Consider the following 288358-nt stretch of genomic DNA (forward strand, 5'->3'; position numbering starts at 1 on the left):
TTTGTGCTGGACACTGTCCAAGGGCCTAAATGGACAAAGGGTTGGGCTTCATGAGTTTACTGAATAGTCCATGTGGCCTTTTGTGCCTGTTGGCTGACGTGAGTTCTTATGTGCGGCAGAATTTGCACTGAGATACATTATTTACTGTAACAAGGCATGTGCTGTAAGGTGTGGAGGTGAGACCTACAGCCTTCACCTACCTCTAACGTTAGGAGGCCACTGATATCCGCAAAAAGTAACCTACTGTGGGCAGCCCAACTGTGTTAGGGCAGTTTGTGCTCTTTTTATCCAGAGTCCTGGGCAGAAGGACTTTAGTCTTGACTTTGCCTTTCCAGAGGAGATGAAGGCAGGTGCCACAATCCTGTTGAAAATGTCTCCAGTACTTTTCTGCTTTTCAAATACAGGTTATTCCATTCCAACATTGAACCTTATTTGCTTCACTTTTGTGACCTTCCTTTGGCATTTTCAAACATGTAACTGAGCCATGGCTTGCCGGTCAGGCTAAGTCAGCCACTTCTCTGGGCCAAGGAAGGTGAGTAACAGCTGGGTCTGGGAAGGCTATTAAAAGGGATGGCAAAATGAGCAATTGTAAGTACAACAGTAGAACAAGGAGGTTTCCAAGTCAGAATCTGGCTACAGCCCTTGGAGCACTTCCTTTTAGTATCAAGGTGGGTGTTCTAAGGACAAGGAGTGTTAATAACAATACAGTTTTATGTGCTATAAAATGCCTTTTTAAAAAATGAAAATGCCGATTATAAAAAACAGCCCACATGTCCACAAATAAGAAAGTGGTTAAATAAGAAATGGTACGTCCATACATGGAAATTCATGCAGTTGTTTAAAATAGCAAAGATAGATTTGTTTGTGCTGATACGAGACAATCTCCAAGACACGGTTACTGGGTGAAAAAGAATCAAGTATCAAATCAACAGTGAGATCTCAACTAAGTAACATTCTCTGTGCTATTTTTAACAATAATGTGTCTATTATATAGTTAAAATATAAGAATGAAAAGTTGGAGTAGAAGTAGAATGTCTTGAACTTCATATTTTATACAGAAAGATAAAACTGCCCTTGGACTTGGAGCTGAGCTATGGCACATGGATCTGGGTGGGATCGAAGCACCTCTTTTAATCCCTAGGTGACAGCAGTAAGCACTTTAGGTGCTACTGCTCTGCTTCTCACTTTCTCCAACTATAACCATGGTCATAGTCTAGTCACATGTCATGTCACCCACGTGATCCCGAGGGGAGTGGGAGAAGGCTCATGGGGTGACACTGGAGAAGCTCAGGGAAGCTTTCTTTCCTCTTTCTGGTTGGAGATGGGTGATGCCAAGTTGCTTCATGATTGTAGAACTGACTAGGACCTTTATTGTTTTAATTCATCTGAGTAAGGATAGATGATGTCCGGATCGAGGCTATGATAAAGCCAAATACACAAATGTCAGAATTTACACCACTGGGTGAACTTTTATGGGAAGGATACTCCTAAAAAACAAATGACAGAAAACTCTCCGGCAGGGGAATTTTGTTCTCAACTTTGATAGATAAGAATGATTTGAAAATACAATGGTTGTTGTTTTTGTTTTGTTAGAGAGCTAAAGGTGCCCAGAATCTCTTTTCAAAAAGCAGATTCTCTCATGTTTTTTTCTTTATTTGTTGTCATATTCTTTTTACATCTTCTGACCACTTATCCTCAAGCTGTACCTCTCATGTTTTATGACAAACTGAATCAACATGGGAAAAGGTTGAACTGGCAGTGATTTCACCAGCCCTGACATCCTTGCATCCACCAGCGTGCTCCTTTAAGTTCAGCTCATTCCGTCAAGTCATCTTCAAGTGTCATCCTGTGCGAAGTTTTCTTCAAGACTTCCTGGAGCCTCTCTCTAGAATCAGCTAGGTTTCAAGGGACAATTAAATGACTGGAGAAAGAAAAGGGCTTGGTAAGCCTCCCTGCCCACTTTCACTTGCATTCTTTGAGGTGATTGAAACAGTAAAGAGCCTTTTAATCAGTTCTGGTTGCATCCTGAGTGGGTCTAAGTGAGACTTGCCCTTGGAAATCTGTTGGGCTCAATGATTGTGTGCTTCGTTCCATGGAATAAAAACTCTTCAACCTAGCATTCACCAACTAGCTATGCATCTGCAGCAAGTTACTTAACGTTTCTGTGCCTCAGCATCCTTTCTGTAAAATGAGAGCATTAGTCTTGCTCCAACTTTGAGGGCACGGACAGCTCTAGGATTTCATATCCAAGACCCTTAAACATCCCACAGTCCTTCCCCTAAAGACTTCTCCTCCTAATACTTCCCCCAGTCTGGGTCAGGCCTGGAACAAAAAGGCATAAGAAATGGTAGAAAAAGTGTCCATGACTACTTCTGACTTAGATGAAGAGACCAATGAAAATAGTAATGACTCTGCTTGCTTCAGCAGGGCATATACTAAAATAATAGCTATACAAAGATTAGCATGGCCCCTGTGCAAGAATGACACACAAATTTGTGAAACATTCCATATATTAAAAATAAATAAATAATAAAGAAAAAAGGAAAAAAAATTAAAAAGAAAATAGTGATAGCTGTGTCCATCTCAAAGAAAAGCCCAGGAGATTTCCTTTAATTAACCCCCTTTTAAGATAGAACATTAGGAGATCAGAACATATGATGCAGGAGGTACTGGGGGGGGTGGGTCCCTCTTTGTCAGTGTTTTGTCTTGGGGTGGGGAGTCGATGTCTTCTGAAAGTTCCAGAAACACCATCAACTGGCTGAGCATTCAAGGGGGAAGAGGAGAATGGCAGCCACATTTGTTGATTGGATAAGTCTGGGGAGAAATAGACACACAAAGATCAAACATAACTTCCTAATTAACCCTCCTCTCCATTCACAATTCCCTTCTCCCATTCTTCTTTCTTTTACTGAAAAAAAAAAAAGGTAAGATTTTAAACAACTTAAGGATAGTAAACCCAGTTTTTCCTGAAACTATAAAAAGACCCCAGTATTTTTACATAATTTATACCTCAAAGATTAGAAACCAGAAAGAGAGATCTTTTTCAACCCTTCCTGAAGCAAAGTGCATCATCCCTCTGGCCACATGTCTCAAATCTTGATGCATCAGAATCATCTGGGTGCTTTGGAATTCAAGATGATTCCTGCAAGTTACCATAAGTACCATAAATCGACTCAGAATTCCCTGGAGTGGGGCCCAGGGATCTGTATTTCTGACAAGCTCCCACAGGTGATTCTTTTCCCCATAGCATTTGAGAACTTCAGCCCAATGACCTAATCAGAGTCCTGCCATTGCTAATAAATGGTCCCATTTTTTTTCACATATGTGTGTGTGTGCGTGTGTGTGTATGTGTGTATGTGTGTGCATATATATATATGTAGTATTTTTAGTAGAGATGGAATTTTGCCATGTTGCCCAGGCTAGTACTGAACTCCTAAGCTCAAGCGATCTGCCTGTCTCTGCCTCCCAAAGTGTTGGGATAACAGGTGTGAGCCACTGTGCCTGGCCAATCGCTGGTTTCATATACTCTATTTCTTGACCTCTCTGATCCATTTTGAAGAAAAAATGCTGCAATTATTATGCTGTTTAAGAACACGGTAAGCATGTCATGTGCTAATTATGGCCAGTGACATCATAAAAGACAAGTGCATTACTGAATGCTTTCAATTTCTTATAATGATGGTAAGGTGGCATGTCATGGGGCCTATTTAGCCCCAGACATCACTCCAAAGAATTCCAAACAGATATAGACAAGTGCCCTTAGGGCCCAGATCCCTTCCCCTTAGGCTGTTTACCCAGGGAATAGGATGTCCTGAGGCAAGTTTCCCCTAAGTGAAGTGTTGATAAGTCTGCTTATCAGAAAGATATTACTGGGGTGTGATATGTAGGGCATCTACATTTTCTTGATAGGTAGTCATATGAAAGCTGACAAAGAAAAAAAAGGGCAGTGATGTGGTGCAATGTCAACAGACAGCTGTCCCCTGCCTCTTGACAAATAGGATGACTTGCATTGCTGAGCGGTGTGATCACCACCAAAGGAATGGCCCTCTCACATTTCTTCCTGATTCACATATTCAGCGGGGTTAGCTTGTCCTCCCCTCCCTCTTCAGCTTCCCAGACACTGAGTCTGGAATGAAAATTCACCTGCCTCTGAGTTGGCTCCTAGTAGGGGCGGGGGTGTTACTAGGGTTCCCAGGTTGGAAGATTATCTCACCCGGCCCCAGCTATATAAGCTGACCGGTGTGGAGGGGCCCAGCAGGGCCAACTCCAGGGATTCCTTCCACGACAGAAAAACATACAAGACTCCTTCAGCCAACATGATGGTACTGAAAGTAGAGGAACTGGTATGTAAGATACATTAATTTAATAAATTGACAACTGGTTCATCTTGGTTTTTGTTTGAAAATGGAAATGCCCTTTGCTTTCAGGCATAATGCAAGGGAACTCTGAAAATGTCATATGTGGAAAAAGGTTGATGTGATGAAACAAGTAAAATTGGGAAAAAAAAATGGAGCTACCAGCAATGAATTCTCTGCATATTTCCTATTTAATATCTTCTCCTTTGGTTTTATTACTACGGTGTGGAATCACATGTAGTTACCAAAATGTCTTAGGCAAGAAGTTTTCTTGCAAGAATGTAAGTCTGGAAACTTTACAACAAGGTGAAGCGTCAACAAAAGTACTTAAAGTTGAGTTTTAATTAAGTAGAGAAGGTTTGTGACTTTCCTAAAAGAAATGTGATTAAGCAGATTAAAAGTAGATTTAAATATGTCAACCTAACCCAAGCTTCGATTTAACCAAGAGAGTAGGACAAGCACCTGAAGCTAATTCTGAGACATTTGTAGCAGCGTGCATGTGTCGCAGCTTGAGATCTGAGAGTGCACTGCTCAAAGGTGGCTGTTCCCAGGAAAGAAGGACCCAGAGCCTCCTGCAGCATTGTCTGTGAAGAAGGACCCAGGACAAGGCTGCTGCTTCTGACGCTGCCATCTTCTTCCCTCATAGGTCACTGGGAAGAAGAATGGCAACGGGGAGGCAGGGGAATTCCTTCCTGAGGATTTTAGAGATGGAGAGTATGAGGCTGCTGTTACTTTAGAGAAGCAGGAGGATCTGAAGACACTTCCAGCCCACCCTGTGACCCTGGGGGAGCAACAGTGGAAAAGCGAGAAACAACGAGAGGCAGAGGTGAGAGCTATCTGTGGAATCCACTAGTAGGATGTTGGGGCTGGAGCAGGGATTGGAAATGCCAGGGAAGGAGAAGAGAGAAGCAAACCCAATCATTAAGATGTTTCTTTACCAGATTCTAACCCATAAAGAGGCAACTTGTATGGAACAGGTTTTGGGAATAATTCTTTGACAAGACTATGACCTCTGAATTCTGAATCAATGAATAAATGTGCTGTGACCATGTTTTGATTGAAAGATACACATGTCCAGTGAATTCCTGATGTTACACACCATGTAGTTAATCCCAAGCAAGGGAGATCTCTTTTTCTCAATAACATGGTCTGTGGTCCTTGGATCATTGTTTAACTGTCTGCTGTCTGTGTTGACACAATCTGTGTTTCTGGGTGAATTTTCCTTAATTACTAACACAGATAAAAGTTGCTTTAGTTAGCTGTGGTACCTGGACAGTCTGTTTTAGAAGGCTCTGCCTAGTGAAAGAGAATGACATTGATATTTCAGAGCTTAACATTTATTGTTAGATTCTTTTTTATCATGCTCAAAAATTAAACCAAGTTTTGAGCATAATTTTAAAAATCCTTAAAAAATCTAGAGCTTGTTTACAGCATTAATTACAAAGTCATCACTTAGAGACCAGATTGTGTCCTCAGTTAGGCAAGGGCTGATTCTACAAGCAACGAAGTAAAGATGATGGCAATTAGCTGAAAATTAGACTCCCAGATAAATATCTGAATAAGAAATCCCTAAAATGAAGTCAAAGATTTATATAATTTTTAAAAAATGTTTTTGCTCAAACTGTTCACATGTTTATCTCAGACCTTGCAGATTTAGTTTAGACACAACCAGAATGCTTGTCAGTAGAACTCACCATATTTTTGAAATACGAATTTCTTTTTTAGCTCAAAAAGAAAAAACTAGAACAAAGATCAAAGCTTGAAAATTTAGAAGACCTTGAAATAATCATTCAACTGAAGAAAAGGAAAAAATACAGGAAAACTAAAGTTCCCATTGTAAAGGAACCAGAACCTGAAATCATTGTAAGGACTTTTTTTGGTTTCCAGTAATACATGTCCAGTATTGTGCTACAGGGGAGCAAATATCTGTAGAGGGTTTGATTGAATGTTGGCAAGCTCACGGTAACTCTCATGCTATGTATATATATCTATATTTTTTGGCTTTAGACGGAACCTGTGGATGTGCCTACGTTTCTGAAGGCTGCTCTGGAGAATAAACTGCCAGTAGTAGAAAAATTCTTGTTAGACAAGAACAACCCAGATGTTTGTGATGAGGTAAGACTCATGCAAAGCACTGCAAAATCCAGCTCATTAATTTTATGTTTCTTATGCTTTACTGCAGTCTTGCTAATATAATGCCAAAGTCCTTCCACCTGAAACAGTTTCCCCAGCTGTTGCTGTGTGTGCCAGGAGCCTAATAGGAGAGTTCAGTGGTCCAAAAAATAAATAGATATTGGATCAGTGCTACGGATTGTATTGTCTTTTGCACTCATATACATCTGGCTGATTTTTCAGTTTTTCTTTAACTTCTTAGATCCTTGTGATAAGATTTTAATGTGGGCCAAAGAGTCACCTTTAGAGATAGATAATTAGCATCATCTTGGATTAAAACCAAACATGTCAACACTAGATAGGAAATCTGGAGACTGGAGTTCAGGGGCCAGTTGTACCACTACTTGGCTATTTGGTTTTGAGCAGCTAATTTGCATCCTCTGGGCTGTGGTTTCCTTATCTGTAAACATGGGGCATTGGAGTGAAATAATGCCTAAAGTTGTTCCAGCTCTAATAGTCCATTCGCCCATTCAGATAAAGCCAATTTATCAGAAATCACTAATCCTTTTGTATTCTTTCCCCCATGAAATGAAATTGGGGATCGCTTCTGAAGTTGAACTAAAAACGTGTCTCCCATTCTCCTAAAAATGAATGGAAACTTTTTGATAGTCAGTCTAGCAACAGTCCCAGATACAAGAAAACTGTCTGATCTGCATGGTAATGTTACATGAACAAGGAAGGTGCAAGATACAAGAAAGGGAGACGTCAGCATTTAGATAGTTTTGAGCCTTTAAGTTCACATTCCTCAACGTAGGCCTTTGAGCCCTTAGAAATGTATGTTGAAGGAAGCTCAAATATTAGTTGCAGGATAATTGTTCTGATTCTGCAACTTTAGTTAACTTTGACATTTCTATTCATAAAGAAGCACTTGAGTTTCTATCAGTTAGGTCATCAGAATCTCCAGCTTCATAGCTCTTAAAAGGGTTTATGCACATTTTTATATTTATTGCTATCTCTTTTTAAAATCTCTGTTCTGACAGTATAAACGGACAGCTCTTCATAGAGCATGCTTGGAAGGACATTTGGCAATTGTGGAGAAGTTAATGGAAGCTGGAGCCCAGATCGAATTCCGTGATATGGTAAATATATTTCTTTGCTTGGGAATGAGCCAAAAGAAGTAGACTATATGAAGCTCCGGAAAACCTCCAATGCAAAACCGGACTGATTGGACTGAAAATTGATCTGAGAGAACTAGGCAAAAGCTCATTTCTCCAAATAAAGAAAAGTTGGGAGATGAGAGTAGGTCATGTGAAAATATTTTCCATACATACTGAAAATAGAGGAATATTTTAGGGAAAAGAAGGAAGTGAAAGCTGTTCAACTGAATTCAATATCCTCATCAGTGAGTTAGTCATTCATTTTCGACACTTGCCTTTCAACAGCCTTGTCCCTCCATTGTTCACAGGACAGCCTGCTCATGGTCCCTTGGCTGCCAGCAACATATATGAATTCTCTAGCTGTACACTTTATATTATAGATGCCAATTGTTACCAATGAGATTTAGGGCTAGACTGAATATGAAATGAATTGCATCTATGGAAAGTAGCTGCTATTCAGACCTCAATAATTCAATCACTGTGATTTCTACAAAGACCAGTATGCAGCATAATTTATGAACTGCAGATTGAGCTGGGAAAATTCTTTATGTATTTAAATGCAGCTCATTTTGACTTTATAGCAAAGCAGAAACGGGATATCAAAGAAATCCAAAGGACTTGGCCAAAATTGAATCCAAAACATAAACACTTTGAAAAAAAAATAAAGAAACAAAATATGAAGTTTGCATGGAAACTAAAAATCTTGAGTGTGGGATTAAGGCCAGGGGCATATCAACCACATAGATCAGTGAGGAGAGGGTCTCCCAGGTGTAACTATACACGTTACAACTGTAGACACAAGTGACTATAGTTGAGGTACAGAGGCTGTGCTAGCAAAAATGAGAGCAGAAAACCCACAGAGATAGAGAAAGAGCGACAGGGACCCTAGATGAGGTGACAGATTCAGATTAAAATATTTTGGAAGGGACAACTTTTATTCTGCTAGAATTTTTAAATACACGTGTTTAGAACTTTTGAGTACATTTGACAAAAGTAGTTAGAAGTTCCAGGCAGATGGGGGTTGGACTATGTATTCTGCCTCTTATTAATTGTGTTTCCTTGGGCTAGAAACTTGAACTTTTTGGAACCTGGTTTTTCTTATCTGCAAAATGTGCATAGTAACATCTACCTCAAAATGTTGCTGGAAGAATCAAGGTGTCTAGAGTGTAGCACCATGTTGGCATGAGAACTGTCTCAATAAATGGTCGCTCTTATTCTTTTAAAACATTATTAGATTTATTAAGAGCCTCCTAATAAGACACACATATGCGCACACACACACACACACACGTAATTTAGCTAACACGTTTGGTAAGAACCTTTGACTCCAGTTAGAATTGGCGATCTAGATGGGGACAACTCAGTATTATCACGGATGCCCTAGCAACCAGATTCTAATTCCCCAGACCACATTCTCCTTCACATTGTTGGGTCTTTTTCCGTCCCGGTGTAGCTTGAATCCACAGCCATCCACTGGGCAAGCCGTGGAGGAAACCTGGATGTTTTAAAATTGTTACTGAATAAAGGAGCAAAAATTAGCGCCCGAGATAAGGTATTTCTTCTTCTTCTCCCTTCATTCACCCCTTCCCCCTCCCTGCCCCCCCTTCTCCACTTCTCACATTCTTCCCCCCGCCTCCCTCTCCCCTACTCGCCCGTCCTCCTCCCCTACTCCTTCATCTCCTAACCTTGCCTCTCCATTAAAGTCATCTGGAGGCCCATGCTGTGCGCAGGCACCCTAGTGACCACTTCTCCACCTCGCACATGTCTTGGGGTCTGGGACAGCCTCTGTCCTCATTCCTAGCGAATCAGCAGCGTTTTCCAATTTTCCAGTTGCTCAGCACAGCGCTGCATGTGGCGGTGAGGACTGGCCACTATGAGTGCGCGGAGCATCTTATCGCCTGTGAGGCAGACCTCAACGCCAAAGACAGAGTGAGTAGCTGGACACGCTCGGGTTTCCCAAAGCTTCACTGCTTTTGTATTTGGAATCACTCTCCCAAGCCTGGGTGCCCTTGCGGGACCCACTTCCTGGCCTCAGACCCAGCCTGAACCTGTTGACTCTGCTTCTCTAGGAAGGAGATACCCCGTTGCATGATGCGGTGAGACTGAACCGCTATAAGATGATCAGACTCCTGATTATGTATGGCGCGGATCTCAACATCAAGAACTGTGTAAGTACTGGAAACAAGAAACACCGCTTGCAAGCTTTCCAATTTCCAGGAGCATTTCTTAAATAGGTGAAACGACTCCCACAGTGGCAGCATTTGAGGGGTCTTCGATGGTCTAAATGCCCCTGCCCATTTCCCCAAGAACAGTGTTTATCTTGGTTAGGACTCAGGTCACAAGTCCAGAGATGGGGGAAGCCATAGATACTTCTATGACCTCAGTGCCTGATACAGTGCATAATAATTCTTTTACAATTTGGTCTTGGAAATGAAAGATAGTCAAAATTTGCTCATCCCCACAAACACCTAGAAGTCCAATCTGCCTTGGCCATTTCTGTCTGTGCAAGGGCTGAGGAAGTTAGAAATAAAGGCATCCACCATTTCCAAAATGTCCTAAAATTCCACAAGGGTCAGTGCAGGCAGTGAACTAAGGTTAATCAATATCCAATCTGAGTAATTCAGAAAGTCCCTTTCCTCCTTACAGCAATGTGAAATGTCACCATTTTCTTCCAGGAGTAGCTGTGCTTTTGCCTGTATTTTTTTCAGATAATTTCTATCCATTCTCCACTTGGATTTGTCTTCACATCTCTCAAAATAATTTCCTATATTTAGGCCCTGAAAATTCTTGTATAAGTACATATTAATTTAACTTCATCTGTAAGCAGGGAACATAACCAACTTTTCCTCATGGTCTCAATTTCCAGACAAACACCATCTAATATAAGCTTAAAAAATATTGCCCAGAGGAACAGGTATAAATTTCTGAAGAAATAAATTTAAAGAAGCTTTTGAAGAATCACTTTACAAAAAAGGGGGGGGGGGAGGGAAACTCAGTCATCATATAAATGCAAATAATTTTCTCCCCTTATTTGTGTTGCAAAGACTGAGAAGAATATTTTACCGTTTAAAAAAAAATCTGGCTTGGTGACAGACACAAAGAATGGTGATAAATGAAGATCACTTGGAGTGGGAAAGTGTTAACAGTAGGGCTCCCTCAGTCTAGATATTGGAATTGATCTTATCTAGTAATTTTTTTAAACTATCAGAAAAAGAGCAGGTTCAATGAAATCTTGAAAGCTGCAGAAAATGTGAAGAGTTTTTTTCAGGCAGTCAGACACTACCAGCAGAGACAAATGGCAGCATACAGCTTTAGGGAGACTGTGTAAGTAGCCAGAAAAATCACGATATAAATTTCAATGGAGAGAAGTGCAAGGAATTTTTGGAAGAGTAGCCCAGAATATACAAATAGGGCTCTGAATTATCAGTTAGATCTTAGCATCAGGTTTATGGAACTATTAATGTCATTGACCCAATGGATTGATGTTTTCCCCAAAGATCAATAACCTATTGATACCATGTAAAGGAGATCGGGAGCAGCATACAATATTTTCTCATTATCCAAAACTCTATATTCATGTCTACTGATGACTGTTCCTAGAGAAAGACACTACAAAGGTGGGGAAGTTCCAAAATGAAAGTTATAGGGCCCCTAATTTAAATACCTACAGATTGCGTAATCTGACTGCAGGCTGACCTCACTGTGCCAGGCAAATGGCATAAGTGACTTCAATGTGTGGTTGTCAGGGTCTGTGCACATAACTCTTTTAAAGGTGGCCCTTCCCCAACCCAGTCTATGTTGCTCTGTAGAACCATGGGTACCATGTTGTTAACTCTTCTAATTTTTTCATAGAAGTCACAAATCCAGTTGGGAAATCTCTTGGTTTCCAATTGTTGCCAATTCATACTAATCTTAACAAAAATCTAAGTTCTGTTTGGGTCAAAACAAAACAGGTCTCTATTCTGGTTTGCATCTCAAAGCTGCCAATTTGTAGTCACTGGGTTAAAAAGAAACTTCTCAATGAATAGAGATGGAAAAAATTAGGACTTCTCAGATCTATAGATAAGAATTGAGAGATGATATGGTTTTAATATTTTTAAATCTTGAGACATGTGCACAAGGGAAATCAAAATTTCGTCTCAAAAATGATTTGTTCACACATGTCATTGCCATCAACTCCAAGAAAAACAAATTTCCTGGGAGAGTTCATTGAAAATTCTGACAAGTTCTGAAAAATCTGCTCCCAGGAACAGTAATAGTACCCAAGCAGTACCTGAGTACTTAAGCCAAGTTATTGATGCAGCTCATTTACCACCATTTCTTATCAATCAAAGAACTATCATTCAAATGGATAGGCATTGATTCTTGGTCCAAGAGGGATGCTGCCACCTCCGGGAACCCATTCCACAGGATACTGGAAGATATATGGAGGCATTTTATAAATTTCAAAATGACTTGAGGTGCTCTTGACACTTAGTATCTAGGGACAATGGATTTTACCAATACCTGGAATGGTCCCACGTGAAAAAGATTTCTACTCTAAAATGGCAAAAGCATCCCTCTGAGAAACAGTGAAGGGCTGGTTTGAGTACAAACTGCAGATCACTAGTGGAAACTGTAAAACACTGTTATATACCTAATCCTTACCTCATGAAACACACACAGAGAATGTGAATTTACAGATGTCACCCACCTGAAAGTCAAGTTTCCTTGTCTCATTTGATTAGGCTGGGAAGACGCCGATGGATCTGGTGCTACACTGGCAGAATGGAACCAAAGCAATATTCGATAGCCTCAAAGAGAACTCCTACAAGACCTCTCGCATAGCTACATTCTGAGGGAAACGACAGACTCTTTGATCAGTAAACGTTCACTGGTATTTTGAAGGCATGGCCCAAGAGAAGAGACACTAGCCATAAAATCTAGTTTCTATTTATCAACGTGTTGTGAAGATGTACCTAATGAAGTTTTGAGAAAGCACAGGGTTATATGTGTTTAAATTTCCTTTAGTGAAACTCTGTTTATTTTTATGTATTTCTGTTTATTTATTTACTACCACGCTACTGATATTCAGACCTTCATGATAATCCATTTGGTGACCAGAGCTTCATTTGTATATAACACTTTCAGAGCCCTCCCATAGGTAGTTCTTAAACCAGGTGAAAGAGCAAAGTTCAAGTGCCTACTTACGTGTCATTCGCTTATGTAAGAGTTTCTAAGAGAGGGCTGATTATTGCAGCCCTCTTTTCTCCTGAATTTTTAATGCAGAAGTTTGAATGAAGCAAGGGAAGGCATGTAGGGACAGGAAAGGAAACAATGGAAGGAAAGTGATTCTGTGAAAAGGACAGTGAAGCCAGCTATTTTACCCCCAGGCAGGATTTTTTTTTTTTTTAACCAAGTACACAGAGTACCCAGGTGAAGAGAACGTCATGAGTGTAAGTGCAAGGCAGTGGAAGGAGCGGCAAACTGGGACATGCAAAATTGAATTTGCTCAAAAAAGATGAAAGGAAATGCAAACTGTAAATGTGTAAATGTATATTGTATTGTATGTACATTTTATATTCATAATAAAAGCAAGCAAACTCTAAACCTCTAAATCCTTCTATAAGTGTGGTGGAAATGTCCTATGTGAAAAAAAGCTCTATAGGAGGGGTTTTCTCCCATTGTTTTCCAAGTTTTGCGGATTAGAAATGTCCCATACAACAGCACTCCCAGTATTTAATATGTATACAGATCACCTGGGGATCTGGTTAAAATGCAGATTTCTGATTCAGCTGGTCTCAGGTGGGGCCTGAGATTCTGCTTTTCTGATAAGCTCCCAGGTGACAGGCCACGAAATGCCACCACCACACTCAGCAACTAGGCTGAGAGCCGTAAAGACACAAAGGAATTCTAGCGAGCCTTCAGTCCCAGTGATGTGTAGAAAGAGACCCCTGGTGGTCAGAATGATTTCTGCATGGTAAACCCGCATTCCTTAAGAAGTTCCCATCAGGGCTTAACGAGTGATTTTTTTTTTTTAATTTAAATTTTAAGGTCTGGGGTACATGTGCAGTATGTGCAGGGGTGTTACACAGGTAAATGTGTGCCAAGGTGGTTTGCTGCAGCTACCAACCCGTCACTTAGGTATTAAGCCCAGCATGCATTAGCTATTTTCCCTAATGCTCTCCCTCCTCCCACCCCACCCTTCTACAGGTCCCAGTGTGTTTTGTTCCCCTCCCTGTGTCCATGTGTTCTCATTGTTCAGCTCCCACTTATAAGTGAGAACATGTGGTGTTTGGTTTTCTGCTCCTGTGTTAATTTGCTAAGAATAATGGCCTCTAGCTCCATCCATGTCCCTGCAAAGGACATGATCTCATTCTTTTTATGGCTGCATGGTATTCCATGGTGTATATCTACCACATTTTCTTCATGCAGTCTATTATTGATGGGCATTTGGGTTGGTTCCATGTCTTTGCAATTGTGAATAGTGCTGCAATAAACATATGCATGCATGTATCTTTGTAATAGAATTATTCATATTCCTTTGGTTATATACCCAATAATGGGATTGCTAGGTCAAATGGTATTTCTGGTTCTAGATCTTTGAGGAATCACCACACCATTTTCCACAATGGATGAACTAATTTACATTCCCATCAACAGTATAAAAGTGTTCCTATTTTTCTGTAATCTTGCCAGCATCTGTTATTTCTTGACTTTTTAATAATTGCCATTCAGACTCTATCCATCTGACGAAGCTTTAATATCCAGAATCTACAAGGAACTTAAATTTACAAGAAAAAACAACCCCATCAAAAAAGCGGGCAAAGGACATGAACAGACACTTCTCAAAAGAAGACATTCATGCGGCCAACAAACATCTGGAGAAGAAAGCTCAAGATCACTGATCATTAGAAAAATGCAAATTAACTAGAGATTTAACAATTCTTGTGGACAGGGGCTGGCAGTGTCAAAGACCTCCCAGGAGAGAACACACAGGTCCATGATTTTTGACCTCCAGACCACCACAATAAAACTAATATCACAATAAAGTGAGTCACAATTTTTCTGGTTTTCTAGTGCATACAAAAGTCATGTTTACTTTATTCTGTGATTTAATAATTGTGCTATAGCACGATATCTAAAAAACATTGCACATACCTTAACTTAAAAATACTTTATTGCTTAAAAAAAATGCTAACGATCATCCGAGCCTTCAGTGAGTCATAATCTTTTTACTGGTGGAGGGTCTTCCCTCCATGTAGATGGCTGCTGACTGATGAGGGTGGTAGTTGATGAAGATTCGGGTGGCTGCGTCAATTTATTAAAAGAAGACAACAATGAGCTTACCACATCAATTAACTCTTTCATAAAAGATTTATCTGTAGCATCTGATGCTATTTGATAGCATGTTACTATCAATAGAACATCTTTCAAAATTGAGTACATCCTCTCAAACCCTGTTACTGCTTTATCAACTAAGTTGATGTAATATTCAAAATCCTTTTTTTTTTTTTTTTTGTCATTTCAACAATGTTGACAGCATCTTCACTAGGAGTAGATTCTATCTCAAGAAACCACTTTCTTTGCTCTTCCATAGGAAGCAACTCCTCAGCTGTTCAAGTTTTATCACAAGATTGCAACAATTCAGTCACATGTTCAGGCTCCATTTCTAGTTTTCTTGCTATTTCCACCACATCAACAGTTACTTACTCCACTGAAGTCTTGAACCCCTCCAAGTCATCCACACAGTGTGGAATTAACTTCTTCCAAATTCCGGTTAATGATATTTTTACTTCCTCCAATGACCCACGAATGTTCTTAGTGGCATCTAGCATGGTGAATCCTTTCCAGAAGGTTTTGAATTTACTTTGACCAGATCCATCAAAGGAATCGTTATCTATGGCATACAGCCTTATGAAATGTGTTTCTTAATAAGACTTGATTCAAAATGACTCCTTGATCCATGGGCTACAGAATGGATGTTGTGTAAGCAGGTATGAGAATAACATTCATCTCCTTGTACATCCTCATCAGATGCACATCTCCATCAGAAATCGTGGGTGACCAGGTGCATTTTCAATGAGCAGTAATGTTGTGAAAGCAATATTTTTTTTTTTTTTCCTGAACAGTAGGTTTCAATGATGGGCTTAAAATACTCAATAAATCATGATGTAAAAAGATGTGCTATCACCAAGGCTTTGTGGTCCAATTTATAGAGTACAGGCAAAGTAGATTTAGCATAATTCTTAACAATCCTAGGATTTTCAGAATGGTCAATAAGCATTGGTTTCAACTTAAAATCACCCACTAACAAGGGAGTCAAAGCTCTGAAGCTTTGAAGCCAGGCACTGACTTCTCCTCTGTAGCTATCAAAGTCCTATAGGGCGTCTTCCAATAGAAGGCTGTTTCATCTACATTGAAAATCTGTTGCTTAGTGTAGCCATGTTAATCAGTTATTTTAGCTAGATCTTCTGGATAATTTGCTGTAGCTTCTCTATCACCACTTGTGCTTCACCTTGCACTTTTATGTTACAGAAATGACTTCTTTCCTCAAATCTCATGAACCAACTTCCACTGCAGTTCTCCAACTGTTTTTCAGCAGCTTCCTCACTTCTCAGCGTTCATAGCATTGAAGAGTTAGGGCCTTGCTCTGGATTAGGCTTTGGATTAAGGCATTATTATAACTGGTTTGGTGTTCTATCCAGACCACAAAAACTTTCTCCATTCAGCAATAGGGCTGTTTTGCTTTGTTATCATTTGTGTGTTCACTGGAGTAGCAGCTTTAATTTCCTTCAAGAACTTTTCCTTTGCACTCACAACTTGAGAGACATAGTTTTCAGCCTATTTTGGCTTTCTACATGCTTTTCTCAATAAGGTTAATCATTTCTAGTTTTTGATTGAGAGTGAGAGATGTGTGGCTCTTCCTTTCACTTGAACACTTAGAGGCCATTGTAGGGTTATTAATTGGCCTAATTTCAATATTGTCTTGTTTCAAGGAATGGGGAGGCCTGGAGAGAGGGAGGGAAATGGGCAAAGCTGGTCGGTGGAGGAGTCAGAACACGCACAACATTCATGGATTAAGTTCACTGTCCGATATGAGTGCAATTTGTGGCTACCTAAAAGTTATAATAGTAAAATCAAAGAACACTAACCAACAAAACACATATAATAATAATGAAAAAGTTTTTAATATTGTGAAAATTACCAAAATGCAACATGAGAGAGACAGAAAACAGGCACATGACTGAAAAAATGGCACCAATAGACTTGCTGTTTACAGAGGTGGCACAAACCTTCAATTTGTAAAAAATTCGATATTTGCAAAGCACAATAAATTGAAGCACAATAAAAGAAAGTATGCTAGTAGTTCTTGGCCAGGTGCTAGGCCAGGCCCTAAGACCTGTGGTGAGAAAAAGAGATTGTCCCTGACATGCCCTCCTGGAAGAGCTGAATATTAAAGGAATAATAAGGAATAAATATATAGTCATGTGACACAGAATGATGTTTCGTCAACAATGGACCACATATACAAGGGTGGTCCCATAAAATTAAAATGAAGCTGAAAAATTTCTATTGATAGCGACATCCTAGCTGCTGTAACATCATAGTACAGTGCATTACCTTTTCTGTTTGTTTAGAGACACAAAACACTTGCCATTGTGTTATAGTTGCCTACAGTATTCAGTACAGTGACGTGTTGTACAAGTTTGTAGCCTAGGGGCAATAGGCTGTATTGCTCATATAGCCTAGGTGTGTAGTAGGCCGTATCATTTAGACTTCTGTAAGTAACACTCTGTGATGTTCACACAACAAAATCATCTAATAATGCACCGTTCAGAATGTATCCCTGTTGTTAAGTGAGGCATAAGTGCATAGTATCCATCTGTAGTAAATGCAATGAAGGAAACAATACAGAGTGCTGTGAGTGTCTAAGATGATGAGGCTTCCATAAAGACTTCTTTGAGGTGGTAACCTTTAGGGTTTGTCTGAAAGATAAACAGAAGTTATTCAAGCAACAAGTGTTCCAGGTAGCAGGAACACTGCTTTCTGGAATACAGCAAATATATGAGAAATGTTTGGCCCTTGTGGAAATACATGAAAGCCAATGAAGTCTGATGTGAAACACTAGAACCAAGAGACCCATTTTGGACAAGATCATATATGTTAACCTCTTAGATATGCCTCTAACCATCTGGAAGAGTGTATATGCATAGTCCGTAACCAGAAGGTCTTTCAGGTGTCTGGTCATAGACACATATAGAGTTGTGAGAATGGTTTGAAATATTTTTGTGACTTTTCTATCTAGTGTTTTACCAATCCAGGGAGTCCACCTCCCGCAGGCAGTGGGGATTTCATTGTTATCTCTTTGACTCCCAATCCTGTTTGTCCACCCATCTACCTTCCCCACAGGGGTCCTGGCTTAAGTTTGTCAGACTTTTAAGGCTCAAGGTCCTCCAATTTCTTCCAAGTGAAGCACCTACAATACAGACATTTCTCCTGCTAGTGCTGATGTGGCATAACTTCAATGTGTTACCACCATGTGACCAACTTTTCTTTATGGTATCTGCCTCAAATCCACTCTGCTAAAGAGTACCTCATGGAAGGTACATGAGAGAAGAGAATAAAGAGTTATTTTTTTGTGTTGCCACATATAACTATTTGCACTAATAACTAGTTAGAGGGCATGAGGGACAATACAGAATAAATCCCATTAGAGTAAGACCAACTCTTAGTTATCTCTGCTAATGGAAAAGATAAAGACGTTGGGGGAAATATTCACGTTTTTAATCACAGTCGTTTTTTCTTTTTAAATTAAGGTTCTCTCCTTGCCTTCCCACTGACTCAACTCTTTCTTTGTCCACAATCTTTCATTTTGTGTTTGCTCTCCAGTGAAGGGCACATCACACTGGCCAATGGAGAGTCCTAGTTGTTTTTGACCTTCTTTCCCTCACCATTCTCTTTCAATCAACCACCAGGTCTTACCAAGTATACTACGTAAGTAGTGCTGTGATCTGTCTGTGTCTTCCAATCCTAGGTGCCTCTGCCTTAGTTCAGGTCACCATTACTTCTCATCTGGATCACTCAAACAGTCCTCCCAAGCTCCTGGCCTCCAGGCTTGCTTACCTCCAGAACGTTTTTCAAGTTGCAGCCAGAGTGATTTTTCTAAAATGCAATGCTGATCAACTCACTCTCCTCTTTCAACCCTTCGATGGCTTCACATTTCCCTCAGGATTAAATAAAAACTCCTAAAAATGTCTTATAAAATCCTTAAAATCTGGCTGCTGTTAACTCTTTATTCTTATCTCTCATTACTTTCCTAGCCAAACTCTAAATTTCAACTCAACTAAATTTTCAGTTCCTTAAAAAATCCAGGCACTTGCTTTACTGTTTTCACATACTGTGCCAGCTCCCTGGAAGTCTCTTCTTCCCACTACAGCCCACTCCGCCCCATCGCATCACTTCTCCTCATTCCTCCCCTTTGGTCTAGCTGTATTTCCTCCAGGAAGCCATCCTTGAGTCCTTAGATTCTATTAGTTTCCCCTAGGTGTCTTCTTGTTGTACCTTGCTTTTTCCCCATGTCATAACATCTGTCATACTACCTTCCCTCTACTTTTGAACACCCAATACTGATTATGCCAATACAGAAATGAACAACAAAGGAAGCAACACATCACCAATAATCCTGGTTTCATGACATTCTGATTATTTCTGTGCACATTATGGGTATTGTGTATTTAGCTTTACATCTTTTTCAACCGAACAACTTATTCTAGACGTCTTTATAGACAGTATTCTTTTGTTTTAATGTACAATGGATTATTTAATCCTGTTATTATTGGGTATTTAGGTTGTTTCCATTTTCACATTATTTTAGACATTGTTGCAGTGAATATCCTTATCCATCCACCCTTTATAATTAACCATTTATTTCTGAAGAATAAATTGACATAAAAAGTATAAGACTTGCATCAAATTATATCTCCCTCCACAATGTTATTGCCTTTCCCCTCAACCTTGAAAATACCCACTTTATAAATCTTCTTTTCTTTTAACTTTCAACCTGATCAGCCAGATATATTTGTGGTGATTTATAAATCTTCCTTTCTTTTAACTTTCAACCGGATCAGCCAGATATATTTGTGGTGATTTTCCCTTAAATGACTAGGAAAGTTCAGCATCGTCATGTTACTGGACATTTAAAAAAAATCAACTTTATTTGTCCAATTTTCTAAGTCAAGTCTCCCGGAAGCAGTGTTTCAAATTAGGATTCTTGTGCAAGTGACTTACTGAGAGTCCTCTGCAAGGGAATGAGAAAAAACAGAACAGGGCAGAAGAGGCAAATATGTGGTTTCAGGAGAAATCTACACTCAGCGTAATCCCATGGGGTGCTCAGGAGCATAAATTGTACCACCACCGAGGCCAGTGGGCTGGGCTGTAATGCCCTGCATCAGTCACTGGCCATGGGCCAACCTCAGAGGAGACAAAACTTCCCAGGTATCTCCAGGTAAAGTGACTCTCATCAGCCCAGGACAATCCTCTGGAAAAGGGTGAAGAGAAGTCATTAGTATCCAACATCTGAAGCACCAGCAAAATAGATACACCACCCTGGGAATGGGGATCTGTGTGGATGCTAACAGCATGTCATGCCGGGTATTTAAAAAAAAAAAAGAAAAGAAAAAATTCTTAAAAGCTAAGCATATTAAACATTCCTGGAATATGCATTGTAAATGTACTTTCCCAGTTGTTGTTATGTAGAGACAAATCAATCAAACTTTGTTTTCTGGCTTTGATGACCATGCTTAGCAGGTCTATTCCAACCCAAGATTATCAAATTTTTAATTAACTTATATTTTCCTGTAGTATTTTACAAGTTTTTTAAAGAATTTAAAACTTTAATCTACCTGGATTCACTATGGGTATGTATTGGGTGTGAGATAGAGATTTGACTTAGTTTTTTCCTAAATAATAGCTGACACTTCAATATTTAAATTAATATAACCAAGTAATAAATAATAAAATAGTTGGTACTTTCTCTTTTTTAGACAGTCTCACTCTGTTGCCCAGGCTGGAGTGCGGTGGCGCGATCTAGGCTCACTGCAACCTCCACTTCCCCGGCTCAAGCAATTTTCCTGCCTCAGCCTCCCGAGTACCAGGAATTACAGGTGTGTGCCACCACACCTGGCTAATTTTATATTTTTAGTAGAGACGAGGTTTTGTCATGTTGGCCAGGCTGGTTTTGAACTCTTGACCTCAAGTGATCTGCCCTCTTTGGCCTCCCGAAGGGCTGGGATTACAAGGGTAAGCCATGGCACCTGGCCGTAGTTGGTACATTTTATATGATAGGCCCTGTCCAAAGTAAGCCTTCTACAAATATTAACCTATTTAACCTTTGCAATAATGTCACAGGTAGGGAGAACAGATGAAGTGAGGCACAGAGAGGTTACATAATTTGCCCAAGGTCATAGCTAATGAGTACTAGCAAGTTGGGTTTTTAATGCATTTAGTTTTTCTTTCCCCTATGCACTTAACTGGTATGCTGTACTGCCTCTCCCAAATAGATAACCAATCATTTCAGTATCACTTACTGAACAATCAATCCATCATTTCTTCTTATATCTTAAGTGTGATCTTGGACTTCCTGCTCTTTTCACTGTTCTGAATTTCTGCACCAATTAGTTCTAATTACAGTACTAGTTTTGTTATACTCTGTAATATTCAGCATTGTAAGTCCCTCCCATTAGATTTTTCTCTGAAATTTCCAGTTCTCATATTTACTCTTTCAGAATACCAAGTCCAAAGACCAAATACATAAACAAGAAAACAAAAAATACTTATAGGCATTTTGATTTTAAATTTTGTTAAATGCATAATTTGGGAGAGAATTTGATTTGCAATTTGTCTCATTCAAGAAAACAGAATGTCTCTTTCCATGTATTCTTTATTTTCCCTTTATTATTACTTTCATTAAGTTTTCTTTATAGAGGCCCTACACATTTCTTGGTAATTTACATCTTTGTGAATAGTGTCATCTTTTAAAATTATATAACAGGTTACTAATCAAAACTGTTTTTTGCGTGTTTATACATAATTGGCCACTCTGCCAAACTTCATCTTGGTTTGGCAGAGGTATTGTCATCTTGCAGCATTAAATCAGTGGTTCATTTTAACAAAAGTAAATACGAGAAGGAAACCTGCCTCTGCTATTCACTGGTGATCAGCCATCATGCCCTACTATTGTGAACAATGGCATAAACGTGTATGAATAGAAAGCAGGCACAACTGCAAACACATACTACACAAATGTGTAGTACATGGACATAAGCGGAAAGGCACCTTATTTCTATTTTTTTCCCATTTACTTCACGAGTTTTCCAAGACAGTCATATCTGCAAATAATTTTACCTCCTTTCTGTAACATGAAAATCTTACTGTATCTGGTAACTGTAGCTGGTATGTCACTAATTCATAAATTAAGGTGGGACATCGCAAAAAATTGAACATACATCCTGGTAAGCATTTTGAGTTTAAAATAGATAAATGTATACTTGGGTACCAATTTTAAAGAAGGGTCAAAGCCTGTTCTTGGGAGTATGGATACATTGACGAGAGATCCAAAGTTATCTTTTTTGAATTCTAGTCCCTTTAAAGCAGAAAACGAACTTGACATTAGCGAAGCAATCCAATGTTTTTACTGATCACCCCCAAATTTGTTATCTTTCTCACACCTAATTTGACAGCAGTTCTTTGTAATGACTCTTTTCCAAACCTTTCCAAAGTGTTGACTTAGTTTTCCTGGGAATTCTTCATTTGCCCCCAATAGTTCATCAATTTTCATATTTAAAAAATTAATTTACATAAAATGCTAAATACAGCTGGCATAAACAGATTTGTGAATAAACACAGCTGACTAAACTTAAGTGGGGTGAAGACAAAAGCAAACTGCACACAAGGAAGTGGCAGACTTTTGGTGTGTGGGCTCAGCAGCACTGGCCTCAGTTTTACAGAAGGAATGGGTAGGTTAATCCATCAAATTGGCCAAGTGGTAGTCAAAAATGCTTTTGGAGCCATCATGTTTAATATACACAAAAAATAGACACATACGAACATATATATGTACGCATAAAATATTTGTCTACTTTAATTTTGCCATGGGTTTTTACTGTTGTCATTTTAAAAATCAGGAGATTTTAAACTTTATTAAATGTCTTTTTGGCATCTATTAAAAATATTCTGATTTTTCTCTTTGACCTATGAATATGATAAAGGATACTGCATTAAAAAGAACTGGAAGGCCGGGTATGGTGGCTCATGCCTGTGCCGGTAATCCCAGCACTTTGGGAGGCTGAGGCGAACAGACTGCTTGAATCCAGGAGTTTGAGACCAGCCTGGACATGGTGAAACACCATCTCTACAAAAAAAATACAAAAATTAGCCGGGATGTGGTGGTGCAGGCTTGTGGTCCCACTTACTCGGGAGGCTGAGGTGGAAGGATGGCTTGAGCCCAAGAGGCAAAGGCTGCAGTGAGCTGAGATTGTGCCACTGCAATCCAGCTTGGGCGACAGAATGAGACCCTGTCCCCCCCCCCAAAAAAAAAAAAAAAGAATAAATTTCACCTGGTCATGATGTACTTTGTTTTAATGGTTTTTTTAAATCAATATTTTACTTAAATATTTACATTCATTGGTGAGGTTATAAAGCTTTCTCTTTTTAAAATTGTATTTTATCCAACCCATAGAACAGTTTTCTCTTTTTTTAAAAAAAAAATTCTTATTTAGTTATACCTCTGGCTCCACTCCATCGTGTTTTAGAGCCCTTACATTAATATTGCATAAATGTACATATTTGCGTAAAAAGCTACTTCTACTTAATATGATCCCATTATAAAAATAAATTATTTCCAAAATTGGCTGAGTCCGATGCTTTGCTATTTTTAATACAGCTATTAGGAAAATCAATATTAGGTTTTTAGGGGTTTCTAACTAAAAGTAAGGAATCCTATTTCAAAGACCTCCCATAGGTATGAAGCAGTGAAGGAAGAGGCCAGGTGTAATTTCACATGTGTATCCTCTCTCGTTCCACAAATTCTATAGCAATTCTTTTAGAAAAAAATGCTGATTTGATGAATACATGGAAGAAGCTTAAAACAAGATCAACTAAGTCACTTCTTCAATGTAAGCTTGAATATCTTCAAAATAACTACTATTTGAGTATGAACAAGAAACTTTCGAAAGAAGCTCTTAAAATATTCAAACATCTGGCTGCATGTGGTGGCTCACGTAATCCCAGCACTTGAGGAGGCCAAAGCAGGAGAATGGCTTCATCCTGGAAGTTTGAGACCAGCCTCGGCAACATAGTGAGACTATGTCTCTACAAGGGAAAAAAAAAAAAACAAAAATAGCCAGGCCTGGTAGTGCACACCTGTAGTTCCAGCTGCTTCAGAGGCTGAAGTGGGAGGATCGCTTGAGCCCAGGATTGAGGTTGCAGTGAGCTGTGATTATGCCACTGTACTCCAGCCTGAGCAACAAAGCAAGACCCTATCTCAAAAACAAAACAAAACAAAAATACCTGAAACGTCCTATTCAAGTATATCTGCTGTTATTTATCACTTACACAAAGGAGAAATAAATAGTCTTTCTCTCTTAAAGTACATCTAAATTCATTAAGCTGGCAGCCTATTAAAAAAATGCTTCACTAGGTTTCATTTGTTGTTTTAATGGATTGGAAGTAAAACTGTTTTTATAGGCTATTGATTTCTAGCTCCAAATGAAAACAGTAAATCACACAAAGGTTTTATTTCTGTTGTGGCTGATGAACTATAAAAGGGAAGGAGGGAGTGCTGACAGAGACTGGGGCATTCTTTTCAGCTCTCACACTTGGCTTTCTTAGAAGCTGGAAGACAATCTTCATCCCCTTCTGATGGGCGAGGTTTCTTCACTGTAGAAATAATTCCAAAAGCAGTCTTTCTAGTTTCTATAAAACAAACAGGGAAACCATTGTGCTTGAAGTTAAGACATAATTTAAAATGAGGTGGTTTAACATATTACCTTGGCTTACAGCACTAGTAAATGATAAGCCACAATGAACTGCTATGGGTGCTAGTGCCATTTACTGTCATTATCTTTTTTCCCAACATACACAAATATCAGTATATTATTAACATCTAATTCATTCCTGAAGATTACCTCATGGGTAAAACTGCAGGACAGTGTTATCTCCAGTGGTCTGTCCATGGCATCTTATGTAGCCAGAACCCCGTCATAGACGTTGGTGTAGCAGACACTTTATATATGATAGACAGACAAATCAAGAGAGCAAACACAGCAATCGAGTGTTCAGCTCCCAAGTGGAGCACATGCTTGCCTCATTTTACAGCCTCATTGTACCCTATCTCTCTCATTAGAACATCAAGGTACCTCTGAAGAATCAATTGTATTATATTGCCAACACTCAACAATGGCTTGGTTATGCAAAATGTGTTCAATAAATACTAGTTGAGTTAATGAATAAAATCAAACTCATAAATTTATTGATCTCTTTAACTGGTGACAATGAACATGGAATTAATAGAAATTATTAAATGCTTAGATTAGGTTGGCAGCAGAGTTCAACTTAAATTTAACCAATTTCTCCTAGAAACCTACTAATAGGCTAGGCACTGTGTCCATATACAAAGGGTATTAAGATGCCTAACAGTCGGTGCTTTTCCCCATAATACATGCATGTGAGAAGCACAATAAGAGCAAATATAATAGGAGTGGAGGCATCCATAAGAATTAACTGCTGGATAAAGCAATGAGGTATTATATAAAGGTGACACTACTCTGAATAGGGTAAATGGAATAAGAAAAAGAGAAGTATTCCTTTACAAAGCCATGGAGAGAAAGGTAAGAAGAACCTAGGTAAGACAGTTTAGAGGACAATATATGGCTGATGGGAAGGAGGAATATGAAAAAATTAGGAGAAAACGAGGCCAGAAGGGTAGCTTATGACAGGCCATAGTGTCATGAAAATAGACTCCAACTCTGTTCTTAGAAAGGGAAAGGGATTATGGAGAAGGAGAGAGATACCCATTAGCTACAAAGGTGGCAGAATCGAAACAACTTGACCAGAAATTTAGTTATGAATTATTTCTTATTTCAAGTAATAAAAATAAAGTCAACTATAAAGTGCTAAGCATTATTTTCCCATTTATCAAGATTAACTCAGTAAATCTGCTTTGCCAATTATTTTAAAACACTTTTATTTATAAAAGGGATAAAACTGCTCTCAAGGTCATTAAAATGTCAATATAATGAGAACCTCAAAATAAAAACTGTCAATTATTTCCATTTCACCAAATGAAAAACGTCACACTTAATAGCTATTAATTTATATCACTGATTCTCTACCCATATAGTCTAGTCTAAAAATCACCTGAAATAAAACATTGTGAAAATCAGCACTTTTAAACAAAATGCATTAATTTCTTTAGTGTCTTTTAAAAATAAATGCATTTCTGTAACAGCGAGAAGTTACATTTGGGTATGCTTTAGTTTACAAAATGTTTTCACATATAGTATTTCCTTTAATCATCTTGCCAAGGAAAATCTAAAGGATTATTTACAAGTGAATAATTTTGTTCACAAGGGGCTAAGGCAGGTGTCCCCAACAGGTTCATTTTGGTCCAGGGGCTGACTGACAGCATGAACTTTGTCAATCACAGGCCAAAGACTCTGACCTTGGGCCTCTTTCCTCTATCCTTTCCATACAACCTCCTCAGAATTGCTATTCATTAGTTTCTGGATTTCTGGACCCCCAAGGAACCTAATTCTGATTTCCTGTGGCAAGCCTTCCAAGTTGAAAGCCAACTACTATGTGTCCAAAGTCTTCTGCTTGCCAGGTATCCATGCCTGCACCACTGTCATGATTCCTCTCATCATGAGGTTTCCAGACCCTTTAAGGACCGAGTAGACATTTTCCAATAGTGTTTCAGTGCACTGCTGTTCTTCTTAAATGTGGCACTCAGAATGACACAGATGCTGGCTGAGATTTCATAAGTAAGAGTATAATAATGAGGCTTTGCATTTCCTTGCCTCAGAATCCTTTATTTCTAATATTACCTAAGCTGAATTAGCAATCTTAAGAACACATCACACTACCGTCTCATACTGATCCCAATGGCAATGAAAACCAGGGTAACCATATTTTATCATCTATTTAGGACACTCTTCAGGGAATAGAAGTGCTAATAAGGTCACAGAAACAGCAGGCATAAACTAGAACTGTCCTGGGTACACTGGGGTGAATGGTAATGCCACCTGAAGTTCACAAGTCTTCTTTAAGTTTAGCTCCTATAAAAGCCTGATTTTAGACACAGAAAGACAAACATCACATGTTCTCACTCATTCGTGGGATCTAAAAAACAAAGCAACGGAACTCCTGGAGACAGAAAGTAGAAGGATGGTTGCCAGAGGCTGAGAAGGGTAGTGGGGGGCTGAGGGGGGGGTGAAGATGGTTAATGTGTACAAAAAAAATAGAATGAACAAGACCTAGTATATGACAGCACAATAGGGTGACCATTGTCAATGTAACTTAATTGTGTATTTAAAAATAACTCAAAAAGCATAATTGGATTGTTTATAACACAAGACAAATGTTTGAGGGGATGGACACCCCATTTTCCATGATGTGATTATTATGCATTGCATGCCTATATCAAAATATCTCAGTATCCCATAAATATATACACATACTGTGTACCCACAAAAAGAAATTCTAAAAAAAAAATACATTACATATTATATATTGTATGCTGAACAGTTGAGTTCTTAAAGTCAAATGCAGGACTTCCTATTTTCCTATATATAAAATTATATATGTATTTGTATTTTAGTTACTGTTTCTTGTTTAGTCCATTTTGGAACCCTAACTGTTACTCAAAATCTTGATGATTGTTTATTTAAAATAGATCAAAATAATCACAGAACTACGAAAGTGTGAACCAACTGTTCCCTAATTTCAAGAAAATCATCATAAAAAATCTCAATTAATTTGATCACTCCTAAAGCTTATGTGATGAGTTTTAGGCTACACAACACAAAAATCTCAAACTAAAAATGTTGAAACTAAAAGCAAAAATCATCTAATTTATGGCAAGCCAATACAGTAAGCAGTTCTCTCAAGTGGAAATCAGATCAATAAAGCCCAACACACAAGCCCTCAATAACCTAGCTATTCATATGACAAATAACTTAGTCTATATGTAGCGATCTACTTTGAAGTTTAAAATTCATTTGGGTGATATCAATGAAATTGCTTCTTAACCACTACAACTAGTCCTAAGGATTATAAAGATAATGAAGACAAAACAGTGATCAAAAGCTTAAGTTGTTTTAATAAAATTTCATTTTCATTTTCCAAAGTTTTAGCATACTTTCAATTTTTAACATCTGATGAATAGGAAATTCAGTCAGTGAAAAGGTACGTATACAAAACGTAAGTAAAAAATTACAGTCTGGCCAGGCATGGTAGCTCATATCTGTAATCCTACACTTTGGGAGGCTGAGGCAGGAGGATTGCTTGAGCCCAGGAGTTCAAGATCAGCCTGGCTAACATAGTGAGACCCTGTCTCTATTTAAAAACAGAAAACAACAACAACAACAACAACAAAAACAGTACAGTCTGGACACAACTTGACCATGGTTAGAAAACATGGGAAAAGAAACATTCTGAGTTATAATAAATGTAAAAGTTACAGTCTATGTTTTGTTAGTTGGATTTTTAAAATGTATTTGCTGTTTTTGTTTTCCTAATAAATAGTTTAATGTATATTTTAAATATATCAGTTCTCTAAAACAGATTTTCAACAGGGAAAGTATGGCCCTCTGGTGAGGGAGAAGAAGGGAGATTAGAAGTCTACCAAAATGTGGGCAGGAGCACACATGTATAGCTGGAGGAATTATTCAATACTCTTTCTGTAATGAAAACTATACTCATTCTACAAACTTTAGAAAGTAAAGCCTGAAGTGAGGGTGAGAAAACACTGATGGCTATGGTTAGAACAGGTTGAGAAAAGATGACCCCAAAGGAACTCAGGAGGATAGGGCAATAAAAATAGGTATGGCTGTAAAAATGACTTGCTTCTAATATGACCATTCAGTTTGTACTAGAAGAACTTGCTTACCTCCGTGGAGAAGTGCTGCTCGGCAGTTGGTGGATACCGCAGCCTTGGCATCACTTTCAGAGAGCCCAAACAGCAAGCCTCTTGGGGGAGCATTAAAGATTTCAACCCGGAGTCAGCCAAGGACACGAGACTAACACAAACATAACAGAAAGTGCCAGCTAACCTGGTCGTGTTGAGAGGTTAATTAATTCAACAGCAGTTCTTAGTCCAACTGGAACATGCATCTGAGAAAAGACTCATTTAACTCTAAGCTTTTATCATATGAAGTCCCCCGTTTCCTCTTTTCTATCTCAGGATTAATTAAAAAACAGAAACATAAAGATCTCTATAAGGTTATACGATTTATTTTTGAAGTTATTAATTGGTAAACTTACAGTAAAAGGTTGAGAAAAATACCACATTCAACTATAATACAGCTTTGAATTCAAAATTTCCTGAAGACAATGTCAACAACTTTTACTCAGAAAAGGATACAGGTTTGCCACGTCATATGGCCCTCTTATTTCTAAAGGCTGAAATAAAATGAACAAAGAGTAGATATGAGAAAATTATTTATAACATTTCAATAACTTATAGCAAATTAATAGAATATTTAAGTGTCCAAAAATAAAAAATTACATAAATTTAAGTCCTTATAATTTTGATGCGTTTTATAGTTTTTGAAAATATAAGAGAAGCTTGAAAAGCATTCTGTAAAAGTATAAAAGAAAAACTAATTATATAAACAAAAGTTGAAGCCTAAAGAAAATGGGGATAAATTTTACTGTTTAGCAATTACAATGAGCAAATGCAGTTAAAATAGAAAAAAATGCAACAAATATTCATTTACTATTTTAATTTATCTCCTAGAAACTGCAAAGTTTTATAACCTGAAAGATGAAAATAAAGTACTTCATGCTAGACTTACCCTTTCTGCAGCACTAGATATAATTACATTCTACAAAATAGAAAGTGATTAATATTAATCTTAGATAAATGCAAAAAAAAAAAGGAGAGTTTCATAATATAAATAGCCAGTAATCACATTTTAACATTTAAGGCTCAAATACCATCTTCTTTTAAAGATAAGGTAAATGATTAAGGTGAAAAAAATGAAAGATTTCATTTCAAGCTAAAGGCAATCTGTAATAAAAAGCAAAATATGTTTTCCTAACAGATCTTAGTACAGACGAATTAAGTTTAAAAAACAAGATGAAAAGGTCACATAATCTTAATTCAACTCAGTGAGGACAATTGTTATTCTAGACTTTTCTTTCACAGTATGTAAACTGCAAATTTTTATCAAAAGATATGGCTTCCAACACATCTTTTTCTCCCTTATATTATTCTTCCCTTGGTATTTTTCTTTCCTTTAAAACTAGCAGAGCTCACTGAAATGGGAGAATTTGTTCCTATGCTTTGAGAACATTCTGCATTAAGGAAAAGGAGTCAGTTTGACAATTCCAGTGTACCACTAATAATAAACTGCCAGATGCGAAAAACATCCTAAAATTATAGAACCATACCTTTCCTTTGCAGATCTGCATCAAATTGAGGGCATTGGAAATTGTATACCTTCTCATTGTGGAGTCTTTGATAGCAGGGCTATAGACAAGTTCAAAAGCCAGGCCTCGGTCAATTGCCTTCACAGGAAATAAAGAAAACTGTCAGAGATAAACATGCACTGGCCTACTTCATTTTCACAGATTCTCTCTTCACCTCCTTCCTCACTCCCTACCACTCACCCCTTACATGTCAAGGTACAGCTTTATGAAAGACAGATTAACACTCAAATGGCACCACCCACAAGGAGAAGAAAATAAATCTGTGGCTCTACTTGATCAAAAGAGTTTATCTTGTCTGTGGGGAAGCTGACTTTACATAAACAGGAATTATGAAGAGGCTAAGAAGAACAAAGTCCCAATGGGGTGAGAGAGGGGCTATTACTCTATGCACTATCAAAAGGAAAACAGAAATGTACTCCCTACATTTAGAGTAAACTGTATGCAAACATAGTAAACCAAGTAATCTGACCTACGAATGCACAAAGAGACAAAGAAATGAAGAGCTGAAAAAAGCCCAAAGAACCAAGGGTGGGTAGGTCTTTCAGGTAAGTAATTTATTACCTATATGTTGAAGAGAGAATAACAGCCATAGTTAATTGAATGCTGACTATATGCTAAGAGAGTCTTATATGTAACATTTAATCCTTACTATAATATCTTTATAAAGCATTACTGCAAAGACTGCTAATTGCCCGGATATCTGTCCTCTCCTTTTTCTTTAGTAATAAAGGCTCTGGTTTTTCACTGGGCTTATAGCTGCACAACAAAAAAGATGGAAGTGCCCGTGAACATTTTGCCCAGCTCACCATACAAGCCTGGCTTTTTTCATGAGAAAAAGAAACTTCTTTATTTAATGTACTCTTACTACACAGGGATCCACAGGTAAGTAGATGAGTGGAAATGAGATTGAAATTAACCACCATACTATTCAGCTTTCCTAATGAGCACCTAAATGTCTTCATCCATTCACAGAAGATATGTTTTAAGCCAACTACGTGCAAAAGCTGAGATGGTTCCTCCCTTCTAAAAGTTCACATTTTAGTGGGGGAGACAGACGATCAATAACCACACAAAAATATAAAACTTCAACCGTGTTAAGTGCTATCAAGGAGAAGATTGGATGGGGGTAAGGAAGAAATTAAGTAGTTAAATAGCAGAGGAAGGTGCATTTTCATAGGGAGGTCAGACTTTTGCATTGGCAAAGTCTCCAAGGTTGCAGCATGGCAGTACGTAGGGAAGGTCAAATGCTGGAGAAAAATAATGAGGAAGACAGGCTAAAGAGGATGGGAAGGGCCAACTGTGCAGGCCTTTAGAGCCGATGACGAGGATTATCCCTAATGAAGAAAACATCTGAAGGATTTTCAGCATAGAGAAGATAATCAGATTCTCACCCTTTCAGTGTTTAAGATAGGTAATTTGTCCACATGACTCACAAAGCAACATAAGAAAACTAAAAAGTACTGTTTGCATCTCTGATCCTATCTGCCCTATCCCCTCCTCCAACAATCACTTTTATTAATTTCTTGTGTCTTCTTCCAGAGTTTCTTCATACAACTATAAGCAAATATGAATAGATACTATTTTTCTTTCTTATTCAATTGCAAAAGTCACTTGGGTGGCAGTACTCTTTCGAATGAATAAAGAATGGTAGGCATGTTCTAGGCAGTATGATCCAAGCCTCTGCTTGGCAAATGAGTTTCGATTGCCCAGAGTATGAGTTGAGAATGGCCCAGCTGTGACTCCTAGGGTTTATTCCTGAGCATTTACAGGGAATGGAGAAACTTGCCTTTTTCTAGAACTGGCAGTCTCTCTTGATTTAATTCACTTGCACTTCAAGGCCCCTTCTACTTTTCCTTCCTGAACACAGATTTCCTTAATTCTTCCTCTGGCTTCAAGGCTCCCAGATTTTATTTTAGATTTTCCTGTCTGTCTGATTCTAGTTTGGTTAGAATTTAAATGCTATTTTCCACACTGCAACCTTCCCCTCTCTCATTTTTTGACTTTTCCCCATCTCTAATTCTTTACCTGTGTTGATTATTTCTAGGAATGACATTTGTTAAGATAATATTTCTGTCATAGTTGAACGTGTATGTCATTCTCCCTGCCAAGCTTGTACACTTCTTGAGAGCTAGACTGCCTTTTACATAAAAAGTGTGTATTTATATTTTGAGTGAATAAATAGTAGCTTATGGAGAAGATGTCCTGTGATAACGTTGTTCATTACAGACGATCCATCATCAAAGGAACCTCGATGCACCTGGCTAACCAAAAGCCACAGATAAACAGAAACATCCCTTTTAGCCATATTATCAGCCATCTCCTTGGCTATATATTTTACCAAAACTATTAATTAGCTGAAGAGGCTGACCTGTATTTCTTTTCCTTATCCTTCTAGTTGTGGAACTATAATACAAGGCAATAGGATGATGAAGAGGGGAAACAAATGAAAGAGATGAATGATACATAGAGTTGGATGGCTAGATCTCAAAATATTCCTAATTGACTGAATCTAAATTTCTAGACCCTTGTGGGGACCAAATCAAAATAAAAACAACTTTTGTAGGGGGAAGGGGAGAAAAAAAGGATATTATCAGCATAATTATTTTTTAAGAAAAAAGTTCTGATTTTCATCTTGGTACATGAATCAAGTTTACTTTAAAACTGCTATAGGAATTCTTGAAAAAGAAAAATTAAAAATAATGCGCTATTGAAGGTTGTGAATATTTCTTTCACAATATCTCATTTTAAATTTTTAGATGGATAAAATACAGACTCATTACCTGGGATCTTGCTGTAAGACCATTTTAATGCAAATTGACTAAAGCTCATCAAATGATTGTTCATAACAGCCTCTTCTTAACAGTGCCTGCCTGATTAGCTTTTGTTCTCATGTCTGACCAAAGGTTCTGGCATGGGTGGGTGATCAGATTTTTTTACTAATGAGAAATAATGGTTATAAAGATGCTACTAAGGACAGGTGTGTGACAGTTGAATCAAGACACACTGGCACTAAAATTCCAAGTATTAAGCAAAGCCTTAGAGAAAGACAGAAGAAAATAAGGAGCTGATTACTGGGACAATATACTGATTCCCTGTTAATGTCATAAAAATTAGTTCTTTATTCATTCAAATGAATGACACCCTTTCAGTGTTTAAGATAGGTAATCTGTCCACATGACTCACAAAGCAACATAAGAAAACAATAAAAAGTACTACTTGCATCTCCGATCCTATCTGCCCTATCCCTTCCTCCAATAATCACTTTTATTAATTTCTTGTGTCTTCTTCCAGAGTTTCTTCATACAACTATAAGCAAATATGGATACTATTTTTCTTTCTTATACAAAAGGTAGTCTGCTACATTCTTGTCCTGACATGAAAGCTTTTCCAAGTCAGCTCATAACTTTCTCTGTTTTACAGTTGCACAGTATTATATTGTAGAGGTATATCATGTATTTAACCAAATCTCTACTGATAGCCTGTGGGTGGTTTCAGTGTATCTGTAGAATAACACTAAAGTGGGATTGCTAGTCATAATGGGTTGAATCATGTCCTCATCCACAAAAGATATGTTGAAGCCCTAAACCTCAGTACCTCAGAATGTAATCTTATATTTGGAAATAGGGTCACTGTAGATGTAATGAGTTAAGATGAAGTCAGAATGGAATAGGGTAGGCCCCTAACCCAATATGACTGGTGTTCTTGTAAGATGATGGCCATGTGAAGACACAGAGACAAACAGGGAGAACACACTGAAGACAAAGGCAGAGATTGGAGTTATGTAGCTGCAAGCCCAGGATTACCAAAGATTGCCAGAAAATCACCAAAAGCTAAAAAGAGGCAAAGAAGGCGGTCCTACAGATTTCAGAGGGAACAAGTCCATGCTGACACCTTGATTTCAGACTTCCAGGCTTCAGAACTGTGAGATCATACAGTTTAAAACTGTTGTTTAAATCAGTAAATGTATTTGTAATTTGAAGAGCTGTTGCCAAATTACACACCCTCCACGTAGGGATTGTTCCAATTTACACTGTTACAAGCAAAGTATGAGAATGACTGCTTTCCTGCAGCCTTACAACAGAGTGTATCTCTAATCACACAGGTGATTTTAATGTGAAATCTTTTACTATGATAAATTTAATCATCTTTTCATATGTCTAAGGCCTGTTTGCATTTCCTTTACTGTGAAATGCCTTTTTCATATTCTTAATCCATTTTTTTGTATTGTTCATCTTTTTTTTTTAACTTATTAATTTCTTTTTTTTTTTTTTGAGACGGAGTCTTGCTCTGTCGCCCGCGCTGGAGTGCAGTGGCCGCATCTCAGCTCACTGCAAGCTCCGCCTCCCGAGTTTACGCCATTCTCCTGCCTCAGCCTCCCGAGTAGCTGGGACTACAGGTGCCTGCCACCTCGCCCAGCTAGTTTGTTGTATTTTTTAGTAGAGACGGGGTTTCACCGTGTCAGCCAGGATGGTCTCGATCTCCTGACCTCGTGATCCGCCCGTCTCGGCCTCCCAAAGTGCTGGGATTACAGGCTTGAGCCACCGCGCCCGGCCCAGAAATTTTTAATACTGGCACTGAATGGACACAGTACTTAATACATTAGATTCATGTGTGATAAAACAAAGTTTACAGAACACTCACATCCAAATGAAGTATTTATAGCACGATTCATGGAACTACCTCACTGCTTTAGATATTACTTACTAAACATCTCTCAGTGGGGAGTAATTGGACCACAAAGACAGAAATGGATTAGGGTTAAAGGAAGGGCTGAAGGGAAAACATCAGAGTGTAAAACATATAAGATCCCTTAAAATAACTCAATAAGCTTGAAGTCACTGTTAAATGACAATAACATTGAAATGGAAATAACATTGTAAAAAAATCAAAGGCAAAGTAAAGAGATACGTGCGGCTTTAAGAACATCCTTCTTCTCACAACCTGAATTCATAAAGCTCATGTTTTAAAATATGAAATTACTCTGCTTAACAAAGAGTACTGCTGTAAAGTAACTTTAAATAGCATTTCCCAGTAGGAAATGACAGATTTGGAATCAAAGCTTGAGTACAAATCCCTAGTCAACCCCTTGAGAGAGTCATTTAACTGTGTGAACCATGAACTACCTGAGAAAGACTGTATTACCTGCATATGGAGATAATTAGTATCTACCCCATCCCAAAGCTGCTGGGCCACAGCAGGTATCAAACTGCTCGTCATAAAATGCTAAATAATCTGAAGTCATGTGATTATCCAAGAAGAGGAGTGGAATCCAATTTTTTAGAAACACATCTATCACATGATAGAGTTGCAATGACAAGTTATTTAGACTCCAGAAGAGGTTTGTGGGAGATTTTAGAGGAAATTGCATAATTGAAATCATGGTGCCCTAAGCATGCAGTGAAGATGACAAAAGGGAGAAGAGCTGCAAAGTACACAAATGGAGTGTCTGGTATGCTCTAGAGCTCCTGGGCCCTCCTTCACAATCCCAACCTTCCAAGCTGAAGATCCTCACATGGCGTCTGGCCTATTGGTAAAATATGAACGACTTACCTTTCTTAATACTGCTTTTCACCACAACCAAAGAAAAGGGCCCAAATCGTAACAAAATTAAGATCTGTGCTTAATTTAAAGTAACCCTGGCCGAGGCAGGTGGATCACTTGAGGTCAGAAGTTCAGAACCAGCCTGGCCAATATGATGAAACCCCATCTTTACTAAAAATACAAAAAAATTAGCCAGGTATGGTGGCAGACGTCTGTAATCCCAGATACTTTGGAGGCTGAGACAGAAGAATCGCTTGAACTGAGGAGGCGGAGGCTGTAGTGAGCCGAGATCATACTACTGCACTCCATCCTGGGTGACAGAGCAAGACTCCGTCTCCAAAAAAAAAAAAAAAAAAAAAAAAAAGTAATCCTTATAAAGTGATCCTTTTAAAGCCAATCTATGAACTTCTCAAGGCCAAAAACAGGTTTATCCTCAAAGCCAAGGGAACATGCAAGGACCAAGACTGAAGACTGAACTATTATCCACACCTACTTACTACATGTTCTGTGCTCTCACAATGTATACATTTCCACCCTTTGTGTAGACAAACAGCTCCACAGCCAGACTAGATATTATGTTATAAATAATACACACATACCTATACCACAACTATTATCCAACAAGCTGGACCCTGTATGTTTTCAACTTTCTCTCTTTAATAAAAAATAGGTGAATAAATTAACAGGGACGCTTCTGCTTCTTGACCAATTCACAGTGCAGCCTACTCCTCTACTAGATGAAGACTAAAAATAATCTTATGCAGCCTTTCTTTCCACTCCATCATCTAGTTTTTATTAAACAACATATGTAAAATGTTCACACCAGATTTTTTTTAAAGCAGACACTGTGTTAAACTGTGTATCCCTCTAACTTGACAAAATTTTTTACTTTTCAGAATTCTTAAATTGAAAAATGTAGGAATTAAGCCAAAAATGCCCATCAAACAAAAGTAGCTTTCCTGAACTTCCCAATGGAATCGGGGGTGGGGTGTCCTGGTGTCACTGTCTTGAATGCCACTGTCCTCCTCATGTTGCCCCGCTGCCCCATTTCCCTCACTGCATATACTTCCTGATGAATGCGGACATCCAGCTAGCGACCAACAACGAGAATTTGGCCACATCCCCTATGCTGTACCCTGAGATGCTAAGCTCAACATGTACTTATTCACTCAACAAACTGTAAGGAGGACTCATTATAGGCAAGACAGTGGAGTACTTAAAAAAGGACCATGACACAGCTAGTGCTCTCTAGAAGCTCACACTCTGGTTTAAACAATAATACAAGTTCCTAAGAACCCCAATTAAAAGCTCTCACCGAAGTAGCCACTGGGAATCTTACCATTGTCGTGAGACATGAGGAATTATGTGCTGTGCACTGCTGTCCAATCCATGGACTTGGCTTAGCATCACATGCTAGCTCCTCCCAACCAAGGTCACAGTATCGTATGTGGGCTTATTCAGGCAAAGCCGTCTAGAAAATGACCTTCCTAGTTCATTAAGGTGAAGACAAAGGTGAAAAAGTTGTAAGTTCACTAGCAATTTGCTGAGTGGCTATATTGCCCAACTCTGGGGGTGCTACTTCCATAGAAACTGTATTGGCAGTTTGAGGCTGGTAAAAAGGTTAGGCAAACTTCTAAAGACAGAGATTGCTACCTCTGGAGAGAAACAATATGTGAGGCCAACAAGATTTTCATAACCTTGAGTACTGTATTAATTTGTGGTTTTTATCATAGGTACCTGGGGCACATCAGAGATCTTGACAACCAATCACAACTTTCCTAATCCTGTGTGACTAAAGAGCTGAATGACTTCTTGCAGTTTTTCATTTCCCCACATTTGACAAACGAGCTGCTGCACAACATAGATTTCCAAGTCGAAAATGTGGTGATTCAGGGGTTTTTCACTGTTTACTTATTTATAAGTACAGGCAACACCACAAGGAACCAATGATTTGAGCTTAGCCTATATTGTTATGTTCACTAGTACTGTCAATATTCACCCTAGGCCAGGCATGGTGGCTCATGCCTGTAATACCAGCATTTGGGGAGGCTGAGGAGGGCAGATCACAAGGTTAGGAATTTGAGACCAGCCTGGCCAACATGGTGAAACCCCATCTCTACTAAAAAAAAAACAAAAAACAAAAATTAGCCGGACATGGTGGCATGCACCTGTAATCCCAGCTACTTGGGAGGCTGGGGCAGGAGAATTGCTTGAACCCGGGAGGCAGAGGTTGCAGTGAGCCAAGATCGTGTCACTGTACTCTAGCCCGGGTGACAGAGCAAGACTCTGTATCAAAAAAAAATTTACCCAACAAGAGCTTTCATGTTTGTCCCTTGAAATATATGATTACATATTTTTAGTTTGAGTAGCATATTTTTAGGGGTAGAACATAAGCTAACTTAAATTTTTCCACATCGGGTGGGTAAGGCGTGGTGGCTCACACCTGTAAGCTCAGCACTTTGGGAGGCTGAGGTGGGAGGATCGCTTGAGCCCAGGAGTTCAAGACCAGCCTGGGAAACACGGTGAGACCCCAACTTTACAAAACATAAAAAAGTTAGCCAGGTGTGGTGGCATGTACCTGTAGTCCCAATTACTCAGGAGACTGAGGTAGGAGGATCACTTGACCCCAGGAGGTTGAGGCTGCAGTGAGCTATGATCATGCCACTGCACTCTAGCCTGGGCAACAGAGTAAGACCCTGTCTCTAATAACGATAATAATAATTTATTATTATTTATATATATAATTTATATATATAAATTTTATATATAATTTATTATAATAAATTATTATTTTTGCCACATTGAATTTTCCCATACCAATTTTCCATTTTCTCCTCCTATTGTCTCCCCCAATTCTCAAGCCAATGCCTTAGCACCAAAGAGAATTAAAATTGAGAAAGTTACAATTCTACAGAGGCAAAAGAGCAGGGGAATTATCCTGCTTTGAAAAACTTCTTACAAAAATTAATCTTCTGACTCTGATAGGATTGGATACGTAATTTGGACTGTATTTGCTAAACTCTTTTTTTCTCCCTGGATACCAGTTTTTGAGAACAGGAGACTAAGGAGGGTTTTGGAAGCCACTATTCTAAAATAGCATCTCAACTCTTCCTAGGATCTGATTGGCAAAGCAAATAGTTAACAGCTGTGCTGACCTTATGCTACTAAAATAGTTACTGGTGTGAAATAATAGTACCTTATGATGGAAACGGGAGGAAATTAAGACTTAGAAGAAGGCATGGCAGATGGAAGATGAAGGGTATGGGAAAACAAGAGAAAACTATGTAGAAGGGGAATGAGAAAAATTCTATAGCAGAGGGAGAAACAAAAAAGTTCTCTGAACACATGGCCATCCTATTAGGTTAATATAACTCTAGGCTCTTTGTGAATAAGCATGCTTCAACACACATTTTAATTTTGCATAGACCACGTCTATGTGATGCCATGCTCTGTTCCCTCTTCACTCTCTTTAGCTTGCTGGTGCCTCAAGGATCCTCTGCTTTTTACTTTTTCCCTTCCCCTTCTTTTTTGACTGCTCTGTTCCCTTAATAATCAATGTTCAAGTTATAAGTACCCATGATTATTAGCTATCCTCTCAAGAAATATCCTTCATAAATTTTGGGTTCTACAGCTTTTAAAAACATCTTAATAATTAACTGGATATTTTTAATTTTAAACTAACTTTCTCCCTTTGTTCAGCTTTCAAAACTAAAATTCTCTTTTCTAAAACTGCCTCCTATTCCCTAGCTTTTGTTTTTCCTTCTAAGAACACTGGTTTCTTCTGCTTCTTTTCCAATTTGCTAATGTAAGTTTCTAAGATTCAAATACAGAATGGAAAGTATAACACTTACCACATTAATAGGAGGTCTTTTGAAGTAAAATGGTAGTTTCTCTGTTACAGTTATGCAGACTAAATCCACATCTAAATGTGTACAAGCAATCTGTAAAGAAGAAAAAAATAGGTAAGGCCAAAAGGAAAATTGGCACAAGTGAGAACGGGAGATAGGGTCAAACCCGATATAATGAAATATAAGTATGGTTCACTCCATAGGTGTTTTGATGGTTCTGTGTTGAAATACATCTGACCTTTTACAAAGTCAACTGTTTTGCTACTCTTTTAGGTTGGGTTTAAATGGTTTAACTGTAATCCAGCAAAAGCGGATTATGTCCATAGACTTTCTCAAAAGATGGAGCCTAGAGACTCTCTAACTCATATGGTCTGCTACGTAAGGATGGTTTGTGGAGTGAGGCTCAGTTTCTGGAAGATTACTTCAGACTGTTCCAGAAAGAAGAAACTGAGTATTCTAAATCCAAGGAAAAAATAAGCCAAATGGAATGTATGCATGGTCCATTTATCCCACAAACTATTTATTGAACAACTCTGTGCCAAGAATTGTCCCAGAGCTGTGGCTCCTATCAAGTCTAATGGGCAGCTAAAGAAGTATGAACACAGCACCTCATGACATTTGTTCAAAAACTAATAGAAGGAATCTACATAAATAGTTAAAGCAGAGCTATTACAAATCAAATGATAATGAATGCATTTTCTCAACTTTTAATTTCCCTTTCCGTTGTTTTAATTTTTGCTATGACTTGTTGAGTAATACTCTGCATTTTCTTCTCAAAGAGATTGGAAACTGCTTATAAAAACCACATACAAGATAAAATAAACAGATAAGAAAATCAGGATAAATGGAAAATCAGGGAAGAAAAATAAAGCTGGGAAAAGATTACTAGCGTAGAGGGCAAGCCAGAAGACATTGCTGGAAGAAATATACCTGGCTCTGATTCTGCCATTATTTGATTTATAGTGATAAAATATTTGGCTGTTATACATTACATTAAAAATAAAGCTTACTGACAATGCTAGTGTGTACAGGCTTGACAGGCAAATTCAAACTTCCAGGATGGCTATGCTGACAAAACAACATCAGTGGCACATACCAGGGGAAAGGGCAGAGTAAGGAAGAGCAGAGAAGAGGGAGCAATAATGACCTGTAGGATTGGTGTCAACCTTCAGCAATGACAGGAATACCGTATCTTGCCCTTTTTCTTCAGAATCCCCACTTCAGTCACTCCTACTCCAACCCCAGGGCTTTAGGAAGCAAGTAGAGATCAGAGGCTGGCTAGCTTTAAAACAGTCATAGTAACTTAGTAAGCCTGGGAAGCAATATTGTTTTGGTAGAAATAATTGGCTCATAAAGAATCTGCCCCATCCCAACTGACACAGCTGTCCAACTCATAAAAGTCATTGAAAATTTAATAAGAGTGGATGAAGGAAAGCTCTGAATGATAGCTGAAACAAATTCAGCTCTGTTCACCATTTTTTAATCTATCATACTGGCAAAGATAAAAAAGTTTAGTACTACCTTGCTGACATGAGAATGAATAAACAGGCACTCACAAGGTCTTTAAATCAGTATAAGGTCTTGAAAAACATTTTAGCAATGGCTACCAAAATTTTAAACGCGCACACCAGCAATTCTACTTATAGGTATGTAGTAGGTATAAGTGAAGTCTCCTATAGAGAAGTCTCTATAAGTGTAGAGACTCTAGAAATATATTATGTAGCTATATACCCTACAAAGGCTCAGGAGACATTAGTACAATGACAGTCATTGCAATACCAATCATGAAAGACTAGACACAATTAAATATCCCTCAATTTTACTTAAATAAATTATGATCCCTTTATATGACAGAATATGTCAACTCGTTAAAGGGAATGACGTACATCTCTAATGGATATTATGGAACAACCTCTAAGAAACTGTAAGGTAAAAGAAGCATGGTATTAGCCAGGAAGGAAAGAGGAAAGGAGAAAGGGGGAGAACAAAGGAAAAAAAGATGAGGTAAATAATATTTCTAAAAAGATACACAAAAACTATTACGAGTGGTTGCTTCTGGAAAAAATGGGGAGGGAGTTTTAGGTGGAAGTAAGGCATACTTTTCAGTACCTTTGTAATGTTTAAATTAGTCATCATGAATATAAATTATTTCTTCAGTTTAAAAAGCTGATTAATTATTTAAAAGCCTGTTAAACATTCTCCCCAGAATGAAGCTAAATTAGGTTACTTTTTTCATACATATTGTTCCTTTCTTCCCTTCTCCTATATAAGAGTGGCCAATTAAACAATGGCTCTATGTTGGTTTAAGTATGTGCAAATACATGAACTAACATAAACTTTTAGTTACAAGGGACAGCTCCACATGGCTCCCTCTGACACTTCAACCTTAGAATGCCCCAAACTGAATTATTCTGTTATTTAGTTTTCTATTAACCAAAATGTCTAATTGATACTTTTAGATAACCACAAAATAAGAGTTAATGTTCACACTACAATGAAATGCTTTCTATATCATTTTAAAAGATTACATTATGCCCAATAGAGCCTTGGGGTTAAGAATCTTATCATGGTTTTCTCTGAAAACTGGTAGGTTACATATGAATTTACATCAGTTGTCCAAACCATTTTTTTTTCGGCCAGCGACTCCATGACAATTTAAAGAAAACGTATTCCCATAAACATGCACACGTATATACACATCTTTGCCTCTATGGCACAAAAGGAATAGGACTGCAGGGGTTCATATTCCTCCCTGAATCCCTTTCAAAGATACCAGGTTGATAAATTGTGAAGAGACAATCAGGCTTACCAAGGAAAAAGAGAGATGCCCATTAACAGTGGCGCTCAACTTTAGTGTGTATAAAACTCCCCTAAAGAATGTATCAAAAATGGAGACAATCAGGCCCTACCTCCATTGATTCATTAAGTATGGCCTAATGATCTGCATTTTAATACATATCCCAGGTAATTCTAAAGCCAGTGGAGCCAGACCATACTCCAAGAAACACCAGGACACTCCCTTCCTCAAGATACTCTACAACAGTGCTCTGCAAAGGAAAGGCATGAATTTCAGGAGCAGGAAGAAAATAAAACTTTTATTTCCATTTACTTTTATTTTTTAAAAATAGAGACAGGGTCTCACTATGTTGCCCAGGCTGGCCTCGAACTCCTGGTCTAAGTGGTCATCTTGCCTCAGCCTCCCAAAGTGCTGGGATTACAGGCAGAAGGCACTGGATCCAGCCTCCATTTACTTTTTATTTTTTGAGACAGTCTCGCTCTGTCGCCCAGGTTGGAGTGCAGTGGCGCGGTCTCGGCTCACTGCAAGCTTCGCCTCCTGGGTTCACATCATTCTCCTGTCTCAGCCTCCTGAGTAGCTGGGACTACAGGCGCCCGCCACCATGCCTGGCTAATTTTTTGTATTTTTAGTGGAGACGGGGTTTCACCATGTTAGCCAGGATGGCCTCGATCTCCCGACCTGATGATCTGCCTGCCTCGGCCTCCCAAAGTGGTGGGATTACAGGCGCGAGCCACCACGCCTGGCCCATTTACTAAATTTTTAATTCACTATCTTAAGATTTGTTTTGTGTGTACGTAGTTTTTGTAAGGCACACCAGTACAATGAGAGATGCAAATAATTTATAAAAAACATATATATATTTGGAAGCAGGCTCAAAAAATTTTTAAACTGATAGGGTGCACAATCAAAGCAGGTTAGAGACCACTGGACTAAATAACCTGAATTCTCCTCAACCTGCTCAGCTGCTTTAAATCCTAAATGGGAATAATTGGTCCAGATGCTCCTGAAGCTTCTATGCAACTCTCTCTCTGTGTCATATTCCACAACTGCCCCACATTCCAAGGAGCCCTAACCAATGGACACCCTCAAAATCTTTAACCTCTGCCTTATCTCCTTAAGTAGTTATGGGGAGGGAGTTTCTGTGAGAAATCTTCCAGATACTCTGAGTAGAAAATATAATGCTATGTTATGTCCTATGGAAATGATGCTATTTAATGTGGTTAGATTTTATACTATTGACATAAACGTGTGTCTGTGTGTGTGTGTGTATGCTTGATGACTCATCTTGGAGACCTAACTTAGTTTTAGAATACCATACCTATAGAGATAGATAGCTGTTAGAATTCTAGATAATCAACTTACAAACAAAACAAATAAAATGACTTATAAAATGTAACTTAAGAAACAAACTGCTGGCATTTGACCTGATTCCAAACCACAATATACTTATAAAAGCTTTAAAAGAGATGTCTGTTAAAATTGATTTCCTATAGAAAACAGGGAGAACTCTAATTTCAATTTAATCTTAAGGAATGGGTAATATTTGGATAGAGAAGAGGAAGATTTTTAAAACTGCATTTTCATATAACTTTTTGAGTATATGTGTAAAGTCAATACTTTGTGCTTTCTTCCATCTTCCAAAGTATTTTTGACAGGCCCATCTACTATCATCAAGCATGTGTTCAGCAAATTCAAACTTTAAGTCTGAGAAAAACAGTAAGATAAACAAATAAAACTATTATATGAAATTACAATATGGTCTAAAACCCAAAGTCCTATCTTTAGAACATACTTGCTGGGAGATTTAGAGCAAATCACTCAGCCTGAGTCTCAGTTTTCTCCTCTATAAAATGGGGATAGTAATAAATATCTGTCCCAATTATCCTACAGGACTGTTGTAAAAGTTAAAGGAAATAAATATGTAAAAGCTTTTGAAAGGTTTTACAAATGTACACCTTCTTTTGTTTCTCTAATCATCAGTAAAGGGATATGGAAATGTAAGTTGCACGATCTTCAAAATTAATCCAGAAATCAAATGGACAACAAAATGCTTGGTACATCAGCAACTTTTATTCCAAATCACAACTGAGTTGCCATTATTTAATAACAAAACTAAGTTGCTGCTGGTTGTTTAACAAATTTGGAAATGACCATGGTCTGCCTTATATTAAACACTAGTGGTTTCAGCACTGAATTATACTTTCTTACAGAACATGAAAAAACAAATACCCAGAATCAACCCCAAATCTATTGGACCAGAGTCTCCAGTGGTGAAGACTAATGTGCCTGATTTTAAAAAGTTCTACAGGTGTATTTTATGACTAAAAACCACTTGCTTCTACTTACCCCTTTAACTAAAACAAAATTCTTGAGAATATCTATAATTGCATTAAAAAAATTTTTTTTGAGACAGAGTCTTACTCTGTTGCCCAGGCTGGAGTGCAGCGGCACAGTCTCAGCTCAGTGCAACCTCTGCCTCCTGGGTTCAAGCAATTCTTGTTCTTCAGTCTCCCAAGTAACTGGGATTACAGGCGCATGCCACCATGCCTGGATAATTTTTGTATTTTTAGTAGAGACGGGGTTTCACCATATTGGCCAGGCTGGTCTTGAACTCCTGACCTCAAGTGATCCACCCACCTTGGCCTCCTAAAGTGCTAGGATCACAGGCATGAGCCACTGTGCCCGGGCTACAGTTGCATTTTTTAAAGGAAGTAACAACAACAACAAAAAGAGTAGGCACTCATAAATAATTTGTGCTGTTTCCCTCTGTTAATATAAATAATTAAGAATTGATAGTATGTCTTGAAAACTATTAATGTTTACCACACACATTAGCATCCTTAGCTAATAGCTCCATCTACTGGATACATCTAGCAAAAACATCTTCCTGCAATTTTAGAACGAATTTTGCTTAAAAAAAAAAACCTGAAGTAACATTAAAATCTCAAAGACTAGGCTGGTCTGCAGGTAGTCAGTTATCTTAATTGACTGTTCACAGTCAGTTATCTTGACTATTCACAAATTGAATTCCTTGTTCTACTCTTTCCCCTCTTCTTAATAGGGCACTTGATTAGTCTTTTAAAAAAAAATTCAAAGAGTAGTACCGTTTCTTCTCCGAGAGAACACCAAATGGCGGATGACGCCGGTGCAGCGGTGGGGGGCCCTGGGATGGGGAACCGCGGTGGCTTCCACGGAGGTTTTGGCAGTAGCATCCGGGGCCGGGGTCGCGGCCGTGGACGGGGCCAGGGCCCGGGCCGAGGCCGCGGAGCTCCCGGAGGCAAGGCCGAGGATAAGACGTGGATGCCCGTCACCAAGCTGGGCTGCTTGGTCAAGGACATGAAGATCAAGTCCCTGGAGATCTACCTCTTTTCTTTGCCCATTAAGGAATCTGAGATCACTGACTTTTTCTTGGGGGCCTCTCTCAAAGACGAGGTTTTGAAGATTATGCCCGTGCAGAAGAAGACCCGTGCTGGCCAGCGCACCAGGTTCAAGCCATTTGTTGCTATCGGAGACTACAATGGCCACGTCGGACTGGGTGTTAAGTGTTCCAAGGAGGTGGCCACTGCCATCCGTGGGGCCATCATCCTGGCCAAACTCTCCATTGTCCCGGTGCGCAGAGGCTACTGGGGGAACAAGATCGGCAAGCCCCACACCGTCCCTTGCAAGGTGACAGGCCGCTGAGGCTCTGTGCTGGTGCGCCTCATCCCTGCACCCAGGGGCACTGGCATCATCTCAGCGCCTGTGCCCAAGAAGCTGCTCATGATGGCTGGTATTGATGACTGCTACACCTCAGCCCGGGGCTGCACTGCCACCCTGGGCAACTTCGCCAAGGCCACCTTTGATGCCATCTCTAAGACCTACAGCTACCTGACCCCTGACCTCTGGAAGGAGACTGTATTTACCAAGTCTCCCTATCAGGAATTCACTGACCACCTTGTCAAGACCCACACCAGAGTCTCTGTGCAGCGGACCCAGGCTCCAGTTGTGGCTACAACATAGGGTTTTTATACAAGAAAAATAAAGTGAATTAAGCCTGCTACTAAAAAAAAAAAAAAAAAAGGAGTAGTACCTTTGGTGGTTATATTTTTGGCAATGGACACTTTAGTGAACCTAGAAAAAGGCAACTTTCAGAAGTTTCTAAAAGTAGCTATACCTCATTTTATACTTTTGGCAGATGGACACTTTTGTGAACCCAGATAAAGGCAACTTTCGAACTTTCTAAAAGTAGCTATACCTCATTTTACACAGTAAAATGCATTACAGTCGATGTTTCTCCCTACTGTAATCATTTAAAATGCCCAGGGTGTTCCGTCTCAAGGTGACAGACAAGCATACATGGTAAGCTCCTTTCCCTTCTACAAAGGCAATGAAATGGCAATTTTAAAAGTACAAAAGAAATTCAATTCATAAAGGCTCTCAAGATGAGAAGAGGGATTATACTAGCAAATGGCTGATTTTGAAGAATTTCTGAAAGACTAAAAGCTGAGACAATCATGCCGGCATATGGGCTATACCTCAGAGCATGCAAAGGAGGAATCTGAAACAGAGGTGGAAACTTTTATGCTACATAATAGAACCTTGCTCCTTTCCCTCCCAAGGAGCAGCAAATGGTAAGAAGGGCAGAAACAAGTGATTTCAGAAACACTTACCTAAGAGAAGTTTTGAATGAATGAAGCAGATAAAGAAACAGAAGAAAACGGCTCCTCCAAACTGAGCCCATCAAATGATAGCAGGATGAATAAAACAAAACAAAACAAAAAACACAAATGCCAGTTATATATACCCTTATGGGGTTCTAGAAACTCCAAGTATAAATAACAAATCCTAAAAGTTTCCAGATGAGTCAAAACAGGTCATCTACAAAATCAGAACATCAGACTTCTTACATAACACATAAATACTACTTTCTTTTACTTATCTGTTACTCACATGAAAAAGCTTTTCTGTCTTTGGAAAAACTGCAACAACATCATAGAGCCGGGCCCTTGAAGAAGTTGCTCTCTAGGAATACAAAAAGAATGTTATCATACAATAACAAAATCTGTACACATGAAATTCTGTCTAGTGACTGACTCACACTTATATTTCAATCATGGAACACTTCTAATATACTACTGACATTTCTGCTTTGCTGTGTATGTTGGCAGAAAAGACCTAAACACATGAGAATTTAGATACATACATCCATCTCACTAATCATTCTCCTCCTTCCTTCCTACATTGGTTATACTTTAACCACGTACCAAACATTATGTTTGAGATGTAAAAATCAAATTAGGCTAGGCATGATGGCTTATGCCTGTAAACCCAGCACTTTGGGAGGCCGACGTGGGAGGACTGCTTCAGCCCAGGAGTTTGAGACTAGGCTGGGAAACATTGTGAGAACCCATCACTACAAAAAAATTACAAAATTAGCTGGGTGTGGTGGTAGGCACTTATGTCCTAGATACTTGGGGGGCTGAGGCAGAAGGGTCACTTGAGTCCCATAGGTTAAGGCTGCAGTGAGCCACATTCATGCCACTCTGCACTCAAGCCTGGACAACAAAGTGAGACCCCGTCTCAAAAAAAAAAAAAAAAAAAAAGAAAGAGAAGAAAGAAAATCTCATTTCAAACCTAAATTGTGTGAGTCTGTATATGAAAAGACTAGAAAAAAAATATATTTCTACACAAACATATAATCTCTGAATTATGGAATAAAGTGTCATATTTCTTCTCTGCTTGTTGGCATCTTCTAAAATTTTACAATCTCTTATTTTGTAAAAAGTATAATAAAAGTTAGGAGGGTATAAGAGAAGCAGCAGGTGCTGTGCTTGAGCAGGTAAGAGGGCCTGCTAGGCAGACCTGTGCTGAGATAGGGCAGGGTCCAGGTCTCAGAAATAGCCAGGATCTGGGATTTGCTCTCCTTCACCTGCCCACTCCCACTTGTGAAGGATACAAAAAGGAACATGGACCAAGATGTTCATGGTAACAAGAGTAAATGAAAGTCTTTACATCTATCAAAAGTCAGCTCCATTTATGTCTACCTGGGCCTAAGGAACCAGAATGCTGCCTTGCAGGTGTATAAGACACCAAAAGTTGGTTTTTCACAATTTCTTTAGCAACAGTAACTATTATAAAGGGGGTCTTTCCTTAATTACTTCTATTCTATGATGGAGATGTCTATCCCAGCTAAAGATAAAACAGTTCACCTTCTCAGGAAATCTCACTTTCTCTCTCCCCTGATAGCAGGCATACCCAAACCTCTCTCATTTAAGAAACAAAATCTCTTTATGTAGCAGATTCTTATCCACCAACCACCCTATGCCTCCCATTCTCCTATGGAGTCAGATTTCTTAAGCAAAGTCAGCAGCAGAGTCTGCATTTTCTCACATCTCTATCATATCCATTGAAATGGTTTTTGCTAGGCCGGGCGCGGTGGCTCAAGCCTGTAATCCCAGCACTTTGGGAGGCCGAGACGGGCGGATCACGAGGTCAGGAGATCGAGACCATCCTGGCTAACACGGTGAAACCCCGTCTCTACTAAAAAATACAAAAAACTAGCCGGGCGAGGCGGCGGGCGCCTGTAGTCCCAGCTACTCGGGAGGCTGAGGCAGGAGAATGGCGTGAACCCGGGAGGCGGAGCTTGCAGTGAGCTGAGATCTGGCCACTGCACTCCAGCCTGGGCGACACAGCCAGACTCCGTCTCAAACCGGGAAAAAAAAAAAAAAAAAAAAAAGGTTTTTTGCTAAGAAACCAAAGGCTGTCATATCAATAAATCTGACAGACTTTTTTTTTTGCCTTTCTGCTTGAATACACAGGTATACTGACCCTGCTGACCTTTCATTCCTCCTTTTCTGTTTTCCCTTTGCTTGTTGTCTTTCTACTTCTAGGGCAGTCCCGTCTCAGTCTCCAATTCTAGCTCATCCTCTTTTATACCATTAAATAGTGAAGTTCCTTAGGATTCTGTACTAAACTTCTTCCCACAATGCACGTTGGCCAGGAAGTCTCATCCATTCTCATGATTTCAATTACTCACTGCAGGTGAACACTTCCAAAGCACCATCTTTAATTGGGATCACTCTTCTGAAGGCCACATCTTTTTTTTTGAAATGAAGTCTGGCTCTGTTGCCCAGGTTAGAGTGCACTGGTGTGATCTCACTGCAACCTCTGCCTCTCTGGCTCAAGCGATTCTCCTGCCTCAGACTCTGGAGTAGCTGGGATTATAGGTGCCCACCACCACGCCCTGCTAATTTTTGGATTTTTAGTAGAGATGGGGTTTCACCACGTTCGCCAGGCTGGTCTTTAACTCCTGACCTCAAGTGATCTGCCCACCTAGGCCTCCCAAAATGTTGGGATTATGGGCGTGAGCCACCGTGCACATCTTTTTTGACACACTCTTTTGAAACTCTCACAGTAACTCATCAGGATGCCCCCAAACCTGCTTGTTTATATGGTCCATCTCAGGAAATGGTACCATTACCTACCTGGCTGCTCAGGCCACTCCCTCAGGCCTAGGGAGTAATCATCCTACATCCAATTAACCAACAAATCCTTTCAATTCTCCCTCCTGGATGCCTCTTAAGTCCCCTCCTTAACTCCCTCTAATCCATTATCTGTAATTCAAACCTCATAATTTCACTCCCTTAGTTAAAACCTTCAAGGGCTTCCAACTGCTCTTGGAATCCTGACCCAAGTTTATATCTCTAACCTCATCCCATGTAACTGGCTCACTAGGCTTAGCCCTGTTGTTTGGTTTCACTTCCCAGAAAATACCATATTTTCCTTAGCTTCAGGACCTATGCATAATCCATCCTATCTGGGAACACCAGCTCCCTGCTTGTCACCTATATAACATTTACTGACTCTTCCGTCTCCCAGCTTGAATATCAACCTACTCAGGTTACATACTCTCGGAGCATCCTTTATTTACCACTTCCTTACCTTGGAACATTCCTTACATTTGTAATTATTATTTGTTCAGTGCTTGTCTTGCCAAGTAAACTCTAAGCTTTATAAGTTCAAGGATTGTGCTCATATTATTCATGGCAATACCCCCCAGCACCCACCTCAAGTCTGGTGCACATGAGTTCAGAATAACAGTTGCCAAGGGATTCTTTAATTGTGGTATCACTACATATGTGCCATGAGTAAATAGAACAGACATATTACACTGTGTGAATTCTGAGGACAAGGAGAGCAGGCAGGTGTCATGGTTTAGGGGGCGCGAGGGAAAATGTAAAAGGGGGAAGACAAAGTGCAACATTGTTCAACATTAATCAATACAACTTACAAGGCCAAAAGGAGAGAAGAAAATTAATTAACTTACCAAAACATTGCAGTGAGATGGATCCGAGACAATAATTGTCAATCTAGTTAAAATTTTAATTGGTCTTGATTTTCCCTATTTAAAAAAAAACATGATGTCAAAAAGCACAAAAGACAACGATTGATTTTCTTGTTTACCAGTGGAAAGTACTCATTAAAAGGTACTGGCTATAAGGGATAGTGAAGATCAGTAAAACCCAGTCCTTATTCTCTATGAATTTATAATACAGACACAGAAAGGGAAGCATGTATCTTAAACTACATAATGAGATAATTTTAAAGTTGTAGGACTTCAGGAAAGAAGATCATCAAAGCAGTATTGAACTGATAGTAAAAGAATGTTTCCTGAAGAGCTGAGCCTTGAGGAAAATGTAAGACCGGTACTCAGAATAAGGTGCAGTTCGCTGGAGAATACGCACATAACAGGCACTTTAATCGAATAAATAGATACTATGTTTCTTTTGATACTTCGTCGCCTGCGGTTGGCGGTGGTCGATCTCACCACGGCAGTTCCCGCCCGGTTTACGCTTATTCTCTTCCTGCCCCAGCTCCAGGCTGGACGCCCGCCACTCCACCTGCTGTTTTTTGTTTTTAGTGAGACAGGGTTTCACTATGTTGTTGCTGTGATGGTCTGATCCTGACTCGGTGATCCCGCCTGCCTCATTCCCAGTGCTGATTACAGGTTTGAGCCACCGCACCGCCGACATTATGTTTTAAGCAATGCTCACTTACTTGCATCAAGCAGAGCCTGAAAATAGTTATATTATTTCATAAATAAATATACCAGATTAAATACATTTCACAGTACGCATGGTATTTTATATGGGTTCTCAGAAAAAAAATACGCATTTATTTTAAAACATTGCTGCGATTTTATATTCAAAAAATATCGCATTATTTTAAAGAAAGCAATATAGCAATTAAAATATTTCAGTAATAGGTGAAGGTAATTACTTTTTAGACTGTATTACTCTATAGATAAGAGCTGTTGCCTGAAAAGTATATAAGATATACATACTTACTAGTAATGTTTAAGAGAGAAATTAGTTAATAAGTCCACGACAATAAAATAAAAAGGACTAAATATTTTGAGTACAGTCCAGCCAATAACAATGCACTTTTTGAACAGTGAAAGTAACTTAATTTCAAATCAACTTTAGGAATCCTGAATACTATATCATAGTATCTCACACAAATCTTCATTGTTTATATAAATATGCATCAGTTCAACTGTTAACATATAAAAATAGAAAAGGAATAGTGCACAAAGGAGTGCATTTAAGAAATATTCTAATCTGTAACTTCCAAATTACCAATATAAACAGAATTAAAAATACTTATTTATGAACTTACTAACTTCAGAAACATTACTTTACCTGTTTCTTTTCCTTAAAGTCAACGATATGATTGATAGCAACAACTGAATAGCCAACTGAAAAAGAAAAATTGAACACTTTTATTAAATATAACAACCTCTCCTTCCTGTAACACAGGTCCATCCTGAGTCTAGATGTCAAGAGTAGGAGGCCATTTAAGGAGTGGTTATGAATGTGAACTCTAGTGTCAGTCTGCCTGATTTAAAGTCTAGGCACTACCACTTACAAGTTACTTAATGTGAAGTTTCAGGTTCTTCATATGTCAAATAGTGAAAATAACAACACTTACTCCATACACCTCTCATGAAATTTAAACGAAATAATACACACGAGGTGTTTGAGAACAGTGCCTGGCACATAGGTCTTTGTTTAACTATTATGAATTATTATTAAAATGATACTAAAGACTCTTAACTTTGTGCTTCTCCTTTTCAACTGTCATTCTCTTTCACGTCCCTGTATTCATTTTCATCCCAGCAAGTTCCTACTTTATCACTGTCACTTTTATTCTCATTCTTTTGCTTTTTGTCCTTTTACTTCCTTCAGAGACTCCTTTCCTAGAGAGAAATGAAGTGATAACTCCCTCACACCACTGCCGCCCACTTCCCGTTTGAAGCTGCACACCATCGACAGACTGGGAGCTCCTTGAGGTCAAGGGCTTGCTTTATTACCCTCATCAGTTAGCACTGTTCTGGACCTTTGGGCTACCAAAAAAAAATCTAAAAATCATGATTCTCTTCTTTAATTTTTAAAAATACCAATGGGGATGAAAGGATATTAATATTTTTTTTTTTTTTTTTTTCTTGAGACAGAGTCTCGCTCTGTCGCCCAGGCTGGAGTGCAGTGGCCGGATCTCAGCTCACTGCAAGCTCCACCTCCCGGGTTCACGCCATTCTCCTGCCTCAGCCTCCCGAGTAGCTGGGACTACAGGCGCCCGCCACCTCACCCGGCTAGTTTTTTGTATTTTTTAGTAGAGACGGGGTTTCACCGGGTTAGCCAGGATGGTCTCGATCTCCTGACCTCGTGATCCGCCCGTCTCAGCCTCCCAAAGTGCTGGGATTACAGGCTTGAGCCACCGCGCCCGGCCAGGATATTAATATTAAAATACATATCAATGCCAAACTCTCAACAGTTTGTCCAACTTCCTTCTTCCCTTCCTCCCTCAAGTATTTACTGAGCATCCATTACTTGACAAGCCCTAAACTGGTGTTGAGCATACAGGATAAATAATACAATCCTTCTCCACAAGAAATTCACAGCCCAGTCTGTTGGAGAACTAAGGCAAATAAGGCAATCGAGCAAGTCATTGTATATAAATACATTTTTTTATAAGTAAGTTTTCTATGGAAGTATATAGCACAATGAAACCTGGTGTAGGGGTCACAAAAGCCTCCCTGGAGAAAGTCACCCTTAAAAACAAAAAAATCACATGTATGCCTGTACCTTGGGCTTCACCTTGCACCCAGTTAGTCAAATCAACCAGTCACACCTTCTCCCTATTCTTCTTTACCACACTCCCAAATCTGCTCTAAACTTCCTTGTTATACCCATTTGGGATATCCTTTTGGCTACTAAACAATGTCCCTACCATTCTACAGAAATGTCAACTAGGATCTGTTTCTCCACAAAACTTTTTCCTAGACTACTCCTCATCTGGCAGCTTAGGAGTACTTACTTCCCTAATCAGGCTTTAAGGTATTTTAATTTACGCAGTGTATTTCTGAAGCTTATTATTGGTTTCTTATATCACATCAGAAACTAAGAACCAGGGCTCTGTCTTCCCTATTCTTTGAAAATGTCCACTATTTATTTCCAGACTCATCAAATAGCAGTCCTTTGTCTGACTTGTAAGTTGAGGCAACTTTGTCATATGCCATGAATTCCATTTAATTTATAAAAAAATAACCACTAACAATGTACATAATTACCACATCTCTTTCAAGTGTATTTTAAACTGGGGGAAATTCTCTAAAGAAATCATTATAACTTTTCTTTTTTATATATTTTTTAATGTGTTCAGTTTATTCCACAAGCATTAACTGAGTAACTGCCATGCACTAGTGCTTGCAAAGTGAATATGTTAAGCACAGTAAATAAAAGGATAAGACATGGCAATTCTCTTAAGAAGCTCATGATTTATTTAAAAATGGGATGGCATCAGGAAAAGCCTATTGAGGAGGTAATAATTGCGACGAGCTACACCCAGGAAAATTTATTTTACAGGATCAAAGAACATTAGCGCTAAATGGCCCAGATCATCTTGTCTACTTTCCTCTTCGTGCTGATGAGCAAAGTACCACAGAGATAACATTCATTTAGTGGCAGCAGTGGAAAGGCAAAGTCATTTCGCCAAGGATACTTCATAAAGAGGACAATTTAAAAAATGGTGTGATTCATTTTGTCAAGAAGTGGTTGTCATTTCTAGCATCACCTCTGAACAGTATCAGTAATCAGAACTCACAATGAGCTGAAAACTGTCTCTGAGGAGCAGATGTTACTGCACGAACCTCTTGATTCTTTTTAATATCTCTATCCCCACACTTTACAGTCTAAGGAATACAGAACCCATGACTAACTCCAATAGTTAAAACAGGTTCTAGTCTCTCAAGGCTTTCGCTTCCCTTCGATTCGGGCCATGCTGTCCTCCTCCTCCACCTCCACTCCGCCGTGTATGTCCTCTACCCCCACCTACCCTCTCTCTGTCTGGATAATATTGTTCCAACACTCCCGCATCCTCCTCCTTCTCTGAGCCTCCACGGCGCTTCCTGTCCGTGCCCCAAATTCCAGCATTTGTTTAGACACTGTCGTGAGAGTTAGGAAGGGCTGATAGTAACTTAGAAGCTTAGAAGATTGTACACTTGGAGTCCAGCTCCGGTTTCTGTCATCTATCAGCTGTAGGCCCCTACGCGAATCCCTCGCCCTCGTTGGGCCTCCGTTCCCTCATTGCAGGAAAGGAGCTGAACAAGGTAACAACCTTGTTCAGTTTTCCGCGCCAGGAATCAGACCAACACCTCGGCGGGCATCAGCCTCCAGGGACATTCCAGGGACATCCCAGAGACTCTGGAAGACCTGACAGAGACCCATCAGTAAACAGTTCCTCCCAAGAGGGTCCCGATGGTCAGGGTGGCATGAGGTTGGGCAGGCGCTGCAGCCCGCGAAGCCGGGGCAACTCACGGTGAGCCGCTGTCTCCACAAGTCCGCGCAGAGCCTTCAGGTCAGAACCCGCTCGCACGTCCAAGTCTGCAAACACCGCCATGCTGAAGTCCCATGACCACCCGCGCGCGCCAGTCTGCGCAGCCGCTGAGCCCGCCCCTCAGGCATGCTGGGAGCTGTAGTTAACCTGCGCAGTCCGTCTCTACCTCCAGTTGACTAGGGATTCGGAGAAACTTACTTTGCCTTCAACTACCGCCAGAATTTGTGTGTTGAAATCAACAGCTTCATTTCAGTCCCTTTTTGTCTTCTTCTGAATGACAATGTTTGGTTCCCCCTGGAGGGGTTCCAATTCCCCACTATTCAGTACTCCTATAAAATAGTGTAGAAATGAATTCGTTCAACATTCACGCCCACGGTATCTATTTAGCGCTGCTCATGAATCAGAGAATTCTGCTAATAGGTGAATGCTATTTAAAGAGTCCTAAAGAACACGTTTTCCTTTCCTTTCCCTAAAGTCCATTCCGTTGTTTACAATGGACTTTCCGGGAAGAAGGCATTTGTGTATGACTGACTCTAGGACATCAAAAGAGAACTACCCCAAGACGAGGGTACTTTTACCCAATCAGAACTGTTGATGTCAAAGACCGCTAATCTCTGTTGCAGTCAACACCTTCAACCACAAGATGGCAGGGCTCGCTCGAGGACGAGCGGTTACAGCCAACATTGATTTAGCCAAAGACACGTTTGAAAAGGGAGGTGCAAAATTGAGATGTTTTACACTTTTCCAGCTGAGAAATGTACAAGGTGACGCATATCCCACATATCTGATGTTTCCACTTTTTTCCGACTTAGTGTAAATGATCTATTGAGGATTAATAGCAAATTATACTACAAAAGTGTGACGATAGTTTACATCAGTGCTCTCAAACCACCTGTGATAAAGGACCAGTTTCTCCCTCCTTCTCCCCTACCTCCAAATTCTTCACGAACCAGGATGTGGTCCTTTATGCATCACCGGTAAGCAGCCTGGCCTCATGGGAATCACAAATTTGACAGCACTCGAACTGCCCTATACCTGGCTGAATAGAGTCTGCTGATCAGGAGCTCGGATATCAGGACAATGCCAAAGTACTGTAAACGTTCTAAACATCTTCACTTTTAGTTTGTTTGTTTTAATAACGTGAGCACAGCAACAACAATCACAGAATTAGAGGCTCGGTCATTTGACCTGGGGAGTGTCCCGGTTGGTGGCCTGCTGAGTTTTCGTTTCGTTGTTTTGTTTCGTTTTTAGAGAGAGCACCTCGTTATTGACCAGGATGGACTCTAACGCAAGCAGTCCTCTCTCCTAGCTGTGATTCACACGCGCCCACTCCCGTGCCCCACCCATCAATTTCTCTATTTATTGATCACAGACAGTTCACAGTCTCTCGTCTATGGACCACACCTTAACTAGTACTCCTTTATGCGATTTTCTTGTCGTTCTCAGAAGGCAGGAGGGATCTGCTCCATGCAGTAGCATGCAATTCTCTTCTTGGTTAACTTTTGTAAAGAAAAGATATTTTGCCTTTTCCAGTACTTGATATTTCCTAAGTAGGAGTAGAAGAGAGTATTACTTCTGCAAATAGAATAAGGTCATATGAAACAAACCCTTTGTTTTTCATGAGAATGTCGAATGTTAATTTTGCAGGGTCACACAGGCATCTTCACCTATGACCATAACAATCTAGATTGGTCAGAAATATGACCAATGTGTGGTGAAGGTGAATAAGGTGATAGTTCAATTATTTTTTCATTTTTAGTTGACACATTGTAATTATATGTATTTATAGGGTACAATTTCATGTTCTGATATATGTATATGTTGTATAATGAACAAATCAAGGTAATTAGCATAGTCATCACCTCATGTATTTTTGGTGATAACATTAAAAAAACTCTCTTCTAGCTGTTTTGTGATATATAAACAATACCTTATTGTTAACCATTGTCACCTTCTGTGCAATACAACATCAGAACTTATTCGTCCTATCTACCTTTGTACCTGTTGAGCAACCTCTCCCCATCCTCCCTCCCCCAATCCCTCCCTAGTCTGTTAACCATTGTTCTACTATTTACTTTCTAGACTTCTATCAAATTAATTTTTTTTTCAGATTTCACATACGAGTGGGATTACACAGTATTTGTCCTTCTGTGTCTAGCTTATTTCACTGAAGATAGTGTCATCCATGTTATCCCAAATGACAGGATTTCATACTTTTAAAATGGCTTAATAGTATGTCATTATGTGTATACTACATTTTCTTTATCCATTCATTCGTTGTCAGACATGGAGGTTGATTCCAAATATTGGCTATTGTGAATAGCGTTGCAGTAAACATGGAGTGCAGATATCTCTTTGACATACTGATTTCACTCTCTTTGGATTATACACCCAGTAGTGCAACTTTCAGGTTATATGAGAGTTCTATTTTTAATTTTTTTAGGAACATCTACTGTTTTTCATAATGGCTATACTAGTTTACATTTCCACCAACAGTAAGTGTTCCTTTTTCTCTACATCCTCACCAACACGTATTTTCATTTATTGTTTTGATAATAGTCATTGTAACTGGAGTGAGGTGGTATCTCGTTGTGGTTTTGATTTGCATTTCCTTTATGATTAATGAGGCTGATGATTTTTTGATTTTTTCATATACCTGTTGGCCATTTGTATGACTTCTTTTGAGAAATGCCTATTAAAGTCTTATCAACCCATCACTTAGGTATTAAGCCCAGCATGCATTAGCTATTTATCCTGATGCTCTTCCTCCCCCTGCAACCCCAACAGGTCCCAGTGTGTGTTGTTTCCCTCCCTGGTCCATGTGTTCTCATTGCTTAGCTCCCACTTATAAGTGAGAACACACAGTACTTAGTTTTCTGTTCCTGTGTTAGTTTGCTGAGGATAATGGCTTGCAGCTCCATCCATGTCCCTGCAAAGAACATGATCTCATTACATTTTATGGCTGCATAGTATCCTGTGGTGTATATGTACCACATTTTATTTATCCAGTTTATCATTGATGGGCATTTGGGTTGATTTCAGGCTTTGCTATTGTGAAGAGTGCTGCAATGAACATATGTGTGCATGTATCTTTATAATAGAATGATTTATATTCCTTTGGGTTTATATCCAGTAATGGGATTGCTGGGTCAAATGGTATTTCTGCTTCTAGGTCTTTGAGGAATCACCACATTGTCTTCCACAATGGTTGAACTAATTTACACTCCACCAACAGTGTAAAAGCCTTCCTATTTCTCCTCAGCCTCACCAGCCTCTGTTGTTTCCTGACTTTTTAGTAATTACCATTCTGACTGTCATGAGATGGTATCTCACTGTGGTTTTGATTTGCATTTCTCTAATGATCCATGATGTTGAACTTTTTTTCATACATTTGTTGGCTGCATGAATGTCTTCTATTGAGAAGTGTCTGTTCATGTCCTTTGCTCACTTTTTAATGGGGTTTTTTCTTATAAATTTGTTTAAGTTCCTTGTGGATTCTGGGTATCAGACCTTTGTCAGATGAATAGACTGCAAAAATTTTCTCCCATTCTGTAGGTTGCCTGTTCACTCTGATAATAGTTTCTTTTGCTGTGCATAAACTCTTTAGTTTAATTAGATCCCATTTGTCAATGTTTGCTTTTGTTGCAATTGCTTTTGACGTTTTCATCATGAAATCTTTGCCTGTGTCTATGTCCTGAATGGTATTGCCTAGATTTTCTTCTAGGGTTTTTATAGTTTTGCTTTTTACATTTAAGTCTTTAATCCAAATGAGTTAATTTTAATAAACAAACAAACAAACAAGCAAGTTAATTTTTGTGTGAGGTGTAAGGAAGGGATCCAGTTTCAATTTTCTGCATATGGCTAGCCAGTTTTCCCAGCACTATTCATTAAATAGGGAATCCTTTCCCTATTGCTTGCTTTTGTTAGGTTTCTCGAAGATCAGATGGTTGTAGATGTGCAGTCTTATTTCTGAGATCTCTATTCTGTTCTATTGGTCTGCATGTCTGTTTTTGTACCAATACCATGCTGTTTTGGTTACTGTAGCCTTGTAGTATAGTTTGAGTTTGGGTAGAGTGATGTCTCTAGCTTTGCTTTTTTCGCTTAGGATTGTCTTGGCTATATGCATGCCCAGATAGTTTTTAAAACTTCCTTTTATAGCAATAGTCTTGCTATGTAGATGAGACAGGTCTTAAACTCCTGGCCTCAAGTAATCCTCCCACCTCAGCCTCCTGAAGTGCTGATATTACAGGTGTGAGCCATCGTGCCTGGCCAAGTTGCCCATTTTTAATGGGTTATTTATTTTAGCTTTTTTGTTGTTATTATTTCAGTTCCTTATATATTCTGGATATTAAGCCCTTGTAAGATGCATAGTTTCCAAATATCTTCATGTCCGTTCACACTTTTAAAGTTTTTCCTTTGTTGTGCAGAGACTTTTTAGTTTGATTTAATCCCATTTGTCTATTTTTGCTTTTGCTGACTGTGCTTTTGAAGTGTTATTTAAAAAATATTTGCCCAGCCCAATGCTTGTCATGAAGCACTTCTGTTTTCTTATAGTAGTGTTATAGTTTCAGTTCCTACATTTAAGTCTTTGATCTGTTTGGAGTTGATTTTTTAATATGATGAGGGATAGGGGTCTAGTTTCATTCTTCTGCATGTGAATATCCAATTTCCCAGCATGACTCATTAAAGAGACTGTCTATTCCCCAATGTGTGTTTTGGGCATCTGTTTTAAAAAAAATCAGTTGGCTATAGGTGATTTATTTCTGATCTCTCTATTCTGTCACATAACTGGTCTATGTGTCTGTTTTTCTGCCAGTACCATGCTGTTTTGGGTACTATAGCTTTGCAGCATATTTTTAACTCAGGCTTTGTGATGTCCCCAGTTTTGCTCTTTTTGCTCAGGGCTGCTCTTGCTGTTTGAGGACTTTTGTGGTTTCACACAAACTTCAGGATTTTAAAAAATATTTCTGTGAGGAATGTCATTGGTATTTTGATAGGGATTGCATGGAATCTCTAGATCATTCTGGATAGAATGTCTACTTCAACAATATTAATTATTTCAGTTCATGAACATGGGATATCTTTCCACTTATTTGTGTCATCTTTATTTCCTTAATATTTTATAGTTTTTATTGTAGAGATCTTTCACCTTCTTGGTTAAGTTTATTCCTAGGTATCTTTTTTGTAGCTATTGTAAATGGAATTGTTTTCTTGATTTTTAAAGATAGTTTGCTATTAGCATACAAAATGCTACTGATTTTTTGTATGTCAATTTTGTATCATGCAACTTCACTGAATTTACTTGCTAGTTTTAAATGGTGGAGTTTTTTGGTGGAGCCTTTAGGGTTTTCCATGTATAAGATCGTGTTGTCTGCAAACAGGAATGATTTGAGTTCCTCCTTTCCAATTTGGATGCCTTTTACTTCTTTTTCTTGCCTAATTGCTTTAGCTAGGAGACGGTTTAATTATCTGATGCTAATATGAGACTAAAGTGGGCTTCTTTGAAAGTCACAGAACTTTTGCTGTGGACTGTACCATATAAACTTCTTTTCTTCTCTGCACCCTAAGCCTGGATGAAGAGGAATAGAAAAGGTAAGAAAGAATAGGAATAGATAACAATCAGTTTAGCACTATACTGAGGGTCAGCAAACTTGCTAAGTACTTATGTATGTATCTTATTTTCAAAGCAGCTGTGTGTTAAGTGCTGTTTTTTATTTTTGTTTTATTACTGTTTTCAGATCTAGACTTGCAGAAGTACTGTTTTTTACTTTTTGTTATTTTATTTTTAAAATCAATATTCATTTTTATATCTGAGAAATCTAAGGCATTAGTAGTGGTAGAACTACATGTGGATGGAGGCAATTTGTTTCAGTTCTTGCCTAGTGTACTGCTTCCTGAGCAAAGCAAGCAGAGACTAAAGTTGTTGGGGAGGGAGGAGGAGAAGAAGAGAAAAGAAGAGAAGGGAGACTGGAGAGAAGGTGAGTAGAAGGGAGACTGGAGAGAAGGTGAGTGGAGGAAAGGAGAAGTAGGAAGGGAGAAGGAAGGAAAGGAAAGAAGTGGAAGAGCAGAGAGAGAAGTGGGAAGAAGAAAAGGACAAGACAGAATAGGGAAGATGAATAGGGAAGAGGGGTCAGAAGTTGACCTGAAGGGATGGCTGTGGCAGCAAGAATCTGCAGCTTGAAGAAGACTATAGACATTTCTGACTGGAAGATAATAGTACTGTATAAGACTGGGAGCAGTGACTCACACCTGTAATCCCAGTACTTTGGGAGGCTGAGGCAGGAGAATTGCTTAAAGCCAGTTCAAGACTAGTGTGGGCAACAAAGTGAGATCCTGTCTTTAAAAAAAAAATAAAAAAAGATTAGCCAGAAGTGGTGGCACACACCTATAGTCCGAACTACTTGGGAGGCTGAGGTGGGAGGATCACTTGAGCCCAGGAGTTCGATGTTATTATACAATGAGCTATGGATTGCACCACTGCACCCTGGTGTGGGTGACAGAATGAGACCAGTCTCTTAAAAATCCCAGCTGCTTGGGAGGCTGAGGCAGGAGAATTTCTTGAACCTGGGATGCAGAGGCTACAGTGAGCAGAGATTGCACCATTGCACTTCAGCCTGGGTAACAAGAGGGAAACTCTGTTTAAAAAAAAAAAAAAAAAGTACTGTATAATTATGATAACCATTTTACATCAGTTATCTGATTTGATCCTTGCAATAGCCAATGAGAGAGATATCGTTATTTCCATTATATCAAGTAGAAGTCCTGGGCTGAGATAGGATGGCTCTTGAGTCATTTCTTCCTCTGCGGGAAGCCTAGAAAAAGAGGATGTTTTTCACATCCAACGCAATCATTGGGCCCTTCTCATCCTCCCAGAAGAGCTCTCTTTTTTGGGCTGTGTGTGGGCTTGGGTGTGTGCTTGATTAGACTTTGGCCTTATCCTACTTTTATTTCATTCACCCTTCCTGAGTGAACTGAAAATGCTCCACCCAAACCTGTCCTCTTGCAGCTTAAGGCTGAGGGGGAGCCAGGCAAGAAATCCATATTATAAAATGATTTAGCCAGATGTACTGGGAGCACAAAGCAGAGATTTATCTCCCAGATTGAGGGGGTAAGTTTGGGAGATCCTAAGAGGAAAAAGGGCAGTTTCCTTGAGGAAGTAATGCTTGAATTAAATTTTGACACATGAAGTGGAAGAGGAACATACACGAGGCAGAGATCTAGGGTGTTGAGAGTATATCCAGAGCTGACATAAAGTAGGTGGTACTCAGCCAAAAGTAACTGATTGAATAAATGAACTCATGGCCTCTTGTTTGACTTCGTTCCCATATCAACAGAATTATAGCACTGTTGGATGCATTATTGAATCACATGGCCAGAACTGTGCACATGGTGCACTAGTATGATACACCAGCAACTGAAACAGAACCATCCTCTATGTCCCACATGATGGGAAACTTATAGGAGCTCTTGGGAGATTAAAAGATGCCTCAACTCCAGGCTGACAATACAGTTGCCCTATTCATCACATATCTGGGAAGTTTGTGCAGTGAACCATCTGCCCAGCCTTTCCCAGAAGCCCTCATAAAGCAGATCAGAGGGGTTAACTGCTAAACCTAGAACTCTAATGGCATTCCATAGGACATCATCCATCCAGGGAGCTGCTCACAGCTCACAGTAATTCCTTCCTCATCTTCTTACCTTCCCCCGGAAACTCGTTACTGACCTGATATCATAAAATCTGTCCACTTTCTGTCCTGGGGTAATCTGCCCCTGCTCACAATATTAGTTTTTAAGTGTAGTTAAATGAAAGTGAAATATTTTTTATACCCATGTTTCTATTAAAAATTGGAAAATGAGATAGATGTAGGCTTGTATTTACAAAAATTAGCCTAAGAACATGCTCAATTGTGAAAATAAAGGTAGTCCTACCTCTTTAAGATGCACAGTGTGCCTGATTTTTAAAAAAATACAATTTCAGGAGCCACTATGAAAGAAATCAAAGGAAGAACTATGATTGGTATAGGGAAAAGATGCATGATGATAGACTTAATAAATGTAAAGAAGAGGACTGAAATTTCAACAGGATTTTAAAAAAACAAATAGAATAAATGATGGTATTAGGATTCTCCAGAGAAAAAGAATCAACGTGTGTTTGTGTGTGTATGTAAAGTGACAACGAAAGAGAGATTTATTTTAAGGAATTAACTTAAGTGATTATGGAGGCTGACAAGTCCCAAGATCTGCAGTCAGCAAGCTGGAGATCCAAGGCAGCTGACGGCGTAGTTTCGGTCTGAGTCTATAGGCCTGAGAACCAGGATTGCTGATGGTGTAGTTCCAGGTAGGCTGGCTCAAGAAAGAGCTGACATTTCAATTTGAGTCCAAAGGCAGGGAAAAGCTGATGTTCCAGATCAAAGGTAGTAAGGCAAAAGGAATCTTCCCTTTCTCAAGAGACAATCAGCTTTTTGTTCAGGCCTTCAACTGATTGGATGAGGCCCACCCACATTAAGGAGGACAATCTGCTTTTCTCAGTCTACCTATTCAAATGTCAATCTCCTCCAGAAACATGCTCACAGACACACCCAGAATAATGTTTGACCAAATATCTGTGCACCTCATGGCCCAGTCAAGTTGAAACATAAAATTAACTTTCACAGTGATGCTGTCTAGAAATGGTTGCATATTAAGTGAAAAAAAAAAAAAAAACTGCTCAGGCAACAAAAACTTTGCATAAAAGGCAAGTTTAAAAAGAAAGTTTATTGGAAGCAAAAGAAAGCACAAGTCCTAAACAGAAACTAACATTTACAAATGTAATATCTGTAGCTTTTACTGCTCAGTATGTTGTAAATATGGCTTAGAGCTTGCAAGACAAGTTATATGAAAAAACCTAAGTTATTTCTGGCATTTTTTCATTGCAGCTGATAAGTGTATAGAAACCTAAAAGCTATTTGTGTTGGAGAGTATTTTGAAATGACTAAAAATTTTTTTTGGAAATGGTGCTTCAAAAAAGCACATTAGGAAGTGGCTTATTTTTGTGTATGGAGAAGAGGTTTTTTTTAGAATTTTAAAGTACACTTTTCAGAATTGGTAACCATGGCTACAGATGGGACTCCAGTAGGGGTCAGTGTTACCATCAGACTTATGAAATATAAGCACGATGTGACAAGATTTTGTCAAGACACAGAATTTAAGCCAATTTATTGTACCATTAACAAGAAACCACTTTGAGCTCTAAATTTAAAAGCCATACAAATAATAGCTACGGCATTAACCATGGGCCACACACAGTTCATGCCCCAAATAGCTATAGTGGATGTTGAGAACTCAGTTTTGAGCTGCTGAAAGAAATTTACTTATTAATGTCATCAAGGTTAAAATATCCATCTTGGCTCACCAGTGATGGCTGAATCAAAGATTTGGTTCTTGTGATTGATGATATAACCCCTGTCCGTTAAAAAAAGCATACAAACAGATTTATTCATATGTAACAAAATTATAGCTTTGGGCAGCTCATCTAGGTAGGAATGATCTAGCCCATTTTTTTGCACTGAAACTGGTTTCCAGATATGAAAATTATGGAATAACCCTATATTGCAGCACCAAATTGTGAAGTTGAAGACTGTGATTCAAAAAAGACACTCTGATTTAAACCCTTAGACTTGATGATAATATTGCTTAATTTGCCTTTTTCAATTGCTACTGCTAGTGTGAATAAAAATTACAAAGGAAGTTTTTGAACAGCAGTGCATTGTATTGAGAACTTAAAATGATAATATTGGAACACTAGAATTTTACAAATATCTTGCCAGTAGTTAGTCTAAATTGGAGATTAGCAAACTATGGTCCATGGGTGAAATCTGGTCTGCCACCTGTTTTTGTATGCCTTGCAAGCTAAGAATCATTTTTAGATTTTTAAGTATTTGAAAAAACATTTAAACGTGTTATTGAGCAATAAGTGTCAGTCAACAACTTATTTTAGAAAAATAATGTGACCCTTCTTGCACAGAGTAAAACTCATACCTACTTTGCATGGCACACAGGTTTCTTTTTCTTTTTCTTTTTTTTTTTTTTTTGAGACGGAGTCTCACTCTGTCGCCCAGGCTAGAGTGCAGTGGCTGGATCTCAGCTCACTGCAAGCTCCCCCTCCCGGGTTTACGCCATTCTACTGCCTCAGCCTCCCGAGTAGCTGGGACTACAGGCGCCCGCCACCGCGCCTGGCTAATTTTTTTTTGTAGTTTTTTGGTAGAGACGGGGTTTCACCATGTTAGCCAGGATGGTCTCGATCCCTGACCTCGTGATCCGCCCGTCTCGGCCTCCCAAAGTGCTGGGATTACAGGCTTGAGCCACCGCGCCTGGCCGGCACACAGGTTTCTTTATGATCTGCCCCAACAAGTCTACCCTTGCCATTTTCCACCACTATGGCAAGTCTTCCATGTGTTTATGGACCCCGTCAGCATTGCCTTCTCCTTTCCGCCAGTCTTCTAATGAACTTTCTACTTGAGCTGATATGTTAGCTCTGTGAATTCTTTGGTCTTTCCAAGCAGAGCTAATATCTCTTTCCTCTGGGCTCTCATACGTTTGCTTCATACCTATATTAGGAGACTTTCACATTGTACTGTAATTATTTACTTGTCTGTCTCTTCTACCAATGAGCATCTGCAGAGCAGAGAACCTGCCTTATTTATCGACACCAGCACTTAGCACAGTGCCTATTAATATGTAGCTAGGACATGCTTATTGAATGACTAAAAGAATGGATCAAGCTGGGTGCGGTGGCTCACACTTGTAATACCAACACTTTGGGAGGTCAAGGCAGGTGGATCACCTAAGGTCAGTGGTTCAAGACCAGCCTGGCCAACATGGCGAAACCCAGTCTCTACTTACAAATACAAAAATTAGCCAGGTGTGGTGGCAGGGGCCTGTAATCCCAGCATCTCAAGAGGCAGAGGCAGGGGGAGGTGCTTGAGCCCAGAAGGCAGAGGTTTCAGTGAGCCAAAATCGTGCCACTGTATTCCAGCCTGGGTGACAGAGTGAGACTCCATCTCGAGAAAAAAAAGTCTCAACAAATAAAATAAAATAATGGATTAGGCATAGTTTTTCCTAGACATGGGATATGACTGTGATGGTAATTTTACATTAAGATATCATTTTGTTGAATATAGAAGGATTCATAAAATTCTAAAGAAACTATAGAATAAGATGTATCCTATCACTACTTCAATGAAAGCCTTACTTCTATTTTGATTATCTTGAAATACCACAAATCTCTCTAGATTTTGCCCAAATTACTGGTTGCCCTTTTGAGTTAAACTACTCCAAAAGTTGTCCACCTTCTGAATTGCCATGTTCTCTCTTTTGATCTCTTGAATCCATTCCAATCTGCTTTACCCCTACCATTCCACTGAAACAGTTCTTGCCTTACTTTGCACTTAATTCAGTCAATTTCTACCCCCCTTGAAACATTTTCTTCCCTTGACTTTAAATATCCAATTTCTCTTAGTTCTTCTCCTGCCTGACTGCCCCCTCATTCTCAGTCTTTGTTGGTTTCTTTTCCTCTCCAAGATCTCCGGATGTTGGTGCATCCCACGGTTAAATCCTCAGGACTCTTCTGTAACTCCTTTTCCTCTTGGGAGATTTTCCCCTGAAATTGTATTTGCACAGCTGACATCTCCACTTGAATAATCCAATAGTATCTCAAACTTAATGTGTCCTTTTAAAACAAAGCTCCTAAAACAATACCTGGTTTGCATTAGACACTCCTTAATTAATGTTGACTCAATGAATTGTTGCTACTTTAATCAGTTTTTTAATTGAGGAATTTAAATTTTCTTCTCATTAGAAATCTTTCAGGAAGGATTGGAAGCTGACAATGTCAAATTTGTTCATTGATAAAAACTTTCCATGAAAGCTGTGTCTTTGTAGAATTTGCATTGCTGAATAGATTCCCCACTAGGGGGTATGCATGCATCACTTATATTTTGAAAACAGTCCTGGTTAAGAAAAATTGAGTAATTAATAAAATAAATAAGGGCTCTTGGATGTAGCTATTGTCTGGATTTTTCATTTATCTTGTTTGGCGGAAACTTTTTAAAGGTTACATTTACTTTGTAAATAGAATGAAAATTTTCTAAATGGAAAAAATCAAAGAAGAAATGTACTTTTTTTTAGTATGTCTAAATTAAAACAAAACTCACGATTCATTTTTAAGCTGAACAATTACCTTGAAACATGACGGATTCTTGGTTATAGGCATTATTCTACACTCAGTTCAACTGACTAATGTTTATTGGACACCTAGTGTATGGCAGGAGTAAGGAAATATCCCTTTGGTGAGTTCACAGTCTAATGGGGAAGATGTCATGGAAATATGAAGCATAATGCAACAGTATATACTATAATAAAGATAACTTAAAAGTGCTTTAAAACCCTAGAAAGAATGACATTAACTATGGCAAGGGGTACTCTCACTGAGAAGGAGACATTCAGGTGTCCCAGACTAACTGCTTTTACCCTAACTGGGCCTCAAAAATGTCTGTGTTGATGGATTTGAGTCCCTGTCTCTAGCATATGTGTTCTGTCTCTGTGATAGTGATCTGTAGCCCCAATAATGGCCACAGGGTAGTATCAGGATATTTATATACAATACTCTTAGTGCTACACTGTCTAAGCATTCTAGTTTTCCTAGTCTTTTCTCACCCAATTCTGGGGGCAAAGGACACCCAGATAATTAGTTTAGTTGAGTGAGAAAATGGGGTACAAATGTGAGAGACTGAAAAATTTGGGGAAATGAAAGAGTAGCCCTGTGGAAGTCCACTGCATTGGGCATGGGAGGCCATCAGACCCCCAGCAGACATGATATCAGCATGCTTGACTGACTAGTGAGTTGCCAATGAACCCTATGGTTAGGAAGCTTTATTTGTGCTTTTTAAAATACATCTAGGTTGTCAGGGTATGCCGGTTTATGGCAAAACAAACTATCCTAAGCTTACGTCCTATGGAGGGATATGTGTGGGTTTTCATAGATGGGATTACGCATATGCATTTAGACGAGCTAGATGAGTATCTAGAGGGAAGAAGGGCATATAAGAAGACAGTAACTATCCTGTAAGACTCCACAGCTCTTCTGCCCTCCCCCAGAGCAGTTCTGAGAGCAGGAGATTGCCAGCTGGAAACCTCAAAAAGCTGTATTCTCAGGTGCCCTCACTGACAATCTTATGAGAATGTTATTGTAGCCAATGAGAGTCTAGATAAGAGTTGGTACTTTTAAAAGCAGTAATTTTTTTCAATGCAAGGAATAAAAGGGATAAAAACGAAAGACATGATTTGATTTAGATGCCAACACTTTACTCACTGTCTCTGGTATAACTGTCGAAGAGTAGGCAGGCGGTGGGAGGGAAGAAGGAAGCAACACCTTGATATGGCTTTTAACCACCAGAAAACTAAGGGCAGAACAAACAACAAATTTAGATGAATATTTAGATATTTTATGAATATTTTGTGAAGCTATATCTTTAGCGTTTCTTTGTGAGAAAATTATGGAAAAGTATACACTAGATTTTGGCATTTTTATGAGGACATAATTATTTGTTAGTGAAGGTTAAAGGGAAACTGAAAGAATTCCAGATTGCTGTGTCAGGATTTTGGAATAACACAATGATAGATGAAATTTAAACTCAACATAAGCAAAGTAATGCTGTAGAAGCTGAGATTTTCAATAAGTATGTTTATGCATTGTGACAGCTTATAAATTAAAAACCTAGCAACTCTTGGGAAATACACTCAGCCATCACCAGGGATAATATAATACAGGTGACTGTTCTATAAAAAAGGGAGCTTGGACTCGACGCTATATTGACAATGAAAGAGGAAGTAATTTAAAAAGTAGTATTTTAATGATTATTTCCTGTATTTATATGTCTCACAATTTAAAAGTTGTTATGGAATGAACATTTGTTTCCTCCGAAAAATTGGTATGTTGAAATCCTACTCCCCATTGTGATGGTATCAGGTGTGAGAGAGCATCTCATTGTGGTTTTGATTTGCATTTCTCTGATGGTTAGGGATGATGAGCATTTTTTCATGTTTGTTGGCCACCTGTATGTCTTCTTTTGCGAAGTGTCTGTTCATGTCCTTTGCCCACTTTTTAATGGTGTTATTTGTTTCTTGCTTGTTTCTTCATTTAAGTTATAGATTCTGAACATTAGGCCTTTGTCAGATGGGAGAGGGAAGATGATTTGGGAGATGATTAAGTCATGAGGGTGGAACCCTCCTAAATGGGATTAGTACCTTCATAAAAGGGACCCCAGGCCAGGCGTGGTGGCTCATGCCTGTAATCCCAGCACTTTGGGAGGCTGAGACAGGCGGATCACTTGAGGTCAGGAGTTTGAGGCCAGTCTGGCCAAGGTAGTGAAACGCAGTCTCTTCTACAAAAAATACAAAAATTAGCCAGGTGTGGTGGCATGTGCCTGTAATCCCAGCTACTTGGGAAGCTGAGGCAGGAGAATCGCTTGAACCTGGGAGGTGGAGGTTGCAGTGAGCTGGGCTCGCACCACTGCACTCCAGCCTAGGTGACAGAGCAAGACTCTGTCTCAAAAAAAAAAAAAAAAAAAGAGAGAGACCCAGAGAGCTCTCTTACCCCCTTTGCCAGGTGAGGACACAGCAAGATGGCTGTCTATAAGCCAGAATATTGTCCCTCACCAGATGCTGAATTTGCTGGTGCCTTGATCTTGGTAAATGTTTGTTGTTAAGTCACCCAGGCTATGATATTTTTGTTATGGCATCCCAAAGGGACTAAAACAAGACAAAAGCAAAAACTAGAAGCTGTTGTGAAATATAAATGGGCTATGTGAGGGCTGGTAAGAGTGTAGGTGGTAAATCATATTGACTAGAGGTTTAAATACAAATAAAACGATTAATTTTCAAAATCTGTGGGTAATTATTGTGGAATATTATTTGACAGAGCCAAGACAGAATACATAAGCTGAACTGATTAGGGTATTCAAGGGGAAGAATACAAAAGTCAAAGTAAGTTAAAACGAATTGAAAAGTTAAAATGAAATAAATGTCATGAATGAATTTTTAAAAGACCTTAAGACAATTCTACACCTCAAAATAAAAAATGGAGACATTTCAATGCAGTCACATATGATCTTGGACAAGTTATAAAATTTCTCCCAGCCTCTATTTCCTCCTCTGCACTGAAGGGTGAACAAATGGTTTCTTAGATGTATTCCAGCAACAAACTATTTGTCTTTTGTCTGAGATTTCCTCAGGGGATATCTCCCAAGATCCCCAGTGGATGCCTAAAACCTCAGATAGTACTCAATCCTATATATACTATGTTTTTTTTTTCCCCATCTGATAAGAGAGAGGGCTACTAAGTGACTAATGGTGGGTGGTATATACAGTGTGGATATGTTGGACAAGGGATGATTCATATCCTGGGTAAGACAGAGATTTCATCACACTACTCAGAATAGTGTGCAATTAACAACTTACACATTGTTTATTTCTGAAATTTTCCATTTAATATTTTCGGACCATGGTTCACCACAGATAACTGAAACCAAGAAAAGCGAAACAGAGAATAACTGACATAAGTAAGGTTGAAGAAATTTCCTCATCCATCTTCTTAACTATTAGATAATATTGCTTTGTGGCCTAGATATTATCTTCCATTCTTCCTCTGACTCAATGGATTGGTTTGCTTATCCTAGGCAGACAGGAGCCTCTGAAATGTAGATCACAGCAAGAGAGCTGTGAACATTGGCCAACCATGAGGGCTTTTTTTTTTTTTTCTTTTCATTAAACTTTCTTTGAATGTGTACAGGGAAAAATATGGGCATAGTAATCAGATAAACCTGGGTTTGAAACATAACTATTTCTTACTAGCTGATTGCAAGAGCAAGTAAGTTTCCTTATCTGGAAAAACAGGGCTAATACCCACCTTGAAGAATGGAAGTACTATTCAGCACTCTGATCAATATACTTTGAGATTTTTATTCCTTTTCTTCTTATTTATAATCCGCTAGGGCCTAACAAGAAAAGAAAACAGATTTGATTATTTTTAGAGTCTTAAACTAAAGAAATCACTGCTGGCTTCCAGTGAAACCTTTAAACGACATGGAATGAAGCAAGTCTCACAAACAATAAAAATCAGTCGCTCTGACAGGGTTTAGATACTAAGGGGAATTTTAGCCAATAGGTATTAAATCAACATACACCTCGTGGATTCCTCTATAGAACAGTATAACCGGCCATTTCTTTGCTTATGTGTAACACTTCCAGAATGCTACGGGAAAATTAACTCTCTTTTCAATATATTAGGCTTTGAAGTCGAAATATAAGGGCAATCAGGGTCTATTTTCAGAGCGAAGAGGACTGTTTCTAGACATCCAGGAAGGATTAGTCTAAATGGGTTTAACCCCCTTGGAGGCCTCGTCCCCAGAGCATCCCCATCTCTCAAGTGCCAGGGGCTTAAGGAATCCCCCTTCCTTTTTTTCCTTCTTCCTCTTCTCGGAGCTCCCACCCTCACCCCATTCGGCTGCTTCTTTTCCATCTTCACTTCTTTCCATAAGCGGTCAAAATAGAAAACGGAAGTACCTATTTGTTGCTTAGTGTAGTGCTCGGAGAGGTTTTTTTGTTTGTTTGTTTAATTAAGAAAAATAAAATCCCCCTCCAGGTTCTTCATTTCGCAATGAGCCCGAACATCCGCTGGCTCATTAGGCCTCTTAACAAAAGAAAAATGCCCCACTGAACTGTGGCTGACTACTGTGCGGAGGCTGGGGTCGGCTGGAGGGGTTCTGAGTATCTATCATGCGGCAAGGACAGCTTCCCGGGAGAAGGGACCTGGGATCCCGGGATCCCGGGAGGCGCGTGCAGCGCCGCCCCCTCACAGTAGGGAGGCGCGGGAGAGGCGGCGGTCCCTGCCCAGCCCGGGTATCCCGTCCCAGGAGCGCGAGGGCGCGGGCAGCGGCCGGAGGCGGCGGCGGCGGGGACGCGGCGCGGCTGCCGCAGGGGAGCGGCGGCGGCGGCGGCGGGCGCGAGGGGCGGGGCGCACTCCGCAACTTCTGCCGCTGCCGCTGCCGCTGCCGCCCGGGCGCTCTCGGCCCAGCCGAGCGGCTGCTGCGAGCTGTGGAGCTGCCGGCGGAGCCCGGCCCGAGCTCCCTCGACTTCGCGTGTCCCGGGCGTCCGTCGGGGGCCGAGGTGCCTCCCGCAGGGAGTCCCCGTGAGGCCGCGCTCCCGCGTTATCCGCAGCGGCCGGGGGTCCGGGGAGTGCGGGGCTCCGAGACCGAGCGGGGCGCCCCCCAGCGGTCGGCGCGGGCCCCATGGCTGGGCCGGGCGGAGCGGAACCGGTGAGGTGAAGCCCCGGGGCCGGCAGCCGGAGCGCGTGGCGGGGGCGCCGGCTCCATGGGCAGCGGCACACGGCGGCGCGATGATGGACGTTAACAGCAGCGGCCGCCCAGACCTCTACGGGCACCTCCGCTCTTTCCTTCTGCCAGAGGTGGGGCGCGGGCTGCCCGACCTGAGCCCCGACGGTGGCGCCGACCGGGTCGCGGGCTCCTGGGCGCCGCACCTGCTGAGCGAGGTGACAGCCAGCCCCGCGCCCACCTGGGACGTGCCCCCGGACAATGCCTCCGGCTGTGGGGAACAGATCAACTACGGCAGAGCCGAGAAAGTTGTGATCGGCTCCATCCTGACGCTCATCACGCTGCTGACGATCGCGGGCAACTGCCTAGTGGTGATCTCCGTGTGCTTCGTCAAGAAGCTCCGCCAGCCCTCCAACTACCTGATCGTGTCCCTGGCGCTGGCCGACCTCTCGGTGGCCGTGGCGGTCATGCCCTTCGTCAGCGTCACCGACCTCATCGGGGGCAAGTGGATCTTTGGCCACTTTTTCTGTAACGTCTTCATCGCCATGGACGTCATGTGCTGCACGGCCTCGATCATGACCCTGTGCGTGATCAGCATTGACAGGTAAGGGCCGGACCGCCCCGTCCCAGGCTCCGGCTGGGGACCGGCAGGCAGCTCAGCCCCGCGCGCTCGCCTGGATTTCCAGGGAGAATCAAGCCAGACTTCAAGGCGGGATGAAGGGCTACGCTGAAAACACCGCTCGCCCCCCACCCCCCATCTACCCTACACCATCCAAACTTCAGTTATAGCATAGCCTATGTACATCTTTAAAAGAAAAACCCGAAATGTTCTGGTTTACTGTAGTGACGAATTTAAGACCAAAGTTAAGAGTATTTTAAGCCTTAGCATTTCCGCCAGGGGGTCCCTTGCCTTGATTTTTGGAAGGAAGGGATTTGATGCTCCCTGACTTGATCAAGCCTTGCTGTGAGCCTTAAAGAGTCATTTAAAAAAAAAAATCGGAGAAAAGCCACCTTGCTTCCCCAGTTGTGAGAGCTACTCTCTAGGCCAGTGAAAGGACCTTTGATGGTTCTAGAATTGGGGTCTGCGTGTCTTAGACATTGCATCCTTATGATGGTCAATTCAGAATCGCATTCTTGCTTGTGGAAGTCTGGTTTTAATGTTTGGTAATGCTGTCTGTATCTTGCGAGCTTACTGACTGGAGCCTTACTCCAGGTCTGAATGGCTGGTTCTGGCCTTTCATCATAGCCCTTGGGAACCTTCTGTTGAGAACTCCCCCACTGGAGTAATTGCAACAGAGGCTGACCATCTGTCAGGGATGCTAGGGGAAAAATTCCTGCTTTGAGTGTCATATTGAACTAGGAGACCCACACGGTTTCTTCAGACTGTAAGGTTACAGGCTTTTGAAATGGAGCTAGTTTTTGACCCTTGAAATATTATGCAGTTGACAACTTGAAGTATGGTCTCAAACGTCTTTGGCCTAAAACAACTATTTCACTTGAAACTGATGTATGAAACCTTAATGTTCACACTCAGAATTCTGCCGATGTTTCAGGACTAGTATCCTGTTGTGTTTAATGATACACAGAAATGGTTGCTTATTTTCTTAGTGGATCTATAGAACCTTTATATGTGTAGACCTTTCAGCCTAGGGGAAATAATTGATGCCTCCACACTTAAAATGACAGTGCCTCAAAAAATGGTCTAGCATGAAACTGAGATTTTCCTTTTTTTCTTGTTGAAAACACAGCTGTTTGTGGTTTGCTCATACTTAAAATGTTCTGCTATATATATTTTTTGCTTGACCAGGGTTTATAATTACTAAATAAAGGAAATAATAGGAAAGGGAATATTTTCAAGAAGAAAAATACATTGTAGCTCCATTTAGTTAACAATTTAGGTTATTTTTCTTTAAATTGATTCTCCCATTTTATATATCATGGTAGAAGGTGCTGACAGCAAACAAGGAATTATTCAAGAGCAGAGCATGAACTGCATATGTGAGAATATTAGCACCAAATTTGGCAGCTGAAGTTCTGAATTACAGTAGTTAAGAATGACAAAAACATATGCATTTACAGTCTGGCTGTGGCAACTGGAATTAAGAGAGTACACTCAGTACACATAGTAAGTATATACATGAATTATAAGCACAGAAATCTGACTGCTCAGCCAACCAAAACAGAGCATCCTGCATGAATGGAGTCCTTTTAAATGGAACTTAGTGTAATAAAACAAATAACGGTTTATGCTGTAAGTACTGTATTTATAACCATTTTTTAAAATTTCACAGTTGATAAATGATACATAAATAGTACCTTGTGCTAATTTGTCTCCTAAGACAGCCAGTGTTTCTCTTCTTCTGGGCTACGTTGAGGTTTGACTGAGATCATCTTGTGATCCCTATACATGAGCTAAAGGCATTCTTCACTCAGCATGCATGTGTGATTTAGCATCGGCAGGCATGTCCTGGATACAGAGAAGAGATTAATCCTTCTTTGCAAGAGCTTAAAATTTTAGTGTTAACTATATTCTCATGATTGTCACAAATCATGTTCACATAGGCATATAGATTCTCCTTTTACCTGTGAGAATTGCCCCATTGGTGAATTCTGCTTAAAAGTTATTTTAGAAGACCAGCATATCATGTCTTCAGAGAAAATGAAGAATTGATAAAATTGGAAGACACAGACTGATTTTCTTCCAAGAACACTGAGAACTAAAAATGAGAAAAAAGGAAAATATATGATTTCTGAAAAGAATATTTTCTGCAATTCCGTTGTAGAATATGACAGATGATATTAAATGTGCTGTGAAAATATGTAAAAAAAATTACTTCATTCATTCCCTTGTTCATTCCCTCTTGAGTACCTAATATAGGATACACTGTGCTTTGTGCAGCATAATCAAAGATTAATTACAGTATTGTTGCTTTCATGTTCATACTGTACTTTGAGAGTTTGGATATCTGTTGGGCATTTAACCTGTCTAAAATGGAATCTTTCATTTTTCTTAACCACTCCCCATCACACTGGGATGCTTTTCTAATGTAATGCCATACTGTTTTTCACAGGCTTCAGAGCTCCCATCCCCTGTCTTTTTCAGAAAATGACTTGTATTCATTGAAAAAGTAGCAGCCATCAGATGAGAACTTTTATCTTTTCACCACCAAACAATCTGTCCTGCATATGTACCCTTCTTTTAACTTCCTTTCAGTTAAAAAGCAAAAAGACATTGTAAGCCAGCAAATACTAAACTACTTGGACATTATATTCTGTCTCCCCACCTTCTCAAGGACTTTGTTCGTTGTTTCTTCATGGATGGTCTTTTGTGTTGTTGTTGTTCTGTTTGTTTTAGGGGGTGTGGGGGTGTGGAGGGGACAGAATCTCACTCCGTTACCCAGGCTGGAGTGCAGTGGTACAATCTCGGCTCACTGCAACCTCTGGCTCCTGGGTTCAGGTGATTCTTGTGCCTCAGCCCCCACAAGTACCTGCGATTGCAGGTGCATGCCACCATGCCTGGCTAATTTTTGTATTTTAGTAGACACGGGGTTTTGCCATGTTGGCAAACTCCTGACATCAACTGATCTGCCCACCTCGGCCTCCCAAAGTGCTGGGATTACAGGCGTGAGCCACCATGCCCAGCTCATTGATGGTCTTTCTTCAGCTTTTCCTTTCTACAGTGTCAAGTTCTGTTTTGTATCTTTTAAAACACTTTTTTGGCCTCTGGCCTCACTTCTTCCTCCAGCTACTGCCCTGCTTCACAGTTAAGCTGCTCAAAGAATTGTATCCATAAGTTATCTTTTCTTCCTTACACTTTAGATAGATGACTTTGATGCTCATCAGGTTTACTGCAATATTCTAATTGACTTTCCTGGTTCCACTTCTGTCCAGCCCTGATCTATTTCCTGAGAAGAAGCAAGAACGGTCTATTTAGAAAACTTTTTTAAGTGAGATAATTTACATATAATGACATGCACAGATCTTAAATATCCAATTTGTATATTGACAAATATATATATACCTATGTGACCAATGTTCTAATCAAGATATACAATATCTTGTCATCCAAGAAAATTCCCTTGTGCTAATTTTAGAATGATCTTTTAAAAATAGAAATCAAATTACCAGCCAGATGTGGTGGCTCACAACTGTAATCCCAGCACTGTGGGAGGCCAAGGCTAGAGGACTGCTGGAGCCCTGGAGTTCAAGACCAGTCTGGGCAACATAGGAAGACTCCCACCTCTACAAAAAAAAGAAAAAAGAAAAGAAAAGAAAAGAAAGGAAAGGAAGAAAAGAAAAGAAAAGAAAAGAAAGAAGAGGAAAGAAAAGAAAAGAGCCAGGCATGGTGGCAAATGCTTGTGGTCTCAATTACTTGGGAAGCTGAGGTGGGAGGATCACTTTGGCCTGGGAGGTTGAGGCTGCAGTGAGCCATGATTACACCACTGCACTCTAGCCTGGGCAATAGAGTGAGGCACTGTCTTAAAAAAAAAAAAAAAAAAAAGAAATCAAATTACTTTTTATGTATAGTTTTAACACATGGAAAATAGTTTTACATATCATTTAGGGAAGCTTGTAGAAGGAGTAAAAGTATAAAATAGTGCAGGGGAGTGGTTGACACCAAATTCAGGACAGTGGTTTATCTCTGGTGGCGTGGGTGGAGGTATAATCAGTAGTATATATATCACCTACGTTGGTAAGGTTTTGTTTCTTAATCTCAGTGGTGAATATAGACTTATTATCCTTTGTATAACTTTTTGTATGACTGAAATATTTGTTAAAACTTTTGAAATTCATATAGAAAAGTATTTGAATGTGCACAATTCTAAGTATGAAGCTTGATGAATTTCCACATCCATGTAAACAACTATATTAAGAAATAGAATACTGGCAACCTCCCAGAGGTCCCCTCCTCTCCCTTTCTAGTTTCTATTGCCTGCAAAGAGAACTATTGTCCTGACTTTAGCATCACACATTGGGGTTTTGCTTGGCTAGAACTTCATATAAATGGAATTGTATAGTATGTACTCTTTTGAATCTGGCTTCTTTTTCTCAACATAATGTCTGTGAGAGTCATCTGTAGTTTTTAGCCTATCAGTAGTTCATTCATTTTTATTGATAGGTAGTATTCCATTGTATAAATATACCATAATTTGCTTATCCATTCACAGTAGATGGACTTTTGAGTTTTTTCCAGTTTCTGGCTATCTCTAATAGTGCTGCTCTGAACATTCATTTGTGTATGAGTCATTTGTGGACATGTTTAAATTTATTTTGGGGAAATACAATCCTAGGTAATAAGGTACTTTGGAACATTTTAATTTTATCTATCGCCTCACACCTTTTATGTTATTATTGGCATTCATTTTAGGTCTACAGGTTATTAAAACCCATTAGATATTATTTTTATTGTTGTAACAGTCAGTATTCATTCTTCTTTGCTTACGTGTTTATCTTTTCCAGTGTTCTTTATTTTGTTCTGTGTTACTGCCTTTTCATCTGGAATCATTTTCTGCCAAATTAGATGCCTGTTAGCATTATTATTTTCTTAAATTAAAAAACTTTTTTTTTTTTTTAACATAGAGTCTCGCTATGTTGCTCAGGTTGGTCTTGAACTCCTGGCCTCAAGTAATTCTCCCACCCTGGCCTCCCAAAGTGCTGAGATTACAGATGTGAGCCATCATGCCCTGCCCAGCATTATTTTTTTACTGAATGTATTAGTCTGTTCTCATGCTGCTAATAAAGACATACCTGAGACTGGATAATTTATAAAGGAAAGAGGTTTAACTCACACTTCCACATGGCTGGAGAGGCCTCACAATCATGGGGGAAGGTGAAGGGGAAGCAAGACACGTCTTACATAGCAGCAGGCAAGAGAGAGCTTGTGCACAGGAACTCCCATTTATAAAACCATCAGATCTCGTGAGAGTTATTCACTACCAGGAGAACAGTATGGGTGAAACCGCCCCCATAATTCAATTATCTCCATATGGCCTTGCCCTTGACATGTGGGGATTATTACAATTCAAGGTGAGATTTGGGTGGGGACACAGCCAAACCATATTACTGAGGGTTTGCTAGTGACAAATCCTCTCAATTCTTACTTGTCTGAAAGTGTCTTCGTTTCAGCTTCTTTCTTTTCTTTTCTTTTTTTTTTTAGACAGAGTCTCACTCTGTTGCCCAGGCTGGAGTGTAGTGGCACGATCTCAGCTCACTGCAAGCTCCACCTCCTGGATTCACGCCATTCTCCTGCCTCAGCCTCCCGAGTAGCTGGGACTACGGGTGTCTGCCACCACGCCCTGCTAATTTTTTGTATTTTTAGTAGAGGCAGGGTTTCACTATGTTAGCCAGGATGGTCTCAGTCTCCTGACCTTGTGATCCACCCACCTTGGCCTCCCAAAGTGCTGGGATCACAGGTGTGAACCAGTGCATTCGGCCTCAGCTTCATTTTTGAATGATATTTTCACTGAGTATGGAATTTTATATTTCTAGTTTTTTTTTCCCCAGAACTTTAAAACATTGTTCCATTGTTTTCTGACTTCCATCATTTCTGTTGAAAAATCAGCCATTAGCCAACATTATTATGACTCCATGGAAGGTAATGTGTCTTTTTTCCCCTGACTCTTTTTAGGGTTTTGTCTTTGTCTTTAATTTTTATCAGTTTTCAGTTTTTCTGTGATGTCACTAGGTCTGGCTGTATTGATTTTTGTTGTTTATTTACTGTTAACCCTGTTTGGGGTTCCTAATGATTTTTAAAATTTGTGTATTAATATCTTTAATCAGTTTGCTGTTATCTCATCAAACACTACTATTGTTCCATTCCTTATTTTTATATGTCTTCAGATATATGTATTGTAGACCTTTTTACTGTGTCACACACATTTCTTACTCTTTTCTATATTTTCCATTTTATGTTTTACCTCTGTGCTTGAGTTTTGAAAAAATTTGACCAGCCTTCCAATTTGTTAATTGTCTCTTCTACTATGTCTAATCTGTTGTTCAACCTTATCTATTGAGTTAATTTCCATAATGGTATTTTACAATTCTAGAAATTCCATTTAAGCTTTTTAAATTGATGCTGATTTTTTTGGTGAAATTCTCTACCTTTTCATCTAATTTCTTCATCTTGTTATATTTTTTAGTATATTAATCATAGTTTGACACTTTGTTTCCTGACTCCAATATCTGAGTCACTTGTGGTTTCTTTGTGTGATCTGTGTTTTTCTCTGGGTTTTTGGTCTTGGCATGCCTGGCAAATGTTGATTGAATATTCATCATATTGCATGAAAAATGTAGATGCTGTAGATGATGTTATTTTGTTCCAGAGAAAATGCTAGGCAGGCATATTGGACAATTAATTATTTTAATCCAGTTAGGGACTGAACTGAACATAGGCTGTATTTTAGTTCTGATAGAGCTCTGCCACTGGCAGATGGCTTTCTAGGATGTAGCCTTCTTAGGATTTCAGCCCAATGACTTCTCCCGCTGGCTAGTTCAGAACTTTAAATGTTCTTTCCTCAAAACTGTGAAACTGTCAAGCATGGCTTCTTAGCCTCCTGCCTTATGCAGTCTCAGAATTCAGCAAATGTTTTGAGGGAAATATCAAACAGGTGCTAGGCTTAGGTTTCACTGGCATCTTTACCTTTTAGGCCTCTGACTTTTGCCTCTCTATCTCCAAGAGACTGCCAAATGCTCTTCTGGTGTTTTTGCCCCTTATTAGCAACTCTCTGCTGAGGCTCTTTACCTGGATCCTTAGCCCCTTACCCTTCACCCAATTTTGACAAATGCCCAAGGGAAAGAGCAGCTGCACAATATTGGCTCACCTCCCTGTGCTTCTGTCTTCTTTAGGATTTTGTTCCCTGAAGTCCTGGTTGTCTCAACAACTGCTTGATGCTTTTGGGCATCATAGCATGCAGGGGTGTGTGTGTGTGTGTGTGTGTGTGTGTGTGTGTGTGTATTTGTGCTTTATCCAGCTTTTAAAGTGACTTTCAGCAGAAGCATTGGTCTGAAGTATCAAACAACCCATTGTAGCTAGAAGTGGATATGTGCCTGAAATATTTTAAATGTATGCTAATATAGAAACATAATTATGTAAATTCCTGCTTAAAATTTTTCATTTTCTTTTCATTTCACCTGGAATAAAATTCACTCTTTAGCACATGTAGGAGGTCCTTGGTTTGTCCCTGCCTCACTCCTCAACATCTTGAACTGCCTTCTGTCTTGTTTGCCACATTCCAGTCACATCGACCTTTCTCAGTTTCTCTGTTGTACCAGATTCTTTCCTGCATCGGGTTTACTCCATGAAAACTCACCAACTAATATATTTGTGAAACTGATTTTACGTCTGAAGTTCTGTTCTCTAACATGTGTGTTTTTTTTTTTTTTTTTGAGACGGAGTCTCGCTCTGTCGCCCAGGCTGGAGTGCAGTGGCGCGATCTCGGCTCACTGCAAGCTCCACCTCCCGGGTTCACGCCATTCTCCCGCCTCAGCCTCCGAGTAGCTGGGACTACAGGCGCCCGCCACCACGCCCGGCTAGTTTTTTGTATTTTTAGTAGAGACAGGGTTTCACCATGTTAGCCAGGATGGTCTCGATCTCCTGACCTTGTGATCCACCCGCCTCGGCCTCCCAAAGTGCTGGGATTACAGGCTTGAGCCACCGCGCCCGGCCCAACATGTGTGTTTTTAAAAAAAATTCTAAGTTGGAAAGTTTAAGCGTGTAACCCTCTAGATTGACAACAATTAAAATGTCAAAAAACTACCAAGTGTTGGGAAAGATATGGAGCAAAGGGAATTTACATACATTACTAGTGGGACTGTAAATTGGTGAACCACTTTGCAAATAGTTTAATGTTATCATGTAATGTTAAAAATACATACACCCTAAGACCTTGTTGTTTTATCACCAGGTATATATCAGAAAGACGCTTGTCCACCAAAAGTCTTCTATAAGAATATTTATAGTATTCACAAACTTGAAACCTTAAAACTTGAAATAATACACACATGTGTTAATAGTAGAATGAATAAATAAATTATGGTATAGTCATACAACAGAATGCTATTTAGGAGTGTTTATCAAACTTGAATGTGCCTCAGAACTACCTGGAGAACTTATTAAAACACAAATTGTTGGGCGTCACCCCAGACCTTATCAGATCAGAAACCTTACCGCAAGAGTTTCTGATTTCAAAAGTCTGGGGTGGGACTAAGAATTTATACTTCACATAAATTCCCAAGTGATTCTGATGCTTCTGGTCTTGGGATCTTAGAGAAGTATTGCTATACAGCAATGAAAATGAACAAATTTTAACTACACACAGCAACCAAATGAATCTCATGAAGTAATTTAAACTATTTTTTGTTATATAAATTTGGAAACATATATTAAAGTCAGGTATACTGTAAGTCTGATGTAGCCGTCATCCATTTTCAACAGTGATCAATTTATGGTCAATTTATTAAAAATATAATTTGCAACTCCTCCTTCATTCAGTTATTTTAAATCAAATTTCAGATGTCATATCATTTCACTGATAAATATTTTGGGGTTACAAATGTAAGGCTGAGCAGAAGCAGCAAAGTATAAAGTATATACGTATGTGATTCAATTAAAATAAAAATTTTAAATAGACAAAACTATTTTTAGGGATGTACATAAGTGGTAATATTATAAGGAAAAGAAAGGAAATATATCTCATAAGAACAAAGAGGCCAGGAACAGTGGCTCACACCTGTAATCCCAGCACTTTGGGAGGCTGAGGCGGGTGGATCACCTGAGGTTGGGAGTTAGAGACCAGCCTGACCAACATGGTGAAACCCTGTCTCTACTAAAAATACAAAATTAGCTGGGCATGGTGGCACATGCCTGTAATCCCTGCTACTCGGGAGGCAAGAGAATCGCTTGAATCTGGGAGGCTGAGGTTGCGGTGAGCCGAGATCGCGTCATTGCACTCCGGCCTGGGCAGCAAAAGCAAACCCTGTCTAAAAAAAGAGAAAAAAAAAAAAAGAAAAAAAAAAAAAAAAGAAAGAACAAACAGAGTGATTGCTTTTAGATGGTTAGATGGGATGAAGAAAACTGAGATCAGAGAGGCATGCTTCTAAGGTGGTATAGTGTTTTCTTTCTTGACTGGAGTGGTAATTACAAAAGGGTTAACTTAATTATTGTTAAAGTGTCCATGTATATTTTAGGCACTTTCATGCATATGTATTTCATATTATAATGAAAGGGGCAAAAGTATGTATTTGATACATCTCGTGAGGTATATTTGGATTAAGTCAGATATATGATTAATCTGAGCAGATACAGTTATTGTTTTAATGCTGTCAGCAACCGTTAATTTTTAGCTTTGTGTATGAGGGCAGGGGCCACCTTTGGGTTGTTCATGGTTACAGGAACTCATCTGCCTTATTTGCAAGAGCTGTAATATTTAGCTCTGATTGGTGTCTGGCTGAAGCCTTGCTTCCTCGCCAGGTACTATGACTCATTCCCTCTGATGATCTGAGTTCTGCTTTTGGCTTTAATTCTGCTTCAATCAGCAGGGCAGGGTGCATTCTGGCTTCTCCAGATCTCCTTTCACTTCAAAGGAAGTTATCCTTGCTCATCTCTAAAATTAATTTTCTGCTTGTAGATACATTTTAAGAATTGATGGAATCCTCTTCTGGCTTTGCTATGGGAAAGTGAGAAGGAGATGAAATGGGTCTTCTGCCCTGTTCTTTTGTGTGGTAGCACTTAGCCACCAACTACTTTTTTTTCCGTCTTACATTAACTAACAGGAAGTAATGCTTCAGGGTAGAAATGATAATAGCTAATAGATGTTTAATGCTTTATTCCTTACAGACCACTCCCAAATACAGAAATCTCCACTGATCCCCTCTACAACATTGTGAGGTGGGCATGAGTATCCCCACTTGATGTAGGAGGAAATTAAGGCTCAGAGGGTAGAAGTGACTTGCCAAGGACATACAGTTTGTATGGATGGAACTTGTGTTCAAAGCCCATTCAAATATTGTGTATTTATTTATATCTATGTGTATAAATATATTTAAGGAAAATAATAAAAGTGGAGACATGGAACATTCCAGTCAAAGGAGCAGCAGATGCCAAGAACACAGAGGCAGTGAATGAGTCTTTGAGTGAACTCACAGAGAGGGAGCAGAAAGGCATTCTGAGTGAGGGAATAGCATAGGAGAAGCCTGTCAATAACCCTTCACCCCTTGCAGTAGATACTGCTGGTTGCCTACCCCAATCTCCATCCTCCCCTTCCTCCTCAGTTATGGGAATTCCTGCTTTGACCTGGGGATATGGCTGCCCAGAATAAAGACTGCATTTCTTAGCCTCCCTTATAGCTAGATGTGGCCATGTTACTAAATTTGGGCTTGAGAGATGTTAGTAGAAGTATTATGTTTCAGTTTCCCAGAAACTGCCTTCAAGAAAATTGGTGTGTGTCCTCTTCCTGTTTTCTGTCCTTTCCTCCATCTTGCCTGGAATACGAAGATGGTGGCTAGAGCTCTGACCATCTTAGTCAAGATGGACAAAAATGGCCATGCTTGGTAAAGAAGATCAGTATACTGGAATGGTAGCCTGGATCATGGAGGACTGTCAACTCCACAGAATTGCTGGAACCTTGAGTTCTTGCTAATTGATGAACTAATACCATTGTGTTGTTTATCACGTGCAGCTGAACTTAATTTCAGCTGCTAAACCTAGTACAGATTGGGCATCCCTGATCTGAAAGTCTGAAACCCAAAATGCTCCAAGATTAGAATCTTTGAGTACGGACATGATGCCACAAGTAGAAAATTTCACACCTGACCTCATGTGATGGGCACACAAAATTATTTAAAATATTGAATAAAATTACTGTTAGGCTATGGGTACAAGGTAAATATAAAACATAAATGAATTTTGTATTTAGATTTAGGTCCCATGCTCAAGATATTTTATTATGTATATGCACATATTTCAAAATATAAAAAATACGAAAAAGGTCCCAAGCATTTTGGATCAGGGATACTCAACCATTTCTCCTCCCATTCGCCCATCCTTCCCACAGATGTTCATATACGCTTTTTTTTCCCCACCTTGGCATATGATTCTATTTTGAGAACAGGCAAAAGAGAACAATGTGTCTGAAGCGCTGGTCAGCCACAGCCTCTTGGGTGGCATTGGAACAGAGGGTGAGGTATCATGGAAACAAAATTCTTGGGCAGAAGATCACAGAGTGAAGGGTCTAGGGGGAAAGCTCATGGCTTCTGGGCACCAAGGGTGGCCATCCCAGGCAGGCGGTGGTCTTCTTGGCGGCCAGGCATCATATGCGGCACCAGGAAGTCTCCAGATGCATGGAGGTGACCACTCCATGCATGTATGGGGTCACATACAGTTTCTAAAACTTCAGTGTGAGGGTGTCACTGGGTCATGCTTCTTTGGAAATCCTTCAGGGATAACACTACCATTTTATGAATGCCTTTTGTGCTACTTAAGTTTCTAGACACTTTATACATGGCATCTCATCGAATCTTTACAATATCCTTGTGAGGGTGCTTTTTGAGTGTCTGTCGTTGAGTGACTCTGCTGGCCAAAGATGAACAAGACATATATGAACACTTTTAATACCATTCTATAGGTGAAGAAGCTGAGGAAGCTCACACACATTGTATGTGACTGGAACAGTGTCTGAATCCAAAGGTCATACATCTTTCACTACATCATTGTAGCCATCGCCTGCTGTATGAGGAGGATATTGTTAGGATAGCATTCAAGGCTCTTTATCATGCAGTCCCTTATAGCTTTAATCTGGCCAACTCTCCGAAGGCACCCTCCTTTTCAACACTACATCAGAACAGAAATAATGCTCTAACTTCCATACCTTGTTTCTCCTCCAAGGTTCCCATCCCAATAAGTGCCATCAGTTTGTACCCAGTTGCTTTGCTAGACATTTGAGTATCGTTTTTGAAATTTTGCACCTCAGCCTTCCACTCTCACTTACTGATCACCAAGTCTTTCTGATTGTCCCTACACAGCCCCCTACCCCCAACAACTCAACTTCCCTATCATCTTTCAGCTGGGCACTCACATTAGCCTCTCGGGGGTCTCTGGGTCTTCATACTTGGCCCCTGTTAATGCAGGGTGCACAACCCTGGCTGCATGTTAGAATCACCTGGGCAACTGTATACCAGTGCTTGGGGAGACCCCCTAGAGATTCTTATTTAATTGATGCCAGGTGGCCCTGGGCGTCACATCAATATATTTGAAAATATCCCCCAGATGATTCTAATGTGCAGCCAGAGGGAGAACCCCTGAGCTGGACTGATCTTTAAAACATAAAAATGTGATTATATCCATGGTTCCCAAGCTCATCTGCATATTAAAGTCACTTAGGAATCTCCTCAAAATTCCAAAGCCCTGGCCATACCAAGACTAATTAATTCATAATATCTGAAAGTGGGACTCATGTATCCATATTTTTTGAAGCTTCCTAGTCTAATGTGCAGATAGGTTTGGGCACTACTGGGTCATGCTGTTCTCCTGTTCAAACAATTTATTGGGTTCCCCTGGTCTTGGGATAAGATCGTAAATCTGTAATGTGACCAAAAAGATTATATGATCTGGCCTCTGCCAATCTCACTAAATCAGGGGTTGGCAAACACTTTTTTCTATAAAGGTATAGATAGTAAATATTTTAAGCTTGTGGACCGTAAGGTCTCTGTTGCAACTCCTCAACTCTGCCACTGTAGCATGAAAGCAGCCATAGATAATATGTAAATGTGTGGGTGGCTGTGTTCCAATATAGCTTTATTTATGGATACAGAAAATTGAATTTGATATAATTTTAACATATCATAAAATAGTATTCTTCTTTTTCATTTTTTTCAACTACTTAAAAATACAAAGACCATTCTTAGCTGGGGGCCATACAAAAATAGACTGGGACCAGATTTGGTCCTGCTGGAGCTTGCCAGCTTCTGCTTCAGATTTGATTTGGTTCCATTTAATTATTTCCCTCCTTTCCTTCCTTCCCCCTTTCTTTTCTCCCACCTTTCCTTCCTTTCTTCCTACCTACCACCAACTAACCAGTCATGTATCCATACCGCCTCTCCTCCCCATATTTCAGCAATTCTGGTCTTCTTTCAGTTTCCTGACATTCTGATGTTCAGGGTCTTCACATGTCTATTCATGTCTCCCCTGGAATACTCTTCTATCTCTTTAGCTGGGTAATTTTTATCACTCTTCAGGCAGGTCCTTGATTAGATATTACTAGGTCATGGGCACATTTCTAGAATCCCCTGACTATCTTAAACAGTTTTTTAACACCTTGCAATTTTTCTTCCTAATTCTCACCTCAATTTGTAATTAATAGTTTGTAAAATTAACTGTAATAAACTCGTGATTTGTGGGATCATCTGTACACTCTGCATAGCATGACCCAGGCTTATCTTGAAGACTGCATTGCCAGCCCTTTGGCATAGTACTTTGTACTTGGTAGGTGTTCAGTTAATCTTTGTGGATTGACTGCAGAAGGAAGGGAGGGAGGGAAGGAAGAAGGAAGGAAAGAAAATAAAAGGAGGGAAGGAAGTAGAAAGGAAGGAAAAAAAATGGAGGGAAGGAGGGAAGAAAGGGAAGGAAAAAGGGAATGGTGCTTCTGATTCTCAAATCCACACATCTGGCCTTGACTTCTTATTCTGCAACTTCCTACAAGACATTCCCCTTGGTGGCAGTGGAGAAGTTTACTTGAGAAACCAAGTTAGGATCAGGAGATGTCTGGTGAAAATAGAAGCAGTGTGGAGGCAGTGGGACAATCCCAAAGGTTGGCCTCATGAGAACATAGTAGGCTGGTGAGTTACTTCCTGTTCTGCAGAACACCGACGTTAGCAAAGCTGCCAGTGATGTGAAGGTCTTAGCAGCTTAGATCCAGGAGTTAGCTTTTTATTATCATCAGTGCTGTGTTATGGAGCAGGGTGAAAACATAGGCAAAATTAAATGAAAAATCTCAGAGTCTTTTTTTTTCCCACTAAATAAACACATTTTTGATGAAGGCCACACATTCCCGAAAGCAAGCCATGGGTGTCAGCCATGAAGGCAATACCCAAGTAGAGGAGCAAAATAACTGGCAGTAGCAATCCCATTGTTGGGTGCCAAGGGCTATGTATGATTCATCTCATTTAATCCCCATGACCACTCTGTGGACACACTCACACCCTCACCCCTAACCCTGGGTGATGAGGACAGGGAGGCTGATAGAGGTTAGGAGTACACAGCAAGAAAGGAGTGGTATCAGGTTTGGCCATGAGGAATCTGACTCCTGATCTGTCTTACCCCTTCATGATGCTATAACAAAATACCCAAGACTGGGTAATTTATAAACAATAGAAATTTGTTTCTCACAGTTCTAGAGGCTGGGAAGTCCAAGATCAAGGCACAGGCAAGTTCCATGTCTGGTATTGACATAGTCTCTGCTTGCAAGATGGTGCCTTGTTGCTGCATCCTCATGTGGCAAAGGAACAGAGGGCAAAAGGGCCTAGCAAATTTACTCCAGCCCTTTTATGAAGTTGCTAATCCCATCCATGAGGGCTGTAACCCAAAAGTCCGCCTCTTAATACTATCACATTGAGGTTTAAGTTCCAACATATGAATTTTCGAGGGACATATACATTCAAACCATAGCAGGATCTTTTTTTTAGACAGAGTCTTGCTGTATGCCCAGGAGGAAGTGAAGTGGCATGATCTCAGCTCACTGCAACCTCTGTCTCCTGCGTTCAAGTGATTCTTCTGCCTCAGCCTTCCAAGAAGCTGGGATTACAGGCATGCACCATTACGCCTGGCTAATTTTTGTATTTTTAGTAGAGACGAGTTTTCACCATGATGGCCAGGCTGGTCTTGAGCTCCTGGCCTCCAGTGATCAGCCAAATTTGGCCTCCCAAATTGCTCAGATTATAGGTGTGAGCCACCATGCCTGGCCAGCATGGTCTTCCAAGGCTCAAGGGGGCACTGGCTCTGTGAACATGATTTATCAACCATGTTAACCATGGACCATTTTCTCTTGCCTTTCAGAGAAGAAGATGATGTTAATAATAATAATTACAATATAAATTTATAGTCTCTTATCTAAAACCCTTGGGATCACAGGTATTTCAGAATTCAGAATTCTTTGGATTTTAGAAATGTAATTCAGTTGGTATACTGTATATTACACAGCACCACAGTGGGGTCTGGTGCTGCATCCTAAATCAAATGTATGAATATTCATATTTAGTGAAGAAAATTAAGACTATAGTCATATCAGTTCAAGTTAGGTTTTGTTGCAAGATCAGTTTGCCACAAGTTTGACAGGCAAAATCATAGCTCCCCTAATTCCTAGCTATGTCCTAATTCCTGGACTCTGTAAATATATTACCTTACATAGCAAATGGGGGGAATGAAGGTAGCAGGTGGAATTAAGGTTGTTAATCAGCTGACTTTAAAGTTGGAGAATTATCCTGGATTATCCAGATGTATACCATGTAGTCACAAGGGTTTTTAAATGTGGAAGAATGAGGCAAGAGAGTCAGAGAGGGACATGTGACAATGGGAGCAGAGGTTGGAGTGATGCGATGTGAGAGGGACCCAGTCCACCAATGGTGGCTTTGAAGATGTAAGGGGGCCCTGAGCCAAAGAATAGCAGAAGCCTCTAAAAGATGGAAAAGGTGATGAAATGAATCCTCTCTAGAGTCTCCAGAAAGGAACACAGCCTGTAGACACCTTGATTTTAGTCCAGGGACCCACATTTGCAGGATAAAAAATTTTTATTGTTTTAAGCCACTGAGTTTGTGGGAACTTGTTATAGTAGCAATAGAAATGAATACAACCAGTTTAAGAACAAGGTCTGATTTCAGAGCTTTTTGAGCTTTAGATTTATGGTTAAGAAATTGTGGACCTGTAAGTAGTCTTACTGTGCATTACTCAAGATACTAAGTGTCCTATTGAAGACACTTTTATTATCGTCGTTTTACAGATGAGAAAACTTAGGCTCCGAGAGGTTAACAAATATGCCTAAGGTTGCAGAACTAATAAGTGACCATTCTGAGAATTGAAGCCATGTCTCTTTTTCTGCTTTTTGGTCTGTGCTCTTAGACTGCTTGCTTCTAAGCAATTGTTGTTGCCTAGATTTGAGACTTAAAGCTTTGACCAGTGTCAGGGACTGTACTTAATGCTGGGGATAAGGATGAACAAGTTAAAGATGAATACTGGGCAGCCCTTGGTCCCAAATTTGACATTTGTAGTTCTGTGGCCATGTGAACATTATTTAACTTCTTTGAGATGAAAGATACTCATCTATAACATAGGTAATACTAATGCCTTCTCCATAGGTTTGTGATAGTTAATTGAGTTGATGTAGGTGAAGTCTTTTGTCACATGCCTGGCTAATACCAATTCTGCTGATAAATGTGAACTGTTACACTTATTAGTAGTGTTGTTGTATTAATATTATGCTTCTTTAGTAAGGAACATATTGTGAATAGAGGAGTCAGGTCTCTAAGAAAAATTTGAACAGTTCTTAAAAATTGAAGGAGTTGAAAGAATAAGACAAACTCCATGCCTTTGTCACACAGGATTCCCTTCTCTTGGTTTCAGTGGCTGCTGTGAGTGTTGGGTGTTCAGGACACTTGCGTTGCATACTGCAGCTAAGTTTTCTGCGTGTTTGGAGTGGGAGAATGAAGCAGCCTGTCTGATCATTTGGCTTTACTCCTTTCCAGTATAATTCCAGGCACTTTTATTATCCCCATTTTACAGACGAGAAAGCTGATCTCACTCCCTCCCATCAGGGAGTGATGATAATTAAGGTATTATGGACTATCAGATCTAGTCCTTCACAGATTTTAGATAGAATATAAGTGGTGAGCTGTAACAGAGAGGCCAGATGTGTGTGTGTGTGTGTGTGTGTGTGTGTGTGTGTGTGTGAGAGAGAGAGAGAGAGAGAGACAGATGGAGAGACAGATGGAGAGACAGACAGATGGAGAGATGGAGAGGAGAGAGGAAGAGATGACTGCATGCACAACCAAGTTAGAGAAGATGGTGGTGGTGAGACTTATTTAATAAGCAAACTGTTACTGCTTGCCTACTAGATATTTAAGAACTATGAGGATACAAAAGTGGATAAAGACAGATTCCCATCCTTAACATGTTATCTAGTTGAGGGTAAATTAAGACTATTTTGTTCACATCAGAAAATTCAGAGCTTTTGAAAGTTAGGTTATAGGTATTGCTTTACAGTCAATTTCTGTGTGATATAACCTTTCTTGAAAGAGATATGAGTCATTTAGCTTCTGGTTGCAAACAATTGTGTTGTTTTATTAGCACTTCCATCAATAGAAACCCCGTTATTATCTGGTCTGTTTTCCAACAGCCTTTTTGTGCCTGAAGAATTCTTAAGTACTCCTGCAAAATGATGGCTTCTAGGTCAAACCTAAGTACTCACTCTTCTGATGTTGTATGTTAAAGTAAAGGATACTAATCTGGGATTGGGGACTATCTCAAGTGCATCTGTTTGGGGGGCTTTATTTCACCCATTTATCCAGTTTGTATTATCACTTTCATCATGGCCTCTGTTCTGATTCAAATACCTGAGTATTCTATTTTTCTGGACATGTTTATAACATATTCCATTCTTTAAAAGAGAGGCAGCTACATAGGTTTCTTCCTTTTAAATGGTTTTTTAAATCTGGAACATGAGGCAGAACTATCTACCAAAAAGGGGCTATCAATATTTATGGTCAAACATGGGGAGACTTAAAAGGCATTCTCCAATCCATCCGTAATCAGTCTGGTCCAGTTGCCTGAATATTTCAGAATTGTATTCTGGGAAATGTATATTCTGTATGTTTGGATTGAAAAGTCTCTGCTATTTTCAGTAAAAGTCTTTGAAAATTCTTTCATGCCGATGAAAGGATTGTCTTACAGTTTTTTATTTGATAGTTTTCTGAATTCCACAGGCACCTACTAATCTGGCTTCTTTTCTGGGCCACAACGGTGATAGCCCTTTATTAGCAAATCCTTAGCGTAATAAAATTGCCTTTTCTTCTTATGTGAGTTATAGGGGTTTTATCTTTTTGCTTCTTTAATATTTATTGACTACCTAATCGCTTTTGGTTACTCTTCCTTATCATAAACAAGGCAAACAAGACCTTTGCTCTCTAGGATCTTATATTCTAGTAAGAATAAACAGAGAGGTAAGAAACAGATAAGTTAAAACACACACATTAATTTGTTAGTAGTAAGTGTCACGCATAATTAAAATAGGGCAATGTGTAAGAGTAGGTGATCATGGAAGGCCTTTCTGAGGAGGTGACATATAACTGAGATGTAAATGACATGAAGGAGCCAGCTGTGTGAAGATCAGGAAAAAGAACTTTCTAGGCAAAGGCAGCAGCTGGCAGAAAGGCCCTGGGCTAGTGTGATTGGAGTGGAGAGATAAAAGGAAAACCTGGAAGGAGATGAGATTAGAGAAGTGTTGCAAATTATATTGGGATTCAGACCAGGTAAAGAGTTTGGACTTGAAGATGGCCGAATAGGAACAGCTCCAGTCTCCAGCTCCCAGCGCGAGCAACACAGAAGACAGGTGATTTCTGCATTTTCAACTGAGGAATGCAGCTCATCGCCAGCAACGGATCAAAGCTGGATGGAGAATGACTTTGACGAGATGAGAGAAGAAGGCTTCAGTCCATCAAACTTCTCAGAGCTAAAGGAGGAATTACTTACCCAGCGCAAAGAAACTAACAATCTTGAAAAAAGAGTGGAAGAATTGATAACTAGAATAATTAATGCAGAGAAGGCCATAAACAAACTGACAGAGATGAAAACCATGACACGAGAAATACGTGACAAATGCACAGGCTTCAGTAACCGACTCAATCAACTGGAAGAAAGGGTATCAGCGATTGAGGATCAAATGAATGAAATGAAGCAAGAAGAGAAATCTAAAGAAAAAAGAAGAAAAAGAAATAAACAAAGCCTGTGAGAAGTATGGGATTATGTAAAAAGACCAAATCTACGTCTGATTGGGGTGCCTGAAAGTGAGGGGGAAAGTGGAACCAAGTTGGAAAACACTCTTCAGGATATCATCCAGGAGAACTTCCCCAACCTAGTAGGGCAGGCCAACATTCAAATTCGGAAATACAGAGAATGCCACAAAGATACTCCTCGAGAAGAGCAACTCCAAGACACATAATTGCCAGATTCACCAAAGTTGAAATGAAGGAAAAAATCTTAAGGGCAGCCGGAGAGAAAAGTCAGGTTACCTACAAAGAAAAGCCCATCAGACTAACAGCAGATCTCTCGGCAGAAACTCTACAAAGAAGAGAGTGGGGGCCAATATTCAACATTCTTAAAGAAAAGAATTTTAAACCCAGAATTTCATATCCAGCCAAACTAAGTTTCGTAAGTGAAGGAGAAATAAAATCTTTTACAGATAAGCAAATGCTGAGAGATTTTGTCACCACCAGGCCTGCCTTACAAGAGACCCTGAAGGAAGTACTAAACATGGAAAGGAACAACCGGTACCAGCCATTGCAAAAACATGCCAAAATGTAAAGACCATCGAGGCTAGGAAGAAACTGCATCAACTAACGAGAAAAATAACCAGTTAATATCATAATGGCAGGATCAAGTTCACACATAACAATATTAACCTTAAATGTAAATGGACTAAATGGTCCAATTAAAAGACACAGACTGGCAAACTGGATAAAGAGTCAAGATCCATCAGTTTGCTGTATTCAGGAGACCCATCTCACATGCAGAGAAACACATTGGCTCAAAATAAAGGGATGGAGGAAGATCTACCAAGCAAATGGAGAACAAAAAAAAGCAGGGGTTGCAATTCTAGTCTCTGATAAAACAGACTTTAAACCATCAAAGATCAAAAGAGACAAAGAAGGCCATTACATAATGGTAAAGGGATCAATTCGACAGGAAGAGCTAAGTATCCTAAATATATATGCACCCAATACAGGAGCACCCAGATTCATAAAGCAAGTCCTTAGAGACTTACAAAGAGACTTAGACTCCCATACAATAATAATGGGAGACTTCAACACCCCACTGTCAACATTAGACAGATCAATGAGGCAGAAAGTTAACAAGGATATCCAGGAATTGAACTCATCTCTACAGCAAGCAGACCTAATAGACATCTACAGAACTCTCCACCCCAAATCAACAGAATATACATTCTTCTCAGCACCACATCACACTTATTCCAAAATTGACCACATAATTGGAAGTAAAACACTCCTCAGCAAATATACAAGAACAGAAATTATAACAAACTGTCTCTCAGACCACAGTGCAATCAAACTAGAACTCAGGACTAAGAAACTCAATCAAAACCGCTCAACTACATGGAAACTGAATAACCTGCTCCTGAATGACTACTGGGTACATAACGAAATGAAGGCAGAAATAAAGATGTTCTTTGAAACCAATGAGAACAAAGATACAACATACCAGAATCTCTGGGACACATTTAAAGCAGTGTGTAGAGGGAAATTTTTAGCACTAAATGCCCACAAGAGAAAGCTGGAAAGATCTAAAATTGACACTCTAACATCACAATTAAAAGAACTAGAGAAGCAAGAGCAAACACATTCAAAAGCTAGCAGAAGGCAAGAAATAACTAAGATCAGAGCAGAACTGAAGGAGATAGAGACACAAAAAACCCTCCAAAAAATCAATGAATCCAGGAGTTGGTTTTTTGAAAAAACCAACAAAATTGATAGACTGCTAGCAAGACTAATAAAGAAGAAAAGAGAGAAGAACCAAATCGATGCAATAAAAAATGATAAAGGGGATATCACCACCGACCCCACAGAAATACAAACTACCATCAGAGAATACTATAAATACCTCTACGCAAATGAACTAGAAAATCTAGAAGAAATGGATAATTTCCTGGACACTTACACTCTTCCAAGACTAAACCAGGAAGAAGCTGAATCCCTGAATAGACCAATAGCAGGCTCTGAAATTGAGGCAATAATTAATAGCCTACCAACCAAAAAAAGTCCAGGATCAGATGGATTCACAGCTGAATTCTACCAGAGGTACAAGGAGGAGCTGGTACCATTCCTTCTGAAACTATTCCAATCAATAGAAAAAGAGGGAATCCTCCCTAACTCATTTTATGAGGCCAACATCATCCTGATACCAAAGCCTGGCAGAGACACAACAAAAAAAGAGAATTTTAGACCAATATCCCTGATGAACATGGATGCAAAAATCCTCAATAAAATACTGGCAAACTGGATCCAGCAGCACATCAAAAAGCTTATCCACCATGATCAAGTGGGCTTCATCCCTGGGATGCAAGGCTGGTTCAACATACGCAAATCAATCAACGTAAACCAGCATATAAACAGAACCAAAGACAAAAACCACATGATTATCTCAATAGATGCAGAAGAGGCCTTTGACAAAAATTTAACAGCCCTTTATGCTAAAAACGCTCAATAAATTCGGTATTGATGGAACGTATCTCAAAATCATAAGAGCTATTTATGACAAACCCACAGCCAATATCATACTGAATGGGCAAAAACTGGAAAAATTCCCTTTGAAAACTGGCACAAGACAGGGATGCCCTCTCTCACCACTCCTATTCAACATAGTATTGGAAGTTCTGGCTAGGGCAATCAGGCAAGAGAAAGAAATCAAGGGTATTCAGTTAGGAAAAGAAGAAGTCAAATTGTCCCTCTTTGCAGATGACATGATTGTATATTTAGAAAACCCCATTGTCTCAGCCCAAAATCTCCTTAAGCTGATAAGCAACTTCAGCAAAGTCTCAGGATACAAAATTAATGTGCAAAAATCACAAGCATTCTTATACACCAGTAACAGACAAACAGAGAGCCAAATCATGAATGAACTTCCATTCACAATTGCTTCAAAGAGAATGAAATACCTAGGAATCCAACTTACAAGGGATGTAAAGGACCTCTTCAAGGAGAACTACAAACCACTGCTCAGTGAAATAAAAGAGGACACAAACAAATGGAAGAACATACCATGCTCATGGATAGGAAGAATCAGTATCGTGAAAATGGCCATACTGCCCAAGGTAATTTATAGATTCAGTGCCATCCCCATCAAGCTACCAATGATTTTCTTCACAGAATTGGGAAAAACTGCTTTAAAGTTCATATGGAACCAAAAAAGAGCCCACATTGCCAAGACAATCCTAAGTCAAAAGAACAAAGCTGGAGGCATCATGCTACCTAACTTCAAACTATACTACAAGGCTACGGTAACCAAAACAGCATGGTACTGGTACCAAAACAGAGATATAGACCAATGGAACAGAACAGAGTCCTCAGAAATAATACCACACATCTACAGCCATCTGATCTTTGACAAACCTGAGAGAAACAAGAAATGGAGAAAGGATTCCCTATTTAATAAATGGTGCTGGGAAAATTGGCTAGCCATAAGTAGAAAGCTGAAACTGGATCCTTTCCTTACTCCTTAAACGAAAATTAATTCAAGATAGATTAGAGACTTAAATGTTAGACCTAATACCATAAAAACCCTAGAAGAAAACCTAGGTAATACCATTCAGGACATAGGCATGGGCAAGGACTTCATGTCTAAAACACCAAAAGCAACGGCAACAAAAGCCATAATTAACAAATGGGATCTGATTAAACTAAACAGCTTCTGCACAGCAAAAGAAACTACCATCAGAGTGAACAGGCAACCTACAGAATGCGAGAAAATTTTTGCAATCTACTCATCTGACAAAGGGCTAATATCCAGAACCTACAAAGAACTCAAACAAATTTACAAGAAAAAAACAAACAACCCCATCAAAAAGTGGGCAAAGGATATGAACAGACACTTCTCAAAAGAAGACATTTATACAGCCAACAGACACGTGAAAAAATGCTCATCATCACTGGCCATCAGAGAAATGCAAATCAAAACCACAATGAAATACCATCTCACACCAGTTAGAATGGCAATCATTAAAAAGTCAGGAAACAACAGGTGCTGGAGAGGATGTGAAGAAAGAGGAACACTTTTACACTGTTGGTGGGATTGTAAACTAGTTCAACCATTATGGAAAACAGTATGGCGATTCCTCAAGGATCTAGAACTAGAAGTACCATATGACCCAGCCATCCCATTACTGAATATATACCCAAAGGATCGTAAATCATGCTGCTATAAAGACACATGCACACGTATGTGTATTGCGGCACTATTCACAATAGCAAAGACTTGGAATCAACCCAAATGTCCATCAGTGACAGACTGGATTAAGAAAACGTGGCACATATACACCATGGAATACTATGCAGCCATAAAAAAGGATGAGTTTGTGTCCTTTGTAGGGACATGGATGCAGCTGGAAACCAGCATTCTCAGCAAACTATTGCAAGAACAGAAAACCAAACATCGCATGTTCTCATTTATAGGTGGGAACTGAACAATGAGATCACTTGGACTCGGGAAGGGGAACATCATACACCGGGGCCTATCATGGGGAGGGGGTAGAGGGGAGGGATTGCATTGGGAGTTATACCTGATGTAAATGATGAGTTGATGGGTGCTGACGAGTTGATGGGTGCAGCACACCAACATGGCACAAGTATACATATGTAACAAACCTGCACGTTATGCACATGTACCCTAGAACTTAAAGTATAATAATAATAATAAATAAAAAAAGAGTTTGGACTTTATTCTAAGTGTGGCAGAACCACTGGAGACTTTGAAACCTAGGGTGAAATGGTCTAGTTTTTCAATTTTAATAATTCATTGTGGTTACTTTGTGGAGAATGAAATGGAGGAGGGTGAGAATGAAAACTTGGAGACCAATGGGAAGGCTTCTATGTTAGTCAAGGCAAGAGGTAATTGTAGCTTGGACTGGGTTGGAGTAGTGGAGACAGAGACAACTGGAGGAATTCCAGATCTATCTTGGAGGTGTATAGGCAGGCCTTGCTGATGAACTGGATGTAAGCACTGAGGGAAAGAGGCCCAAAGGATGACTCTTATGCTTTTGGCTCAAGCAATTCAGTAGATGGTTATACAGTTTACCAAGATGTGACAGCAGTAGGATTGGTGGTAAAAATCAAGAGTTCTATTTTGATTGATAAATTTTGTATCAATAGACATTTGGATATGAGTCTAGAATTTCAGAGAGAATTCAGGACTAGAGGTAAAAACTTGGGTGTCATTGTGCATGATATTTCAGGCAATCGTGTAGGAGAGAGCAGATAGGAAAAGGGGTTTAAACACCAAGCTTTGAGGAGATAAAATGTTTGGAGTTTAAGAAGAGGACCCAGCAAAGCTTAAAAAGGGATGGTTAGTCAGTGCGACATGAGGAACACCTGTCGTGGAAATTAAGGGGAAAATGTTTTGACAAAGATGGAATATAATCAAATCGGTGACCTTGAAGTCATTGGTGATCTTGAGTAATTTTAGTGAAGCAGTCAGATGGAAGCCAGGAAGAGTTAGGCAAAGAGAAAAGGAGGAGAAAGGAGAGATGGCAGGTAGAAGCAACTCTTCCAAGAAGTTTTGCTGATAGGCACTCACCTGGAAGTCAAAGGACCTAGATTCCAGCCCAAATGTGCCGCATTGTACTCTGATGATAATTGTTTGTATTAGTCATTTTCTGTTGTTATAACAGAATACCACAGATTGGGTAACTTATGAACTAAAGAATTTTATTTAGCACACTGTTCTGGAAGCTGGGAAGTTCAAGAGCTTAGTGCCAACATCTGGTGACAGCCTTCTTGCTGTATCATAACATGTTGAGAGGGCAAGAGCCAGACAGCTAGAGAGAGAGTTCACTTTATAACAAAGCCACTCTGGAGATAACGAACCCACTTCCATGGTAGTGACATTAATCCATTCATGAAGGCAGAGGTATTAAGTTTCCAACACATGAACTTTTAGGGAACACATTCAACCATATCATTGTTTATGTAAGTGTCTTATATTCCATTAGAATGCACAAAAACTTTGATGTCCTTATTCACTTCAATTTCCTAATACTTAAAAAGTTCTTGGCACACAGTAAATACTTATACATTTAAGTTGAATGAATGGATGGATAAATTAATGAATATTCTACTAGAGTACAGACACTTTAGGCTGAAGACCATGTCTGATTAATCTTCTACAGGCCATGCAAAATAGTCAGGATGCAAAAATATTTCTAAATGAATAAATGACTCTAATGAACTGAGGGGTATAGTAGGGAAGCTGGGGCCAGGAAAGGTCAGAGATGGGAGCTGTTTAGACCAAGGTTCTCATAGGACTGGGTAAGACCTGGGACTGAGGTTTAAGGGCACAGAAAGCTGTTGAAGTAGAAGACAGGGGATAGGATACAGGTTCTTCTGGATTTGTCTCTGACTCCCTAACTATGACCTTACATAAGTCGTTATGCCTTATCTCTAAGCCGTATTCCTCGTGATGATAGAAATATCTCTGTAGAGTTAATGTGAGGATTTAATGAGATTACATTCACAGCTGAACATGGTGGCTCATGCCTGTGATCCCAGCACTTTGGGAAGCCAAGGCGGGAGAATCAGTCGAGCTCAGGAGTTCAAGACCAGCCTGGGCAATATAGCAAGACACCATCTCTACCAAAAAAAAAAAAAATCTGGCGTGGTGTCACATGCCTGTAATTCCTAGCCACTCAGGAGGCTGAGGTGAAAGGATTGCTTGGGCCCCAGAGGTCGAGGCTACAGTGAGCTGTGTCATACCACTGTACTCTAGCCTGAGCAACAGAGCAAGACCCTATCTCAAATTTTTAAAAAAATTTAATTAACAATATATATTCACAAAGAGTTTAGGCAATGGCTTGACTCATATAAACACCCACTGACAGGCAGCATTGTTATTAATACTATTGGTAATATTGTTCAATATTGACCTGTACCAGGGACTCAGGTTCTGCCACTGGTCAGTTAGGGCAGCTTTCTGGGATTAAGGAGTTGTTTAAATGGGAGGGCTTGCTGATGTTCTTTCTGACTCTCCGTTTTCATCCTAAAAGGAATAAATAAATCAAGTTTACCTTTACGAAAAACCTGTACTGGGGCTTGATGAGGCTTCAGCGAATGCCATCCTGTTCTCCAAAGCACCCTATGTGTTTATTGATGCCAGCAATGGGGGCCAAAATGTATCTAATAATCGAGTTCAGATGCTGCTCAAGGTAAGTCAGTGGTTTGAATTCATTCATGCTGAGGTGGGATCAGTAGGTCAGTCGGGAAGGATACATAATTTGTGTCTTATATAACATTTTAGCGAATGGGGAGGGGTGCGTCATCACACCTCAGATAGCATCCGAGTTGTTCTTGCCCTTTCCTTGTGTACTTCCTGAGTGTCATGTGTTCTCCTGTGCTTCCATGCCCCAGTACAAGTGCTTTCCTCTGCTTGGAATGCTCTACCCTTGTCTGCCTATTTCCTAAACATTCTTTGAGATTCAATGAAAGTGTCACAGCCTTTGGAAAACTGTCTCTGACACTGAGGTCTGGGTTAGGTGTCCCTCTCAAGCTCTCCCTTAGTCCCTTGAGCTTCCTTCTCTACTCTCATCATGCTGCATTGTAATTGTTTATATTTCTGGGTCCCTTGCACACCAAATGCTGAGGTCCTTCAGGACAGGGCATCTTATTTATCTGTTTTCTTCCAGCTCCTATTGGTATGTGGAAGGTGCTCAATAAATGTTTGGTGGATTAGTGGTTGGATGAATGAATGAAACAAGAAAACAAGCAATAGTTGACTGTTTAATCAGGTCTTGGTATAAAACAGGTAGGCAGAGGAATATGCAAGGGAGACATAGAAGCTGTACCACTGATGACCCAGTTCTGCCTTGGTGGGTTGTATTTTTGTCTTCCCTGAGTGGAGACCTCATCATAGCTGCCAGGACCATTTGTTCTGTGACTTTGAAGGCTTAACTCTGCTTTATGTGATTTATGAGGACACTGCCAATTTCATCCCCAGGATGTTCTGTCACTAAGGTCTTCCTGTAAGGGTGGTCAGTACAATGGGATTTTACCTACATAGCTCATTATGTGAATATCCCCAGCATGGGGATGGTTTAGCTTATTGGGTTACTTTCCAAGCCCTAGTGGCAAGACTAGACACTGGAAATAGTATGATAGCTATAGAGATTTCAAATATACCTACACAAAATGGGAAATCATAAGATGAACTCAAACCTTATCTCCAGAACCTCCCAAAACATACACATTAGTACATCTTGGGTGAATCAGAGGCATTTTTTACATTTCCACAGTGGTTCTTGTCTTGATTCTTCTTCCAGGGAATAGCAATTTTTTCCTGGAAAATTCCTAGGAGACTATAACATTCCCTGTCCCAAGATATCACTTGTGTGCAGCCTTGTGATAGACTGTAAAAACTACCCCCAATTCTTCCTGTTCCTACATGCACACCCCTCTGAAGGGTGAGTTTGCACCCCTTCCTACACAGAATTTAGAATTGGACTTGTAACTTGTTTTACCTAATGGGATCTTAGCAAACATGACACGAACAGAGATGTGAAAAGGGATGTTCATTGGAGTTGGTCTTCTTTTGCGTCTTTTGGGGACCCTGTGACTGCTAGCTACCATGTGAAGAAGCCCTCACTGGACAATGAGAGACCCATGGCCTACTCATTCTATTTCCTTGGCCACCAGTTGCCAGTCAGGTGAATGAATAAAGTTATTATAGATTGTCCGGACACCAGCAGATCTATCACCTGACCACAGACACAGAAAAAACCCAACTGAGATGATCCGAACCTGCCTGGACTGGAACAGCCCAGCTGACTCACAGAAGAGCAAGCTGAATAAAAGGCTGTGGTTTAAGCCACAAGGTTTTGCAGTAGTTTGTTATACAGAAAAAGATAACTGATGTAGCAAGCCTTTAGTGATTTTTCCTGGCCTTCTCCTGAATTTATGTTCCCATATTTAGGTATTCAGATTATAACACAGTGCTCATCTCCATCATGTTCTTTGGATGGTTGTTCATGAGTCTGCCTCCCCGGTAGACTTTGGATACTCCAAGGGTAGGAGCACTATCTGGAGGACTAGTAGGATCTGCACACCTAAGGCCTAGCCCAGTGCCAGGGACTAAGAGTGTGCTCTGGAAATGTGGATGGACTCCATGAATGTGTGCAGCTCAACTTTTGAATCTTGGCTTCTGTGTCACTAGTAGCTCCTTTATTTATTTCCCTCCTACTCCTCAACTGGGTATATAAAACCTGATGTTTGCTATATTCTTGAAATTTTCTATTTTCACATTCTCTTTTGCAGTTAGGGTGCCTTTTACTTATCCTTGTAATTTCTTAGTGTACCTATAGTTAGACAACAACAAAGTGCCCCCAAGTTTTTTCAAAATAGGATTATGTAGTCATAAAAGATACCAGCCAAAATAAAGCCTTTTGATAATAATCCAAGTTTCCTTTTTCTAAATTACATCTTTCAAATAGCATTATGTGATGATTGATTTTTATTTCATTTAGATTTAATTTTATTTTCAATGTGTAAGTTTCATATTTTCAAAATGAACAGTCTTCCCAATGAAAGCTATTAATTTCATCTTGTCTAAGGTGATAAATCATTTACTGTGTCTCTTCACTAAAATCCCTGATTATTACTGGCATTTTGGGAACCCCAGGAAGTCATGTGGAGGAGGCCCCCAGAGACAAAATGAAGAAAAAGGAAGGTAATTCAGATAAAAGCCATTAACAACTCCTCAAGAAATTTTTGTCAAATAAATCCTCAATGTAAGATTAATAATAAGTGTTACTATTTATTAGTCAGACCCTGTGTTACATGCTGAATATCTCTTTTAACCTTTACAACAACCCCATGTGGTAAGTTCTAGTACCTCCCTTTTACAAATGAGGAAAGGCTTAGGTAATTTAATCAGGTTACCTAGAGTCAGAACCTGGAATTGAACCAGCATGGGTCTGCTTTCAGAGCTGGTGCCTTAACTCTTAAGCTTCACAGAGAAGGGAATGTAAAAGATGGTCTATTCATGGTAAACCATGTATCCTCTTTTAAAAAGATAAAAATTGAATAACATATCTAGAGCTTGGAAGGTCCCCTAGAGGCATGATCTTGACACTCTGGAATATTCCCCATAGTGGTGACGTAGGGGCTGACCTTGGGGTATATGTTGGTTCATACCCTTTTTTTTTTTTTTTTTTTTTTTTTGAGATGTAGTCTCGCTCTGTCACCCAGGCTGGAGTGCAGTGGCGTGATCTCGGCTCACTGCAAGCTCCGCTTCCCAGGTTCACGGGCACCCGCCACAATGCCTGGCTAATTTTTTGTATTTTTAGTAGAGACGGGGTTTCACCGTGTTAGCCAGGATGGTCTCGATCTCCTGACCTCGTGATCCACCCGCCTCAGCCTCCCAAAGTGCTGGGATTACAGGGGTGAGCCATACCCATTTCTAATGACCTAGGAGTTTCAGGCTTGGCATGCCCGAGGTCAGTTGAGGTCGAATTATCCTCACAACTACCAAAGAATGTTAAAACTGGAAGGGACCCATGCTAGTTCATGTCTCCAAGTCTATTCCACCCTCCTCCACTCCATCCTCTTCCCTGGGAAACTGACATGCTGTTTGGCTTCAATGGGGTTCAGCCAGTGGAGGGTCCGGGGAAGGATATCGAAGGGAGTGGGAAGGTGGACAGTAGACTCCCGGCTTGTAGGGCCACCTTGCACTGGCTGTGCCCTTGTCTGCAAGTTACTGGTCTTTTTTCAGAGGGCCTTTGCTGCATGGCTCCTTCCTTCTGAACCATGTTCCTGTCCTCTTCCCTCCTCCCTGTGGGCCTGGGATGGCGAATGTTCTGTTGCTGAACTCTTAGGGTTTTCCTACCTCCAGCCCGTGGCTCTGCAAATAGTCTCCTTGAATTGGAATGTGCAATCTATTCCTTGCGGAGACCCTGATTGATACAGAATTTTAGAGGTTATGTAGCACAACCTTCACATTTTATGAGGAGAAAACCAAAGTATAGAGAGTAAGTGCCTGCTTGAAGTAATTGCTAAGTGGCAGAGTTCTGAACTCGAAAGGTGAACCGGACTGACTTCTTGTCTGGGGATCCCCCCAGATAACCCAAGTGTGGAAAGACCAGTGAGTGGCACATCAGTTGGAGTAGGCGTTTATTTTATTTTTGCCTTTTTTTTGTGGAGCATCCTAACTGGGCCAAAGCTTGCTTTCTTTGTTTCTTTTTTTTTTTTTTTGAGACAGGGTCTCACTTTGTCACCCAGGCTGGAGTGCAGTGGCGCCATCTTGGCTTACTACTGCCTCCATCTCCTGGGCGTAAGTGATCCTCCCACCTCAGCCCTCCACAGCCCTCCAAGTACCTGGGACTACAGGCACGTACCACCACACCTGGCAAATATTTTTGTGTTTTTTGTAGAGATGGGGTTTCATCATGTTGCCCAGGCTGGTCTCAAAGTCCTGGGCACAAGCTATCCGCCTACATCGGCCTCCCAAAGTGCTAGAATTACAGGCGTGAGCCACTGCGTCCGGCTGACCAGATCTTTCTGTAATGACTTTTGCCCACGTTATTGCTCAGCTGTACTTAGGCAACTTTTCAGCTATGACTTTTGCCTTTTCTTAGGTATTCCAGAATAAAAAATTCCATGAATGGGCTTCTGTGTTTATCCGGTTACAAATTTAGAAGCTGTGTAAGCAAGTGGTTTGTGTGTGAGTTTAATTAATGTCTTTCAGGTAATTGGTTTTTGTTCTTTAATAAATGCAGAGTATTCATCAGTGTAATAACACTCATGAACCAGAATGGCAGTAAATCAGGATCTTCTTCAAAGGAAGACTATAGTTACAGTTTATTGGTAACAGTTATTGAGCGGTATTCAAGTTTGGATTACTGAGGTTGGCTGTTGTGGGTGTACTGGCACAAGATAAACAGTCAATAAATATTTGGCAAATTTTAGGATTGTTTTCTCTATTTCTGTGAGAAATGTCATTGGTGTTTTGATATGGATTGCATTGAATCTGTAGATTGCTTTGGTTAATATGGACATTTTAACAATATTGATTCTTCCAATCCATGAACATGGAATATTTTTCCATTTTTGCATGTGTGTTCTCTTCAAGTTCTTTCACTTCTTTGATTAATTCCTAGGTATTTAATTTTCTTTGTAGCTATTGTAAATGGGATTACTTGATTTCTTTTTCAGGTTGTTTGCTGTTGGCATATAGAAATGCTGCTGATTTCTATATATTGATTTTGTATGTTGAAACATTACAGGCTGGGCGTGGTGGCTCACGCCTGTAATCCCAGCACTTTGGGAGGCTGAGGCAGGCGGATCACGAGGTCAGGAGATCGAGACCATCCTGGCTAACATGGTGAAACCCCGTCTCTACTGAAAATACAAAAAATTAGCCAGGCGTGGTAGTGGGCCCCTATAGTCCCAGCTACTTGGGAGGCTAAGGCAGGAGAATGGCTGAAACCCGAGAGGCAGAGCTTGCAGTGAGCCAAAATCGTGCCACTGCACTCCAGCCTGGGCAGCCGAGCAAGACTTGGTCTCAAAAAAAAAAAAAAAAAAAAAAGAAACATTACAGAGTTTATCATTTCCAATAGTTTTTTTTGTTTTGTGTGTGGAGTTTTCAGGTTTTTCCAAATGTAAGTTCATATAATCTGCAAACAAAGACAGTTTGACTTCTTTCTTTCCAATTTGAATGCCTCTTATATCTTTCTCTTGTCTGATTGCTCTAGCTAGAACTTCTGGTACTATGTTGAGTAACAGTGGTGAAAAGTGGGGATCCTTCACAGGAAGGGGAACATCACAAACCAGAGCCTGTCAGGGGATGGGGGGCTAGGGGTGGGATAGCATTAGGAGACTAATGTAGGTGACAGGTTGAAGGGTGCAGCAAACCACCATGGCACATGTATACCTATGTTACAAAACTGCACATTCTTCACATGTAACCCAGAGCTTAAAGTATAAAAAAAATGATTTGACAGCCACAAAAAAAAAGAAAAGTGGGGATCCTTATCATGTTTTAGATCTTAGAGGAAAGGTTTTCAGTTTTTCCGCATTTAGTATCATACTAGCTGTGGGTCTGTCATATATTGCTTTTATTATATTTAGGTATGTTCCTTCTACACTCAGTTTTTTTGAGGGTTTTTATCATGCTAAGGGATCTTGAATTTTATCAAATGTCTTTTTCAGCATCAGCTGAAATGATATATGGGTTTTGTCCTTCATTCTGCTAATATAATGTATCACATTGATTGATTTACATATGCTGAACTATCCTTGCATACCTGGGATAAATCCCACTTGGTCATGATGAATGATATTTTTAGTATGTTGTTGAATTTGATTTGTGAGATTTTGTTGAGGATTTTTGCGTCAATATTCATCAGTGATATTAGCCTGTACTTTTTTTTTCTTTTTTTAAATTTTCGACCTCCTAAGACTTCTACAACCTATCTAGTTTTCTTTTTTTGGATGCGTTTTCATCTGGTGTTGGCATCAGGGTATACTGTCCTCATAAAATGAGTTTAGAAGTATTCTATTTTTCAGATAGTTTTAGTAGGATTGATATTTCAAAAAAAATGTTTTGTAGCCGGGCACGGTGGCTCACGCCTGTAATTCCAGCACTTTGGGAGGCCGAGGCGGGCGGATCACGAGGTCAGGAGATCGAGACCATCCTGGCTAACACGGTGAAACCCCGTCTCTACTAAAAAAATACAAAAAATTAGCCGAGCATGGTGGTGCGTGCCTGTAGTCCCAGCTACTCGGAGGCTGAGACAGGAGAATGGCGTGAACCCAGGAGGCGGAGCTTGCAGTGAGCTGAGATGGTGCCACTGCACTCCAGCCTGGGCAACAAAGTGAGACTCCGTCTCAAAAAAACAAACAAACAAACAAACAAAAATGTTTTGTAAAATGCAGCAGTGAAGCCATTGGGTCCTGGGCTTTTCTTTGCTGGGAGATTTTTTATTATTGCTTCTACTTCATTACTTGTTATTGGTATGTTCAAGTTTTGGATTTCTTTATGGTTCAATCTTGGTAAGTTGTATGTGTCTAGGAATGTATCCATTTCTTCTAAGTTTTCCAATTTAGTGGCATATTAAGCCTCTAATAATCCTTTGAGTTTCTGCAGTATCAGTTATAATGCCTTTCTTTTTCATCTCTGATTTTATTTATTTGGGTCTTCTCTATTTTTCCTTAGTTTGGCTGAAGGTTTGTCAAGTTTGTTTATGTTTTCAGAAAACCAAGATTTTATTTTGTTGGCCTTTTGCATGGTTTTCTTCATTTCAATTTCATTTATTTCTGCTCTGATATTTATTATTTCTTTTTGTCTACTGATTTTAGGTTCTGTTTAATCTTGCTTTTCCAGTTCTTTAAGATGTATTGTTAGGTTGATTATTTGAAGTTTTTCTACTTTTTTTTATGTAGGCACTTATAACTATAAACTTCTCTCTTATTACTGCTTTCACTGTATCCCACAGGTTTTGATATGTTGTGTTTCCATTATCATTTGTTTTGATAATTTTTTTGATTTGCTGCTTAATTTCTTCATTGACCAACTGGTCATTCAGGAATGTATTATTTAATTTCCGTGTGTTTGTGTGATTTCCAAGATTTTGCTTGTTATTTCTTTCTTGTTTTATTCCATTGTGGTCAGAGAAGATACTTATTATTTCAGTTTTTTTGAATGTGTTAAGACTTGTTTTGTGTCCTAATATATGGTCTGTCCTTGAGAATAATCCATGTGCTGAGAAGATTGTGTTCTGAATCCATTGGATGAAATATTCTGTAAATATCTTATTAGGTCCATTTTGTCAATAGTGCAGATTAAGTTCTGTGTTTGTTGATTTTCTTTCTGGGTGATCTGTCCAATGCTGAAAGTGGGGTGTTGAAGTCTCCCGCTATTATTGTGTTGGAGTTTATCTCTTTCTTTGGCTCTAATATTTTCTTTATATATCTGGGCACTCCAGTGTTGGGTACATATGTATTTACAATTGTTATATCTTCTTGCTGAATTGACCCTTTTATCATCATACAATGACCTTCTTTGTTTCTTTTTATGATTTTTGTCTTGAATTCTATTTTGTCTGATAAAAGTATAGCTACTCGTCCTCTTTTAGGTTTTCACTTGCATGGAAAGTCTTTTTCCGTTCTTTTTTTTTCAGTTTATGTGAGTCTTTATAGGTGAAGTGTGTTAGTGTGTTTCTGATAGGCAACAGAACGTTGGGTCTGTTTTTTAAAAATCCATTCAGCCACTCTCTGTCTTTTTTGACTAATTTTTGGTTTAATTTTTGTTTTTAGTAGAGACATGGTCTCGCTTTGTTGCCAAGGCTGGTCTCAAATTCCTGAGCTCTAGCAATCCTCCCTCCTTGGCCTCCCAAAGTACTGAGATTACAAGTGTGAGCCGACATACCCAGCCTGCTCTGTTTCTTTTCATTGGAGAGTTTAGTCCATTTACATTCATTGTTGTTATTAATAAGTAAGGACTTACTCCAGCCATTTTTTATTTATTTTCTGGTTGTTTTGTGTTCTTCTCTTCCTTCTTTCCTTCCTTTCTGTCTTCCTTTAGTAAAGGTTATGTTCACTAGTGGCATGGTTGAATTTCTTTTTATTTTTTGTATATTTGTGGTAGGTTTTGTTTTGTTTTGCAGTTGCTATGAGGCTTGCAAATAATAACTTATATCCCAGTATTTTATTTAATTTTATTATTATTAGTATTATTATTATTATTTTGAGATGGAGTCTCGCTCTGTTGCCCAGGCTGGAGTGCAGTGGCACAATCTTGGCTCATTGCAAGCTCCACCTCCTAGGTTCATGCCATTCTCCTGCCTCAGCCTCCCGAGCAGCTGGGACCGCAGGCACCTGCCACCATGCCCGGCTAATTTTTTGTATTTTATGTAGAGATGGAGTTTCACCGTGTTAGCCAGGATGGTCTCGATCTCCTGAGCTCATGATCCGTTTGCCTCGGCCTCCCAAAGTGCTGGGATTACCCCAGTATTTTAAACTTATGACAACTGAATACTGATTGCATAAACAAGCAATAAGTAATAAAAACTCTACACTTCACCTTCATCCTCTTGCTTTTAAACTTTTTGTTGTTTCTATTTATATCTTATAGTACTGTCTGTGCCTTAAAAAGTTATTATTTTTATCAGTTCATCTTTTAGTCTTTCTACTCAAGAGGTGAGTAGTTAACATACCACAATTACAGTGTTATATTCTGTGTTTTTCTGTTTACTTATTATTATCAGTCAGTTTTGTACCTTCAGATGATTTCTTATTGCTCATTTACATCCTTTGCTTTCAGACTGAAAAACTTCCATTTTCTTGTAGGACAGGTCTGCTGTTGATAAAATACCTCAGCTTTTGTTTGTCTGGGCAAGTCTTTATTTCTCCTTCATGTTTGAACAACATTTTCACCAGATATATTATTCTAGGGTATACTTTTTTTTTCTTTAGTATTTTAAATATGTATGCCACTCTTTCCTGGCATACATACAACATAGTATGTTGTTTCTTTTCTCTTGCTGCTTTTAGCATCTTTTCTTTATCTTCGACCTTTGGGAGTTTATTAAATGCTTTGATGTAGTCTTCTTTGGGTTAAATCTGTTTGGCATTCTTTAATCTTCTTTTACTTGGATATTGATAGCTTTCTCTAGATTTGTGAAGTTCTCTATTATCCCTTTGAATACACTTTTGATCCCTATCTCTCTTTCCACCTCCGGTTTAAGGCCAGTGACTCTTAAATTTGCCCCTTTGATGCTATTTTCTAGTCTTGTAGGTGTGCTTCATTTTTAAAATTCTTTTTTCATTTTGTCTTCTCTGACTGTGTATTTCCAAATAGCCTGTCTTCAAGCTCACTAATTCTTTCTGATACTTGATCAGTTCTGCTATTAAGGGACTTTGATGCATTCTTCAGTATGTCAGTTTCATTTTTCAACTCTAGAATTTCTGTTTGATTTTCTAAAATTATGAATTCCTTTGTTTTTTTTTTGTTTTTTTTTTTTTGAGACGGAGTCTCGCGCTGTGTCACCCAGGCTGGAGTGCAGTGGGGCGATCTCGGCTCACTGCAAGCTCCGCCTCCCAGGTTCACGCCATTCTCCTGCCTCAGCCTCCGAGTAGCTGGGACTACAGGCGCCCGCCACCACGCCCGGCTAGTTTTTTGTATTTTTAGTAGAGACGGGGTTTCACCATGTTAGCCAGGATGGTCTCGATCTCCTGACCTCGTGATCCACCCGCCTCGGCCTCCCAAAGTGCTGGGATTACAGGCTTGGGCCACCGCGCCCGGCCGAATTCCTTTGTTATATTTATCTGATAAGATCCTAAATTCCTTCTCTGTGTTATCTTAAATTTCATTGAGTTTTCTCAAAACTGCTATTTTGAATTTTCTGTCTGAAAGGTCACATATCGGCCGGGCGCGGTGGCTCAAGCCTGTAATCCCAGCACTTTGGGAGGCCGAGACGGGCGGATCACGAGGTCAGGAGATCGAGACCATCCTGGTTAACACGGTGAAACCCCGTCTCTACTAAAAAATACAAAAAACTAGCCGGGTGAGGTGGCGGGCGCCTGTAGTCCCAGCTACTCGGGAGGCTGAGGCAGGAGAATGGCGTGAACCCGGGAGGCGGAGCTTGCAGTGAGCTGAGATCCGGCCACTGCACTCCAGCCTGGGTGACAGAGCGAGACTCCGTCTCAAAAAAAAAAAAAAAAAAAAAAAGAAAGGTCACATATCTCCATCTCTCTGGAATTGGCTCCTGGTGACTTTAGTTCATTTTTGAGATCATGTTTTCCTGGATGGTCTTGATGCTTGTGGATGTTTCTTGGTGTTTGTGCATTGAAGAGTTAGGTATTTATTGTAGTCTTCTCAGGCTGGGCTTGTTTGTACCCATCCTTCTTAGGAAGGTTTTTCAGGTATTTGAAGGGACTTGGATGTTGTGATCTAAGTTTTTGGTCACCACCGCCATGTCTGCATTAGGGGGCAGCCTTATAGAGGTATAAGCCTGCAGACTTACAGAGGTACTACCTTGGTGGTTGTGGATTAGATCCTGAAGAATTCTCTGGATTGCCAGGCAGAGACTGTCATATTCTTGCCTTACTTTCTTCTAAACAAATGGAGCATCTCTGTCTGTGTTGAGTTGCCTGGAGCTGGGAAAGGGGTTATATAAGTATCCCTGTATCCACTACCACTGGGACTGCCCTGGGTCAAAACACTGAGTCTTGCCCAAGGCCCACTGTCACCACTACCTGGCTACTGCCTGGCTACTGTGTTCACTCAAGGCCCTAGGGCTCTACAGCCAGCAGGTGGTAAAGCCAGCCAGGCTTCCCCTTCAAGGAGTGGAGTTCCCCAGGGCCCCACTGGGCCCAGAAAAGCCACCAAAGAGCCAGGACCTAAAGTCAGAAACTGAAGAAATCTGTGCTGTTGCCACAAGGCAATGTCTTTCCCAGTAGTCCCTCCCTCTTCCACAAGAAGAGGGGTCTCTCCCCATAGCCACCATTACCCCAGGCCCATGAGGAATACTGCCAGGCTACCACTGATGTTCACTTAAGGCCCAGGAGCTTTTCAGTCAGCTTGTGGTGAATGCTTCCAGGATTGGGACTTACCCTTCAGGGAAATATGCTCCCCTCTGGCCCAGGACAAGCCCAGTAATTCAAGAGCCAAGGCCTGGAATCAGGGAACGCCAAGGGCCTGCTTGGTACTGTACCCAGCTGTGGCCAAACTGGTATCTAAGCTGCAAGACTAAGTCACCTTTGCTCTTTTTTTATGCTTTTCCCCAGAAGGAATCCCTCCCCTTGGCTACCACAGTAGGGAATGTGCTGGGTCACACCTGAAGCCAGTGCATCTCAGAGTCTCATCCAAGGCTCACAGTGTGTACTACCTAGATACCACCGCTGATTATTCAGGGCTCAAGGGCTCTTTAGTTAGGAGGTTATTAATCCTGCAAAGACTACATCCTTTCCTTCAAGGCGGTGTTTTCTCTTCTGGCCCAAGGTGTGTCTGGAAATGTCCATCTGGGCACTAGGAACTGGAACGGGGACCTCAGAACCCTATTTGGTAACCTATCCTGTTGTGGCTTAGCTGATATCCAAATTGCAAGACAACTCTTTGCTCTTCCTGCTCCTCTCCTCAAGTGAAAGGAAGGAATCTTGTTCAGAGCTGCAAGCTGCACTGCCTGGGATTGGGCACTCCTGTATTACTTTGTGATCACACTGCTATAAAGAACTACCTGAGACTCAGTAATTTATGAAGAAAAGAGATTTAATTGACTTTACAGTTCTGAAAGCTCTACAGGAGGCATGGCTGGGGAGACTTCAGGAAACTTAAAATCATGGCAGAAGACAAAGGGAAAGCAAGTATGTCTTCCCCATGGCCAGCAGAAGAAAGAGAGTGAAAGAGGAGGTGCTACAACTGTATCTCATGAGAACTCTATCATGAGAACAGCAAGGGGGAAGTTTGCCCCGCTAATTGAATCAACTCCCACTAGGTTTCTCTTCCAACACTGAAGATTATAGGTCATTATGAGATTTGGGTGGGGACACAGAGCCAAACTCTATCATTCCGCTTCTGGCCCCTCCCAAATCTCATGTCCTTCTCACATTTCAAAACAATCAGGTCTTCCTAACAGTGCCCCAGAGTCTTAACTCATTCCAGCATTAACTCAAAAGTCCAAGTACAAAGTCTCATGTGAAGCAAGGCAAGTCCCTTCCACTATGAGCCTGTAAAATTAAGAACAAATTAGTTACTTCCAAGATACTATGACAGTACAGGCAATGGGTAAATGCTCCCATTCCAAGCAGGAGAAATCAGCCAAAACAAATGCGCTACAGGCTCTATGTAAGTCTGAAACCCAGCACAGCAGTCAGTACATCTTAAAACTCCAAAATAATATTCTTTGACTCCATGTCTCATTTCTAGGCCATACTGACACAAGGGATGGGCTCCCAAGGCCTTGGGCAGCTCCTCCCTGTGTTTTTGCAGGGTATAGCTGCTTTTATGGCCTGGTGTTGAGAGCCTGCAGCTTTTCCAGGTACAAGGTACAAGCTGTCGGTAGATTCTGGGGTCTGGAGGACAGTGACCCTCTTCTCAGAGCTCCACGAGGCAGTGCCCCAGTGGGGATTCTGTGTAGGTACTCTAACTCCACATTTCCCCATCCACACTGCCCTAGTAGAGATTCTCTATGATTGCTTTGCCCCTGTGGTAGACTTCTGTCTGCACATCCAGGCATTTCTATACATCCTGTGAGATCTAGGTGGAGGCTCCCAAGCCTCAACTGTTGCCTTCTGCGCACCCACAGGCTTAATACCACATGGAAGCCTTGGTGTCTTCTGGCTTACACCCTTTGAAGCAGTGGCCTGAACTGTACCTTGGCCTCTTTTAGCCATGGCTGCATGGCTGGAGCAGAGTAGCTAGGACACCGGGTGCCATATCTTGAGGCTGCACAGAGCAGCAGGTTCCTGGGCCTGGCCCATGAAACCATTCTTCCCTCCCAGATTCCAGGCCTGTGATGGGAGGGGCTGCTGTGAAAGTCTCTGAAATGCCCTGGGGCATATTCCCCATTGTCTTGGCTATTAATGTCAGGCTCTTCTTTACTTATGCAAATTGCTGCAACCAACTCAAATTCCTTCCCTGAAAATGGGCTTTTCTTTTCTATCACATGGCCTGACTACAAATTTTCCAAACTTTTATGCTGTGCTTCCCTTTTAAATATAAGTTCCAGTTTCAGATCATCTCTTTGCTTATGAATACAAGTATATGCTGTTAGAAGCAGCCAGGCCATGTCTTGAATGCTTTGCTGCTTAGAAATTTCTTCTGCCAGTTACCCTCAATCATCTCTCTCAAGCTCAAAGTTCCACAGATCTCTAGGGCAGGGGCAGGCACAATGCTGCTAGTCTCTTTGCTAAAGCATGGCAAGTGTGACCTTTACTTCAGTTCCCAATAAGTTCCTCATCTCCATCTGAAACCACTACAGCCTGGACTTTATTGTTCATATCACTTTCAGCATTTTGGTCACAATAATTTAACAAGTCTCTAGGAAGTTCCAAACTTTCCTACCATCTTTCTGTCTTCTTCTGATCCCTTCAAACTGTTCTAAACTCTGCCTATTACCCAGTTCCAAAGCTGCTTGCACATTTTCAGGTATATTTATAGCAATGCCTCACTCCTGGTACCAATTTTATGTATTAGTTTGTGGTTACACTGCTATAAAGAACTACCTGAGACTTGGTAATTTATGAAGAGAAGAGGTTTAATTGACTCACAATTCCAAAGGCTGTACAGGAGGCACAGCTGGGGAGGCCTCAGGAAACTTAAAATCATGGCAGAAAGTGAAGGAAATAAGCATGTCTTTCCCATTGCCAACAGGAGAGAGAGAGAGTGAAGGGGGAGGTGCTATACACTTTCCAACAACCAGATCTCATGGGAACCCTATCATAAGAATAGCAATGGGGAAGTTCAGCCTTATGATTCAGTCACCTCCCACCAGGCCCCTTCTCCAACACTGAAGATTACAATTCAACATGAGATTTGGGTGGGGACACCCAACATCAAACCATGTCAGTTCCCTTGGCTGTACTGGCTGGTGTCTCACTAGGTCATGTGTCCCCAAAGTCCACTGGCCTTGAACCCAGCACAGCACTAGGCGTTTGCCTTGGAGTTGCAGTACTTGTGACCTAGATTGCCTTTCTAGTTTGTTTAAGACCCCACAGCACCTTAACCTGCAGTGGCAAGGCTTGCTGGAACTCAAGTTCTAACTGCCATCATGGACAATTCCCCTCTGGCTAGGGATGGTTTAAATGCTCCCTCCATTAATTTCAGCTGAGTTCTGGCCAAGGTTGCTTTTTACTGTGATAGACAGCACTGAGTTCCAATGCAAAATCCCACAATCACTATGCTCTTTCTTCCCCAAGTGCACAGATTCTCTATGCTTTGGGGCTGCTGCTGGGGGTTGGGGAAGGGATGGCATCAGCAATTCAAGATTATCTTTCCTACCCTCTTCAGTGCCTCTTTCGGTGATATGAAGTTAAAATCAGGCACTGTGATTACTCACTTGATGTTTGGTTCTTACGAAGGTGCTTGTGTGTGTATGTGCGTGTGTGTGTGTGTAGATAGCTGTTAAACTTGATATTTCTTCAGGGAGGATGATTGGTGGAAACTTGTATTCAGCCATTTTGTTCCACCTTCTACTCTGTGACTTTCTTAAGAGATATAACACATACTTTTATTCCACATGAGCCTCAATTTCCACATTGTAAAGTTGGGTTGATAATACCTTCCTCATAGGGTTTTTTGATGGTTAAGTTTTTAAAAATGTGTATGCCAGAGAGCTTTTAAAAAATAAGTTGTAAAGAGATTATGGACAGTCTCCAACTTAGGATAGTTCCACTTACTATTTTTCAACTTTTTAGTGGTTCAAAAGCAATATGCATTTAGTACCTTCTCATCTTATAATGGGGTTGTGTCTGGGTAAACACATTGTAAGCCCATCATAAGTCAAGGAACATCTGTATTGCCCTTACTGTAGTGCTAGGATGTTACAATTGTCCTTTGAATTGACAGACTCAGTGGGACTGTCTTGTAGGACCTATGTTGACATTTCGTTCTGTGTACAGTACTAGTTAAACTGCTTGGGATCTTCCTATATGTATAAAACTCATTTGTAGTTCTTTTGATTCCAAAGGGTTAACTCAAGAAAATTACTAGACCGCACATTTCTTACAACAGGTATCCCCCTTTGTAAGCCAGGATGTCTGGGAGTGTCTGGATCTTTGCACTAAGCACCAGTGGTGGTCTGAAGTCATGTTCAGCAACTCTTCCCGACAAAACTTTTCTCCTCAAAACTTCTGAACACTGTGTTCAGATTCTTCTTTCTCGTCCCTACTCCTCCACCACCACCAACTAAATAAAAAGAAAATCAAAAAGCCATCACTCCTTTAAATTACCGGGGGACCACCTAAAAATCTTTATTATTTCATTATGCAGTACAGTTTATCTCTTGTCAGCCTGACTCACCCATCAGACTAGCCTAGAGCCATCCCTTTCACAACCTAAAGACTGTGCCATCCCAAACAGGAGAATGACTTATTCTCCCAGGATGAATTCTGCACTTTCCCAGAATGCAGAAGCAGCTTGTGCAAGAATTTCTTTCTTTTTTCAAAATAGATTTTCCTTCCTGATAAATGTAGATATAGTTATGATTAATAAAATGCAAATTTACTTAAGAGCATTTAAGCTATTCTAGTAGCTTTTTGTCATCCTGTATTTTTTCAGTCAACTAATACTAAAAGTAAAGTCACTACTAAATGTGGGTTACAAAAATGTTTTGACATTTAAAAAAGGTTCTTCTTCTTCTTTTTTTTTTTTTTTAAGATGTAAATCTCTGGGATAAGCGTTTTAGTTTCTGAAACACTTCTTAGACTCCACCCTTCCTCAAAGCTAGTGGGAAGCTAGCTGATGCCAATCTGAATGATTGCTGGTCTGGGGTCTGTGATAGTATTTGTGTTTCTTATTGCAAGATTTTATACTAAAGAATGAGGCTGAACTAAATCCAGTGTCAGAGAAAAACTGATCTCAGAAACCAAGAGGACAATTAGAAGAGGGTTGGCCCCAGAAACAGAAACCCCAGAAATCAGGCAAGCCCCGGAAATCAGGCAAAACCTTCGTGAGGCAATTTGGGGTTCTAACACTACATTACCTACGAATCAATGGATATTTTAGGAGAAATTAAAAAGGGATGAAGTACTCTGTTCAAACAAAAGGTTTGAAACCCAGCAGATTCCTGTGGGCTTTCCATCCCCAACCCTAGGTGTCTCTGTTTAAAGAGGCAGCTTAGTGATAAGGGAAGAGGAGAGAATTTCTAAGAAGGGGTAGAAATGTAGACTTACATTTATATATATATTTTAAAAGTTTTTGTTGTTTAGCAGCTTCAGTGAGGTATAATTTCAAGATCATAAAACTACCCAGGGTAAGTGGGTATAGATAAGTATATAGGTCAGTTATTTTGAGTGAATTTTTAGAGTTTTGTATCTGTCAACACAATTCAGTTTTAGAACATTTGTAATATCTCTTACTTCATTTTGTGTTGCTATAACATAGTACCTGAGACTGGGTAATTTATATGTATTAGTCTATTCTCACACTGCTACAAAGAATTACCTGAGGCTGGGTAATTTATGAAGAAAGTAAGTTTAATTGGCTCATGGGTCCACAGGCTATACAGGATGCATGGCTGGGGAGGCCTCAGGAAACTTTCAATCATGGTAGAAGGTGAAGTAGGCATGTCTTACACGGCTGGAGGAGGAGGAAGAGAGAGATGGGGGAAGTGCTGCATACCTTTAAACGACCAGATCTCATGAGAATTCACTCACTATCATGAGAACAGCAAGGGAGGAAGTCTGCCCCTGTGATCCAGTTACCTTCCACCAGGCCTTTTCTCCAACATTGGGGATTGTAATTCGACATGAGATTTGGGTGGGAACACAAATCCAATCTATACCTTCTAAACATCAGAAGCTTATTTAGTTCATGGTTGTGGAGGCTGGGAAGTTGAACATGGTGCCAGCATCTAGTGTGGGCCTTTGTGCTGCATCATTCCGTGGCAGATGGTGGAAGAGTAAGAGAGTGTGAGGCCAAGAGAGTGTGAGAAGACGAGAAGAAGCAGGGGCCAAACTCACTTTTTTTTTTTTTTTTTTTTTTTTGAGATGGGGTCTCACTCTGTTGCTCAGGCTGGAGTGCAATGGTGCGATCTTGGCTTACTGCAACCGCCGCCTCCTGGGTTCAAGCAATTCTCCTGCCTCAGCCCCCTAAGCAGCTGGCATTACAGGTGTGCACTATCATGCCTGGCTAATTTTTGTGCTTTTGGTAGAGACAGGATTTCGCCATGTTGGCCACACTGGTCTCAAACTCCTGACCTCAGCCTCAGCATCCCAAAGTGTTGGGATTACAGGCCTGAGCCACTGCACTGGTTGCAAACTCACTTTTATATCAAGACCACTCTTGTGATAACAGTGTTACATTAATGAGTGCAGAACAATGTTATGTTAATGAAGGCAGAGCCCTCAATGACCTAAACACCTCCCATTTGGCCCCACCTCCCACCATGGTTGTATTGGGGATTCAGATTTCAACATAGGAACACATTTAAACCACAGCAATCCCCACAAGTTCCCGGTGCTCTTTTATAGTCTATATCCACTTCTGCCTTCCAGTTCCAGGCAGCCACTCACTTTCTGTCTATAGATTTGCATTTTCTGGAAGTGTAGTACAAATAGACTCATAAAATATGTATTCTTTTGTGTATATCTTCTTTCACTTGGCATAATTTTGAGGTTCATGGATATTGTAGTATGTATCAGTAGCTCATTTTGTTTTCTGAATAGATTCTGTTGTATGAGTATAGCATATTTTGTTTATTCTTTCAACAGTTGAAAGACATTTGAAATGTTTCTACTTTCTTGCTATTATGACTAGTTATATTATGAACATTTATATACAAGTTTTTCTGTGGACTGACAACCGAAATGAGTGATTAAGGCACAAGTCTCAAATCATTGAGGTTTATTGAGCCAGCTTAAGGGCTTGCCCAGGACAAACTTGCGTCATAGAAGCACCTATGGCTTTTTCCAAAGAGGTTCTCAAGAAGTTTAACATTTATATATTTTCCTTAAAAAGGGGAGAGGGCGGGGCAGCAGTGAGACAAATGATTACATACTTGTGAGAGTTTAGTTAGTGCCCAGTAAATCTACATCTTACATAAGATAAGGTGAACATTTGAAGAAAATGGGAATAGAAGAAGCAGATGTAGGCCGGGCGCGGTGGCTCAAGCCTGTAATCCCAACACTTTGGGAGGCCGAGGCGGGTGGATCACGAGGTCAGGAGATCGAGACCATCCTGGCTAACATGGTGAAACCCCGTCTCTACTAAAAAAATACAAAAAACTAGCCGGGCGAGGTGGCGGGCGCCTGTAGTCCCAGCTACTCGGAGGCTGAGGCGGGAGAATGGCGTGAACCCGGGAGGCGGAGCTTGCAGTGAGCCGAATTGCGCCACCGCGCTCCAGCCTGGGCGACACAGCCAGACTCCGTCTCAAAAAAAAAAAAAAAAAAAGAAGCAGATGTCTCAGGGAAGGGTGAAGGAATGATTAATCTCATCTTACCTCAGGGAGGGGTGAAAGCATGATTAATCTTTGTTGTGTACCTGTGAAGATAAGTTAGTAGTCTTTTGAAAGGATTGTTTCTCTTTTGCTCTTAGGGAAGAAAGCCTGATGGCTCCCCTGAGGGTGGGGGTATAAGGAAGTGTGTCCAACTTACCATTTCACCATGGCTGTCAACTCAGCTTTTCAGGTTTCTCTGGGGTTTCCTTGGCCAAGAGAAGGTGTGTTCAGTCAGTTGGGGGTTTAGAATTGTTTTCATTTCTCATTTTCCCCCTTTTGGCTAAGATTGGCCAGAGGCAGCATCAGTGGCCAAACTTTTATTTTGTCCCATGTTGTTGCTGAGATGGTGTAGCTATCTGCTTCAGGTCCATCCTGTCCCTTAGTGGTGTCAAGGGACACAGAGCCAAAAAACTTACAGTCAATTTAAGTGTTCTAGGCTAGATGGCAATAGAGGTGGGCAGGCACTCATCAATGTTTAAAACCTTTTATGCAATATAAGAGCTAAAAACTAAAGCCAAAAGACCAGGTTATTTGTAGGGTCCGAATTAATTCTATCCCTCAAAACCAGACCTAGCAGTTTCATGTGCCCCCTTCTTCCATGATAGTCCCTGGGCTTAGAGGGAGGGTGCTTGTGTAGTTTTAGCAGCAGGGAATTGGCAAGGAGAAACAGATCAGGCCTAGTGGGATTTCAAATTAGGAAGATTCACAGGCTCTTGAATCATCTGTAGTTTTCAAAACATCACAACTTCAGTTTTCTCAGAAGAAGTGAAACAACGGGGAAATAAATAACATTAATAATTTGACAAAAGAGAATTTATATGTCAGAATGGAAGAGGAACTTATTCCATTAGAGAGCTAACTAAAAACATCATGAAGAAAATTATAACTAGGTTCTTTTTTAGAGACCCACTGCAGAAAAATAATAGTTCAAAACAAAAGTCACAGCTGGAATCCAGTAATAATTGTGTTGTAGTTTTCCTTTGAAATAGAATTTCTCTGTCTCTAATCCCTCCTTTTGTACTAAAAAGAAATGATAGTATGGCCAATTTATGTGCAAAATAAGTTTTAGGAATACTCATGAATAGTTTCCAAATTTTGGAGAATTCAGAGAGGTATATTCTGCTCAAAAAAGTATGCTTTACAATCAGAGTAGCAGCCTTCCGAACAGGAAATTGTCCTTTCACCTTGGAGCTACCATCCACAAACCAAGCAGCTCTTTGTCAGTCAGGTGAGAGCTGCTTACTGGGCACTGTAAGTAGTTCTCTGCTCATGCGTACCTCCTTGTTGTACACTCCAGATAGCATCATCCTGTATAAGCCATTTCCATTTTATTAGGGAACTCTGGACACTTCATTGGGGTGCTGCTATCCCCGTTAGCATAGGGGTAGCTTCAGTTAATGTCCCTTAGCAAGGCAGTAAATGCTTCTCAAGTGGAAATTCTCTTAGTTTCAGTAGTCATCACTGGGAGGTGCTCACAGGCTTTTGCCAAAACCTGCAATAAATGCTCTACTAAGGGCGATCAAAGTACAGAATTTGTTCCCACCAGCATTCTAGCTTCTACTCTCCACTCTGTGGGCTTGGGCAATCTTACTGGTTCTCATTTAGCATGTCCATTTTTTTTTCTTCGACTTTTAAGTTCAGGGGTACGTATGCAGGATGTGCAGGTTTGTTACACAGGTATATGTGTGCCGTGATGGCCCGTTGCACATATCATCCCATCACCGAGGTGTCAAGCCCAGCATTCATTAGCTGTTCTTCCCAGTGCTCTCCCTCAGAACCCCCACAAAGGCCCCAGCATGTGTTGTCCTCCTCCCCGCACATGTCCATTTAATATTGCTTGAAGGGCGCATTTACATCCTTTCTGTTTTATAGTACTACGTAGGGGAAACATCTCCCAACCAGATACAATATCCATTTTTATAAACATTTAGGTAAAGGAGACACAATCACTTTACAAAATGCCTGTTTAAACATTCCAACTGTTGCCTGTAATCCCAGCACTTCGGGAGGCCGAGGCAAGTGGATTGCCTGAGGTCAGGAGTTCAAGACAAGCCTGGCCAACATGGTGAAACCCTGTCTCTACTAAAAATATAAAAATTAGCTGGATGAGGTGGTGGGCGCCTGTAATCCCAGCTACTCATGAGGCTGAGGCAGGAGAATCGGTTGAACCTAAGAGGCAGAGGTTGGCCGTGAGCCGAGATCGCGCCATCGCACTTCAGCCTGGGCAACAGAGTGAGACTACATCTAAAAAAAAAAAAAAATTCCAATCTTTGCAATCCTACATTTTTACATTCTGGTCCCAGAAACTTCTTTTATGACCGTTTTACCCTTTCTTTTGAAAAGGACCTGGGTTCCCAGCAGGAGGTTGAGCCAAGGGACTAAGGCCCTTTTGTCAATCCATATCTTGGTTCACCTGCCTCACTATTGCCCCAGGCAAGTATTGGCCCGCTTTCTCATTGTAATCTTTGTCTTTTGACTTTTTAAAAAAAATCTATCCAATCTGGGGTAAAGAGAATAGATAGGTTTGGGGTGCTTTAATGCTGGGGAACTAGCAAAGTCCCTTTGGTCCATCCGACCCTTGGTAGTGTCATACTAAGACCTTTGTTTTAACCCTATCAATTTCTATTTTATTCATTTAATTTCTTAATAACCATCTAAAGACTTCTACCCTGATGGGTTGAATCCCATGATTCTCTCTCATTTCTTCTCTGAGTTTCATTGTTTTCCTATCATTGTTTTCTTTCTTCACCTTATTTTTTAGAATAACCATTTAAAAATTTCCACCTTCTTGGAATGAGTCCTTTGACTGTCCCTTTTGCTTTTTCCCATGCTCTTGTTAATTACCTTAATGTTTTATTAGCATCTGTAAGACCCATGAGGGGAAGCTGAAACAGCCAATTTGCTATGGGCTTCTCATGTTGTTCTGGAACAACAGTAGGAGTAGCATTACATGGGGTACCCATTTGGAAGGGGCCCCTTTAACCACAGCATTTATCATGAACTAGGTAATGGGCATATTTAGTGGGTGAATATTCCTGTCATCACAAAGTGAGTCCCTCATGGCTTGTATATGAAGCATATCAGCAGCTTCATCTGGCGTGCTCCATTTGGCATTTCTAAGTAGAGTTGGATAGTCCCCCTTCTTAGGGCTTTTATCCAGTCCACCAGGCTGGCTGTGAAACAGCGCCATTGTCTAGGGTAAATACCTGAGGTTTGTCATCTCATGCCAAGGAAATCAATTAGGTGGACACAAGAGGTGGGTTTAGGAACGGAGGTTTAACAGGCAAAAGAAAGAGAAAGGAGAACAGCTCTCTCTCTTGACAGAGAGAGGGGCACCTGAATGGGACTTCTGGCCCACTGTGGAATGCACCGGATTTTATAGACAGGCTTGAGGAGGCCATGTCTGATTTACATAGGGCCCATAGATTGGTTGGACCAGGTGCGATGTTTACATGGCTGGTGAGGCAGCTGGGCGTCCCACCCTAATCTTATTATGCAAATGGAGTCTTTGCGTGGCCAGCTGTACACGTGCTTTGGCAAAGAGAAGGGAAGATGGAGCCATTTTGAACCTGCCTAGCCCCAGATAGCCATTTCCTATTGACACAGCTGCCAGCATTCACCCTTGCAAGCTTCTAGCTTGCTTGTCTATGTCTTCAGCTTGATTTTACAGGTTGCTCTTTGTTAAAAAAGAAATGATTTGGGGGCTACTTTTCATTGAAAGGAAAACCTTACCAAGGACTCCCGAACCCTCACTGTCTAAATACTTTTTTTTTTTTTTTTTTGAGACAGAGTCTCACTCCATCACCCAAGCGGGAATGCAGTGGCATGATCTTGGTTCACTGCAACCTCCGCCACGTGCATTCAAGCGATCCTGCAGTCTCAGCCTCCCAAGTAGCTGGGACTACAGGCGTGTGCTATCATGCCTGGTTAATTTTTATATTTTTAGTAGAGATGGAGTTCACCATGTTGGCCAGGCTGGTCTTGAGCTCCTGACCTCAGGTGATCAGCCTGCCTCGGCCTCCCAAAGTGCTGGAATTATAGGTGTGAGCCACCGTACCCATCCAATAATTTCTTTCTAACTTCTATGTCAACTGTTCTCTAGGAATACCCTCCTGTCAGTCTGTATCACATATGCCCATCTGTGATGTTTCAGTAGTGAGCTGTGGGTCCTGCATCAACCTACACATGTTTTTTTCCACTCTGTCATATTTAAAATGCAAAATACTACTCCAAAATCAGTCAGGGTTACAATCCATTTTAGTAAACGTTTTTTAGGAAGCTGATGATACTGTGCAAAATGTTCCTTTACATTATGTCCTCTGGTTTCAGTAGTTAATTGGTTTTGCCCTTCCCTCACATTAGCTACTTTCTTGGTAATCACAGGTCTCAGAGGTACTTTTTGTTGCCCCAGTCTATCTTTCCCCTTTGTGGGTGGCTTTGAGGCTAGCGATCTGAGATCAGACAGTCCCTCATCTGAACTTGGTTTGGCCGAGGCCCAACTCAGCACTGTCTTTTACTTTCGTTTTAGCTATTATAGATAACAATAACCAAGGGATTGAATATTTCTCTTTTTCCTTATTAGTTTACATTTCCTCATGCATCTTGTGAACCAGTTCCCCGGGAGCTGGATCCATTGCTAAACTCCACTGGTAACTTTTACCTTTAGTAACTTAATACAGCACAGCTGCAGCTCCATACCATGGATGACCCTGTGGCCACTTAGGAATCAAGGGTTCCTCATTCCCCACACTTTTATCCTTTCTCTTTCTATCCATTTAATTTTATCTATGTCATTTTTCTTCATTTTGAAGAAACCTTTATGTAGCCTCTAAACTATACAAAATTACTTTTTCTTTTTTCTTCTGTTTTGTTAAAACCATGCATCCTCTAAACTATATTGTAAAATTACTTTTTCTTTAGCAAAAGCCACATCCTTATGTCTTTTATAACTTTCACCAAAACACATCTTAGTTTCTTTATGAACTCTGCTTGTAGAATTCTCTTAAATCTAGTAGTTTTAATTGTATTTATTAATAACTATTCTAACTCTAAGTAACCCTAATTTACAGTGAAAAACTTGGGATTACTTAATATAACATTATCTCTAGATTTGAATGACTAAAGAAATTTTACAACTGGTTTTACTTATCAAAGATTAGTAAGGTCTTATGAGCTACCAGGCATTTGGGCTAGTATGTTGTTCTGATATTTGATTTAAGCACTTAATTTTCTTTAAGCCTATTGATTAGAGCTCTTTCATAACATTTGGTAGTGAAACATCACATACACATGACACATAGAAACATATAGACATGTAGAAGCAGATCTTACAGAGTTATAAGATTTTTCATTTGTCAGGTTTCAAAAAATTTCTCTCCCCCACTTTAGACTATCAATCTCTTTATTATCTGTTTCATACCTTAAACAATTATTAGCTAGGCAACTCTACATTTGCATTTCCAAAGACATGACTCTTAGGGGAGAGAAGGTAGAAAATGTACACCTCAAAGGCACAGAACTTAGAACAAAACAAAGACAGGCAAGATTTGTTATGTTAACTTTAAGGCACTGTCTTTCCTGTAGTTAAATTTCCTAGTGGTTTAGGTGCAGAGACAAAGGTGCTTTTACAAATGGTGATTTCCTTTAAAAATGTAAATTTCTTTCACAAAGAGATTCAAAGACTGATTTAATTTAATAGGTGTTTTTTTCAACTTAGCTTGTGTCTTATTTAAATAACTGGCTTCAGGGTGGAGTCCTTTAAGGAATGGGGACAAATAAAGCATGTGGTTTTTAGGGCCCAAACCATGCTTTTCTTATCCAAACATGCAAAGAAACGTAACCCCTTATAGTAATGACCATTTCCGGTAAATAACTGTCCTCAGCCACCCCTAACATTGTAGCTATTGCCCAACTCACCAGCCCATGCACACACCAATGTCAAGTCCTTTCATAGTACAAAGTAATATCTGGTACCTCGCAAAAGCCAGAAACCAGGTAATGCAATATAAAAGAGTGCAGAGTTTTAGACCTGAGAGGCATCTGTCTGCTTACCACTCTTGGGTTTTCATAAGGAAAAACAAAATTTTCCTCCCAACAGAGGAGTCTTTGTCAACTTTTATGTTTTCCCCAAAGGATCTTAGGTTGTCAGAAATTCCTCCCCTTCTTTTTGGTCCCTTCTATGGCACTGAGAGTTGCTACAGGAAGGAGGAACAGACAGGATTCAGAAATAAATAAATAAATAAAAATCCGCAAGACAGGATCCAAAAAGAGAAACAGCATAAAGCTCTTTTTTTAAAAAAAATTGTAATTATAGCTTAGATATCAGCTTTTAAGGAAGCCGACTTCTAACCATAGAAATCTTTAAAAGAAAAAAAATCTTTCATATCTCTTATTACCTGGGATAAACAGCTAATATTTCTGGCCTTTGAACTCCTTTACCAAATGTAAAGGAGTGGGGAGGGGTGGTGGCTCATTTTGCTCAGCTGCTGAGCTCAAACCTCTTGCGGGAAGGGGAGCATGTAGGTGAGCAGGTGAGCAGGTTGAGCAGGTGCAGGAGTTGGGGTGGGTGCCTTTAGACACCAGCAGGAATGAACCCTGTACCAGCCCTTGGCAGATTCTAGCAGTTGCCCACAACCTCTGGAACCCCAGAGGGCATATGTTACAAACAATGCTCTTTTAGTGTTTGCTGTCCAAAGATGGCTAAGTTTAACTAGCTCAGTGGAGAGACATACACCCTGCCCTCTTGGTACCCAGGTTCTTGTCTGGTTTCCAGGAAGAATCATGTCATGCAGACTCAAAGGATGGTGAATGCGGAGGTTTTCTTGAGTGATGGAGGTGGCTCCGAGCTGAAGGGGAGCTGGAAAGGGGATGGTGCAGGAAGGTGATCTTTCACTGAAGCCCAGCCTCTGGCTGGGTTCCTCTGAAGTCATGTCTTCTGAAGTTAAGCTGCATCTTTTCCGAATCTCTGATGCTCAGTTGCTCCTTCTCCTCTCGACAATTAGTTGCTTGTTCTCTTTTCTCCTTCTCTGCCACGCTGCTCTGCTCCTCTGCCAGTGGAGCTTGGGGTTTTTATGGGTACAGGATAGGGGCATGGCAGGCCCTGGTGGTTTTGGAAAAAGCAACACTCGGTGGGAGAAACAGGGATGTGAAGTTCTCATTTAGGGCCACAGGCACAGGCTTGCAGGTGGAACCCTTGCCAGGGACTCTACCCTCTTCTACCCAGTATTTTCCTGCTTCCTGTTTGTATCATTATGGCTTAGCCAGGAGCACACAAAGTATCTCCAAAGCAGTACAAAGCAGTCCTCGTAAGATCCAGAATTGTTACAGTAGGTAGCTAGTCAGACATGACCAGGGCAGGAGAGGGCTCCTCTCCCCCACACCAGGAATGTCAGGCAATGATCAGATGATGGTCAGGCACTTGTTAACTCTCTCTCCAAAATAATAATTGGTCATAGCTAGACTCAGGAAAAGGCAGTCTCCCGATAAACAGAAACACCTGAAACTGGTGATCAGCAGCTTCCTGATAAGATCTCAGGAGTGGGGCGAGTGGGTTCAACCTTGTGCATCAAATGGCAAATAGTGGAGTTTAAGTGGTATTTGACCTCCTAGGGATATTCAACTAGTAAGGGAAAAACACCTCAAGTGAGATGTGTGCAACTCCAGTAAACATACTGTGCATGCATCCCTCCCAAGCACTGGCAGGCTACTGCACATGTGAACACCCCACCCCAAGGGAAGGATCGGGGAGAAGGGACGCAAGACCTTCATATGCCAACATATCAAACCCCAAGTCAAAGGTCGAATGGCACACTTGAGCTCTCAAGTCACCCGCTTGGCCGTCTTTCAAGTGTACTTTACTTCCTTTCATTCCTGCTCTAAAGCTTTTAAATAAACTTTCAGTCTACTCTAAAACTTGCCTTGGTCTCTTCTTCTGCCTTATACCCCTCAGTCAAATTCTTTCTTCTGAGGAGGCAAGAATTGAGGTTGCTTTAGGCCCATATGGATCTGCTACTGGTAACAGAATGACCCCAAAGACAGCTTAAAAAAAAAAGAGTGGCCACAAATGGGGTACAACTCATTTTTGTCTGTCTGGTCATATACTCTATGGTCTCGGTTTCTCAGCTAGTCATCTACACACAAAGGCCCCAAACCACCATATGCCCACACAGATGGAAGACAGGAAATCAAAAACTGTCCATGGAAGGGAAAAGGATCAATAAGTGGCAAAAGTCACACAAATATCAAACCAAAAGGACTGATTCCATGATGATGAATTTTAACTACCAGACTACAAAATGGAGCCGCTTCCATTGTTAATCCCACATGAAATCAAAAGCAGGCAGTTTGAGTGTACAAGGGATTTTAACTTTGTTTTAGGTCAGATTTTGCTCTTTAAAGAGAATTTTTAAGGCTAGCAATAACACTATTACGTGTTCTTTTAAAAATTTAACCTTTCCATCAATTGTTTAGAATAAGAGATCTCTAAAATCTTTTTTGTTTCCAATAGTGTACTTAGTTCCAATAGTGACTCAATTCAAAAGCCTCTTCATTTACCCAGGTGGTAATTTTCCAGGTTTTTACCATATATTCCTGGAGAGGGCATAGAGGAAGCAATCCCCATGATCTTCCAAAATTCTCTCTCAGAAACAGACTTAAGACAGCGAAAGACTACAAAAGCCCCGGAGGGATGGGACCTTTTAAGTCCAAACTCCTCTCAAGAGCTTGACACATTCAGAACAGTGTGTTACTTAAAATATTATGTGTCTCGGACTCCCAGTCTTTTCAGATTGGCTGGCTGGCCTGACCCTGAAAAATCATACCCTCTGGATGGCAGAGACTAGAAAAGTAACCCAAGGACATAAAACAAGACAAGAGGGAAAACTCATCCAGTTTCCCTCTCAGGAGCCCACGGCAAAGTTTGTCTTAACAGACACCGGTCTAGTGAGAACCATAAAATGGGCTAGTCTTGAACAGCAGGCTTATAGGGATTCTAGGTTCGTGTACTCTACCCTATGACACTGCTCTTTATGAGCGAACAACACAGAAAGACAAAGGAAAATAGCAACAAAAAAGGCTATTTCTGAGAGGCAAGGGGTCAAACAATATGAACATTCACACCATAAAGTACCAAAAATACACCAGAGTCACTACACCCCAAGACTAGTCACACAAATCCCTTTTTTCCCAATAATGAAAACTTTGAGACAAAATGGTGATTTTTAACCATCTGTTCAATCGGATTGCACAAGGAGGCCAGGAGGGTCATTGATAAGAAGTTCTTACCTATTTGCTGGCTTGTAAGTTTCCTGAGTTCTTTTCATTCTGGCTTCCAAAAGGGAAAAGTGGTTTTGGGGATCCTACTGGATACGCCAAATTGTGGGGGCCAAGGAGGAGCTTTCCCCTTGACCCTCTGAAAGTTTCCTGAAAAATTAACTCACAAAAGGCAGATTAATGGGAGAAAAAGTATGCAATTTATTTAATCATGTTTACATGGGAACCTTCAGAATGAAGACTCTTAGCTAATCTTTCTTAGATCCAAATTAGGAAAGGTCTGGTTGGGCCACTTTAAAATATATCAAATAAATAAATTTTGGGGAGCAAAATATTGATTTCTTTTAACCAGCTGATGTTTCTGGGGTTGGAGCTTGACTTTCTGCAACTATGGAGTTTTAGTCAACATTGTGGGTGGGAGGAAGAGTTGGTTAAATCTAATGGAAGATAGATCAAAACCAAAAAACAGAAAAAGTGATTTCATAATTTACGTATAGTTGAGATCTCTGAGCATAAGGAGAAATTACAGCCAGCTGGCAATAAACCTTGACCTTCAGCTACCAAATCTCAAAATAAAACCTCAAACCAGCTCCTTACCTGGAGATGGGGCCCAAGCTGAAGACTGCTCTCAATTGGAAGTGAGCAAACTCCCTTTTTAGAGGAGTTCTGTGGCAAAATAAACCTTGGGATCTGAAATCAAAAATTTCAGGAGATCAGGGAATCTCAGGAGAAGAGAGCAGCTTTTGAGCCTTGGCGGTGTGCACAATCTGTCGGAGAGAATCTCTTGCCAGCGCTGATAGGAGAATTGCTGTGGGTCAGAGGGGCTGATCTCTTCTCCCAGATCCAGTCACAGTTAATGAAGTGACTACTAACATGAGTGACTGAGGCCTAAGTCTCAAACCATGGAGCTTTACTGAGCCACCCTGAGGGCATGCCCAGGAAAAACAGAAGCTTTTATGGCTGTTTTTTTACAAAGAGGTTCTCAGGATATTTAGTATTTATATATTTTTCCTTAAAAAGGGGAGAGGGCGGGACAGCAGTGAGACAAATGATTACATACTTGTGCGAGTTTAGTTAGTGCCCAGTAAATCTACATTTTACATAAGATAAGGTGAATGTTGGAAGAAAAAGAGAATAGAGAAAACAGATGTCTCAGGGAGCGGTGAAGTAACGATTAATCAGGGAGGGGTGAAGGAATGATTAATCTCATATTATATTTGTTCTGTACATGTGAAGATAAGCTAGTAGTCTTTTGAAAGGACTAGTTTCTATTTAGCCCTTAGGGAAGAAAGCCTGATGGCTGTTAGCGAGGGTGGGAGGATGGGAGGATAATAAGGCGTGGCTAATCTCCTTTCCCTTGTGATGGTGACTCAGCTTCCAAGGTTTCTCTAGGGTTCCTTTGGCCAAGAGAGGTTCTCTTCAGTCAGTTGGGGGCTTAGAATTTTATTTTTATTTCTTAGACATTGTTTTTATTTTTCTTGGGTAGATTACCATGAGTAGAATTGCTAATAGGTGTGTGTCTGACTTTCTAAGAAAACGGCCAAACTTCTGTAAGTGGTTGTACATTCTCAACATCAATGTATGGGAATTCCGGGGTTTTTTTTCACATTCACGCTACACTTTATAATGTTAAATGTTTTGATTATAGCCACTCTAGTGAGTGTGTAGAATTTCCGTTGTCATTTAAATTTGTATTTTTCTTCTTATTAATGGTGTTATCTTAGCCAATTGTGTATTTTCTTTGATGAGATGTCCATACACAGTTTACTTGGATTGTTTGTGGCTTTATTATTGAATTGTAGCAGTTCTTTATATCTTCTGGATACAACCTCTTTATCAGATATATGATTTGAAGGTATTTTCTCCCATCTATTATTTTAAAAAAATCATTACTTAAAATACTTCCTCTAAGTTTTAGTGTGGTGGGGCAAAGCCCCAGGTCATCAAAGCTAGGGATAATACAATGTTTAACTATCACCACTGACTGACTAGTCAGAATGGATTTGGCTCATAGGGTAGATGGTGGAAAGGTGGGGGACCCTCAGGAGCTTGGAACAGCAGCTATTTGCCAGCAAGTATGGAAATATTATATTTAAACAACTGGTACCATTATACCGGTGTATATACCTGGTATGAGATCAGAGTTATATTTTTGTCAAGCAAATTTGAGGGGTCCAGGAGTTGATTCAAGGGGGAGTCCTAGAGGTATCAGTATGGAAGCACGAAGAAGAAACCAGCCTAGAATTTCACCAGTGGACTGCTGGGGCTATTAGGGGTTTTGATCTGATGCAGACAGATACCGACACTCAGCAAGGCTCAAAGTATTTCTCAGGAGCATTGGCTCTCAACCCAGGCTTTTATGAGAATCAACTGGGGATCTCTTCATTCATTCATTCATTCATTCATTCATTCATTCATTCATTCATGCAGAGCTGGCTGTGTGGGAAACATGAGTTTTATTACTGAAATCAGTCTCCTGGAGCATTCAGGGATCAGAGTTTTTAAGGAAAATGTGGTGGATGTCAGGGTGGGGAGCAGTGAGTCGAAGGAGGTCTTCTTGTACTGTTAGTTCCTGGGTAGGGGCCACAAGATCAGATGAGCCAGTTTATCAATCTGTGTGGTGCCAGCTGATCCATTAAGTGCAGGGTTTGCAAAATATCTCAAGCACTAATATTAGGTTTTACATTAGTGATGTTATCCCCAGGAGCAATTTGGAGAAGGTCAGAATCTTGTAGCCTCCAGTTACATGACTCCTAAACCATAATTTCTAATCTTTTGACTAATTTGTTAGCGCTACAAAGGCAGTCTAGTTCTCAGGCAAGAAGGCGGTTTGTTTTGTGAAAGGGCTGTTATTATCTTTGTTTCAAAGTATAAACTATAACTAAGTTCCTCCCAAAGTTAGTTCAGCCTACACCCAGTAATGAACAAGGACACTTGGAGGTTAGAAGGAAGATGGAGTTGGTTAGGTCAGATCTCTGTCACTTTCTCAGTTGTAATTTTGCAGTGGTAGTTTCAGTCTTACTCTGTCACCCAGGCTGGAGTTCAGTGGTATGATCACGGCTCACTGCAGCCTAAACCTCCTGGGCTAAAGAGATACTCCCACCTCGGTGCCTGAGTTGCTGGGACTCAGGCATGTGCCACCACATATGGCTAATTTTTTATTTTTAGTTTTGTAGAGATGGGGGTTTCACTATGTTGCCCAGGTTGGTCTTGAACTCTTGGGCTCAACTGATCCTCCCTCCTTGGCCTCCCAGAGTGCTGGGATTACAGGAATGAGCCACTGGGTCCAGCCTGGGGATATCTTAAAAAGTACCTATACCTGGGCCCCAACCCAGTCCAATTTAACCAGACTGTCTGCAAATGGGGCTTGGGCTATAGGAGTGTTTAAAGCTCCCAGGTGATTCTAATGACATCTACATTTGAGAATTTCTGTGGAAAACCCAATATTGCTTTGAGTAGGATTGTACCCAGTCCTGAATGAGCTACATAAAATGAAGATACTATTAGCTTTTGCAAACATGGCTTCTGCTGCTTGAGAAAAAGTGGAGAGAAAACAAGAACTCCCATTTTTTTAGCCTTCTTTAAAGCATGTGCTGTGGTTTGAATGTTCCCTCCAAAACTGTTGAAATTTATTTGCCATTTTGATGGTATTAAGAGGTGGGACCACTAAGAGGTGATTAAGCCATGAGGGATCTACCTTCATCAGTGAATTAATACCATTATAGTAAGAATGGCCTCCTGATAAAAGTGAGTTCCACCTTCTCTTGCCCTCTTTTACCCTCTTATGCTCTCTTGCCCTTTTTTCTACTGCCATGAAATGGTGCAGCAGGAAGGCTTTTGCCAGATATGAGTCCCTCAGCCTTGGACTGTTAAGGAATAAATTTATTTTCCCAGCCTCCAGAACTGTTAAGGAATAAATTTATTTTCTTTATAAATGATCCAGTCTGTGGTATTCTGTTATATCAACACAAAATGAGCAAAGACAGCATGTGACCTCATTGAATTAAACAGTTATCTACCCTGATAGTTCATTTCTTTTTTACATGTGAGGAGACAGAGACTCAGAGCCATTGAACAGTTTACTCAAGATCACATAGTCCATGAGGGGAAGAGTTTTCTCATTCTGAGAATTAGCATCGTTTATGCGAAAGTCCTGGAAACCTTTAGTACTGTCTTGTAAACACCTTCCGAAAATGCAAAGAATGGAAAAGAGGCCTTCAAGTTACCACAATGTATGACCCTACAGAATAACATTAAAACTCTTACTTTTTGTTCTTAGAATAGTTTTTCATTTAGATTATGGCTATTTTTGATACAATTCTAACAAGTTTGCTTATCTGGTTTCCCAGTTGTCAGATTAGAAACAGAAAATTAGAAAAGGGAGATGAGTTGTTCACAATAGACACATTAAAACAGCAATACATTGGAGCCACAGCTTCATGGTGGAGGAAGAAAATAGTTTCCTTCTCTGTAAAATGTGTGGGTTGAACTGGTCTCTGAGGCCCCTTTCAGCTCTAAAACTCAATGTGTTTAAGATAAAAGCTATAAAAAGCTTCAGAAAAACACATAAGAATGGAAAAAACCTAGAAATTTGGACCCAGTGTTGGAGAAATAATCCTAGAAAATTTGGCTGCTTTTGAGGACATACCTTTATCATAGACAGTGCAATACTTGATGTTTGTGATTGTGGCACTCAGTGATCAGGAGAATATTAAAATTTATCTTTTTTTTTTTTTTTGAGATGGAGTCTCACTCTGTCGCCCAGGCTGGAGCACAGTGACTCGATCTCAGCTCACTGCAAGCTCTGCCTTCTGGGTTCACGCCATTCTCCTGCCCCAGCCTCCTAAGTAACTGGGACTACAGGCGCCCGCCACCACACCCGGCTAATTTTGTTTTTGTATTTTTAGTAGAGACGGGGTTTCACTGTGTTAGCCAGGATGGTCTCTATCTCCTGACCTTGTGATCCGCCCGCCTCAGCCTCCCAAAGTGATGGGATTACAAGTGTGAGCCACCGTGCCCGGCCTTGTCTGTTTTTTAATCATTTTAGAGACAGGGTCTTGCTTTGTCACACAGGCTGGACTACTGTAACCTCAAACTCCTAGGCTCAAGTGATCCTTCCACATCAGCCTCCCGAGAAGCTGGGACCTACAGGCACTTGCCACCACACCCAGCTTATTAGAGACAGGGTCTGGCTATATTGCTCAGACTGTTCTGGAACTCCTGGCCTCAAAGTGCTGAGATTAGAGGTTTGAGCCACCACACCTGGTCTAAAATTTGTTTTGTAAGTGCTGTTTCAGAATGCAGGAAAGCACACAAATTACTTTTGAAAGATTTCACTCTTTTCAACCTTTTGTTATTTAAACATCCATGGGTTGGAACATTTATGTTGTGGGAAAATTTCCCTGATATATTCTTCATTGTTTTATCGGACTTCTGTTCCTTGATAGAATAATTCAGATAGTTGTGACAGTATCTTGCATCTATTTATTGCTTGTAAACCAAAATCAAATCCTGAGATTCCCCCAGCCATCTGAATGGAACCCTGCCTCCTTGCCCAAGGGTATCCAAAGTTAACCTGAAAAACCAATTCAGGCCCTGATAGGAAGGGGAGGTCGGACATGCCTCATTATACCTTCCTCCCTTTTGGAATTCAGGAAAAGTGGACCAGCATTAACATCAACACAGATATTAAGTCTGATAAGAAACATTTATACAACCTATTATCTTTGAAGCCTGCTACCTGGAGGCTTCATCTGCGTGATAAAACCTTGCTCTCTGTAACTCCTTATTATAACCCAGACATTCCTTTCTATTGATGATAACCCTTTCAAACACTTGCCAATCAGAACATGTTAAAATCTATCTGTGATGTGGAAGCACTCCCCAACCCCCACTGACCCCTGCAAGCTTCAAGTTGTCCCGCCCTTCCAATATACCAATGTAAATCTTACATGTATTGATTGATGTCTTATGTCTTCCTAAATGTATAAAAGCAAACTGTACCCCAAACACCCTGGGCACATGTCATTAGGACCTCCTGAGGCTGTGTCATGGGTACATTTTTAACCTTGGCAAAGAAAACCTTCTAAATTGATTGAGACCTGTCTCAGATAACTTTTGGGTTCACAACTTTATACCAATTCAGAGCATTTTTCTTTAAACCTTCCTCTAGCTTTTGTAGATTCCTATATTGCCATCTCCTGTCTTCTTACTTCTAGTTTCACACTTAAATGGTTACTATCTTCTACCTTTATCATTTGTTTCGTTGTTATTCAGAGAACCTCTACATTTTTGTACTTCTGCCATTACTCTCCTTAGAAAGTGGTAGTGAATGTGGTAGAAGTAGGTGCTAATTTTTTTCTTACATATAAATGTTTATGAAAAGTGAGTTTGTGCCATAGTTACAGTTTCATGTCTTGTTTTTTATTTAGGAGAAAAGAGAATCCTTGTGCATTGTTGTTGGTTTGTAAGTTGGTATAGTTATTATGGAAAAAAGTATGGGGGTTTCTCAAAAAATTAAAAATAGAACTACCGGGTCAGGCGTGGTGGCTCACACCTGTAATCCCAGCACTTTAGGAGGCTGAGGTGGGCAGATGATGAGGTCAAGAGATCGAGACCATCCTGGCTAACATGGTGAAACCCTGTCTCTGCTACAAATACAAAAAAATTAGCCGGGCGTGGTAGTGGGTGCCTGTGCTTTGGTGTCATATCCAAGAAGTCATTGTCAAATCCGATGTTATGAAGCTTTTCTTTATGTTTTCTTTTAGGAGTTTTATAGTTTTAAGTCTTATATTTAGGTCTTCAGTTCATTTTTTTTTTTTTTTTGTTAATTTTCACATGTGGTATAAGGTAAGGATCCAACTGTATTCTTTTGCATGTGGATATATGGTTTTCTCAGCACCAGGTGTTGAAGTACTGTTCTTTCTTCATTCTGATAAATTCTGACAAATCCATTCTAAAGGTTTATCAGAACCCTTAGATAAACCTTTCCATTTTAGATGTAAAAAATGGAAAGCTGAAAGTACATTTTCAATGTAATGATACTTTCAACTTATGATAGTTTTAGCCACATGTAACCCCATTGTAAGTTGAGGAGCGTACAGAATGGTAAAGTTGAAAAATGGTAACTAAAGCCATAGTTAGTTAGGGACCATCCATAATCTCTTTACAACTTATAAAAAAGCTCCCTTGTGTATATATATATAATGCATAGTTTAAATATATACATTTAAAAGTGTAACCATTGAAAAATTCTATGAAAAAGGTATGTTGATAATATGTTATAAATTAAGAATTATGATTATTTCCCTCTGGTACAGCTGCAACCAAAAAAAACCCAAACCAAACCAAAACAAAAAAACCCAACAAGGCCGGGCGCGGTGGCTCAAGCCTGTAATCCCAGCACTTTGGGAGGCCGAGACGGGCGGATCACGAGGTCAGGAGATCGAGACCATCCTGGCTAACACAGTGAAACCCTGTCTCTACTAAAAAAAATACAAAAAATGAGCCGGGCGAGGTGGCGGGCGCCTGTAGTCCCAGCTACTCGGGAGGCTGAGGCAGGAGAATGGCGTGAACCCGGGAGGTGGAGCTTGCAGTGAGCTGAGATCCAGCCACTGCACTCCAGCCTGGGCGACAGAGCGAGATTCTGTCTCAAAACAAACAAACAAACAAACAAAAAAACAAAACAAAACAAAACCCAACAAAACAACGAAAACCCACAAACAAACCCAAAATAGTCCTATTTACAGGCTCTATTCTTCATTTACCCAATTAGATGCTGAAGCCTTTAGAACTATAAACTTGTTAACTTAATTTTAACTCCCACTACTTTGCCTTACACATGAGTGATGTTGGATTGGAAGGCAAGAAATTTGAAAATTTGATTCATGGGCCGGGCGCGGTGGCTCAAGCCTGTAATCCCAGCACTTTGGGAGGCTGAGACGGGCGGATCACGAGGTCAGGAGATCGAGACCATCCTGGCTAACACAGTGAAACCCCGTCTCTACTAAAAATATAAAAACCTAGCCGGGCGAGGTGGCAGGCGCCTGTAGTCCCAGCTACTCGGGAGGCTGAGGCAGGAGAATGGCGTGAACCCGGGAGGCGGAGCTTGCAGTGAGCTGAGATCTGGCCACTGCACTCCAGCCTGGGTGACAGAGCAAGACTCTGTCTCAAAAAAAAAAAAAAAAAAAAATTTGATTCATGGAATCATGGTTATGTTTTTGTCATTCAGAGATTGAGTAATGAACTTGTGTGAACAGTTTTAAAAATTTTTCATGTTTTTGATAAAGTGGCTTCGTAATCTGTTTTATTTCATCCTTGCAACAGAGTCACCTAATCTTTCTGCGTGGTAAATGCTTCTGAAAACGAGGAGTTTGAACCACAAGATTTTCTGCTCTTTTTTACTGCTCTTTAATTTCCTGATGTCTTGTTGTAGTATACTGAAAACAGATTTGGAGATTTCCCAGGTAAATCCCAAAGAACTGTAAGAAACAGCTGTGCCCAGATATTTCATGCTTGAGGAGCCAAAACCCCTGTCAAATAATGGAATAATCCTCGTGTTTGTAAGAAATTGTTAAGAAAGATGATAAAATGGAAAATTATTGAGCTACAACTTACTAGAAATTGTAATCGTACCCAAGTGAAATAAAACACTTGGAGGGATCATAAACACAATTAACCTTAAAAATTCTTCTTTGGGTTCATTTGACATAGTATATGTGTTTATTCTTAGTGCAATTTTGGGGGCTGTGACATTTTAATTTAGGCTCGCCTTGCCATTGTTGTACTATCCACTCCTCTTCCCCCTTCAATGCACATAAACTAAAATGCTTACATACACCTGGGGCACTCATCTTTCTTGAACATTTTCAATCTCCTACCTTTGTATCTTTCTGTGGTCTTTTACACTCAGTCCTCTTGTTGAATTCTGTTCAGTGTTCAATGTGCAACTTCAGTATTAGTTTATCCATATAACCTTTCTTTAACTTCCCAGTTGAAATTACCCCCAATCTAACTCCCCCTCACTGCTTTAAGTATTGTGTATAATACACATTATGTATGTGTACATACACACGTACACTTTGATGGCACTTTCCACATTTGTCTCATTCTAAATATACATAAATCTGTCTTCTCTAGATGTAAATCTTCTTATGTACAGGTATTTGATAATTTTTTCGAGTTTGTGTTCTACCTAGAAATTGTAATAGTTACTGGCCCATGGTAATTTTTCACAATACAGAAGGGCTTAGGACAAAGTTTTCTGAACACTGCCCCTTTTCAAAATGAAATACATATGTAGGATTGATAAAAATATATAGAAGGGATGAAGGGGAGTATTTTATTAGTATGAATTTATTAGCTCCAATTTGTGAGATTTGATTCTTACAGTCATTCAAAAGAGCAGTGAGGCTGATTTAACAAATTTCCAAAGAAATTGTTGTTCATGGAAGACAGTTGTAGTTACATCAGTCTAAGCATCCAATGTAATTTGCTCTCTCTCTTACTCTTTCTCTGTCTTTTCCTCTCCCTCGATCTCCCTTTCTCTCTCTCTGCATGCTGTCAAGAAAATCTACATTTACATGGATGAGTAGTTACAAATGGCAGTTTTTTTTTTAATAGCTTGCTCTTCAGTGTAACTGATACAGTATTTTTTATTAGCTTCTTTAATTTAACTGAAACAGTAGCTCAAAAGGGTAGGAAACACTTGCTTCAAATTAAAATCACAGCAAGTAACAAGTGCATGCAGTTATTAATTGTTAAATGTTCAATTTAAAGAGTCAATTAATGGATTCTTCAGTCAGTTTAGTTTGTCACCATTTGGCAGAAAATACCATGTGAATGGATCCTGTCACTTAATTGAGTGGAACACATAAATGTCATAGGATTGTATTTGCTTGTATGATTTTATGTGAATAGACATATACCGGTCTGAATTAAAAGAACAAAACAAAACAGAAAAAGACCTGCAGTTTTCTTAATCAGTGTCACATTTTTAAGGAGTTCAAATATATCCACTGCAAAGTTTTATTTTGAGGGCTCCAGAGAAAAGCAAAGTTAACCAGGCAGCACAAATTAAGTCATTTGGGGTCTCCCTTGTATTAAAATTTGATAAAGAACTCAAGTGTGGGTGATACTTTTTATTCCAGTTTTAAAAATGATTAATATGTTTAACAACGAAACTTGAATCAAATGTTTGCTGAACCCTGGAAACACATTTTCATTCCACATGACTAGGATAAAAGGATGTTAGCACTAGGAAGGTACATTTTGTCTAACTCTTTCATTTTTCTAGATGTGAACTGCGATAATGGACGTGAAAGTTTCCAGTACAATGTCTAGTGTGTGCACTAAATAGATATTTTCTTGAAATAATGAAATGAAATAATGAAATGAATGAATCTTTATGGAATGCTTTTTGTATGCCAGGCACTCTGCTAAGTGCTCATAACAAACCCAGTATGGTACTATTATTATTTCCATTTTACAGATAAGAAAACTGAGGCATAAAGAGGTTACATAATATGTTCAAGGTCACCCAGCTTATCCACTGCAGAACATGGATTTGAAATCTGGCTCTGTGACCTCCCCACATCCAAATGTTTAGCCACCACAGGCAGTATACCAGCATAATGCATTCAGCAAGTGCAATGCTTTGCTTAGTGATTATTTTTTGTTTGATTGTGACTGATTTTATGCAATCACGAAAGGCTGATCTTTCTGTTTTGTTTATCATTTTCATAGAACTGTGATGATTCTTAATTGTCTGTTAACCTTCAGCAGTACATTTGCTAACAGCATTTAAAGAAACAGATCATGTCTCGGCACTCGAATTTATTAAAAAAATTTGATTTTCCCAGTGAGCCTTTCCACATTCTTTTCATTTCAGGCAGATGCACTGATGTGTGTGTGGCACATCCCTCCTGACACAGTTTTATTGTGGGCAGAAGAGAAGAAATAGCATTTAAAACCAGAGTCCTTGGTTATTTTTTCTTCTTTACATTTCAATGATTGTTGATTTTGTGTCTTGAGAAGACAAGTTATGAAGACCATGTAGGGAAAAAAAAAAAAAAAAAATCACAAAAGAGTCAAAGCAAAGGCCTTGAGAATTGCTTGGTTTTTATGCTACTTTCAAGAGCTTTTTGTGGTATAACAATGCAAAGCATAGAAAGAGGAAGGCAGTGGTATTTGTTTCAAAGGATCGTTATTTACTTCTGGCTTCAGTAGTCAGTTAGCCAGTAGATGTGCGGAGAAACTTAAGAAAGGCCTCATCATCTCTGCTGAAGAAGGATAAGTCAGTGCAGGATGACAATATAACATTATATTGCATCATAGTGTTACGGATCAAGTGCTGAGGGAGCTCAATAATGGGGGTAAGTAGCTGGGGTGGAGTGCAGATGGGAAAGACCTTACAGTAGAGGCGACACTTGAGCAGGGTCTTAAGGGATGAATAGGAGTTCGTTAGGCTATGAAGTGGGGACTAGAAGTGCAGACACTTTCTGACTTCTCCACTTTGGCCTGTTACTCTGTTTCCCTGAATTTTGTCATCAACCTCCTCTCTTCTGTTTTTCTTTGCTTTATGTCAAAGGGGAAAAGTAATTAAAAATGACTGACTGAAATAAAATACTCCTTTATTTTTCTTGTATTTCTAAGAGGTCTTAAAGTAAAAGAAGTACATTCAAAATTTTTGTTTTGTTTTACTGTAAACAAAGTGTAGATAGTCATTGTTGAATTTTGTCATACTGATACATTGATCTCACAATTAGCTAATATTTAGTAAAAGAATGTGCAAAGAGAGTTGAGTTCCAGTAGCTGTAGGGATTAGGAATAACCATTTTCTTTTAAGCTTTATATCTGGATCCATTCTAATTCTTGGTTTCCAAATGATTGATCTTATTTGCTTTAACCAAGTTGAATGCAGTTATTTGTAGATATATATATGTAGGCCTTTCCTGCAAGAAGTTGAGATCTTCCCTGTTGTATTGTGAGCATAATCATGGATTTTCCAGAAGAGCTCTGTTTAAAATGCTCTTTGGTGATTCCTTAAAAATACCAAAGCTGGATCTATTTTGGGTTTGGAATACTGTTTATGTACTAGGTGTTTAGTTTTTGATAAATCTGGGGGTTTATCAGATCAGCTGTCAGAGGTCTGCAGAATGATGGCAAAGCACCTACATGAAGATGTTTATCTTAGTTATCCAGGTAATTGCTATAATCCCTTGCTGGCTGTCAGCCACTCCATAATGGCAGTCTTCCATGCCAGGCCTCTCTCCACTAGATGGTGCTAACATCTGCTGTTGCAGCTTCGGCTCAGGGTAAGGGTAATTCAGTAATCAAAGGCAAATCATTTATTTAATATTTATTTACACCTACAAACCAGACCCTACAGGGGTTGTGAGTAGTGGGTTACAAAGATAACTAGGCCTCAGACCCTGACCTTGGGAGAATATACTCTTATTGTCATACAGAAATAGCAAGGGAGCAGGTGGAAGAGGTCATAAGAGAGGCAGTCTAATAAAGTGGTTTAGCATGCGTATTCTGGAGACAGAGTTCCTGGTTTCACATCCCAGCTTGTTCATTTGCTAGTTTACTAGGTAAAATACTTCACTTCTTTGTGCCTCAGCTTTGTCATCTGTAAAATGTGAATAATAATATTCATATTTAATCTATAATTCATCATATTTACAATTTCTCATCTGTAAAATGCGAATGATAATATTACCTCCCTCATGTGGCTGGTGTGAGGATTACATGAGTTAAATATGTGAAGCACTTAGCATTATAGCTGACATATATCCCCACCCACAGCTACCAGCATGTAAGTCCAGTGTAGGTAGTGAGCTTTGTCTTATTGTTATTTTTTTCATTTTAATTTTTTGAGACAGAGTCTCGCTCTGTAACCCAGGCTGGAGTGCAGTGGCGCGATCTCAGCTCACTCACTGCAACCTCTGCCTCCCGGGTTCAAATGATTCTCCTGTCTCTGCCTCCTGAGTTGCTGGGACTACAGGTGCGTGCCACCACACCCAGCTAATTTTTGTACTTTTAGTAGAGATGGAGTTTCACCATATTGTCCAGCCTGGTCTTGAACTCCTGACCTCGTGATCCACACACCTTGGCTTCCCAAAGTGCTGGGATTACAGCCGTGACCCACTGTGCTTGGTGGTTTGTCTTCTTATTTACTAATGTATCCCCAGTATGTCTGGCACATAGTAGGCCCTCCTCTTGAGTAAATATGTTGAATGAATAAAGCACAGTTAGAGGATGGCTTTGTGAATCTACCTGAGTGAGTGATGTGTGGAAGTAAGGGTCTAGCAGGAGCTCAGAAACTTTCTAGTTTACTCACTTTCTTCTAGATTTCTGTCCTACTCATTTTAAAGAGGTATCTTATTATGAAAGTATGCCATTTTCCTAAGAAGGTCTTCCTCAGAAAATACAATAACGCAGTCGATTATTTTTCCCATGTGGTGTGCCAGAGAGGAAGGCTTCCCTGAAGACCTTTCGTGCCTTGGGGACCTCTTACTGGGGGCTGGTCTCCTGGAGGTGTCACCACTCATCCTGTCTGATTCTCCCTCTTGCCCTCATGCTTTCTCTCTACATTGAACAAACATCTTGAAGGCAAATGTCAAGACAAGGAATAGGAAGAGCTTAATTTGTCACGTTGAGTACAGCTGTGTGTAGAACTGCAATTTGCATTTTAATGTCCTGCTTATTCCCGAAAAGTGGCATTTTACAGATTTCCTGTATTATTCATGAATTTTAAGCTTTGTAGTTTAAAAATAAAAATTCAGGTAATAACCAAGAATAAGAGAAGATAAACTCTGTCAGGTTTTCTTACTCTTTCCTGGTCACATGACTTTTCCATCTATTTAAGCATTTCATAGCCTATTCTTATGTTGGTTCTTAGATATTAGGAACAAATACATGTGGAGTGTGAGCTCAGGCACAAATCTGGCTTCCTCATTAGCTTCAAATTTCCCAAAATACGTATGTGGCAAAAAAAAAAAATCAGTGGTCTGCATAGAGAAACATGAACAGATACCTAGCAGCAGGCGAGAACCACAGCATTTTCCTGATAATGAAGTGGATCAACCATCCTTAGCCAAGGATGGTTGGCTAAATGTCACTTGGCATTTACAGAGTGTTAGGGCCCCCGATGGTTATCCTCTGTGTTGGGATGTGTGGGGTTTATAATGCTGAGTAAAGATCAGGTGTTAATCTGCCTGCTCTTCTAAATTATGTGTTTTTAATGAAAACACAGTTTGGCTGAGGTCAGAGATAAACCCAACATATGTGCTGAGGAAGTTCCATCCCAAGAAATGCTTGGAATGAGCAGTATTTAAGAAGGAAGCCAGGTGGTAGGAAAAGCACCTTGTAGAAAGGCCACATCCCAGTGGTCACATGAACACAGGTGAGAAATCACACTCCAGGGTCAGTTACATTCCCACATCGGGCTGCTCAGCTGGCAGTACCGTGGCTGCTTTCCAGCTCTCCTGAGAAGGGGCGCCAAGGCCACAAGACTTCGTGGATTACTGTTTTCTTGGCTCAGTTCTTGTCATCAGGTGTTATGGTGTGTTCCGAGGAGGAGTAAGAATTGTTGGGGAAAAAAATCAACATAGTTTTGAAGACTAAAGAAAAGGATAAGAATGAACCATAGTGTTACTTAAAATATATCACAAAATCAAGGTTGGAGTTCTGGACGCTCAATACTGGTTCTTGGCTGAAATGGCTATTGCCACAGGCAGTGTTAAGATTGGCGGGGGAATGCACAGGTACAGTCAGTTATTCATGTGTATTTAGTGCCTGTGCACCGGGTACTGAGTCATATGTTATATGGAGAAGTGTGTGTGTCCGGGGGCAGTGGAGGTGAGGAGGCAGACAGATAGACATTACAAAGGTATCAAAGGAATTTACATATAGGGTTTGAAAATCCTCTAGACTCTATTTCACTTTCACTGAGAAGACAGAGTTCAAAGTACATGTCTCTGCCACTTCTTTAATTAGATTGTCAATTATATATTGAGGTCTTTCGGAGTGATCAAACACTTTTGATGTTTCTAGCTGCCTCTGATGTTTATGGGACAGGTACAATTTTTGCTACAGTTTTCTGCATGTTTCATTCATTCATTTATTCATCCAACCAATATTTATTTAATGCTTATGTCATATCAACCATTGTACCAGGGTTTGGGTTTAATGCTAACCTGAACAATGAAAAACACGGTTCTTGTGCTAATGCATCTTACATTACTGGGAATCCAGACAAATAAGTAGGTCACATATAGCCTCCTGCAGTGGATGATGAGGAGATTCCCTGAGAACTCAGAGCAGGGAGCTCAGTGAGATCAGAGTCTTTCTGGAGGACATGGCATCCTAGCTGATATCTAAAAAATGAGTAAGTCTTAGCCGAAGAAGTCTATGGAATGTTCTCAGCAGAGGAGCAGCCTGTGCAATGCTGGAAGCTTGAGCCTTTTCCAGAGTGGTTGACAACGTGAATAGGTGTTAAGAAACTGGGAAGTAATATAGAACTGTTTGTTCTGGACCTAATGATGCCAAGTCATATGGTCAGCTATTACACATTGTTCTGGATCAAGGTGAGAATCATTAGGCTTTCTCCTGACTGTCTGTCTTAGAGAGTGTGTTGTCTCCACATAGGATAAAGTGAAAGAAGGTAGTAAAGTCAATTCACATTAATCCCCATTTCTTAAACAAACCTCTTGGCTTCCTGACATTTTACTGATATTGGCCCAGTTGTAATTCATTTATTATATATACTACTACATTTATGATAATACTGGGTGAATGTTTTTTAAAAAACTAGATAGTAGTAGAATTTGTTTTTATGGCTTCCATTTATAGAGGATGACCTTTGTGCTGGCATTGTACCAAGGGTTTTAAAAGTGTTCATATTTAAACCCTGACATAGTCCTGTAAGGGAGGAGTTGTTATATTTCCATTGTGCAGATGAGGGCCAGACAGTCCAAGAGATGAAGTGGCCTGCTCTGGGATGCTTGCCTAAGAAGGATTAGAGCAGGGTTCAAACCCAGGCTCAGAGGATGGGCACAGAACCCCAATACTTGAGCTTCAGAGAAAGAACATAGAGGTATTTAGCACGTGATGAAAGGAGGGTTATTAATGGATCTTTTCAGAGTCCTTTGTAATTAATTTTAAGATAACGAAAGGATTTTAAGAGATAAATGGTTAAATCTCCTCAGCTGGCTGGCAGCTCGCCGGCATCATGATTAGAGAGTTTTATATGTGGTGTGTTTTATGATGGATAATGTATAAAATGTTATACTATTCCACATCATCTATTTAATATGACTTGTTTTAGCAAGAATGTAATTAATCCCCATCTTTCTTTGTATAATTGTATTGTAGCTGTCAAGAACTAAATGTTCTAGACATTTTGCTTGAAGTCACAGAATAAAAAGGATAATTATACAGTAACCTTTCCCCTGTGGACCAACCTAGTTGGAAAAATTAATGGTGAAGAGTCATCGCTCCACCATGAGTGGAGCATGAGAAAAGAAGACCCAGGCCGAGGTGAATTGTGCATTAGCAGGGGCTCCGAAGTATAGCAGAAACATCACGGTAATTGAAGCAGGTGACAAGGAGAGGCAAACATAAACCATTCAAGTAATGGGGTGGAGAAAATACTGAGTAAAATTTTAACATGAAATTAAAACCTAGGTTATTTCTAGTAGGATTATGGATGGATTAAATATTCTAAAAAGCCTATCACTAAAAAGCAAAACACTAAAAAGCCTGGATAAAATGTTTAAAATACATACCATTTTAATTGCATGGCTAAGCTGGCAAGAAAGTAAGAGGAGTCCTTAGAGATCTGAAATGGAGAGAAAGCAAGAAGCCCAAGAGGTAAACCAGTGTAGAAACTGTTAGCTTCCATTGGGGATAGATGCTGATTTCTGGTGACCCAGAACTTTGAATATAAAGGCTGCATTCTCGAGGCGGGAAATAAACAGGGCTTTTACAAAGTGGGGAGTCAGACTGAAGCTGCCACCAAATCTAGGATTTTTTTTTTTTTTTTTTTTTTTTTTTTTTTTGAGACGGAGTCTCACGCTATCGCCCAGGCTGGAGTGCAGTGGCCGGATCTCAGCTCACTGCAAGCTCCGCCTCCCGGGTTCACGCCATTCTCCGGCCTCAGCCTCCCGAGTAGCTGGGACTACAGGCGCTGCCACCTCGCCCGGCTATTTTTTGTATTTCTTAGTAGAGACGGGGTTTCACCGTGTTAGCCAGGATGGTCTCGATCTCCTGACCTCGTGATCCGCCCATCTCGGCCTCCCAAAGTGCTGGGATTACAGGCTTGAGCCACCGCGCCCGGCCCAAATCTAGGATTTTTAAAAACATGACCTGGGGAGGAAAATTTGCCTTTTCAACTTGGGCACTGGTAGTGGGAAGTCTTTCTTGAGAATCTGTAATTATAGCAGGCACTCATGGGGCATGGGGCTAAGTTCACACTACTCCTAAGGTCCAGAAAAAGAGAAATAAAACCACTTCAAACTGGAATTTAATTTAAAGGGGTCCTGGATTGACAGCACAGCTGGCCTGACAGAAATAGATGCAAATGGTAATTGGAGAAACAGACCCTTATTACAGGCCTTAGAGAATTCCCACAGTTCCAGTCCCAGTAAGCATGGGCTCCTAGTAACCAAATCATAAAACTTGTCAGGAAACAAGGCACTTCCACCACAAACTACACACAGCACAATGGATCTGCAGACTTGACAGGTTAGAATTATCAAATACCAAACATAAAATAGCCATGTTCACAGTTTAAATATATAAAAGACGGAATCAATAGTATGAGCAAGAAACAAGCAAACAAACAAAAAACACCTCAAAAATGAAGCAGATTTGTGGGAAAGAAAAAAAAAGGCCCCAGAATGAGTGACATTAGAAAATATTAGAAAATTGTACACGTCAGTGAACACTTGGGGAGCCTCAGAAGCATCTCCATGGATCAGAGGTTTACCTTCTTTTGGAAGATCCTTGTTGAGTCTATTTCACCACTGAAGGGCGCAATCATATGTTTTATTTATTTATTTATTTATTTATTTATTTTTTCAGAATGCCTTTCCTCTGGAAGGATCTAGGTGATCTCATTCCTTGAAGTATAGGAAAGGTGATGGGGCATGATGCTAGTGGGTTGACTGCTCAAGGAAGTCAGGAATTCCAAAGATGTTTTGAAGAGATTTAGCTTCATCATTGCCATCATCATCATCATCATCATCCCCATTTATACTTATTAGGGGCATACTGTATATCATGCATTGTACTGAAAATATAATATGGATTATTTTACTTAACCTTATTATAATCTTATTACATAATTACTATCAGTAACTCTATATTATAAGTGACAGAATTAAGACTTAGAGGGGTTCAATGGTTTGCTCAAGATTAAGACTTTTGAGCTCACATTTCTGACCTTTGCTACCTCTGGAAGCTGCTCAGTGTCCTCTGAGAAGCAGAGCAGTCAATGTGGTATCCTGAGGAGTCTGGGGCATTGAGTGCAGTCTCTTGCCCATGTCTGTGGAATTGGAGGTTCCATGAACGCTGCTAGGGTGGTGTCCAGGAGTGGAGCTCTCTCACTTGTATTTGTGATGTCCCACTGATGACAGGCCTCCCAAGGCAGGAGCCAGCAGAGCCAGAAGCCAATGCTTGGTTCTGGAGTCCAGCCTGATCCAACCCAGGCAGAGAAGTGAGAGAGTCAAGATCTGCAGCCAAAGGAGAAAGTGCCCAAAGCAAGGAAGAAAGGCTGGGGGCTTGGAGAAAGTCTTCAGTAAGGTACCAATTGTGGTTTGACTGCTGCCTGTGCTTACTATGGCCACAGGCAGGGTTATGCCATGAACTGAATTGTAATGGGCAAAGAACAGTGGCTAGAGGGTTTTTTCCAGCTACATCTAGATTTTGATCCAGAAAATCTGAAGCATGAATATTTCTTTAAGTTGATGGGAGAGGGACTTTAGTTCTGATTCTGTGCCTAAGATAAATAAATGAAGAAGCTTTATTATATAACAAGACAAAATGTTTGAAATAAGGACATTTGAAATCAGATTTTTTATTTCCTGGTAGAATAGCACACAGTATTTTCTAGGAAAAGGATTTTTTTTTTAAGTTAGAAGATAAATAATAGCATTGTGTTGACCATGTATTACCCTTCTGATGTCTTCTGGATCTTGTGTGGAATATGAAGTTAGTTTTCTAGTTGTTTCCAGAGAAGAATGTCTGAAAGACTTTTTTTCTCTTTGAAAGAGTTTTTTAAAAGTAAAACTTTAAAAACTTGTTGCTCATTTTTTAGGGATTTGGCTTAAATTCCGTATTCTCATAATTCAGCTTTAAAATTGATGAAATGTGTTTATATATACTAATAGGGAGATGCCATATATATATATGTGTGTATATATATATGTATATACTGTGAAGAGAAAAGAGCAAGTTGTAGAATATGCAGAATATGATCTCATTTTTAGGAAAAGATTACATATCAACATACATAAATAAGTTATGCATAGAGAATTTCTGGAGGAATACACTTAACAATGATTACTTCTAAGAGCAGTGTTGGGGATCTAGGGTAGAAATAGGGGAGAGGACTTTCACTTTTCAATTAATACTATTTTGCATTATTTGAAATTTTGCTGTGGTCATATATTGTTTTCTAATCTAAAAATTAAAAGTTTCAGAATGTTAAATTTCAAGCCGTATCTGTCATAGAGGTAAACGTTTATTCCTTGCACAGGAGTTCTGTATGTTTTCTTCTTCAAATCAATGGAACTCTTAGGAAAGGTAGGAAACTAAAGCGTATGGTCCCACAACATTCCAGGCACTAGGGGTTATGTCTGTCTCTTTCTGGGACAAAGAAACAGACCACTTCCCACAATCCCATTGGATTTTACTTCTTAGCATATTTATACACGTGTAGAGTTTGATTTTGTCATTCTTGATGATGTTGATTGACCTTTGTACTGAGTGTGTGTGAGTGTGGGTCTGGTTTACTGCCCTGTGATGTTGTGCCTCTCACTGTTCCTTGGCACTCTCTGGGCTGCTATGTGTTTATTCATTTAATCATTTATCATTCATTTACAAATCACTTTCCATGTGGCACATACTGACATACTGTGCTTCATTCTTGAATGTTCTTTTCTTTTCTTTTTTTTTTTTTTTTTTGAGATGGAGTCTCACTCTGTCGCCCAGGTTAGAGTGCAGTGGCATGATCTCGGCTCACTGCAACCTCTGTCTCCTGGGTTCAAGCAATTCTCCTACCTCAGCCTCCCAAGTAGCTGGGATTACAGGTGCCCGCCACTACACCCAGCTAATTTTATGCATTTTTAGTAGAGACGGGGTTTCACCACGTTGGCCAGGCTGGTCTCGAACTCCTGACCTCAGGTGATCCACCTGCCTTGGCCTCCCAAAATATTGGGATTACAGCCGTGAGCTACCGTGCCCAGCCAAATTTTATTTTCTTATTGTTTACTTACTTATTTTTGTAGAGACAGGGTCTTGCCATGTCGCCCAGGCTGGTCTTGAACCCCTGACCTCAAGTGATCCTTTGGCCTCAGCCTCTCAATGTGTCGGGATTACAGGTGTGAGCCACGACACCTGGTCTCGTACTTGAAATTTTAAAAGACAAGTGATACACTTAGAAGCTTGTAATTTTGAGTAAGAGAGACAATAACATGATGTGACCAGTGCAATGATATGGACAGAGTTCTAACCTAGCCTGCATGCAGGGCTGGAGGATGAAGGATGACTGATGGGAATACAGATTAGCCAAGAAAAGGGTTGGGGATGGGGTGTCCTAAGCACAGGGGCCACACTCCCCTAAAGTATGGAGGTAAAAAATAACATGGAGTGTGTGTTAGGCATTCGTGTCACACACCAGTATTTCCATTTGCCCTCCATCTGGACATATGACAAATTGCACTTCCCTGCCTCCTTGTGGTTCATCAAGGTTATGCAATGTGAGGAGAAATGACAAGTGTTTTTTCTGGGTGGGATCATTTAATTATGGGGGTCAAGTTCTCTAGAGCCCTCCTCCCCTGGCCTGGGCATTGTAGGAGTATCTTGACACAGAGATGTACTACTTAGCCATAGCATGGAGGAGAGCTGGCCTAAAGAGTTGCTTGGACTCAGAGAAGAGGCGACGAGTGAAAAATGTGTATTTGTTGTGATTTTGGAGTTGTTTGTGACCAGCCCATAACCTAGCTTCTTTGGACCAGTGCAGTATATGAGAAACAAAAAGCAGGTGGAGGCAGGGAGCCAGCAGTGAGGCTGGAGCAAAACGCAAGGTCGGAGCAGGGAAGGCCTTGTCTTCCTTCTTGGGACCAAACGTTGCCCACTTGTTACAATCACATCAGATTTTATTTCTTAGCAGATTTAGAAGTATAGAGAATTCTATTTTGTCATTCCTGGTGATGTTGGTCCTTTTTTCTCTATTTGTCCTAACCTCTAACATTCTCTGCTCCAAAGTGGGGAAGAACAAACTGGAAAAATCTTTTAAAAAATCTTCAAGAGGCACTATGTTTCTTCAGGGATGGCTCCTGGGGGCTGTGCAAGGAAATAACACTATGAAGTGGCATGTTTAAAATCCTTCCTCCCTCCTGGCCCCTTCATCAGTGAGAATCAGGGCAGCAGTTCCCTCCCTTCATGGTGGTTGACTCCCTCAATCCAGCACACTGTGCAGAAAGTTAGGAGTGCCTGATCTCTTCTCCTGATGGGGGCACACCAGCTGGGGGTTATGCAGGAACAAGGCAAAGGTCAGGGTGCCTGAGGCCAAGGAAGACTGTTTTGAAGTTGTATCTGGAGAGTGTTGAATCAAAGCTAAAAACTCAAGTTCAGACTTGAGTTGGGAAGAGCAGAGGTAGAAGCAGATCACATGGGAAATAGTATCCAGGAATGGAGACACATTTAGACAGTGGAAGAGACAGGAAAGCAGTGAGCGTGAGCAAGTGGAAAGCCACCTAGATTAAGTACACAGGTAGAGGGTGAGTATATAGTGTACGTTTCTGTGGGAGACCCCACTTCATTTAAAGGAGCCACGTTTGAGCAGTCATAGCAGTGGGACTTTTAGTTTAGTACAGTCTCTGTTTCAGGATATCTTAGCTTATTTTCTGTTGTTTGTAACATAATACCTAAAAGTGGGTCATTTGTGAGGAAAAGGAATTTATTACCTAAAATTGTGGAGGCTGAGAAGCCCAAGGTTGAGGGGTCACATCTGGTGAAGGCCTTCTTGCTGGTGGAGACTCTGCAGAGTCCCCAGGCGGTGCAGAACATCACTTGATGAGCGGGCTGAGCATGCTAGCTCAAGTCTCTCTTCCTTTTCTTATACAGCTACCACTTCCACTCCCATGAAAATCTATGAATCCATTAACCCATTGTCCCACTAATCCATTAATCCATGAATGGATTAATCCATTCATCAGGGCAGAGCCCTCCTGACCCAGTCACCTCTTAAAGGCCCCACCTCTCAATACTGCCACGTTGGGGATTAAATTTCAACGTGAGTTTCTGAAGGGACAGACATTCAAACCATAGCACAGGAGGATAATCAAGAACTCATTATGTCCAGTGGTCTACTCTGCTATGCTGAAATGGCTGGGCGGATAGAGTAATGTCAACATCTTTGTCCTTTGGAATCCATGGTTCAGCTAGTTAGAATCAACTTTAGGGGAAATGGAAGATTGAAGAACTGTAGGAAATTGTAGCCTTGGAAGCGTTCATAGAGGAATTTTCAGCATGGACAGAGGAGGAAGAGATGAAGGGGTGTGTGGGATTTGGGGGTGGTGGGTAAGGAAGTGGCATCGTTACATCTTGCTACAGATTTTGGTCTCTCATACTGATCCTGTGTGCTTTCACTTCCCGTCAGCTGTCACACGACACAGCAATTCAGGAGCCAACTCCGTGTTTCCCTGAATTGTGCAATAACCTCATTGTTCACAACTGCTGGTTATCTGGTTTTGTTTAGGATAGCAATGCTTTCAGTCAAGATAGTTGCCTCCCAGCCTCTCTTGGTGCTATGATGGTCAGGTTACACAGCTCTGGCCAGTGAGACCGAAATGAAATTTCTTGCAGGGGGCTCCTGGAAAAGTTCTTAAAAATGGACAGACTTGGTTGGCATTATCTTTTGCCTTTGGCCTTTTGCCTGTCTTCTTGCCTGGAACGTGAATGATGTACCTCTTTTTGTGGGAGGCATCTTAAGGCCACAGGTAAGTCTTTTAAAAATGGGAATTTAGAAGGATGTTGGGTCCTTTGGGTCCTTGACAGTATTGTAGCGTAAGTGGCCATACCTGTCCTGGCCTGCTGAACTCCCGAGGAAAACAAAGCTTATTTATTTAAGCCAGTTAGTGAGGCTATTATATTCAGCCCAAAACATTCCTATCTGATGTATACTCACTTATTCTACAGAATAATTGCTCTCATTTGCCATGCCATAGCGAATTATTGCCAGTCCTCAGCTAACTAAGACCTTCAATTAATTAGATTTTCTTTCCTTTGACTCTGTGTATGTGGACAGCTGTTATGAAATAACAACACTGAGTCTGTGTAACCTCTGTAATCAGCAAAGAAACTTCTATTATAGTCTGTATACAATACTTATCTAAGTGGAAATCTACCTAATACATTTTAAAAAGGTTTTTCACATTAAGGAGCAAAACATTAATCTTACGATTCAAAAAAGATAATGATCTTACTCCCTAAGTATTCCTCTTAATCTCATATTTTCTGCTTGAATATTGGTTTTAAAATTTAAAAAAACAGAACAAACTCATGTTCTTTCAACCTGTGTGACATGTGAGGTATGAAGTTTAGGAAATTACCTGTGTGACTAAATCAAATTTAAATTATAAACTTTAGACAAAGAAGAAAACGTTAGAAGCTTCACATCTTCTAAAGTTGATCAAATTTATTCACTTATTAAAGGATATAAAGATTACCTACCTGCTGCTTTTTCAAATAAATATCTGTGAATTAGAGTTGGTTGGCATACATACGTATGAGGGTGTATCTGAATTAAAACATTTGAAACTGAAAAGTTAGAGACAGCAGAAGAAGGAAACAGTGTCCATCCAGCAGACCTGAGTGACATTGGATATGGAAATTAGCCAGGCCTTTCATGATTAAAATATTTATGAAATTAAGTAGTCAACTATTACAGACATGAAATAGTACTAAGAACACACTGGGGGAACAGAGCAGGTAGACCCTATTGTCTACACCTGCCATATCCTATATGGTAGGCAATAGCCATGTGGGGCTTTTCAAAATTGGAAATGTGGCCCATGAGAATTATGATGTGCTGTCAGTGCAAAATATTCACTAGATTTAAAAGAATGTATGCAAGAAATAGAATGCAAACTATCTCTTTAATAATTTTTATATTAATTATATGTGGAAATTATATTTAGGATATATTGTGTGAAACAAAATACATTATTAAAATTAATTTCACTTGCTTATTTTTACTTCTTTTACAAGAAACTTTACATATATGGCTCGCATTTGTGGTTTATATTATGTTTCTCTTGGGTAGTGCTGGTCTCAACCAAGTAATTGAAACATTCTCAGAGATAGAGAAGAAAGTCAGTGAATAGAAAGCACTGTTCTTGTAACTGAGGAAAAATTGATCTGAGAAAGCTGTCACAAATTCTTCAAGAATCTACTTTCTAGAATTTTGTCTCTATAGAGTCTGTTATCCACAGAACAGCCTGAGTGAGCATTAAAAAATATGTCAGGTCAAGTCTTCCCCTTCTCAACCCTCCAGGGCTTTCTTAGAATAAAACAAAAGGCCTCATAGCTGCCTGCTGGGCCCTGTGAGGTTTGGCTTCTGACCACTTTGGAACGTATCACTTCCTTTTCCCCTTGCGTGTTTCATGCTGGCCACGCTGGCACTTCTGCTGTTTCATGATCATGGCCACATGGTGCTCCCTGTGGGCTTTTGCATGTAGGATTCTCTTCCCCGGCATCTTCACACAGCTCCCTCTTTCACCTCTTTGGACTCTGCTGGGACAGAGACCTCTCAACTCGCCATCTCACCTTACCCCACTGCTGCCCCCTCCCTCTATCCCTGTAACTGTCTACATAGCACCAAGCATGGACTGAAATCACCAAGGATGATGACTTGTTTCCTTGCCTTTATCACCATCCTATCACTATTGCCTCGAACAGTAGTGGAATGTAGTAGGCCCTCGACTTCAATAAACTAATCAATGAATAAATGGATGAAATAAGCTTAAGCAAACAAAAAGGGAAAAATTATTAGAAGCATATACATCAAAATACTAGATCTATTTTTGAGTGATGAGAGTATGGGTAACTTTAATTTTCTTCTGTTTTCTACCCAACAGCCCATCTCATTTTCTTCCTTGTTTAGAGAGCCCTATTTTGTTTAGGCAGTCCCTCTGCTGCACGTGGCCATGTTTCACTAACCCACTCAGCATTGTTTTATATTTCATGTATTTTATATTTCTATCTGTGATTCAATTAAGAATGGGTATGTGATTTATTTCTTGCCATTGAGCTGTGAATGGAAGGCTGAAAAGGCCATCTTGGAAAGGTTTCATTTCTTAAAAAGAAATGAATGCTTTTGAAGAAGGTTTGTCAGAGTTTTGCTGCTCTTGGTTTGTATGTGATGTTTGGAACTGCAGCAGCCATATTGTGGTCCTGGGGCTGTGGGGCCCATGCACTTAGTAAAAAGATGGAAGGAAATCAAGCCCCTCATTGTGTTGTTGGGCTGCCAAATTAAGTATTTCAGATCTGTCCTACTTATTAAATCATTCTTATTTGGGCCATTTTGAGTTGAGTTTTCTGAAAAATTTTTCCAGCCAAATATATCTAACTGATGCTATGTCATAACAAAATTCATGTGAAGCAGCCTCCAAATTATAAACCTGTCAGATAAAAGTGCAGAAGTCATAATAAGAGGTACTATTGTAGAATTTCTCCCCAAGGAACAAGCTGGTAATGTAATTAGCACAAAGTGAGTACTGAGTACTAAGGGAACGAACAACTCCAATAAAGAAGAAATACTCTGAATGATCGATATGTTTATATAAAACTTGATTTATAAATATAACAGGAAAGTGGAAAAAGTAGAAAGCTGCTCCCCTTTTCATGTAATCTATGCTGATTCAGACACATTTGGAGTCTGGAATTCAATTCTGAAAAAAATTGATGCCATCTTCTGTGGAAAATTCTGATGGTATCATTTGAGCTCCTGGACAAGATGGGCCTGAAGATAACCTGAACTTTTTTTTTATTCAGTGAGCCATTATGTTTGCCATCTTGCTTATTCCTGCTTGAGCTTAGAGTTATAGCATCACTAATGGAAAGGACCTAACTGAACAGAGGATGTGAAAGGAATGTATCATAAATGTCTGTAGTCATATAGTTGGCAGATGGAAAAAAAATAGCCTTATTTTCAATGGCTCTAAAAGAAGAACACCCCTGCACTCCCATGTTTGTTGCTGTTGTTATAATAACCAAGATTTGGAAGCAAACTAAGTGTCTATCACCTGGCAAATGGATAAAGAAAATGTGGTACATATACACAATGCAGTACTATTCAGCCACATGAAAAGAAGGAGATTCTGTCATTTGCAACAATATGAGTGGAATTGGAGGTTATTATGTTAAGTGAATTAAGCCAGGCACAGAAAGGTAAACATCACATGTTTTCACTCATGGGATCTAAAAATCAAAGCGATTGAACCCATGGACATAGAGAGTAGAAGGATGGTTACCAGAAGCTGGGAAGAGTAGCAGGGGATGGAGAGGAGGTGAGGATGATTAATGGGTACCAAAAAAAAAAAAAAAAAAAAAGAATGAATAAGACATCCTATTCAATAGCACAACAGGGTGACTATAGTCAGTAAAAACTTAATTGTACATTTAAAAATAACTAAAAAAGTATAATTAGATTGTTTGTAACACAAAAGATAAATGCTTAAGAGGATGGACACTTCATTCTCCATGATGTGATTATTATACACTGCATGCCTGTATTAGAATATCCTATGTACCTCATAAATATATACACCTATTATATACCCACAAAGATTAAAAAAAAGGAATGACACGCGTAGAGGGAAATTCATTAAAAGGAGCATTTGTTCTTGACTTAATATAGAACTTTTAAACACTTGTGACTATCCCACAGTGTAGCTGGTTGCTTCAAGCAGCTGCGACTTCTCCGTCAATGTATGAGTTTAACCGAAAACAAGGGATGCTTTAAACGGGTATTTCTATATTGAATTACTGTCAGGGTTTCTAAGTTTTTTCCAACTAGAAATTTCAGTTATTCTTCAACTGGAAATGGCAAATTGGGATTATATGAGAAGAGCATGTGTATGGATATACTTTGTAAATGATTATGTGTGTGTGTATTGGTTAAGAGGAGGCTCTAGAATGAGAAAACTCATGGTGAAACCTAGTTTTGAACTTTATTAATCATATGATGTTGGGAGAGTAAACCATTCTGAGCCTCAGTTTCCTCATTTGTAAAATAAGGATGATAATAATATCTAGAGGTTTGTAAAGACTGAATCCAGTGCTATAGATAAGCTTTTATCCCAGACCCTGGCATGTTACATATGCTCAGTTAGCTAGTATTTAATAAAAACTTGAGGCGGAATTAATTTTGTTCTTGTTCTACTTTTAGTAATACTTATTCTGGGCATAAAAGAAAAATATATACCATGTTTCATTAAACTTAGACAAAGCAATTGGGTTTCTGGGTAGACACATGTGTTAAAGAATATGACCTCCTCACCACACACACATGCTTAGAAATGGACGGTAAGTTTATTAGCTACAATTTTAAATTCTGGAAGGTTTTTGCTTTATTTTAAGGATATGTCATGTGAAAAGGGACTACAAAGAAATAAAAGATGAATAACAACATCCTTTGAACTAAACTTTTGTGGTTTTTTAATGGCTAACATGCTAAATGGGAGAGGTAGAAGAGAAGAAACATCTCCACTCTTATTGATAAATTTCTTATTTCCTAGGAGGAAAGTAAGACATTGAAATTATTAGACTATAACTAATGGCTCATATAGGCTACTACTGTTGAATATTATTTACAACTATTAGAATGATTCCCTTTTAAAAGAAAAACATTAAAAGGATATGAGGATAAAGGATTAGAATGAAAGAAGATAAATAATAAACTCAATATCTAATGACTATTTGCTTTTTTAAAATATTAAGTAAGAGTAAAAATTATGCTGCTATGACTTAGGGTTTTATTTTTAGAAATTTGTTTGAATACTGTCTGAATATAGTTCACTTAATAAATTTTATGGTAATTTTATCATTGATTTTCTACTTCAACTATCTTCCTAAATGCTTTTATACATAAATGGCTTATAGTTCTGACCAAAAGGGATTTTTTTTTTTTTAAAAAAAAAGTATTTTTAAAGTTAGGTATCTTTTACTTTTTTTTCCTCTCTATTTTCTTTCCCTTTTAACCTCTCATTTTGTTACAGGATTTTGGGGTTGTCATTTCTCTGGCTGGAAATCTCTGTCTCGTGGTGCCTTTGCCTGAGTTTTGCTTGGGCCTGCTGTGCTTGTTCTGCCCACTTGGCCTAGCAGGCTGCACTTGGCTCATGCTACCAGCCTGGGTCCCACACCTTCAAGGGAGACTGCGAGTCAGGTGTGGAGTGGTGAGGGGTGTGTGAGTGAACGTGGGGTCTGGCCACTGCGCAGTCAGACATGCTGGATGCTGCCATGGGGCAGGCAGCTCCAGGTGCTGGCATGGGCGCCAGCTCTCTGGGAGGCTGCGGCTGGACCAGGCACACTGCAAGCAGCTTCCCCAGCTGACACTGGGGAATGTGGTGGCACCCAGAAGCTTGGGGACACCAGGAAGCACAGGGCCTCAAAGAGGGAGTCACAGCCCTGGCTCAGAGAGCTCCTCAGGTCTGGTCTCCCCAAAGGGCTGCAACTCTTCTCTCCTCTTTGCCTGCAACGTGGTGAGCAATGGGCATGTTTCAACTCTGTCTGTGTTATAGCTACTCTTTTAGCCTCGCCATTTGGTGGGTCCTGAGTTCTTGTTCTGTGAACAGGAAGAATGAGGTATGCAGACAAGTGAAGGGTGAGCAAGATGAAGAGGAGCTTTACTGAGCAACAGAACAACTCAGCAGAGACCCACAGCGGGCAGCTCCTTTCTAAGGCCAGGGTGTTCCATTGAGTGTTCAGCTCCTAGCAGAGGGGGTAGCTCCTCTTTGCAGGCAGGTCTTCCCAACAAGTGTTTGGCTCCCAGCAGAGAGGGTAGCTGCTGTCTGCAGCTGGTCATCCCGATGAGCGTTCAGTTCTCAGCAGAGAGGGTAGCTCCTCTCTACAGCTTGTGGTCCTGCTATCTCTTCTGCTCTGTCTGAGCCTGGGGCTTTTATGGGCCTCAGATGGGAGGAAGTGTGTGCCCATTAGTCCATGGGCGGCCATGGGTGGGTCTGGAAAAGGCACCACAAGTTCCCACCTCAGTCCGTGTGGGACTGGCAGCATGACCCCCAGTCTTCAGGCCCTCACTGGCCTGAAGGTGGGGCCTCATCGGGAACCCACCGCCTTCTGCCCAGGAGCCTGTCTGTGTCCTGCTAGGGTCCATGGCACCCAGGCGGCTTGCACCAAGGGGCACCTGCAGGCCAGTGCTAAGCTGCCCTCAGCACCCCCCTTGGCTTCCCTGCAGCGCTTGTTGGTATCCAATGTCTAGAGGGGGCCGAGGTGACAGGGGACTGGCATGTCAGTGCTGTCCTGATTGTGAGCACACCTGGCTGGGCTGTGACAGTGCCCAGCTCAGCCCCAATCCGGCTCTGAAATCGGAGCAGGCACTGGGAGTGGGGAGACGCCAGGCAGTGGGAGCGAAACCCCAGGGGGTTGGTGCGCCTTCTGGGCCACTGAGGGTACAGAGTCAGAGACCCCAGGTCCTGCGCCTGGGAGGGCGGAACCCTGCCGTCTCCATGGAGCCTGCAGGCAACCCAGGCTATGCCTCTTTGCAGCCTGGGGTGGGGCCTCCAGTTCCTCACCGGGCTCCTCTCTGCCTGCCCCTCCGTGTCTAACTGTGCTGCTCCCGCGCTGGCAGGTAGCTCAGCTCAGGCCTGTCTCAGTGGCCCCCAGGGCGGCAGGCTCTCAGAGGGTCCCTCTTATCCCTGGCTCCATCCAGCTCCGTGGAGCGCAGCACCATTCTGGGCCCAGCTCTGCCTCCTCCCCATGCCCTCCTCGCAGCTGCGGTATGCTAGAATGGTCATGCTGGGCCAGGGCTCAGAGCCCCGGAGGCTGTGGGCCTTGGGGCAGGTCCCACCTGGCTTTGCAAGGGTGGGTGCAGAGCAGTCAGCTGCCTTGGGGATGCGGGGCACAGGGGTCCAGCCACCGGCACTGCTGCTCCCGCTGCGGCTCCTGCTGCCACTACTGGCACCTCCTTGCTGCATCCAGCGTGATGGCAGCGGCCGCTCCGGACTGCCTACTGCCGCTGTCAATTTTGTTGTCTGTAAAAGGGATTTTCAGTTTTATTTATTTTTGTCAGTAATTTAAATAGTAATAGATTTATTTATTTTTGTCAATAATGTTTGTTATTTTGGCAACTGGTTTTGCTGTTAAAGTTTTTGCTTTGGTTTTTGGAATCTAATTTTTTTAAATTCCTTTTCTAGGTTGGAATATATAATTGATTTTCTAATTCTAAAAATTCTTTTGTTCATTTATCCTCGTGGCTATTTTAAAGCGCATATTTGGTTACACTGTAAAGTCTAAAGCTTATTATTTAAACTGTAAACCACAAATCATTTTGATAAATATGTAAGTATTTGTATTTTACTCTATTTTAGTGGAAATATATGAACATTTGTGATAGGCCTCGATCAGATAAGCAATTTAATTCAGAAAGAAAACACATTGAAAATATGCATACATATGCAAAAATAACATGCATTTAAATATTGAACACGTTTGTTAGTTGATTGCTTTGGGGGAAGATTAATGGAAATGGGCAAATTAATTAACAATTATCAAAAGTAATGAATAGAAAAGAGAGTATAGAGTAAATTTAATCCAAACTTTCCATACGACTTCCTTAAGAAAGAGAAACGGTCTTGTCAAAAGTATGAAATACAGAGACAAATGTCTTACCCAAAGCTTACCCAGGTGCCATAGTTTTATATGCTTTTAAAAACTTGAATATTGATGGAAGTAGATTGCTATGCATGGTATCCTTACAGTTAGAAGTAAAATAATGTTTACATTCAAATAGTGCAGCAATTGAGGAAATTTGAGGAAGCTCTTCTTTTCTGCAAAGATAGCTCTGGGACACACACCCTTAGTAGTTGCAGGATTTTTTTTGGAACATAGTGCTGTGGGCTATAGTAATGAAAGTGTTCTTGGCTAGTGGGAGGAATCATCAGAACTGTGCTGTTTCAGTGGTACCTTCTGTAACTGAACACCAGCCTTGGCCAACAACATTCTTCCTTTTCTTCAAAGGCCAACTGAAGGACTGACAGCCACTAAGTTTTAGAATTCACATCACCAAGGAAGAAGTTGGAGTTGTTTTATTCTTTATATATTCGACCATTCACATCTGAAGTGTGGATTTCATTTTGTCCTTGATTGGTGGACATGAGAATAAGAATGATGTGAATATCATTTGAATTTATTTATCACATTATTTATTTATTACTAGATAAATAAATGATGGCAGAGTCCCACAATTTAATACTTGCAGTTTTAAAAAAGCATGAGGGAGCTCTTGATGCACTAGTATGGAAGTACCTTGAGGATATATTAAGTGAAAAAAGCAACCTGCAGAAGAGGGTATCCAGTATGCTATCTTACATATAAGAAAGAGGGAGATAAGAACATATATTCTTATTTGCTTGCATTTGGACAAAGAAAAGATGAAGGGCACACAAGATTTTAATAAAAGTGATACATATTGGAGGTGAGGGATGAAGAAGATGGAAACGGAATTTGAAGCAAGGTTTCTCAATATATGCCTTATGTATTTTCGAAGTGTGGGAAAATGTTACTTACTTGATGAAATAAATTAACATTAAGAAAAAGATCACCCCAGATACATGAGGAGAATGGGTTAGGAAGGAGAATAGTAGTTGTGGGGGAACCAATTTAGAGGCTATTGCAATACTTGTGGAGAGAGAATGATTCTTGAGTGATGGCAATGGAGACAGAAAAGTAGATAGGTTTTAGAGACATTGAGGAGGTAAAATAGGCAGAGCTGGGTTAAGACGGTGAATGAGAAGGACTCTCAGGTTTCTGGGACAGACTCACTAAGTTGGGGAAATGGAAGGATGTTCAGTTTTGTGGAGATGATATATTTGGACATGTTGAGATGGTGCCAGACCCATAGAAGTGTTTAATAAAAACTTGTTAGAGGAGGGAGTGAAAAAGACACTTTAAAGATACCCAAGTAGAGATTTGAAGGAGGCAGTCAATTCATGGGTCTGGAGCTCCAGGGGGAAGTCTTGGCTGGGATCCAAATTTTGGGATAATCTAAGAAGCTTCCACCTTTATTGCTTAGAAAACTCCCCCTGAGAAGCTAGCTGACACATGAGAAGTCTGTCATGCTCTCAGGAAGCCTAGGCTAACTATGCTAAGAAGGAAAGCATAATTGGGGAAGCACTGAGAATGTGAGTGAAGCATCCTACGGCCCAACACAAATACCAGCTAAATGCAGGGGGAGTTTTCCAGGCAGTAAAGGTGGAAGCTGCACATCTCTTCAGGGTCAGCCTCAGAGGTCACATGGCATCACTTGCTGTACTCTCTGTTGGTAAAAATACGCCACAAGGCCAGCCCAGAATAAAGGGGAGGAGAAAAATTTATCTATCAAAAGGGATGGCAAAGAATATATGGCCATATTTAGTCCACTACAGCTCATTGGGAGATTATGCCATTAGGATGCATAGAACTGACTTTCTCCCAACATTTACTTAATAAACTAAGAAGCTAATGAGAATTTATAGTGCAAAGATAGTTTGTAAAAATTTCAGAGAAATTGAATATGGTTAAATCAGCTGTTAATTCCAAACTTGCCAAGTTCATGAAGAGATTTATAAAGAAGGACCAATTGGCAGGCAAATGAAATTAATGGCTGAAATGATAATTTTAAAGAAAGTTTTACCCCTAGGCCCCACCTACCCAGGGAGCTTAGCCAGCAACCCCACCCATCTGTGGAACCCAGCCTATGGCCCCACCGAGCAAAGAGCCAATCCAGTAGCCCCTTTCAACTGAGGAGCATAGCTCATGGCGTCATCCCACCAGAAAGCCTGGCCAGTGACCCTGCCTGGCCATGGAGCCCAGACTAAGGCTCTTCCCAATTGCTGAACACAGCCTGTGGGTAGAGTCCAGCTAGTATCCCAGCCAGACCAGGGAGTCCAGCCGGTAGCCCCTGCTTGACCTCGGATCCCAGGCAGCAAACCCAACCAGCTTTAGAGTACCTGCAATGGCCCCACTCAATTAGAGACCTCAACAGGAAGCTCTATCTGTCTGTCAGTGCTACCAGTTGACCCATCAAGAACCATAGGCTGGACTGAGTAGTGAAGTTCTTTCCCTGCCAAAGCGAACCTATAAAGGTTAGAAGAGATGACTGTAGAGTTTTATACGCAATGGAAGTTAAGATATCAGCTTAAAATAGGGTGATGTTATAACTATAAGATATTTTATGTAATCCTTATGGTAAACATAAAGGAAAGACCTGTAGTAGATACACACAAGATAAAGAGGAAAGAAAGTATACCACTGCTACAAAAAATCTTCAAGTTACAAAGGAAGACAGCAAGAGAGGAAGAATGAAATAAAGGAACTACAAAACAGGTAGAAAACAGTGAACAAAATGGCAGTGGTGAATGTTTACCTATCAACTTGTAATTTCAATGTACATGGATTAAATTCTCCAAACAAGAGACATAAAATGGCTGAATGGATAAAATATAAGAGCCAATAACATGATGCCTACAAGAGACTCACTTTAGCTTTAAGGACACACATGGGCTGAAAGTGGGATGGAAAAAGATATTTCATGCAAATGGTACCAAAAGAGAATAGCAGTGGCTACACTTATATCAAACAAAATAGACTTTATGCCAAAACAATAGAGACAAACAAGGTCATTAGGCAATGATAAAGAGGTCAGTTAATCAGGAAGATACAACAATTTAAATAGTTATGCATTTGACTTTGGAACACCTAAGTATGTAAAGCAAATACTAATAGAAGGGAGAAATAAACAGCAATACAATAACAGTAGGAGACTTAAATATCATACTCTCAACAATGAATAAATCATCCAAGCATAATGTCAATAAGGAACCCCAGATATGAGCAGAACTATAGGCCAAATGAACCTAACAGACATATACAGAACATTCCACCCGGCAGCAGCAGAATATACATTCTTCTCAAGCACACACAGAACATTTTCCAGGATAGGTCATATGTTAGGCCACAAAATATGCTTCACAAATTCAAGAAGATTGAAATCATGTCATGTATCTTTTCTGAACACAGTAGCATGAAACTGGAAATCAATCACAAGAGTAAAAGTGGAAAATTCACAGCTATGTGGAAATTAAACAACATACTTCTGAACAACCAATGGGTCAAAGAAGAAATGTAAAGAGTAATTAAAAATTCTGAAACAAACAAAAATGGAAACACAACATACCAAAAATAACAGGATGCCATGAAAGTATTTCTAAGAGAAAGGTTTATAGGAATAAACACCTACATGTTAAGAAAAAAAGAAAGAACCTAAATAAACAATGTAACTTTATATGTCAAGGAATTAGAAATAGAAAAGACCAAATTTAGCAGAAGGAAGGACATAATAAAGATCAGAGCAAAAATAAATGAAATGGACTAGATGAACAATAGTAAACACTAACAAACCAGAGCTAGTTTTTTTTTTTTTTGGAAAAGATAAATCAACAAACCATTAACTGGACTCAAAATGAGAGAGAATAATTAAATAAATCAGAAATGAAAGAGGATGCATTAAACTCGATGTCACAGAAATACAAAGGATCATAAGGGACTATTATGAATAATCATAAAGTAACTAATAGGGTTACTTCTAGGAGTAGCCTAGAAGAAACGGGTAAATTGCTAGAAATATACAACTTATCAAAACTGAATTAGGAAGAAAGAGAAAATCTGAACAGACCAATAACTAGTAAGTCAATTGAATCAATAATAAAAAAACCTCCCAACAAACCAAAGTCCAGAGCCAGATGACTTCACTGGGGAATCTGCCCAACTTTTAAGGAAGAATTAATGTGAATTATTCTCAAACTCTTCCAAAAAGTTGAACAGGAAGGAACACTTCCAAATTCATTTTATGAGGCTAACATTACCTTGATACCACAGTTGGATGAGGACTCTATGAGAAAATAAAATTATAGGCCAATATCTCTGATGAACATAGATGCAAAAATCCTCAGCATAATATTAATACTAGCAAAAGATGGTCCAATGTATGCAAATCAATAAATATGATACACCACATTAGCAGAAGGAAAGATAAAAATAATATAATTATGTCAGTAGATGAATAAAAAGCATTTGACACAATTCAACATCCTTTTAGTTAACATCATACTCGGTGGTGTAAAGCTGAAATTTTTTTCTTTAATATTGGGAATGACAGGGTTGTCCACTCGCACCACTTCTGTTCAACATACTGCTGGAAGTCCTAGCCATACTAATTAGGCAAGAAAAAGAAAAAGCATTCAAATTAGAAAGGAAGAAGTAAAATTGTTTCTGTTTTCAGATGACATGATGATTTTATATGTAGAAAACTCTAAAGACTCCACCAAAAAAAACTGTACCAAAACTCTGCCAAAAACTAAATAAGTGAATTTAGTAAAGTTGTGAGATACAAAAGCAACACATACAAATTAATCATGTTTCTGTAGAGTAACAACAAACTATCTGAAAAAGAAAGAAAACCACAGAGTGATCAGACAACCTACAGAATGGGAGAAAATTTTTGCAATCCACCCATCTGACAAAGGTCTAATATCCAGAATCTACAAGGAACTTAAACAAATTTACAAGAAAAAAACAAGCAACCCCATCAAAAAGTGGGCAAAGGATATGAACAGATACTTCTCAAAAGAAGACATTTATGTGACCAACAAACATAGGAAAAAAAGCTCAGCATCACTGATCATTAAAGAAATGCAAATCAAAACCACAATGAGATACCATCTCAGGCCAGTCAGAATGGCAATTATTAAAAAGTCAAAAAACAATAGATGCTGGCGAGCCTGTAGAGAAATAGGAATGCTTTCACACTGTTGGTGGGAATGTAAATTAGTTCAACCATTGTGGAAGACAGTGTGGCGATTCCTCAAGGACCTAGAAGCAGAAATGCCATTTGACCCAGCAATCCCATTACTGGGTATATACCAAAAGGAATATAAATTATCCTACTATAAAGACACATGCACACATATGTTTACTGCAACACTTTTTACATTAGTAAAGATATGGAACCAACCCAAATGCTCGTCAATGATAGACCAGATAAAGAAAATGTTGTACATATACACCATAGAATACTATGCAGCCATAAAAAAGGATGAGTTCATGTCCTTTGTAGGGACATGGATGAAGCTGGAAGCCATCATCCTCAGCAAACTAACACAGGAAACAAAACCAAACACCGCATGTTCTAACTCATAAGTAGGAGTTGAACAATGAGAACTTATGGACACAGGGAGGGGAACAACACACACCAGGGCCTGTTAGGGGATGAGGGGGCAAGAGGAGGGAGAGCATTAGGACAAATACCTAATGCATGTGGGCCTTAAAACCTAGATGATGGGTTGATAGGTGCAGCAAACCACCATGGCACATGTATACCTGTGTAACAAACCTGCATGTTTTGCACACATATCCCGGAACTCAAAGTAAAATGTAAACATGACTAAGTTTTATCTATGCATCTCATAAAAAAAGAAATAAAACAATTCCAATTATAGTAGCATCAAAACCAATAAAATCCTTAGGAATAAATTTAACCAAGAAGGTGAAAGATATATATACTGAAATCTATAAGACATTGATGAAGGAAATTGAAGAAGACACAAATAAATGTCTAGATACCCCATGTTCATGGAGTAGAAGAATTCATAGTGTTAAAATGCCCATAAAACCCAGCACAATCTATAAATTCAATGCAACTACTATCAAAATTCCAATGGCATTTTTCACAGAAACGGAAAACAATCCTAAAATTCGCATGGAATCAGAAAAGACCCCAGACGGAAAAAACAATCATGAGAAAGAAGAATAAAGCTCGAGGCATCACATTTCCTCATTTAAAACTATATTACAAAATGGCACTGAAAACAATATGGTACTGGCATAAAAACAGACACATAGATTAATGTAACAGAATTGACAGCATGGAATCCATGGAAACCTCCACATATACGGTCAACTGATAATGGACAAGGATGCCAAGCGTGCACAATGGGGAAAGAATAGTCTCTTCAATAAATGGTGCCGAAAAAAGTATATCCACATGTAAAATAATGAAATCCAACCCTTATCTTACACCACTAACAAAAATTAACTTGAAATTGCTTAACGATTTAAATGTAGTATCTGACACCATAAAACTCCAAGAAGAAAACACAGGGTAAAAACTCCTTTATATCGGTATTGGCAGTGATATTTTTGGACATAACACCAACAAAAGCAAAGATAAACAAATGGGACTACATTAAAATAAAAATCTTCTTCACATAAAAGGAAACAGTTAACAAAATGAAAAGGCCACGTACAGAATGGGAGAAAATATTCACAAACCATGTATCTTATGAGAGGTTAATATTCAATATATTTAAAGAACCCATATCACTCAACAACAGAAACCCAAATAATTCCATTAAAAATGGGAAAAGGACCTGAATAGACATTTTTCCAAAGAAGACATACATATGGACAACAGGTACATGAAAAGGTGCTCAACATCGCTTGTCATCAGGGAAACATAAACAGAACCACAATGAGCTATCACCTCACACTTGTTGGGATAGCTGTTATCAAAAAGACAAGAAATCTTGAGTGTTCATGAGGATGTGGAGAAAAGGGAACCCTTGTGCACTTGTTGGTGAGAATGTAAGTTAGTACAGCTCTTATGGAAAACAGTATGGAGGTTCCTTAAAAAAATAAAAATGCAGCTAACTGCCATATGATCCAGTGCTTCTACTTCTGGGTATATATCCAAAGGAAATGAAGCCAGTATGTTGAAGAGATATCTGCACTCCCATGTTAATTGCCCACTGTTTACTATAGCCAAGCTATGGAAGCAATCTAAGTGTCTGTTAAGGGATGAGTGGATAAAGAAAATGTGGTATATATACACAATAGAATATTTTTCAGCTACGAAAGAAGGCAATCCTGCCATTTGCAATAACATAGATGAACCTTCAGGGCATTATGCTAAGTGAAATAAGTCAGACAGAGAAAGATAAATACTGCATAATCTCACTTGTATGTGGAATCTAAAAAACTTAGAAACAGAGAGTAGCATGGTTGTTGGCAGGGGGATGGGGATGTGGAAAAAGGGGAAATGTTGGTCCAAACTCTTAGTTGTAGGATGAATAAGGTATGGGAATCTAATGTACAGCATGGTGACTATTGTTAACAGTAGTGCATTGTATACTTGAAATTTGCTAAGAGAGTAAACCTTACCGTCCCCCACCCCTGCCCCCCCCCCCCCCACACAATGGTAACTATGTGAGGTAATAGATGTGTTAACTAACTTTACTGTGGTAATCATTTCACAATATATGTATAGTAAAAAAGAGTAAGTGGTAAGGTAGAAACAGTCCAAAAATAAAAAATAAAGCTTTGCAGTATTTTAGAGTAATTCTTTAATTTTTTGAAACCTGTATGTGCTCATTATGAAAATTCAATTATAAAAAATATGAAAAAGAAAACAAATCATCTAAACTCTTATGCAGAAAAATAAAATAAATAACACGTAGTAAGTATCATTTTAGATATTTCTTTATACTTATGTCCACTTAGAAGGATGACTGGCTAGCTGGTTAGTTGACTCAATGACAGGTAGATAGAAAGTTGATTGATTAAAAAAATTATAAAAATGATATCACACTATGTATGTTATTTTAACAAAATATTAAAACTAAATTTACTTAAATTTAAAAGAAGAAAAATAAACTGAAGCAGAAGAACTGTCCGTCAGAGCTACTATTTTTTCATTTAATTTTTTGACACATAATAATTGTACATATTTATGGGGTACATGTTTATTTTATTTATTTATTTTTGAGACAGAGTCTCACTCTGTTGCCCAGGCTGGAGTTCAATGGTGCAATCTCAGCTCACTGGAACCTCCACTTCCTGGATCCAAGCAATTCTCCCTCCTCAGCCTCGCAAGTAGCTGGGATTACAGTTGCCCACCAACACGCCTGGCTAATTTTCTGTATTTTTAGTACAGATGGGGTTTCACCATGTTGGCCAGGTTGGTCTCAAACTCCTGACCTCAGGTGATTCACTTACCCTGGCCTTCCAAATTGCTGGGATTACAGGCGTGAGCCAATGCATCCAGCCCATATTGATGTTTTGATACATATAATGTATAGTGATCAGCTCAGGGTAATTAACATATCCCTCATCTTAAACATTTATCATTTCTTTGCATTGGGAATATTTTCGATATCCTCCTTCTAGCTATTTGAAACTATATAATGCATTGTTAACTATAGTCATCCTACAGTGCTATAGAACACTAGAACTTGTTCCTCTTATCTAGCTTTAATTTTGTGCCTTTAACAAATCTTTGTATATCCTTCTTTCCTCCTACCCTTTCCAGCCTCTGTTATCCTCTGTCCTACTTTTTACTCCTATGATATCAACTAATTTTAGAGTGAGAACATGCGGTGTTTAACTTTCTGTACCTGGCGTATTTCACTTAATGTCTTCCAGTTTCATTCATGTTTCTGTGAACGATAGGCTTTCCCTCTTTTTATGGCTGAATAGTATTCATTGTGTGTATACACCACACTTTCTATATCCATTAATCTGTTGTTGGACACCTAGGTTGATTCAATACCTTGGCTATTGTGAATAGGGCTACAGTAAACATGGGGATGCAGATGTCCCTTTGATACACTGATTTCCTTTCCTTTGTGCAGCACTAATTTTAAGAGCTATTTGTTCCTGAAAGATTGTGTAAAGATTATGGGAAAATGTGAAAGCCATTAGGAGGTTGGATTTGTATAAACTATATGTTACAATTTTAAAATGTTACAATTTTAGACAGCATCAGTTGATGTCTACTTTGAAAGTTGAATTGATTAGTGCTCTAACACTGTATCCTACGTTGCTTCCCCCAGCTCCTGATTCTTGTGGCTTATATTATTTTTACTTTGTAAAATTTACATTCTGTTGTGCTAATATAATTCCCATGGGTCTTACTGTTGCATTTAAACAAGTTCAATAATAGGCATTGTTTCCCTGGTTTTAAATTCTTCATTTGGTTCATTTTTGGTTGGATGGATTTTATTTCCTCCTCCAAAATAGGCTTTATGGATACTTTACTCTTCAAATTCTCTCATGTTTGAGAATGTCTACTTCTTAGCTTTATAATTTTAGATAACAGACATAATGCTATTTCACATTTTATACACTCTATATTTTTAGACATTTTCTATTATATTTTGGCATGGAATTATGCTGTTGAGAATCAGCCTGATTTTTTTTCCACCTTGCGTATTTTCTGATTTTTTTTTTTTTTTCATTCCCAAATTCCTGCAGTGGTTTTTCCATGTCTTGAAGTTCAGTAACTTTACTAGGATAGGTATCATGGATAATAATTCTGTATCACTTTTTCCCAACTATGTTATGTGTCCTTTTGCTGGTAAGATTCAGCTCTTTCATTGATTCAAGGAAAATGTCCTAAATTATATCACTGTGTACTTTTTACATGTTGCAGCTCTATTTACTTAAACAATTTCCGCCCTCCTTGTTTAGTTTCTTTCTTTTCTTCAGAAAGAAAGATGGGAGATGTTATTATTATGTCTTATCTTTGTGTGTTCTCCTTACCTATCACCTTCTAATTGCTTGAATAAATTTTTCCTTATGCATTGATATGATTACCTCAAGCCTTTTTACTTCATGCCATTGATTTGCTTTTCAGGTGTGTCTTGTTTCTTTTCTTTTCTTTTTTTGAGATGGAGCCTCGCTCTGTCACCCAGGCTGGAGTGCAGTGGCATGATCTCTACTCACTGTAACCTCTACCTCCTGGGTTCAAGCAATTCTTCTGCTTCAGCCTCCCAAGTAGCTGGGACTACAGACGAGCACCACTATGCCCAGCTAATTTTTGTATTTTTAGTAGAGACAGAGTTTCACCATATTGGCTAGGATGGTCTCGAACTCCTAACCTCGTGATCTGCCCGCCTTGGCCTCCCAAAGTACTGGGATTACAGGCGTGACCCACAGCACCTGGTCAGGTGTGTCTGTTTCTATTCTCAGCTCCTGCTTATTCATCCATTAGATCTGCCCTGATAATGTTCTGGCCTCAATTTATTTTCTTAACTTAGCAGTCTCTTTTTATCTCATTCTGCTGTTTTAACATCTTTGAGCCTCTACTTCAGTGATTACATATATTTATTAAGGTCTCTTACAGTGAAAAGTACTTTTAGGAAAACAACTTCTATTCTGAAAATTGTGTTTGCCTCTTGACTTGGTTCTTCAAGTCTTAGCCATGTTCTCTTTCTTTGTTTTTTCCTTTCATTGTTGTTATTTATTGTTGGAGCATGTTTGTGTAGTTGCTGTAACAGTTTGTTTTATTTTTTTCATTTTGCTCATTCTTAACATGAGTTGTTTATTTAAACCCTAATATTTGTTCTCACATACTGTGGTTGAATTATCATTGATATTCTGCCTTATTTGATATGGTATTTTTCTCTTTTTAGGCTAGTATTTAGTGTATCTACTTTTCAATTGCCTGAAAGTGTAGGGTTGCAGGGAAAGGAAGGGAGTAGATTCTACTGCAGCTGAGTGAAGTTTGTTAAGGAGGACTACCCTGTACTCTGAATACTCATTAGATGTCCTGGACCAGAAAATATCGCGCTAAGCTCAGGATTTACCAGTCTTCTGGAACTTGGCATACTACTCTGGTTCAGCTCAGTGTCCTGAAAGATGACAAGTTCTCTTCGCCCTTAACTCTGCTAAAATGGTATGTGGGGCTTCTGCTCTTCATGGCTTTTCAGTACTTTTCTTTAGGTTGTCTTCTCACCCGCTCGATTTGCTTCTCCCCAATATGAAGGTATTATTTGGAATTTTAAGGATTTACTCACCCCCTTTCCTCAGTACTGCTTCTATGGGATGGGGTTGAAAGCCACACAGAAGCATCATAAAACAGAATATTTTCTTTTCTTTTCCTGCCTCTAACCTTTACAAAGTTTTTAAGGTTTTATGCCATTAATTTCTTGTATTATTGCTGATAAATTTTGGTTCTTTCTTTGCTGCCACCCCCACCCCCTTTTTCTGAGGAATAAAAGGCCAAATTCTTTGGGAAAATTTAGTTTATTGTGAATCCATATACAACTGAGGTAATTAACAAGTATAATTCAGGGGTCACTACTAATCTCTCACACTATTCATTTTCATGACTTTGTATAATTATCTAAAAATCCTTTAATAGTTATGTAGTTTTCTTTTTCTTTCTTTTTTTTTTTTTTTGCCACAGGGTTTTCCTTGATGGTGTTTTAAGCCACTAAAGTGGGCTAATTAGTTATGTAGCAACAGTTAACAAATATAATATATGAATTTTTACAGGTACTTTTAGAATTAAGTGATTTGTTTTATTTTAATTAAATCTGATTTTCTCTCTTGAGGGAAACTCTCCTTTTTGTTTAATGATAATATGCTTTCTCAAAGAGGAGACCTTGCTACTGTTTCCAAACTTGATTGAATTTTGTTGCTTTTTCTCCCTTTCTCTTTTATCTACTTCCCTCCCTCAATGCTGAGGGCAGAATAAGGAATTTAAGTTGTTTATTGGTCCTAACTATAAGTGCAGCTTAGAAACACTGATGGAAATGGTTTAAAAGTATATTGGAACCCCACTGTAATGATGGCTTTAGAGAACAGGTCAGCATCTAGGTTAATGCCAAATGATAAGTTCAGTGTATTGTTAAAAATTTACTTTTAGTATTTAAAAAAAAAACCCTGATTTCCATACATCCAGAACACTGCACCAGTCATAACTGAATAGCTCACTTACTTTCTACAAGGTGAGCATACCTGCTTAACACACCCAGAGGAAGAGAAAGAACATTTTCAGAACTCCAAGCTTTCCTCCTGTACCCTCACTGCTTAGGACCTGCTCTTCCCCACAGGTAACTGCCATTGTGGCTTCTGTTACCAGGGGCTAGTTTTGCCTGGTTTGGAATAGTATGTTCTCTTTTGTTTTTTAGCTTCTTTAGCTCGACCTTATGTTTGTGAAAATCATCCATGTTGACAAGCAGTAGTGGGTTCATTCTCATTGTTTTATAGAATAGCATTGCATAAATATGCCACAGTTTATGTACTTATCCTACTATTACAGAGTTATACTAATTTTACTTTTGTAGAGTGGGTGAGTTTCATTTGGGGCTATTACCAACAGTGCTGCTATAAAGTTTTGTATGTGTATTTTGGTTAATATTCATTATATACTTGGAATTGCTAGATCATAGCGTGTGTATTATTTAGCTTTAGTAGATATTACAAAATAGTTTCCCAAAGTTACTGCCTCAGTTTACACTCCCACCAGTAATGTGTGAGAATCACAATTGTTTCATATCTTCACAGAACACTTGGCATCATAGCTTTTATCATCATCATCGTCATCATCATCATCATCATCATCATTAATTTTAACTACTCTGATGGCTGTTAGTGACATTTCATTGTGCTAATCTGCATTTTTCTCATGACTCATGATGTTAAACACCTTTTCATGTGTTTGGTGAAGGTGAGTAATTTTCAAACTTTAGGCCTTGATCCAATAATGGGTTATGAAATCAATTTAGTGCATTAAGGCCAGCACTTAAAAAGTCTGAAATAGAATAGAAGAGAGTAAATAATGGTTTATAATGGTAAATATAGATGTGTGAAACTTTTGTTTTAATTTCCTAAATATAAATATACACACATATCAGTTTATTATATAGGTAAAATGTTATATTTCTTTTTGTGAACTATGGTCAAAAAGGTTTTAAAAAACCCTGTTGAGTATTATGTGCTTAAGAAAAATCTACAACTTGATTAAAACATAAAGACCACACATATCTCATTTAGCACAGTACTGGGAAATAAATCTAATAGCTGAGATAATGGAAACATGATTCATAATGATTTTGTTAGACTAAACTGGAAGCAAACTGTTCAGATGAAATATATAGTAAGTAAAGCCCTTCATGTGATAAGTATAAAGTCCTTGTAATTGAATGGGAGAAGGCTGCTTTGACAGCAGTGTGTGGGATAAAGACCCAGAACAGTCAATCCTAAACGCAAAGTCCTAGGTCTCCAATCCTTGAATGAGAATATTGGCTTGGGAATCTGCGTGTTTCTAAAGCTCCTGAGTGATTCTGATAATCTGGCAGTTTCAGGAGCCACTGACATTAGCTGGAGATTCTAGTGGATTTTGCCAACTGCAAGGAAGGAATCTCCTGGAGGAGGTGTTCTAAGTGTGTGAACCCTTTTTAAGCTGAACATTCTGAAAAATCACCATATTTCAGAATAATTCTACCCAGTTTCTTTTACTCCCTAAATTATTATTCTATAGCAGTGAAACTCAGAAGAAGCCATTTGATTAAAGAACCGTTATCTACCATTTTTATACAGTTAGAACAGAAGACAGGCAGCAGAGTTAGTTTGCTTCCGATCCCTCTCTATGCAGATTATAAATCCCTAATCCTCTTTTTCTCTGAACCTGTACTTCAATGGCACCCCTAATGTGAGTTGCATATATTTCTCAATTATATAATACTTTGGTGCTTTTGTCTCCGAGATTTACTGTACTTTAACATTTGTATGCATTTTACAGTAAAATTTTGAAGACTTTATAAGCATCCTGCTTTCTAATTAACAGTGAGGATAAAATGTTAGTGTGATAAATATTAAACATGCATAATTAAGGAATATTAAAAATCAGTCTAGTTTTTTTTTTCTTTTTTTCTTTCTCTCCCTTGAAGGTAAGATTTATCCGATACAAGGTTTGGAAGAATGAATGTATAATTTAGAGAAACACTTCCCTGAATACCAATATTACTTTATATAGTAATTATGGGATTTTAAATGCCAATGAGTTCTTTTTCTTTTGTATGAACTTATGAATGTATTATAATAAAGCACTTTTGACAAGCTAATCAAATAAAACAATATAAGATTTAATTATCAGCTTTCTAAAGGTTTTATGAACCAGATTGTTTCTATTGCCAGAATCATTTAGTAATTTAGGAATCTCAGAATCCTCTTTAAATCTTTTATTTTGTTCTTAAAGTAGTGGGTTTTTTTTACGTGCTCACTACAAAAATATCAAGCATAGAAAAATATAAAGAAAATTTAAAATCATTAAAATTTCTACATCTCAGGTAGAACTACTATTGATATTTTAGTTAATATTCTTGTAGAAATCTGTGCATACATAGACGTGCTCACACAGGCATACACCCAGTTTTATGTAGAAAGGTTAATAAAATATGTTATACGATATTCTATTATCAATGCATTTTTAATGCACTCTTCTGTTGTTTCTGTGTTAGTAAATACAGATGTACATCATCATTTTAATGGTTGCATTATACATATTATATACAGTATATATATATGTATACCATATCTAATCTGCTATTGATAATACTTAGATTGCATCCTTCTTCCTCTATTATGTGTTTAGCAACATCTCTGCACATTAGTCATTTTGCATCTGTACAATTATCTTCTTAAGACAAAATCCTAGATATCTGATTAATTACCAAACTGTCTACCAGAATTATTTCAGTTGACACTTCCAGTAGCAACGTAATAGAACGATTGCTTTTTCACAGTTTTCTAATATTGGATTTTGTCTTTCTTAAATATTGGCAAATGATAAAAATGTGTCGTTTTAAAATTTGCATCTCTTTGATTATTAATGAAGTTCTACATATTTTTAAGTGCTTATTGGTCATAGTTCTCTCTCTCTGTCTTTAAAGTAGAGATGGCGTCTTGCTATGTTGCTCAGGCTGGTCCCAAACTCCTGGCCTCAAGGGATCCTTCCACCTTGGCCTCCCAAAGTGCTGGGATTATAGGCATGAGCCACGGCACCCGGCTTTGGCCATTAGTTTTTCTTCTTTGATCAGTTGCTTAAATATTTTTTGGGGGATGGTTGGCTTTTTCCTTTTTCTTTTACAAACTATGAAGTTCTTACTATGGGATGGTTGTGTTTTGTATTGACCTGTAGGAAATCTGTGAATATTGTGATATTGCCATTTAGATTTCTAGTTTATGATTTGACTTTTAACTCTTCACAGAATGATTTTTGAATTAAACTAAATGTTGCTTATAAATGTCACTCATTTATTTTGTTTGTTACAAACATTTATTGATGTTTCATTTTATACTTTCAAGCTTTTGTATTATAGTTAAGAATGGCCTTTGTCATCTCAGGATTGTGAAATACTTGCCAATATTTTCTCATAGTCTTAGGGTTTAATTTTTTCTACATGATAATCTTTGATCCATCTGGGATTTATATTTAATCAAAAGAAAGGTAAGAAGCCAGTAATACTTTTACCTCAATTGCTGAACAGTTGTGAGACTTTATGAATATCCAATTTTTTACTAGTGATTTAAAGTGACTCCTTTTATATTGAATTCCCTTATATATTTGAATCAATTTGAAACTATCCTGTTTTATTGACATCTTTTTGAATAATTTTGGGGGGACTTTTATTTCTGTGGCTTTTTTTAATAGGAAAAGTATCCCTTCATTATTCTTTTTCAGATTATCTGTACATTTTTGCATGTTGACTTGGTGAGATTTAAAATCATTAACAAAAGCCATGCCAGTTTATTCATTTGGGGTTATATAGTATTTACAGATTGAGGGGAAATAGGTACTTTTATAATACTAGATTTTCTTATTGAAAAAACAAGTTTTTCCCCCATGGATTTAAGTATTTTTAAAAATGTACCTCAGTAGCATTTTGTATTTTCTCCATATAGGCCCTAGGTATTATTTAAAAAAAGCTTTTTCGTAGGTGTTTTTAATTGTTGTTAATTGCATCATCTCCACACTATTTTCTGATTGTTAATGGTTAAAACATAAACTATTAACTTTTGTTTATTTATTTTATATCCAGACACTTCAGTGAGCACTCATTTTTTTTCTAGTAATATTTCAGTTGATTTTAGCCTTATAATGTCTCACCAGGTGGAAGTGAGGGGCCTAAGAAGTAAATATAACTATCTTATTGTAGGATGTCTTGAAGTAATTAGAGAATGGTGCCTAAAGTAGAACAGAGTTTATGAAATATAATTTGTACGTCCAGGGCAGGCTGAATGTAGACTAATCACCATGATTGAAATATAATGTGTCAGCCTAAGTGTACTAGAATGAATAAACATACCATTTAAATGAGATTAATATTCTGAAATGTTCTTTGTACTTTATTAATTTCTCAGGATTAATCTTTGTGAATTCTATATTATTTACTTAACCAGGAAAAAGATGGAATTGTTACTTAAGTGGGAAGGCATAGTTCTAGTAAGGAAAGTATGAAGAAATGGGAGAGAAAAAGGATTTCCTCAAAATAGGAGTTTACTAGGTTGTGAATTCCAGGCTTGCTGATTTTTTTAATTCTCCACAAATAAAATATAACTTCTTTTTTTGTCTTAATTTTTCCAACATAACACCTGTTACATCAACCAGCTACCCTGTCGACACACCCCCAATCCCAGTAAGTAGGTGTAAAATGGTCTGACAATGCCATCTGGTGGCCCCCTGGGGAATTGTGTACAGTAACCTCTACCTGCTGGACTTCACTCCTTGGTGAACCTGAGGTACCGACCTGGGCTCATGTCTTGGATGCCACATTCAGGCTTGAGAGCAGGCAGTTTACAATGGGGCTGTAGACAAAGAGAGACAAGAAATCAAAGTGCAGGTCTGGGGAAAGGCTGCTGGGGGAATAAGGAAGGTGCCCAAAAGGCCACATTCACAGGAGCTGGTTGAGAACAAGGACTAGATTTTCCTTTTCCCTTCCTCCTCCCTTTTCCGTCTTCCTTCCTCCTTCCCTCCCTCTCTTCTTCTGAGTTACTTTCCCCCACACTGCCTGCCTTTTTCTTAACTCTTGTTCTTGCATTCTAAGGAAAGCCTCCTTCTCTCTCTTCCCTCATTCTGTTTGGGAGCAGCATCAGAATCCTAACTACAGCTGATAAGTCTAAGGGTAGTGATTGTAGGTCAACTTTATTAAGGAAAAGGGAAGGCAGAAGTTGGCAAATGAAGAACCCAGCATTGTGAACGCATGAGTCCTTGGAAGGGGTCAGAAGTCCCCTTCAACATTACCATGGTGTCGGATTTTCCCCTTCATCCGACATGATTTCTCCATTTGCCTGCACGCAGGATTTTCATCTCTTCTACCCACTGCCATATCTCCAACACCTGGAACAGTACCTGTCCAGTAAAACGAGCTCCACTAATACTTGTTGAAGGAAAGAATTCTAGAGGAGTAAGAACATCTGGCTCATCATTTTTTACTGTATTTCGATGTTGTCTTCTTGTAAGTGTTATAGTGATGCTAATTTTCATTGTGAAAGTATGATTTTGGACTTTTGTGGGATAATTTAAGTATTAAAGGATATTTCTAGCAGAAATTGTTTTTTAAGTTCTAACCTACTAACTGGCCAACTTTCAGAAAATAACCTGTTGGTAAGTTAGGGACTCTCTGTATCTTTCCTTTTTATGTTTCAATAATGTATCTTTTATATACATAAAGGAAGTAAAAACAACAACAAAATGACCATCTTTTTTTCTGTCTTTGCTTCTCAAGTGCTCCAAGCTTCCCAAAATAGAATTTAAGGCTATTAAATATGAGGAAAACACAGGTTTGAAAAGCTGAAAAATATTAAGCATTTGGCAGAATATCTTTTCTGTATATGTTTTCTCTGTGTGCACAGATTTGTTTGCATTACAAATCCTTGATCACAGACTTGGAGTCATATTTATTCCCTGTATAGAACTAAGCACAGAGAAAATGCTGGATTTCCCTAATATTTTGCAGAACTGTACCCTTGTTTTGTGATTCTCCTAAGAACTGGAGAGAGAAGGCAGAATGTTTTTATTTCTTAGATTGTTCCTCTGACATTGCTGTTGTGTGAGACTTTTCTGTGGGTAAATAATAATAATAATATCATTTTCTGCTAACCATTTCAACACTCTAGGATTCCCAGACTATCTCACAAATCTGTGTGATCTTAAAGAAATGCTTTTGCTGTAATGCAAATAGAAAGCTAAAATGAATTAAAAGCTGGCCTAAATTAAGACAGCTGGGGTGATCACTGGGTGTATAATACCAGAGTGTGGTAGATCTTGGTTGTTTTGAGAATGTGTCACAGCATCCTACATCAGAGTTGATATGTTGTCCTGGCTGATTTTGGTGGCTGTGGTCATGGGGAGGGGGAGCTCTTTAAACTTTGTTGACTACATGGATTGTGAAAAACTGTAAGGCATGCAAATAGCATGGACTGACTTTAGAGCCAGAGGGCTCTCAGGCTACAATCTGGCAATGCCTCTTTGTGACCTGGAATAAAATAGGTAACATCTCAGAGGCTTAGTTTACCTTTCTGCAAAATGGGAGTAATGATGCCTACCTAGAAGGGCTGTTGTGAGGACTGGTGCTGGTACCTGGCTGGCAGGACTTGCTCAGTTGACCAGTTATGATCACAGTGTTCACCTGTTATCTTTCCATCTCTCCACTAGGTACCTTGGAATTACAAGGCCCCTCACCTACCCTGTGAGGCAAAATGGGAAATGCATGGCAAAGATGATTCTCTCCGTCTGGCTTCTCTCTGCCTCCATCACTTTACCTCCGCTCTTTGGATGGGCTCAGAATGTAAATGACGATAAGGTGTGCTTGATCAGCCAGGACTTTGGCTACACGATTTACTCTACCGCAGTGGCATTTTATATCCCCATGTCCGTCATGCTTTTCATGTACTACCAGATTTACAAGGCTGCCAGGAAGAGTGCTGCCAAACACAAATTCCCTGGCTTCCCTCGAGTGGAGCCAGACAGCGTCATCGCCCTGAATGGCATAGTGAAGCTCCAGAAGGAGGTGGAAGAGTGTGCAAACCTTTCGAGGCTCCTCAAGCATGAAAGGAAAAACATCTCCATCTTTAAGCGGGAACAGAAAGCAGCCACCACCCTGGGGATCATCGTCGGGGCCTTTACCGTGTGCTGGCTGCCATTTTTCCTCCTCTCGACAGCCAGACCCTTCATCTGTGGCACTTCCTGCAGCTGCATCCCACTGTGGGTGGAGAGGACATTTCTGTGGCTAGGCTATGCAAACTCTCTCATTAACCCTTTTATATATGCCTTCTTCAACCGGGACCTGAGGACCACCTATCGCAGCCTGCTTCAGTGCCAGTACCGGAATATCAACCGGAAGCTCTCAGCTGCAGGCATGCATGAAGCCCTGAAGCTTGCTGAGAGGCCAGAGAGAGCTGAGTTTGTGCTGTAAGGTCATTTATCATTATTTTCCTTTTATCCCCCAAACTCTTTCATGCAGCTTTTTGAACAGAAAGTTTCCTGAACCAGTAGCTAGCTTATTTTTTACTAAACATACCAGATTTGAATTGACAACAGTATAGATTCCAATCTTCCACCCAGTAAAATTCCAAAAGCCAAAAATAGGTACTTAGTTGGATTGGTAGATGAGACTAATTTGCTGAAGAATTGCAATTGATGTGATTGACAACAAAGAGGTGATATTTTCCATTCTTTCTCCATAAATGACATCCAAATTATGTCCTTACATCTGAATTTGTGTAACATTATTATTTTAGTTGTTATTATTCTTCTATCTAGTAAAACTTTTTTGATGACTTCAACCTTCACCGATAAATTCTTCTTTTGAGGTAGGAGGCACAATGATCTCTCTAGTATGCAGTTACATTCACCTGGGCTGAAAGGAGGCAGCCCAGGAAAAAGAAGAGTGGTTAGTGTGGGTCTCAAGAACCGGACGTGGTAGAACGCCTCTGTAATCCTAGCCTCTTGGGAGGCCGAGGCGGGAGGATAGCTTGAGCCCAGGGGTTGGATTATGCAGTGAGCTATGATCATGCCATTGCACTCCAATCTGGTTGACAGAGCAAGACCTGCCTCTAAGAAAGAAAAGGAAAAGAGCCACAGGACCATTTAGGAAATGTTCCTGGCCATCTTGGCAGGAGAGAACCAGGAATTGGTCCAAGAAGTCTTAATGACTTTCAAGGAAGCAATTACCATAGGGTCTTGGGATCTGAAAAAGGATCTGATGGTGATAGAGAAATGGAAATTTCAGAAGTGACCCACGTGTTAAAAAATTGACATTGTAAAGAAGGAAAGAGATAGTATATTAGTTAGAGGTGTCAACATGTCAGATGAAGACTCTTTTAAATGTGAGGTAGAGGAGATTTCTTCACATTTGAAAGTCAGGGGAAAAATAAACTTGGAATGAAAAATTGGAAGGTTCTGGTGAGACAGTGAGCAGATTAATGTTGGAGGTGTCCGTCTTCACAGCCTGGTGGGAAGGAGCAGACTAGAGAACCAGGGACCACTCTAGCAGAGGGGGACCTTCCCAGTCATCTTGTCCACCCCTGTCATTCAACAGAAGAGGTAACTGGGAGTTGAAAAGTGAGATGTCTCACACTTAGCTAGTGTCACAACTAAGTCTAGATCCCACATCATCTGAATCCCAGTGCTACTCATTTTTCTTATACTGGACTGCCTTTATCTTACAACTGAAAGTTGGAAGACTACAGTTATGCTAATTCTTTTTTTTTTTTTTTTTTTTTTGAGACGGAGTCTAGCTCTGTCGCCCAGGCTGGAGTGCAGTGGCCAGATCTCAGCTCACTGCAAGCTCCGCCTCCCGGGTTTACACCATTCTCCTGGCTCAACCTCCCGAGTAGCTGGGACTACAGGCGCCTGCCACCTCGCCCGGCTAGTTTTTTTGTATTTTTTAGTAGAGACGGGGTTTCACCGTGTTAACCAGGATGGTCTCGATCTCCTGACCTTGTGATCCGCCCGTCTCGGCCTCCCAAAGTGCTGGGATTACAGGCTTGAGCCACCGCGCCCGGCCAATGCTAATTCTTAAGCTGAGTGTAGCTTCACAGGCATTCATGTTTACTTCTATATACTCTTTTGTACACATGAGATTGTTCACAATATAAAAAGTAGCATTAAAAAATAATGTAATTTTAAGTTCTAGAACATGTACTATGAGCAAACCCAGAGATCTTACTATGCCTGTAAGAGTTCATTGAATTTACTATTAGGATTTTCCCACCAGATTCTGAATTCCTTCAGAGAAGGAACTATGTCTTAATCAGATTTCTTTCTGCAGAATCTGGTACAGTGCTTGACACATAATAGATGATAAATAAAAGTAATAACTGCTAACCATTATTGAACACCTGCTACATGCTATGCAGCATGCTACCTGCAAAATAGGTGCTTCTGGCATCCCCACTTTTCAGAAGAACAACTTAAGGCTCAGGAGCATAAAGTAACTGACCTATGTTCACACAGTCCCTAAGTGGTAGCTGTGATATGAATCACTCCGATGCTTCTATGGAATGTTATGCAATAATACTTCTCAAGTGACTTCAGTATATAGGCAGTGAAGAGTCTCAGAATATTTTTGAGCTGGAGACTAGCTGTAAGCTCTCTAAGAAGACAATGAGAATGACTTGTTACACTAAGTAAGTAAAGTTTATTAGACTTACTGCACTATGAGTGGTATCCACTCCTAGACAGTCCTAGTAGTTTCTCAGATGAAGGAAATAAGGCAAGGATATTGATAGAGTTTTGGGGCTTGGGCTGGGTGATTTGAAGGTGGGGAACTGGTGAAGATTAGGCAGAGTTTATGACATAACAGCTTTAGACTGGTAAGTACAACTAGATGAGGACTGTGAAGTAAGTGCTAATGAGCAAACTATTAGTTTTGATAAGTAGGCTATTTTTGTTGGCATATAGTCTTATCTTCTGAAAGTGACTATTTCCTAGAACAAATAGCTAGGTTATTTTGCCTGGCTCCAGCATTGTTTAGCACAGGAAAAGGAAAGCGTGTAGGTTCTAGTTCTCAGGAGTAACATGGGAAGCTCTCTCTGGCAATAGTGAGGAGGGCAGACAAGGGAAAGATGGGAGGCAGGGGATCCAGTTAAGCAGCCAGTGTATAAACTAGGAAAGAACAGATCATGTCATGAGCAAGGAAACACTGCTATATTTGCATGCATCCTATAGGGTCAAAGAACTTGAGAATAATTTTATTGATTATTTTAGTTAATAATTCATAGATAGTTCAGATAGATCATAAAATGGTAATCTTTAAAATGTAACACAAAAAGGTTTTCCAATTTAAAATAATAGCTTGTGTTTGCTGAGGATTCACTCTCAGGCACTTTGCTGAGCACTTTATGTGAATTTGATCAATTAATCCTCAAAAGTTTATGATACGTTAGTTTTCTTCTTTTCCATTCTGAAAATAGCAAAACAAGAGCTTAGAGAAGTAAAATAATTTCCCCCACAGTCATACAGAGAGTGATAGAGCTGGATTTAAGCCCAGGACATCTGTGTTCAAAAGTGCTTTTAACTTCTATGCTACTGTGCCTTTTATAAAAATAAATCAGCTAACGTAGAGTCTAAAGATATTTGCCTTTGTATCTTTAGCTGGTCTGGAGGCTTGGGTGTTGTTTTCCTGTTAGCTTAACACAGAGGTCAGCAAACTTTAACTGTGAAGGGCCAAGTGGTAAATATTGTAAACTTTGCTAGCCATATGGTCCCTATTGAAACTACTCTTCTCACTGATGAGTAATTTGTCACTGACATAAGTAAACGGATAGGCCTGTGTACCAATAAAACTTTATTTACAAAAAGAGGCTGCCAGTTGTATTTGGCCCACAAGCCATAGTCTGCTGTATCCTCTTTACATTTCTCTCAGTTTGAATTTATAATTACGGAATATCCACTTCATTAAGGATGATTAGCCTAAAAACATCCATCAGCTTTAGGAAATTTCTAATGTGGCTGCCATGCATTGAGGAAAATACAGAAAACAGATGATATCTCTCATGTCCTTTTGCATATATTTTTGTTGGATATACCTTACACAAACAGACATATGTTGCTATGGCCGGAATATTTGTGTCTCCTGCAAAATTCGTATTTTGAAACCAAATTCCCAATGCAATAGTATGAAAGTGTGGATTCTTTAGGAGGTAATTAGGTCATGAGGGCAGGGCCCTCATAAATGGGATTATTGCCTTTATAAAAGAGGCCTGAGGGAGCTTGTTCACATCTTCTACCATGTGAGGACACAGTTAGAAGTTACCTTCTATGAAGCAGACAGCGAGCCCTCACCAGACATGGGATCTGCTGGTGGCTTAATCTTGGATTTCTCAGCCTCTTGAACTCTAAGAAATAAATCTCTGTTGTTTATAAGCTACCAGTTTATGGTATTTTGTTATAGCAGCCTGGCTAGGCTAAGACATACGCACATGCAACCTTTCTGTAATAAGGAAAGGTGGAGACAGGAAAAGCTATAGGATTCAAAGGAAAGGAAAATAACCCAGAGCTTATACTAACCCTGATCAGAGAAGACTTCCTGAAGGATATAAACTCAAGAATGTCTATTAAGTTGGTCAAAGCATTTATAGTGAAAGGAGAGCAGAAATGTTATTCCAGGTGAAGAGGACTTTTTTTGTAAAGGCACCAATGTGGGAGCTTATGCAAAGGACCACCTGGCTGAAACTAAGCATTTGGGTGCAGGAACTGTTGGAGATCAAAGCAGAAAAGTAGATTGAGGTGAAATTGTAAAGGATCTTCTATGCCAGCTCCAATAATTTGGACTTTTAGTATTGACAAATGGTTCTTAATCAGGAGTAATTTTGCCTCCCATCCCAACTCTTTGGAAACATTTGGCATTTTCTGGAGGCATTTTTGTTTGTCACAAGAGGGGGTGGGATGTTTCTGGCATCTACTGGGTAGAGGCCAGGGCTGCTGTTAAGGATTTTACAGTATACAGGCCAGCACCCCTGCCCCCCTCCCCACCCCAACAAAGAAGTACCCAGTCCTTATTGCTAAAGTTGTGACACTCTGGTGTAAATATAGTAAGCCATCAGTGAATCCGCAGGTAGGGGAATGGAGTCATCACAATGGTCAAGACTAATGCAGTAGCACTGTGTGGGTAACTCAGAAGGTAAAAAATGGATGTTGTTTTTCCCAGAAAATTGGCTTGTTTTTCCCAGAAACATTTGAGGGTCTGCTATGTACAAGGTATGGAACCAGGCATGGATAGGGTAGAAAGGTGAGTAAATGACAGTTGTAGTCTCTGGAAGCTTTTAATCTAGTATGCTGGGGTGGCTGTAGAGGTGGTGGTGGCTAGTAGGAGACTTGTAATCAGAACCCTTTGCTCCCCCTGCCTCTCTCTAGCTCTCACTCATCTTGTGGTCACCCTACAGACTCTGGGCTCCTCCGGACTCTGAGCTTTCTCCAGCTCTTTTCCTCCCATTAGCTTCTGGGCTTCTAGTCTCTCTTACCTTCTCGCCCTGTTCTGCCTTCTTGGCTCTGCGTATTCTCCTACATAATAGTTTCTTTCTTTCCTGTGTAAACCTGTGAGACTGTGTTCCTACTCCCAAATATTTACCTATTTTTCCCCATTTTCTTGATCAGCATAACCAGAACCTCAGGAGTTCAGCAGGCACTTGAAAATTTTCCCTGGGGTAATGAAGTGAATAGATGGGGGAAAAGTTGTGAATACTTTTGCACTGGTAATTTTAATTTACTGCTATCAATTTTAATCCTTTTCACAAGTATTCACAGATTGGTAATATAAAACCAAATGTGATAATGAAATATAATCAAGGATTCTTTTTTCTTTTTAAATTTGATTACTTACGGATTTGCTTTGAATTGCCATCAATTGCTTTTAAGTATCCTGTTTTCATGAATTTTGTTGATGTCATTTATGAATAACATTGAGCGGCACTTTCTAAATACTTCCATATAAAAGAATGTCATGAAATTGTTTTAAAGTAGCTCTTCTTTTCCTGCTCCCTTTTTTCCTGGTGATTGTATTGTCATTGTCTTCAAAGGGCCTCTTATAATTCCTGTGGATTGCAGGGGTCCTAGTGGTGACTTGTAGCAGAGTAACCTTGGGTTTCTGCCATGAATTCTGCCAATACAGTGCTCCAGGGTTTGTCGTGAAGCATCCTGAAAGGTGCTTTCTTTCCTTGTGGAAACCAATAATTAAAAATAAAATAAAATAAAATAGATTCCAGAGAAAATTGGGAAGAAGCATGAAAGCCTCTGAAACCCTGGGTATCTGTGATCGGATGCTGCCTTAAAGGCAGAAACAAACAAAAAGTTTGCTATTTCATGGACTTTTCTTCTCCATAGATGATTTATTTTCATTAAATCATCATTTTATTTTTACTAAATCATCAATTAGTAATAATAGCTTATTTGCTTCATGCTTCGCAATTGCCTACATTTTAACTTTGCAATGTTTCTTTAAGGAAGGCAGGTGATTTCCCTCCCTTGCTTTGTCTAATATTTATATATTTTTGTTCTATTAGTAGATAATAAATTCGTATAGCACAATATAAAATCAAGCAGTACAGAGGAGTACAGAAGAAAAATAAGTCTTGAGGGGCATTCTTAGAAAGAAAATATCCATGGTAGAAATCAAGAACAGGGGGATATTTGAGGTGGGTCTTGAAGAAGGAGTAGGATTTTAACAAGAAGACATAGTAGGGGTGGAAGTGGAGTGGTGGCTGCTCAAGGCAGAGGGGACAGCATGGACCGAGGGGCCCAGATGTTGATAGAGGTGGACAAGAAGTTTGGGGCATGTCTTCAGCAGTACTGGGAAGCTGGGTAGTCTATGGTCAGCATGGAGGGCTAAGTGGGCAGGGGTGAGGGAAGGAGATGAAGGCTTTTGAGCAGGAGTGAGACTAGGGATGCAGTATAAATGATGTATGGAAGGCTTCACAATAGGAGAAGGGATATGGGTTAGAAGACTGATGCAAGAGTGAGGTCTCATGTCAGGAGGGCCTGCACAAGGAGGGTGCTGTTGAGACTAGGAAAGAGGCCACAGGTGTCTGTGTGGATGCTACAATCTCCAGACCATCACAATTGGTTAGCAGGTGGGTAGCAAGGGAAGGGAGACTTTGGAGATAGTGCTGTGGCCTAGAGGAATTCAGAACATGAACTATGTGAGCAGAGCAGTGCTGAGCTGGAGAAAGTGTGGTCTCTCCTGTGCTGGGAAGAGACAGAGGCCCTGGGCTAGGAACGTGTCTGTGGAGCACAGATGGTTGCCAGTCCCCTCTTCAGATACCTAGGAGCCTATAGTGCTGGGTCTGGGCTGAAGTGCAGCACTTGTCCTCAAGTGTTATTGTGTGAGGCTGAGGGGAAAAGCCAGAAACCATGTCTCCAGCAAAATCCATCTATTGATCACCCATCTGAAGGGCTGGGCTGAGAGGGGGACCTCAAAGAAGGAAGAGCAGGACTGCAGGCAAAATAGCCAAATGGCAGGGTAGGGAGTGCTTTAGATGGTGTGGGTACGCTGAGATTGGTTGCACAGTCCCAGGCTCTGGGTCCTCATAGACCTAGCTCTTAAGCACATGATGTAGTGTGGTAAGTCAAGGCCGGTGGAGGTGCAGAGTTAAGGGAGTGGCTTTACACCAGGAGAAAGGGACTTTTCTCAGCCATTGGCTAACACTTCTCTATCACTAATACCACTTCTGTGCATCTAGGAACGAGGGAGAGAAGTGAAGTTTCTTGGTCCCTGCACACTTACCTTACAATAACACACCTTCCTAGGTTTGAGGGAGAGAACACTTCTCGTTGGTAATCATTATTTAGTCATTATTCTTTTCAAGTAGGGCAAGTGCAATAGTATTTTGCAAGGATTTTTGAAAGCAAAGTCATTTTTGACTATAGCTATATTAAAAAGGTGAATTTCTAAATGGGTTATTTGGGGCTGATTTGCAAATATATTAAAGCCTTGGCAACTTGTGGGAGTTATGAAACTTACCAAAAGAGTCACAGCACTTTTTGTTTCCCTTTAAGGATACTCATAATCCATTAGAAGCCACAAATGATTCAAATTACTGACTGCTGTAAAAATTAAGTCCACCCACCACAAAATGAAAACTCACATTTACGGTTCTGCTAAATCATTTTCTTATTTCTCTCTCTCTTTTTTTTTAGACAAAACGCTGACTACTGTAGAAAAAAAGGTCATGATTCATGATCGAAAGCAGAACAATGGAGATGAAATAAACAAGGCAAATTAGAGGTGGAAACAGAAGGAAGTCATTTGCTGAGACTGCAGAATGGAATGCGACTTCTCTCCTTTCTTGGGATGTCTAAAACGTGACAAACAGGGTGATCTGTTGTACACATTACCTTACAAGGGAGATGGTGACTTCTCCTTTTTTCTGTGGATCAGTGCTGTTGTGTGTTCTCAGTTTAAGATAGCAGATCATCTCAGCAGTAAGCACACCGACAGAACTGAGTTCCACAAAGGAAGCAGTTTCTGGTGCTTTGCATATGTCCAAATCCATGCAAGTGGGAGAAAGTTCCAATGCACACTTCCCATGCTTCTGAGTCTAGGTGTTGTGGTGAATATGCAGGAATCATTCCTGAGACAGAATGTATTTTGTTGTATGACAGAAGGCTTTTCCAAGCAAACTGCAGCGAGTGTAGTGTTGAATATGTTGCATGTCTATGTTAGAAAACAGAATCCAGTCATCAGCTAATACAAATGATTTCCCAGAGCAGTGTTTGTTTCAAGCTTCTGTCAAATAGTTTGGCTTTTCTGCAGGGTCTCTGTGATTTCCCCACCAATGTACTTTCTTTGTTAACTCACTTATCATGGTATAACTCAGGAACAGGTCTCAGGATGGAGAGAAGCATATAACTTGAGCAAAGCTTTTTGTTGTGCTCTGAAGGGTCTTGAGAGGTGAGGGTGATACCTTCTATAAGGATTTTTATCGCAGTGAAGCTCAAGTGGTACCCAACTGCATTGTAATTAACATGATTATTGGCATGCTTTTGACTCTCATTTTCTACCAGGCTGCAGTGGGCCCACCCATGGGCTGGCCCATAACTGTATGTTATGTGGAAGAAGTGTGGGAATGATGGGTTTTCCATGAAATGTTGTGATGCTTCTGGAGATGGGGCATAAACCTGTTCATTCTTGTTGAGCTGCATTGTATTAAACCAAATTGTGTGAAGCAAGGTCACCTGGACCACTCTTGGGAAATGCTTCAGAACACCAGTCTGTTCCTTCTAGAGAATTTGTTTTTGTGTTCTCTGTATCTTAAATCAAATGTGTGCCTAAGCAATTCCGTCCTCTGATTCCCACCCCTACCCACCAAAAAATGGTAGACATGAAGGGCAGGTAAGGAAACAGAAAAGGTCTCTTTGTGGATATATATTTTTTAAATGGCACTATGTAGCAATTAAGAGCTAAGGAGACAGAAAGACAGCAGATGAGAATAGAAGAGTACCTGTACCTACAAGGGGAAAAATGAATGCAATTCTTTATTTGATAAGAGAGAACTGAAAGATAGTATTATTTTCCTACAATAAAGCAAGCTGTCCTGTCACAGGATAAAGTGGAATTCCGACATGGATTATGGACTTCTTCTAACTCCCATTGACATTGCTTCTTACCAGACATGGGGAAGAGTTGCCTTTCCTGAAAGGGGAGGAGGGCACTGTCCTTTCAGACAAAGCTTGTATAAATTCCTGAACCGCAAATTTGCTAAAGTGACCGTATATATTATATTCATAATTTAAATGATTATTTATGGTCAGATACATATTGTTAAACTTGAAAATGTTTTATTACATTACATCAAATAAAGTTTATTTGTAGCTGAAATAAAGCAATGTAAGTACAAATTTTTAATTAAAGGTCTTATGTCATACATGTTGCTGTCTGTAGAATGACTGAAGGGCAAACACTTTACATGTTTGCTAAAATCCTAACAGGTAGCTAAGACAGCTCTGGATTCAATTACATTTCACTGTGAGGATTCATTGCCTTAGTGACTTTATTTTTGTAAAACAATGCCTGTTCATTACTTGATCTGATTAATGAGCATTGTTTGGGCTCCTGGCACACTCGGCATTGCTGGCATCGAGGGGACAAAGATGGGTATGGCACAGTCCTTGCTTTTAAGAGTTTGCCATCATGCCATCTGCATGCCAGACAGACATGCCAAACATGTCTCGGTTTGTCACAATGTAGCATAGTAAGTGCTATAGCAGGTTTTAGGGAGTGACTTTTTCTTTCCTGTAGTGCAAGACAGGGCACTATGATTAGTTGGATTGATTCAAGTTTTCAGATGTGTTGTTTAATTTTTTATGAAGACCTTCGTGATTCAAATTGGCTCTTTATCCTGCCTGACTTGAATGCCTGACTGTTGACCTCTCTGCTTCATTCTGGCTACAAAGGCTGAGCTTCATGTATATACTGTACTTTAAATATATGGCAGCAAATGAAAGGCAAAGGTAGAAATGGCAAAGGGATGAGAAAAATAAATCATTAATACAGTTTCACATATGACATAATTTGTGTCAAAGACACAGCTTTTGTTTTAACTAAGAACTGGGAAAATCATTGAAATGAACATTTTGTATGTAATGACTGTTCAAGCAAGAAGGACTATTCCTCTTCTCACTCTAGGGTATCAGCTGTCATTTTCTGGCAAGGCTGAGTACTGGGAAACCATGCTTGAGAAGTAAATCACTTACTTGTAAGAGATAACTGAGTCACTGTTGCCTTAGCATTTAGTTTTATTCTGTAAATATTAAACAGGAGACACTCAGAGTTCCTAGGTTTTCTAGCAACTGTTTCATAACTGAAAGCATTGATTATGTTGTCATGGGCTTGATATGCTTGTGCATGTATTTGATGATCATATTTTCATGTAGTTTTATTAGGTTCATTGATTGCAGGCAGTGGGTCAAAAATATGAATGGAAAATGCAGGCAATTTTTTCAAATAGTTTATGCTAATATAATAAGTGTCTGATTTACCATCTAGAGATAATGGGAATTTCCCTTTCAGCATTTTCATTGTCAATTGAGTTTTCAATTTAATGTCTATAAGTGTTTCTAAATATTGGAGTCTCGAAAAGTTGTTCATGCTCCTTCTGATATCACACATGTTTTCCCTCTTGGTTTGCGATATTCTTCCTGATCTCATTTATTTGATGTATGTCTTCATTATTGTCCAGTAAACCTTCAAGGGTAGGGACCACGTCTGTTTTTCTCAACAATATGCCCATTACCTAGCACCATGCTGGGAACACATATATGGTAGGCCCATAATGGATATATCTTAATGAGAAGGATAGAGGGAAGGAGAGAAAGGCAAGAGTTCACTGGCACCTTTAAAAAAATGTTTCTATGAGGAAACAGAGAAGACTTGCCGTGATCCAGCAACATGCCCAGTGAATGGAAGAGAGGGAAATGGAATTAAGCTATTCTGTGTGCCCCTTAGGTCAGGCCCTCCACTACATGGTCCTGCTTCTCTTACAGGAGTTAGCTACTCATATCATGAGAGCGTCCTTTTCTTAATTTTCTGTACTAGTGAAGCAGAGCCATGTATGTGCTATGGCCCATATGTTGAAACTTGTTTATCTACAGCTAGCCAGATGGTCTGTAACAGCGCACAAAGAAGCCATTTGGAAACTTTCAGAGGGTCAGCACGTTTTGAAAACAACTCAGAGTAATGCATATTGTGATGTCATTGCTTGCTTTAAGCTTACAGTGAGGAATATCTTGTTAGGTACTGAATATGAAACATGCAGACTTTGAGAACCAACTCAGAGGTTCTAGCCCCCAGAGATAGAAATTTATTTAATTGGATCACCCTTTAGACTTGTTTTGTCTGCATGTTCTCTGAAAAAGGAATATAATGTCTTAATTTAAAATACTTTGCTTTTTAAGTTGCTGCTGGGTTAAATACATTTTTTAAAGAAAACCTGCTTATGTGGTACATGTTAACAGAGATATGATGTGGTCATCAGTAAAAATGTAAAAGAAAATTTGCTATAGCTGATATGAAACAGAAAGTGAGAGACGTTGACAAGTATCAGAAGTAGATTTGCAGCTAACGGTTCTGTTTAGTCTTTGGTACATTAAAAAAGCCAAGATGAAAGAATTATACCTGTACTAGTAGAGGGGGAAAATGGTAATCTAAAATAGCAGATGATAAGAAATATCTGGCATTTATCTTTGATGCGGTATTATGTAATATTTTTGGTGCCAAATTACCTTTTCCTAATTACATTTTGATTGGGCTATTATTAAAATGCTCTTTATTCTTTAAACCCACACAGTCTCACAGCAGGAGAAGTGGTTCAAAGCTATGATGAGAGGCAGAAGAAAGTCAGCTGTACATATAAAAGTTTGTTATGGATAATTCACAAAGTGCATGATCCAGTTGTAGGCAAAATGAGCTATAACTATATTCACAATCACAGAGCTGGGGAATCTCATGGATAATCTAATACAACCCCTCTACTCTTCTGCAGGTGAGACAACACTAAAACACTAGAGCTGTGTTTCGTCTGAATTTGTTTGAAGAAGTATGGTACGGGGCAGTGCTTTTCTCTATATAATATTTGGTGAAGAAATAATTTTTAAAATCCATCACATAGGTATTAATAAAAATGAATTATAAGAAAAATGCATTGAGGCAAAAAATCTTGTTGAAGTATGTTGAGGCAAAACAATGAAGTGCAAAAGCATACAAAAGATTTAAGAGACATAAAACTACATTTCTTTTTTTTTTTTTTTTTTTTTTGAGACGGAGTCTCGCTCTGTAGCCCAGGCTGGAGTGCAGTGGCCGGATCTCAGCTCACTGCAAGCTCCGCCTCCTGGGTTCACGCCATTCTCCGGCCTCAGCCTCCCGAGTAGCTGGGACTACAGGCGCCCGCCGTCTCGCCCGGCTATTTTTTGTATTTCTTAGTAGAGACGGGGTTTCACTGTGTTCGCCAGGATGGTCTCGATCTCCTGACCTCGTGATCCGCCCATCTCGGCCTCCCAAAGTGCTGGGATTACAGGCTTGAGCCACCGCGCCCGGCCAAAACTACATTTCAATAAATATATTCAGAACAAATATAACATGAAGAAAAAACAACAACGAAATCTGACCATCGTTCACTGAAAGTGAGCAGTTACTCAAGTAGAGAAAACCTAGCAGTTACCCAGATGAGAAATTACTGTAGCATGATCATTGCAAGTGCATGACACTAAGTTGCAAGGCTCACTGTGATGACTGCAATATAGGGAGAGCATCCTGACAGGAAGGGTGAAGACCTACAAGGAACCCCTTGTCCCTGAGAAGTACACCTGGAGTACTGATACAGAGAAGCTGCCTGCTTCAGTATGTGCTCTGAAATAGTCAGGAAGCAGAGCCTATGAACAACTGAAACTTTTTTTCCCTGTGTTTTTCCTCTTTAGTTATCTGCAATGAAATTGTATCCATAATGCTGATCTGAATGCTTTGAAAGGTATTTTATTTTTAGAATGATCATATTAATGAGATTTTTCTTAAAGACTGCATTTTCACAAAGTGTCCCTAACAGTTTGAAGGCAAAGGGTTGTGATATTGAAAGGTTACTATCAAGTAATCACATCGTTTTATATCTTAAGCCCAGTTTTCAACCTTCACTCTGAGTAAGAATTATCCAGGGAGCTTGTTAAACATGAAGATTCCTTGGTCCCACTTCAAGAGACTCTTGTATGTTGTGTCTGGTGCAGGGGTGGGGGTAGGGAGATGCAGAGTGAAGAGGGCTTTTCACCAGTCTAGCAGGTGATTCTGGTACAGCTGGTTCCACGTGTTAAAAATTGCTATTTCCAAAGGTACTGGCAAACTGAATTACCTAGCCAGTTCTGTGTGCTATTAGTGAGGAAAAGCATGCTCAGTGTGAAATAATATCCAAATCATTAGTATATGGTTATAGAATCTTGCCAAAGAAATGCACCATTTGTTCACAAGCTCTCTCTTACATACCCTTTAGTGCTCAGTACTTATTGTTGGTACCAAAAATCCAAGAAGCTTGCAGAGGAAAATAATCCACAGATCACCTTAGATAGTTTACAAATATGACATTTAAAGACACATAGATGTTTAAGTGACATCTATTGTTATAGTTTCTTTCTCATTGGGCCTTAAGGCCTCTCTCAAATGTGGCCATCAGCCAAGATAGCCACTCTCTAGAAGAGACCTGACCAGGGGAAAGTTAGATTGGAGTGTGTTGGTCAAGTGAGGCACAATGAGGAGGTGAAACCAAAATGCATGAAGCAAGAAATTATTACTCACAGGGCCCAGAGAATTAGGGGTGCTGACAGGAGGCCCATGGTAAGTCTGGAGGTCACAGGGAGCTCAACGAGCAGTTGGGGAGCTAGACAGGGAGAGGACCTGTGGACTTTGTCCTTTTTAAGGTCCATGGTTATCCCTTAGGCCTTCCCGAAGGGATTGTGGCTTAGCTAGTTTCAATAAAACATCTGAAAAATTGGGGGTGGGAACTTGCTTGTATGACTCTGGTGTCGACAATTAGGTTTTGTGTGGTCAACAGTTCCACAAAGGGAGGGGAAGTTTTCACTAGGCCAATGGTGACGGGTTATGACTAGGTTGCAGATAACTTATGTCAAAGTTAAAAATGGATGCCAAGACAGCAACTATATTACACACATTTATGACAGGTGCTGAGCTGGCAAATTCCCACATGATTGAGTGACTCCTCATGTTAATAAAGTTTATTTTATTTTCAATTGTTACAGGTACATACTAGTTGTACATATTTACAGAATACATGTGATATTTTGATAAAAGCACAAGGTGTGTAATGGTCAAATCAGGGTAGTTGGGATATCCATCACCTCAAACATTTATAATTTGTGTTGAGGACATTCCAGAAACACTCATCTAGTTATTTTGAAATGTACAATTATTAACTGTAGTCGCCCTGTTGTGCTGCCAAACACTAGATCTTATTTCTACTATATAACTGTATTTTTGTATTCATCAATCAACCTCTCTTATAATTAATTAATATTGGCACCAGCACAGGGTCAAATGAGAAGCAATGCATCACATTCCTTATAGCCAAGAAGCTGATCAGATGTTTGTCAACAAAACAAAGATAAGATCTTTGTAAAACACATGTTGAATATTAGCCATTGAGTGAGAGCTATTGACATTGGCCAAGGTGTACACTTTCACCATTTTATGTGTGTGTGTGTGTGTATATATATATCTATATTATGGCAATGATTAACAACATCTCACATTTGATTGTTTATTACTCATCAGTCATTCTGATAGTCTTCACAACAATCCTAAAAATTGTTATCTCTATTTTATGGGTGAAGGAACTGAGGCTAAAGGAGTTAGCCTTGTAACTCCTTTAACTTGTTAAGTAGAAAAATTTTAACTTGTAAGTAGAAAAATTGAGCTCAGCTGACTTGTACTTTTCATTGTTATGATTTTTTATTACTTAAAATATTTTAAAAATATTTTTGTAGAGATGGGGGGGTGGTCTCATCATGTTGCCTAGGTTGGTCTCAAACTCCTGGCCTCAAGCAATCCTTTCACCTCAGCCTCCCAGAGTACTGGGATTGCAGGTGTGAGCCCAGCCTGTACTTTTCATCATATTCTTCCTTCTGGCAAAATACATCTCAGTGGTTGCTGACTGGTTTTGTGGACCTGGAAATCTGCAACTGAACTCTGAGGAGACTCACTCTAGGGGGTTCAAATATCTTCTTTATTATACAAAGTAAGACAGGGTCCCAAGTTCAAGGTCAAATCCTAGATCATTGTGAAGGGCACAAAGATTATGATTCTTGCCTCTTCATCCTATTCTTGGGTTTTTCCATTTCCTGGGTATCCTGATGGTTTTTCCTAGTTATGCATTTCTTTTGTAGCCTGCCTGTGATAGTTCATTTTATGTATCATCTTCATTGGATCATGGTGTGCCCATATATTTGTCTAAACATTATTTCCAGATGTGTCTATGGGGGTGTGAATGGATAAGGTTAGCATTTCAATCAGTTCATTCATTAAAGCGGATTGCCCATTTCTGTATGGGTGAGCATCATCCAATCTGTTGAGGGCCTGAATAGAGCAAAAAGATGGAGGAAGGGAAAATTTGCTTTGTGTCTGACTGTTTCTCCTGCCCTGGGATGGGGACCGTCAGCACACCAGTTCTTAGGCCTTTGGCCTCCTACTGAACCACACCACTGGCTTTCCTGGCTCTCCTGCCTGCAGATTGCAGATCATGGGATTTCTTAGCTTTCTCAATCATGTGAGCCAGTGCCTCAAAATAAATCTCTCAATCTCTTCCCTTCTCATATATTGGTTCTGTTTCTCTGGAAAACCCTAATAACCTGCCCTAACTTCTATTGCCCTATAATGTGTACCTTTCTATACTTTCCTCATTAAAACATATCTTCCCTGTATTCCATTCTATCTTCTGCTGCCTTTTAACTGCCAATTAATCAAATACACAAATCCATTCAGGTGCAAGATCCTCTTCTTACATGGCATATCATTACATTGAGCCTAGCAACTTCTTTGATCAGTGTCTGAACCTAAAAAGTATTGATAGAAACGTCTCACTATGGGACAAGTTGGTCATGGAGAAAGCAGCTCAAAGTATGTGCCTCCTTGACTAGGATTCTGAAAATCCTAGAGTTATTTAATTACAGACCTCTCAGGGGCCCCAGAAGCTGAAAGCCTGCTTATCTACATGACTTGGGCCAGGTCTATTTTCTGCCAACATTAGAGCAGAGTACTGAGGGAATTCCCTAGATTTTTTAAGCAAAATGAATGAAGGTAATTAGGTAACAGCTGAGATTTGTCAGGAACTATTGGCCAGTTGCCTCCAGCTCCTGGTCTTTGTGGAGATCTGCTTCTGTGGGGCAGCTTTGGCTGCACTCCCAGCCCCAGAGAGCAATTCTAGTGACCATCAATTTCCTCATCAACAGCTTTGTATGAAATATTAGAATATATTTTGCGTGTGGAGATAAAATTAACACCTGAAATTTTTTCTGGGCACATAAATCAGAGATTACTCTTCAAACTGCTTATTCTCTTGGCTCTTAGAATTTTAATTGCAGCAAGCTTTTACACATTGGCATTTAATTTATCTGTAAAAAAACTTTGCTTAATTCAATCAATTAAGGGAAAATTTGGCCTAATTGCCATCCATCCATTTGGATCATGCAGAGTACAAATATTTTGGACAAAAACCACTTCTTAAATTATAACACGAATTCTAGTGTGGGATGCAGTTTTACAGCAAAATTGACTAATAAAGACAGATAAAATGTTTTTTTTCCATTTCACCATAGCAAATATTAAAAAGGATACTAATATATTTAATTTGTCTACTATTAGTGAGGACAGTTAAGGAAAAGATATATATTTTTTAAAGAAGCCATAACCAGAATTTTAGAATGATCTTATTAGAGAAATGTGAACCTATGAAAGAATAAAGCAGAGCTTTTAAATTTAATATTTCAAACAAATGGCAACTGATGAAACATCTAAGACCCATTCATCTGTTACATTATCATTTTATCATATTCAAATTATTTTAATAAAAGAAAAATCTAAATGTACAGTTTATAACCCATTTTGTGCCATTTGTGAAAGCTGTGTGACCTTAGACAAATTTTCTCATCTTCCTGTTTCTGGGCTTCAGATACTTCATCTGCAAAATGGAGATAATACTATCCAGTACCTCATAGAGTTGTTGAGAGGATTAAGTGATTAAAAATGTAAAGAACTGAGAGCAAAACCTGATGCCCTGATGTCTGAAGGATGTCTGCTGCCAGTGTTTACTCCTCCTCCCCATCTCCCTTCTTCCTTCAGTGGCAGGCACTTCTCTGAAGTTACTGTTCATCCTTCTAATCAATGCTTGAATGCTTTTAATATACAATATTTTTGTCTTTCAAAACCTTATATAACTGTGTAAATTTTACACATACTGCCATATTGTGTGCATTCTCCTGCAACCTGCTTTTTTCTCAATGCTAGGATTTTGAGATCTCTTTATATTGAGAGATGTAGATCAAGTTCGTCAATTTAAATTTACGATATTTGGTTAATTGAATACACTGCAATTCATCCATTTTCCCTCTCGTGGACATTTTATTTCCAGTTTTTTTTTTTTTTTTTGGAATTATAAAGCATGCTGCTGTGAGCATTTATGGATGTGTCACCTTGCATATTAGTGAGAATAGCTTCCATATGGGGCTTCCCAACCTTTTTCACATGGATTATCCTGCCAGATGTCACTGTGCCTCTAAGCCAGCGCTGCCCTAAGGGCTGAGGAGGTCAGTATCTTGTGGCATAAATCATAACCCATGTGCCTATTTAATGCAGACCTGTTGGGAAGCCCTGCCCTTTCCAGGACATTGGTCTTCAAATTAGGGTAAACACACTGAACCAACAGCCCCCTGCCAACATGCACTCACACGCATGCACACAAAAACACACATGTGTATGCACACACAAACACAGAGGCTTTTTCAGTATGAATGGTTGTTAAAGGAATCGGTTTTCAGATCCTAATATTGACAGCCTGAGAGCCACATGTAAGTTCCCACTTTCTTATTTGCCATCTTCTTCTCCCATACTTACATTAGAAAATTATTTGTCATTTACTGAAATTTCAGTTTAACTGGGCATCGTGTACATTTGTATGCGTGTGTGAGTTTGTTAAATCTGGCAAAGCTAGTGGAGTTAGAAATGGTCTTTTGACCCTTGAAGGGATGATCTGAATTCAGATATATTGTAGAGTGGGTTGGCAGCACAATTTTTGTTTAATGATGTCTTCTGTTACTTCTCCTGATTGTTAAAGTACACATCACTTCTGAGTGGGGAGTCCTGTGACAGCAAAACAGGTAAGAAATATAGAGGGCATTGGTGTTGTATTTCATTGGGACAGTGACCTCATGACAAAGTTTTGGTATTTACCCACATAAGAATATTCATATTCAGGAGTTCCAAAAGGCAATCTGGGAAACACCAGTGTGTTGAGAAACATAGCCTGGATTTCTCATTCTAAGAAAGGAGAAAGACTTTGGTGACTGCTCCTATTCACTGGGCTCACCTGTATTATTTGCAAGTTTGAGAAGGGAGGAGGTAAAAACATCCATGTTTATCTCCTGTAGATCAACATTATACTTTTAAGTAAAGTAAATGCATGTTAAAAATAAATTAGTGTTTTATATTTTCTTGAACATTTATTCAGGCTAAGAAAGATTTCCATTCCCTTTGACAAAATTATTGGATACTATAAATCTATATACACTTTTTATTTGGACTTAATGTCCCTGCTCACTGTTACCCATCAACCAATGATTCACTCATTTGTTCATTCTTATGTTCTTATTAAATTTACATAACTTAACAAGTATATGTCATGGATTTTACTGTTAAAAATGCACTTCATCATTGATATACTGTTGGTTAGCCTTGTACTACTGGTAGCCTCCTTCCGTTTATTTTGCTATGAATTTACAGTGAACCCGGTTTCATTTTAGCAGTAAACAATATTCATCTCTGGATATATAAACTAAATGAATGAAAAATTCTCATTAATTTCATTGAAAGATGCATTCTTGATAAAATTTTACATTTAATAATTACTTGTCAAACTGTAATACATTTAGCTTTTGATCAACAGTAATTTAGTAGTAAAGAGGAATTGCTAATATTTAAATTACCATTTAAAGTGGTAATAATTTTTTATATCAAGAAAAAGTTTTTAATCCTCACCATCTTAAAGTAATAAGAAAAATATTTTTTTCAGTTTTTCATTATATACACATTTCTGTAACAATATGTTAGAGTGGTCAATGAAAGATATTCAAGCATAAAAATATATTACTATAAACCTCAGTAATAAAGTGGAATGGAAATACAAGTCAAAACAAAAAAGGAAACAAGATAAATTTTTCCAAATGTTAAAGAAAAGCTGTTTGCATATTTTAAAAAATAGATGGTAATGGTTATCTGATACTACTTTTGAAAGAATGGCATCACAGTTTTATTTTGTGAATGTCAGTATTGATAACAATTTCAAAATTATATATTTTGCAAGTATTTAAATTTATTATTAAAAATTATATCTCAATTTAAAAATTTTCAAGTGACTGCATAGTTTTCCAAAATTATTTTATGGAGTACATGTGTAAAAAGCTTAGATGCCCAACAGTATGCTGAAAGTGGAGTTGCTATGTAGGAGGGTGTGTATATCCTTACCTAGATTTTTTGCCAAATTTTAAGTGGTTGCCTTACTTTGCACTCCCACAACAGTGTATGGGAATTCTCTTATTTCCATATTTTCTCAAGCATTTTGCATTGTCAACTTTTAAGCTTTTGCATGTCCATAGAGTGTAAAATGCTGTCACTCTGTGTTTTAAGTTTGCACTTCCCTGATTACTAGTGAATTCCTCTTCTGTGAACTACCTGCTCATATCTTCACCCATTTTTCAATTGATTCATGTACATATTTGTAATGTAAGGAACTACTTTTTATAGGATGTTGGCTTTTGCAGCTTATTTTGGGGAAAACACCTTTAAATTTCTTTTACTCTTCTAATTCTCAATCTAGTCCTTAGCCAAAAATATTTCCCTTAACACGACATTCTTATTTTTCTTCTGTTCCCAGAGGGTTCCCTCTTTAGAAGTTAACTGCTGATTTTCTTTCCATGTAAGGCATCAAACCATCTGGACACTTCTGACAACATGAAGAGAACTACATATTTTTACAAGCCTAGATATATAGGTAACTTGATACAAATGAATAAAAAATATAAAATAAAAGCAATTGATCACTTTACTAAAATCCTAGGGTCATGTTGATTGGTTTAATAAGATTTGATTCTTTTAAACCTGAAATTGTTTAGAGAGAAGCTTCCCTCCTGAGGTATTCAGTGATTATTTGAAATACAGGTAATCCTTGATTTATGAGCAAATTGACTAAGGCAATGGTTATAAATTGAGCCAATGAAGTATTAATAGAATTGGTTTATGGAATGAGCTAAATCTCATGAAGGATACGGATATTTCCAGGATTTTCTTCTCACCATTCTTTTCTCTTTGGTCATCAGATCTCTTTTCCTGGTCCCTGAACACTAATGTGGGCAAAGCCCAAAACTTTCTGGTCACTTTCAGGGATAAGAAAATGTCTTTTCAATGATTAAGAATAAAGTATTAAAAAGTCCATTCTGATACAGATGAAAACTTTAGTCCCAAAGCCATTTAAGTCCTTTGTCTGCAGCTCAGTCTTAACCTGAGGTCTTTAACTCAGGGACCTTTCGTGCAAAAGACAGTGTAGTCTCTTGTTTCACACATCCCACCCTTTCACTTTTTTCCCTGGTTGGAAGAAGAGGGAAGATGAGAGGAAATGGAATACATGAGGAAAAGGAACAGAAGTATTTTTAGTTAGCTGGTGTTATTATTGTTCTTTGATATGGCAGGTGTCTTCGGGCTGACGTTTTGTGGGTTATGTTTTGGTTTAATTGGACACAAATCCATTCTGATGTGGGTTCTGTGTTCCCCAGATAACTTCTTCCAAGACCCCCACTAAGCTCCATGACCTCCTACTACTGGTATTCCTCTGTTTCTTACAGGCCATCTTTCCGGGTGTCACATTGAAGCCAGCTCAAGCCTACCTACTGTGACCTCCATTTTGCACAAGGGCAATGTCACACATCTTGGCCATGCCAAGAGCTAGAAGTGTGGCTCCTCACTAGGCACTACTGTTCTTTCTTCCACCTTGCTTTGGAGGGTTGTTCTAGCCAGCCTCCCACTTTCAGAATTCCGTAGGCCATGGCTACTTAAAGTGTGGTCTAGGGACCAGCAGCATCATGTGGAACCTTGCTAGAAATGCAAAAGAACCTCAGGCTCCACCCATGCCCCACTGAATTAGAATATGCTTTTTACCATGATCCCCAGGTGATTCATGTGTACATTAAAGTGTGAGAAGCTCTGACTTAGGCCAGAGGCAGGCGCTGTTCTTTATATTCAGGTTGACCTCTGCACTCCAGGAGACTCATGTAAGGCTCTCCCAAATTCTCTCACAACACCCTCTTTGGATCCACCCTAAGCTTTTGCAGCTCACTCTCATCCTGCTGGGGTACCTTATTGCTAGAACTTCCAGTTTCTTAAAATTTCTGTAGGAGTCTCTGTCATTTGGTCTGGAAGGGAGAGCGCTTTCTTTCTTCATGAGTAGAGAGGACAAAATCCAAAATTCTTGCCCCTAAGGCCTGGAAGTCTTTATCACCCTGACCTTCTTAAAACATACTAGAAGGGCTAGGCAGGATGGGAATGGAGGGACTTGGGGGGGTCAAAGAACCAGTTAATTCTCACCAAGTCTTGAGGGGAGGTGTCTGGTGGATCCACAGCTCCTCTTCAGAATGTGGAGGAAACAATCACCTCTTGTCTTTGGTTTGGGGCTTTATTCTGAAATTCCATGATAATTGGAAGAGTTATATTCTTTCCATATAATAAGAAGGATCCTTCTATTTTATGAGTTTAGAATCATGAAATGTGATCTAATTTTGGAAATTCTTTTTGTATCAGAAAAATACCAAAGTTGATGAGAATAAATGAAAGATTCAAGTATAATTTGTGGACTATGTTATTCAGACCAATGATTCTAGTAACAAGAAATAAAATAGCTGGATAAAATTAAAATAGAAAAGCACCTTGAGAGCACCTGACAACATAGTAAAGAAACAGAGAGGGAAATGAGCCCATAGAAGTAAGCAGAGCCCAAAGCTGTTTCTGTTCTGAGGGAACTGCCTGTAAGGGGCTGCTGGGGTTCACTTCTGCTGGACTTCAAGTACAGAAATGAAGGGATCTCCCAAGAAGGAGAGTCAAATAGGAGACTCCCCAAATTAAGATCAGACCTTAAAGAGCAGAGATATCCCCAGGGTAAAAGTCCACAACTGATATGGTTTGACTCTGTGTCCCCACCCAAATCTCATCTCGAATTGTAATCCCTACGTATCTAGGGAGAGATCTGGTGGGAGGTGATTGGATCTTGGGGGCAGTTTCCCCCATGATGTTCTTGTGATAGTGAGTTCGCATGAGATCTGTTGGTTTTATAAGGGCTCTTCTCCCTTCACTCCTCACTCTTCTCTCTCCTGCCACCTTGTGAAGAAGGACATGTTTGCTTCCCCTTCTGCCATGATTGTAAGTTTCCTGAGGGCTCCCCAACCATGTAGAACTGTAAGTCAATTAAACCTCTGTCCTTTATAAATTACCCAGCCTCAGGCAGTTCTTTATATTATTAGCAGTGTGAGGTAAAACTAAATACAACTACACCCACTTCAGCCTCAGTAATACTCAATTCCCATTTCTGCCCCTTGGTATCTTTGGATAGGGCTGTCTTGAGTTGGTTGCAGGGAAGAAAAAAGGGGGAAAAAAACTTTCCTGAGACGTTGGAGCCATAGTCCGTTCTTAAACAGATTTGCAGGCTTGGTTCACATTGTCTAGGTGGTCTATGGGACCCCAAGCTTCTGAATTTGGTTGGAGGTGGGTCAGAGTGAGTTGCTAATACTTCCAGGCACCTGTAGCTCTCAGACATAAATCCTCTTTGCAGAAGTCTAGTCTTCAAAGTATTCCCATTAATATTGTTTTAAGGACATTATCAGTACATAGTAAACAAATAAGCACATAAGGAAATAAGTAAGAACCAGAAGGAAAAACTGACAGTAGAAACAGACTCTCAAGATTATAATTATTAGAACTCTAAGACGGATTGTAAAGAAGAAATAAGAATATAATAAAGTAAAACATGAATATTCAAACATTTATTATTTGAAGTCAAATATTTTATATACAAGTTACATTAAATGTCACTTCTTAGGAATTTTTTTTTTTTAATAATTGGATTGGTACTCAGATGAGTACTATGTGTATGCCCAGAAGACAATCACATATCAGGCATAGGTATTTTTTTTTTTTATTGCTCTAAGCACCTTTTTTTTCCTCCTTTCTTTAAACTTTCTGGTGAGGTATATTTTATATTCAATAAAGAACATCAAAGTTTGATGAAGTTTTACATATCCATGTAACTACCGCTTCTTTATTATTGAGCATTTCCAGCACCCTAACAGATCACTTATACCTTCACCACTCAATAACTGCAAAGGTTACTAATATTCTGAACTCTATTATCATAAGTTAGTTTTCTTTGTTTTTGAACTTTCTATAAATAGAATAATATAATATGTATTCTCTGGTGTTTAGTTTCTCAATGTTTATGAGATCCATTCATCTTGCCGTGTGTAGCACTAGCTGTTTCTTTTCAAAATTGCATATATTCCATTGAATTCCATTGTATAGATATAACACAATTTATCCATTTTATTATTGGTAGATAATTGGTTCGTTTCCATTTGGAGACTTATGTATAATGCTGCTATGACTATTCTTGCACATATCTTTTTATAAACACAAGCCTTCAGTTCTTTTGGGAACATACCCAGAAATGGAATTGCTGGGCGATAGACCACATGTATATGTTGCTTTAGTAAATACTGCCTAATAGTTTTGCAAAGTGGTTAGACCAATTTATATTCCTAGCAACAATGCAACAGCATCCTCCAAAAACCTTTTATTTGCTTTCAAAATTAAGGTCATCTAATATCATTGCCAATTTATGTTAATGAATTTCCCTAAATTTTTGAATGGTAAATACTTGAGAAAGGGAAGCTTTCATGGTGACTTCTGCCTTGCCAAGGTTGTCAGCTGCCCATGCAGAGAAAACCAGAGTCAGGAGGTGAACGAATTCAAATAACACCATAGTTATTCATTTAAATCATGGTGCCTGAGGCCCACATCACCCTTGACCTTTCTCAGTTTTACAAGCGAGTAGTTTTCAGTTTTTGTTTTAATTGGAATTGGGTTTCTGACACCAGCAACTAAAAGAATTCTGCCTAATAGGGAACTTGTACTGAAAGGAACAAGGCAAAAGCTTGTTCAGTTTTTCCATTTCTAATATCTCAAAGTTTGCATTTTAAGAGTGAACATTTCGCTTCACTGACTGTATTGTGTAACATTTTATACTTATGTACCTATAATTATGATATAAAGTGTATACATCAAACATTGCACATGTGGACAATTGGGACTCCTGGTAATATTTACCCAGGGTTGCTGCCGTAGGTAGGTGGAGTTTTCTAGATCTGCATGGTTTTAGGTGGGGCCAAGTAGTATAAAGAAACATCTATTTCCTTACCTTCCACAACAAATGTATCAATCCATTAACACATGAAAGTAGAAAAGCCTCAGAATGGGGGGAGGTGTCTTGTGGATTATTTTTCAGATAACTCTCATTTGCATTTGAAATACTAAAGAATTATGCTAGAGAAATTCACGTTCAAGGGAGGTAAACACCTTTGGCAAAATATAACATCATAGCTTATCTTTAGGAGAAACCATAAATATCCAGGTGAAAGAAGATAAGAATCAACTACAATTGTGGAGTCAGAGGATCTCTGCATATAGCAGAAATGTTTATAATCTGGCAAATAAAAGAGGAGAGAATAGAGAAGGAGAAATTTGCAAGAGCTCTCCCACCGTAAACTGTGCACGGTGTGACAAAGCTCTGGCTCTCCTCAGGATCCTTTTAATTAATTAATTAATTTTGGTAATTCAGTGCATTTGTTTACTTGATGAATTTTAATAATTAGAATTATTCTTTTAGAAAAAATGGAGTTCATTTTTGTTGAAATTAGCTTATCAGTCATCTATGAGATAATGCTTTTATTCAAAAAAGTTAACTGACTTTTTATAAAGCAACTTCTCACAACCAATCGGAGTCTGGATACTCTTTTCTGGTAACTTTCAAAAGAATCAGATGAAAGTAGGAAAATGTCTCTTCTTCCAATCCTGTTTGAAAAGAATATGCCTTGTTTTCAATGCGATGAATGTCTGATGTATCTGGGAGTATTAAATTGCTAATTGTTAAGCAGATTTTAAGGTGATTTGGGAAGTTCCAGCTTGCTCCCACCACTAAAATGCATACACCTGGCTAAGAATGGGCTCATGCACAAGAGCATTCAAGAAATACGTTCACCTAAATATGATTAAACCTATATGAAACCCAGGTGTCCTAGTCTGCAGGGATCCCCTTCTTCTCTCCTTTGGCACCCTGAGTCATATGTGGCAGAAGGGGGTACTATCTTTTACCTTTTCCACCCCAGGTGTTGGAGATACCACAAAGCATTCAGGTCCTTATTCCACTCTGCTCGTTACTTGTCACTTCACTCAAGTGTTTTCTATGTAGCCATCCTCTGCTTTTTTAGGTCACCGCTTGCTGTCTGGTAACCGGTTCCCCCTTCTTGCTGTTTTTCTATTTCTGTTATACAGTAAGGGAGGGTTTAGGCCTTACTTAGGTCATACATAAGATCAGGCTGTAACACTAAGAAAATATTACTGCAACACATGAGAACTGTGCTTGTAGCACAAGGGAATTCCAACATAGAAAATATTACAGTGTATCATTGCCCTGAGTCCAGTAGCTATGGCCTTCTACAATGGGGAATTTTTCTCATGTCTCTCCCCTTAGGTCTCGCCTACCACCAGCCTACCTCCCGACAGTGGGAAGGCCTTGGAAGGCCAGTCTCTGCACATCTTGCTAACATGTAAAGTGAAAGAGAATGAGTCAGTTTTAAAGCTGTACTTAATTTTTTCTAAGATGCCATTACTTGTAAGATGCAGCATTGTTCTGTGCACCTCTCTACCAGCAGGGGATTTATTTACAAAGGTATAGAGAAACCACAAAAAAATGTGCAGGAAACTGGGGTTAGAATTTAAAAAGCTGTTACTACCTTACCACGACAGAATGAGAGGAAGATGTTACAGACATCTGGAAGGGAAGAGCTTTGTCGAGCAAGTTGAGTGGGTCAGGTAAGCTCCCAGGAGGAAGCAAGGGAGCAGCCAATGCTCTGCCCTTACTCTCCCGCTCCCTACCGTCTCCTGCCAGGCCTCCTCGTTGGTCCAACCCAACGTGAAGCCAGAGGGCACAGGAGCATGTCCACATTGTCTAACCATCAGTCTCACAAGGAGAAGTGTGGGGAGTGGATCTGCAAGGGGAAATGAAAGACATCTCTGGTACAGCTACTAAGCAAGAATAAATTCTGGTGATTAAACTATGAGGCACTGCTTTCTTATCACTTAGAATTTTTATTTTACACCTATTGAAAGAGCTCTGTTCAACAGATAAAGAAATGGATTTATTTTTATCCTGCAGTACCTTTCTGGATTTAAAATAACTACATTTCAATGCTAAATAACGGTGTAACATTTTTGGAAACATTTGTGATAGATATTTTTTTTCCCCAAAGATGACTACAATAATAACTCTTGTTCCACACATGCTTCTAGAACCTTACTATATCCACATTAAGATGGGAGGCTTGGTTTCTCCCCATCCAGGCTAGTTTCTGTCTTGCTTGTAACCAAAAGAATGCCTCAGATGTGGTACGGTATGACTTTCGAAGCTAGGTCCGAAAAGATGATGCAACTTCCACCGTGCTTGCTGGAACGCTTGCTCTGAAGCCCAGAGTCTCCATGTTAACTGTCTGACCACCCTATGGCTGCCATGCTGTGAGGAAGCCCAGACTAGCCCAACTCCAGAAGGACTACATGACAAAAGATGCTTTGCCAGTTTCCAGTAGCTCCTGCTTGCTCCACTTCTGCTGTTCCGGTTACAGCCAAGAATCACAAGGTCAGGAGATCGAGACCATCCTGACTAACATGGTGAAACCCCATCTCTACCAAAATTACAAACCTCATGAGATATTTCTTAACTAGAACCACCCAGCCAAACCCTTCCCAAATTTCTGGTCCACAGAAACTGTGAGAGAGAATAAACTGCTTGTTGTTATTTTAAGCCACCAAGCTTTGAGGTAATTAGTTATGTACCAGTAGTAACCAAAGTAATTTTAAATACCAGTTGTACTCAATAAATGCTGTACAGTCATGTGTTGCATAACTCATAATTGATGACAATATGAATAACTATGACCAAGTTTGTACATGCACAGGCAGTGACAACTCTGTCATGACATTCTCCTGGCCAACAACAATTGTGAGATGCCATCTTTTTTTTTTTTTTTTTGAGACAGAGTGTAGCTCTGTTGCCCAGACTGGAGTGCAGTGGCGTGATTTCAGCTCACTGCAACCTCTGCCTCCCAGGTTCAAGCGATTCTCCTGCCTCAGCCTCACGAGTAGCTGGGATTAGGGGCATCTGCCACCACGCCCGGCTAATTTTTGTATTTTCAGTAGAGACGGAGTTTCACTGTGTTGGCTAGGCTGGTCTTGAACTCCTGACCTCGTGATCTGCCCGCCTCGGCCTCCCAAAGTGCTGGGATTACATGCATGAGCCACCGTGCCCAGCTGATGCCATCTATTTTAAGATGCATCCTAGTGAAAGAAAATGTGCAGAAAATATATCACAAGATTGATAAGGTGTGGTAGTATTAATGTAAAGGGAAGGACAAAGACAGTGCAAAGAGTCAGTGATCTTGTTGGTAAGGATATTTATTTTGAAAAACTCAAATATTTTGTAGTTAAGACGACATACTCATTGACAACATGATTAAATGCAGAAAAACTACTAAGAAGACAATAAAATCACAAAAATCTCACCATTCAGAGATAAACTTCCAGATTCCTGAATGTATATAGACATATATAGCTATGTGGACATAATGCTTTATAAATAAGTTTATGCTACATTGCAGGTTAATTTTTTCACACTTAAAAACATGCTGAGAGGCCAGGCGTGGTGGCTCACACCTGTAATCCCAGCACTTTGGTGGATCGTCTGAGGTCAGGAGTTCGAAACTAGCCTAGCCAACATGGCGAAACCCCATTTCTACTAAAAACACAAAAACTGGCCTGGCATGGTGGTGCATGCCTGTAGTCCAGCTACTCGGGAGGCTGTGGCAGGAGAACACTTGAACCTGGGAGGTGGAGGTTGCAGTGAACCGAGATTGCGCCACTGCATGTGCCACAGCCTGGGAGACAAGAGACAGACTCTGTCTCAAAAAACAAAAACAAAACCAAACAGACAGACAAAAAACATGCTGAGATCATGCTTCTACCTCAGTAAATAAAAAACCTACACTCTTATTTTTTAATGGTAGCAGAGTATCTCATGTTCTTAACCAATCATCCAGTGATGGACATTTTGTTGTGCCTTTTCAATTTCACTTTTATGAATGCTAAAATAATAGGCATATTTATGCATTTATGTTTTCCCTGTTGTGTTATTATCTCTTTGTGGAGAATTTCTAGTTATAAGACTGTTGGATTGAATGAGATTTATTTATAATGGATTACAAAAATAACATTTATGATTACGATATGGATTGACCAACCTCCCACCAAAATTATGTCTATTCATACTCTATCAAAAGTTTTTGTTAATGCCAAATTTCCTTTTCTTTTGCCAATGTTAGGCTTTTGACATTTATCTGATGCCAATCTTATGGTTTTAAAATATTTATTTTTTATTGTTTTACTTATATTTGAGAAAATAATGAAACTGAATATCTCTATTTTTTAGTCTACTTTAATTTCTTCTTTGGTAAATCAACTATTGATAGTCTTTGACCATTTTTCTTTTTATAATTTATTTTCAAGAGCTCTTTGTACAGTAGTAATTCTTTGTCCAATATGTGTGTTGCTAAACTTTCTTTCTGTTTTCCGAATGTCTATAATAATTATGATTCTTTGTTTTGGTTGCCCAGAAATATTTAATATGTAGGTAAATTCATTTTCATCGATGGCTTCTGGCTTTGGTGTCAAGTTTAGAAAGACTTGTTCCATTCTATAGTTATTAAAAGTGTTTACTCATACTTGGCCGGGCGCGGTCGCTCACGCCTGTAATCCCAGCACTTTGGAAGGCTGAAGCGGGCAGATCACAAGGTCAGGAGATGGAGACCATCCTGGCTTACATGGTGAAACCGTGCCTCTACTAAAAATATAAATAATTAGCTGGGCGTGGTGGTGGGCGCCTGTGGCCCCAACTACTCGGGAGGCTGAGGCAGGAGAATGGTGTGAACCCAGGAAACGGAGCTTGCAGTGAGCCGAGATCATGCCACTGCACTCCAGCCTGGGCAACAGAGCGAGACTCCGTCTCAAAAAAAAAAAAAAGTGTTTACTCATACTTTTGCTTCACTCTTTACATTTATTAAGAATTTTAGGCCGGGCGCGGTGGCTCAAGCCTGTAATCCCAGCACTTTGGGAGGCCGAGACGGGCGGATCACGAGGTCAGGAGATCGAGACCATCCTGGCTAACACGGTGAAACCCCGTCTCTACTAAAAATACAAAAAACTAGCCGGGCGAGGTGGCGGGCGCCTGTAGTCCCAGCTACTCGGGAGGCTGAGGCAGGAGAATGGCGTAAACCCGGGAGGCGGAGCTTGCAGTGAGCTGAGATCCGGCCACTGCACTCCAGCCTGGGCGACAGAGCGAGACTCCGTCTCAAAAAAAAAAAAAAAAAAAAAAATTTTAAACCAACTGGAATTTATGAAATTTAATTTTCCCCCTAACGTGGCTAATTTGTTGTCCCCAATTATTTAGTGAGTAATCAATCTGTCCCCTGTGATTTAAAATGCCACATTTATCATACATTAAATCTCATAATATGTGAGATTAGTGTCTGTTTCTGGGATTCTCTGTCCCTTGGCAGTTTGTCTTTTCCTGCACCAATACTATTCATGTTGTTGCTGTTGTTATTACTATTACTGCTAAACACAAACTGTTACTATCTAATAGAAAAAGTGTGTACTCCTCTCTTCTAGTCCTTTCATAATTTTTGTTATAGTCTTTGCAGATGAATTTAAAAATAATTTTTGTTAAATTTTAAAATACTCTTGTTGTAATTTTGACTGGCGTTACATACAAGTTATGGTCTGTTTTAGAGAAAGAACTAAAGAACTGACGTCTTTACAACACCAGGTCTTTCTGTCAATAAACAAGGTATGTCTTTTCATTTATTTGACAATTCTTGTGTATTTCTTGGTAAAGTTTTATAATTTTTATCGTTGCACATTTTTTTTTAGCTTTTTCTCTTTGCATTTTTGGTGTTTATTATGATTGTATGTGTGGTAGCTTTATTACTGATTATCTCTGGTATGTGAAGAATGATTGCATATTATTGTATATTTATTTTGAAGCTAGCTGCCTTACTTATTCTCTTAACAGTTCCAGAAGTTTTCCAGGGCTTCACAGAAAATTATACATTTTTGAAAATTATATAAAATTTTATTGGCTGGAAATAATTTTGCATCCTTCCTTTAAATATTATACCTGTTACTTCATTTCTTTAATTAATAGCATTGGCTTGATGTTGAGAACACTATTAAATTATTATGATGATCTAATACATCTTTATTTCTGACTTTAATGGAAATACTTCCATTATTTCTTCCCTGAGCATAGTGCTGGCCTTAGATTTGCAATATGCATTTTAAAAATAATATTCAGGCAGGATATATCCAATCCTATTTCACAGTTTGTTATTTTTAAAACCAGGAATAGATTTGGAAATAGACAAATGTTGTTGGCAGCTAAGAGAGTATATTAATTGACTTACTAATATAATATTATCTTTGCAGTCTAGAATGATTAATACATTTTTGCAGTCTAAAATCCTTTCAGTGTCTTATTTAATTCTATTTCCTACTATTATGTTTAGGATTTTGGGGGTCAATATATTCATAAGTGAGATTGGTCAGTAGTTCTCTTTTTGTTTAATAAGATTTGACAGTATGTCATGTATTGACACATTTTTGAAATATTCCCATTTTTCTATAAATTGTTCCAGGCTCAGTAGAGAAGTTTATTTATGTAAGTAAACAAATGTTATTTATTTTAAAATTTGCTCACAAAAGTATCCTACCAGATCTTTTTGATAGGTGCCTTTTAAAAAGCTTTTTTGTTTTCTTCTGGCTTTGGTATCAAATTAAGACTTTTCCCACCCTATTCTTATTAGAAGTGTATACTCTTTCTTTTGTATTACTCTGTAAGTTATCTTCATTTAATTAATTTTGTGTTTGTGCTTCTTTAAATACATATTTTAGCATTAAATATTATTTTAAAACATTTTATGGTAATATTTTGGTAAAGGATGTGTTTTTCAAACAGCACAACAAGTAAGACAACAACAAAACACGTGGCCATGTTGGCCACACCTGAGGTAAATTTTAAAAGAATGTAAGCTACTTCAGTTTCACAGCTGACTCTTATTGTATGTGAATTGTCCTAGATGCGCAAAGCTGAAAAAAAAAAAGGCTTTTTCTCTCAGTAAAAATCATGAATCCCTATATCCCCAAATTTCCTATATCCTTTCTTAAGCCAAGAAGACAAACCAAATTCTCTCTGAATTTGTCTACATGCAACAACAAGGCCTCATGGACAGTTTCATAAAGACCCAACTGACTTAAGTGGGCTGATTCTGTTGTGGCTGTTGCTTTTTTTTTTTTTTTAATTTATTTATTATTATTATACTTTAAGTTGTAGGGTACATGTGCATAACGTGCAGGTTTGTTACATATGTATACTTGTGCCTTGTTGGTGTGCTGCACCCATCAACTCGTCATTTACATCAGGTATAACTCCCAATGCAATCCCTCCCCCCTCCCCCCTCCCCATGATAGGCCCCGGTGTGTGATTTTCCCCTTCCTGAGTCCAAGTGATCTCATTGATCAGTTCCCACCTATGAGTGAGAACATGCGGTGTTTGGTTTTCTGTTCTTGTGATAGTTTGCTAAGAATGATGGTTTCCAGCTGCATCCATGTCCCTACAAAGGACACAAACTCATCCTTTTTTTATGGCTGCATAGTATTCCATGGTGTATATGTGCCACATTTTCTTAATCCAATCTGTCACTGATGGACATTTGGGTTGATTCCAAGTCTTTGCTATTGTGAATAGTGCTGCAATAAACATACGTGTGCATGTGTCTTTATAGCAGCATAATTTATAATCCTTTGGGTATATCCCCAGTAATGGGATGGCTGGGTCATATGGTACATCTAGCTCTAGATCCTTGAGGAATCGCCATATGGCTGTTGCTTTATGGAGGCTGAGAAGTCACTACGTAGAGGAAAAGGGACAAGCATGGCGGAAGGGAGAAGGAATGGCCTCTCCTAAATCCCAGATCTGAACTGACTGCAATGGAAACCAAACAAGCTGCAGAAGGCTGCACTAATGATCTAGTTACACTCGTCCCTTCCTCCCTTTCTCTTGCAACAGAGGGCAGCACTCTCCAGGAACGCTCGTACTGTATCTAGAATTTCTGTACAGATTTCCTCAAGACACACTTAGGTTCATCGATGTAACTTTAACATGAGTACTGTGTTGTATAGTGCTCAAGTGTACTTTCTTCTGTTCGTTATTACATTAATGCTGAAAACACAATTTTCTAAAGCTGTAATGGAATGTGTATCATATGAAAAGGTTCTATAATAATATTTAATTGACTGAAGTACATAATTAGTATTACTATATTTTAATAAACATACATTTGATCTAGGCATTTGGCCTAAGAAAATAATCAGAAATAGGGTAAAGATTTATGTACAAATCAATTTATCTTGACATTATTTGTGTAAACCTTATAAAGCCATCATCTGAGAGTAGTGTTGTGAACCAAGAAACACATATCAATAACAACTGAATATAATTTTAAAACACTGTGAGTTCAGTATTAATTAAGTTCCTTTGGTTACAGGCAACAAAGAATAATTGTGGATAACATAGAAAAAAAGAATTATTTGGAAGGATGTGGGTAGTTCACAGACATGAAGGAAAAGCTGAATAGCCCTTATGAAAGATAAGTATGAGGCTGCACTAAGGGTGTAGGTTTTAGGAACACATGAAGGATTTTTATAGGGCACTACCATCAAGGTGAGCCAACTGCAAATACTTTCCTCTCTTCTGTCACTATACTCACGATTCAAATACCTGAGAAAGATCTTCCAAATAGCCTTACCAAGGCCCTATGTCTGCCATTTGGCCAAGGGAACATAGGTACCTCGAATAACAGTTTTATCAAGATTTCATAGCGTAGGAAATGATAGCAGAGACTATCTCTGGAACACAATGAACTACATTCTTGATTTCCCTTGCAGCTAGGTGGGGACCATGTGACTGAGTTCCGGGCAATGGATTGGGGGCAAAAGTGATGTACGCCACCTCTAGCCTGGCCCATTAAACTCCTGCAGATCCTCCATGCTCCTTCTCCTTCTTCATCTCAAGGCAGATTGCAAAAGGACCAGTGCAGGACTCAGAGGCCCTGTGGGATGTCAAATCCACCACACAGAAGGAGCTGAGTTCTCTTTGTCATCACATGGAGTCCACCGTCTGTACCACCATTGGACGGAAAGAGGCATGAGAAATAAACTGTAATGATGTTAGCCACTGAGATTTGGAGGTTCTTTATTTCAGAAATGGGGCTACCCTAATATTCAAGGGTGTATATTTGACAGACAAAAAACAAAACAAAAAACCAAAATTTGATTCTATAATTTCCATACTTACATTAAAAAAACTCAGTGAGAAGGTTACATAGACCGTGGTAATTTTTTTAAAATCTCCCATATAATTTCCTCACACAGCTACTCCCACATCTTATCCTTCAAAATTCTCAGAAAATTTATCTTCCAGTCCTGCCCACACACCTCTTGTTCTTCAGCTCCAGCCTCACTTCTTTCCTTCTGAATCTGCATCGCAAAAGCTCAAATAATCATCAGGCAAAACATAACTCCCTTTTGAGGGTGGGAGAAAAATGAAAATTAAACATCTGTCAGAAAAAGGGGAATGTCAGAGAAAGGGAAAATTCATACGTTAATAATATTGTAACATTTATGGCAATGAAAATTTGGAAACCACCTGAATGTCAAACATTAAGGAAGTAGTTAAATAAATTATGGCATATCGTTATTGGTTGTAAGAACAAGACAGATTTAGTCACTATGCTCATGGAGCTTGTATACTAACAGTAATATGGCCATTAATAATCATATTTTGGAAATAAAGTTAAATAATATGAAAAAAAATTTCCAGTGAAGGACTGCAGGTAGGAAGCTACATATATAGTAATTTAATACCAATTAAAAAATTTATATTATATATATCCTTGTATATGTATGTATATGTACATATATATCAAACTATTAAAAGGTATTATCTCTGGATATTGATATTACAGGTGATTTTTATTTCCATTTATACTTTTTCATATTTTCAAAATATTATAATAAGTACATTTTTAGTAGTAAGTGGGATTTTCAGATTATCCTTATTCCTTTGCTGATTATTTTCAAAGTGTTAATAGAATATATAATTAGAAAAAGGCATCAAGCAAATCACAGTATTTGATATCATTATGAACTGAGAAACCATCGGAGGAGTGGCTTCCTGGCTTAGTAGATTTTTGCTTCCAATAACCCTGTGGCCTGAATTAACCTACTTGTAATGACTTGCCTACTGTATTAGTCTGTTCTCACATTGCTATAAAGAACTACCTGAGATTGGGCAGTTTATAAAGAAAAGAAGTTTAATTGACTTACAGTTCTGCAGGTTGTACAGGAGGCATAGCTGGGGAGGCTTCAGGAAACTTACAATCATGGCAGAAGGTGAAGGGGAAGCAAGCACATCTTCACATGACGACAGGAGAGAGAGCAAAGGGGGAAGTGCTACACACTTTTAAACAACCAGATCCCGTGAGAACTCACTCACTGTTACAAGAACAGCAAGGGGGAATTCCACCCCTATGATCCAATGACCTCCCACCAGGTCCCTCCCCCAACACTGAGGATTACAATTCAACTTGAGATTTGGGTGGGGACACAGAGCCAAACCACATCACCTACCAAATAATAATCTTTGGCTTTTATGTAATATTTTAGACATTATATATCACTTTCATACACACATACACATACACACAATCTAACTGTATTTTTGCAATATAATGGATTATTTTTAAAACACAATGTGCATATGCTTACCTTTACTGTGACATCAAAGACTCTAATGACATTGACTTTACCTGTTTTCAAAATAGAAGTACTAAAATTACATCTGTGGTTTTTAAACAAGCAAATTTATATCTTTAAAATATGGAGGTGAAATTATTAATAACACTAGGCAATTCTGTTCAAGTTTATTTGGTAAATCTGCTGTGCTTTCCATTTGTTAATATGGAAATCTATAGAGATATTAAAATGTAATTTACATTGTGTTTAAAGAAAATGACTTTTGCTTAATACAATACAAAGCTGTTGAAGGCTAATCCCGTGGCATATGCCCCTCCTTGAACTACCAAATACCATTGAGAGGAGTGAGTGAATTATTGTAGGTGATTTTAATTTGGATTATTAAAACATTTCCATAGACATAGAAGTCTGAGTTGATTAAACTTTAAACTTATCTGATTAAAGCACTTATTATATTATAGTTGAAGTTACAAGAAAATATTTCAATTGATTGGATAATTATGAATAAATAGGGAAGGATATGACTTTGAAAATTTGTTTCAATTATTTAAGTGATTGCTGTATGAAAGAAATTAAGAAACTGAAATTGTCTTGGCATTGTATCAAATTGCCAGACAGAAGTTTTGAAGATGAACAATTTTCTGATGTCTATCATGCCATGAATTTAGAAATCTATCCTAATTATTTTTTGAGATAGTTTATTTAGCTTAAGAAATAATAAGAGAAAGATGAAAAATATGAAAATTCGACCAATAGAAACATTTAAGCAGTTGAATGTTATTGGCAGTCTCTAGCTCATTTCCTCAGTTGTTTTTAGAGAAGGCTCCCAGAAAATGTGCCTAAGTGAATCTCAGAAAAGGGAACATGAACTATATTTCAACGGGTTTGATCTCAGACTTGTAATTTCCATTGACAGAGGGAACTTTGTATTAGATTTTGGAGGTGGGTGGAGAAAATAGTACTTCTTGAGTATTGGTCCAGTGTTCAGTGTTTTATGGGTGTTACCTCATTTAATTGTCACCCCTAAATCTATAAACTCCTTTTTTTTTTTTTTTTGAAATAGAGTCTTGCTCTGTTGCCCAGGTTGGAGTGCAGTGGCACAATCTTGGCTCACTGCACCCTGGCCTCCCAGGTTCAAGCGATTCTCTGTCTCAGCCTCCTGAATAGCTTTGTTTAGTGGAGTCCTATTTTACATAGAGTTTAGATTTTAGTGTCATTATATAAAATGAAAATCATCCCCAGTCTGAACTGCTCTTGAAAATCCTTTAAATTGTCCATCAAGTAAACATGGTTTCAGGTATTCAACTAAGATAGACTAGTTTAATAACCATGTACCATAATATACACTATAGAATAAACAGTTTATATGCAAATGAAAATGTTAAACAATTTTGAGAGAGAGAGAGAGAGAGAGAAGCGAAAAACCCTCCAGTGCATATGCTTATTTAATGGACTGGCAGCACAATTCGAATAATAAATTTCTGTGCTTTTCGCATCTCCTTATATCTAAATAATTGATTAAACTCGTAATACAAACACTCATGTGATGTGACTTAAATAAATTCTCTTTTTACTGAAGAAGGCAGAGGCTGTGAGTGGTTGCATCAATTCCCAAGGCCATATAGGAAGTGGTGGAGGAACAAGTCAAAGGCTGCTTTTTAGATTTTAAAACCCAAGCTTCCTCCCAACTCCCAATATCCCATGCTGCCATGTCCCATTGCATCAGACTATGATCAATTCAAGGACTTTTCTCTAGCGCATCAGATCTTTCTTGTTACATGACTAAAGAGCTGCTCACAACATATTATGTGCAGCTGTACCATGATCCCCCACTCCTGCCATTCTTTCACTTATTCCACAAACATTTACTGAGCAACGACTTTGTGCTGGCAGTTTTCTAGGCACCAAGATTAAAGCAATGACAAAATTTCACTATCTTTCTTGACTATGCACATTATTTAGCATTTGGAAATGTATTTAGTTTCTAATCCTTGTGTTAGTCAAATATTAGTCATTTATAAATAGAAAGAAAGCTTTAAATTTTCCTGTAATTTTTCTATGTAAAAAAACATGCTTTACATGGTGGTTCAGTAAAAATTAAATGTTGGTCTGGTATTCAGAAGAGCTCCTTTTGAGGCTTAACTTGATAATTTTATTAAAGGCTTTGATTCATTGGTCAATTTTACTTTGATTCTCAATGACCTAACACTGAAGAACTTTCATTTATGAAATCAGATAGGCCACTTCTTGGGGTTGGAAAGATAAAATATGACAACCAACATGTAAGGGCCTCATAAACTATAACATGCAACACAAATATAAAGCATTAGTGATATCTTTATAAAGTTATTCCATCAGGTATGTCTAAGCCCTGGGAGATGGCAAACATGGTGGGTAGGAGCCCAAGGCATGAGGTCAGACAGACCTGGGTTGGATGCCTGCCGAACCACCTACTGGCTGTGTGACTTTGGGCAATTTTTTAAATCTCTCTGCCTACCTTTCTCATCTGCAGCATATGGATAACAATACCATATGGATAACAAATGGATATGGATAACAACCTTTTAGGAGTGTTTTAAGGATCAAAAACGGATAATACATAAAAAAATTAAGATCATGTTTGGCCTATAGTAACCTTCCCCCACCACTGCTCCACCAGATGTTTCTTATTGTTGGTTTTATGTTATTCTAAATAGATATCACCTGGTGTTAGCATTGTGCTTGAAGAGAGTGACCGAGAATCCACTATTTGTGTAAAGGAGAATTCTTATTTTTAATTTCTATTTCAGCACTACTCAGCTTTAGTGTAAGATGAAAACTTTTGTACTTTTCCAGAGAGCTTTATTCCTGCAAAACCAGGACTGGGTGGTAGCAATGCACGCAGCAGTGATGTGGAGATGTGGGATAGTAAAGGCCTAGGTGCTGATTTCAGAAGTTGTCACAGGAGGCAGCACTTGCCTGCCTGGGAAATAACACACAACAAGTACAAAGTAGCAGCTCAAAGTTCTATTATGCAATAGATACTTCAGGATGGATCCACAAGCAACGCCTCAACTACTGCTGGAAGAGCCTGTCTTGTTATTTTCAGTGGTTGATTTAGCCTATTGTCCACAAAATCCTAGAAGGACTGGAAGGGTTGGAAGGGCCCTAAAAGGACTGACTGAGATGATGCTGTGAATGTGCAAGGGACTCCATTGTGTTGCTCAGCTATGGAGGACTCTGAGAATGAGAGGGCACTGGGGAGGGCATGGGCTGGTGTTTCTTTCCAGTGACTGCAGCCTGTGCTGAGAGAGAGCTACTCTGGAGCCCAAGCTACTTCTTCAATGGCCAAGTAAAGTCTGTTTTAGTCTTGAGGCCTGGAGAAATAAACCATCTTCTCTCTTTATTAGGAATCCTTATTTTGTTTTTATCTCTTAAGGTCTGTAGTTGGTCTTCCTGATTAATGAGCACGATTAGTGGACAGTTATACATTTAAAGTGCTGGCCTCTTTGGAGGATGTTTAACAGTGATAGGCTATTGTCAAACTCAGTCTGGGAATTATGCTTCTTGACCCAAAGCTAGGAAACTAAAACGTCCTCTCTGCTGTGAAATGAATTAGTTTAGATACATGGACTAAACAGAGTTAGAACAGCAAGAGAGAACATCTTTTTGGGAGAAATCTACTTAAATATTTTCTGCGGGTCCATATGCTGAAGTTAACAACTGTAAAACTGTATGCAGATCTCATTACAACTTGAATCAGTTATTCTTATAAAATTGTTGGCATCTTTGTAAAGTCATGTATTAAAGAACTCTTCCAATGATTGTGACTGGCATATTTGCTCTAGGTCTATACTCAACCTACTCTAGATATTAAGAGGTTTGGAGTCCAAGGAGGAAAGTCCAGTTAATAAAGCTCACTCTTTTTACCTCATGTGCAGCACTGCCTCAGCCAGTCTCAGCTGCTACCCATTAGTATCACAGCTCTCAGTTTCCAATGACAGCCTGACATTGAGCAATTTGTAGGCTGCCATTTCTAATATCTCTTCTTGCCATCTCTTCAAGCCTTGTCCTTTTTTTTCAGGTACCAGGGGGAAGTTTGAAGAGAATTGATAATGTCAGGCATGGCTATAGGTTGGTTCCACGAAGATTATATAAAATAAAATTCTTAAATTACATCATTCAGGTCTGTGAGAGCCTAAAATTGACTATCAGCTTTTTAAGGACAGAAGTAGGGTTTGTTTCTTTCCCTTCTTCCTTCCTCAAATAGGATTTGAGAAAATGTCTATTAACTTATTCTAAGCCTTCCTAAGTTGCATGATTATAAAGAGGAGAGGCATGTGGGCCGTGTCTGTTTCGGTGTTTTATTTCCTCCAGCACTTTAGGGAGGGAGAGGATGACTTGTTTCCTTAGCACTGCTGCGTTCCTCTTATGAGGGTCTGTGTGGCATAATGAGAACAGGAAGAGAGAAGTTCGAGTTTGAGACCCTTACTGTGAAATCTCAAAGAGATCACTTTCATTTTTTTATCTACATATAATGGGAATAATAGATGTCTGCTTTAGAGTACAGAGTGTTATTAAAGCATCAAAGCTGATAATAAATATGCAAGTGACTTATAAAGTGCCATACTTTTATAAAAGGTTGCTATGACCTGTCATTGATACATTTGTGGAATAGAACTACAGGGAAGTGTTGCATATTTTTCCTTCTGGGGAAAAGGATGCTGTATTTTCTTACTTGGATATAAGACTAATTATATTAGGTGATTAATAAAGTCTACCTAGATGTAGATATGGCAAATCAACCAATACTTCATTGTTTTTTAAACCAGCATTTTCTAATAAGAGAACAGCTAAGGAAAATTTATAAAAATGGTAGTTCTTTTTTGGTGCTACTACTATATGCTTGATGTTTAAAATGAGTTATTTTGTTTAACCCTGAAAATAAGTTTATCAGTAAGGTCCTATTACCTACATTTTTTTTATATGGGGAAACCGAGACATAAAGAGATTAAATTACTGGTTCAAGATCTCATGAGTGTTAGAAGCAGAATTTAAACTGACTTGAGACTCCATGCTCTGAGCCACCAAACTTTCTCCACACATACACTGTGAATTGTAATCAAAATATGCTAAATGTTTAAATCAAACTTATAGCGTTTCTGGTTAAGTGTGTTCTCGTAAAAGCATCTTTGCTCCTCTTTCTTCTCTTAAAACACATAAAAAGCAATAAAAGGAATGAAAAATAGGAAAAAGAAAAGCCTGTTTATATTCAAAGAAACAAGAGAATGGCCCCAACTCCAGCCTGCAATCTATGTGGTATTCCTGCCCCAAAGTGTATTCTCGACCTGAAGAGGTAGGAACAGGAGAGCAGAGGCATACAGATTTTCCTCAAACCTGCAGCCCCATCCTACACTCTAATGATTTGTAGAATGTCTATGGCTGTGTCAGGACTCAGTTTACTAAGTGAGGAATACCCCTGTGGAATTACAGTTTAGTGATTTTCAATGGCAGGGATGGCATCTCTAAAAAAGGAGCCTTACTGACACTGTGTTTATGGTCTAAGATCCATCTCACCAGGAGCAGTATGGAGAGCAGGGAAACCATGTTCATCTACCCACAATATAGAAGGGACTTGATTGTCATCAGCACTAAAGCTTCAAGGGCAAAGCATTAGGTCCCTCCATCTGTGAACTTGCCCTCTGGCAGATCTCAGCAGCCGTGCCTTCCCTCTCTACATCTATGTTGCCCTTGCCATGGCTTCTCAGGTCCTGGTGCAGGCAGAGGCACTGGGGAAGGAGCAGAGTAGTCAAAGCTGTGATTTGAATCTTTGCTCTGCTTTTGGCTGTTCTGTGTAGGTACTGGAAATATGAGCAAGAGGATGAATGTGGGTAATCAGAGCTTAATTGATTGTCTGACTAGTGGCACAGATTGGATTTGAAATGCTGCCATACTCAAACTCTAAATCCCAATATTAGAATTTCTTATACACTTAACTCTGTCTCCTGCATAATTTGCAGCATGAGTCATCCCCCTTTTTTCTCAAGCATCCATTTCAGTTACACATCTTTTGGTCCTAAATAATTTTGCCCTTGTTTATTCCTGGTTTCTTATTTGCCAACTGTCTGCATTACCATTTCAGTATTTCACTTGGGAAGAGGAGATATTCCACAGTGATGCTGAACAACACTGAGCAGAAGTGTTGCCTCCATGAACTTTTGCTCCTGTGGGAGACTTGAAAAAGACAGACAAAGGTCTGTCTGTTTCTGGGAGTGTTGAGTCTACAACAGGAACTATATATATTTCAATCTCGTTTTCCTTGTTTTATCAGCAAAGAATGTTAAAGACAAGCATCTCTGTGAGGTGGATGAAGGTGTCCAGATGGCTCTTTCCTTTTATTCTCATTAAAACTGTAGGCTTAAAATGTGTATATATATACTCAAGAGCTTCTTGCCTACCGCGTAGGTAGTGGCAGACTTGGTAAGACTGTGCCCATAACAATAAACCTCAATTTACATTGTAAATGGCCTTAGATCCTCTTGCCCATATTATTCCTTAGCTAATAGTTGGCCCCATTTAAAGAGGAATTATTGTTTTCATTTTAAGGAAGTAACCTAGAGAATATATCACAAAAAGAATTACCCTAAAACATAGGGTAGAGTTCAGAAAAATAAGTTTGTATGTTTTCAAAGAAATGATGATGTTTTCTCTAAAAAGAACTCAAAGAGTTCTGAGAAGAAAATGTAATACATAAGCAGGAAGTTAATAGTGTGCCAGTAGAATCTAAGGAAGAACTGCAAGAAAATAAAATCATTATAAAGATGAAACATACTTTAGAAGCAACAAGAATAATGTAAACGCTGAAAACACAGCTAAAGATAGGAGTGCTGGATAGGCTTCAAAAATCACAAAAACAAAATGGAAAATACAGATATTTAAAAGATTATCAAAGGTGATCAAACTGGAAGACAGAGAAAACATCATCAATATAAATATAGTTGACTTCCTGAAGGAGAGAACAAAAAAAATGAAACAGGAAAAGTATTCAAACATATTTATTCATTAAAGGAATATTTATTGGAAGCCTATTATGTTAATTTAGACATGGGGCAAAAGTATTTAACAAAAATATAATAAAAGGCAACTTTCCTGAACTAAATAAAAACATGAAATTACAGATTAAAAATACCAATTTATTCTAGAAAGCAAAAAATACCTTAATACAATAACTAATAGTAAGACATATATAAGCTAAATTACTGAATTTTAGGAGTAAAGAAAATTTCAACAGTCAAACAATGAAATCCTGTACAAGGGAAAAATATGTTTGGTCTTGAGCTCGGGCTTCTTCTTCTTCTTCTTCTTCTTCTTTTTTTTTTTTTTTTTGAGACAGTGTTTCGCTCTTGTTTCCCAGGCTGGAATGCAATGATGCTATCTCTGTTCACTGCAACCTCCACCTCCTGGGTTCAAGTGATTCTCCTGCCTCAGCCTTCCAAGTAGCTGGAATTACAGGTGCCCACCACCACACCCAGGTAATTTTTTGTATTTTTAGTAGAGACAGGGTTTCGCCATGTTGGACAAGCTGGTCTTAAACTCCTGACCTCAGGTAACCCACCTGCCTTGGCCTCCCAAAGTGCTGGGATTACAGGTGTGAGCCACCGCACCTGTCCTGGGCTTCTTAACAGCACTACTCAGTGCCTAAAGATAATGGAACAATAGTTACCAGTAACTCAGTAACTTGGTAATACAAATGGTAAGTTATAAAATAGACATTCTAAACTTTGTGATCTCTGTAAGCCAATCTTGAAAAACTGACTTGATGGCAACATTCAAACGTAAAGAGATGAATGATGATGTCATGATGCGTGGAGTAGTGGTGGAATGCTTGATAACAGAGGCCAAACAAAAATGGGGAATTATGACTGTAGGACAGATCGTAATCCTGTAAGGCTTGGCAATGTGAAATAATCATATAACTAATAAAAAGTGTGAGTTGAGGGAGGAATGTTGGAAGAAAGTTTAAGTGTTAATTTCCATGTCTTTCAAAGGAATGCATTAATAAATATTAACTAAAATTAAATAAAATAGGTTAATTGAAAAGGAATCCTAAGCACAGTTTAAAAAACAACCCTATGTGTTTTGTTTTGGAAACTGTATTAGTCTATTTTTACATTGCTATAAAGATACTACCTGAGACTGGGTAATTTATAAGCAAAAGAGGTTCAATTGATTCCCAGTTCCACATGGCTCAGGAGGCCTCAGAAAACTTACAATCATGGCAGAAGGCAAAAGAAAGCAATCACCTTCTTCACAAGTTGGCAGGAGAAAGAGAGCAAACACAGGGGAAATTGCCACATTTAAAACCATCAGATCTCATGAGAACTCCCTCACTATCACAAGAACAGGATCGGGGAAACTGCCCCCATGATCAAATCACCTCCCACCAGGTCTCTCCCTCTGTATGTGGGGATTACAATTAGAGGTGAGATTTGGGTGGGGACACAGAGTCAAGCCATGTCAGAAACTTTTCATAAATAAAATCTCTTGTAAATCAATATTAATTTGAGATTTAGTAACTTTTCAGTTGCTCTTCAGTACCTTCTAGTAAGTTTTAAAAAAATCTACAGTGATGAATTGCATCTTGCTCAAGACATAGGCTTTCAAATGATCTCTGAATATGAATATTAAAATATAGTCAAAATTTTCTCTGAAAATCTCATAAAAAAGTGCGTGGCAGTGAAAGTCACTTGCTGAGTGAGCTCAACACAGCCAATTTAATCTCCAGCTTTGGAGGAGATTGCTGTTTTTCAGTTGATTACTAGATAAACTTAAAGCCTACTGTGGTCTTTGAAGTCATATTATGCAAATAATATTTTTAAATACCAAAGCCCATATTCAGTGCAGTGAAATGCTTGCATTGTAAGAGGTACACCGTTATTGAAAGTGAATGGAGAAAAATAGATGAAAATCTCGTTCATGCTCATTGTGTGAGGTGAATGTAAGTTAAATTGTCTGCGTTATATAAATTTTTAATTTTCCTCTTTCTCTTTATCTGTTCTAGTGTATGACTGTACATATGTAAGTTAAATAAATGCTTAAATAATAGGACTCCATTGAAATCTTTTTATTAAAAATAGCGGGTAATATAAGTCCATTTTGCAAGTCTGTCTTCTATCATCTCTCTATCCATCAATGATTTTTTTCTATTTTTCTATTGTTATATGCACATCTTTCTATTCATCCAACCATGCATTCTTTTATGTGTGTGTGTGGTGTATATTTATGTAAGTATGTGTAGAGAGAGAGATATATGCTTGTGTGTGCGTGTATGTGTATGTGTGTGTACGTATATGTTACACATCTACTTATGTTAATATCTATATCTACATGTAGAGAGATATTGATTTAGCTGTTTTATCTGAAATGATGTCCACTATGTGTTAACAATGCTTATTTCCAGTAGGTGGCATTTAACTGTCTCATTTTTTTTCTCTTTTAAAAAATGTTTATTTTACTTTATATTCCTGGATACATATACAGAATGCGCAGGTTTGTTACATAGGTGTACATGTGCCATGGTGGTTTGCTGTACCTAACAACTTGTCATCTAGATTTTAAGCCCCACTTGCATTAGGTATTTGTCCTAATGCTCTCCCTCCCCTTTCCCCCCATCCTCCAACAGGCCTGGGTGTGTGTTGTTCCCCTCCCAGTGCCCATGTGTTCTCATTGTTCAACTTCTACTTATGGGTGAGAACATGTGGTGTTTGTTTTTCTGTTCCTGTGTTAGTTTGCTGAGGATGATGGCTTCCAGCTTCATCCATGTCCTTGCAGAGGACATGATCTCATTCTTTCTTATGGCTACATAGTATTCCATGGTGTATATGTGCCACATTTTCTTTATCCAGTCTATCATTGATGGCCATTTGGGTTGGTTCCGTGTCGTTGCTATTGTAAATAGTGCTGAAATAAACATATGTGTTTATGTGTCATTATAGTAGAATAATTTATATTCCTTTGGGTACATACCCGGTAATGGGATTGCTGGGTCAAATGGTATTTCTGGTTCTAGATTTCTGAGGAACCGCCACACTGACCTCCACAATAGTTGAACTAATCTACATTCCCAACAACAGTGTAAAAGTATTCCTACTTCTCCACAGCCTCACCAGCATCTATTGTTTCTTGACTTTTTAATAATTGCCATTCTGACTAGCGTGGGATGGTATCTCATTGTGGTTTTCATTTGTATTTCTCTAATAATCAGTGATGATGAGCTTTTTTATCCTATGTTTGTCAGCCACATAAATGTCTTCTTTTGAGAAGTGTCTGTCAATATCCTTTGCCCACTTTTTGATGAAGTTGTTTTTATCTTGTAAATTTAAGTTCCTTGTAGATTCTGGATATTAGACTTTTGTCAGATGGGTACATTACAAAAATTTTCTCCCATTCTGTGGGTTGTCTGTTCACTCTGATGCTAGTTTCTTTTGCTGTGCAGAAGCTCTTTAGTTTAATTAAATTCCATTTGTCAATTTTGGCTTTTGTTGCAATTGCTTTTGGTGTTTTTGTCATGAAGTCTTTGTCTCATTTTTTTCTTCTACTATTTAGTATTGCTGGAATTGTTTTATGAGAATGAACAGTTTTATGAAAATAATTCGTTCTTTTCTACCCTTTACACATAAAGAATCATACAAAATTAATCTACAATATGTTAAGCTATTGTATCTACAGGTGCACTTGCACAAATGCTGCATTTTGTGCTTACATGACCAGAGAGCTGGCAAAAAAGCTGGTCAGCCAGAGAAGTGGGTTTTGGTCTCTATTCCCTGTGCTCCATCTCATCTGTTACACTTTTCTGTTGACTTCTCTTGTTGAGCTGGCTGTCATTCCTAAAGACGCATTGTTCTTGTTGCTTCTTGGGCTGCAGTCCTGGAGGTGACTGACTCACACTAGGAAGGACTCACTGTCTGTTTGTCATTATCAGCTTCCTAACCCTTTGTTCTCTGTTTTCTCACTTTACTCTTCCTATGCATTTATGCTGCTTCTGCCTTTTTCCTCCTTTTTTTTCTTCCACTTTTCTCTACTCTTTCTGTAGTGCCTTGCACTCCATGCTCTGACCTCCATTTATTCCTTTTGGACTTTTTCTTCTATTTTGTCATCCATAGGATGAGGCCACACACTGCACTCTTAATTTTAAAATTCAATTTAAATTTAATTTTAATTCATTTTGCCTGGGAAGGGTTGACATCGTGACTCTGTCATCAGAGTTGGTCTCCTGTCGACAAACATTCTCCATCCTGATTTCCAGGAATAACTAAAAGCATCTTTCGTAGAAACTACAGGGCACAGGTATCAAGAAGGAAGACTGTGTGCTGACTTATAACAGTGGTCTCCTGGGTTCTCAGGCCTTTGGACTTGAACTTAGCCATGCTACCAGGATCCCATGGTATACAGCTTACTGATGATCTCTCTTGGATTTCTCAGCCTACATAATCATGTGAGCCAATTCTTCTAATAAATCCCCTCTTATATATCTATATCTATCTTATTGGTTCTGTGTCTCAGAGAACCCTCATGAATACAGATTTTGGTACCAGGTATGGTCCTAGAGAAATAGAATTTTAAGGATGAGGTTTCTTAATTGGTTTTGGAGTTTCCTGGAATTGGCTGTCTATCTAATTAGACCTAAAAATGCTAAGGACTCTACTTCTAATAGTACAAAGTGCCTCATAGTCAATGGTGTGAACTGTTACAGAGACATGCAGAATAAATGCATTTGATACTTTTAATTCACCATGCATAAAAGGCAAGGAACTTGGTGACTTGGCATGTGATATTTTGAACATTTGTGGAAAACCAAGGAATACAATGATATTGGTTGGTTACTTCTAATGTTGCTGGACGAAGCGATGAAAGAAAAGGATGAGCTTATGAATTTGATTTACCAGCTGCAGCTATGTATAAATAGCCTAAGAGCTTCTGAATGTGCCCTGAGTTAGAATCTTCTTTCCTGTAGGAAAGGGCTGAAATTGCTGAAAATCAACACAAGCCCTTGTCATGCAATTATCTGCATTACAACAAAAGTTGAACTCCCAGCCTCACAGGGTATCTGCTGTTGAAGAGAGGGCATTGGTTGGGAAAGAATGGGATCCTGTAAGTTGGGATGGGGATGTGTGAGAAGACTCTGATGAGGCTGGGGACATTGAGCTCCTAAATCCTCATGAGTCTTGTTTGCCAGTGGAAGTGGTCTCTCCACCTTCCAAGGCAGTGGTGTTCTCACTCCCAGTGGTATTGGCCTTTCCATCTCTTTCTGAAGGGATGATCTGTGCATTGCCTATGGAAAAGGTTAGTGGCCTCCCTTGAAGCAGTTGCCAAGCAAGACAATGCTGATTCTCCTCAGGACTCATGCCCACCATCTCTCTTTGCTTCTATCCCTGTAACTAGACTTGAGACCCAGCAGGCCCCTAAAAGTGATATAGAGAGTGTGACCCATGAGGAGGTGCCCTATACTCTGATAGAACTACTTGAGTTTTCTAATTTATATAAGCAGAAAAGGGGGGAAACATATGGAAATGGATACTAAAGGTATAGAAGAATGATGGAAGCAATAGTGGGATAGGCTGAATTTATTGATACGGCCCCACTAAGCAGAGATTCTGCATGTAACATTGCAGCTCAGGAAGTTAGTAAAGGCAGTAACAGTTTGTTTGGTTGGTTGGCTGAAACATAGATCAAAAGATGACCCACTGAGGGCAAGTTGGATAAGCCTCATCTCCATTTGGTTTACACAAAGGAAGGGATTTAGAGGCTTAAAGAGACTGTAATGCTAGAGTGGAGTTAGAGTAGTAAAACCTACTGACCCACACTGGGAAGGTCCAGATAGATCTTTCACGAATACTTTGAGAAACAGATTTGTAAGGGGAGTTCCAGCATCCCTGAAGAGCTCTGTGATTGCACTTTTCTGTAGGCCTGACCTTATGGTGAGAAGCACTGTCATCCAATGGGAAAACTTACGTGCAATGGGGATAATCGGATCTGGGGTGGTAGGGGCCAAGTGGTGGTTCCCAACACCAAAAGTAAGGTGCATGTAGTTATTGTAATGAATAGAAGAGGCAAACCAACAATCAGAATAGTCTGACTGATGTAGACCTAAGGCATTGAGTAGTCAATTACGGTATTCCTAGATATAAAATAGATAGAAAACCTACTAAATCCTTACGTTACTGTATAAGCAGAACACTTTCAGGTCAAGCAAACAAAAAGTCTAACTCCAATAATAAAAGCAGAGAATCACGGCCCCTCAATTAGTTCCCAGACATGAGTCGGTTTAAAAAACCCCTTGAAAGCAAAGGAGACCAGGTACTCTCCAGGAAGGACGCTGGTACACCAAAAATTTGTACTGATAATGTTTCTTTTAGCTTTCCCCAAAAGACTTATGATATTTTGCCAGGGTAACTGTACACTGGGGAAAAGAAAATAATCAGACCTTTGGAGACTATTGGACACTGACTCTGAACTGACAGATTCTAGGAGACCCAAAATGTCACTGTGGCTCTTTAGCAAAAGTAGGAGCTTCTGGAGGTTAGGTGATCAATGGAGTTGTAGTTCAGGTCTGCCTCACAGTGGGTTCAGTGGGTCCCCAAACCCAGTCTGTGGTCATTTCTCTAATTCTAGAATGTATAATTGGCACAGACATACTTAGCAGTGGGCAGAATCCCCATATTAGTTCCTAAACTAATGGAGTGAAAGCTAGTGTGGTGAGACAGGCCAAATTGAAGCCACTAGAGCTACCTCTACCGAGGAAAATAGTCAATCAAAAACAATAGAAATTAGTGCCACCATCAAGGACTTGAAAGATGCAAGGGTAGTTATTCTCACCTCATCTTTATTCAGCTCTCCTATTTGGCCTGTAAAGAAGACAGATGGATCTTGGAGAATGACAGTGGATTACTGTAACCTTAACCAAATTGTGACCCCAGTTCCAACTGCTGTACCAGATGGCATTTCATTGCTTGAGCAAATGAACACATATCCTGGTATGTAGTTATTAATCTCGTAAATGCCTCATTCCTGTCCGTAAGGCCCACCAGAAGTACTTTGCTTTTAGCAGGCAAGGCCAGTAATATACCTTCACTGTTCTACCTCAGAAGTATATGAACCCTCTGGCACTCTGTCACAATTAGGTTTTCAAGGATATTGATTGCCTTCCCTTTCCACAAGATATCACACTGGTCTATTACATTGATGATGTTATGCTGATTGGATCTAGTGAGCATAAAGTACCAACCAGTCTGGATTTATTGGTCAGAAATTTGTGTGTCAGAAGATAGGAAATAAATCCAGCTAAAATTCAGAGACCTTCTACCTCTGTGAAGTTTCTAGAGGTCCAGTGGTATGGGGCATGTCAAGATATCCTTTCTAAGGGGAAGGATAAATTGTTGCATCTGGCTGCTCCTACAGCTAAGAAAGTGGCACAATGCCTAGTGGGCCTATGTGGATTTTGGAGGCAACATATTCTTAACTTGCATGTGTTACTCTGGTCCATCTACGGAGTGACCCAGAAGGCTGCTAGTTTTGAGTGGGGCCCAGAAGAGGGGAAGGCTGTATAAGAGGTCTAGGCTGCTGTGCAAGTCGCTCTGCCACTTGGGCCACAAGACCCAGCAGATCCATGGTACTTGAGCTGTCAGTGGTAGGTAGGAATGCTGTTTGAAGCCTTTGGAAGGCCCTCATAGGTGAATTGCAGCAGAGGCCCTTAGGATTTTGGAACAAGGTCCTGCCATCACCCAGAGATAACTACTTTCCTTTTGAAAGACAGCTTTTGGCCTGGTGCTGGGCCTCAGTTGATACTAAATGTTTGACCCTATGCTGTCAAGTTACCATGTGACCTGAGCTGCCCATTACACATTGGGTGTTATCTGACCCACCATATTGTTAAGTTTGGCATGCACAGTAACACTTCATTATTAAATGGAAATGGTCTATATATGATCCTGCTTGAACAAGTCCTGAAGGTACAAGTAAGTTATATGAAGTGGCCCAAATGCCCATAGTTCACTCCTACTACATTGCCTTCTCTCTCCTAGCCTGCATCTATAGCCTCATGGAGAGTACTCTATAATCAATTGACAGAGAAAGAGAAGACTGGGGCCTCGTTTACAGATGGTTCTGTATGGACAGCTTGCAGCAATACAGTCCCTTTCTGGGACATCCTTGAAGGACAGTGGTGAAGGGAAATCTCAGTGGGCAGAACATAAGGCAGTGCAGCTCGTTGTGCACTTTACTTGAAAGGAGAAATGGCCAGATGTGTGATTATATACAGATTTATGAGCTGTAGCCAACTGTTTGGACAGATGATCATGGAATTGGAAGGAAAATGATTGGAAAATTGGTGATGAAGAAATTTGGGGAAGAGGTGTGTGAATACAGGTGAATAGAGTGATCTGTTCTGTGACTACTAGTTAGCCTCTTTCCCCAGCCATCTCTATCATCACCCGATGGGCTCATGAACAAAATGGCCATGGTGGCTGGGAAGGAGATTATGCATGGGCTCAGCAACATGAACTTCCACTCACTAAGGATGAGCTGGGTATAGCAGCCACTGAGTGTCCAATTTGTCAGCAGCAGAGACCAACACTGAGCTCCCTATATGGCACCATGCCCTTGGGACGATCAGCTAGCTACAAAATGGCAGGATGATTACATTGGTGGCAGGATGATTACATTGGACTACTTTAATCATAGAAGGGACAGTATTTTGTCCTTACTAAAATAGACACTCTCATATGGATTTACCTTCCCTGCATGCAATGCTTCTACCAAAACTACCATCTCTGGACTCACAGAATGCCTTATCCACTGTCATGGTATTCCACACAGCATTCATTCTGACCAAGGAACTCACTGCATAGCCAAAGAAGTGTAGCAATGGACTCATGCTCCTGGAATTCATTGGTCTTACCATGTTCCCCATCATCCTGAAGTAGCTAGCTTTATCTCGCAGTCAGACAGTCCTTTGAAGTTGCAGTTGCAGCACCAGGTAGGTGACAATACTTTGCAGGGCTTGGGCAAGGTTCAACAGAAGGGTGTATATGCTCTGAATTAATGTCCAAGATTTGATACTATTTTTCCCATAGCCAGGATTCATGGGTCCAGGAATTATGGGGTGGAAATGGGAGTAGCACCACTCACCATTATCTCTAGTGACCCAGTAGCAAAATTTTTGCTTCCTGTTCCCATGACTTTATGCTCTGCTGGCATGGAGGTCATAATTTTGGAGAGAAGAATCATTCCACCAGGAGACACAGCAATGATTCCAACTGAACTGGAAGTTAAGATTGATACTGGGCCACTTTGGGCTACTGGTGCCTCTGTGTCAACAAGCTAAGAAAGGAGTTATGACTCTGGCTGAGGTAATTGATCCTGACTACAAAGGGGAAATTGGACTACTACTCCACAATGGAAGTAAGGAAGGGTGTGTCTGCAATATAGGAGATTCCTTCGGGTGTCTTTTAGTATGACTGTGACCTGTGATTACCATCATGGGAAATTACAGTAACCCAATTCAGGCAAGACTGTGTATGGCCCAGAATCTTGGCATGAAGGTTACAGTCACCCCACCAGCAAAAGAACCAACACCAGTTGAGTTATTTATGATATCTATCAGATATTATTTATGGTATCTATCAATAAATGTAAAATGTATAAACATTTAAAAGCAACCATCTGAATGTCAAGTTTTCTCTCCATAAAGGATTTGCTACCTTAAGTGCTACCCATCTGCCTGAAACATGAGCCCACATCAATGGAGATAAAGACCGGCATAACCTACATCAGCCAGTCTGCATCCTTAAAACCTCTCTTGCTTTGGGCCCCCCACACCAGCTGGTCTGCTGGGAGAGTGAGCAGGCAAGTTTGGGGAGTCAAGCACAACTTTGAGCAAGCAGCACAATAATCCATCTTCAGAATCCTCATTTTGGGATGGCTGCACAATTCTTAAGGATATGCATATGGATGCCAAATTAACAAGGGACGAATTTCTAATGATTAATTTTCTTATCACCAGTAGTTAACTATGCAATAATCATGGTAAAGTAACTAGAAAGCACATTCCCTAAGGGTAAAGAATTTTATGTATTTTGTTTACTGCTGTATCCTCAGCACCTAGTAGACTACCTGGTGCATAGCAGTTGCTCAATATTTGTTGAATGAATTAATTATATAAGTAAATAAAATAGTTGGAGAACGTACTGCTACAGGAAAGAATAATTAAAACATGCACTTAAGCTTAGAATTTCCTTTCTAGTCTCTTGCTTCCAGGACTCCTAGATCCCATCTTCTAAAATAGAAGAGAAGAGAAGAAAATAAGGCGCTTACTAGTGCCAACCAGAAGAAGTCTGTGTTAGACAAGTAGGTTAAAGACAAAAAGGCAGGGAGCGCCATACTGTCTCTTGTAACTGGGAACACAGGGGTGAGTCTCGGGAATCAAATCAGCCTTAAAGACTGTTGATCTTGTGGCCACTACCATTTTCTTCAGCTTCCATCTTGACCTCTTTATTCTGTTGCCTCCACATAGCAGAGGGCAAGACTGACGAGAACTCCAGGATAGTATAATTATAGCTCCCAACTGAGAGGAAAGAGTATTTCTCTTACTGTTAGCATATAAAATCCTAGGAGATAACTCCAGTAGGTCTAACTTGGCCAATTCTTCCAAATAGGCCCTAAGCTGCAAGAGAGCAGGAATATTTCCTCAACTAAGAAACTGCAGCAACACGGTGGGCAAAAAATGGAGAATAACCTCCTAGAAAGGATCACTGTGGAGATAGCATACCTGAGACTCCTGGAGACGGCTGCAAACAAGGAAGGACAAGGGCTATTTATTGGTCCTGCAGTGGTTGCTAGCACATCCCCAAAGACCAGCTCTGCAGGGGACTCTGGTGATCTCTGTGCCTAAGACCTCCACAGCCCCATGGCAGCCTTGAACTCCTTAGTTCCCTGCTAGTATTTAGTGGAGGCATATGGGCCCCAGTAGCTTGTGCCACGAAAGATACCAGCAGCTTTCACCACTGAGGTAGCGAACAGCCAATGCCACCTTGTGTCCTTGGGTGAGGGAGATATTTCTGCACTCCCCAACTCCCAAGAAAGAACTGCTCTTGTGCTACCCTGGGACAAGCCAACCACTCTTGCCAACCTTGGACATACTCTAACCCCAAGTGGTGGTTGCTCTAGATCCTGGCTCCTATGAGCCTGCCCATCTCCATCCTTAGACACCAGAGCTAATCCACAGCAGGCACTTCCGCACCTCTTGCTGTAACTCTGCTTCTGCCCAGGCTCTAGACACTAAATTCACTGCTGCTCAACAAGCTCCCATGCCTCATACACCGTTACCATAGAGGCAGTGGGAGGCCCTGCACCCTGAAAACAAGGGCCTCTGCTGTCTCAGACCCAGGAGGCCTGAACCTCCATGAAAGCCTGGTTCTAGACATGGGCCTCCTGGCTGCTCCATAGGCACCATGCATCAGACAGTGTCCCTATCATATAAGCACACCTGTGAGATATACCTGGCACCAAGAGGGATTCCTTCTTCTAAGACTTCCTGTATTGGAGAAAAACAGATCAGGACGACCTCAGCAGTCTTTACCACCTAAGACCCCAACAGCTCTCCTCAATGCTGTGGACATAACAGCATTGGCCACTGGGACCCTGCAGTCTTCAGCATCACTGCCCTCAGCTGATGTAGCTGCACCTAGACTATGTAGACTATGCCCAAATCAGAATAGGAACCACATCACCCCATCCAGTGCACAAATAGTCTTAACATATTTAAGAAAATTGAAATCATCTAGTATCTTTTCCAACCACAATGATATGAAACTAGAAATCAACAGGAGGAAAACTAGAAAGTTCACAAATATAGCCATGCATAGTATAACAACATTTCCATCAGGGACTAACTGCATATACCACTGTGGTCTCATTAGATTGTAACCTAGCTCAAAAAGTCTTGTTTCCCAGTGGCATGGCAGCAGCCTAATGACTCAGCACAACACATTACCTTTTCTTTGTTTAGAAACACAAATACTTACCATTGTGTTACAATTGCCTATAGTATTCAGTACAGTAACAGGTTGTACAGGCTTGTAGCCTGGGAGCAATAGGCTATACCATATAGCCTAGTTGTGTAGTAGGCTATATCTTCTAGGGTTACGTAAGTACCCTCTATTTTGTTAGCACAAATGACAAAGTCACCTAACAATGCATTTCGCAGGATGTAACCATGTCATTAAATGAAGCAGACTGTTTGTGGAAATCAAACATCATACTTCTGAACATCCAATAGGTCAAAGAAGAAATCAAAAGAGAAAATAGAAAATAGGAGAAATGAAAACAAAACACAACTCACCAAAACTTATGTGATGCAGCAAAAGCAGTACTAAGAGGGAAACACATAATGATATTAAAAAAGAAGAAAGATCGCAAACAACTGAACTCGACATCTCAAAGAACTAGAAAAAGAACAAACTAAGCCCAAAGTTAGCAGAAGGAATGAAATAACAAAGATCAGAGCAGAAATAAATTAGAAACTAGAAAAACAGTAGAAAAGATCGATAACAGTTGGTTTTTTGAAAAGAAGCAAAATTGACAAAGCTTTAGCTAGCCTAAGAAAAAAAGGAAGAAAAATAAAATCAGAAATGAAAAGGAGACATTACAATGGATACCAGAGAAATATAAAGGATCATGAGATGACTACAAACAATTATTCACCAACAAGTTGGATAACATAGAGGAAATGAATAATCCTTAGACACATAAAACCTACCAAGACTGAATCACAAAAAAGCAGAAAATCTAAACAGACTGATTTTGAGTAATGAGAATGAATCAGCAATAAGATATCTGCCATCGATGAAAGTCCAGGACCTGATGGCTTCACTGCTGAATTCTATCAAACATTTAACAAACAAATATCAATCATTCTCAAACTTTCTCAGAAAAAAAAACTTAGAAGAATGAATATTTTCAAACTCATTTTAAGAGGCCAGCATTACTCTGATAGTAAGGTCAGATAAGGACAAAACAAGAAAATTACAGGCCCTTAATGCTGATGGACATAAATGCAAAAATCCTCAAGAAAATACCAGCAAACTGAATTCAACAACACTTTAAAAGTATCTTAGGGATGTAAGGATGGTTAAACATTCACAAATCTATAAATATAATATGTACCATATTAACAGAATAAAGAAGAAAAACTATACAATCATCTCACTAGATGCTTAAAAAGCATTTGACAAAACTCAACATCCTTTCATGATAAAATTCTCAATAAATTAGTGATAGAAAAAATGTACCTCAACACAATAAAAGCCATATATTACAAAGCCACAGCTAACATCATACACAACAGGAAAGAGTTGCAAGTTTTTTTTTCTAAGATCAAGAATAAGACTTGAATGCCTACTCTCACTACTTCTAGTCAACATAGTTCTGGAAGTCCTAGACAGAATAACTGGGCAACAGGAAGAAGTAAAAAGTATTCAAGTCAGAATAGAAAATGTTAAATTGTCTCTTTTTGCAGACAACATGGTCATTTATATAGAAAACCCTAAGGACTTCACTAAAAAAACTTTACAACAAATGAATTCAGAAAATTTGCAGAATAAAAAATCAACATCCAAATATCAGTTTCATTTCTGTATACCAATTTTTGTACATCAACAATGACCTATCCAAATAAGAAATTAATAAAATAATCCTGTTTATGATATTATCAAAAATAACAAAATACTTAGGACTAAATTTAACTGAGGAAGTGAAAATTGTATACACTGAAAACTACACTGTAAGACACTGATGAAATAAATTGAAGAAGATTCAAATAAATGGAAAGATATTCCATGTTCACAGATTGGAGGAATTAATATTGTTAAAAGGTCCATACTACTCAGAGTAATTGACATAATCAGTGAAATTTCTTTTTTTTTTTTTTTTTTTTTTTTTTGAGACGGAGTCTCGCTCTGTCGCCCGGGCTGGAGTGCAGTGGCCGGATCTCAGCTCACTGCAAGGTCCGCCTCCCGGGTTCACGCCATTCTCCGGCCTCAGCCTCCCGAGTAGCTGGGACTACAGACGCCCGCCACCTCGCCCGGCTAGTTTTTTGTATTTCTTAATAGAGACGGGGTTTCACCATGTTAGCCAGGATGGTCTCGATCTCCTGACCTCGTGATCCGCCCGTCTCGGCCTCCCAAAGTGCTGGGATTACAGGCTTGAGCCACCGCGCCCGGCCGTATCAGTGAAATTTCTATAAAAATTACAACGATATTTTCACAGAAATATGAAAAATAACCCTAAAAATTATATGGAACCACAATGACCTGGAATAGCTAATGGAATCCTAAGCAAAAAGAACAAAGTTGGAGGTAGCATATTACCTGACTTTAAAACATACTACAAAGCTATAGTAATCAAAACATCATGGTACTGGCATTAAAACAAAATCAACAACATATAGATGAATGGAAGAGAAATAAATCTACTTATATACAGTTAACTGAGTTTTGACAAAGGTACCAGAACACACAACTGGGAATGATCTTCTCTTCCACAACTGGGTATCTTCCTGCAGAAGAATGAAATTAGACCCTTTTCTCACACCACATACAAAAATTGACTCAAGATGGATTAAAGACTTAACTGTAGGACATGAAATTGTAAAACTTGTAGAAGAAAACATAGGGGAAAAGCTCCATGATGTTTTTCTGGGTAATTATTTTTTGGCTATGAATTCCAAAGCACAGGCAACAAAATTGAAAATAGGCAAGGAAATTACATCAAACTGAAAAACTTCTGCACAACCAAAAAGCAATCAACAGACTGAGAAGGCAACCTACTGAATGGGAGAAGATATTTGCAAATTACACATCTGAAAGGGATTGATATTCAAAATATATAAGAAACTCAAACAACTCAATGGTAAGAAAACAAATAACCTGATTTAAAGATGGGCAAAGGATCTGAAGAGACATTTCTCAAAAGGAGACAAACAAATGGCCAACAGGTATATGAAAAATGTTCAACATCACTATTGATTAAAGGAATGCAAACTAAAACCATAAAAGATATTGATACAGGAGCTAAAAAGAAATTATTTAGACAAATAGTGGAGGTAAGAGAGTCCTCAGTAAGGTTTCCCATTTTTTTAATAAAAAGCAGCCCCCAAATAATTTCTTTTCTAACAAAGGGCAGCTTGATTTTTCTTTTCTAATAAAGAGCAGCCTGAAAAATCAAGCTGCAGACATAGAAAAGCAAGGCAGAAGCTTGTACATGTAAATGCTGGCAGCTGTACCAACAGGAAACGGCTCCCTGGGAGCCAGGCATGTTCAACATGGAGGCTCCATCTTCCTTTTTCTTTGTCAACCACATGTACAGTAAAGGAACAGGCAACATGGTGCCGGCCAGGTAGAGAACCTATCTGCATAATAGAAGATTAAGGTGGGGCAGCCAGCTTCTCTGCATGCTACGTAAATGGTACACCTTTTGGGCCTGGTGTAAACCAGACACTGCCTCCTCAAGCTAGTCTATAAAACCCTGTGCATTGACCAGGTGTGGTGACTCATGCCTGTAATCCCAGCACTTTGGGAGGCCGAGGTGGGTGGATCATGAGGTCAGGAGATCAAGACCATCCCGGCTAACATGGTGAAACCCCATCTCTACTAAAAATACAAGAAAAAATTAGCTGGGCATGGTGGCTGGCACCTGTAGTCCCAGCTGCTCGGGAGGCTGAGGCAGGAGAATGGCATGAACCTGGGAGGTGGAGCTTGCAGGAAGCCAAGATCGCGCCACTGCACTCCAGCCTGGGCAACACAGTGAGACTCTGTCAAAAACAAACAAACAAACAAACAAAAAAAACAAAAAACAAAAAACCCTGTGCATTTCACCACATAACTGGAAGACCCACTTGAGAGCCCCCTCTCTCTGCAGGAGTGAGAGCTTTTCTCTTTCTTTCACATATTAAACTTCTGCTCTTGTCCTCACTCCTTATGTATCTGTGTCCTTGATTTCCTTTGCCTGAGGCAACGAACCTTGGATATCACCCCAGATGACTGATGCCGCTTCAATATCACCTCACATTTGTTAGAGAGGCTATTCTCAACAGACGAAAGAAAGTGTTGGTGAGGATGTGGAGAAAGGGAGCCCTTGCATGCTGTTGGTGGCAATGTAAATTAGTACAGCCATTGTAGAAAGCCAAGATATGGAAACAACCTAAGTGTCCATCAACTGGTGAATTCCTAAAGAAAATGTATATATACACAATAGGACACTACTCTGCTTTAAACAAGAAGGAAATCTTATTTGTGACAACATGGATGAACCTGAAGGAAATTATGTTAAGTGAAATACATCAGTCACAGAAAGAAAAATACTACATAATCTCACTTATTTGTGGACTCTAAAATAGACAAATTAATAGAAACAGAGTATTATGGTGTGCCAGTGGCTCGGGGGTGGATGTTGGGGAGATGTTAGTTAAAGCATAAAACCTTCTGGTATAAGATGAATAAGTTCTGGAGACCTATACAGCATGGTGACTGTAGTTAATAATAATGTATTTTGTACTCAAAATTTGTTAAGAGAGTAGATCTAGAGTGTTTTCACCATACACACACACACGCGCGCGCGCACACACACACACACACAATGCTAACTATATGAAGTAGTAGATATGTCAGTTAACTTAATTGTGGTAATCATTTCACAACATATATATACACAAAAACATCACATTGTATACGTTAAATATATAGAACTATATAGAACTTTTGTTTGTCAATAATGCTTCCAAAAAGCTGGAAAAAAAGAAATAAAATTTAATGTAATTTTCATAGATTAAATGAATGACATGTCCTCCATGGACATCTTGACAACATTTTCCAAATGGCTTTAAAATACTGTTTGGCTAGCAAAATCAGTGATTTTCCCAGAAGTCTCTCCTAAGGAAATAATAAGGAGTATACAAAAATTTATGTAAAGTTGTAATTACAATTATGTATACTAAAAAATCCCAACTTGAAAACAGGAACTAAATAATTTGTGATATATTAACATATAGAATATATGACTGATAAAAACCACATTTTAGGAACCTAATACCACAGGAAATTGTTCACAGTGTATTGTTAATTGAAAAAAATCAAGGTTTAAAATGCATGGAGCATGATCCTTGTTTTGTGAAAACTAAAACTAAAACCCCAAAAAACTGTAACAGAGAAATATTTAAAATATGTGTAATATTAATAATGTGGTTGTTTCTATGTAAAAGATTACAGGATTACCAGTGGATTTTATTTTATTTTCTTCCTGGTGCTTTTCTGTTAATTTGAAATTTTTATAGTGAATAATGTATTTCATTTGTCGCAACATGAAAGATAAAAAGACCTTAACGTTCCTATTTGCAAATTCTTATCCAGTCTTCTTTGTATATACCTTAAATAGCTAATCAGTCTTCGAAGCACTCCTAGTTATATTTGGCAATTTATGTAGAGACATTTCAAAGTGCATGTATCTTGTAGAACCATGTATTTTTTTATTTTTTTGGGTGGAGATTTTTTGTCCTTTAGTTTTTGTTTCTGCAATAATTGCATATTTCTCCCCCTTTAAATGATCTGCACTGAAATTCACTGAAAGAAAACATTTTCTAGGAGTCAATTGCAGGGAGTCCACAATAAACCTTTATGGATGTGAAACTTTAAATATAACAGAATTGTTGATTTGCTTTCTTTTATAAAATCTACCGTCAATGGGATGTTAGCAAGCACTGTGAATGGCTCAATAGGATCTATGTATAGATGTCTCTATTCATGAGATGGGAGGAATATAAAAGATGATTTCATGATGACTGATTAATTAAAGGAGTGTAAAGAGTAGCAGAATGGTGTTATGCAGGTGGAAACCGGAAACATTTCTTGTTTTTATGCAAACAGGCTTAGGGAAAAAAGACAGAAAATAAATAGAAGCAGAGCAAACCTACTGTGTTACTCAGGAAAGTGTGTTACTAAGTCAGTCTTCAACACACAGGAATGCTTCCAGAGGCCCAAGATATTTCACTGTTTAATTCAACACTTAGCGTCACTCATTACTGATTCATTTTTTATGTTTAGCTCTTATATTTGGGCACAGAGTGGCTTATTGATGTTAATGAGCCCACTTCTGTACAACAAAAGTTGACAGAAAAATTTGTTATTTACTTTGCAGAGGAATAAAGCAGTCAGAGAAAATTGTGGAGGACTAGTAACTCAAGAACAGATGTAGATTTAAACGAGTGACATGTGCAGCAAAACTCTTTATTGGGATTTTAATGATCTTAATTTTGCAATGATCTGTCATAATTTCAACAAGAAAGCTTAAAGTCAAAAGCAGATAAATTATTAAAAATAGGTTTCTAGTAACTACCATAAGAAAACAACAGCAATATGAAGAGATAATTATGTACAATATAGTTGAAAAGCTGGAAGACTGTGTGTCTAGTAATAGGGCATTACAATACATTATAATCATATAGTAGTCACTGTAATATAATATAAATACTAACATGATGGTTATGAATACTATTCAATAGCATGTTAATATTTATGCTCTAATATTACTTAAAATTCAGAATATTAGGTTGGGTGTGGTGGCTCATGCCTGTAATCCCAGCACTTTGGGAGGCTAAGGTGGGTGGATCACCTGAGGTCAGGAGTTCGAGACCAGCCTGGCCACCATGGTGAAACCCTGTCTCTTCTAAAAATACAAAAATTAGCCAGGTGTGGTGGCAGGTGCCTGTAATCCCAGCTACTCGGGAGACTGAGGCAGGAGAATTGCTTGAACCTGGGAGGTGGAGGTTGCATTGAGATGAGATCGAGCCACTGGACTCTAGCCTGGGCAACAGAGTGAGACTCCATCTCAAAAAAAAAAAAAAAAAAATCAGAATATTAAATTACATGTATTGAAATACATGTAATTACAGCACATACAGGAAAATTAATGGAAGGAAAGACTCCATCATATATTCCATTGCACTATTTTTTTCTTGCGCATGCTAATAGCATCAGTTAGTATAGTGGGTTTTCCCAAAATTTCCACATAGTGATTATATGAAAAATTCAAAAAATTTACTCATATTCATCCTCAAATTTAAAAGTTGCTCTAAGTTTCAAACACCTTCAAGTATCCTTCTCAGATGACCTCATATTAATTTTCCTGTTTTATAAAACATAAGCAAAGCATAAAATTAACTTTTTTACATTGGTGTGGGACTTATTGTTTCTCAAAGAGCCTAATATTTCAAAAAGAAAATCAAAGATGTTTCTTATCCTTGAGATTAGATAAAGTAATACATTTGGAAATTATTTTAAAAATAGCAGCATTGTAAAAATGCAAGCAGAGTGTCATCAACATCTCTATTTTCTATGGTATAAAGTTGCACATACAATAGACATGTGCTCAATAGATGCTTATTAAATGAATGAATGAACTCATAAAGACTAATGGTACATTAGTCAAATGATGATTTTTCATGATTGTTTAAAGCCTGGGAGACCTTGGCTGGACGTAGTGGCTCACGCCTATAATCCCAACGTTTTGGGAGGCTGAGGCAGGCAGATTGCTTGAGCCTAGTAGTCTGAGACCATCCTGGAAAATATGGTGAAATCTCATATCTACAAAATATACAAAAGTCAACCAGGCATGGTGGTGTGTCCCTGTAGTCCCAGCTACTCCAGAGACAGAGGTGGGAGAAATCACTCGAGCCCGAGAGGTCGAGGCTGCAATGAACCATGATTACACCACTGCACTGCAGCCTAGGGGACAGAGTGAGACACTGTCTCAGAAAAAAATCTGGGGAGACCTTAAGTGAAAATCACGTTACAAAATTGTCTGTAGAGAGGATTGCTTGAACCTAGAAGCTCAAGGCTGCAGTGAACTATAATCACTCCACTGCACTCTAGCCTGGGCAACAGAACAAGACCCTGTCAAAAACAACAACAACAACAACAACAAAAAAGGCTCATATGAACCTCGGTTCTTTAATTATTTTTATTTAGCAACACCTGGAAAAGCAATGTCCTCCCCTAGAGGCCGTCTCCGTGTGGAAATGTGAGGGTGTGGGGAATAGAGCAAGACCCACCACTGGAGACTTTCTCTGCTTGCTGGCAAAGGTTGTAACCAAGACTGATCTCCAAGCCCTCAGTCTAATAAAAGGAGACTTGAGGTAACTACCTGGATAAGCTGGATTTTCATTTATTGTTGTTTAGGATAAAAACTCTTTCTGCCTTGATAGGATTGACTGGATGACATGAAAACAGTGTCTGTTGGGTAAGGCCTAGATAGAAGCTGGCCTGTTTGAAACATTTAAATAATTTAATGAGTAAAAAGATACCTCATTTTATGAAACAAAAGTAGAGTTTCCAAATTTGAGTGTCACAAAAAGATATGAAACCCACCTATGTGCCCATTGACCGTGGATCAATGGTGGATAAAGAAAATGGGGTATATATACATCATGGAATACTACTCAGTCATAAAAAAGATGGAAATAATGTCTTTTGCAGCAACTTGGATGGACTTGGAAACCATTATTCTAAGTGAAGTTACTCAGGAATGGAAAACCAAATATCGTGTGTTCTCACTTATAAGTGGGAGCTAAGCTATGAGGATGCAAAGGCATAAGAGTGATATAATGGACTTTGGGGAGCCAGGGTAGGGGAAAGATTGGGAGGGGTTAAGGGATAAAAGACTACATACTGGGTACAGTGTACACTGCTCAGGTGACAGATGCACTCAAATCTTAGAAATCACCACTAAAGAATTTATCCATGTAACCAAAAACCACTTGTACCTCAAAACTATTGAAATAAAAACATAAAAAAGAAGCTGGCCTGTTTGAAAAACTTAAACAGTTTAATGAGTGAAAGGATACCTCACTTTTAGTAACAAAAGTAGAAATTACAAGAGTTGAGCATTTGTTACAAGAAATGATTATCCTTCAGCAGATGTGAGGTCACACTTTCCCTCAGTACGCGATTTTGTCTGCCTCTAGGAATTCCAGTGTATCCCAGCTTTCCCCACTTCAGCATTTCTGGGACCCCGTGGTAAAGCTTCACATGTTAGAGAAATTGGGAGTGGGGGGTGTTGTCACTTTAGTTATCTGACTGCCCTCTGTGCTCTGTTTCCCCTCTCTCTTCACCCTGCAGCTGCATGCGTCTTGACCACTTTCCCCAAGGTGGGCAAGCCACTTCCCTTAAACCGGCCATAATTGATTGTTAGATAATCCAAGGCCTTGTGAAGGCTTAGCGGTTTCAGAAGCGAATCACAACAAAGAGGATACAATAAGGATTCCAGATATGGCAGTTTTCAAAGCTCCTCTGTGAGGCCATCTACTGGGTGTACCTCTTTTCCAACTCTCAAAACCACCCATGCACTACTCAGGCACTCACAGTGGACTGCCCTTGAGCACATCTCTCTTGCCTGGAGTCTAGGTCCTTGGATCCTAAAGGCCTCCAAATATCCACATTTCCTCACTCGGCTTCCTGGATGACTGGGAATAGTCATTCTCTTTTCCCTGAAAGGAAAAGGCCACAGAAATAAGGGTTCCCCTGAAAGCTTCAGAATAAATCAGAACAATATACATTTTCCCAATTCAGCCCATTCGATCTTTGATAACACAAAATGTGGAATAAAGAGCTCAGGTTCAGGATGGGCTGCCTTCTCTGGGCCTGTTTTTTCTTTTCCTTTTGTTTCTTTTTGTTTCCTACAGTCTCTCTTGTAGTGTAGGCTGAAGACAGGATCAGGATTCCATCCTGGCCTCTCTCTTGCACTGGCTCTCTCACCCTGTCTCTGCACCTCCTGGGCACAAATTCTGCCAGGGCAGGAAAACATATTTCTCTGCCACATGAATTCATGTATAAGAATAGGATATTATAAATTCATGTTTAGAGAAGAAACATTTCTCTATTGACTATACAAGTAGCAACATAGTTCTGCTAAAAGATTTGCCCAATTTATATTTCTGAACAGAACATTTGGCTTCAGCTGGAACAGAACGCATCTGAGTTTGCACTGAGGTCTTCCCCAGAGCTGTAGGTAATTGTTACATAACCAGAGGACCTATTCAAATGGCTTTTCACAAAGCTCCAGCATAGTCATCCTTCAAAGCAAATGCAGGCTTCCACCTTTGAAGAGAGAGTCTGCTTCTAACTTTTCCAGCTTGAAAATAAAATATACTAAAGAAGAGTTATGAGGAAAGACTAACCCTAGCAGATACTGAAATGTATAAAAAGTTACAGAATTAAATCAGTTTATAACTGAGGTAAAAATAAAAAATCAATGAAACATATTACAGAGTCTAGAAAAAGACCTGCATATGTTTTGGCATTTGACATTTGAAATCAGCGGCGCAGTCTACGGCCATACCACCCTGAATGTGCCTAATTTTGTCTGAAATCAGTGAGACAAAATCAGATTAGTAACAAATTAGGTTAGGACAACTGAAAATTTTGGGAAAATATACAGGTAGATTCTTACTTCACATCTTACACCAAAAGTAATTCCAAATAATTAAAACATTTATACTTAAAAAATTAAAACATGAACATACTAGAAGAAAATACCAGTGATTTAGAAATAATTTTGGAGTTGGTAAGCCCTTGGGGCCTGACATAAAACCCAGAAGTTATGAAACACAAGATGGATGAATTGGGCTACTTAAAAAAAGTATCAAAACTTCAGTATTAAAGTAGTACTATAAACAAGGTAAAAGCCCTCTGATAAAAATATAGTAATTTCATATTATATATCCTTACAAATTAAGAAGAATGAATGAACAATACAAAGGAAAATGAGGAAAGGATATGAATAGGTCCTTCCTGGGAGAAATGTTTCTGTGTATATGTATGTGTCTGGAAATAGGGCTTTATAAATCCATACTTAGGATTTGTAATGAGTGGGTATATGCCCAGTTTTATTCATAATTAAAGAAATGTAAATGAAAATAATAAAATACATTTTTTACCTTTTAGTGAATATTGGGTATTGGCAAGGACATTGGAAAGCAAAAACTTGTAAGCAGTATTGTTGGGTGCAATCTGGCATTATTTACCAAAATTTACAATGTATATACTTCTTAAGCCTAGGATTCCAGTCTTATAAGATATACTCTCACAGGTACACAAAGATAGATGTACAAATAACTTTAACTACAGCATGGCTTGTAATGCAAAGTAAGTGGAAGTTATCTAATGGTCACTTATGAGAAGACTTTCCAGTATGGTCTGCCCAAACACTATGCAGTCCTTAAAAACAGTGAATTTGGTCTGGTGTATGATTATGGAAAAATGTTCAAATACACTGAGTTAAAAAAGCAAGTGGCAGAACAGTATGCTTTGTGTGATTCTCATTTGAATATTTTTTACAAAAACATTATATATAGGTGTAGTTGCATATATGAATAATTTCTCTAGGGATGTAAACTAAATTGTTAAGTGTGAGCTTCTGTGACAAGGGCACGTGAGGGGAAGTCAGGTGACAGACAAAGGAATTTTACCTTTCATCATATGCCATTTTGCATAATTGAAGATTTTACTCTGAATATGTAATTTTTTAAAATAAATAACAGATTTAATTTTGGGGTCCATTCCTGGTTAGGGCAGCATATTATATGGAGGAGGTTTAGCCATTTGTGTTTGCATGGAGGTTGAGGGAGCCGGATGGATGAGGTAAAGAGCTTGTGTGGTTATTCCAGAATGCAAGGCCCCTTCCCCTCTTCCCTCATGCCACCCCAAGAAATGCAGTGTCATCAAGCACCTTCCTTGTTATTTCTTACCTCCGCCTAAGGAGGGAAGGTAACCAGATTTTGCCAGAATATGTCCTCTAACTTCCTCTCTTTCCACCTTTGGTCAGCCCTGGCCTTCCCTCCTTTTTCTTCCCTTCTACCTTCCCTTATCATAATCCTCCCCTGCTGTTGTGAAGCACAAAAGGAAGCAGTTGGTACAGTTCTCACTTTCTGGGACTCTGTGGGGAGCCAGCTCTGCCTTGGGTTTGGTCCCAGCTTGTCATTGTACCCAGGACTCTTCTTGAAAAAAAAAAAATGGTACAAGTAAGTAGCCCTCATAAACTGAGAAGACTCAGTCAAAGCTTCCTCTACTAGGCTTCAATATTGAGGTTCTAAAATGGTAAGCAGCATCTCATGCCTAATTACTAAAATGCTCTTGCGCATTAGAAAACATGAGCTGCTTATAGCAACAGCTTGAGAATTGCTCAGAGAGTATTAGCAAAACTAAAAATCTTTGACATAGTCTGCATTTGCTATCACTATGGAAAGAAAGTACTGACCGAATGAATGCCAGAAGGTTACAACTCTTGAAAGCTTTTGTCTGTCCTTTCTCTTTGCTGCCCTGGGAAGTCAGACATGACCCTTTAAGTTAAGCTTTCATAAGTGCCTAAGGAGGTGGCTGCTGACTATTCTTTAAGCTTTATTTCCTTTACTTCCATACCAAAAGCCACATTTAGGCTCCAGTCAATGGTGTGGAAATGATGGGATTCTCATGAGAGGATAGGTGGCTAAGGACCTGGAAAGTTTCACTATTGATAAGTCACTGCCCTAAAGGAAAAGCAGAAGGGAGCTCTGTTCAACTTTGCTGCTGGTGAAGAGGGCTCTCCAAGCTCCACTAGGCATAGAGGGCAGCTGTCTCTTGCCTGCAGATTTTCTCATTTCAGGGATATGTCCTTGATAATTCACTCTCCACTGTTGCAGTAAATTTTATTTGAGGTGCATAGTTCCCAGAGCATGGTAAAATATAAGCTAGATGCTCTGTGTGTGTGTGTGTGTGTGTGTGTGCGCGCGCTGTATGTGGGCTGTCGACAAGAAAAACAGGCACCAATTCTATTATTTCTTTTTTGGGTCATCAAGGGAGACTCCTCGGTTCAGATGGCTTGGCTGGGAAGCAGCAGACTCTGACAGAGGAGTCTCTGTCAATGTGATGCTGTGATACACCTACATGTTCACAGTGTAGTGTGTGTTTGTAGGAAGAGAGACAGACAGTGAAGGAAAGAAATAGAGTTAGAGATACTCTGAGAAAGAGAAGGGTTTGGATTCTATGCAAACTAATTCAGACAAGTGAATTTTTGGCATATATTATATTTGTCAGGTAAGCTCTACATTAATCAAGTCATAAACCAATTTCTGATAAAATTGTTATTTATAGTTGTTTTTAAAATCAGAGGAGATTCTCTAAACCATCCTGTTGGTATGGTATTATTGGTGACAGTAGAGTGTTAGAGCCAAGGGATTCAGAACATCTTCTTCCCATCTAGGCCCGGCCTCCTATCCTCCTTGGAAGGTCATCTGGGAAGATACATGCATATGGAACACACAGAGGGGAAATGCACAAAGCTACATGTTTGACAGTTGGGTTTGAACTTGAGGTCTTAGTCTATAGAACTCTGGTGAAACTGATTGGACTGTATGAGGATATTTTTTTTCCTGCCAGATAGTTATATCCAAGCTATCATATCTTTCAGCTACATGGTAGTGAAACTACACAGATAGAGACAGGAGAGTGTAAGACTGTAAGAAAGAATGCAATTGTTTCCAATCCAGTTTCTAAAATGACTAGCCTGTGAATAGAGTCATAGGCTCAGGCTGACTGTTCATGGAGAGGAAGAGAGAGCAGAGCAGCATGGAAAGAAAGCTTGGGGGCCCAATTCCCAACTCCAGCTGCACGGGGACAGTGAGCCACCCCCAAATGCATTCCACTGCACAGCGACCCTGTTCAGTAGAGTACTGGAATCTGGAAATCAGACAAATCCCACTAGTCACCCTGCTTGCAGTGGTGTTAAGCAATGGGAAGGGGAAGAAGTGAAGAAGGTGTGTGTGTATGCGGTGGAGGAGTAGAAGGAGGCTCTGGAGATTTCCCTCTTCCCTTTATGTTTCTCAGGGACCTTAGAGATTATGTAGCTCAATCCATGTATTTTAGAGATGAGAAAATTTGTTTAATTGAGGTGAGTTCTACCAACTGAGCCAGGATTAGAGCCAAGGTCTTTGGCCTGGAAACTCGTCCAGTTTCGCTAAACCACTTCTATATGTGAAAGCTGCAAAGATAATTATAAATTTCCAGACATAGAAGAGTTCTGCTTGGGTCCACCTCCCAGTCTGGAACACATTTTAGGAACCCATTATAAAAACAAATATCCCACAAACTGGCAAAATATCCCATAGTTTAATAGTCATGGCATTGCTTGTAGGATGCAAATTTGTATGTTTATAAGGACATTTTTTTTTCTGAACTCATCATAGCACCTGAACATTGTGAAGAAAAGTTAATAAATTATAGCTACAGATGGATGTCTTTTCCAAAGTCAAAGCACTTTAAACTTTGGGATTTGAGGTCATGTCCATAGAAATCTGTAAGAAACCAAACTGAACTTTATTAAATGTGGTGGTTTTAAAATCTTACAACTGCCTTTTCAACAAACTGCTGTTCTCATTTAGCAAACCCATGGAGATGGATAAAGTAGAATCTTCCCAACATAATGACTGTTCTTCAGAATAATTTCTTTAAAAAAGACCTAGCACAGCCCAATTATTTTCAGTCTTGTCTGAAAAGCAGGTGAAGGGTCTGAAGCATGCCCTCAGAAACTGGTCCCGGTGGGTTCAATTGGCATGAATGTGACTCTCTTTTTATTTCTGATTATGAAACCTATTTATGACAATACACAGGAAAGGTTTTAGAGAAAGAGTAGTAGGCTGGGAGAAGTTGGTGAGTGAATGAAGAAAACTTACCGTGTGTAACCTGTGGATCTGAAATTGGATAGTAATACAAACACAACAAAATCATGATAAGTGAAAACTCCACAATTGCAGAGTTCAGTTAGAACCAGTTGATCTGTAGAGAGATTGAGATCTACTTTATTCCTCATTTGAGAGAGGATCCGAAGTGCATCTTCAACACTTTGGTTCTTGAAGAGCCTGTGAAATGGTCCTCTTATATGACAGTGTCTTTTGCTGTATATTAATCATAAAATTAGATCCTATACCCCTAATCATTCCAATTATGAGGGTCAAGATTTTATCATCTGCTTAAGTCAACAACGAACATGAAATGGTAGCTTGAGAAATCTCAGACTCGGGATCCAGATTTTTGGGGTATAAGTTCTGAACTCACCACTTCTTAGATAAAGGGCCTTGGGCAAGTTATCCCTTTTGTGCTACAGTTTTCTCACTTGGGGTAGATTTTACACACCTCGAAGAATAGGTGAGCATTAAATAAGAGCATGGGAATAAAATTACTAAGCACAGAGCTTGGCACGTGTTAAGCTCAGTAAATGCTGGTGGTTAAATATCCTAGCTTCTGGTACATTATATAAATTTTAAAACATTAGCTTCATTTCCCTTCCTTCCTGCCTTGAATCCAACAGTCTGCTTCTCTTAGGATTACATTGGTAGTGATAACACTAATCATTGTAAGCTAATTAAATGATTTTATGCCTAATATGCATCTTTGATATTTTTTGGTTTATATCACCAAATAAACACACATTTTTTCTGTGACTAAGTCATATTCCCCCAGTATGAGCAACAGAATTCCTGACTGGGACCAAGAGAGTCTAAGAGGCTCTTCAACATGTTAATATTTCAAATAATACATTATATTGGAATCTTCAGGGTATGGGACAGTCAAGGGCTCTTTTCATTAGAATTACTTGGAAATACAGCTTGACATTAATTTAAATGAGGACCTCTGACCCTAGAAACAAGCTAGAATCTATATAATTCTTTCATTTAGTGAAACATTTTCTCATTATGAGTATGAGATTTCTCAGTGCCATGGTGATGAGATCCACTCTCGCCAAGCTCCCTTAGCAAATTACTAGAAGTTATCACAATTCTTCTCTGAGACTGTCAGTGACCTAGAGGAGCACAAATAGATTTTTTTGAAAGAAAAATTGTGTTTTTAGTGATAAAAAGTGAAGATTTAAAAAATTACATAAAGAATGAGCCTCAGAATGAAAGCGTATTCAGCATGTTCCTACTTCACTCTTTCCATCCACTTATTAGGCATTTCCTGTATGCCAGGCACTGTGCTAGCCCTTTTGATATATTATCTAATTTAATGCTTACCATAACTCTCATATGCATTCTTACTGGATTTTAGAGTTGAGAAAGCTGAAATTACAAGCGGTTCAAAATGCAGTTCATAAGTGGTGGAGTTTGAATTTAAGCTTAGGTCTGATTCGAGAGACCAAGGCCTTAACCACTATACTAGTACTCTTCACGTGAGTTTGGGGTATGTGTTTTGGGTGGGTGGAGGCCTTTATCTTCAACCTGTTGCCAAATGCTGATCGTCTAATTGACAGGTACTGGGACAACTGAAATAGTCTTAGATGTACACATTTGAACAAAGATTTCTCTTGCCTACTATGTTTCAGTTTGTGAATCCTGCAGGAGTTATATAATACATTTGAATTAAAAAGTCTTAGCCAGTTACCATAAATGAAATTAATGAAACCAGACTCAAAGATAACTCTTTTGTTCTAACTGGTCCATTCACCAATGTGTACTCAGTGACTACTATCTGCCAGGCACACTTCTAGGCACCTGCGACACATTACTGACACATTAATGAGTAAGATAAACAAGACTTGGGCTCTCCTTATACTCTGACTTGTAATCTAGACTCTGAAATAGAGAATCATCCTGAATTCCCACAGAGGAATGAAGTTTGCTAGTTTGAAACTGCAGTGGAGATGGTCCAATGACTTGATTGCTTTTGTAGCCTACAGTCAAGTTTCCTCTTTGTTCCGAGTTTAAATAAGTGTCAGGAATACTGAAAAGTTTGAAACTGACATATTTCTATTAACGAATTCATAGTGGTTGGATGTAGTGGGATAAAATGGGCTCAGAAATCGCCCACTCTCCAGGTATGCTGCTCTGCTTGTATCATTTGTGTCTTATGTTGGTGCTTTTTGTACTCATTGGATTCTTAAAGTGTCACAGATATAAGTACAAATGGGATGCATTAACTATTCTTTAATTATCCAAAGGTTCTCTGCTAGAAAAATATGAGAGTTATAAGGGGTCTTTTTATTCAGTAAATGCTTATGAGAAAGTTTCAAACCATCCCTCCCTCCAAAAAAAATACAACAGGAGATTTCTGAAATTTGTCTTTTCCATAAATCTCAGTAAGAAGTTGATAAAATACTTCTTTATCTCTGAAGCCAGGAAGAGAAGGATAGTCAGCATAAAACTACTCTGAGAGGCAGCTGGAATATGATGATTAAGCTCAGGGATTCTGGAGCTGTAATGTCTGGGTTCAAATGTTTGGCTCTGCCTCCAACTAGCAGTGTGATCTTGACAAGTTATTTAACCTCTCTGTTTTTCAATTTTCTCATCTGTAAAAAGTGGATGAAAAGAATAACGCCTATATCGTAGTTTCCCTATGAAGACAAAATGAGTTAAAATGTGTAAAGCATTTAGAACCATGCATTGTACATAGTGAGTGTTCAATTAAAGTTGGCTATTATTGATTATGGATTTGTTGTGTTGTGGGTCTGCTGATCATCCTGACTTTTATCCTTAATGCATCCTCACAGACAAATAACTGTGGAATTCTACAATGAACCATGTATTTAACATTAGTTTGAGGATTCCATGACCTGCCCTATTCCACAAGTCGTCAGGACATTGTGACATGCTCCCACCTCTCAAGGCAAGGAGCAGATGGGGGATAGGAGGAAGGGAGAGGAATGGTGTGTGTTATTTTCTATTTCCGTCACTCAATGGGCCACTGCTTTAAAAGCTTGGGAGTCTAGAATTCTTAATTAAAGTAGCCTCATTATTTGGGAGGCAAACTAGGTGCTGAAACACAAACTAAGGAGCTATAAATCTTCCTCATTGTACACAGTGGAATCTGAGGCTGTTTGTTACCATGAATTTGTCTAGGATTTAAAATGCAGCAAATTTTATTTGGGGTACCCATGTTTGCATAGTTGGTTTAAGTAAAAGGTTCACTTAGGATTTACATGACATTTGTACTACTGAGGGAAGCAGCAGATAACTGTCTTTAAAAGCTGCTTCTCTTTATAAATTGTGCTTTTAAATGTTCCAGGGGCCAGGCCCCAGTAAGGAATCATCTTTGCTATGCACAGGATAACTAGAGGTGGTAATGCGCTGTAGCAAGGAACTCTGTGGGGAAGGGGAGGAAGGTTATTTGAAAGAACCAGTCACTTGGTTCCTTAATAAGTTTTTGAATTGGGAGACAATAATCGCTAGAATGACTGCTTTGGGGTAAACTCTTGAGGATTTCAGACACCATCTTTGTTTTTCTATTTCTCATGCAGAAAGAGAAAGAGTATGGAATCACCACAGACAACACAATCCATATAAACAGCGAGCCATTTTCTCTATCTGCATGAGACTATTTAGTGAGAACTGCTCTCAGTTTAACTTTGTCACCAGGAAGATGCACCATGTTTTATAACAAGGAAACTGCAAATCCCTGGGAGGGAAGTCCTCACCTAAGTCAAGTTTTTTTTTTTTTTTTTTTTCTTTTTTGAGAAAATAAAAATTTTCATGAGCCAAGCTTTAATTAAGTGGTGATGAAAACAAAATTTAGTGACAAAAGTACTAGTTTTACCTAATAATATTGCCTTTTAATATTTTATCAATATACTTATTTTCACTGTGTGAATTTAGACTTGATCGCTCTGTGCCTAAGTTTCCTAATATGTAAAATGAAATTAATAATAACATATATTGGCCGGGTGTGGTGGTTCATGAGCACTTTGGGAGGCTGAGGCGGGTGGATCACCTGAGGTCAGGAGTTTGAGACCAGCCTGGCCAACATGTTGAAACCCTATCTCTACTAAAAATACAAAAAATTAGCTGGGCATGGTGGTAGATCACCTGAGGTCAGGAATTCGAGACCAGCCTAACCAACATGGTTGAAACCCTGTCTCTACTAAAAATACAAAAAATTAGCCAGCCGTGGTGGCAGGTGCCTGTAATTCCAGCTACTTGGGAGACTGAGGCAGGAGAACTGATTGAACCCAGGAGGTGGAAGTTGCTGTGAGCCGAGATCGTGCAAATGCACTCCAGCCTGGGCAACAGGAATGACACTTCGTTTCAAAAATAAATAAATAAATAAAAATAATAATGATAATAATATGTTGCATGGGGCTTTTGTAAGCATTACATGAATTAATATACATAAAACACATAGAATAGTACCCGCTCACTCACAGAAGTATTTGCTTTTATTGCTATTATATGTTTATATTTATGTATTTAGATGATAAATACATTATTATTCTAGTAGTTCAGTTGAAGAGAAAAATCATCAAGAAGTAAGGAAGTACACTTTGTATCTCATTTTCCTCAGTTACCTGCACCAAGTGGGGATCTATTTTGTCTGGGTCACATCCCACAACAGACTGAGGCTTCTGAAGAAGGGAGCAGTCTATGTAGGGTTTATGTTTAATTTTTTAAGTGATCAAACAATGGCAAATATCTTTCACATACAAAATAAACTCTAACTGAATGATTTGTTTTATTTATCAGTATCATTTAGCCCCATCAGATATTTTAGAAAATATCTCCAGGCTGCTATATATACTATTTGGGATTTTAGATGTAGACCTTAACTCTAGAAATTCAGTAGCCCAATAAGGATCTATGAAAGTGTGCTTCTCCTGTATTTATAATAACATTCTACTTATTGTCCTGGAGAGACACACAGGTTGTACTTTTTTTTGTCACATCTATTTTGAAAGAATGGTTGGCAGGTTAAAGTGATAAAATAGCCAAAAAATAGCCAGGTTGTATTCTGATTAAGCAAACTACTGAGCCCTATTTTGTTTAATGGAAACAGAAGGGAGAAGGCTATATTTTCCTTGTAGTAAAAATTTATATAAAGTGACCAGACATCCTTGTTTTCATCTTCTTGTCTCACATACTTTGAGGTTTGAGCTCCTACCAAGAACAGCATAACATAAGGAGAGTAAGTCCTGTTTTTATCAGGAAAATGATGAATAAAAAATAAGATGTTGAGTTAGCCAGTCAATAGGCATCCATGGTATGGGAAACACCCGATATTCCTCAATCTCTTCTCCACCTGATATTCTGACTGTCCCTACATTAGCTTCTATGCTGCCCGGTAACAGACTTGATATAGGGCTTCTAGGTCCCTTTCCCTTTCCCCTAATCTTCTGAATTCCTTGGCATTGACTGTCCTCATGGCCAACTGAGAAAAATTTGAAAGCAGAATTGCTGCTCTAAGAAAGTACCAGAAGTAAGAAACTACTGCTGTGTAGAGCTCCATAATGATGTAATAGAAAGGTTGACAGAGAGGCTTTTGATTTAAGGAGGGAAGAACTATTATCTACTAGTGTGCATTAAAATAAGAGAGTTACAGTATAGATTCCTGCCACCAATACGAATTAAACTGGTCAAGGTTAAACAAGATAGAGGGAAGTGAAAGAAATCAGCTGAGAGTGAAGGGCAATAATCTACAGTTATTCAGTACAAATGCACTTATAGAGTACGGAAGGTTTGCCAAATAGCCATGGGGGATACTCAGCCTTTCTCAAGTGACTTCCTTTTCTGAGTCATAGAACGCAGAAACTGATTTGGGTGACTATTTTATCAATTTTTCTACGGATGATACAGAACATTCTATATGCATATGAAAGTTAATTTATAACATACAATAAATGGCTTAGGGCATTAGAGGTTAATTCTTAGCAGGTTAGGAGAAGGTTCTCATTGTGTTTGTACTGAATGTTTCAGTGATGGGGGTAGTGCTATAACTCACAGTTGGCAATGTGTGTTTGGTAAGGGAATAAATAGGGTATGTTCTCTCCATCCCTCTGACTTCCTACTAGGGCAGTTTTTGGTGTTCATATAAATTGTAAGTTACCATCAATTCACTCTAAACATATCTGTTAATCGCTTGTCCTATTCTAGGCACTGTGCCAAGAGCAGGACATACAATGGTAAATAAGAAACAAATAAAAGAAATAAGTGATGATCAGTGATGATCAGGGCATAGAACTCTATGTTGAGGAAAAACTCTAAAACATCAGAAGAGAAAGAAAAATAATGAATTTGGGAGTATGGATGGGAGAGTGTTCAGAAGTAGACAACTTCCCAAAGAGGGAAGTTACTAAGAGGAATGTTCTTACAGCGATGTTACCGAGCACATGCAAACATTGCCTCAGCTTGGCTGATGCACCAGTCTGGCAGGTAGTGCTACCCATTCAGGCAACATTATGCATTTATGCAAAGAAAAAATGTCATCTCTCTGCCTCACAGTTGTGCTATAAACACAACCAGTTACTTCTGGGGGTTACTGCCTTGATGCTGGGAATCACTGTGTTGCCAGTGCACAGGAGAGAGCTACTAGAGACATTGCTGGTGTGCAGTAATGTTGAATAACCACATTAATGAACAAATGAAAGAAACTGTTAGAATAATGGGATGTTAAATATGTGGCAGTCATAAAATAAATAGGGTCCGCATTTTCTCTATTTATTGTTGAATTTTGGGGAATAATTAAATGCTTTTATTTTTTTTCTGGCCTTATTTACTGAAACCAAATCTGTCAGAAAATGTAAACTTCTGAAAAAGTTGCATTTATTTTTCCTGTAAAAGGAAAAAAAGACAAGAAATAAACACTACACTCTGGCAAACATGTATTGTATGAGTGTTGAGCTTAGCTGTGTTGCTTCAATTCCAGTCACATGCTTTTTTGGTAACATAATCCTGGACATCTGACCTTAGAATGCTTTCAAATTCTGATTTACTCCTACACTGATACAGAACACCCTCACAATATTTTATAGCTTTTCTTTATCTTTAAACAAAGCTAAAACTTATCTGTGACATAATCTCCGCATTTATTTCTAAATGGTCTATGCTATGTGTTTAAAGCAACCATTCTGAAATTTCTAGAATTTATTTTGGAAGAAGAAAAATTATATATCAATGAGTCTGGTAGAAGGATATGTAAATAATTAATTTCTGGATGATATAATGGACTTTGGCAACTTGGGGAGAAGGGTTGGGGGGTAAAGAATAAAAAATGACACATTCAGTACAGAGTATACTGCTTGGGTGATGGGTGCACCAAAGTTTCAGAAATCACCACTAAATAATTTATCCATGTAACCAAAAACTAACTGTACCCCCAAAACTATTGAAATAAAAATAAATAAAATAAAACAATGAGAAAGAATTAATTTCCGGAAGTTCAATGATTTGGGACATTAATAGGACTATGTGATGTTTAAGTTTCGTGCATTAATTTGACTAGACTGTGGTGCACAGTTGTCTGGTCAGATACTAGTCTAGATGTTGCTGTGAAGCCATTTGGTAGATATGACTAACATTTGCAGTTACAGTTGACTTTAGGTAAAAGAGATGATAATATGTGTGAGCTTTATCCAATCAGCTGAAGGTCTTAAGAACAGAAACTGAGGTTTCTGAGAAAACAAGAAATTCTACCTCAAGCCCTCAACATAGACATCCTACCCAAGTTTCCAGCCTGCTAGCCTGTCCTATGGATTTTAGATTCAAGACTGAAACACCAATTCTTGCCTGAGTTTCTAGCCTGTTGGTTTGCCTTAGGAATTTTGGGCTTGCCTGTCCCTCACAATCTCAAGAGTTAATTTCTTATACAAATCTCAGTATATATATATAAAATAAGACAGGCCATTCTATTAGTGCACACACACATACACACACACAGCCTGTTGTAGATGTATACAGTTGATCCTTGAACAACATGGGTTTGAATTGCATGGGTCTACTTATATGCGGGTTTTCTTCTCCCTCTGGCACCCCTGAGACAGCAAGACCAACACTTCCCCCTCTGCTCCTCCTCAGCCTTCTTGTCATGAAGATCATGAGAATGAAGACCTTTACTATTCGTTATGTGGATCTACTTCCACGTAATGAATAGTAAATATATTTTTCTCTTATGATTTTCTCAATAACATTGTATTTTCTGTAGCTTATTTTATGGTAAGAATACAGCGTGTAATGCGTAGAACATACAAAATATGTGTTAATCGATTATGTTATCAGTAAGGCTTCTAGTCAAAGTAGGCTATCAGTAGCTAAGTTTTCGGGAAGTCAAAAGTTATACCTTGATTTTCAATGGTGCAAGGGTATTGGCATCCCTAACTCTCACGTGGTTCAAGGGCCAAGTATATATTCAATTTCTATATATTCATATATATGCGATTTTTCTTCTCTGAAAATTCTGATTGATACAGACCATTTAGTTCTTCTCTCCTGCAATTGTGTCTTCATATGGACCTGGGGAATAATGGCAACAGTTTCTAGATTTCTACTGCTCTGATGGGATACCAGAGGTTTGAAAGGAAGCTAAGACAGTTCCTACACGTGAAACTCTCTCCCCTGACCCACCAAAAGAAAAAGAGCTTGAAGTTGGGGAGAGGAACACCGAGCATACCAATTCATTTGGGTCGGTCATTGTTGGTTCTATATTTGGCAAAGTAGAAAAATATGGGTAAGATTTTGAAACTACATAAACTTCCCTAGATTCCTTCTGTTAATACCAAATATTATTTTATACTGAAGCATATTCTCATATTTATGAAAATCAGATTATGCTTTTAACATTAGTTAGGAATCTATACAAGAAGCTATTTAGAGAAGTGGATCTCAGGGCAGTATTTTTTTTTTTTAAACAATACTTAATCTTTTGCCAGAGATGGATGGAAACTGAATTATCTCCAGAAGAGTAGGAAAGATAGTGAATCTCAACTGATTCTCTAACAAATGACATTCATAGGAGACGAAGTTCATACATTTGATGCCCAGTTTCACAAAAAGTTTTACAAGTGATACCATTATCTCATACTACACTACGTAACAAGCATGCTTGCAACGAGGTTCAGGTGAGTGAAATGAACAGTCCAGGACTAATTTACCCCATTATCGTGGAAACCACTGAAATGAAACCTTCTACAATTATGGGGTTGAGAAGACCCTCTCTCTACAAAACGAAGTGCTTTACATTAGTAATTAGAACTCATAATAGTTTTGGTCATGGATGTTTTGGGATTTTTTTTAAAAAAAATAGTTGTACATAAAAGTTATTTTCTTTTACTCAAATATTCCATTGAAGTATGATAATGGTTCTCTGCCTTATGGAGAGTATTTATTCATTATAAATGTATTAACTTGGTAAAATTCTTGCTTGCTAAAAATACTAATCAAAGGTGTGTTTTTACCACTTCTATACAGCACAGTAAAATGGTGGGGACGTGTGATTGTTGCTTGGGTTAGGGCTCTGAAGATTATCAATCCAAATAAATGCCGAATCCCTCCTACAACGTATTTGTCATAAGTCCCTACTCCATAGCTTCAATTATAAAAATGTATGGTACCATCAAATGAAAGCTTGTGTAACTTGGACAGATCATAACACAAATTATAAACAGACCCACACGTGCCATAGACATCACACTTTTTTTTTTTTTTTTTTTTGAGATGGAGTTTTACTCGTGTCACCCAGGCTGGAGTGCAATGGCGTGATTTCAGCTCACTGCAACCTTCACCTGCCGGGTTCAAGCAATTCTCCTGCCTCAGCCTGCCAAGTAGCTGGGACTACAGGCGCCTGCCACTATGCCTGGTAATTTTTTGTATTTTCAGTAGAGACAAAGTTTTAACATGTTGGCCAGGCTGATCTCAAACTCCTGACCTCAGGTGATCTGCCCACCTCGGCCTCCCAAGGTGGTGGGATTACAGGTTGACATCACACTTTTAATAGTAAAATATAGTAGGTTTTGAATAGATTATTGTGGCCATTCCTTCTTTCACCCTCTGCCAACAAACTTTATTCAGATATGATTTACAAAAGTGTTTTTGACTGAATTAAGTTTTTGCTTCACTCTTCAAATTAATTTACACATATGCAGTGCATAGACCTAGGAAATGCAAGGAACTTTGACACTTTGGAACTTTGACACTGTCTTGCAGGTTGCAGGTTTCACATTTAGCTTCTTTTGGGAGTCATCAAAAGTTGATTCTCTTTCAAGTCTTTTTAAAGGGGAATTTGTCATCTGCCCACGTTAAAATCTGTCTCCTGCCCACATTAAAATCTTCTAAGTAGGTCCTTTGGTTATCATCCGGTCTGGTGGGTATCCTGTGAGCATGTCCTGGAGGGAGTGTCAGTTCTTCACAAGGTCCCTCTGCCAGTCCTTCTCTCCAAGATGAGCTCAAGGAACATTGCCACTGTCAACATCCCTCTCAAGACACTATTTTTTATTGTCTCCAATAAATGAAGTGAAAGAATGTAAAGGGGAAAACCTAGAAAAGATACAGCAGATATAGTTCTAGAGACACAGATTCAAATATTTTGTAGCCAAGATTCACTTTTGAGATTGTTTTTGACATTGGGATGACTCTTGTTGGTATTGGATTATTGGTACGTGAGGCGATACATTTTGTTCTGTTGCTCCAGCCCGTATCTATAACAGAATCAGCTGAACTTCCCAAGATTTCAAAGGTTAATACCCATTGTATCGGATTTCATTATGGTGGATATCACTTGTCGCCACTGCCCACCACTCCACACACTAGTGGGAACACAATGGCTCCTAAATAGCTAGAAACAAGAAGTGAAAGCAGGTTTGCTCCTACTCCTGGCTCCTCCATCCTGCAGCAGCATTCTTTCCTTCCTTTGCTTTCCCATGTTCTACCAATGTGGACAGGCAGGGTTAGATCTAAGCTCTTCTTTTCTTAGAGTCTCCTTTCCATTCGCCTTTGCCCAAGACCAAGTTTATTTCTACATTTCTGTTAGATCTAAGCTCTTCCTTTCTTAGGATCTCCTTTCCATTCCCCTTTGCCCAAGACCAAGTTTATTCCCACATTTCTAACATACATCTTACCTACATCTCATGTACTTTCTTAAAAAATTATGCAAAATCTAAAGGGACCATTGCAATCTTGACCACTAAAGGGTTTTGGGGTAGGATACTATAACTCAGATCATGGGTTTTGATTCCAATTTTAGAAAAGATAAATGAGGTTTACAGTCTTTTTCTAGGACATACAATCCCTACTGCTTAAATGTGTACCTAGTCACTACTCTCTTCCTTGATCGTTGACATCAGCACAAAGAGTGTCTACATTTTATTATTCTAGTGTATGGAAGATTGTTTGATTTGTCCCTCCTAAATCCTTGGGGATAAGCTGATTTGTAGATGAAATAAGTAATAAAACTGAAATGGATCTCAAGATATTTAATTGCCCTAAATGCTTTCAGGTAGTTTCTAGACCAGTGATGGCAAAAAGTTTTATCTCACATAAACACTCTAATTGCAGGTGACTGTCAGAATGCCTATGTTGATAAGAATTCTATATATCAAATCTGGGCTGTAGATTTGCCATAATGAATTAGTGATATCTGCCATATAAGAGAGATAGAAAAGTGCTGACAGTCATGACATATAGTCCATTCTTGGATAAAACCAACAGAGATAGATAATTATTTTGTCAGTTTAAAATGATTTCAAATACTGGGGAAGAGTTCCATGTAGGAACTGGTAGAAGAAAAGAAAATTCATCTTGCTATACAGAGGCAAGAGGATGTTGACAAATAGGCATATTTTTGAGTACAATAACTTTTTGAAACTGTGCTAAAATACAATGGTATTCTCAAGATAATTACGCAGACCATAGTAGAAACTTTAAAGGCTAACAATGTCATTGCTTATTTTCTTAGCTCAAAAGAATAAAATACTGAGAGTGAACAGTGTAAAGTGGATGAAAATTGGCTCCTTTACAACTGAATGGACATGCTCTTTCCATAGCAGAAAACATTTCTGAATTGGACTTTCAGTGCCCTACACTTAAACATAAGTTTTAGAAAGGTATTATTTTGCTGAACTCTATGAAACAAGGCATTTGCCATTTAATGGAAAACCCATTTCCTCATAAAAACAGAACTTGACGTTCTTGGTTCAGATATCTTCAGAACAATTTTTTTTTGTTGTAATTTTGCTTTAAAACGTGGGCACCCTATATTTAGTTTAGAAATAAAACAGAAACTGCAATAAGTTTCTTTCAGAGGTGTTAACTTGGAAATAAGATCATATATGGCTAGGGTGCATCAAAATGTCTGAAAGGCTAATGCAGTCTTTGTAAATGAAAGCAAATGACTTACAACTGTCCATAAAATGTCAGTAGTGACCTCAGTGAAATCATTAATAATACGACCATTTATTGTCTAGTGAGTGACTCTTCATTAATATATGCCTGTTTGCTTCCTGACTTCCTTCTTTTCCCTTCCCCTCCCAACTCCTCCTCTTTTCGTTTCCACAAATATTGACTTCCTAATATGTTCCAAGAACTACACAAGGCTCATGATACAATGGGATTGGTGATCCAGATAGACAAGCGTTCTGACTTCACACAGTTTATAATCTAGTGGAGGAAAGCCATATGTTTATCAGGTTATTAATAATGTGTTGTATCAGGATGGACTGAAATGTCTAGCAGTGTCCTTTTTTGGCAGACAAAGGAGAAATTTGGGGACAAGAAAAAAGTGATTTCAGTGATGCAACTATTTACTGCTTGTTAATATGAGGTAGGGAGAAAACAAATATACTTTGATCGTAAAATGTCCTATGTATGATTTTGTAAAGAATCGGGCCAAATTAATATTAACAGGATACATTAAACTTTTTGTTTTTTGAGACAGAATCTCGCTCTGTCACCCAGGCTAGAGTGCAGTGGCGTGATCTAGTCTCACTGCAACCTTCAACTTCTGGGTTCAAGCAATTCTCGTGCCTCAGTCTCCTGAGGATTGGACTGTAGCTGGGACTACAGCCGTGCACCACCATGCCCAGATAATTTTTGTATTTTTAGTAGAGAAGGGGTTTCGCCATGTTGGTCAGGCTGGTCTTGAACTCCTGGCCTCAAGCGATCTACCCGCTTCAGCCTCTCAAAGTATAGTATTACAGGTGTGAACCATTGCACCTGGTCGATAAATTAAACTTTGTAGTATAGACTGGATATATGATATTTAGAAAGAAATTCAGCTTTATAGTGACAAATTGTGTCCTGTCACCAGGGTTTGATTCTGCAGTACCATAGTGGTTGCCAACAAATGGTTCCAGGCCCCACCCAGTTTCTCTCTAAACTTTACATATACATCTGTCTTGACCTCAGGAGGATGTTGAATGCTACTGCACTATTGAATGTTAATTATTAAGTGTTTTAATTAAGCAAATTAGTTTCTCATGAATCTTGCTATGGCTTAAATGGTTTTAATCAAAAAGCTATTTTCCTGGTTTTCAAAGCTATAGCTAGTAAAAACTTCACAAAGAATGATTATTGCAAAATTGAAGATGAACAATCAATTTAGTTTCTTCAAAAAGAAAAAGGTTGTTATCCACAATTAAATAATATTTTTTTGTTTAATCCAACTTAATAATATAAAAATATCTCAAGATGTAAAATCTATATGCTTCTAGTTTTTGCTCCCATGGACTTGTGAGAACTAGGATTTGAAAAATAATATAACAGTGTAAGAATAATCTTGGTACTGCACCAGAATCAGAAATATATTTAATAGTCAGAGAATATATGATAAAGAATAAAATTCACTCCTTATATTAAAATATTTTGTAACCCAAATTTAAAACAAAAATGTAAGATTAAATGTATCATTTTGACCTTATTAAGATTATCTACATTCTCTAACAGTTGCTGTTATTTTATAAGGGAAATATGCTGAGCATTTCTAGCATCATTTGAAACATCTGAGTGATTTACTTTTTTCTGACTACATTAATTCAACCAAAGATTGTAGCTCATGAGTGCTATCCACATGTGTTCAATGAGCTTTCCTTTTTATGAATACCATGGTCAAATGAATGGGGCTGGAGGGATGCTGCTTTACAATGACGCTTACTCCTACTTTCATAACGATGCCACAGTAGGATTCAAATCAGCTTACAGAAAATAAACAATTAGATATAGTAAAACCAGCTCTCTGATGGGGCCCACTGGTGGAAAGACGTAATTAATCAAGCAGCACACACCTGTAGTTGGTCTGCTAATTCTCTCTTGTGACTAGTAAATCACCAGGAAGTTGGAGTGCACTCCCTATGGAGAGTTGCAGAGAAAGACTATGTAGCTAAGTAGGCCAGGGGCACTAGAGTCAGTGCCCTGGAAAAAGGTAATGTTGGAGCTCAGGCTTCTCGTGCTCTCAACCTGCCTCTCTCCATCTGGAGTTGGAGTCAGCAAGGATGACCTATTAATTATTTCATTCTATATCTTCCTTTGGAGCAACACAAGTCCTTGAAAATAAACCTTTAAAAACAATTTTATTAGTAAGATTAAAATTATTTTAAAATTTCCTCACCTATATGTTTTTATATATGCATATGAACATAATCTTACAAAAATATGTGTGGGTGTGATTTTTTGCATTTGAATTTTGCCTGGCTTCTCCTTCCTGTTTTTCTCCCTGGACTTGGTTCTCTGCCACATGGTAATCTAAAATGATGCCTTGTATATATCTTTCCATGCTTAGGTATCTATCTGTCTATCTACCCTACATATTTGGGGTTTTTTTTTGTTTTTGGAAAATGAGATACTATGTCCACTTTAATGAATTTTGATTTTTATTCATCAGTGATTTCTAGTAGCATATGTCAGGAATAACATAGTACTTTGTTTTTTTCTTTTTTAATGTTTATATTAATTATTTTATTTGTTTGTGATCTAACAGAACTGCTAGAGCCTCCATGGTAATAAAAAATGTTGGTACTACATATTATTATATCTGTAATATTAATATGGTTAGGTTTTGTGTTGCCACCCAAATCTCATCTTGAAATGTAATCCCCACAATCCCCAGGTGTTAAGGGTGGAACCAGGTGGAGGTAATTGAATCATGGGGGTGGTTTCCCTCATGCTGATAGTGAGTGAGTTGTCACGAGATCTGATGGTTTTATAAGCATCCGGCATTTCTCCTGCTGGCAGTCTCTCGCCTGCTGCCTTGTGAACAAGGTGCCTGCTTTTGCTTCGCCTTCTGCCAGGATTGTAAGTTCCCTGAGGCCTTCCCAGCCATGCAGAACTGTGAGTCAATTAAACCTTTTTTCATTATAAATTAACTAGTCTCGGGTATTTATCAGCAGCATGAGAACAGACTAATTCAATGATCTAATTTTAATTAAATTACTGTATGACAGGAGATTGAGTGTCTTTTCAGCATTAGTTGACATGATACAAATATTTTGATGTGTTGTCAGATTCTATTTGCTAAAATTTATTTTTAGTTTTGGCATCTATATTTATGAGGAAAACTGACCTATTACTCATTCAAAAGATGTTTGTTGAGTACCTGCTTTATGTCATGTGCTAATGTGGGTACTAAGGATATGGTATTGAATCATAAACATTCCTGTTCTTATGATGCTTAAATCTAGGAAAAGGATTTCTTTTTCTTTCTAAAGAAAGATTTTCTTGTAATATTAGAATAATTTTTATCAAGTTTGTATTAGAATGATTTTATCTTTCAAAAGTTAACTGAAGCCATTTTCCACTTCCTCCTCGGAAATAAATAGGTTCAATAAATCTTCTCTTCTTTGAAAGATGGGTCAAACATGGAGATGACCCTATTTGGTCATGATGCCTTTTTGAATGGTGGACTTTTAGTTGCCTTTCCAAAGTTTATGGTGATTGGTATATTTGAATTTTGCATTTCTTTTAGATTAGTTAAAAAATTTGTGTTTTGCAGGGAAGGCATTAATTTTCATAGCATTTCAAATGTGTTTCCTTACATTTTCATGCAGCATTTTCTTGTAATTCTTTTAATTGCTCCTGCATCTGTGCTTCTGTTTCTCTCAACTCTAATATTGCTCTATTTTCGCTCTGTTGTTTTGTCTTGTTCACGATCCTGCTGAAAAAGTTTACCTATTTTTTTCTCTAAATAATCAGATTGCATAGTTATTTATCTTTCTTTATCCTTTCGGTTAGTTGTTTTCTATTAGCCTCAGCTATTATTGTAATTAGTTTCTTCTTCATTGATACTTATTTCACTTTGTGGTTCTTTAATTGTTTGGTTGTTTATTTTTTCCTTTTATTTTTAGTTGATATGTAATAATTGTACATGTTCAAGGGATACAAAGTGATATTCTGATACATGAATACAATGTGTAATGATCAAATCAGGGTAACTAGCATGTCAATCATCTTGGATATTTATTATTCTTTATTGTTGTAAACATTTAAAATCCTCTCTTCTAGCTCTTTGGAAGTATACAGTAAATTACTATTACCTATATTCATTCTACAGTGCTACAGAACACGAGAACTAATTTCATCTAGCTGTAACTTGGTATCCATTAACTAAACTCTCTCTCTCCTCTCTTGGCTACCCTCCCTACCCTCTCATAATTATGATCCTACTTTCTACTTCTATGAACTCATTTTTTTTTTAGTTTCCACAGGAGTGAGAACATGCAGTATTTATCTTTCTGTGCCTGAATTATTTCACATAACATAATGTCCCCCAGGCTCATCCATGTTGCCATAAATGACAGGATTTCATATTTTTAAATGGATGAATAGTATTCCATTGTTTATATATACACCACATTTTTTATCCATTCATTTGTTGATGGACATTTATGTTGAGTTCATATCTTAGCTATTATAAATACAGCTGCAAGACATGTGAGTGTGTGAGCATCTCTTTGATATACTAATTTTCTTTCCTTTGGATACATACCCAGTAATAGTATTACTGAATCTTATAGTAAGTAGTTCTATTTTTAGTTACTTGAGAAACCTCCGCACTGTTTTTTGTAATAACCACACTAATTTACATTTTCATCAACAGCATATAAGAGTTTCCTTTTCTCTGCATTCTATGCAGAATTTGTTGTTTTCTGGTCTCGTTGATAATAGCCACACTAACTGGCATAAAATAATAGCTCCTTGTGGTTTTGATTTGCATGGTTCTCATGATTAGTGACGTTGTGTGTGATGTACATTTTTCCGTGTATTTGTTGTGCATTTGTATGTCTTTTGAGAAATGTTTATCCAGACCGTTTTGTCATTTTTAAATTATTATTTTTTTTTGCTATTGAGTTGTTTATGCTCCTTATATATTCTAACTATTAATCTCTTATGAGATGAATAGTTTGCAAATATTTCCTTCCATTCTATGGGCTATCTCTTTACTTTGTTTCTTGTTTTCTTGTGCAGAAGATTTATAACTTGATTTAATCCCATATGTTTATTTTTGCTTTGATTGCCTGTATTTTAGAAGTCTTACCCAAAAAGTATTTGCCCAGACCAATTTTCTAGCGCTTGCCTCTAATGTTTTATTATAGGAGTTTCATAGTTTCAGGTCTTACATCTGAGTCCATTTTGATTTGATTTTTCATATGGTGGGAGATAGAGGTCTAATTTCATTTTCTGCATATGGTTATCTGGTTTTACCAGCACCATATATTGAAGAGACTTTCATTTCTCAATTTTATATTCTTGGTGCCTTTGTCAAAAATGAGTTAGCTGTAAATGTGTGGATTTATATTTGTGTTCTCTAGTCTGTCCCATTGGTTTATGGCTCTGTTTTTATGCCAGTACCATGCTGATTTGATTACTATAGCTTTGTAGTATATTTAAAATTAGGTAGTGTGATAACTTCAGTTTTGTTCTTTTGCTCAGAATTGCTTTAGCTTTTCAGGGCCTTTTGTGGTTTTATATAAATTCTGGGATTTTTTTGGTCTATTTTTTAGAAGAATGTGATTGGTATTTTGATAGGGAATGCATTGAATCTGTAAGTTGTTTCAGAGATTATTGTTATTTTAACAGTATTAATTCTTCCAATCCATAAGTATGGAATATGTTTTCATTATTTTGTGTCCTCTTTAATTTCTTTTATCAGTGTTTTATAGTTATTTACTTCTTTGGCTAAACTGTTTCCTAGATACTTTATAGTTTTTGTAACTCTTGCAAATGAAATTCATTTCTTGATTTTTTTTTTCAGATTGTTCACTGCTGTCATATATAAATGCCACTGACTTTTTCATGTTGATTTTAGATCATATAACTTTACTGAATTAATGTATAAGTTCTAACAGTTTTTTTGGGTGGAGTCTTTAGCTTTTTCTAAGTATAAGATTATGTTATCTGCAAACAAGGCTAATTTGATTTCTTCCTTTCCAGTTCGGATGCCCTTTATTTTTTGTCTTGTCTGTTTTCTCTGGATAGGACTTCCAGTGTTATATTGATTAAAGTGGTGAAAGTGGGTATCGTTGTCTTGTTCTAGATCTCCTGGGTTCTCTATTCTGTTTCATTGGTCTACATGTCTGCTTTTATGCCAGAACCATGGTGTTTTGGTTACTATACCTCTATAGTGTAATTTGAAGTCAGGTAATGTAATTACTCCAGTTTTGGTCTTTTTGCTTAGGGATACCTTTAGCTATTCTGGGTCTTTTGTGGTTCCACATAAATTTTAGGATAGGATTTTCTATCTCTGTGAAGAATTCACTTTGTAGGGATTGCATCAAATCTATGGTTTGCTTTGAGTAGTATGAACATTTTTAACACTATTGATTTTTCCAATCCATAAACATGGAATATTTTTCCATTTTTTGGTATCTTCTTCGTTTTCCTCCATCAGTGTGTTATAGTTATCATTACAGAGATCTTTCACTTCTTTGGTTAAGTTAATTCCTTGGTATTTAATTTTATGTGTGGCTGTTGTAAATGAGATTACTCTTTGATTTCCTTTTCTGATTGTTCACTTTTGACATATAGAAATACTATTGATTTTTGTTGTTGATTTTGTATCCTGCAACTTTACTGAATTTGTTGATCAGTTCTCATAGTTTTCCTGTGTAGTCTTTAGTTTTTCCAAATATAAGATCATATTATCCACACACAAGGATAATTTGACTTCTTTCTTTCCAATGTGGGCGTTCTTTATATCTTTCTCTTGTCTTACTGCTCTAGCTAGGACTTCCAGTACTATGTGGAATAACAGTGTTGACAGTGGGCATCATTGTCGTGTTCCAGATCTTAGAGGAAAGGCTTTTAGTTTTTCACCATTCAGGATGATCCCAGCTATGAGTATGTGGCATATGGTTTTTATTATGCTGAGGTAAGTTCCTTCTATCCCTAGTTTTTTGGGGATTTTTATCCTGAAGAGATGTTCAATTTTTTCAAATGATTTTTTCAGCATCAATTTAAATGATCATATGGCTTTTAGCCTTCATTCTGTTGATTTGATGTATCATATTGATTGATTTGTATATGTCGAACCATTCTTGCATCTTAGCGATAAATCCCACTTGGTCATGATGAATGATATTTGTAATGTATTGTTGAATGCGATTTGCTAGTGTTTTGTTGAGGATTTTTTGCCTCAACATTCATCAGAGATATCAGTCTACAGTTTTCTTTTTTTTTATGTGTCTTTGTCTGTTTTTGGCATCAGGATGATACCAGCCGTGTAGAATGCATTTAGAAGTATTCCCTCCTCCTCTACTTTAAGGAATAGTTTGAGTAGAATTGGTAATCAATTTAATGTTTGGTAAAATTCAACAGAGAGCCATTGGTTCCTGGAATTTTTTTTTACAGGGAAACTTTTTATTATGGCATTGATCTTGTTACTTGTTATTGGTCTGTTCAGGCTTTGGATTTCTTTCTGGTTCAATCTTGGTAGGTGTATGTGATTTGTTTTAGGTTTGTGTCCCCACCCAAATCTCATGTCGAATTGTAATTTCCAATGTTGGGGGAGGGTCTTGATGGGAGGTGATTGGATTGTGGGGGCGGATTTCTCCCTTGCTGTTCTCATGATAGTGAGAGAGTTCTCATGAGATCAAGTTGTTTAAAAGTGTGTAGTACCTCCCCATTCTCTCTTTTCATCTTGCTTCAGCCAGGTAAGATGTACCTGCTTTTCTTTCTGCCATGATTGAAAGTTTTCTTAGGCCTCCCCAGACATGCTTCCTGTACAGCCTGTGGAACCATGAGCCAATTTAACCTAATTTCTTTATAATTACCCAGTCTCAGATATTTCTTTATAGCAGTGTGAGAATGGACTAATACATATAAGTCTAGGAATTTGTCTATTTCATCTTTTTTTTTTTCCAGTTTATCAGCAAATAGTTGGTTACAGTAGCCACTAACACTCCTTTGAATTTCCGTAATATCAGTTGTAATGTCTCCTTTTTCATTTCTGATTTTACATGTCTCTTCTCTCTCTCTCTTTTTTTTTAATCTGTCTAAAGGTTTGCAGTTTTAACTTTTCAAGAAACCCACTTTTTGTTTCATTGATCTTTTGTATTTTTTTCATTTCAATTTCATTTATTTCTGCTCTGATCTTTAGTACTTACTTTCTTCTAATTTTGGGTTTGGTTTGTTCTTGCTTTCTTGGTTTTTTAAGTTGAATCGTTAGATAGTTTATTTGAAGTTTGTTTCCCTTTTTTGATGTTGGCATTTATAACTATGTACTTTCCTCTTAGTACTACTTTCCATTATCATTTGTTTCAATAAATGTTTCAATTTCCTTCTTAGTTTCTTCATTGACCTATTGGCCATTCAGAAGCATGTTTTAAAATTTTCATGTATTTGTATAGTTTCCAAGATTCCTCTTTTATTAATTTCTAGTTTTATTCCACTATAGTCAGAGAACACGCTTGACATTATTTCAATTTTTGAAAGTTTTAAGACTTCTTTTGTGACCTAACATATCCTTGAGAATAATCCATGGGCTGAGAAAAAGAATGTGTATTCCGCAGCTGCTGGATGAAGTGTTCTGTAAATAACTATTACATCCCTTTGGTCTAACAAATTAGTTTAAAGATACGACAGCTTATCTTAGATCACTAAGAAAAGAATAAAAACAAACAGAGTGTAGAGTTTTTCTTTTGTTTTTAAACTTAATTCCCTCCACATCTTGACTTTGTGTTGTTTCAATTTACATATTTTTATATTGCTTGTTTCTTAACAAGTTGCAATAGCTATTGTTGTTTGTCTTTTTGGGCTTCATAGAGTTATCAGTGGCTTGCACATCACAATTATGGTATTAGAATATCTTGGGCTTTTCATGTACTTAATTTTACTGGTGGGTTTTATACCTTCAAATGTTTTCTTTGAACATGGTAGTGACTGTTACTTTTAGATTGAAGAACTGTCTTTATCATGTCTTATAAGATGGATCTGACGGTGGTAAATTCTCTCAGCTTTTGTTTGTCTGGGAAACATTTTATTCTTCCTTCATAGTTGAAAAATAGCTTGCTGGATACAGTGTTCCTAAATGGCAGTTTCTTTCTTCTTTCAGTACTTTGAATATGTCATTCATTTTCTCCAGGCCTGTATCATTTCCATTGAGCAGTCTGTTGCCAGAAAAATTGGAGCTCCTTTACATACTACTTGGTTCTTTTCTTTTCTTTTTGCTTTTAGAGTCTTCTCTTTGTCCTTGACTTTTGAGAATTTAATTATTATATGCCTTGGGATAGCCTTATTTGGGTTAAATCTGTTTGGTGTTCTCACCTTTCTGTACCTGGATGTTTATCTCTTTCTCAAGTTTTGAAAAGTTTTCTATTGTTATTTCTTTGAATAATCTTTCCACCCTTGCTCTTGCTCGATTCCCTCTTGAACACCAATAATTAAATTTCTTTTTTTGAGGTAATTTTCTATATCTCATAAGCGGTCTTCATTCCTTTTCATTCTGTTTTCTGTTTTTCTCCTCTGACTGTGTGTTTTTAAATAGCTTGTCTTTGAGGTCACTGATTCTTTTCTCTGTTTGATCCATTCTGTTACTGGTGTACACATAATGACTTCTGCAGTTCAGCAAATGTATTTCTCAGTTATGGGATTTTTGTTTCATTTAAAAAATTATTTCAATCTCTGTTAAATTTCTCTGACAATAAATTTCTGAATTGCTTTTCTGTCTTACCTTGGAGATCACTAAATTTCCATAAAAGTGCTATTTTGAATTATTGGTCCAAGAGTTCACATATCCCAGTCTCACTAGGGTCAGTCACTGGTTCCTTGCTTTGTTTGTTTGGTCAATGGCTCCCTTTTTGCTGTTGTTCCCTGTGGATGTACATGTATAACATTGCATGGAAGGATTAACTATTTATTTCAGTCTTCTCTGTCTGGCTCTTTTTGGTTTTTATTTGATATGTTTACTTAGAGATTATTTGTAATTTAGCTGTTGATTTTTTTCCCCTTCTAGGTCATTGACCCCTTTTTAGCACTAAATGATGCCTTAAACCCTGGTTTGTCTCGGTTCTAGTAAGCAATCAGAGTGGTGCCCATCCTGAATGGGAATATCCCACAGGAGATATCCTGGTAGTGAGGGAACGCTGGCTAAGGGTTTGTGCCCAGGGGACTTGTGGCGCGAACCACCCACAGGTGGTGCTCCTGAGTAGCCACTGTGATATGGCATCTCCTTTGGCTGTTACAGCACAGAGATTCCAGAACTGGGAATGGTTGTTTCAGATTCCAGAACTGGGAACGGTAATTTCACCTCCACCCTTTGTCTTTGGTTGTCCTCAGAGATATTTCTGACTTCAGGTGCTCCTGATTCATCTTGCAGTTTGAGACAGAAACAGATCTCCTGCCAGGAATCCCAAGATGGTGGGCAAGCTAGTTGTCTTCCTTGATCTCACCTTTTCCAGTGTAGAAAATGTGAGTCAGAGAGAAATTTTCTGGGCATTTGGTGCTAGGCAGACTCGGGGAAGGGGTATTGCAGATATGAAAGGCTCATTCTCTTACAGTCTGCTCAGAAGTTTTTTCAGTTCACTGTGGTCTGATACCTGTCTCCGACTCATATTTGAGTTCTGAAATATCACTGGTGATAATTGTAGTATATTTGTTTTTTGTCTTCTGGGGTGGAGGAGAGAGGCCAGCTTGTGTCTACACCACAATTTTGAAGCCATCTATCAAATACCTTTTACTCCATCCCTGTCTAGAAGGCTTCCTAGAAGCAGTTTTCTTTCAGCTGGCAAGGCCAGTAATATACCTTCACTATCCTACTTCAGGAGTATATTAACTCTCCAGCACTATGTCATAATTTAGTTTGTGGGGACCTTGATCACCTTTCCATTTTACAACATATCACACTGGTCCATTACATTGACAACATTATGATAATTGGACTTGGTGAATGAGAAGTAACAACAACTTTAGATTTATTGGGAAGATATTTGCATATCAGGGCATGAGAAATCTGACTAAAATTCAGGGACCTGTTCACTCCGTAAAATTTCTAGGGTCCAGTGGTGTGGATTATGTCAAAATATCCCTTTTAAGGTGAAGGACAGTTGTTGCATCTGGCCTCTTTTACAACCAAGAAAGAGACACAACACCTAGTGAACCAATTTGGATTTGAAAGGAAACACATTGCTCATTTGGGTGCACTACTCTGGCTCACTAACCAATTGACCTAAAAAGTTGCTAATTTTGAGCAGGGCCCAGAACAAGGGGAGGCTCTGCAGCAGGTTTAGGCTGCTGTGGCTTCTCTGCCGCTTGAACCATATGATTCATGAGATCCAGTGGTGCTTGAAGTGTCAGAGGCAGATAGGGATGCAGTTTAGAGCCTTTGACAGGCCCCCATAGGTGGATAACACTGTGGGTCTTTAGGAGTTTGAAGCAATGTCCTGCCTTTATCCATATATAACTATTTTCCTTTTGAGAGATAGCTCTTGGTCTGCTACTGGGCCTTAGTAGAAACTGAACACTTGACCATGGGCCACCATACCCATGACCCTATCACCTGAGCTGCCCATCATGAACTGGGTGTTCTGTGACTTGTCAAGTCATAAAATTGGACATGCATAGCAGCACCATCATCAAATGGAAGTAGTATGTACATTATCCAGCCTGAACAGGTCATGAAGATACAAGTAAGTTAAATAAGGAAGTGGCCCAAATGCTGATGATTTGTACTTCTGCTACAAGGCCTTCTTTCTCCTATCCTACACCTGTGGCCTCATGGAGAGTACCTTATGATAAGTTGAGAGAGGAAGAGAAGACTAGGGCCTGGTTTACAGATGATTCTGCATGATATGCAGGTACAATCCAAAAGTGGACAGCTGCAGCACTATCCCCTCCTTTCTGGGACATCCCTGAAGGACAGTGGTGAAGGAAAATCTTTCCAGGGGGCAGATCTTTGGTAAGTGCACCAGCTTTTGCACTTTGTTGGAAGGAAAAATGGCCAGATATGTTATTATATTCTAATTTATGGACTGTAGCCAATGGTTTGGCATGATAGAGATTTGGAAGGAACATAATTGGAAAATTGGTGACAAAGAAATATGTGAAAGATGTATGTGGATATACCTCTCCGAATAGGCAAAGCGTATGAAGATATTTCTGTCTTATATGAATGTTCCCCAAAGGGTGGCTTCACAAGAGGAGGACTTTAATAATCCAGTAGATAGAATGACCCATTTTGTCAATACCAGTCAGCTTCCTTCCCCATCTACTCCCCATGATTGCCCAGTGAACTCATGAACAAAGTGGCCATGGTGGCAGAAATCGAAGCTTTTAATGAGCTCAGCAATGTGGACTTTCACCACAAAGACTGGCCTGGCTCTAGCAACTTCTGAGTACCCAATCTGCCAACAGCTGAGATCAACATTGAGCCTCCAATATGAAACCATTCCCCAGGGTGATAATATGGCTACCTGGTTGCAGCTTGATTACACTGAACTACCTCCATCATAGAAAGGGCAGTGTTTTTTCTTTATTAGAATAGACACTCTGGATATGCCTTTCATGCATGCAACACTTCTACCAAAACCACCATTCATGAACTTACAAAATGCCATTCATGAACTTACAGAACTATCATTAATGAACTTGAAAATACCTTGTTCACCATCATGATACTCCACAGAGCAGTATCACTTCTGACCTGGAAACTCACTTCACAGGCGAAGAAGCATGGCAATGGGCTCGTGCTCATGGAATTCCCTGGTCTTAGCAAGTTTTCCATTATCCTAAAGTATCTGGTTTAATAAGACAATGGGATGGTTTTTTGAAGACAGTTAAAGTGCCAGCTTGATGATAATACTTTCCTGGGCTGGGGCAATGTTGTTCAGAGGCTGTAAAAACTCTGAATCAGTGTAAATATATGGTACTGTTTCTCCTATAGCCAGGATACATGGGTCCAGGAATCACAGGGTGGAAATGAGAGTAGCACCACTCACCATTACCCCTAGTGACTCCCTAGCAACATTTTTGATTCCTGTTTCAATAAGTATGCTCTGCTGGACTAGAGGTCTTAATTCTAGAGGAAGGAAAACTTCCACCAGGAGACACAATGATTCCATTGAATTGGCAGTTAAGATTACCACCTGGCTATGTTGGGCTTCTGATGCCTCTGAATCAACAGGATATGGAGGGGAGTTATGGTGTTGGCTGGGGTAATTGATCTGGAATACCAAGAGGGAATTGGACTACTACTCCACAACGGAGGTAAGGAAGAGTATGCCTGCAATACAAGAGATCCCTTAGGGTTTCTCTTAGTATTACCATCCCCTGTGACTATAGTCAATGAAACCACAATAACCCAATCCAAATAGGTCTATGAATGACCCACACCTTTCAGGAATGAAGGTTTGGGTAACTCTGCCGTATAAAAAGCACCAGTTGGGGTGCTTGCGGAAGGCAAAGGGAATATAGAATCAGTAGTAGAAGGTTGTTATAAATACCAGTAGTGGCCACATGAGCAATTCAAAAAACAGGCTGTAATTGCCATGAATATTTCCTCCTTATCCTGTTAAAATATGTTTGTGCCTATATATACATATATCAAGCAAATATCTTTGATTTTATTCTTCTCTCATTCTTTTATCATGTGATATAAGATGTATTGAGTTCATATCAGTATTTAAGTATTATTAATTTTGCATCACAGTACTTTACCTCCTCTTCTGGAGAAGGGATTAGTGCATTTTTGGTAGTATTCAGGTTAGTTGTATCTTGTTAGATTGAACTATGACCTTGTTATTATCTTTATTTGGAGACTCAATATGGTTTAAGAAGATGCAAGTGGGCGGCAAATTGACTGGGTTTGACATTGTGGTGGTTAATTTTAGGTGTCAATTTGACTGGATTAAGAGAGACCCAGATATCTGGTAAAGCATTATTTCCTGGTGTGTCTGTGAGTGTGTTTCTGGAAGAGACTGGCATTTGAATCAATGGACTGAGTAAGGAAGAGCTACCTCACTCAATATGAGTGGGGACCATCTAATCAGCTAGGGTTCCACATAGAACAAAAAGACAGTGGAAAGGTGAGTTTGTACTCTCTTTCTCTTCTGGAACTGAGACACCCTTCTTTTGCTATCCTGGGACATCAGAACTCAAAGTTCTTTGGCCTTTGGACTCTAGGACTTATACCAGTTGCTCCCAGGTTCTTGGGCCTTAAGCCTCAGACTGAGGGTTACACCATGGGCTTCCCTTGTTCTTATGCCTTTGGACTTTATGGGGCCATGTTACTGGCTTCCCTGGTTCTCTAGCTTGCAGATGGTCTATCATGGGACTTCTCAGCCTCCATAATTTTGAGAGCCAATTCCCCTAATAAATGTTAGACCTAAAACCATAAAAACTCTACAAGAAAACCTAGGTAATACCATTCAGGACATAGGCATGGGCAAAGACTTCATGTCTAAAACACCAAAAGCAACGGCAACAAAAGCCAAAATTGACAAATGGGATCTAATTAAACTAAAGAGCTTCTGTACAGCAAAAGAAACTACCATCAGAGTGAACAGGCAACCTACAGAATGGGAGAAAATTTTTGCAATCTACTCATCTGACAAAGGGCTAATATCCAGAATCTATAAAGAACTCAATCAAATTTACAAGAAAAAAACAACCCCATCAAAAAGTGGGCAAAGGATATGAACAGACACTTCTCAAAAGAAGACATTCATACAGCCAACAGACACATGAAAAAATGCTCATCATCACTCGCCATCAGAGAAATGCAAATCAAAACCACAATGAGATACTATCTCACACCAGTTAGAATGGCAATCATTAAAAAATCAGGAAACAACAGGTGCTGGAGAGGATGTGGAGAAATAGGAACACTTTTACACTGTTGGTGGGACTGTAAACTAGTTCAACCATTGTGGAAAACAGTGTGGCGATTCCTCAAGGATCTAGAATTAGAAATACCATTTGACCCAGCCATCCCATTACTGGGTATATACCCAAAGGATTATAAGTGATGCTGCTATAAAGACACATGCACATGTATGTTTATTGCGGCACTATTCACAATAGCAAAGACTTGGAATCAACCCAAATGTCCATCAGAGACAGACTGAATTAAGAAAATGTGGCACATATACACCATGGAATACTATGCAGCCATAAAAAAGGATGAGTTCGTGTCCTTTGTAGGGACATGGATGCAGCTGGAAACCATCATTCTCAGCAAACTATCACAAGAACAGAAAACCAAATACCGCATGTTCTCACTCATAGGTGGATATTGAACAATGAGATCACTTGGTCACAGGAAGGGGAACATCACACACCGGATCCTATTGTGGGGAGGCCGGGGAGGGATAGCATTAGGAGATATACCTAATGTAACTGACTAGTAAATGGGTGCAGCACACCAACATCGCACATGTATACATATGTAACAAACCTGCACGTTGTGCACATGTACCCTAGAACTCAGCTCACTGCAATCTCTGCCTCCTGGGTTCAAGCAATTCTCTGCCTTAGGCTCCCAAGTAGTTGGGATTATAGGCGTCCACCACTACACCCAACTAATTTTTGTATTTTTCGTAGAGATGGGGTTTCACCATGTTGGCTAGGCTGGTCTCGAACTCCTTACCTCAGGTGATCCACCCCCTTGGCCTCCCAAAGTGTTGGGATTACAGGAGTTAGCCACCACCCCTGGCCTGAAATAACTTATTTTATTGAGCATTAACACAACAAACATCAATACTTGCATTTTAAAAATATAATCTCCAAATGATTTCTGGGTGAATTATATTCATTACATTTTCAATGAATATATATATATATGTAAGTGTGTTTATATATAGTGAGTGTATGTGTGTATATGTATATATGTGTGTATATATGTATACATATGTGTGTATATATGTATGTATATATGTGTGTATATATGTTTATATGCACACACATACATATATGTCACCTTATATGCAATGAATTTTGAGTGCTACCCATAAAATGGCAAGCAAAAATATAGTTTCTGCTCTTATTTAGTTTATAATGTAGTGAGAAAGATATCCATTAGTTAAAAAAATCACATATACACATGTAATGTAAAAACTGAGAAGTACATGTGATAAGAGGATTTTACATTGTTAGCAAGATTAGAAAAGACTCCCCAAGGAAATGGTGATAAGATGAGATCAGAAGGAAGAGTTTCTCTCAGCCAAGCAAAGGAGAATTAAGTTGGGAGAGGAGCCTTTAAAACAGAGAAACTAGCATATGGCAAGCCCCTGTGTCAGAAGGAAGTCTTTCAGATTAACAGGCTGAAACCAGACTAGTGTTGACGGTGCTCAGAAAATAAGGGAGAGTGTGTGAGGGGAAGCCACAAGGCAAGTGGGAACCCGATGACATAGGACTCTGAGAGGCACTTAAAGACTTTGGTCTTGCCTTAGAGTTACAGGAAGCCAACTAAGAGTGTTAAGAGGGGTATGTGTGTGTGCGTGTGTTGACGGCATCGTCTTCACTTAACAAACATCTCTCTGGCTGAGGTGGAAAGAATGGATTGAAAGAAGGCCAGAGCGGATGTAGGTAAACCAGTTGAAGAGACAGTGGTGGTTGGATTAGGTTGGTGGCAGCAGAGAGAGAGAGAAGGAACATATTTGTGAGGTATTTAGAAGGTCAAAGTAATAGGACCTGATGATTAATTATATAGAGAGGCTGAGGGAGAGGAACTTTTAAGGATGAACTCTAAATTCCTAGTTTGAATAGTTGGGTGTATGGTAGAATCACTTATTGATTGAAGGAACACCAGAAGAAACACAGTTTAGGGGGATTATGGTTATAAATTTAGCAGAATATACTCAATTTGGGGTGCCTTTTAGATACCATAAATGAAATGTGAAGTAGTATTTGGCTGCATATGCTCAAGGAATCATCTGGACTGTAGATAAAACATGGTGAGTCATCTACCTATGGATGGTCATTGACATCATGGGTGTAGTTTTCTGATCATCATGGCTGAAGATAATCTGTCTTGTGCTGTCCTCAGCATTTATTCCTGAACTCTTTGACCACTGTATCTAGAAGATTTAGGAGCAAACATCAACATTAGCCATATCTCTGCAGACACCAGTAGAGGGTGCCTAAGAGCTTGCCTGTAATAGCTGCACTTGCATTCTAGAACTGTGAGGTAAGAAAAACAGGTAGACGGGATGGCCTAGCCCTACTAAAGCAAGGATGTATGGTTAATTTCTCCTCTATTCAGATACTGTCCTGTGAATAAGAAGCGAATGTAGATAATTTTGAAAGTGGGGAAAAGGGGCAAAACTTCTCTGAGAGGGAGTTAGAACTTTGAATTGAGTATTCAAAGTAATTTGTTACATTGAAAGAGACTTTTTATTTAGTTAGGTTTTAGACAGCAACTTATATTGAAGTGGTAGCGTACAGCAGTAGCAGTGGTACTGCTCCTTTTGGGGCAAGGCTACCACACAGGCAGTGTGTCCAGAGTGGCAGCTCAGAAGCAGTTCTGCCAACATATTTATACTCACTTTTAATTATATGCTAATTAAGGTGCGGTTCATGCAGAAATTTCTAGGATACAAGTGGAAACTTCCAGGTCATAGGATAGTTGCCATGGAAAGGGATGGTAACATCTTGGTGTTGCTATGGCAATGGTGAACCAACGCAGCACGCCAGTGGGCGTGTCTAATGTAAAACTGCTTCTACCCTGCTCCTGTATTAGCTAGTCCTCAATCTGGTCCAGTGTTCAAATTCCCAAAGTCCCACCTTCTACCTCACTGTCTTCACTGACAGACACACTGAGCCATTTCTAGCCCACTAGGCCCATGCATCCTTACATCTGTCTTAGCAAAATGCTACAGTCCTCTCATAGCACTTAAATCATGATCTTCTTTCTTCTCCGTGGATAGACCACTCTTATTCATGGGGGTGTCACAATCATCTCTTGGTCTGAAGGAAGCTTTTAAAAATCTGAGACTTACTTACCTTAAATTGTCAAATTTAAGTATTTTTTCCACCACTGGTAGAAGTGGGAGCCTCATAAAGATGAAATCAGACCTAGGAAAATTAGATCTGATTTGTTTGTTTGTTGTTATTGCAAAGTTCAGTTGTATTGCTGCATTGTGCAAATCAATGCCCTGCTACACCATAATTTAAAAATCTAGGTTTTTCGGATCCTTTAGCTTATTATAAACCTTACTGTGTCTTACAGAGTTCATAGAGTTAATTAGTAGCAGAACTGAAGAACCAAGTTCTTGCCACCATGTTTTAAGACCTATCATAAGATAAAACTTGTGCTCTTTCTAAATTTGTTTTCCTGAGTATTTTATATTCATTTTATGTTAATTATGTGATTAAGAATATTTGACTTGATATACAAATAGTTAACTTTTGTGTACTTTTGTATATAAACAACTAGTAGTTGTGCATATATAAATTAAATACAGTCATGTGCTGCATAATGACATTTTGGTCAATGACAAACTGTGCATATTATGGTGATCCTGTAAAATTATAATGGAGCTGAAAAATTCCTATTGATTAGTATTTACTATGCTATACTTATCATTATTATAGTTAACTGTAAAATAGCCTCAGATAGTTCCTTCAAGAGATATTCTAGAACAAGACATTGCTATCATGATTATGCCACTGCACTCCAGCCTGAGTGTCAGAGCAAAATCCTGTCTCAAAAAACAAATTAAATAATTAAAACTTAGAAGACTTTCCAGTATCATAACACACTGGAGATGACAGCTCCATTTCTATTACTGTCCCTGAAGATCTTTCAGTGGGACAAGATGTGGAAGTAGAAGACAGTGATACTGATAATCTTGACTCTGTGTAGGCCTTACCATGAATGGAGCTTGCAGGACTGGAAATTGCTCTGGGTGAGGGAATGAGTGAGTGGCGAGTGAATGTGAAGGCCTAGCACATTACTGTACACTACTGTAGACTTTATAAACACTGTACACTTAGGTACACTAAAATTGTATAAAATATTTCTCTTTCTTCAATAATAAATTAACCTTAGCTTACTATAACTTTTTAAATTTATAAACTTTTAATTTATAAACTTTTAATTTTAAATAACTTTTTGACTTCTTATAATAGCACAGCTTAAAACAAAAACATATTGTACAACAGTGCAAAGTATTTTCCTTTTATCCTTATTCTTTAAGCTTATCCTATTTTTATTTTTTTTTACTTTTTAAACTTTTTTGTGAAAAATGAACACACAAACACTTACAGTAGCTTAGCATAATTATTCACAATAGCTAAAATATAGAAGCAACCCAATTGTCCATCAATGGATGAATACAAAAGCAAAACGTTTTATATAATACAATGGATTATCATTTTGTCTTATAAATATAGGAAGAAAATTCTGACATATGCTACAACATGGATGAACTATTAGGATTTTATGCTAAGTGAAATAAGTCAGTCACAAAAAGATAAATATGGTGGTATGATACTACCTATATGAAGTATGTAGAGTAGTCAAAATTATAGAGACAGAAAGTAGAATGGTAGTTGCCATGGGCTGGGAGGAGGGTAGAATGAGAAGTTATCATTTAATTAGCATATACTTTCAATTTTGTAAGATAAAAAGAGATCTGAAGATGGACAGTGGTAACTGTTGCCCAACAATATGAATGTACTTAATGCCACTGAACTGTGTACTTAAAAATGGTTAAGATATAATCCAGTACCAGCCACTGCAAAAACGTGCCAAATTGTAAAGACTATCAATGCTATGAAGAAATTGCATCAATTAACAGGCAAAATAACCAGCTAACATCATAATGGCAGGATCAAATTCACACATAACAATATTAACCTTAAATATAAATGGGCTAAATGGCCCAATTAAAAGACACAGACTGGCAAATTGGATAAAGAGTCAAGACCCATCAGTGTGCTGTATTCAGGAGACCTATCTCACGTGCAGAGACACACATAGGCTCAAAATAAAGGGATGGAGGAAGATCTACCAAGCAAATGGAAAGCAAAAAAAAAGCAGGGGTTACAATCCTAGTCTCTGATAAAACAGACTTTAAACCAACAAAGATCAAAAGAGACAAAGAAGGTCATTACATAATGGTAAAGGGATCAATTCAAAAAGAAAAGCTAACTATTCTAAATATACACGCACCCAATACAGGAACACCCAGATTCATAAAGCAAGTCTTTGGAGATCTATGAAGAGACTTAGACTCACACACAATAATAATGGGAAACTTTAACACCCCACTGTCAATATTAGACAGATCAATGAGACAGAAGGTTAACAAGGATATCCAGGACTTGAACTCAGCTCTCCACCAAGCAGACCTAATACACATCTACAGAACTCTCCAGCCCAAAGCAACAGAATATACATTCTTCTCAGCACCACATCACACTTATTCTAAAATTGACCACATAGTTGGAAGTAAAGCACTCCTCAGCAAATGTAAAAGAGCAGAATCACAACAAACTGTCTCTCAGACCACAGTACAATCAAATTAGAACTCAGTATTAAGAAACTCACTCAAAACTGCACAACTTCATGGAAACTGAACAACCTGCTCCAGAATGGCTACTGGGTAAATAATGAAATGAAGGCAGAAATGAAGATGTTCTTTGAAACCAAAAAGAACAAAGACACAACATACCAGAATCTCTGGGACACATTTAAACCAGTGTTTAGAAGGAAATTTACAGCACTAAATGCCCACAAGAGAGAGCAGGAAAGGTCTAAAATCGACACCCTAACATCACAATTAAAAAAACTAGAGAAGCAAGAGCAAACACATTCGAAAGCTAGCAGAAGGCAAGAAATAACTAAGATCAGAACAGAACTGAAGGAGACAGAGACACAAAAAACCCTTTAAAAATCAAAGAATCCAGGAGGTGGTTTTTTGAAAAGACCAACAAAATTGATAGACTGCTAGCAAGACTAATAAAGAAGAAAAGAGAGAAGAATCAAATAGACGCAATAAAAAATGATAAAGGGGATATCACCACCCATCCCACAGAAATAAAAACTACCATCAGAGAATACTATAAACACCTCTACACAAATAAACTAGAAAATCTAGAAGAAATGAATAAATTTCTGGACACATACACCCTCCTGAGACTAAACTAAAGAAGTTGAATCCCTGAATAGACCAATAACAGGCTCTGAAATCGAGGCAATAATTAACAGCCTACCAACCAAAAAAAGTCCAGGACCAGACAGATTCACAGGCGAATTTTACCAGAGGTACAAAGAAGAGTTGGTACCATTCCTTCTGAAACTATTCCAATCAATAGCAAAAGATGGAATCCTCCCTAACTCATTTTTTGAAGCCAGCATCATTCTGATACCAAAGCCTGGCAGAGACACAACAAAAAAAGAGAATTTTCGACCAATACCCCGATGAACATCAATGTGAAAATCCTCAATAAAATACTGGCAAACTGAATCCAGCAGCACATCAAAAAGCTTATCCACCATGATCAAGTTGGCTTCATCCCTGGGATGCAAGGCTGGTTCAACATACACAAATCAATAAATGTAATCCATCATATAAACAGAACTAATGACAAAAACCACATGGTTATCTCAATAGGTGCAGAAAAGGCCTTCGACAAAATTCAACAGTCCTTCATGCTAAAACGTCTCAATAAATTAGGTATTGATGGTACGTATCTCAAAATAATAAGATCTATTTATTACAAACCCACAGCTAATATCATACTTAATGGGCAAAAACTGGAAGCATGCCCTTTGAAAACCGGCACAAGACAAGGATGCCCTCTTTCACCACTCCTATTCAACACAGTGTTGGAAGTTCTGGCCAGGGCAATCAGGCAAGAGAAAGAAATAAAGGTATTCAATTAGGAAAACAGGAAGTTAAATTATCCCTGTTTGCAGATGACATGATTGTATATTTAGAAAACCCCACTGTCTCAGCCCCAAATCTCCTTAAGCTGATAAGCAACTTCAGCAGTCTCAGGTTACAAAATCAATGTGCAAACATCACAAGCATTCCTAGACACCAGTAACAGACAAACAGAGAGCCAAATCATGAGTGAACTCCCATTCACAATTGCTACAAAGAGGAAAAAATACCTGGGAATCCAAGTTAGGAAGGACCTCTTCAAAGTGAACTACAAAACACTGCTCAACAAAATAAAAGAGGACACAAACAAATGGAAGAACATTCCATGCTCATGGATAGGAAGAATCAATATCATGAAAATGGCCATAATGCCCAAAGTAATTTATAGATTCAATGCCATCCCCATCAAGCTACCAATGACTTTCTTCACAGAACTGGAAAAAACTACTTTAAAGTTCATATGGAACCGATAAAGAGCCTGCATTGCCAAGACAATCCTAAGCAAAAAGAACAAAGCTGGAGGCATCATGCTACCTGACTTCAAACTATACTACAAGGCTACAGTAACCAAAGCAGCATGGTACTGGTACCAAAACAGACATATAGACCAATGGAACAGAACAGAGGCCTCAGAAATAACACCACACATCTGCAACCATCTAATCTTTGACAAACCTGACAACAACAAGAAATGGGGAAAGGATTCCCTATTTAATAAATGGTGCTGGGAAAACTGGCTAGCCATAAGTAGAAAGCTGAAAGTGGATCCCTTCCTTACACCTTATACAAAAATTAATTCAAGATCGATTAAAGACTTAAATGTTAGACCTAAAACCATAAAAATCCTAGAAGAAAACATAGGCAATACCATTCAGGCCATGGGCATGGGCAAGAACTTCATGACTAAAACACCAAAAGCAATGGCAACAAAAGCCAAAATAGACAAATGGGATCTAATTAAACTAAACAGCTTCTGCACAGCAAAAGAAACTACCATCAGATTGAAGAGGCAACCTACAGAATGGGAGAAAATTTTTGCAATCTACCCATCTGACAAAGAGCTAATATCCAAAATCTACAAAGAACCCAAACAAATTTACCAGAAAAAAAAAACCCCATCAAAAAGTGGGCAAAGGATATGAACAGACACTTCTCAAAAGAAGACAGCTATGCAGCCAACAGACACATGAAAAAATGCTCATCATCACTGATCATCAGAAAAATGCAAATCAAAACCGAGATACCGTCTCATGCTAGTTAGAATGGCGATCATTTAAATGTCAGAAAACAACAGATGCTGGAGAGGATGTGGAGAAATAGGAACACTTTTATACCGTTGGTGGGAGTGTAAACTAGTTCAACTGTTGTGGAAGACAGTGTGGTGATTCCTCGAGGATCTGGAAATAGAAATACCATTTGAACCAGCAATTCCATTACTGGGTTTATATCCAAAGGATTATAAATCATACTACTATAAAGACACATGCACATGTATGTTTATTGCGGCACTATTTACAATAGCAAAGACTTGGAACCAACCCAAATGTCCATCAATGATAGACTGAATTAAGAAAATGTGGCACATACACACCATGGAATACTATGCAGCCATAAAAACTGGATGAGTTCATGTCCCTTGCAGGGACGTGGATGAAGCTGGAAACCATGATTTTCAGTAAACTATCACAAAGACAGAAAACCAAACACCGCATGTTCTCACTCATAGGTGGGAATTGAACAATTAGAACACTTGGACACAAGGTGGGGAACACACCAGGGCCTGTCAGGGGGTGAGGGGTTGGGGGAGGGATAGCATTAGGAGAAATACCTAATGTAAAGGACGAGTTGATGGGTGCAGCAAACCAGCATGGCACAAGTACACCTATGTATCAAACCTGCACATTGTGCACATGTACCCTAGAACTTAAAGTATAATTAAAAAATGGTTAAGTTAGTAAATTTTTATGTTATGTGTATTTTATTACAATAAAAAATTAGGGGGGAAGAAGGCATGTGGAATGCAAGACAATTGTTGGTTGGATAGGACTGTCCCAGGCATTGTGGGACATCTAACAATCCTGTCTGTCCCCATCATTCTGACAACTAAAAGCGTTGATTAGACAAATTCTGATCTTCATTTATTTTATAAATTGGTATTTTAATCTGAACAATCAAATCCTTGACCCACACTGCTGTTCTTAATGTGATAGTGTGTTTGTATCTCTGTGTGATGGAAGAGAATTGTATTCTTAATATCCTTTCTAGGTGGCTGGTTTGTGTTCAATTTGGAGCCCAATTCCCAGGATATTTCCATCAATTCTAGCTGATTGTAAAAGTGCATTTACACCTCCTTCCTCTAGCCGAATGTCTGCCACTTCTCCACCCTCACTGACTTGGTGCTGATTCACGTGTACTGCACACAGTATTGTGGATGGCACACATGGTCATCCAGGCCAAGTCTAAAGGACTGGGTCCTTTTGATACTTGTTCTGTCCATTCTGGGCGATTCCTTATGACTAATAATGTTAAGTTTTTTTTTCTCCAGTTATAAATCTTTCCCTAGCAAGAGCCTATTAGCCAGCAATAGATTGAGCCCAATGGCATTAGCAGTCATATGGAATCAAAAGTAGGTCAGGTCCCATATGTTCCAGCTGTCATTTCTGGCAGTGAAGAATGACAGGCATTTTAATTTAAAGGGAATGAGATTCCTGTTAGCAGTGTTTCCTGCTGCTTAGCTCTTCCAGATCCCCTTTTGAAAATAGCTTTGAAAGGCTCAATTTTCTTCTGGTAAGAGGGGTCCAGTCCTTGGTCCAGCTACCAGGTCAGGTCCTTTCTGATCTGGTTCATCATTCCTCTTTAGTCTCCTGCCTTGCCATTTCATTCCCTCATATGTAGTGCCCTGACAACACCAAATAGTTCAATAATTTCCAAGTCTTTACCTAGGCATCCCTTCAGTTTGGGAGGCTTGCTTTCCCTTCGTCCTGATTCATTCCTAAAAACTGCAGCTCGAGCAATGCCTCTCTCATAAAGTCTTGCTTTACCACCCACAACAATAGTATTAATCCCTCTGTGTTCTTGTCTTCCCTTCCTCCTGATTCATTCCTAAAAACTGCAGCTCAGGAAATGCCTCTCTCATAAAGCCTTGTTTTACCACCCACAACAATAGTGTTAATCCCTCTGTGTTCTTTTTAGGCTTTATACATTTTGCATGTTTCCATTGTTACATACACTGCACTGCATTACAGTTTATAATTTAATTACTTGTTCATCTTTCACATTACATTGAGAGTTCCTTGTGAGCCAAGCTCTTCTCTTTTTTTTTTTTTTTTTTTTCTTTCTAAAATAAACTTCACTTTTTGGAGCTAGTTTGGATGTACAGAAAAATTACAAAGATATCATAAGTGAGTTCTCATATATCCTGCATCCAGTTCATCTTATTATTAACATCTTACATTAGTATGGTACATTTGCTACAATCAATGCACCAATATTGTTATATTATTATTAACTAAAATCCATATTTTTTTCAGGTTTCTTTAGTTTTTACCTTATGTCTTTTTTTGTGGTGGTTGTTCCAGAATCTACCACATAGCACTTAGTTGTCATATCTTCTTAGGCTTCTCTTTGCTGTGATAGTTTCTCAGACTTTCTTTGTTTTTGATGCCTTGACAGTTTTGAGGAGTCCTGGTCAGGACATTCAACGTTGTTAATTCAATGTTGTTGAATGTCCCTTAATGGGGATTTGTCTGTTTTCCTCTTGAGTTGACTGGGATTTGGGTTTATACAGTTAACATGATTTCATACTGTTGATGGTGAGCTCGGTCAACTGGCTAAGTTAGTAGTTGTCAGGTTTCTTCATTATAGTTACTTGCTCCCCACCCCCTTCCATACTGTATTCTTTGGAAGGAAGTCACTCTGTACAGTCTATGCTCAAGGATTAAGGAGATATGTTCCACCTCCTTGAAGGCAAAGTATCTACCTAAATTATTTGGAATTATTCTCCATGGGAGATTTGTCTCTTGTTCCCGTTTATACGTATGTTTTTATGTCCTTGAATACTGAGTGCTTAGCATAGTATGGATAAATTCTAGGCACTTAGTGTATTTTAGTAGTTATTTTCCAACCATCCATTGTCTATTTCTCTCAATGTGGACATAATATTAATAACAGCCTCAAAAACAAGAATATATAAATAGAAAATACTATTTTAGAAGTAGTATTGTTAGTGTTTTAGTTCATTGAATCCTCACATAATCCACAGTAATGACGATAACATTATTTTTACCACCAAAGAGGATTATGACTTATCTAAGATCACACAGCTAATAAGTTGTAGAGATAAGACTCAAACTCATGCTGTCTGACTCCAGAGTCTATACTGTTAAGGCTATAGAGGCTGGAGTGCCTCTTCGGTCTACTTCAATTACCTTGCCTTGTTCCCTTGAACTTATTTTCTATGAGAACAGGTTTTAATATGGAGAGTCTCCAACTGAGTCTTCAAGCAGAGTCTTTTTGTTTCCATGAATTCTACTTTAAATCTGTGAGGTGTCCAAAGAACACTGGGGAAGAAGTTTTTAAGAAATCTTAAGAGGCCTCTCTTCTGAGGCTTTCTTTGGAACACTCATCAGGTTCTTCAAGTTATAGAATCCAGACTCAAACTTTGAGCCCTGAGAATGAGCAGAACATACTCAGAAGTTAGAAACAAGGGGAGCTTCCTAGTCTCATGGTGTTGATATTTTTCACTCCTTAAATTAGGGCACATGGCTCATCTTATAAGATGACTTAATAATGTAATAAGAATGCTCAGCTATCAGAGTTGCTAGAATAATTTGACATTTGAGCTAAGAATAGGCCAGGCATTTTAACATTGGAACCGTGATAGGAAATCTGAGATATATTGCCAATATACTAATTAGGTATGAGTGGGGGAAAGGTGTATCAATCCCAAACATTTTCTCTGCTTTCTATGATGCATAAAATTTGACCTTTACAGGAAAATTCCTTTGAGTCCTGAATATCTTGCTGCAAGGTTTGAATAAAATTGATAGGTTAATTCATAGTTTTTATAGTCTGTCCCATGTCTGGATTCCAGAGTGAAATCAGCCATTATAGATGAGGAAAAGAGAAACTAAAGATAAGGAGGAAACTAAAATTTTTACAGCAACCAGCTGCTATTCTTGAGTAGCAAGGAATTATGAAATCTTGTACAGTTTATCTTGGTATAGCTTGTTTATATACTGAGTAATAATATCCCAAAATAGAATATACTCTAAGCCCAGAGTTTAAGAGAGATCTTAACAGTTTATTTTAAACTCCATTTAAAAATACAGCAAACAATATCTCCTAAAGCATGATCTTGTATTTTGATTTACAGCTACAGGAACCTAAGAATAAACTCCTTTAGTCACGGAGTTCCTTTTAACCAAAAGTTGCGAAGATTACAAATCACGCACTGAGCCTTTGAGATTCCCTTATTTCCCAGGCCAACCTGTTTGTCATCAAAGAAATGTGCCAAGCTCCCACATGGGCACGCAGCTAGAATTGGCTCAGTTGCAAAAAAATTATTTATGCGAAATTACTTGTGAATTTTCAGTCATCCTTAAGGGATGATTTATTGGGAAGGGAATGCTTAGCAGGCTACAGATGGTGGTAACACATAACCCAGAGCTCTATTATAACTCTTGGTAGCTAACATTGCTACATAATGAGAGAGGTAGGGATTTTTCCTCTTTTCTTCAGCATTTTGCATGGAGATTCATAATCATTTTCTTATCTGCATGTTTT

General features: G+C 39.1%; 3 protein-coding genes, 1 long non-coding RNA gene, 1 other non-coding gene and 1 pseudogene across 9 annotated transcripts; 4 read left to right on the forward strand and 2 right to left on the reverse strand.

The window, feature by feature from the left end:
- The first annotated feature begins 2413 nt into the window (after window positions 1–2413).
- Window positions 2414–2515, forward strand: LOC116269557. The gene has a single exon (XR_004177183.1). It is a non-coding gene; the product is annotated as a U6 spliceosomal RNA (small nuclear RNA).
- Window positions 2516–4072: 1557 nt separating this feature from the next.
- ANKRD1 (ankyrin repeat domain 1) lies at window positions 4073–13221 on the forward strand. The gene is made up of 9 exons (XM_003903984.3): window positions 4073–4343; window positions 5002–5181; window positions 6081–6218; window positions 6363–6470; window positions 7508–7606; window positions 9078–9176; window positions 9455–9553; window positions 9694–9792; window positions 12352–13221. Exons 1-9 carry the CDS (start codon window positions 4317–4319, stop codon window positions 12460–12462), a joined length of 960 nt encoding a protein of 319 aa, XP_003904033.1. The 5' UTR covers window positions 4073–4316; the 3' UTR covers window positions 12463–13221.
- Window positions 13222–23214: 9993 nt separating this feature from the next.
- RPP30 (ribonuclease P/MRP subunit p30) lies at window positions 23215–55478 on the reverse strand. The gene is made up of 11 exons (XM_031651921.1): window positions 55354–55478; window positions 52175–52235; window positions 51536–51551; window positions 50805–50879; window positions 47429–47500; window positions 39706–39795; window positions 30275–30391; window positions 29677–29706; window positions 29244–29281; window positions 28770–28849; window positions 23215–24577 (listed from the first exon to the last, which is right to left on the reverse strand). Exons 1-11 carry the CDS (start codon window positions 55433–55435, stop codon window positions 24468–24470), a joined length of 771 nt encoding a protein of 256 aa, XP_031507781.1. The 5' UTR covers window positions 55436–55478; the 3' UTR covers window positions 23215–24467.
- Window positions 45629–46558, forward strand: LOC100999597 (annotated as a pseudogene). The gene has a single exon (XR_161664.4). The product of XR_161664.4 is annotated as a 40S ribosomal protein S2 pseudogene (transcript).
- Window positions 55479–66376: 10898 nt separating the features above from the next.
- On the reverse strand, window positions 66377–72377 carry LOC103887645. 2 transcript variants are annotated; one of them, XR_004176939.1, is made up of 3 exons: window positions 71316–72377; window positions 70868–71099; window positions 66377–68808 (listed from the first exon to the last, which is right to left on the reverse strand). It is a non-coding gene; the product is annotated as an uncharacterized LOC103887645 (long non-coding RNA). The 2 variants fall into 2 exon arrangements; XR_002524369.2 differs by having other exon boundaries at window positions 70868–70928; window positions 71316–72371.
- A 53-nt stretch (window positions 72378–72430) lies between these two features.
- HTR7 (5-hydroxytryptamine receptor 7) lies at window positions 72431–190458 on the forward strand. Of its 3 annotated transcripts, none has more exons than XM_031652188.1 (3): window positions 72431–73342; window positions 178129–178889; window positions 186610–190458. In XM_031652188.1, exons 1-2 carry the CDS (start codon window positions 72804–72806, stop codon window positions 178886–178888), a joined length of 1299 nt encoding a protein of 432 aa, XP_031508048.1. In that variant the 5' UTR covers window positions 72431–72803; the 3' UTR covers window position 178889; window positions 186610–190458. The 3 variants fall into 3 exon arrangements, with proteins under 3 accessions (XP_031508048.1, XP_009213217.4, XP_031508049.1); XM_009214953.4 differs by having other exon boundaries at window positions 178129–178884; XM_031652189.1 differs by lacking the exon at window positions 186610–190458 and adding an exon at window positions 185446–186601 and having other exon boundaries at window positions 178129–178884.
- The last annotated feature ends 97900 nt before the right edge of the window (window positions 190459–288358 follow it).

The sequence above is a fragment of the Papio anubis genome, chromosome 11 (genome assembly GCF_008728515.1).
Source record: "Papio anubis isolate 15944 chromosome 11, Panubis1.0, whole genome shotgun sequence".
Taxonomy (NCBI): domain Eukaryota; kingdom Metazoa; phylum Chordata; class Mammalia; order Primates; family Cercopithecidae; genus Papio; species Papio anubis.

Bases quoted from the DNA above. Each gene is read 5' to 3' on its own strand.
- ANKRD1 (XM_003903984.3), top strand. From the start codon at position 4,317: ATGATGGTACTGAAAGTAGAGGAACTG. The intron at 5,182-6,080 runs GTGAGAGCTATC...TTTCTTTTTTAG, and splicing joins AGAAACAACGAGAGGCAGAG to CTCAAAAAGAAAAAACTAGA. The intron at 9,177-9,454 runs GTATTTCTTCTT...CCAATTTTCCAG, and splicing joins AAATTAGCGCCCGAGATAAG to TTGCTCAGCACAGCGCTGCA.
- RPP30 (XM_031651921.1), bottom strand. From the start codon at position 55,435: ATGGCGGTGTTTGCAGACTTGGACGTGCGAGCGGGTTCTGACCTGAAG. The intron at 47,501-50,804 runs GTAAGTTAATTA...TTGTATTCCTAG, and splicing joins CATCTCACTGCAATGTTTTG to AGAGCAACTTCTTCAAGGGC. The intron at 29,282-29,676 runs GTAAGTCTAGCA...ATTTTATTTCAG, and splicing joins TATCTAGTGCTGCAGAAAGG to CCTTTAGAAATAAGAGGGCC.
- HTR7 (XM_031652189.1), top strand. From the start codon at position 72,804: ATGATGGACGTTAACAGCAGCGGCCGCCCAGACCTCTACGGGCACCTC. The intron at 73,343-178,128 runs GTAAGGGCCGGA...TCTCTCCACTAG, and splicing joins TGCGTGATCAGCATTGACAG to GTACCTTGGAATTACAAGGC. The intron at 178,885-185,445 runs GTAAGGTCATTT...GTCTCATGTCAG, and splicing joins GAGAGAGCTGAGTTTGTGCT to GAGGGCCTGCACAAGGAGGG.